This window comes from Corvus cornix, chromosome Z (assembly GCF_000738735.6).
Source record: "Corvus cornix cornix isolate S_Up_H32 chromosome Z, ASM73873v5, whole genome shotgun sequence".
Lineage (NCBI taxonomy): Eukaryota > Metazoa > Chordata > Aves > Passeriformes > Corvidae > Corvus > Corvus cornix.
The window spans coordinates 40605887-40868184 of NC_046357.1; the positions used below are offsets into that span (position 1 = coordinate 40605887).

At 38.4% G+C, this 262298-nt stretch overlaps 3 protein-coding genes across 12 annotated transcripts; 1 reads left to right on the top strand and 2 right to left on the bottom strand.

Annotated features, from left to right (window-relative positions):
- Nucleotides 1-14495: 14495 nt before the first annotated feature.
- On the bottom strand, nt 14496-30535 carry PSAT1 (phosphoserine aminotransferase 1). Its single transcript, XM_039567239.1, has 9 exons — nt 30431-30535; nt 28237-28297; nt 27316-27385; nt 26007-26212; nt 24382-24554; nt 23179-23348; nt 19448-19576; nt 16788-16925; nt 14496-16156 (listed from the first exon to the last, which is right to left on the bottom strand). Exons 1-9 carry the CDS (start codon nt 30494-30496, stop codon nt 16051-16053), a joined length of 1119 nt encoding a protein of 372 aa, XP_039423173.1. The 5' UTR covers nt 30497-30535; the 3' UTR covers nt 14496-16050.
- Nucleotides 30536-35460: 4925 nt separating this feature from the next.
- On the bottom strand, nt 35461-87967 carry CEP78 (centrosomal protein 78). 10 transcript variants are annotated; one of them, XM_039566938.1, is made up of 17 exons: nt 87706-87967; nt 58541-58651; nt 58154-58329; nt 57445-57517; nt 56828-56931; nt 55897-56071; nt 54039-54152; nt 53722-53786; nt 50931-51039; nt 50308-50325; nt 49183-49318; nt 48232-48283; nt 47088-47231; nt 41131-41208; nt 39290-39456; nt 37551-37704; nt 35461-36292 (listed from the first exon to the last, which is right to left on the bottom strand). In XM_039566938.1, the coding sequence occupies exons 1-17, from the start codon at nt 87950-87952 to the stop codon at nt 35765-35767; spliced, it is 2451 nt and encodes an 816-aa protein (XP_039422872.1). In that variant the 5' UTR covers nt 87953-87967; the 3' UTR covers nt 35461-35764. The 10 variants fall into 10 exon arrangements, with proteins under 10 accessions (XP_039422872.1, XP_010401998.3, XP_039422875.1 ...); XM_010403696.4 differs by having other exon boundaries at nt 58541-58817; nt 87706-87726; XM_039566941.1 differs by lacking the exon at nt 87706-87967 and adding an exon at nt 60991-61032 and having other exon boundaries at nt 58541-58817.
- A 1094-nt stretch (nt 87968-89061) lies between these two features.
- On the top strand, nt 89062-207737 carry LOC104691989 (guanine nucleotide-binding protein G(q) subunit alpha). The gene is made up of 7 exons (XM_039566658.1): nt 89062-89220; nt 128291-128475; nt 169564-169718; nt 183244-183372; nt 184355-184484; nt 196530-196683; nt 200144-207737. The coding sequence occupies exons 1-7, from the start codon at nt 89085-89087 to the stop codon at nt 200332-200334; spliced, it is 1080 nt and encodes a 359-aa protein (XP_039422592.1). The 5' UTR covers nt 89062-89084; the 3' UTR covers nt 200335-207737.
- The last annotated feature ends 54561 nt before the right edge of the window (nt 207738-262298 follow it).

A 262298-nucleotide genomic window follows, 5' to 3' on the forward strand; every position in this document is an offset into this window, starting at 1 on the left:
GATTTGGTTTGGTAAAACAAGAAGGAACTGAACAAAAAGATCTTTAGGCAAAGAATATTTTATTTTAACCACTAGACTGCAAATAATTTGGCATATCATAGCCAATAATTATCTAAAACAATTTGCACACTCTCACTATTATTGCGAATTAGCATACATTAAATCATTACAAAACTTTTGGAGATTGTACTCTAAAATGCTACCTGATGCTTACATTTTTGACCCAAAGGAGGAGTCAAAATTTGTCTCCAGTTTCTAACTCTCAGTTGCTCTAACAGAAAATATTAGCAGTTTTCAAATCCTTCTTTTCTTTCAGTCACTGGAATTCTCCCTTATTCAGCAGTCTGTGATCTGATTTTCTATACACCTGTACCTTCGTTGACTTCTGCAGAATGGCACACATCTCTCTGAAGTTGTAACCCATCACCCTGGTATGTTATCACCATTCCTATTTCAAGGAGAAATGGTGTTGTTAGTTTTATGGCTTTGACAATCCTTCCAATAGGGGGATAGAGAGTACTTTGAAGTATTTCTCACTATAACCTTTTCTTACCCAGCTAAAGAGAAAGGCAGTGTAGGAGAGCTAGAATAAAGCCTGTTCACACAGCTTTTTCAGCACTCATCTTCTATAGCATACTTGCATCTGAGTATATATTCCTTCTCCCTAAATCTTTGCTTTCCTCCTTTTCCATTTTCTACTATTCAGAAGGCAAATGCAACCACAACAACGTGTAAGTTGGATTTGTAACCCATCCTGAGGGGGTTGAACACTAAGCAGGTCACAAGAACACAGATACTGATGGGGTGATTTGCCTGTGGGGTGAAGAGCTCCCACGCTTCTGTCACATACTTTTTCTAATGCAATGTGATAGAATGATCTTAGACCAAATGTAGAGTCAATTAGGCTTTTCTTTGGCCTTCAGAGATGATTTTGCTTAAGTGTTGAAGTACTTTACCCACCACTCAAGAATAGTCTTGAGTAATAACATTACTGGAAATTAGCTATGAAATAAGTAGTAATATGAGTGCTTTGTTTGGCTGTAGATGTTGCATGAATTCAGCTGCAGTTAGACAAGCCAAGCTTTCAATTACTGCTGACACCATGGTGGAAAGAGGACCAGCATGTGGGCAGTAATTTTCATTGTTTGCTTTACTCCTGTATCGTTTGATGGCCAGCTGGTGATGGATGGGAAGCAGTGTAATGATGCGGACTCCCTCTTCTGAAAGCTGTTTTGTACAGCAATCCAGATACTAATAAAACCCCATGAAATGCCACATTTTTACGAACTGCTAAAGTGATATGACTGTTATATGTTGATAATGATAAATTGAAGGAGTAATTGGCAATAATTTATTATCCTTTTCCTTGAGAGAAAATTACTCATACAGCTAAATGATGCCAGTGTGTTATGAAAATGAAGTCATTCTCTTCCCAGGCTGTTCGTCTTATAGCTAGAAGCCACGTCTGCTATTTTTGCATCTTTCACTGCTGTTCAATTCTGAACTCCATGCAAAAGGACTGCTCTTTCTATTTTTTTTGTGGTACACAGAATGCTATGATCCAGACAAGGATCACAAGATTAGTATCTTTTAACAGAAATAATAGCGCCAAAATATATTTGTAGCCTAAGGAGATTAAAAGGAAACATTTCTTTATACAGCACATGATAATCTAATTTCCTGAACAGGTAACTGATTCAAGATAGTAAAGCAACAAACATCTTACTGAGAAAAAAAGTTCAAAATTAATTAAAGAAGCAGAAAGAGAGAATTATCTGAATAATTAAAAAGTCATCTCTAGTCATTCAAAGCAAGATAAGCGTACAAGAATACCTCTTTAGTTCTCATCTCTGAAAACACATCAAAGATTACTTCCTTGGGATGAGAAAGAAATCCATTAGATCCTTAGTCATTCAGTGGAATCATTAACCTCAACAAAATTTGTCTTCAGTCAAGTTTGTAATTGCAGAGATGTAATAAATACACAAACAGCACAGAATATCTTTCAAAGAGCCAAAGGAAAGCTTTTGATAGCCACATTGACAGTGGCATGAGGTCTCCTGAGCATTCTTTTTTATAGGAAATGTTTAATTGCTCTTTATTGAGCAGAACCTTTCCTTCTGCTTGTAAAAGAAATTATTGCTTTCTCCCTGGGGTTCAGTCAGAGGAAGTTAATAGTCCCAGTTTCCTCTGGCAGCAGACACAGTTAGTGGCTGGAAGACTATCATAAACAGGGTTTATTGCCCAAATTACAATCCAGTTCCTAACCAGCCTTCTCATTTCAGATTGCCCTCCCGGCATTTTGGTGATTTTCTGTCTTATTATCTGATATTTAAAAACTTAACGTGCTGCTGCTTTTTTTTTTTTTTTTTTAATAGTATTCACATTGCTGGAAAGCATTAAGTTCATTGTGAAAGGTATATTTATAGACTTCATGACATAAAAGTGCTTCTCAACAAAAGTGATTCTTCAGCATGCAGCAAAACCTGTGTTCACATACAAAAAATAAAGAATTCCTTCTCTGCCCGCAAGCTGTTCCTTTTGGTGTAATATCTAAGAGCTATAATTAAGGCATTTGTATAAAAAATATAATTGTATGTGAAAATACTTGTGAAATCTTCAAGGTAAAAAATTAATAGAATACTACATATGTGATAATTATTCTTACTATGACATCATAAATGCACAGAGAGATTTGCAGTAAAACTAAAATTCCTGCTTTATAGTGCTATCAAAGAAGTCAGACATATTGACTAGGCATAGCTGGTATTATGGCTGGAACACATCATGGAATGAGGAGACTTAAAGAAACTTTAAGGCAGATTTTCTCTAATTATTTAGCAATTTAGCAATGAGAAGTGTTATACAAAGCAAAAACTAAAAATTGTGGGTTTTTGAAGGGGAATTTCAGAAAGGAACATTTTGGGATTGCACACTAGAGAATTTCTTTGCTATTACACCTCATAACTAGGTGTCAGATTTTCTAAGTAGATAGATACATCCGAGGCAGACACTAACTTAAGAGTGAAATACAGTAGCAAGAAATGTAAAAGCCACGTTCCTGCCAGGACAAGGACATCATTACAAACACTGCATAAACCTAATCAGTAAGCTGTATTGTCACAGAGTGTCAGAGATAACAAAAGTCTACAAAGAACATAGGCTTGAAATGTGATCACGACTCACCATGAACTCCAAAAGCCAAAAAATATATATTATCTTTTAATTTTTCATTGAACAAAATGAGGCTTCTATAAAGGATTTCAAGATTGACAGAAAAAAACCCATCTATGAAGAATAATGTCTAGTTTGCTTATGGCTAAGGACACATTCAAGAGTGTATCTATAAGAGGTGTTGCACCAGGCACAATAAATATTATAAATATTTTGAACAATCAGGCTGATTTATTAGAATGCCTAATTAATGTTTATAGAGCATTTCAATATCACTGGCTATGGCATACTACAAGATTGAATCAGAAATAAACAGTAGCAACTGACAGAGGACTGTGTAACCAGGAGATAAATGGCAAGTCTTCCAAATATTGCTTATTTTTAGCTATAGTAGGGATGGTAAAAATAAACATATTATTTCTAAAAGGCAAAGAGTGCTTTGAAGCACAGAATTTTGTTTAAGTCCAGCTTCAGCCTTGCTATATTCTTTCCTTACTGTGTCAGTATTCTCTTTGGCTCAGAAGCTCATTTTGTGCAGGGTGAGATACAGAATAATAATGCAAAAGACTGCAGCTGATGATAAATCCCTTAATATTTTTATTTCATGTTATTACTGTGATATACAATAGGTGATTTCCTGAGTCTGGTACCATGCCAGAGAGTCAGGGACCATAGTACATGTACAGATTCTCCAAAAGAGCTGTCCCACTCCCCAGTTTCTGCCTAGGAATTGGAAGCTCTTCCACAACATCAGCAAAAGCTGCACTGCAAACCTATTACAAGAGTTACATCAATCTGTGTGAAAAAGTCACTCTAAATTAGCCCTGCTGAGCAGCACCACTTTCAAGAGAGCTCTCCTTCTAATAAAAGCCATCAGACATGAAATTTGTCGCTCTGTGTCTTTCAGCAATCAAGTGCCATCATTTCTCTTTGACAGCAGAGAAAGGAATTAGTCTCTATAAAAAATATCAAACAGACATACCTTGAGTAGTACATGAAAGTGAAGTTGAGGGCTGGGTTGTTGTCTGCAGCAGGTGCTTATTTCAATAATTCCAGCAGTGGGAGACAAAAAGGATGACTGAAACCAAACCAGAGCCTTATAACAGTGACGGCCACTTCAGCATTTCTACTCCAACATGTCCATCTTAAGACTCTCAATCTATATTTCAAACTGACTAAATCCTGAATGCCTTCTCTGAGTCACAAGGAGACAATCAGAGGACTTGGAAATCAAAGCCTAACATGGGAAGAAGCATGGTACAAAGACAGCACCTTGCAGAGCACCCCTTAGGACAAAACTCCACCCTGATTTTTTCAGATCCCACTCTCTGAATGTAACATGTTCAGCCCCATATTATGTCTGCCCCACTCACAAAAAATGTCCCAGCACTCCATGCACCTGCAATGCAGACATCTGGTAACTGTCTCATGGCATAAACCTGCAAAACAGGGGATGGGTAACCTGAGGTTGTGGAAAAACTGGAGAAGGATAACCTGAGGCTGGTCTCTGTTTAAGAGGAGATATCCCCTGGAACAGATCAGTTCTACCTGCTCTGGCACTTGAGTTCCCTGCTCTAGTCTGGGACACAACAGACTGGCATTATGGTAAACTCAGTAGCTTGTAGCTCTGTTCATAAGTTTTAGAAAGGCCAAACATATGTCACAAGTCCTACACTGTACAATTACTTTATGCATAACTGTTAATGGGACCTTTATTTTTGAAGTGAAACAAAATCAAAACAGATTAATCCAATCTCTCAGCCTCATAGCTACCATATGTTGGATGAGAAGATAACTGGTTTGGGGTTCCAAGAGTCATATAAATTCAATTTATATCCACTTATTTCTGAACTAAAAGAATGTGTGTGGTAAGATTTACAAAGAATGGTCTATTAACAGAAGCATGGTACAACTGTGTGGCAGACAGCCTTTACTTTCTATCACTAAACACTGCATTGATGACCACCCTGAACTAGCTCATTTGGTGCTAGGGGTAAGTTTTTAAACTATATTTTAAAAAATTTAAGTTGTTATCATGCAGCACATGGGAAAACATGGTGCATCAGAAAGATCTACCCCACCAGTAATAACATGTCTATAAAGACCATAATTGTTACACTTCCAGCAGTACTGAGCATTACCTCGGGAAAATCAGATCTGGAGCATCAAACACTCCCCTTAAAGTAAGTGACAGAAACGGTGCAGCCACATGTAACAGGAACACCACAGTGCAGGCTGTTGCTATCTGTTGTAAGGAAGGAACTGAAACATTTACAGGTATCTTACATCAATGCCCATATGCTTAGACTCAAGACTTTGGGTGATTCCATGGCATATTCTCAATTATTGTCCAAGGAAAAAAGCACAGGATGGGCATCACAGTTTAAATGCAGGACACAGAGACTCATCCACCTCTCCGCAAAACAACAGCAGCCACAGCCATAAAAGGCCCTCAGCTGGCAAGCCGAGCTATCTGCCCTTTGGCCAGTTTGTCCCCCGTTGTCACGGATCAAGAAAGAATGAGGAAAACAAAAGAAAAAAATGCATGCATCGGTCCTTATAATAACAAAAGAATAATCAGGTCATTTGCTCCACAGCTCTTGCCAAAAGTGCCACCAGGATGCAGGGCTACAGACTTCTGGAGAGCAGCTTTTTTTACAGGACGACCCTCAGCCTGCTGCTGCCTGAGCCCTGGAGGCCTGTGGCTGGAGGTGTCTGTTTCTCACCCTTTGACTCATGGCAGATTCCCATTGTCTTAATGCAGCTCTGTGAAGAAACACACCTAAATTTTTGGCTTTTAAAGCAGCACCTCTCGAAGAGCACTGAACTTGTGATCACCTGGCTGAACAAACAGCAGCAGCAACAAAATTTGCTGACACTGGTACCCAAGCCATGACTTCTCATTCACCCCACTCATTCCTTCTCCTTTGCACTTCGTCAGCTTCTACGTTCGTTCCCACACTGCAGCCACCTAGCCTTGTATCTATCTCCCTGCAAAGGGCAGACTCTCTGGGGAACTTAGCCACCAATGTGATTTCTGAAAAATTCATATAGCATGCCCAAGGTTAGGGAAGGAGCTTGAGCACTTCATTAGAAGGACTTCTAAAACTCCTACTACAGAATATGGGAACCTGCCAGTTAAGTTACACTGGTCATCTCTTTTTCCTTACTGCCAAGAGATCTACTTTCTTTCTGGAATTCAGAAACAGCTGAACAATTCGTCTCATCTTTGCTACTATTTCCAGCTCAGTTTCTGAGTGCCTGATCTTCTCTTGCTCAGAATGTTGTCTCAACTGTGAATCCTAACTACCTCTGTCTTAAACACATGTTATTGAATAATGGGTTTTGTAATAAGATGATAAAACACAGCACCATATTTTGTCATAGCACAGCTGTAATTAATAGTGTGTCTTATACTTATTGTCCCTTAACCAATGGAAATTACTTTTCCTTCTCCTTTATCGCAGCATGGAACAGAGTGTGTGGCCAGCCAAGTTCTGATTGTGTCTCCCTTCATTAGTCCTCATGTATTCCACTCAATAGAACAAACAGTGCCAGCAGCAGTGTTGAGTTTCTGGGAGCCTTTTTATCACATATCATCACGTTTTTGTCTCTGTGATGAGCTGCAAAGTATCCTGCAATATACTGTAATCAGTAGCACATCACCTTCAGCTAGCTAACCTGGCTGACTGAAGCAGTGAATGAGGAAAGAGATTCAAGAAGTGCCATGACTCAGAATATGCCTGGAGTAGCACATACCAAGGTCCACTGCCAGTGAGGTCTCTGGCTTCTCCACTGTAGCTTCACATCTTTGTGCTAAAACTAATAATCTGATATCAGTTCTCTTTAATAGCAATGTAAAACAGAAACAATCCAAATAATTTAAATGAGCATAAGTAATGGAATTAGGGTAATAAAATCCTCTTTTATCCAACATTTTAGCAGTAATTATATTCTTTTCAGAGAATAACCACCACTTTCTAGAACTGAGCTTTAAATAGTATTGCAAAAATTTAATATAGGGACTGGATTTATTGAGACATACTTTTAGACTACATAATACCCCTTACAGATTAAAAAAAAAATTCGTAAGGTAAGCATCCCTCTAAGAATAAACTCAAAGGAACCCCAACACTCAGCAGTCTGGGACACTTCAACCCATAGGCTCCCTTAGATTACAGGATTTTGATATGGGCTGCTAGATATATATAATCTGTAAAACAGGCTGTGTCGGTTTGGCCAAATTTAGAAATATATACTCTGAGAGAAGGTAGGTCACCACCCTTCCCCCACCAGGTTCGGGAAAAAATAAATTTTCCTCGAAGGAAAGTGAAAGAGATAAAAACTATTTATTTAACAAATACACATGAAAAGGTTAAATAATGCTAAATAATAAAATCTCTCGCTGTGGAGAAAAAACCTGGGAAAGTGTTAGAGTCCTCCTTTGGTCTCCTCGGAGCTGGGGCTTGGCCCAGGGCCAGGCCCTCTGTGCTCAGTGGAAAGTCCTCCCGATATGTTCTGATATTGAAGCAGTCCACAGAAAAGAGAGAAAATCTGAAATTCCAGGGAAGGAAAAAAGTTCGACTCTCAGTCTCTCTCTGGAGAAAAAGAAGCTGAACAACTGGCCAGAAACTGACTCGAAAGCAGCAAGCTGGGTGCTTCCTCACTCCCCTGCCGCAGCTGAAAAAAAGTCTCTATCTGTGTGTGACCTTGAACAAGCTGCAAAGTGCTTTGAAAAAGTTTTGCTCAGTTTTTCCTCCCCCCTCTCAGGCTCAGTTTAAAGGCATAGAAAGGCACAAAATTAATCCTGGGCATAGGGCAGCGATAGGGGATACACATCATAAGGTAACCCCAAGACACAGGGCTAAAGATACTCCAAACGTTATCAGTCAGACATGTAACAACCAATTCACTACCCTTAAATGAAATACATTTCTCTTTCACAGTTCCAAGCTGCAGTACCAGGATCTCATGATTTCTCAGGGATGTACACCAGCTTGTCCCCAATTGCCTGTGGAGACTGGAATCTTCCCCTTTTGTGAGACAGAGTGGTTAACTGCGCCAAGAGATTCAGGCCTTGCAAGTCACATCAGAGCTGTGGCCATCTCTGGTGATGCCCTGATTCAAGTAAAATACTGCTCTTCTGGCACATCACTCTCGAGCAACTTACGAATAGCCTCTCTTTTGTATTCTTGGACCTCTGCTCTACACAGAGCTGAATTGGGCTAAGCTATTGTCCACAAAACAGATTTCTTTCCAACCTGAACTACAATTTGCTCTGCAAAGTGTAAGTTTGTTAAGACTTGAAACACGCGTTTTCTGACCTTTATGACCTTGCCTGGAGTTGAATTTTCCAGATTGACTCACACCTAAACACTGATTATTTGCTTTATACTGAGTAGGACTCCATCCCAATGTCTTTTGCACACAGAGTGTTTGCAAGCACTTCAGCAGAGAGAAAGGAGAAGTGTGATACTGTAAATCACTGACCCCTTTCTACCCTTGTGGATCTTTCCCATCAGTATCTCCTGAGACAGAGAACTTCCCAGCCTTTCGCATTTTCTAAATGGTTAGCCTGTTTGTTTGGTTTAATGTGACTGAGATCAGACTGAAATACAAGGTTATTCTTTGCGTGTAAAAGACATTAAACAGAGCCTTTCACATTCTCTGGGGGTTAACACAGAGGATAATGGGTATCAACACTCCAGATTGTTTATGCTGTCTTATAGCATCTTCCTCTGTGAATACAGTTTTATTAATCTACAGACATATACTTCCTGTCTACTTCTGGTTAAATCTTATTCCTAAGAACTAAACTTCTTTAAAAGATGCCTTTTCGCAAAATTTTCACAGATATGGGGAGAGCCACACAAAGTGTGTGCTGCTTCATATCACATCCACAGACATCTGATCCTTTAAGTAAATTCCTCAATGCCTTTCATTCTGTATGAGCACTCTTAATAGAAGTTCTGTATTTTCTACAATCAGGAATGAGAACCTTAGGTGAATTGTCTAAATAAAATTTTTATGAAAGTGAGAACTGGAAGCAAATATACTGGGCACAACAGTCTTCCACTGCTGTTCATTTTCTTTCAGTAAGGATTTAGCAATGCTCAGCAGCAATTTGGCTCAATATTTAAACGTGTTATTTCAGTATTGCAGAGCCGTGGTGATTCTGTGCTGTGAACTGCCCCTATTATTCATTTATCCCATTCTGAGCATCAATTGTCACACAAACATCTATCATTTTGCAAGGTGTCAAACTGACGGTGGTACAAATCTTGAACTAAGACACTGTTTTTCTCCAAAAAAACTCTGCTTCATCACAGAGTGGTTTGTGTTGGAAGGTGCCTTCAAAGATAATCTATTCCAACTCCCCTGCTGTGGGTAGGGGCTCCTCCCACAAGAACAGGTTGCTCAGAGCTCCATCCAAACTGGCCTTGAATACTTCCAGGGATTCGACATCCACAGCTTCTCTGGGCAACCTCTTCTAGTGCCTCAACACCTTCACCATAAAAAAAAAATCTCCCTTATAACCTATCTAAACCTAATGTTTTCAGTTTAAAGTTTATAACAGTTATCCCCTTGTCCTCTAAGTACAGATCCTTGCAAAAAGTCTTGCTCTGTTGTTTCTTATAAGCTCCCTTTGTATACTGAAAGACCACAGTAAGGTCTCCCCAAAGCAATATCAGTGGAATAACCGTGGAACTATTTCAATGTTGGATAAATAAGTCACATTTAAGGGTATATATAAAATCATGGGAATCAACATGATCAGAACAGAAACTAAAACTTCATAAAACAAGGGTATGTAATATTCATCTACACATGGTTTCTTTTAACGTTTGAAGGATCTGTGGTCAATTTTTTTAATGCATTCCCTTACACATGTATCACAGAATGGATACAGTTGGAAGGCACCATGGTAGGTCATCTGGTCCAACCTTCCTGCTCAAGCAGGGTCATCCTAGAGCACAAGGCACAGAACTGTGCCCTGACAATTCTTCAATTTTCCCAGTGAAGGAGACCCCACAGCCTTTCTGCACAATCTGTTCCAGGTTCAGTCAAGTACTCAGTTCACAGTAAAGTTCTTCTTTATATCAAATGGAAATTCCTGTGCATCCATTTGTATCCGTTGCCTCTTATCCTATCGCTTAGCACCACCAAGCAAAGCCCGGATCCACCCTCTTGACGCCCTCCCTTCAGGTACTTACTGACACTGATGAGGTCCCCTCTCAGTCATCTCTTTTCCAGGCTGAACAGGCCCAGCTCCCTCTGCCTTTCCTCATAAGAGAGATGCTCCAGCCCCCTCATCATCTTTGTTGCCATCCACTGAACTTGCTCTGGCACCTCCATGTCTTTGTTGAGCTGAGAAGCTCAAAACTGGACACAGCACTCCAGCTGTGCCCTCACCAGAGTTGAGCAGAGGAGGACGATCATCTCCCTTGACCTGCTGGCAATGCTCTTCCTTGTGCACCCCAGGACACCACTGGCCTTCTTAGTCACAAGGGCAAAATTTTGGGGTTGTTTTTTTTCCATTCAGGTGTAGTTCAGAGCATCTACCAAGCAGCAGTGAGATGTAAAACCAATCAAAACTTGGCAGAGAGCTACCATCACAATTCCGGAGGTGGTTGTCTTCTCTGTGTCAAATGTAGTAGGGACAGAAGTAATATTCTGCCTTACTTTACACATACAAATGTGTGAATTTTGCATGAAAAAGGTTTGGTGGTAATACAGTGGATTATGTTTCACTTACTGAAATGTACACTCTACTGCCAGTTAAAGATTCTGATTAGTGCTGTCAAACAAGCACTTTGCTTTCAAAGTAATGCTGTAATTAAAACCACTGCTAGTGGGCATCTGAAACACAATGGGACTGCTCCTCCGACTGTAACAGAGATGTAGAGAAGTAATTGAACACAGAATTTTGTTCATCTGCAGCTATCGCTACAATATGGATCAAGTAAATCATACATTGGGGGTACATTGTGTGGTTGTGCAGGGAAAGTGAGAGCGTAGCTCAATCCTGACATTTAACTGACACGCAAAAGTGTGTTCTTTTGATTCCTGTTCTCACCAGGTTTTTGCTACAGCCCTTATGGTGATATTAGTAGTCATGGAGCCACAAAATAAGCAGTACTCCTCCTTGGTGATGAGGGTAGGGAAGAAAGGCAGAGGGCCACCTCTTCAAAGTGGTTCTAACTGGTACACTGATAGGTCACAAAATAACTTAATGTTGTATTATACTCTTAATGCTTTTTTTTCTGTTTCTATTCCTCTCTTTTAAATTTACACATAACACTAATAAAAAATAACTCTAAACCTTGCAATATATCCTCCTATTCACCAGCTGTCACCCAGATTTACCCTGCCCATAACTCACCACTAACTTGGTCCAGTCCTTCATCCAGAAGTTGCAAAGCACATAGCTCTGCTATCAGTGTCTATCACCCTTTCTCTTGCCACATCTGAGGACCTCTCACAACACCAGAGCAATGTCTTGTCTTACCCCAAACTACTTCACATCACCAGATAGATTTAGGAAACTGAAGACAAGCTTCCATGCTGTACCAAAAAGGATGAGGTACAGTTTAGGTGGCTTAGTGAAATACCTCCACAGGCAAAACCTTCTATTTCAGTACTGAGAGAGAGACCAGACTTGACCATACAACTCAGTCCTGGGACATCAGGCAAAGCACAATCACAACTGAGACAAGCATTAACATGTCCAACACTAAGGCCAGAGGTATGTCTTCACAATAAAAATGTGTCCAAAAGCAGCATGACTGGGGCTGCCTTGGAAAGAAAGAAAAGCCATGAGCCAATGGGACTCTATACTGACAGGGCACTACCAGTCCAGAACTAAGTTTTCCAGCTTTTCCAATTCTTTAGGTCTGGTTTGCCAAGCTACAAAACCCAGCACCGGAGTTTGAAACTTCCTTAGAGTTGTTTCAATTCCAAAGACTATTGCTTACCCTATGGAAGAATATTTACTAAGTTTTACAGTAAAGAGTTTGTTACTACTATCCCTAGTTTTAGCAATATGTGTCTCAAATCTCTTCAGACTACATCATGGAACTACAACACTGAATCATACTTAGATTGGTTCATTATATTAAAAATTCTTAGTTTAATGGCAATTTCTCTTATAATAGTTCACCAAATTTCAACCTTTCTGACATGATTTCTTCACACCTCTTTTGTAATTAATCCATTTACAAAAATATACAATTTTTGCCTCTTATGCATAGTATAAAGGTACAAGATAGAACTCCAATTTTCTCAGATTTCAGAAACTGTACAGCTTTTGGTTTTATTACAGCATATACACATTTATTCTTCAGCTACTTACAAAAAATAAATCTATCTTTGCATGTCTTTGATCACTCTCCTCCAACCATTCAGTAATTCATCGGTAATTATAACTTAGTATTAGCCTAAAAGTATTGTATTTGTATTGTAGTTGTATTTATCACAGATTATCATGAATCCTGGTTTTAAATTACCAAGAGTCCAATTGCTGACTGGAATGGGGAATCTTCTTGCCAATTAAAGTGACTGATTTAATGTAAAACCTTGCAACATTTCACTTTTTAATTAGGTATATCATTATTAAGTACAAAGAGATTCATCCTCATTTTATTTTCTACCCAGAGAATGAAATACAGTGAAAATTAAACATATACCAGTATAGTGCCAGACCTAGTAACACTTTCAGGATCCCTTTGCAACTACTAATACATCAGCATATGATGTCTTTTATTTCTGCTTCATTCCAAGCACTTACTTGAAAGTCAGGAATATGCTTAAACTTTTTACATCCAAATATCTCTGGGTGCATTGAAAAATATTAAGCCAGTTACCAGTTGAAAAGGAAAAAACAGGATTAATTTGAACAGGAAAACATATGAAAATATAGAGCATCAGCTGACACAAGAGCAGGACTCCCCACACTGCTGTCTGTATGAATCATTTCTCTCCACTAGAACTACTAGTTAAGTAAGGACGTGGCAACCCAAACTTCCAATTCTTACTTAATTCTTACTTGGGTTACAGATGGTAACTACCATAGGAAGTTCCTACCATGGACAACAGACATGAATTTCTGGGACATGGTACCTTCCTGAAGGACAGTTGGCACCTGGGCTAAAGCACCCCTCACTGCACAAAGCAGAAACAGAGGGAGCATTCAGCTTTCTTTTTTCAGGCCAGGTCTGGGAAAGACACTGGCCAGGGACTTTTAAATTACAAAGGAGAATGCTAGAACATGCTTTTGTGAAATCAAACACAAGAGCTAGGAGATAGAGATGATTTGGATTCCTAGAAAATGATTTGATTCCTAGAAAAGGAATTGAAAGAACTGTTCATTGAAAAGAGCTCATCTTACAATTACCTCTCTACATGGGCTAACTCAGGTGAGACAAGAATTTTCTTTATTTTTAACACCTTTTAATGTCTCAGGAGTATTCATATCACACCAAAAGAGCCCTACTTCCAAACACTGAAATTACTGACCCAGCTTGTAAGTGCCGATGAGAAGATCAGATCAGGAGTCTCAGCAACCTGTTGCTGAAATTCCTCCTACCAATCTGATGTGGAGAATCAGGATTTTGCTGTCCATGAGGTCTCAAAACCCCAAATACAGACAAACAGCTTGGAAGGGTAGAATTGCTGCATGGATGAGTCTGAAACAAACCTCAAGTAAATAATTCATTCAGCACATGCTTCTGTATTCCCAGTATTCCTGTATGCCCCTCACTTGATATTCAGACAACCACTGTCTGCTTAATGCAGTCTTCACTCTATATTTTAATTCTACAGGGTTAAAAAAATTGACAAGACGCTAGGCACAATTCAGAAGCAGCAAGAGGTTTCTTGCTGGGCTCATGAATCAGCAGTACAAATCAGTGCAAGCTTTTTTGTAAACACACACAAAAGCATGCTTGCTAAGACAAATGAAAGGCTACTATAAAATAGAAAGATTGACTAGTTTTTTGAAAGAGGTAAGCCAGAACTACTGTTGAAAGCAAGTATGCAAAATTAAGAAGAACAATTTTATAAAGTTAAAAAACTTCATATAGAATCCAAATTAGATACTCATAATTGGCAGGGCAAAAAGGGTTCTTCAAGCATTCATAATAATACTTCTGTTTCCATGGATCCTATAGGAAAGATTCTTCTTGGAAAGAAATAAAACATACATGAGGGAAGCTTGCTTTTTAGGGAAAAGGAGTATACCAGAATCTAAAATTCTAACACACATTAGGTCTTGACTTTCATCCTGAAAGTGACAAAAAATCAAAAACTTTCAAACACACTGGTACATCACATCATGATATGATTAAATTTTATTTTTTTCACATAATTTACTTACTTTGAGTTACACTAAGTTGACAAAAATCTCAAAACAGTAGTCTTAAAATGATGATTTTTCAGATAGGAATGTAACTCAACCCTAGAATATTGCACTGACTTGCCGTGAAGTTCCATCAACAAAGGGATTATCATTATAATATCATTAATAAATTGTTACCACTGTACTGACGTTACATAAAAATTAAAAATAAAAAAATCCCCATTGTGTGCCAAAGAGTTTAGTCTGAAACCAGCTGTAGTAACACTAAACACTCTGATAGTGGCAGATAGCTTCTACACAAGTAAAACAGGAGATTAGGGTCAATATATGGGCATTGACAGTAAAGTCACAAGCTAAGAAAAAAAGGTAACTCAAGGGTTCAATAACAGGAGATCTTCTGAAGATCTTTGCATAACCACAGTGACCTCTCTAGCCCAGAGTATCCAAGTCTGCAATAAACTAGAAGGACCCAGTAAGAAAGTGGCGCCAAAAGTGCACTGTAGTGTCAGGAGAAGGCAGAGAAGTCAAGACTATTATTTACTCCAGTTGGACAAAGTTCCACATATAAAAGGCTACAGAACTGAAAGAATGAAAAGGTACAAAAAATACTGGAGCAAGTAGAGAGGGAAAACACTCAAGAAACACCAGACAAAGAATTCTGCTGTACTTTGGGCTCAAAGTCAGTGCAGAGAAAATCTCAGGCCCATTGAGTGGAATACAGCAATCCAGTCTGGCACAAGGTTAACAAATTAAATCCAAATTTTTTGCAGCAGCAAACATGCATGCTCCAAAATAGGAATATAGCATTAATAATCCAGGAGTTGAATACACAAAATGCATAGAGAAATAAAAAGCATCTTAGAAATTGATTTAATCAGACTCATTAATCTTAGCTTTAAACTAATAAATGTTAATAGGAAGATAGGCCCAGTCCTGCAGACTTTAACCACAGTTACTTGCAATGGTTATGATAGTACTTCTAGCATGGGAGCAGTAGTTTGAAGGCTGGATCCTCAAGTTAGGAACGCTGGTGTTAACTCCTAAATACTACTGGTGGTATACTGTTGGAATATACCCCATAAACCAACCAGATGTCCTTAGAGACCGTGTTAGTTTAGCTTCATTATGCAGACACAGAGTATTTGTAAAGCTTTACAGATAGCTTATCACAAATTTTGCTTCCTGAATTTTACAAAGAAGGCATTGCTGAAGTCCCTTGTGACTGGAAGCAAGAAACAGACTCAGATCCATAGCATCTTACAATGCTATTCATGTTTTAACTACACATTTTCAAATTTTGGAACCAATCACAATCAGTCTGGGGATCCTCACCTTCGGCAAAGCCGAAGTTGCCACATCATTGCAAGGCTGGGCCTCAATCCCATTTAGTGAACTAAAATTGCTACAGGAACTAAAAGAAAATAAAACTTGTGTGTTACAGCTGTGCAATACCACAGTAATGTTAAAACTCTTTAGCGTTTATTTCATAGATGTGCAGCATGGCTCTAACCCATGGGCATTTATGACTGATGCATCTGCATGAAGCTTCTCATGAATGTTGCAAGCTTCTGAACATCTTCTACAGTCACCGCATTATATAAAGAGGCACGGATTCCTCCCACAGACCTGAATTGAGAAGAGGAGAGGAGAAAAGAAAAGAAAAGAACCAGGAAAGTTTTGTATATTCTAAAAAAGACACTTTTAGCAGTCATAGACATTTAAATCTATTCCTACTCTAAAAGGAAAGAATTCACATTTATGTGCATGAGAAGCAATATTTAATTCTTCAAGGCAGGCCTGCAATCTAGAGAAGCTTAGTATTTACTAGTTATGTATAGCTCCAAAGCTGTAGCCCTATACCATCAAAAAACTAATCCCACAAACACTACTGAGCATGGGAAAGAACTCTTGCAACCAGGTAGACAAGCCACCTGAGAGGCTTTGTACACTGATACAGTCTGACCTCAAAAGGTATCTTCTTTGGCATCTGCACAGAGACAGATTTCCAGAAGAAAGAAGAATTAAGGATTAAGCTCTCTGAAGCCCACCACTTCACCTAGCAGCAGAGACACCAGAAATCTCTGATTACAATCTCTAGACTGCTATTCTCAAGTGTTGCCAAACCAGAATGAGGAACAGCTTATGTGTGAGAAAGGCTGGTAAGCCAATGCACAATGCCTGATGCTGTACCACTGTAGTAACAGTTTATTCTGCACAGGACAGAGATTCACTTTACTAATACTTGAGTAATACTTACCGATGTCCTTTCAGAGATATCATGTTAAGTTCCACAGCCTTCTCAAGAAATTTCTTTTCCAGGGCTTCATCGCCCTTGACACTGCCAATGCGGAAAGGGACATTCATTCTGCTTCGGTTCTTTCTCTCCACTGGACATCTGTAAGGGTTGAAAATGTAATGCTTAATCCACTTTGCGCTAAATGTATATTTTCAGCTATGTGCAGTTTGAGAAAGTGAATAATCACACCTGTTTAGAACCAAAGTGAACCCTTCATAATCAAAATTGTGAAATCATTACTTTCTGTGAAAGAAAGCAATCTTCCTTTTTTAACCAAGTATAATAATGGAAGTGGTAAACTGGAGGGCTTATTAACCCTTCTTGACATACTCAAAATTATGCCAGAGAAATGGACAAGAGGCTTGTATACAGACCAAATCAAAGAAAACAAAAAAAAATGGAAAAATAAATAAAGAACAATGTTATTTAGGATAGGTGAGGTAATTAGAGGGAATTTTTACTAAGTCTAAAGCAGTTTCTCCTCTTTATCTTCAAGGACTGACACTTCTCAACTAGTCAAAAGTGCTACCAGAATTACACTCAGCTAAACAGAACTAAAGGAAGTATAAGAACACAGCATAAGAAAATTTTCATGGACATTAGAAACTTCTGTTAGTGATTTCAGTCCATCTTCTAAATTAGTATTACTTGGAATCATGAAGTAGAGAAGAAGTATCGCTAGAACAAATCTTGCATTTCATACATGGCCACAACATTATATGAGATCCATCACAGCTCCTTAATATATCTTAAAATCCCATTTAATCCAAAGTGGAAAACTCAAAATACATGTAATATCTCTTCGTCTATTTTGTGAAGGTGAGAAATGATGGAGGAAGACGAGAAGATTTAAATATCTTTTTTTAGCATTTCTACTTATAAAGGAGATATGAAGCCTTCAGATTCGTATGATTTATTTTTTTCCTGTGATGTAGATTCTCGCAGGCATTCAATACCAATAAGTTTTCATAAACTGCATGTGAATTTCATAGCTATTATTATGCTATTTGGAAAAGAATGGGTACCATTCTTTCCAGTTCCTCTCTTGTTCCTTTGTCCAGATGTCTCCATGATGAAAAAAAGATCCATGATAACATCTGCCTATGCAAATCTTCTACTTCAGTTTCAACCAGGAAAATAATGTTCAAAAGGCCTATGCTTCTAAGCACTCCCATATCTGAATTACTGCAGCCATGCTACAGTTTTTGGAATATCCAGTCGCTACTAGGCAATCTGATGTAATTCAGCTAGTGCACAGACATTGGAAAACAAACTGCAAATGGCACAGAGCACTTTGTGGAAGAAAGGCTCCATTTGCTGAATGGCTTGTCACATGGCTTACTCAGGGATGTATGCCACAGATTTAAGTGCCATGTTACAGCTGGGAAGGCAGCTTCAAATTAAGTCTTCCTTTTAGTTATAGATACAATTAAAAAATTCACAGTCTTAACCATATTGCTTAGGAAGCTGCACACAGCTCAGTTAGTGAAGCTTGTTCTGCTTTCCCAGCTGACTATTTACCATCCCATTTGCATTGCATTTCCCACTCACTGCCTTAGACCAACTTGCCAGATACAGATTTCTGTTTGTCACAAAATGTTTTTTTTCTAGGCTTCATTTGCTTTCTGACGTTTATGAAAAACCCTCAGGATTTCTCTGGAGTAGGACCACAATCCTGATCATGGTGATGCTAAAGGCAAAGCTGTTCTCATTAACTACATGGATAACCAGAATGTATTAAATATTATGATGAAACTTTATCCCTGCCAGTTATGACTGCAGACAGCTTTAATTTAAAATCCAAATTTAATTTGCCCTATCCTAACTTTGACTTGGAAGTAAATGAGATGCCCACACTGTTGCTTTTACACTGAAGGTGAAGGAAAATATATTGCAGTTTCATGGTCAATTAGTAGTCTGAGCTTGGCAAATATTATTACAGTATCAGCTTTTAACTGATATACATAGGTCCTGTGAGCTCAAAAATGTAATGTAAGAGCAACTTTATGTAAAAGTAAGAGGGTTGAATCTGCTTTGGAAAGCCAGCAAAAATAACTAAAGAAAATAAACTGTGCATAAAGTACATAAAGAAAATGTATTCCATTTTGAGATCTGATCTTCCTATTTTATTTCAGAAAGTGTTTCAGAAGTTAGCATAATTAGCTAATAAAAATGCTCTGCTTGACAGAGGAAAAAGCAGAGTCTTTGACTCCTGGACGGTGGTAGGGAAAATACAACGCAAAGTGGTCTCTACAATTTCTTACAGGCAATTTTCTCTGTTTTGGTCTCTATTTCCCCAAAAGATTCAGTAAGCATACAAACCAGAATCTGGGTATCTGGTTTTTTGTATACTCTTCTCCTAGGCTCCTGTTTTATTAAGTTTAGAATATGTTTTTAGTAGGCTTCACTACTGATCTATACAAGGTAAGTTGAAGTAACTTCCCACTGGAATGAAACTTATCCGTGGGCAGTTACCAAGTGAATAGTTTGCACAAATAGGATCTATAGGAGTCCTCAAAAAAAGTGACTTCAACAATACACTGTAATTAAACTCTTGAAAGTTATGAATGTCTGGTTATGTAGCAAATATTGAAACCAAGGGGAAAAGCATAACAACTTACGTATAAAATCCATTAGATTTGTCTATAATATCATAAATCATCTGTGATTTGATTAAACTAAGTTTATCCATAGCTGCAGCTCCACCATTATTCTTTATCCATTCCAGCACCAATCCCATGATATAAATACTGCAAAAGGAAAGAACATTTTTCAGTGAAATTATTCAAACAAGAAAAAAGTAAGTCTTGTCTAATAGTTCACAAAATGTTTCAGCAACAAAATGCCATGTTTGATTTAAGGGCCCTTAAGATTAACAAATCAAAATCTAGACTATTTTACAAGTTAACTCTAAACAGACAATGTTTTCTGCACACAGATGAAACATCCTGAAATTCATATGCCACACATATCTGTTGGACCCTGCTTAATCCTTTGTACCACAGAAGGACACATCCTGCAGGCTTCCTGCAGCCCTGCATGGCTCCCAAAGACATCCCCAGACATGCTGCATGGACTGCCAATTGATTGCCTACACAACTGCCTGTCAGGTCCTGCCTAGGAGGACTACACAACTGCCTAGAAGGAGCCAGATTTAGCAAAAAAATTAATAGCATTCACCCTGTGCAGCTGCCTTAGCAAAAATACAAGAGTAAATCTCAAATACATGTACATTAATATGCCAAAAATTTAACCATATTTTCACAAATGTTAAAAATAAGAACTCTAATCCCATTTCTGTCTACAAAGACCTTTTGCCCACATGAACAGTGAAGTTTGGTGAAACAAATAATGATGCATCACACTTAATTATTCGTTACTTAGTTCTTAGTAGAGATCTGGAAGCCTACTGCCATCACATGGCTTGGGAGCAAGAATTTCAATGCTAGTTACTAAGCGCAACATAAAAAAATCCTTTGCCTTTGTGCTTTTGCTACAAAACTCAGCTTGTTCAAGTTCAGCATTTCCCACGACTACAACAATTTGCATGAAAACCTGCTCCCAAGTTTTAATGGACTATTTCCAACAAGTTCGTTCTTATGAATCCCTTCATTATTGATTCCAAGGGAGGGCTCAGAGAACATTACCCTACAAGTTTCCCTTGTACATATCTAGCAGGAGGCTGTTTTAAATTTTCCTGCTTTTTATTTCTAAGGGGATGCCAGTACCAAATCTTTGAACACTTCAGAAAGGCTGCAGAATAACCAAGGTTACAGGCTGCCATTTGTAGGAAGTACCTTACAGCTCTGAGAGCACGATCCTGCTATGACAGCACACTAACAACTACTCCAGTGTCAAGGATTTAAGAGAAGTGTAGACCATGCCCTTGGCAAATATACAGGGCCGTATTCACCTCTTGCCCTTACTTCCTTGAGCAAGTGAACTCTTAGAAGTCAGCCTTAGAGTCATTCACAAAAACCCAGACAGCTGAAACCTTCTTTTATGTCAATCAAAATAGTATAAGTGCAAAATAATAAGTGCAAAATGCATTTCAGAGCTTGGAAATGAGATTTTCATAGCAAATTCATTGTTAATTTTAGCTGAACAGATTAGGGTCAAAGAGTCAATGGTATTGTGCCATGAGGTTAAAGCCATTAGCATCACCTTAATTTAATTTAACATCCTGCTGAAGTAGCTTTTGCAAATTCAGTTAATATTTCCTGCCTGTTTGCCAGCAAACCATTAACATGTGCAAGGAAGAGAGCAGAGAAAAAGAGAACTAAGAAGCCTTGCCAGTTCCTTAAACTGGAACAGGCAGTTAGAGCCAAGCCAAACAGATGTGCATCCTGCCAATATTTCAGTTTGTTACATTCTGGATTCTGGAGTGTACTCCAATGTGAGTCTGTAGCATGAAGTGAAATCTGGCAGGACAGTGATGAGAAAGAAGAAAGACTGTTAGTTCAACTTTATTTTCAGTTCCCTTAACCTCCTACTACCCTGTTCAGGCTACTGACAGACACTGAGTTACAGTTAAAGCAGCACTTTCTTTTCAGAAGTTCTTTGCAGTGGCTAAAATAAGGCTGCAGAATTTGATTTGTTTTGCTTTTCAAATCAGAGGAACAACACTGTATCCAAGTACTGAGACTAAGTAGAACTTCAGTTTTTCAAATGGAAATAGCTTTGTACTTGGAAAACATGAATGGCTGGATTTAAAACCTGGCATATTCAATTATAAAGTGTCCAAAAACAGTATGTGTGAATTGGCAGTCAGGAAAATAATCAATCATGAAATAGAGGTTTCATCAAGCTCTGGAAAATAAAGACATACATACTGCCTGTGTTACAAAGCTACACTGAGCAGACCAAAATCTGGAAACATTGTATAGTTAATTCCTACCCGGTGTACCCAGCCAACAGGGCAGACAGGCTGCCAGTAAGAATACATAATTGCAGCACTACATACTGTACAGTATGCACACAACTTGGGGAAACGAGTTCTGCACTGTAAAATCTGGTATAAACAAATGTTCTCAAGATTTATGGTTCTGTTGATAAAGATAGCTGCTCCTATGTCATTGCAATAGTACACCCTGCAGTGACAAATCAGCAGATTCAGAGATACTAAATTCAGTAAAATTTGAAGTGATAGTAATGATGGAATTAAGTTATAGGGTTTATATAAAGGAATCACAGAACTTTATTCCTATACACCATTTAATATCTGTCAGAGATCATTAAGCAACCTGACTTTTTAATTCCGGAACATACAAACAAGCTATAAGAGCTGAAACTAAACACCAGTATAAAACTGCATTATCAAATTATCTGAATGAGTAGGAAATCTTTATTTTCAAAGTAATTTTAAAGTTTCTGGGAAAAAGTGATATCTGGACTGAAGATCTTTTTTTTAATAATCATTTCAGAGGACACTGATACAAAAATTCTTCAGGTTAAGAATGGGTAGATACTACTAGCTCAACATGTAAACATCCTAGTAGCAAAGCACCATTTCACTAGTTATCAGAAGCTAGGAGACAGCAATTTAAAAAAGCAATCTGTAGTCGGATCTGCTTCTTGCATAATGAAATTATAAGGTACAAATGACAATTTTATGATTTTGATTGCTAGCAATGATTATAAAGCTAGATCAATTTTATCTTTGGATGCCAAATCAAACACTGAGATGGCAGTCAGAGAATTATGCAAAACTGTACTAGAGAATAAAGCAAAGTAACTACTAAAATGCCTTTAAAAAATTCTTTTACAGTTTCATTTCAAAACTGACAGTAGTGATAGATGTAGCAGGAACACGAAATATTTTAGAAGTTTAAAAGAATGCATATTCTTGTACTATCCTACATTATTTAAAACTTTAATAAAAACAATACTGACCATTTTCCAGTAAAGAAAGTCAGTGGGGATGTGGAGGTTCAAATGCTGAGAGCAACATCAGGAAGAAATTAAATCAAACTGTATTTAGCGATCAAGAAGCAAGTCTAAGTGCCAAATTACCTCCTTGCAATGAGAGACGCATCACCGCTGAATTGACTAGAGCTGTGCTCATGTAAACCAGAACTGCATCCTGAAACTTCTACAATGGAGTTATGACATATAATATTTACTTTGCAAAAGACTACATCCTTTATGGCTGAGTCGCACTAGGCAAAGCAAAGCCTACTTCAGTCACACGGCTGGACACTTGCCATGTTTTCACAGGAATCACGTGAAACACTTCAATGTATCAGTGACTTGAGGGCAAATACACAAGTTTGGAAGCTTTTCTAGGTAAGAGCAGCAGATGGCAGTGCAACAGCTTTCTGAAAAAGGAGTATCACGTAGCAGGGTGAGTTACCTGTAGCATGGTGGAGTGTTATACAAAGAGCTATTTGCTGCCTGTGTTTTGTAATCCAGTACAACAGGGCATTCCTTCAGTGCAAATCCCAGCAAGTCCTCACGTATTATTACAACAGTAACTCCAGCACAGCCAACATTCTTCTGAGCACCAGCAAAAATCACACCAAACTTTAAAAGGAAAAATAAAATAACTTGGCACATGCATTCACTTGTAGGTCTTACAACTGAGTAATACCCCAGGCATACTACTCAGATGAATGGAACAGAGAATGTGTTGAAAATTATCAAGTTGTAGGTCAAAAGAAGAGTTAGGAGGAGTTCTGATTTCAAAGTGCACTTACGGCTACTCAGCTGGGGATTATAATAACAACAAATTTTACAACAGTTTGCTAAATGTTTATTTAATGGCTGCAAATAATTCTCAAGGCAGACTGTTCCAATTTCACACTACTTCAAGCAAATTTACTAAAAACAAATTCCTACACATTTCACAGTATTTTCAACCCATCTGGTATTTCAGAACCATCATCATAAAATCCACCTATTCAAAGAGGCAGATAGGAAAGGCCAAGTTGAAAACATCAACAACTACTCCTTTTTGCTACACACAGGTTAGAAAGGTCAAACGTGCTATTTCACTAGTCAGTAACACTTCTACTCATAGTATACTTTAAAAACATAGTAATTGCCTATGTTCTGCCTCTGTACCATCTATGAAACAGACACCATAATCGTGAGGCATAGGAAGCTTTTATGGAGCTTAAAAGAGGTTACAGATTTTTCATGTAAGAGGCAGGATTAAAAAACTGATTCACAGTACCCTGCTGTAGCCATACACTATCTATAAACTAAATATGATTTAGAAGATATTTATTTTAGCTGTTTTTTTCTTTTTTAGCAGGTATTTTCTTCATTAGGGAAGATCACACAGTAGCTAAATAATCTTGGGTAGCTATTAACATGAACAATTTCAACATAGTTAAGTATGTTTTTATGAGAAAAAGGAAAACAAATAGACACTGAAATCTCAAACCGGAAATTTCAACACTTCTATCCATCATCAGATAGTCAACTAACAAAACATGACTTCCTTAATTTCAGTGCTCAGCTAGAAATGTCTCAGCCAGACATTTCAAAGTGCTTAATTACATGCACTGAAATTTGAAAATGCTTTGTGCGGTCACTATGTCCAGTTCTTTACCTTGGAAACATCCACAGGTTTGGACAGGAAGTTTGAGGACATATCACAAACCAAGACTGCTCCTTTGACATCAGGTACAAAGTCAAATTCCACACCATGAACAGTTTCATTAGCACAATAATACACGTAAGAAGCATCTGGATTAAGATTCCAAGTGCTCGGGTCAGGAATGCCTGGGAGACAAAATAGAAACCCAGAGATCACTGGAGACAAGTAATTTTCTTGGCATGCAATTTTACCTGAACATGAAACTTAAGTGCAAACCAAGAACAATTTTGCCATATAGACTATTAATCATGTTGTTACCAGGAAGATAATGCATCTCCAAAACCAATACACCAGTGCATTCCCAAAACTCTCTGGTGAGCCATCATTAAGTTGCAAAACCTTTTGTTTTCACCCCTTATTCCTCAAGCGATTTTCTTCAAGTTTGCAATTCCAGACTACAAACTACTGCCCTAGGGGTTCAAAACAGCATTTCAGAGGAATTCAGACACTGGGTCCAAGAATCTTCGTGCTGCCTTTGAAACCACAGAAACATCCAAATTCTCACTGGCAAAGTTCTCTAAAGCTCTGCTTCTGTGAAATCTCAGAAGCATTTAAGTCTTGCCCAAGCTGAACAAACACAAGGTTACCTACCTTCCTCCCATTTTAATCTTTGCAACTGATTTACAAAACTAAGATTGCCTCTGTCAACAGGCAATATGCAGGCATGTCCTGACAGCACAGAACAGGTTTGGCATAGAACAAGTAGCTGTTCTTTCTTTTCTCCTCCAGAACCTGATTTGAGGGGGGGTGGGGGGAGGGCAGGAGATGGTGCTATTGCCTCCACCATTATTTACTGTCTCTCCTCTTATCTACAGCTACGAAATGGTGAATTACACTCCCCCAGACTAGAAAGTCATAGGTTCAATTCCTTCCTGTGCCTCAGACAATATACACTTATTTTCCAAGTTAGTGCCCTAGTCACCAGTTAATACACTACCTTACATGGAGATATTCTTTGTCTTTCTTGTTGCCACTCTTTTTTGTTCAAGGGTCGTAATTTGGACCAGAGGGAAGAAAAGTGAGCAAAACTAGCAGGAATAGAAACTAGATCTCATGTATTCCTGTTCCAAGAATTATTTATGTATATTCAGCGACACAGTGGTGGGAAAGAATTTAGGAAACCTTAAAAGCAGATAACAGAATTCAGGTCTCCCATATCCTGGGTCAATGACAAGGTTAAAATCTCACACCTGCTTCTAAATTTTAGAGCAATCTCATTACTGAGTGTATACGGAATTGAAATACCTCCCAATATCCCTGTGAATAGCTCAAGAACTCACTTAAATATTAAGAAATTGAGAGAGCCCAGACCATTTACCTTCTTAGACACTTGTTTCTTGCCACTTATTTTCTGGGATCTGCTTGGCCCCATTTCACAATTTTTTTCTGGTGGAGACTGTTAAGCCCTTTAACAAATCTCCCAGCGATGAACAAGGAGAGATGTGGCAGACAATCTTTTGAGTGCTGGACAGTCAACTCTAGTTAACATTCAACAGCCCAATAGCTATGCTGGATCAATTTTTAGAGCAAGTAAGAAGCTAAGCATTCCACATGGACAGATGCAGTCATCAACTTACTTGTATAGGTTCCTAGTTTGGGATGAACAATATTCACTTTGGCATACTTCTCTGCTTCTTTAGCTGCTTTTGCCGACCAGCCTCCAGTAACCACATAATCTGCCTGTCTTCCCTCCTTTAAACCAATAAGGTTAAGCGGGACTGCACTGAACTGACCAGATCCACCTCCTTGAAGGAAAATAACTTTGTAGTTGTCTGGTATATTTCTGCATAAAAGAAATAACCATTTATATTATTCCCAGGTGACACAGGATGCATACAACTTGGTATTATGCATTTAACAGTGACTGAGGAAGAACTCTGTCATTTTAGAAGACTCTGCTTAGAGCTTAGATCAAGTCCCATTAACTTACCTCAGCAATGATCTTGAGAAATAACTTAAATATGTAAGAGTAAATGCTATAAATTTTAGTGATGAAAATTGGCTGAAAAAAGCTTTCCATCCCCAACCCTGGCATTGCATTAAGCAAACTCACTCCTGAGTCATTCCTTGAGTACCCACAAACTTGAAAGATAATCCGTCACAATTAATGCTGACTTTTAATTTTACCAATTGCTAGCTTCGTTACTTTTCTGTCAGGCTAAGAACATCACACCAAAGCGCTTACAGTAGCACTCGGCTGTGAGATCCTTCAGTTTGAAAGTGCAACAGTACAGTAAAGTATATGTGCAGAGCAAGTGCAGTAAAGAGTTACTCATACAATCACAAAAAATTATGCATTCAAATTATTCATTAAAATCCCTTTCTCAATGACTCTGGCTGTGACTGACAGTCAACTGCTTATGTTAAATAACCAATATCATTAACTACTATGAGTAATTCTAATCCACATATATTTATTTCAAATTTTAAAAAATTCTACAAATTGGAAAAGGGTTCTTGATCAGTGATTGTAACAATGATCCACAGAGCTTTTGTTAATAAAATAGGACTTATGAGCAATGTATACCACTATATCACATTTATACCACTAGACAATTGATTTTTATTGTTTGCACTTATTTCTTTTAGTTCATGTCACGTTCATGAATTCTGTGAAGGTGACAAAAATCAAAATTTAAAAAAAAAACTCAGCTAGACATATAAAAAACATCTTAACCTAATAAGAATCCTTCGTCACATTCAAAAATATAAGCATCAAACAGAAGATCAGTATCTTCCCCAAGGTTATTACTCTGTCATACACAGTACACATGCATGAAAAACACCACCAAAAAGGAGCTTTCAAGGAAAGATCTCCACATTAGACACTATTGATGCAACTAGCACAAGCATAACATAAAAATAAGCAGAAAGTAATTCACTTACAGCAATTCACGCATGAGATTTTCAGTTGTATTTAAAATTTTTGTGAAATCTGAGGAACGATGGCTCATTTCTTTGGTGGAATAGAGAGAAAAAATAACATGAAACACGATGGTAATAAATGAATTTGATTTTAAAACAGTGTTAAGCTTTAAACCTTTTACACTACAGACCCAAAATGCCTGAAGCTTGTCATTCCCAGTTCCTACTCCTCTTTAAGTACATAAATACTCCTAAATACCCACAGAAGACTTATACCTGCAGTCTTGTCCAAACACAGGCAAATTCTGTTCATTGACAGTTGGCACCCACATGACCTTACTATGGCCAGGAACAACCACATTTGCGGGTAAAAAAAATACTCTCTAGAAAGGTTTAATTTTTCCTCACGCTAAGAGCCTTCTCTGCTGCTAATGCTGTAACAAGTGTATAATAAAGTACAGGAGTTTGTTTTGTTCTCTTATCTTTAGCAAGGCTTCTTCACACAGTAAAGCTAATTAAACATTAAGGACACTCACACAGTAATTCCTTTTAAATCCAAAGGCTGTCTTCCACGTGTAAGTGTACAATTTAAACATTAATCTGAATTGCGCAGAGACAGCTGCACGTTCTACTTTTAGCAACTAATCAGTTTCATAGACTAATAAAATGCTCACCATCTTGATGCATAAATCTTTTGTGCAACTGGGGCTGAAAAGCCAGTCAGCTACCCATATGGCACAGAAGACACTTCCTGCCTCATGGCAGGACAGCACTGCCTCCCTAATGGGAAGGATGCTATACATCTATATGGTATCTATATACACCTATACAGACACACAGGTCTGTTAGAAATGGAGCCAAAATACCAAGATCAGAAAGTCTTATTAAACAATCCAGTTAAACACTGAAATCATGAAAAAAATGGAATTTTTTAAGTCTTACCAAGAACACTTATACCAAGTCCTTTGTAGTCCACCAATTCTTTCTGTGCTTCTAATAATACCTAAAAAAAAAAAAAATCCAGAAATAAATTAAGGGAATTTTTCATTATCTGGAGTCTCTGATGCATTATGCCTATACCAGCTATTCCATATTGCAATAACCTGACACTTGTCAAGTAAGATTAACAAAAGCATAGTCACCAATACAATTTTGTTGTACCTAGAAGCTTAAGGCTTTTCATAAGACTGCAAACTTAAATCATATGCTTGTTGTGGACACCATGTTTAAGTTATTATTTCAAATGTTACATTTCCAAATTTCTCAACAATTTCTAGGAGTTGAATGAACTCTTAACCTTTACAGAACATCTAACGTTTGTGTATGTATTCTTTCTAAGCAAGCATCCCAAATACCCACTCCCACCACTCCACCCTGTGTCCTTTCTCTTGACTTGTGCAAATAGGACAATCAAAGTATTGAACAAAACATAAGAGAAAGATCAGTTTGGGGAATTGGATACCTTAAACTGAGCCAACATGACAATGACGGGTTTCACAGAAAGAAGTCCCATAGTTTTTGAAGATGAGCCTTTATCTTACTGAGAGTTAGGAAAGAAATTAAGCAAAATTTTGAGGCAACCAAAAATAAAAGTCGTAGCCAAGTAGTGCTTCAGCCATCGTTTTTTTTCTACCTTCTCCCATAGCCCTTGAGTATCAAAAAAGTAGAATGAGATTCGAACCACTGGATCAGCAGCTTCTGATTTTGCTAACTTCTTGTCTGAGAGCCAGAACACTCTTGGCTGCTCCTAAAGAAAGCAGGAGAAGGGGAAGCCCCAGTAGAACAGCCACTAAAACAAATGCTGCATGCATGCACCGTAGGACCTGACAAGAAACTGCACACTGGGCAATTTCAGGAATAAGAAATCTACCTTGCTGACAGGGTGTCTGCATGGCCTGTCAACTGTAACAGCTGGGTACCAAAAGGTCAACTAAAAGATTGTGAAGTTCTAACCCCATTTTACAAGGAAATGTATCCCATGCCAGAGAAGGAAGGGGAAAAAAGCAAGGGAGAACACACAGACTATTAGAGTAGTGCTTGCTAAACTGCTTGATAAAATCCAATTTTGTTAGTAATATTCTTCATCTGAAAATCTGCACATGCCCGACAGTAGACATCTACGACACCCATTATAATCTATGAATTACTCCATCTTCTTTCTTCACTGAGTCTGAGTGCATTATAGGCAGCATCAGCCCACAATCAAAAGGAACAAACCATCGAGATAATACAGCAGTCCACACAAGAGCACTGCATTTTCAAGAGGGGAAACAGATTAATAATACAGAGTTCAGCTGTGCCCACCTGCACTCCTCAAATCTTAAATCCAGTTCTTAGCAGTCTCTGTCAGAGAGCTGGGTACTGAGGCAGTGCCTGTGAGAGACCCTTTTCGCATCTAGGGCTCAACACAGAACAACAAATTTCTTTGCAACCTTATCCACAAAGGACATTTCCTCAAGAAAAGAGATGGGAGGGGAAAGAAACCCAAATAAAAATAAGAAATCAGTTTATTTAACGAAATTTTTAAAATACGTAATGCATAAAATAACGAAAAATACTATAAGGGAAACTAAGAAAACGAAAAAAAAAAAAAAAATTCCACAGTAGATAACCTTTAAACTGAAAGTCGGGTATGTACAGTGGGCAGAAACCACCCCTCTCCATATGTAACTGGATAATCCATGGCTGCTGATGCAACTTTCCAGAGGGTTGAGTGTACACTGCATTCACTATAACTTCTTATAAAAAGGCATCTCAGGGAATTACTACGCTATCTATCAGCTGACAAATCTCACACTCCACACAGCTATCCCTGCGCAGTTAGGTCCTACTTCCCATCCCAAAACTAACGATATAGCTGTTGCTGCCATATCATCCAGCAGAGGAAAAAAAATTCCAAAAACCTAGAGAGTATTCCATGAACCACACTCGAGTTCCTTTCCAAAAGTCCAAGCTTATCAGGGCAGTTCGTTGGAGAAGGGAAGAAGACACGACGTTTCAGCGCTGTGCGGGTAAAGTCCTGTAATTACTATTTACTAGAGCTTCCCCAACCCTCGCTTTGCAGCCGGAATCCCGCGGGGAGCCGAGGGGACGAAGACACCCAGCCCCGCCGTGCCCCAGCCCGGGCCCTACTCACGGAGCGCGGCAGCTTCGCCGGCCCGGCGCCGAAGTTCGCAACCTGCCGCCCGCCCTCCATCGCCATCACAACACCGCAGACCGCCCTGCTTCGGCTGCGGCCGCGCCACCGGCCCCGCTGCTATAAACCCGAGGTCGCCGGGGCCCGGCACCTCCCACCCCTGTCCCGGCTGCCCATTGGCAGCGCGGCCGCGGGGAGGGCGGTGTGAGGGGCGGGGAGGCCGGGGCCGGGGCCGGGGCGTCCCTGTCTGGCCGCGGCCCTGGCGCTCCGTGGGGTCCCCACCCCCGCGGGCCCTGCGCGGGGAACGCAGCGAGCCCTGGCGGGTACAGCGTACTCAGGCCGCCGGTGGGTGGGCGTGCGGGCAGACACACACACTCACAGACGGTGATCGCATGTCCTACTGTAATTTTCTGTCTGTGCTTTTCCCCACATGGGTGCTGCAGCAGAGCTGGGACGTTTGTTCTAAAAGCAGTCTGCGTGAATGCGTGAGAAATTAAAAGTAGCGACCCACAGTTACAGTGAGTTTTAGGAGATCCTTCATATTTCATATGAAATGTCAAGAGGCAACGGGCCTCATCAGAAACTGATGCACAGGATGTTCCACCTGAATACGAGAAAGAACTGTGCAAGTGACCATGCACTAGAACACGTTGCCCTGAGAGGTTGTGGAGTTTCCCTCGCTGGAGACACGTAAGAACCACCCAGGTGCAATCCTGTGCCATGTATTCTAGTATGTCCCTGATAAAGCTGGAAGTTGGAGCAGATCACCCGCTGTATCCAACCTGACCGTTTCCGGTGATTCTGTGATTCATCTTGAAAGAGGTGGGTTTACAGTACGCAGATGTTCTCATATTTTGTGTGAAATACTTACCTCGTAGAGGAGGAGGATCCCTGCCTTCTCTAAGCCAAGAAATGCCTGCATGTTGTGCAGTTTCCCCAAAAAGTCTGTTGCAGGCAAATTGCTATTTGAGAGCTGTGATACTTGATCAGCTTCACATAAGGGATAGCACAGCTTGGACTTGCCTTGAGGTTTGCCAAATCCTAGGCTAACATCAGTGAATACTAAAGCATTCCTTCCACAGATACCTTGGCTCATTGAAAACACAGCAGTAGTACAATGAAATTGTTGTAACTGAGGGAAAGAGACTTTAGCTCATTCAATTTTCTCTGATTGTTTTAGGGAGAGACATTCTGCCCAAGTCAGTTTCCAGAAGTTATTTTTAAAGGTAGTAGCAGTAAATCAATTTTGACAAAACAAGCCATGAAGTATGACTGAAAACAGTTGGGCATCAGAGTTCCATAATTTCCAAGTATCTTGCACAAGATTCACAATTCTCATATGTAGCTGTATAAAGCACAGCTCTTGAACACATTAGATTGCCTGGTGTTTCCTGTAACGCTGGCCCTATGTTAGTCTCATGGGTATTCACCAATCATCAATGATGAAACTGAAATGTTTACCAACATTAATCATCTGTATAGAAATCTGCATTTTTTTAAGAAATGAAAGCATCAATGTCCATTATACTGAGATGTGAATACTGAGATGTATATAAAACACCATTTTTCATTACCAATTATTTCACTGAAGAAATACCGACTACTTGAATTTGTTCCTTTTCCTGTCAAGCCAGGGGATACCTGGAACAACAAAAAGAATTTACAGACCACAGCTTGATCTGGTATTTAGTTAAAAGATTTTCATCTTAAGGAAGTTATTTTGTTAAAAGAATTGTAAACAGAGAGAGTGGTGGTAGAGCAAAGATAACTTTCATTTCAATAATAGCTATAGCTTAAGAAAAATCTACCAAACTTGCTTTCAGACACCAGAAACCTCCTCAGTTCTTAAGAGATAACAGCAAACTTCACAGACCTCACAGGCTGGATACATTATCTTCAAAACACCAAGGTATTTTTAAAGTATGTCTCACACCACAACACCCAGAAAAACTACATTATTTCTGGTTAGAAAAATTAGTTATAATTAAATAGAAACATCTACTGAAATGATTAATAATAACACAGATGTGACTAAAATTTAATTATTTTTACTAGTGTCTCAAATAGACATAAGATCAAAAGATACAGGCTTGTCATATGGTCTTTCCAGTACTAAATCCAAACCACCTATATAGGCCCAGGGAAGCAACTTCAAACTCACGTCTGCTAGGTAAATGGTATCCAAGGTAGTAAGGGTAGTGGAAGCAGTCAGACATAGTATACGTTGGGGGTTCAGGTCAGGAAGCCTGGCGACTACTACAGAAGTCCTTCAACATCCAAGCAGGATCAGTCTTGAATTGTAATTGTGTGGCACAAACCACAAGGGAAATTAAACCTTTGGACTTAAAAATGTAATTCAAATGCTAGCACAAAGAGCTAGAACACAGAAACTAGGCAAGCTAGTGTTTGTATCAGCTCAGAGCACAGGGTGTAAATACCAGGTATTGGAGCTTTCAGTTCACAGAAATCCCATCCTGGCCAGAAGGGTCAAAAGTAGCAGCTTGCACGAGATCAGAGGACAACTCTGCTGGAAGCCTTGGCACCCAGAAGCTTTAGAAAATCGTCTTCCTACTGTGCATTGATGGGAAGTATATAAAATTGATAAGGAGGTATAAACCAGAAATTTTTGCTGTGGAGAAGGGATTATTATGCTTTTGCAGATAGAAAGAATAAGGAGAAATAGTATAGGTCACATTACAGTTTTGTTTCTGTTGGATTGAGATTTCTCTGTTCTAGTATTTTGCTTGCAGCAATTATGATTTAGTATTTTAATTACATCAAAAACCATGAATTCCATCGCAGAATCATACCAATATTCATAGTCACCCAATATAAGCTTTCAAAACCATGATTTCCAGGAATGCTTCTACTTCTACAATTTGACAGAGAATTTGACCCTTCAAGTGCCACAAATCAATCCCTGCAGATGAACATGGATTTGCATAATTAACACAAAAGCAGAGAGCGCCATATTTACTATGATGAATAACTGGACAAAACAAGACAGATTTAAAAAAAAAAACCTCAGAAAAAATGTAAATAAAGTTTCAGAGCTTTCTGTAAACTTTTATTAGGTTCATCATGACTTCATGTTATGCTGGACAAAACCTTGATGGACTACTGCTGGAAAAGAGTCAGCTCACTCAAGGAGAGCAAGTGTACATGAGTTCTCTGTCTGGTACCACAGCTGACAAACTGACGTCATTATTAAAAGACAAATAATGCTGACTACATAGCAACCTGGCAAGCCTTTCAGGAGGCAACTGGGATGTCTGGTCCAACAAACTAGTGAGATGAGCAAATTTTGGTGAAATAATACACACTGGTGGTTCAAACAAGGGTTTGGGGCTCTTTTGTTTTTTGGAGATCGAAGTTCTGAACTCTAAAGAATAGTTCTTGGGAAGACTAAGTGAAAAGAGAAAAAATTACTGAGCTTTATGAGTAAACAGTAACATGTTCTCTAGCAAATACCTGGCCTATTGATTTCAGGCTTTTATGTCAAACAGGAACACTATTATGTAAAACATTAACTAATAGCAAGAGAATGAAACAGTTCATATTCAGATTGCACACAGAAAATGGTTTCATAATAATTTAAAATAAAAATACTTTTACTTTTTATTAGAATACTGTATTGTTAAATATATAGAGAATATATATGTTTGTATGTGTAAAATATTTTTTGTAAGTAAGTTTTTAAATCGTTAGAAAAAACCTTGAAACTTCTGATATATTCATGATAGCCTTAAAAGAATACTTCTCCCCTAGTAGCTTCAATCCATTGTCTCGGCCAATCTCAGATCCAACTATATACAAAGTATGCACTACAGATTCTTACAATGAGAGAGAGTGCAATACCACAGCACTAGTGACATGAAGAATCCTTCCTGTTTCTGATTTAACAGGAAAAAAAAGGCTAAGTGTTAACCCACTGAAAAAAAGTATGCCCATCTAAACTGCTGGGTCAATTTTGCTTTAAAGGATGATTTTTGGTGCAATTCATGCTCTAAACACAAATATTAAGAAGCAAGTATTTAACATGAAAAATATTTAATATATTTATATAACCTGCTTATGGGCATATAATAAATAATTTGTTCTAAGTTATTAATGGTATTTTTAGGGACAAGTAACAGATTCCTAACTCCTATCCTCACAAATAAAACACTTTCGAATTTATAATTTATTCAGCATTTCTCAGTGATTAGCTTTAGAACATTAGATTCTAAAACGGGAATAGGCAGCCTTTTAATGCGGAATATACAGATTGCACGTAATTGTTTGGTCAAACCAAAATCACAATCAAAGAATGACTGAAAAATTAGACAAACAGTTGGGAAAATATGTAAAAAAATAATGAAGATTAATATATTACCTTCTAATATTATGAAGTGACAAACTCTGTACAAAGAACATACTTTCATTGTGCAATTACTTGTGCAATATTGCAATAGCTAAGGTAATCTTGTGCTATTTGCTCTGTAGAAAAATTCCATGAGGATTCATGAGTTTTTTCATATTTGTCAAGCAACTGGCGTCAGGAATTTCTACAGATCTTATGTGTACCAGAACTCACATAAGAGATGACTGAGTAAAAAATAGTTACAGGCTGTTTTTCCCCCCAGTTCAGCCTAGATCATCCTGCCTATGTGGTAAGTCTTTTCTAGTTCAGAAGCTGCAAATCAGGAACAAGATGCGGGGGGTAAATCCCAGGAGTTTCAAAACAACGGTAATTGTCTTAGTTTTGCATTCTCACATTTCTCTAGGTCCAGAGAGCAATCTGAGTTAGACTATACATGTTCCAGAGGTCCCTTCCAACATGTGCTATACTATGATCTGCAGTCATAGCACTAATGATGGTTGTATTTAAAGATTTCTTATAGGGATGTTTCTGGGCTCATTTTTGGCTCTGCAACTCCCACTAATTTTGGGAATGTCATATCCACACACTGTTATGCAGGAAGTCATGTTTGGCCCAAAACCATTTCTGCACTCCTACTGGAATACACTGAAAATAAACACTAGAAAAAAACTGTACTCAAATTAATTTTATTAGCTCAAAGATCTGTGATAATGAAATCCATATGCCAAGAGTCCCTTATATGTAGTACAAATTGATGGGTACCATTTTAGGCGTATCACATGTTTTCAAAACTAAAAATCTAGTGACAAAGAATGCAAACATGAAACAGGAATACTAAGCAACATGCAATGTTTTAAAAAGTCACAAAGTCTACAAAACTTTACAAAAAATTCACTAATTATACTGAGACATCCAAAACTTATTATTAATCTGGCAAGTGTAAAGAACAGTTACAACAACTTAGAACCATTTCAATTGCTGGTAACACTTTGCATACTTCCCTGTATTTCAGAGCCAGATCCTACAGTATCAGTTCCAGAGCTAACATTTACTGCCTGCAGTCTACTTTTGTCTCCTCTCACTCCAATACTTGGAGTTGCTGTTTCATTTGCTACAGGGATGTATTTCTTAGAGGAAGAATTTTTGCTTTTTTCACTAGAAAGATCACTGGATATCCTGCTATCATCACTTTTGATTTGTACACTGGAATCAGAAGATGAATGCATACTGGTAGCCAACTGTCTTGCTGAGTGACGTCCTTTTGCATGTTCATTTTGTTTGACTCTTCTTTCAGATAATACTGGAGTACTACTTCGAGGTTTATCCTCTTTATTTTGGTTAATTGTTTGAGCTTCATTTTCCTTCCATGAACCTGGCTGGTACTGCTGTCCAGCAGCCTGAAGTTCCTGTATTTCTCCAAGTGATGAAAAAGTATTATTCACAACCATCTGGGATTGAAAAGTGCTAGGAAGAGAAAGTTGCATGTCCCCAGCTCTGTTCTGAAACAAAAGATTCCAATGAAGAAAATGAGGCAACTAGAGAAAGCAAGCCAGTTTTGCAACTGCCATATATAATGGAGTCTGCAGAGCAAAACACAGTCTTTAACATAGTTAAGATGCAGAGGTAATAGCAATTGCACAATCTTTATCACCTTTCAAAACAAGTATCTGAAGATTGCTAGGGTGATAACGACACAGAATAGGTACATTACAATTGCACATCTAGCTTGAAATTAATACTACAGAGATGTGTCAGTTACACAAAAGCAGTCAAAACTTAAACATGTCTATCATTCTGAAATACCTGCCATTCCTTATGTTTACTAGCAGTTCACAGGAGTGTAGTCCCCACACTCTATGCCACAACACCTAGCTGCTTCAAGAATACAAACTAATCACCAATACTAGGAGATAAGAATTAGAGTCCTCAAACTGCAAAACTGGGCATTCTCTCCACACTGTTAAAACAACCCACAAATTTCCAGCGTCGTATTTAAGGAGCTCATGTATTCTTGAGGAAATTAGAACAGTTAGAGGGGAAGACGTTGGATTTAAGAAACACAGGTGAGTGCAGAGTGATTCTTGGTATGACAGTTTTATTCAACTTGGACATAGCTATAGGCTGCCAGTATCTAAATTTTTAATAGCCTTTAAAAAAGCTTGGCTTTTTTTTTTTCCTTTGTTACAGGAACTTTAATACCTCCTTTGAAAAATCCAGAATTTACTTTTAACTGACAGAGCAGGACCTAAAACCTTATGCAATATTTACAAAGACTACAAATATGTAGTTGTCTGAAACTCATGTCATGGCCACACAGACACGTATCAGGACTGGACATATATGCTGCAATTACTTATAAGATAATTTGTGATTTTCAGAAGGTACATTGTACAGCCTTTCCTAGAAGACTAGGTTTCTTAAAAACACTATACTTCATTATTAAATGTTTCTAAGAAACCTAGTCATGGTATTTTCCAATTTTAGTGGATGCATACCACTATTGGAACTTCTATTTCAGACTAGGAAACAACACAATTACCACCAAAGTTTAATACATTACAGAATACTACGGTTTGTGCTCCAAGTGGTAAACACTTTAAAAGCTTACATTAACCATTGAATTATTATGATCTGTATAAATGCGGCTACAGTAAATGGCTGCAGTAATAACTTCATGAATCAGAGGGGGATTAACAGCTGAGAAGTATATTAAAGAGTATCAAGTAGAATTGCCTCCAGCATTCCTTCTAGACTTACTTTGCTATTCTGGGTATGTTCCTGTCTTTCTTCTTCAAAAGACTTCTCCTTTACCAGGTTCACAGGCTTACTGAGAGTAGAATTCATTTCTGAATACCCCAAAACACCAAAATCTGATTGGTCTATCCCAGCTAATACAGCAAGTTGTCCAAGCCTGTAAAATAAAGGTTTAATAGAAAATGACACAAGCAATTCTTACTCTTTGAAAGACTAAACATTTAAAACCAGAAGAAGTAGAATCTGTTTCAAGCTTTGAACATAGTTTTCTATTATTTTATGAGAAGTTCAAAGTATCATAACCAAGATGAAAACAAGTTAGCTAAAGGTATTTTCTTGTCTTTGCACAAACTACGCCTGCAGATTCAAAGAAAATGTTACAAGGCTGAGAATGAAGCTTTCCTAGTTCTCACTGAACTCACCTGCAGCTTGGAAGTCGGCCAAACCAACCACATGTGGGTTTTAAGCCACAGTAAGAGGTGAGAAGTTGCAGTCATTAACCGATAGCACAGCATAGGATAGACACATAGAAGCTTACTGAGAAAAGCATTCTTCATGATTGGGATTCTGTAACTTTCAGAGCAGCTCCTTATTGCCATGAACAGACATAAGCATGAAGAATTTCTTTTTCATGCAGTGAAAATGCATTTTTGCCTTCCTGAGAAGTTTGAAACTCCTGTAGTAATGGCAACTCTACAAACTGATTGCCACAAAATTAGAACACAGCCTCAGGATGAACCTCATAGTAAGTTAGAATCATTGAATCATAGAATCATTAAGGTTGAAAAAGACCTCTTAAGATCATCAAGTCCCACCATTAATCTAACACTGCTAGGTTCACCACTAAACCATGTCCCTAAGCACCACATCCAGATGTTCTCTGGACACTTCCAGGGATGGCCATTTCACCACATCCCTGGGCAGCCTGTTCCCATGTCTGACCACACTTCCAGTGGAAAAAAATTTCTAATATCCAATCTAAACCTCACCTGGCACAACTTGAGACTATTGTCACTTAGGTCCCGAGTTATACCATTACAATTTGGAAGTGGGAAATAGGGAGGGCAAATAAAATCTTCTGTGATCTTCTCTGAATGCATGGAATAGACTACAATATATATTCATATCATTCCCTCCTTGGGGATGAGACTGCCATGCTTGGTCATACAAGCTTTACAAATCAGATTTAAGCTGAAATTCTTTGAAAAATGGGAAGGATGAACCATCCTCTCACAAATTGCACATACAGTGGTAACACAAACTTTAATCCATACTCACTACTACTACTAACAATAAATCCAGACTTTAAATAAATAAATAAAGGCTGAAGATTCATCCATCTAGATTTCCATACTTCAATTAGTGAATGGACAGCAAAAGATAAGAGGACACTTTCTGAAGGCAATTCAATTTTGAGCCTTTCATATTGTGGAAATGCTAACAGCCAAGGTGATTCACTGAAGGCTTGGAAACTTGCTTTACTAGAAGCTTTCTACTCTTTTGGAATTGGCTTCTTGAAAGCCTTTCCCAAAGACAGATACATGAACTCAGCTGAACAGTGCTTAGATCGTGTTTCTGCCACTAGGAAAAGACTAAACGATAGGGACACGGCTAATTCCTCTGCTCTCTGAGAGTACAGACCTAGAAATCTGGTGGGGTAGAAGGCAGCATACTTCACTGTGAGGATAACCGTGGAAAGATCTCAGGAAAAACAGCAAAACTTAAGTAAAGTGACAACCTACCCAGCATCTTTAAGGAGGTCTAAGAAAGCATGAAACTTTTGAAAAGAGTTCTCAATGCTGCCTAGAACACCTTCATCTTCCAAAATCAAGCTGGTTACTGACTGTGCATGAAGAACCTCCAACAGGGAGATATTTAGATTCCTTAATCTTGCATTTTCAATTTCTGTCTAAACAGGGGGGGGAAAAAAAAAAAAGAAGAAATTTCTTTAATTTTCAGTTTAAAAGACCCCAAAATATCAAACCTCACCTTTGTGTGCCTGAACAGCAGCATCATGAAGAGGAATATCCGAAATAACTTATGTAACAAGATGCAGAATCTGCTGCACCACACAGTTTCAGGGCACTGTTACAATGAGCTCTGCGTAGGTCTGCTTATGCACAGCTGCAGTTCTGTGCTACCACAGACATTCCAGCAGGCACTCAAAACCACTGGCTGAGCACTGTCTTCAGTATGTACAGGACGTTACAGAGCAAGTACAAGCAGAAGAATTTAGCTTTCACATTGTTTTACTTTGCATGTATTATATGACATGTTAACACCAAAGAGTTTATTTTACTAGTAAAAAAACCTTTATGAAGGCCAATGTCCTTATATTCACCCCTCTGTATCATGGGGAATGCGTACTCATGTTATCTCTCCCCTGCACTATGCATCCCAAAACTGAAAGTTTAACGTGATTCCATTTTTCTCCACATCAACCATTAATCAAATCGATGATGAAACTGAAAACTGCATGATAACTGCAGGATATACAAGGTTTTGTATTTGAGGGAAGCACTAACTCACTCATTTAACATTACAGCTATGCAATCAAGTACTACCACAGGCTTAAAATTGTGTAGTACACTGTAGGTGATGAACAAGCATCAAAAGAAACAATTTTAGAGATTACTGCTACTTGGTTTAACAACTTTTCCTAGGAGATGGGGTAAGTCCAACCAGCCTAGCCTTGACAGAGAAAGATTTCTTGTAGGGGGTGTTTAGCCTAAAAAGCATTTAAGTATCTAAACAACAGATACCCAGCAGAGCCCACTGGTGCACATAACATTACAGGAAGATGGGGACAGTCACAGAAGAGGACTGCAATGAGCCTTGAGAAGTGCAGAGTCCTTTGTGGATATCTGCTCTCTGTACTGTGGGGTACCACTTGTTGCTCATATTTCAAAGGGTATCACTACTTTCACTCCCCTCCAAATCACATGTAAGGACCAAATCCATTTTGTTTACGCTACCTTACACTCAAGTATCTTACAAAATATTCTGCTTATTCATGCCGAAGAATATTTTTAGGTCAGCAACAGCAGACAGAGGGGAAACAGACCTCACAATTTAACTGTGATAAGCTGTTCAGTTTCATCAAAGCTAAACTGCACTTCACAACAACTGACATGCAGAAAACCATCCAATATGGTTACTGCCTGCAAAAACAAAACTTAAAAATCAAAGATACAGAATAAAGCAAATAGAAAACAGTTGTGACAAACAGCTTTTCAGCACAACAGATTTAATCCCTTTCTTGAGAAAAACAAGTATCAGGATGCCCCATATCGTAAGTATTTCAGAAAATGAATAAAACAGGTTGAAAGAGTAGCTTGAGCTGGAGTTCAAGGCTCTGGAACAGAATCAGCAGAACAAACAAACGTTACTAAGGACAGAAACGTTACTAAAGACAGATTTCATCATTGCCCTTAGACTAGTAAACGATCCACATGACTTTGAACTGAAACTCTAGAAGCTACCACATTAGTGGTCATTGATAATTACTCCTAATTAAGCAAGATGATTGTTTGAGCAGTGCCTCCTTTAAAAGTAAAGATCATTAATTGTTAAGTATCTTTACCTCTAGTAATCGTTCCTCAGCCTTTACTCTAGCTTCTTGTTCTTCCTTTAGTTTTCCCAGGCATTCTTCCAGCTCTATCTATCAAAACACAGATAAACTAGAATGAAATTTATCTCAAAATGTCAGACTAACATGCAATTAAAAAAAGCTCAACATGTCCAATTAACAACTAGCACATGGCATTCCAAACATATCTTCTTCAAAAATACAAGACAGAGGTCTACCCGTACATAACTCTTGGATGCAAAATATTAAGACAGAAAAATAGAAGGAAGTGTGATTCACTTAACAGATTTGTAAGATTGCAACAGATAACATGAAATTAGAGCCCAAGTTTCTTGGTCTATGACATAACCCTCAGGAATGAATGCTTTTCTTTACTTTCCCTTCACTTTTTCAAGCATCATTTTTAACTAAATGTCTACATCATCAAAAGCTCATATTGGGCTCTAATAAGAAGTACTTAGCAGCCATATCTAGATTTTCCAACTACAGTCTTTATCCGGGATTTTATTCCTTCTTACGGCAGTAAGAAGACAAAATTCCAAAGAACTGTACTCTCAGCAGTAAGAATACAAAATTCTGGAGTCTAAGAACTGGACTCTAACTGGTTGCACTTAGTTCTTCAGTAAAAAGTTTATCACAATTCCAAGTTTAGTGTTGAATTAACAAGAACAAAAACAAACCCAAAACACCTAATAAATATATCCTAGTCTTATTCATGAGATGCCTAAACTTGTACTTTAACTATTAGTTCTAAGTAGTAAATCTCAGTTTCAGTAAGAGTAGACAGAATTTGCAATACCACATTTTCCTGCATCCCAGCAGAGCATTATCATCTTTAATTACACCACCTGAACTGGAAAAACAAGCAAGAATTTTTTTTCTTGCACACCTTAACAATCTTCTGGTTCAAAAGGTGAAAACTGTTCAAATTATCAGGCTATTCTATTTTTCAGAGGATAGACTATATGAATTAACAGTATACAAAACTTCTTCCTTTCTCTATATACTTTGTATACAGGCACACATATGTAAAAGGACACCGCTTTTTTAACACATCGTATCAACCAGTTCTAAAGAGAATCAAAGATTCAAATAGTACTGAAATAGTTTGTTTACTATCAAAAGCTTATTCAAGTGCCTATCACTGCACTTCATATAAGCAATCAGGTGAGAGGACTGGTATGCAACAGAATACATAGTAAAAATAGTCCTTCTACAAATGCAAAAAGGTGTTATAAGTTGCAAGGTACTTTTGCAACTGATTCAAAGATGCAGGTTCTAGAACACTCTATATATAGCCCTCCCAGTGACAACCACTTAAAGTGATGATTATGGGTCTGTCACTACTCCAGTGAAGCACACTGCTAAAATCCCCAGACTAGCATCAACCACGCAAACGCTGCAAGTAGAAAGCTAGTCATATCTTCATCAGACTCATACTTGAGCTACACATGCAGAAGTCAGAAGGTTTAGGAAAAACACATTTCAAAGACACTTTTTCGGAAGAGATTAGCACTATCTAAGGTGCAGGCATAGGGCTGGGGGCAAATATCTAAGGAGAACCATCCACAAATACCACAATCTTACTGCCATTTACCTTAGATGTGGAAGTAATGGGAGCTGTAAAACCTCTAAGAGACACACAAGCACAGCACAGAAAGCAGCAACCATAATGTTTCACACTGACAACTTGACATGTAACCTGGAATCCTACAACCTAGCTTTGAAGATCAGTCACAGCTATCACAGACTGAAGAATTCTTACCTTTCCATTTATAGTACCGGTGCATACATATAATTATTTCTATTTTAAAGTTTCTAGGATGTAGGCTAGGAATTCTACTTTAGAAACCATAGTTCTATAGTATTTTTGTTGTGGACAGATTTTAGGTAATTTTAAAGATGAAAGCACTGAGCTTTATCTTCAAATTGCTGGTTTGTAATGTCAAAGGTCAATGGCTTAGAAGTTATCAAAAGATCGTAATATTTTAAACAGAAATGTAGATGCTTTGTAGTAATGTTTAAACTTGATTTATCACACTCTAGATGTACATAGTATTTCATGGTTATGGGCTGACTTCATAACAAAATTGAATACTGCAGCTGCATCTCCTCATAAGCAGCATCAAAGACAGAATTTAAAGGAACTAATCTGTCACCATTACAAGTATATGTACACTTTAATCTTTGATTTGCTTTTAAGAAATTCACTAGCTGACACAATGCCCCAGTCTTTGTGAAGAAAAAAATTACTTAAATATATCAGAAACCTAAATGTACATCCAGGCTACAAGCCTAAGCCTTCAAGTATTACAGCCCAGATAGATTTTAAGATGAAACTGAGTACCAAAAATACAGGCACCCCCCAGAATTACCATAAGCAGTATGTCTGTTCAACATTACACAGAAGTATAAAACTGAAGTTTAAAAACTAAATTATATTTTTAAAAATTTAGTAACTAATTAGCCATGTTCTTCTACTTGACTGCATCATACTTTTTAAAAAAAACCAGTTACAGTGCAATCTCTACTTCCCTGTTAACTAGATTAAAGGTGAAGTTCACCATTTAAATCCCTAGCTAAAATTTAAAAGTATGGGAGTTACCTCAACTACACACTTCATCAAAATCAACTCTGACATTTGATTCCCTCTAGTGGAAGGAATGAATATTTACCAGTTCTTGTTTTTCATTTAAACAGAAATTAGGCTTTCATTAGCCAAGGCTTTTTTTTAATGAAAACACAACTAAGTACTATTTGCTTAATTTAGTAGTATGCCAGAAGGATGTAGAGAAGTTCTCCAACACTTGCATACTTAAGTGAAAGTCTCGTCATTAGTCTCATCAAGAGATATTTGGAGAGCTTTTCTGGCAAAGCAGCAGTTTAAGAACTCCCACCTCTTACTGTTTATTCCCATTCTGCATTCCCATCATTGTTCTAACACAACTGGTTGTCCCACTTTACTGAAAGGCCTGCTACCACCAAATACACTGGACTACTTTTCAGTCGGATCAGTTCTTCAAAGCAGCTCCCCTCGCAAGCTGCTGTGCAGTAAGAGCTGTTTAATGGCAGTACCAAATTAACAGAGAAAAAGGTGTACTCCGGTTCTGAAGTACACCCAAGCACATCAACCAGTGTGAGTTGTTAAGCTAGCTGAACACTGTCCTGGAAAAATATCACAGACTGGTTGAGGCTGGAAGGGAACTCAAGCAGGGCTACCTAGAATAAGCGCCCCAGGACCGTGTCAGGATGGTGTTTTTAGTATCTCTTAAGGACAGAGATGCCATAACAGCAGCCCTGGGGAACAAGTGCCAGTGTTCAGTCACCCTCACAATGAAAAAGTGCTTCCTGATGTTCAGAACCTCCAGCGTTTCAGCTTCTGCCTAATGTGTCTCTCCCTTCACTGGGCATCAGAGAAAAGAAATGGGCTCCATCCTATTTGCACCCTCCCTTTGGTTATTTATCCCTCCTTGAGCCTTCTTTCCTCCAGACTGAACAGTGCCGGTTCTTTCCTGGAAGAGGTGCTTCAGTCCCTTAATCATCCTTGGGGCTCCTTGTTGGACCTTCTCCAGTCTGCCCATGTTGCTCTACAACTGGGGAGCCTAGAGCTGGACACAGTACCAGGTGTGGCCTCACCAGCAGAGAGGAAGGATCACCTCCTTTAGCCTGCTGGTAATACTCCTCCTAGTGGAGTCCAGCATACCATTCACCTTCTTTGCTGCAAGGGTACACTGCTGGTTCATGCTCAACTTGGTGTCCACCAGGACCCCCAGGGCCTTTTCTGTCGCACTGCTTTCCAGATGGTCTCCCTCGGCATATATTGCCACTTGGTGCTGTTCTTCCATCCCTGTCCTGGTGCAGGACTTTGCATTTCTCCTTGTTTAACTACATGAGTTTTCGCCATATTAGCAAGTTGAATCAACTTGTCTTGTTATCAGAGAAACATGAAGAAAGGCACAAGAGAAAAAGACTGAAGCAAGACATGAAAAGGCACTAAGTGACAGAGGGGAAATAGACAATTCAGTGGTGACAATTTGATAGTTTGAGTCTGCCATAATGTGAAGCCTGCTTTGTGTCAAAGTAACAGACACAACAGGTGAGGCACAGAATCCAGGGCAGATTGCTTAAACAGTGCTATCTGATAAGCAACCATAGCCTAAAAAAGTATTTTGGTTTTCAAATTCAGAAAGTCAGGAAAATATGGACCTTCAAAAGCCCACAAAAATCAAAACCAGTTTTGGGGTAGGTTGCCAAAATTTGTGGGTTTCCTTCCAAGGAAGCTTAAATTAATAACCAATGGTCTCTTCCTTACAGCTGCCCTCCATGTAGTACTACAGCTAACAATGAAGTAACAGGTCAGTATGACAACCCTTCCCCAAAGCACAACATACTGCCTGCTTCTTCTGTGTGTCCTGAATATAATATTCTTCCCTCTCAAAACACCAAGAATAAATACATCAAAAGTTTCCTGAAAGCACAGTAGATCCTGCATAGAAGTTTTTGGAGCAATTTGCATATGACATGGAATTCTATGATTTCAGACACAGCGCTCTTGGAAAGAGTCTTGAAGCCACCACACAACATAATGTCAATATATTGCACACTAACAGTAAAAGCTGCTACACAGCTTTAAGTTCCAGCAACTTGTGAAAACCTTGAAATCTTCCCGAACAAAAGTTCTAGAGGGAAGAAGGTCTAAAGAAAAATTTAACATCAGCTGAAAAGGCTGGTAGTTATTTATGCAGTATTTGTACAGTCATTTTGCGTTCCACAACTCGATCCCACCCTAAACATTCCCACTACTGACAGACCTGCAGCAAGTTAAAACTTAACTTCACTCCTCTTACACGAGGACAGGTATACAGTCCAATATTTACACACATGAACAGTACATTCACCCAGTGTGGTGCTCAGACAACAACCACCAGAACCAGACTGACTGTAAATCTTATTTACAGAAGTAATCATTGGCTTCTCCAAACAGAATTCAAATCTTAACACTTCAGAAACAACTCAGCTATTCTGCCTGAGGGTGTTACTCTAAAATAGTGCTACATTACCTTAGCAGCACTACTGAGCCACTGATACATACCTTTTTTCTACCCCTTTCTTTTATAAAAACATTCCCAGTCAAGACATTTGCAGAAATAGTCCATTTCACTACTGCTAAGTTTTTTAAGTATTAAGGAAGTAAAAGGAATAATAAAAAGGAAATGAAAAAGGTTTACTAGGCTCAATTATAAAATGTAATTCAAATGCTTTCAGCTATTTTTTGTAATTATTTTTACACAACAGTCACTGTATGTGGATGCTAAAAGGCAGGAGCAGAGGAATTTTCCAGCTGCTGAAGCATTTGTGAAGTTTTTCCTTTCTCATGCTTTAGCTGAGAAACAGAGAAAGTTTGGTAAACTATCCACAGGTGCAGGCTGTTGTGAGAACAGTGGAATTGTTTTCAGTCTTGTGAGAAATGTATTTTGAAATGGGTGGTTATACTGCTCAGCCACTCACTGTGGTGGGTGGCTAGCCAAGGGGCGAATCACGTACTTTCTCTTTTGCGATCCATGCTATAAAAGATGGGGTTTTGGCATCAAAGGGGTCTTAGCTCTGCTTCGGCCATATCATCTGACCTGTACTTATGTCATGATTTCACCATCTCTCTAGGGATAACAGCAACAACTATATATTAGCTTTTGTAAATAAAATTAAATTACATTTATAAAGGAAATACTTGGAAGAAAATACTGCAGGCAGCAACACTGATCAAAAGATCTGTGCGCTATGATTCAACACTGGAACAGAGCAATTACACATCCTGCTGCAGCTGTATTAAGTTATTCTGAAATCCTGCTCCAAAACTGGTTATTTATTTAATTACAATTTTCTGAATAAAACATGGTTTAATTGGTAAAATTTGCCTTTATGGAGTCTAAGGCACTGAACATGCTTCTTACCTGTAACTGTTGATACTGTGCTACATCAATCTTATCCAATGATTTTGCCAAATCAGGCTGGTGGATAACATCCTCTAAATCTTCTGTGTCTTCAGTTTCAGATGTAGAAGCACTTTCTACTGTCACTTTCACAGGACCACCTGTCTAATTACACCAGAAAAGAAAACATGCCCACTCATAGCATTACAATGTGTAGCAAAAATCAAAGACTAATCATAACAAAAGCTTAATTTAAATACAGTCGTTGCCCAGCCATACAACTTTGAAATAAATTTGCATAAAACAATATTAAAAAAATCAATCCTATGTGTGCCTATATTGCATATTTCTGATGAGGATTTTGCAGCAGAGTTGGCCTCTGCAAGGCACAGCCAGGGCTACCCCATGCAGAACATAGCCATTCCCAGCTGTCCCACTGCAAGGTAAAAAACAGGCAGGCGCAAGAGGTGGGAACAAAAAGAGTGAGAAGAAGCAGAGGGAACATCAGGCTGGAAGCAGGAAGAGGTGTTCCATGGTGGAGCCAATACCCTCACTCCAGCCAGGGAAGACCCATGTCAGAGCAGAGGGGTGGGTCAAAGGAGCTGTTGCCCTTGGGCATCCTGTGCCAGCCCATGTTTTACCAAAGCACTGCAGTCCATGTGAAGCCTACGCCAGAGAAGAGAGTAATTCCTGGCTTCCTTCGCAGCCATCAGATCCTTCTGTGATGGAAATGATATGCACAGGAAAAGGAAGAAAGACTGCGATTTTTCTTCTCCTGCTGGTTAAGTTTACTAAAGCAGCTCACGGGCAGGTGCAAAGACAAGTATATAATCCAAATTCAAGACAGAAAAGATGGTGCAGAGAAAAATGCTGTTAGCTGTTCTTATTGCTTACGGAGGGGAGGGATAGTGCCTATACTCCAACTCACTTGCTCATAGGACTAGGAAACCAAAATATACAGACATAGAAATGGAAGTACTAAGTATCAAAGAAGCTTCAACGAAATGCTGATGTAAACTATTTTTTTGCACTTTTATGAGTGTGAATCTTTGAAACTATGTTCCAGTCTTAACTTTCAGACAATGAGATTCTGTTGAGAGCACCTTTCCCTTTTTTCAGACCCTTACCCACTAAAACCAAAACCACTGTGTGAGAGAAACAGTACCTGAATCTTCACTGGCAATTTCCCAGCACAATCCATTGCCCCGCCTCTAAAGCTAGGAAAAAAAAAACCAAACCATACTTTTGAGGAAAGTAAGTTTATAATGTTCTAAACACAGGATTCTAGGACAGACGAACCAGTAAGAGTATAAAGAGCATCAGATACTGCACTATATCCCTTTAAGCCTCATTACATTCTCATTTTGTTCTATTAGTACCCCCTACTTAATCATGATTTAGAGCAAACACTACTGGATGCTAACATTAATATCCTCAATAGGCATCTTAGTTAATTATTTTGAACTAAAGTCACCAGGAGAATTTGGTGTTCAGCATTTTGAAAAACAAGCTTAATAACTACAGTTACAATAGAGGATTAAGTAATTTTTTTTTTTTAATAGTTATATAATCTCCATTTTGAGAGGCCAAGGTCTAGGGAATAGATTTAAAAAAAAACAAAAACAAACAAACACTGTTTCAAAATACAGCTTCCATGTGTAATTTTTGTTCAGTTTTATTTTAATTTACAGGACTTAGATGATCACAATAATTATACTAGTATTGGGTAAGTGAACCAGAAAGAAGAGGCAGGAAAATACCTTGAACTGGATCTCAAATCAACTATACTACAAGTTTAGAATACTAACTTGCCTCTTCAGCTCTGATACATCTGAAAAATCATTATTAACACAAGAACAAACAGACAAGGTAGGTTGGGTTGTGGTGGGTTTTTTTGCAGCATATGAATATTCCTACAGCTATCATATTTTCTTTTTATTTTAAATACTTACTAGAGTAGAATTTATGAAAAATTCTCAAAATTTATATGAACAAAAATTATGATGACATTCTATGTAACTTTCAAATTGTATTAAAAAGCTAACATTGTTCTCTACTATATTTATCATGCAAGTTTTATGCCTTAGTATTTTCCCTTGTATTATGAAAACCTCACCTGCATCTCTTTGCACGTTCTGCAGTCCGCCAAGGAAGGAAGCCTTTTGTGCCTGGTGCTAGTGGTTTTGGTGAGTAACTCTCTCTCACAGAGGAATTTTTTTTCACAGGACTTACAGATTTTTTAGATGATAATCCTGGATTGAAGAGCAAAATCAGAAGAAAAGAGAATTCATTATACCTATTTATTCACATACAAATTCACAGCTTACTGTTCATAAAATTTCCTATGTAATAATAAGGACTGTAGGAAATCTGCCGTTCAGTCTAATTTTGCTGAAGCATCCAAAAACTTGCAATTAGAAGCTGGTATACTTACTTGCTGTCGATGCAAGTAAGACAAGCTGGTTTTCAAAAAACGAGGTACAGTTTTGTAGTGGAAGAGGTTTATTCACATTACTAATTTCATATACCTAATTCCATTGTCTCACATCAGAGTTTAGACAGTCCACGTAGACAGTAAAGGAATCTATGTGCTTCCAATTGCCCTCTAGTGGCTGTAGAGTTAAGAACATTGTTTTATTTATGGGCAAAATAATTAAAAATAAAGCTGGTACTCATGAAGATCACTCGTTGAGGACACCGGCAATCTCTTCCCTTAAGAGGACTAATAAGAAAAAGTAGGGTTCACTGGTTTGGTCTTTTGTTGCTGTTTAAATCATACAACACCAAAGTAGACTCAGCAAAGAAACCTTATGTGGATGATCACTCTATCTCATGCTCTAAGTTAGAAACATAAGTCTAGAAAACTAATCACCTAATATTTCCTACAGTTAAACTAGTGAGAACTCAGGTTATTGTTTCTCTGAGATCAATAAAAAAACTGATTTTTTAATGGTATAGAAATGAATAATTTAGGCAATGGGATTCAAAATTTCAATTCATTCTGAACATAATAAACAGCATAGTTTTCATCTCCTGACTCCCTCCTCTGCTTAAAAAAAAAACCCCAAAACACATAAAAAACCCCCACACAATGAACAACCCCAAAACAGAAAAAAACCAAACAACAAACCACAAAACCCTCCACAACCACATTTGTCAGGCATTTTTTCCTCCCACCACCACCACCACCCTGATCACCAGAGTTAATTTGTACAAAGATTTCTATTTGATTTATGCTTACCTCTCTGCTTCCAGATAACTAGAGCGAAGATGAGAGACAGTGAAATGTATTACACTGAAATTTTTAGTAGCTTACTGAAAAATGTTTAGTGTATTGGAGCTATCAATACTTAATTATAAATACTCAAGATATCAATGTTATTTTAAACATACTATTTATAGTTTTACATGAAGTTTTAAAAAAAATCTTAGAACATTTTGTGCATCAGTTAAAAAAGGCATGTTTGTTTGCTCTGGCAGAGGACAGCCTGCTACAGAAAGATTACAATAGCAGGAGAATTAGACAACTTACTACTGCCAGGCTTTGCAGAAGGGAAAGCCTGTGGAGACACAGAACAAATATGTGCAATGCTTCCACACATTTTAAAGTCAGCTTATCCTACCATTTTTTTCCAGCCACGTATCTAGCAGCACGAAAAACAAAAGCAAGTTTCCTACAGATACCAATGATGATAGAAGACACGCTATAGAATTAGGAAGAAGTGGATTTTTTTTTTTTGACACAAGTGTACTGAAAAACACTAAGATTTAGACGTATCATACATTTTATAATTGAAGTTCTTAAGCAGTAAGATAAAATTTTCTAGAAAATATTTACTATAGCCAGGAAAAACAAAGCATTACCAATACGAATAGTAGCTTTTCCTTTCCGACCACTTCCTAGGACAATAGTTCTTTTCTTTGGCTTAGTTTTCAAAGCTTCTTTGGAAGATGGAGATATCAGCCACTTATACTGGAATTTGGGAGTTTTTTTAAGAAAAATAAATCAGTTTAGTTACTGACAGTTGAAGAGGTGCTCATTTAAAATCAGAGGGGATTTGTCAGATATAGAGAACACTGCTATTTACATAAAAGTTAATAAATTGTAGAATCAAGAAGAAACAGTCTCACAAAGCCCAAATTCAAACACAGATAATAGCCTACATTACCAGAAAGCGTTTCCAAAACACCGCTATAATATCCGATCTGATATTATCCTTTCTCCTGTGCAAAACACTTCTCCTTTTATAGCAAAAAATCCCCAGCATCAACCCTATAAAGAGGCAACCCTGGCTTCTGCACTTCATTCTCAGAAAACTGGCTTGATAGAAATGACTGGCTCAGGTTAAAGCTCTCCAGAGTAATAACAACTTCCTAACATGATTTTGTATTACTGATAAAGTCAGTATTTTAAAAAACATGAAGTTTTATTTTTCCTGCCTGTAATGAAAATTCATCCTTACAAAGTAAAAGCCCCGAACTAAAATTAAGAGACAGCAATGATCAAAGGCCACAGCTGTTCTTCAGACTTCATTTCCTTACAGCAACAACTCTGTTCCTAAAGGTTCCCCTTGTCCTGATAAGAAGTTTAATTCCTCCTGGTAGATACTCTTAAATTACCCTGCACTTTTCAGTGTGCATCACTAGTACAGGGTCTAGTGTTGAAGCAGCCATTGAAGGAAATACAGATGACACTAACACAAAGCTTGTCTCAGCTAGCCCTAAATCCCACATCAGAGTACTAGGAACAGTACGCCAGAGTTATTCCCATCTAAAGCATCAGAATGATTAAAATGCCATTACTGTGCTCTAACTAACCAAGTTTAATCCAAATTTATCACTGTCAAGAAAGACATTTTTTTCTTCACTTTGGACTCAATTAATCCGCGTATAAATTTTGCTGCATCTACAGCTGGATCCTGCCCCTGTGCAAGTAAATTTATCATTTAAACTAAAACACACCCAGAAAGAGTAAAATTAAATTGTAGGCTTTTAAGAGCAAAAGTCATTTTGTTTTACTAGACACCTAAAAGGGCAGCTTTACTACATTAAACCTGAAGTTCATCTAGCCCATAGCCTGTCTCATCTGGATGCCTACTGCTGTTGCTATACAACAGCATCTAAGCATAAAGACAGCCAGATATAAAATGTGTTTTGAAAGCATCCTATTTTGTAGACACATTCAATTGATTTTCCTTTAAGCTATTCAGTCTTTCAGAAACTACAAAAACTTTCACCACCTATTACACTCAGTCATATCTATGATTACAATCCACTATACTGCTACACAGTGCTGCTAAAGAATACGGCTTTTGTTTTAGCTGCCCGTCAAATTTTACGGCCTCAATTAGCAGTATACAACTCTTCTTGCAAACCTAAAAATCCAGCCCAGAAAGCAGTCAACTACATGCTACTGAAAAACAACCAACCAGTTTTTACACAAAGCAGGATAAAAGGAAAGACAGCTGTGCCTGGTGGAAGATGCAAAGCTACTTAGCAAGCTGGTGGTATTTCTTCATTCATGTTGTTAATGAAGTACAAGGAATTACTAGCACTGCCAATAAAACTTAAGATACCACACTAACTGGTTGAATACAAAACTAATGTCTTGAATCAAGTGATCTTTTAGCATATGGGAGATTCCCCAGAGTTGTTTCTTTCCATGGTTTGTCTTTACAATTATCTTTAGCATTTCCAGGCAGATGTTATTTTCAGGTGATCCCTGTTACATTTTGCAATTGTTGATTGCCAAGCAGAAAGAGTACTTCTTCACAACCAACCTCAACTTCCCAAAAAACAGGTCTTCTAGAGATTGAAGTGGGGAACTGTTTTAATCCTCCAGAAATTCTATACACAAATTCTGAGTTTATTAGGCAGTCCCTACATATCCACAGCTCTGACCTTATTTAGTCTTTTCAAAAACCAAAAGAGCACTACATTCCAGCACAAGAATTGGGACTGCTGGGACCCCTTTGAGAACTGAATCCAATTTCTGTATATTTGAACAGTATATCTAATCATAAATGGTCTAGATATTCTGTTTATGCACATTACTGTGAACTCTGTGTGGACTATTACACAAAGATGAAAGAGGGCACTGTACTTTAACTGAACTCTGTTTTCATAGATGGTTTGCATTGGAAAGGACAGTCTTGAGAAACTTTAAAAAAATTTTAGTTACAGAAATTAGTGACAAGAAGTAAGTTTCAAAATAAACTAAATGGCAAATTTTAAATTGTTGTTTCCTTTACTTTTTAATTAGAAGTTATTATTACCATGTTGACAAGGACACATGTAATAGAAAGCCCTCCAGCAGTCCAGGAGCAATATTCATGTAACATTCTATGGTAATGTCCAAATACACACACCTTTCCATTTTTCTTTCCATTAAATGTATATCCAGATTTTAGTACATGTGACAGCTTTAATTCCATAAGAGATCATACAAAAAGCCCAACACAGTAACATGTTCCTAATAGTGGTTTTAGGTTTTCCCCTAGACAGTGTGTTTTACTGGTACTGAGTCAAACTTCTGTTTGTAACTAGAATTGTTGTTTTAAATTAATTTTGAAAAAAGTCACCCACTAAAAAAAAATAAATGCAATGGGAGCTACAAAGAAAACCCCAAACTCATCCCAAAACGCATAACACATACCTCTGTATCAGCACTATTTCCATTCTTAAGAACACTTTCAATAATGTTTTTCATCAGAACATGACCTAGAATGAATTAAAATACCTTACTAAGAATTTTCTGTGAGAGACAACTCTTTATGTGAAGAAACAGACCACTGAATAAACAGTACACATTACCTATCCTGCCTGTTTTCCCATTTTAAAAATGGTCAGCCAATTACTGTGGCATGTTCTTTTTTTTAAAAAAGCAGTTTACCTTTCCCCATATAGTTACTGAAGAAGAAGAAAAACCCCAACAACCACACAAAGAGGATAAACGCAGACACAGATACATACCAATTAAAGGATTTTTTCTTATGTCAAGTACCACTAAAGTTGTATTCGTTTGAAGAGCATCTAATAATGACCTTGCTCCTTCATTGGATATTCCACACTGCTGCAAATCAAGTGCTAAGATGTTTAAGGAGGAAAAAAAAAATCAGTGGAGGTAGTACTGCAATTGGTTAGTAATTTAATTTACTAGCTGATACATAAAAAAAACTAATCCTGCTGAAAACCTCCATTTCACAGAACATGAAGCATGAGGAATGAGAACATGATGATAAGACACATGCAAAACAGGAGTATTACTTTCAAAGAAGACTAGAACTTTTCAACATTAAGAAATAACTGTTAACATCTGCAGAGGAGGTAATATGCATCACTCTACAACCACTGTGAGCAACCTGTGCTAGTGTTCAGTCACCCTCAGAGTAAGAAGGTTCCATGATGTTGAGGAAAAACCTCCAGGGTTTTAAACTACCCTCTCAGTCTTGCCTTGTCTCCAGGCACCATGGGAAATAGTCTCTCTCAATCTCCTTTACATCCTCCCTTCGGATATTTGTACACCTTGATAAGATCCCACTCTGAGCCTTCTCTTCTCCACGCCAAACAGTCCCAGTTTCCTCAGCCTTTTTTGGTATCAGAGCTGCTTTAGTCCCTTCATCATCTTCGTGGCCCTTCACTAGACTCTATTCAGTAGCTCCAGTTCTCTCCTGTACTGCAGATTCCATGGCCTCACTTGTGCTGAGTAAAGAGGAAGAATCACCTCCCCCAACCTGCTCACAAGTTTCTGCCTAATGCACCCTGTAACTCCACTACCCCTCTTTGCCACAAAGGCACTTCACTGTTTTCATGGACAGCTTGTTGTCCACCAGGATCTGCAGAGCTGCTTTCCAGCCACACAGCCCCCAACATGTTCTAGTACATGGGACTACTCCTGTCCAAGTGCAGGACTTTGCACTTCCTCTACTTAAACTCCACGAGGTTCCCATCAGCTCATTTCTCCAGCCTGCTGAGGTCCCTCTGGATGGCAGCACATCCTTGCCTTCCCAGGGATCCAAGTAAGACTGATTGGTCTGTAGCTTCCTGGGTCCTTCTTCCCACACTTCTTGAAAACAGGCATGACATTAGCTATCCTCCAGTCCTCATGCATCCCCTCCTAACCACCATGATCTTTCAAAGACTACTGAGAATAGTCTTTGAGCCAGCTTCCTCAGCACTTGTGAATGCATCCCTTTAAAGCCTATGGACTGCTGTTTGACCAGTTTGTTTAAGTGTTCTCTAACCTGATCCTCCAGTATGGATGTTATCTGTAGACCTGACTCAAACTATAAAACCAAACAATAAAACAGGTATTTGATTCCACATACAAAATGTAACTGGTGCTACTCCAGCACCAGTAGTAATTTTGTATAGATATACTGTACAAAAATTACTTCTAAAAAATACTGAAGCAGTATTTATTATTGTGGGCACAACAGTATTCAGATGCTTCAAAAGAGGAAGAGAGATTTCTTCGGAAAAAAGAGTACTCTTTCCCACCTAGCAAGTGAATTACCCCTCTGGCTGCAACTGCTGTAACCGACAATTTTGTGTCTTCTGCCTGTCACTACTATATTTTAAGAGACGTAGTAGTGAGATGTAAAGATAGTAGAAAAGGTGGTAGAAGACATGGAGATACTGAGATCTCCTCGCAGAAATCCTCACAGGAACTATTAACAACCAGATATGAAGTATACGGAGAATTTGCTGGTGTAGGCAAAGATCTATGTTACATGGAGTATCTCAGTATCTATACATCAATATATCTATAGTTACTATACAGAAACTCCTGAATTACTCTGCTGTTCATCAGTAAAAGACTTTTTAATACCTTTTAGCCAAAGGTCCTCTCCTAGACAGTCTGCAAAGACACTTGCTCCTCTATCTCCAACAAGCATGTTGCAGTTCAAAGTAATCCGCCTCAAACCTGACATATTTTCAAGGTCAGGTCTCCGGTAACGTAGGCTTTCAGCCCAAGCTTCACCATGTCTTCTTATTGCCTGGTGCTTTGCAAACAAAGAAGTGGTTACCAAATACAACAGCAAAGCCATTATTACAAGATCACAAGTCACCTTTTTTCTGTAAATCATGTTCAATGGCTTGCTGGTATAAGAAATATAAGCTCATATATGCACACCATTTGTAAGAAACGTAACTGATTTTTAAACCTTACTGGTAACTCGTATTTGTTCTGACTACCTAGTTTGCAATGCAAATTATTACAGTTGGCTACAAACTATCTTACTACCTTCTTTCGACAGACAATTCCAAGGCACATTGAATTGGAAATACGATGAAATTTTGTGCTTTCATGGAAATCACAATTAACAACAATTAAAATACAGTAATAGGCACAAGCTTATTGATCAGTTAATCACTAGTTTCTAAACTGTAAACTTGATTATTCTTACCCAGTGCTTAAGAATACTTGAGACATTTTTCAAAATTACTGACAATAAAAGCAGCAGTCCCTAAAACAGCCGTCAGACATTTACAGCCCTAGTCTTCATTTAAAGAAAGTACTTTATTATTTAATTGATGGGATTTTTTAAGAAATACCAAGTTTAAATCCCACACCAGTAAACTAAGCTCCTTTTGTCATACAAAGTCACAGCTTTCATAAAAATGCACACTTAACTTCAGTATTCACACAAGCTCCTCATGAAGTGCCTTAACGGATCTTGAGCTTTAAAGTAAAAGTAAAAAGTTAAATGTATTACGTTCTTAAAAACACGCCATTCTGAGAAAGTCAATTAAATTACCTTTAATACATTTGCTATATGTTCTGCCCCTCGCCATGTGAGGCTACATGCTGTGAAGTTTACAAATCTGATAGTAGCCATATTCTTTATACTCTGACAGACTGCTGAAGAAAACAAAAGCATGCATGTTATGTACACACAGCATTTCCATATTATCAGAACATACTGTTTCAGTGACCTCTTTAGAGGCAGCTTTAACAGCCAAAAGCTTTGACAAAGAACTAGTGCTGAAATACAGAGTATATTTTAAATACACTTAATGTGTTCTAAATTTATACATTCCTAGTGCAAATGTTCAGCAAAGAATACCTGAACAAGCTAGAACATATTTTATTTCAGTTTACTTATAGAAACATGAATCAGGAGTTAAAAAATATGAATGCTGTTTTAAATAAAAGTATAAACATCACTACAAATTAGTATAGTTATTTACTAGCATGAAGTGAAGAAATTCAAGTCTTTAAATGCTACTGAGTTATGCAGAATAAAGTGAAGATTGTTATTTTAATCTCCACAGACAAATTTAAAACAGGAATGGAAATATTGAAAAATTTGCTTACCTATTTAGAAACTTAAAAAGAGAAAAGTATATTTACAGGTTTTGATTCTGAACTTACTTTCCAACCCTCCATCTCCAATTGGACAGTGGGCTAAGGAGACACTCTCCAGGGATGAAGCTGAGGCCAAGCCCTTAAGAATAAAACAAACAATGTTGTTATCTGGCTTGAAAAGCAAAAAAAAAAAAAAAAAAAAAAAAAAAAAAAAAAAAAGAAAAGACCAAGTCACCCAAATTGCTTAAACTCTGTTCCTTACAAGAAATTCTAGGGGATTCAGACAAGGGTCAAAATAAGCAAAGCTTCAAGTTCAGTTTCAGCGGGGTCATTTCTTTAGCACAGAGGAATCTTGCCTGTGGGCACCAGCAGCAAGCTCCCTTCCTAGAAGCCACTCATGAGCAAACTGGAGCTTTTCAATAACACACATGAAGGCCAGTTTTTATCTCCTTGGTGTCCCACAATTTCACTTCTATCACATACATGCACAGTGGTTTCAATCACAAGTGTATGTCATATGCCTCAAGCACATGGCAGAGATGTTGCTAAGATCTTTCTAAATACGCCATGATGTGATTCTAAGACTAGGTTCAGTTAAGACTAGGTTATACTAAATGTCTCAGCAGAATCATTGTATATGTATATATAAAGACTACACAAAGATATCTTAGAAGAGAAATATCCTTGTCTGCAACCAATACTTATAAAATTTAGTTGATACTATTCTTTGTTCTGGGCATATTTTTCATTTATTTGTATACTATTATATTCTCACCTTTGTTAAAAGTGCTAGGTCTCCTTTCCTCAGAAGTAAACCCTGCAGTTCTAAATTTTTTAGTACATCTGATATACTGAGACAGCCTCTCACAGCTTTGCATAGCTGGCCAGTCAAGTCTTCTGATAGAGTTGCTGGAATTCTCCGTCTAAAGTAAGTTTTGTATCTTTCAACACCTAATAAAAAGCAAAAATTACACATCAGTAAAATCCAGTCCCTATTGGCTCAAAAGCAGTTATAACCATATCCTCCTTTTTTTGTGTACTTTCTTAAATAAAAATAATTCCTTAGGCATAACAATTCCTCCCCCCATGTATTCAATCCACAGAAGATTTATGCAATTAATTCTAACATGCATACATCAACATACTTATCTTTTATACAGACCTGATTCTTCAAGACCATGTTGATGTAAACTTCTTATTCCAATAGAAGTCAGAGTCTTATTATGCCTGAGAGCATTCAGAAGTGGTGCCCAATCAGTAGCTTTGATGTGATCTACAATTAGATCAACAGCATCATGAGTCACATTAGCCTTCACAGCTTTCAGTGGGAGAGAGCCTTGAAGTTCACAAAGGTGTTCATAATTTGAGTAGAAATCCAGCATGCACTGTCTTCTTAATTTGACTGACTCAATCATTTCTTTTATCTGATAAATTTCTCTCTAAAATAAGAAAAGGAAAAGAATATAATTTTTTTTCAATATGCAACTATCTTGCAACATAGTGTGAATTCAACATGCATACCCAGAACACGGAAATATTCCTGGATATCGCATAGCTTGTATGTGTCTTTAACGTGTAGATAAAAACCCAGTGTCTTGTGATGCTCACTACCTGTGCAAGTAAAGCTGAATGAGTAAAGGGCTCAGGAAAAAAAAAAAAACCAAACACCAAACCCAAAGAAATCTGCATTTTTATTCTCCCCACACTAACAGGTCTATCAAGAACACAAAAGCCTTGATCTTTAAGCACTGACTGTTGTAGAGATCTTGTTTTCATCTTAAGATTTAACTTCATAGTGTTGAGGTCTGCCCAAAAGCCTTGCATACTCCCTGACCCACCATCAAGAGAAAACACACAGAACTAGTTGTGAGCTTCTCTGCTACTTCAGTTAAAAGTCTAAATTCTCATCATACGTAATAAAACTTGTCTCCCTAAATATTTTTGCTACTGCATACCGGATATACATATCCCAGTAAAATTCAGTAAGCACTTTTCAGGCATAAGTTTTTGTTGTACTTTAGAACCCACAAAGAAAAACACTACTAACTTCCAAGAAGAATCTCTAAATACTGCTATGACGTATCTATTAAGGGTTAAGTAATTCTACAGTCTCAATAGAGACATTTGTCAGTATATTTAAAAGATACATTTATTTATACTCAAGATTGCATTAAGTATTCCACACAGGATATCAAACACTGTTCACATCGCAAATATTTTTTCTTATTTGTCATAGACTAGAAAGCTTCAACCAATCTTCTCAAATATTCTGTATGTCAAATTAGGAGAAGTTACTGGGCAGATACAAGCATAGGAGGATAGCCATTTGTACAAACATAGTTTAGAAAAAAAATTATATTGTTAGCATCTAAATGACTGGAAATGTAGTAATAAGATAGAAACTCTAATAATACAGTTTCTCCAGACCCTTTTACTTTTTTTTTCCGCTCTGATTTACTAGCATTTAATGACCACACTGTGGCCACAAGAACAGAAATGATTAAATTATAACCCAACACTTCGGGTTCGGGAAGTTTCCACAGGTTTCAAGGCACCAATGGTTTCTGCTGATGTATCAATGTGCAGAATATTAGCCTTGTATCTCCAGATCTTATAAGCAATATTCTTTTCATGGCGGCTTTCATTGCAACACCTTAACACCACACCTCTAAGTGAAGAAATGCGCTCCTGGCCCTAGCACTGACATTTAACCCACTTCTAGGTAGAGAGAAAAAGGGACAAACTAATCAGAACCACCATGCTTTCCATATGGAAAACAACTACGTAAACTTGAACTCCTCTGCACTGAAGTTAGTGTATCTGATGAAGTTAGCGTACCACCTTAGACTACCGTGACTGGCTCTGAGAATCTATGCAGACAATTAGGTACTCAATACGGATACCAGGAGACATCACAGTAGCTGGCGACAAATCACAAGAAATACACAGCACACGGTAAAAGTGAAAAATCCAGCTCCATGCTAGGAGTTTTGAGGAAGCTGTGAGTTTGTAGCAATCAAAATAATCAGCTGGCAAAACGTATAAGGTGGGCAAGCAGATGGCACCCAAGAGAGCTGCCCGCAGCAGCCACGGCCACATGCCGACCTGCTGGGCACACAGGGAGGCCGAGACGCGTTCCCTCAGGGTGGGCGCGCCTTGCGAAGCGCGGCCTGGGGGTCTACCGGGGCCGGGCACCCTTTATTTGACCGGCTGCACCACTGTGTTTAAGGATGTAACACAGCACCCAGCCTACAGACAACTCCAGTTAGCACCGGGTAAAAATAGCGGGGGTTTTATACTGCACCCACTCAACATCCACACCGACTCCGGGAACCACTTCGGACCGCACACTGTTGAGCTGGCATCAACAGGGGGCTACGCTGTCCGCTGCCACCGCCCACACGAGCTCGCGAGGGGCGGCCGGGAGCAGCCACCAGCCGGTCGCTCCCGCAACCACAACGCCCCCGCCGCCGCCCCCCGGCCCCGACGGCCCCACCTTCCCGGAACCGACTTCGGCCAGCTCCGGGGGCTCCCCGCTCCCGCCCCGCGGCCAGCCGCCGTTACCCGCCGTTACCCGCCGCTGCCGCCGTTACCCGCCGCTGCCGCCGTTACCGGGCGCTGCCGCCGTTACCCGCCGCTACCGTTGTTCCCCGCCGTTCCCGCCCCCCCCCCACCGCGCCTGGGCCGCGGCCGCCGCGTGGCGCGCGAGGCTGGCTCCCGATTGGCCGCCGCCCGGCCGCGTTCAAAATGGCCGCCCCCGGCCATCGCGGCAGCGCGGGTGTTACGTAGCAACGTAGCAGCTCAAGAAAAGTACCGCTTCCCTTTCCTAAAGGAAAACAAACAAAAGAAAAATCCCACCCCCAAACGCACATACCAAAAAAAAAAAAAAAAAAAAAAATCAAACCACAGAACCACAGAAAACCCCCATAACACAAACCAAAAGCCAACAGTGCAGTGCTAGAAGAAAGCAGGCAATGCTGCAGCTTTCTGTCAGCAAAGCACGCGTGTAAGGAGCTCTATAGGTACGGAAACGTTTTGACATACAGCAGTAGCCACAGCCACGTGGCCTGAGCCGTCCAACAGGGTAACAAACTCATCTTTCACTGCTATGTTTCCCATTAGTTTGCTAGGTTAGTTTACATACACGGGATCACAGGGTTTTCATTAACACTCAGTACAGTGCATTACACGGTGTGACATTCAAGGCAGAATAACTTAAAATGGAGTCCAAGTGCTGCTCCTAGAACTTTCAGTTCATTCATGGATGGGGACACCAGCTAATTAACAAAAATTATTACTGTAGATTGACGACTAAGAGCAATTTGGTTGTTTAAAAAGTTACGTTTCTAATCTGCTGGTAGGCAGCAGGATTTAAACTCTAAAGGTGAACGAACTCCAGAGAGCTTTCCAGAGAAATTAGACAGATCCCCAGAACATTCTGAGGACACTGTTTACGCAGATGTAATGTTACATGCTGTCTTTGACTGACATCAGAAGCAACTGAAGCACCTTAAGTGCTATCAAGTGTGCCAGAACAAGACTTATTTCAGTAAGTCTGACATCACCATCTGAACAAATTGTTTCCCTGTGACATTTGGGGAATTCAGTGTAAAAGACAAAAGACACAGGGCCATTATCAGTGAAATGGCAAAACCAATGCTCTGTGACTATATGACAAAATATTTCCTGTGCTTTCCATACCTTTCGGTGTCACAGACTAAACTCAAGCAAAATAAAATTCACATATTCTCAAGAATCTTTAAAGGTTTGCTGTTCATGCTACTTAGTTACAAAGATGTCTCCAAATGAAATTCAAAATCTTGCAGAGAAACTGCTTCAAGTTGCTCCTTACCAAACTTGGTTTTCTTCAAAAAATGATGTTGAGTGTCCCTTTCCTCAGCATTTGATTCAGTGCTTTTGATTCACATTCTACTTACAACTCCAAATTTTTTGGTTTGGTTTGATTTTGGTTGGGTCTTTTGGGGGGTTAGGTTTTTTTGTTGGTTGGTTGGTTTTGGTTTTGTTGAGTTGGGGGAGGTGGTTTTGTTTGGGTTTTTTTTTTGTTTGGGTTGGGGGGTTTTTGCTACACTGAATTTTGGTACACATGACACAGAGCTTTTGGTACACATTCCAAAAGGGCTGATTACTGAGGAAGCATCAAAAGTGTTCTGTGTATGTCAATCATTGTGTAGGCTCTAAACACAGGCTTTATGTGGTAGTTCTGATGATATCTTGTCCTGCATTCCAGTCTCTCATGTGCAGGCCTTTTGCAGCCCACAGACTTGTTGCAGAACACACCTAGTGCTGGTAGCCTGGAGTGCAATCTGCAGGTTGTGCCCTGGCTGGTGGGAAACGGCTGCAGCCCCAAACAACGAGCTGTGAAGGGGCACTGACCTTCTGCCTAACAAAGGGCACAGTCCTGCGATGCCAGGCATCACCCAGAGCCTCTGCAGGACCCAGGGAACAGTGAGGAGACCCCAGACGCTGCATAATTTTTACAGTTGTTTTATGTTTTCTCTTTGTCTAGAGATCTCATTTCTTTTCTAATATATCCTATATATTGCATTTGCGACTATAATCACTACTTTCTTTTGCAGTCAAAGGCAGTTCCCTTTACTGTTTTAGATCTTCAAAAGCATAAAGTAATTTGGTGAGATACCAGATGTCTCTGCAGAGAACAGTCCCAAACAGACCCAATTCTGTCACTTTGGCAAATGATGTCTTTTTCACCAGCCATCATTTTGCTGAATTTGTTGAACCACTTTTTGTTCTCAGTGTTTTCTTCCATATCTTTCTAGGCCATGTGCTCTTTGGAGTTTTTTTGTTAACATATACTAATTTAATTTTTTAAATCTGATTCAACAGTACAAGCATTTCTCCGTCTCACACCATAACCAACATTAGCTTTCTTAGAGGCATCAGGAGATGAAAAAGGGGATGTGCACTCTACCCTGTTAGTGGGTGGGCAGCAGATGTTTTCTCTTGACTTTATGAGGATGTCTGGAAGGTATCCTACTTGATTGGTGTTCTTCCACATTATCGCTTACTGCCTAGTAAGGATGTGTTAAAGGAACAACTTCACATTTTGTCCTTTTCTTTTTTTTTAACTTCTCTATCAAGCCTTTTAAAGCCTGCTTTAAGGCTAAATAGCTGTCTGATTCCAAAACTAAATAGCTAAAAATTATTTTCCTCTGTTCTGCAGAATGCCAGTGGGGTTGAATGCTAAGTGCAAAAAAGGACAAAACCAAAACTTCCAGAACTATTTGACTGGTCTTAAGAGCTGCTGACAGGGCAGCTCTGTATAGCTCTCAGAAGCCTGAGATTTGTTGCTAGGTGGCAAAGTCCATCAAGCAAAGCTCTATTGGAAGAGCCTGTAAATCTGCTTAAAGCATGGAGGAAATAGTTGTTTCATTCTGTCATTGTTAGGTAGCTGTATCATATTTTTGTTTGAAACTCATAATTGCATAATGACAAGTGCCCAGTGCTCCTTATTATTTGCATTTTGCTGCAACAGGACTAGACCCTTCAACACACACTAAATGTGACAAACTACAGAATCTCAATGTCTACCTCAGGGCAACCTAAAGGCACATAAGTTAAAAAGAAGAGAGTCATTCTTTTCACACCAAGAGATCCAAAAAGGTATGAAACTTGGTCTGAAGACACAAATTCTGGTAATTATCAATTGTACAGTATCTCTTGCCAACATGGAGTGGTAAGGAAACATGCTTCAAAAAACCTAAAAGGAAATAGGAAACTTGGCCAAGATGGAAAAAGAAAATACTTCACGGACTATGGAGGGGAAAAAGTGCTGAATATTCCTTGTTTTGCAAATCTTGGGTTGGACATAGGGCAATAGATTAAGTTCTTTTCTCCCTACAAAATCTAGCCATGCCCTCCATTCCATGGATTAGCATTCATTTTAGTAGACTTGGGAGCTCCACGTCCATGTAACAAAGACTGAATGCAAAGGACTTGTTCCGTGGAAACAGAATTTTTTTTCATTTATCTACCACTGGCTTGTTTTTTGTTCTCAAAAGTTTGTTGTTTCTTTCTGTCTCACTGTCAGATATGGACAGAAAACCTTTGCTCTCCTTTTGTCTCTCCTTCTAATTCACTGTCTCTCTTTTTCCTATTTTAAATTTATCTTCTGTTTTTCAAAATTGCTGTTTAACCATATCAACCGTCTATGTACAAAAGTCTTTGAAAAATAAATTTAAAAAATAGAAAGTGTTTGAAAATAATTATTATTCCTCCAAAAATTGCACTGAAAATTATCTAGATGAATTCTGAAAGTCATAACTGTAACAAGAAGCAACACTGAAAAACTCACACAGAAAATTAAATGCCCTGAAGTTAGGAAATGAGTAAATACTGAGTGTGGAGGCCATAGAAATGCAGCATGAACAAAAATAGAAACATTATGTACTGTCGCTATAGCATATAACAAATAATATATCATATATACAATATATATCATTGTATAGAGAAGAAAATATGTAATGTATAATTATATATGATTGTGCACATAAGAATATAAATTAAGTATGTAAAATAACATATGTGATATAACATCTTTTTTTCCATCTGAAATTAAGTTGGAAGGAAAATAGGAAAATAACAGGAAAATAACACACCTTTAGCTAACTCTTCTTGATCCTAACTTTTCTCCTAGAGTGGGAACCATTTCACAGGTTTTATTGCACAGAGTTCATAATTTGCTTCTGATTCACTACACAGATCTGCACAGCCCCAACTTCCAGAGTAAATTATATTAAGAGTAGTAATTACTGTCCACTAATTTTGAAAAATATACTAACTTTAAGAAACAGTGCTGAGAAAGGAAAGAAAACATGGTTTTTCATTAAGGTAGCTTTCAGATATAATAAAATCATAGAATGGCCTGGGTTGGAAGGGACCTTAAAGATCATCTAGTTCCAACCCCCCCAGGCATGGAGAGGGACATCTTTCACTAGACTGGCTTGCTCAGAGCCCCATCCAGCCTCGCCTTGAAAACTTCCATGGATGGGGCATCCCCAGCTTCTCTGGGAAACCTGTTCCAGTGCCTCACCACCCTCACAGTAAAATATTTTTTACTAATATCCAGTCTAAACCTGCTCTCTTTCAACTTGAATCAATTCCCCCTTGTCCTGTCACTACATGCTCTTGTAAAGAGTCTCTCTCCATCTTTCTTGTAGGTTCCCTCCAGGTACTGGAAGGTTGCAATTGGGTCACCCCAAAGCTTTCTCTTCTCCAGGCTGAACAGTCTCAATTCTCTCAGTCTTTCCTCACAGGAGAGGTGCTCCATCCCCCTGATCAACTTGGTGACCTCCTCTGGACTCTCTCCAACAGGTCCATGTCCCTCCTGTGCTGGGGACCCCAGAGCTGGATGCAGCACTGCAGGTGGGGTCTCACCAGAGCAGAGCAGAGGGGCAGAATCTCCTCCCTTGCCCTGCTGCCCGCACTGCTTTGGATGCAGCCCAGGATAATTGGCTTTCTGAGCTGTGAGTGCACATGGCTGGATTGTGTCCAGCCTCTCCTCCACCAGCACCCCCAAGTCCTTCTGGGCAGAGCTGCTCTCCATCTATTCATCCCCAGCCTGTGTTGGAACCAGGGGTTGCCCCAACCCAGGTGCAGCACCTTGCCTTTGGTCTTGTTAAACCTCATGAGACTGCCATGGGTCCACTCCTCGAGCTTGTCCAGGTCCTTCTGGGTGGCAACCTGGCTCTCAGGTGTAGCAACAGCACCACTCATCTTGGTGTCATCAGCAAATTTGCTGAGGTCACACTCAATCCCTTCATCTGTGTCATTAATGAAGATATTAAATAATGCTGTCCCAATATGGACCTGTGAGGGACACCACTTGTCACTGATGCCCATCAGGACTCTGAGCCATTGACCTTTGGATGCAACCATCCAACCCTAAAAGGCTGCCCTCAGGGACAAGGAAGTGGAACAGAGCTGGCAGATCATTAGGAATTCATCCATAGAGCACAAAAACTAGCAATCCCCAGGATAAAAAATCATGCAAGGAAGGCAGGAGACTGGCATGGTTGAGTAGGAAACTGCTGGTCAAAGTAAAGGGAATGCACACAGTGGAAACAAGAATAGGTGACTTGGGAAGCATATAGAGGTAAAGTTCAGTTGTGTAGGGATGGGGTGAGGAAGGCTAAGGCAAAGCTGCAACTGAACCTATTAAGGAACACAAAGAACAACAAGAGGTCTTCTACAGACCCATTAGGCAATAAACAAAGGTCAGATAAGGAGTACCCCCCTGATAAACAGTGCTGGAAAACTGGTTACAGTGGATGAGGAGAAGACTGACGTAATCAACAATATTTTTGCCTCAGTCCTCAATAGCAACCTCTCTTCTCACACCTCTCAAGTAGATGGACAGCAGGATGAGGACTGAGGGAGCAAAGTCTCTTCCACTGTAAGTAAAGATCACGTCCATAACCATCTGAGGAACCTGAATGTATGTAAGTCCATGGAACCTGATGAGATACATTCCAGAGTCCTGAGCAATTTCACTGATGTAGTTGCCAAGCCACTCTCCAGAATACTTGAAAAGTCATGGCAGTCAGGTGAAGTCTCAGGGGACTGGAAAAAGGGAACTATTTTACCCATCTTTATACAGGGTAGAAAGGAGGACCTTGGGAACTACTCACCTGTCAGCCTCCCCTCTGTGCCTGGGGAGATCCTGGAACAGATCCTCCTAGAAGCTGGGCTAAGGCACATGGAGAAGAGGGAGGTGACTCAAGACACCCAGCACGACTTCATCAAAGACAAGTCTTCCTGACCAAGCCAGTGGTCTATGATGGAGTGACTACATCAGTGGACAAGGGAAGGGCTACAGATGCCATTTTGACACAGTCCTGACAACATCCTTCTCTCTACATAGAAGAGAGATGGATTTGGTGACTGGACTGTTAGATGGATAAGAAAGTGGTTGGATGGTCACATCCAGAGGGTAGTGCTCAACAGCTCTATCAAGAGACAGACGTATCAAGAAATATGCTTTTTGTAGAGATAGACATATCAAGAAATATGCTTATATCAAGAAATATGCTTTTTGTCTGCTTCTTAAATGTATGTAACAACAGACTCAATCACATAGAATAAAATATGTATCTATAAAAATACAGCTTTCAAATAGAATTTGAAAGGAGGAATATTGTCTGTCCTCATTCCAGGTTTGTAATATTAACACGTAAGATGGTATTGCACGGGGATCGTAATGCCTGAAGAACACAAAATTTTCCAGGTAAAACATCTCCCAGGCACTGTAAGGAAGCAAGACACTCAGGGAGCTACTGTAATTGGCACTGCTGCTGAACAGACAGGTATCCCCTCTGAATGCCAGTGCACTTTGACCTGAAGAAGACGAAGCAGAGGCAACTAGCAGCACAGGCAGAAAATGTTCTCATATGACTTCCACTGCCAGACCTGTATCAGAGCTATACACAGTAAGACTGGATCAAGTCAAGAAATTGAATTAATTATTTAGTGCATAATTACAATAACATTTCTATTTCTCTTGTTCAGCATTCCATCATTACTAGTTTAATCACTTTTGACATTTTACTCAATATATATTTGTCATGGTTTAGGAATGGTATTCCCCTATTTAGTGTTCCCACTGAAGCCCTCCAAACCATGCACTGCTCACTCACTACCCTTCTCCTCCACCTCCCTGTGTGGGTGGCTGGAGAGGAGAATTGGAGGCACAAAGGATAAAGATCATGGGCTGAGATAAGCACCATTTACTGGAAACAGCAAATTAAATAAGAAAATGAACTGTAACAGCCACAATATTAATAACAGGGCATGAGAGACAAACTATTCAAACATGACTGCTCACTACACAGAGACCACCTGGCAATACCCTACTATCACCAAGCCACCCGAACCAGAAGGGCCCCTTCCCTCCCATGCCAGAAAATGATGTGAGGTGGTATAGAATAACTTTCATGTCCTAGCCATGCCTCCTCCTGGCTATTGCAAAAATTAACCCTGTTCCGGCCAGACACAGGACAATATCAAGTTCTTACTTTCTGCTAATAGCAAGTGCCCATGCAACATTAAATGCCCTTGCTCTGACTCAGAATTTTTTTATACTTTCTGAGATTTCCTGTCAGGGTAATCCACTGACCATTTTAGACTTCTAGACACAACTTCCTTTCAAAAAGAGAGAACTAAAAGTTAAATAAATTGAGCTGGTCCTTCTGACTTTTTCTTGCAGAGCAGCTGCTCCACCAAATGACTGTTTCAGTCACCCAGTCTCTGAGTTTTCCCTAACGCCACTACATACTTGCAATGGAGAAAACTACACTGGAAATTGTACCCACAACCCACAGTTTAGACTTAGACCCAACCAGATGTGTCTGACTGGTGTTCAGCACCCTTTTGGTGATTGTCAACATCCAATTGTATTTTTAGCTGCTAATCCATATTTGGCTGGTAGACTTATCAGTAACAACTCCTAGAACTCCCTTTTGAGCTGTAAGTTTGAGTTAAGCATTATAAAAGCATCTAATTGTGTCTTAAGTGTATTTTGCATTCTGAGTAGTATCATTTTTTCGGTGCCGAATTTTCCTATGCTTCCTCAGTCAAAACATAAACACCTATTTTATTGAAAGAAATACTTTTTCTGTGGTAGGCTTCATCTTTGGCCTGCATTTCATGAAAAGACATTTGTTTGAGTTCAGTGGTAGTGGTTTTCCAGAAGGAAAAAATTACAAAATGACAAAAAAAAAGCTATTTAATACAGAATTAGTTTTCTTCATATAATACATATAATAACAAATTTTCTGGTTATTAGCTCTCTTCCAGGGAAGATTTACCTTCTTTTTATTTATAGTCAATCTTTGATACTGTCCTGGATGCTGTTCTAAAGGTCATACAACATTCATCTGTGTTAACTATTTAAAAGAGCCTGAAATAACACTGTTTTGGATTCACTTGGCAAGATGAGGCAGTTGAGATTAAGTAAAAAAACTACAGCAAAATTTTTAAATTATTGTTTAAAAGCCTTGGAGGAGTAAAGTTTTTCAGAAGTAAGAGCTGGCATTATTATATAGAATCCAAATCAAAAACTGAACAAAAACTAGATAAGGAGAATTCATCTGTTACAGTAAAAAAATTCACTTGACTCACTAAAGATTCTACAATACTGCTTGAACATTCTCAAGATGATAGTCATATAGGAAATTGGAAGACTGGGAATTTAGCAATTAACTGAAATGTATATAAGGTTGATAGCATTTAGAAAACACCAAGAAAAACATTCAATTTCCCCAAAAAAGTAATATTTTTCAGAATTGTAGGCAAGGATAAACCCATTTTCACAGCAGTTACATATTAAATCACAGAAACATTTGCCCAGCTCAGAAAAAGAAGCATTCTGGCACCTGGCCAATCTTAGGCTCATTGTTTGAAAAAAGTTAAAGGACAAAATCCAGCATCTCATTCAGTGCATGTGGAGGTAGGAGGGGACAGGGAATGAAGGAGCGGGAGTATAGAAATAGGAGGCTAGGAGTGTAGAAGTATAGGAGTAGGAGTAAATAGAATTGTCATGATTTGATGCTGGCCCAGTGCCAGGCACCCACAAGAGCCTCTCGCTCACCCTCCCCTGCCAAAGCTGGGCAGAGGAGGGAAAAGGAAAAAAAATTAACTAAGACTTCACGAGTGAGATAAGGACCAGGAGAAACACTTAAAGGGCAAAACAGGCTCAACTTAAGTTGCAAATTTATTACTAACAGAATCAGAGGAGGATAATGAGAAGTAAAATAAGCCCTTAAAACACCTTCCCTCCCCATCCCCTCCCTCCTTCCCACCGACAGCACAGGGAGACAGGACATGGGGGCTTGGTCAGTCCATCACCACAATTTCCTTCCACTGCTCCGGGAGAGGAGTTTTACCCTGTGAGGCCGTAGGTCCCTCCCATGGGAGACAGTTCTCTGTGAACTTCCCTGGAGTTGAGTCCACTCTCAGGAGCAGCAGCCACACCGCGCCTGCTGCAGCGTGAGCCCCTTCCACGGGCACACAGCCCTCCCAAAACTGCTGCGCCGTGGCTCTCTCTTTCCACAGGGTGCAGTGCTCCAAGGACAGGCTGCTCCAGCCTGGAAGCAGGGGCCCCCTCTCTCCACTGGATCTCCCACTGGATCACAGCCTCCTCCAGGCATCCACCCGCTCTGGCATGGGCACCCCCCCCATGGGCTGTGTGTGCATCGCTGCATCCCCCATGGACCCATGGGCTGCAGGGGGACAACCTGCTTCACCATGGTCTTCACCACAGTCTTCACCATGGCCTGCAGAGGAATCTCGGCTCCAGCACCTGGAGCACCTCCTTCCCCTCCTTCTTCACTGATGTTGGTGTCGCCATGTTGTTTCTCACACATATTCTCACCTCCTGCTCTTCTCTGACTAGAATCCAAAATCTCCTAACTTTGTTTTGATTGTCTTCTTAAATATGTCATCACAGAGGTGTTACCAACTTCTCTCATTGGCCCAGTTTTGGTCAGCAGCGTGTCCATCTTCAGAGCCATCAGCCATTGTCTCTGCCGGACATGGTGGGAAGCTTCCAGCAGCTTCCTCAGGGGAGCCATCTTTGTGGCCTCCCTGCTACCTAAAATCAGGCCATGCCAAACCAATACAAGAATGAAGTGTCCTTGTTCTAAGCTGGTATTTATTTGACGGTACCTAAGAAGTACCTAAACAGATTTTTTTGATCGACAAGTAAGGTGTTTTTTCCCTGGATTTCACCGCCCATAATGTCTCAATATGGAAGTAGATTGTTTTTTCCTCACTCATTTTTCCACTGTTCTCATCAACATCATTTCATGGCCTTTTTCTCACACTTTCAGCTTAAACACCCAGTTTTAGTTTTCTCTAGAGAATTCATAAATAGATCTTTGTACTGGCAGAGAAAAATATCAAAGAGGAATCCCATTCAGTGCAATCCCCAGTACACACACAGGCTGGACAGAGAATGGATCAAGACTAGCCCTACCAAATAGCCAGAGATCTGCCGGGATGAACCACGCTTCTCATAGAGATATGATGGAACTCCGTTTACTCTATGTCAGTCCCATAATTATACTCTAATTCCCCAAGCACGCATAAGCAAGCTCCATACTATTGGGTTACAGCTACTGTTCACGCGGCCTTTAATAGCAAGCGATTGGTTACAGATTAATATGCACGCAACTAACTAATATAAGTCTTTCTCTTTCTATGGTCAGTATCCCCCTCCCCAACATCCTGTCGGCTTGCCACATCAGCATTGCTCCTCTCTTTTTTCCCTAGTCAAGGACAGTTCACTAACATAGCTTGGATTGTGCACGTATACATGTCCCTGTTCACTCAGCCATTTCTCTACACTACCAAGAAGGACTTGGGGGTGCTAGTGGATGAGAAGCTGGACATGACCCATCAATGTGCACTTGCAGCCCAGAGCAAGCAACATGTCCATCCCTTCCAACCCGAACAATTTCATGATTCTGTAATTCCAGGAATGGTGTTTCTGTTCTCCAACACATGTTAACTGCTGAATATAAATTCACTGTATGAAAAACATTTTAGTGTATTTTATGTAATGTTATTAATAGATCACTTTCTTTACATTATTGAGCACCAACTGATAGCCTTCAAATTCAGATCTCCAACCTGCAAGGAATACTACAGGTACAAACCATACAGACATCGTTTCTGATGCAGTTTAAAGGTATAATGACATGGTGATGCTGGAAATTTTAGCCATTGTTTAAATTATTTAGTTGTTGCATATAGTGCCTGCTCATTTTACACTACCACATGAAAAGTCTAACAAAGGCTTAAGTTTTACTGTGGCACATGGACTAATGCAATCATGCTGTACATGGTATGTTGACCTTGGCTGGCTGCCAGACACCCACCCAACCCAGGTGCTCTTTCACTACTCTTTCACACAACAAGGGAAAACAAAGTAAGATGGAAAAGCTCATAGGCTGAGATAAAGACATAGTGACAGCTTACTAATTATTATCATAGGCAAAACAGGCTCGTCTTGGGGAAGATTAATTTTCTTGGTGGTAAGAATCACACACACTTACCTACTCCTTTTCTTCCCAACCTCAACTTCACTCCTTCATTTCCAACTCCTCTACCTCCTCCCACTTTAAGATGCGTAAGGCATTACCAGTGGCTGTATGATTATTGGGAAAATGTAAGTCATACAGGATTCTCAATCTTGAAAGATTTTGAAGTTTCTAAAACTAAGAAAAAATTCAAAAACATAGTTTCTAATTGGCCATTGTCCTGGTTCTGGCCAGGACAGGGTTAAATTTTGCAGTAGCCAGGAGGAGCATGGCTAGGACACACAGGTTATTCTCTATCACCTCACATCATTGCCAGGTGAAGAGCCTCTATTCTGGCAAGAAGGGGTTTCATCCACTTGAGAAAATGTAGCAGAAGGCACCCTGTGTTGTTTATTGATGCAGGGTCTGCAGTGAGCATTTTTGCATGTGAATCACTCTCTCTTTGGTACATTTCTGTTATTAATATTGTTGCTGTTACTGTTTGTTTTCTTATTTCATTGCTGTAAATTGTTCTTAACCCATGAACTTTTCCTTTTGTGCCTCCAGTTGATGGAAGGGAAGAAGCACGTTTTGGGGTTTTTTTTAAGTGGGAGTACTAAATTGGGGAATACCACCTCTAAGCCAGAACTGCCATGTATCTTTAAAGGTAACTTATTATCTGTATAACAGAGGCAAATGGGTATCTGCTGGAAGAGCATCCCCAGAGGCAGTATAGAGCAATTGATAATGAAAGTCAATACTGCCCACTCTATTTCTAGCCAGGTCAGAGGAGCAATGCAAACTTAGGAATACAGTGAATGAAACATATACAAAGTAAACAGCTTGTGATTTTTTATATAAAATCTTTTTGGAGAATAAGGTACATAAAATTGCTGTCACAGTTGTAAGAGATCATGCTGCTAATGGCTTGGTGCTTACCCCAAAGACTACAAGATGAGAATATACTGCACTGAACAGTAAATAGAATCTAGATATATCTCAAGTGATGGTTTCATTTAAAAAAGAAAATAAAAAAGAAAGAGAGTTAACGCAACCGAGGGCTTGTAATCACAAGCCTCGGTGTGCCCTCGGGCAGAGGGGACGCAGCGTTAGCCTCCACAACGTCCTCGCTGGACGGCTCAGTGGAATCAGTGTGAGATGGGTGTGTGCACTGGCTCCTCCTCAGAGGAAGCATGTCAGGCGCCGATGGATTAGGCCCGCGTCAGTCCAGAAAGCAAAGAAGGCGGGAGGGGCCTCTGGTGTGGGTTCCAACAGGTTTATTTGCAGGAAGGTCCAGGGACCAGAAAAAGCCTCAAGAAGAAGCGGGCACACCCTTTTATGGGGGGCGTGGAGCAAGGCGGGGAGAGAGAAAACAACCAATGGGGTACAAGCAGAGGGGAGGATACAATTTTTCAGAACAAATGGGGAAAACAGGGAGGCGGGAGTCACAACAGGGAACCAATTAATAACTAAGACAGGGAGAACTTTCTGAAACAGGGGGAGGTAACTTAAGATTGGGGGCCACCTAGGGGGAGGTAACCTAGATCTCAGTGAACACGTCTGGTCCGCCTTCCGATCCACTGTCCTGGGTGGGGAAATCCACCCAGTGGATGGCCCTGGTTTGACTGACATTTGATGGTTTCAGCCCAAGAGCAGGCTGAGCCACCCCAACAGAGAGTGAGAGAAAGCAAAGCTAGAGCTGGGAAGATGAATGTAGAGATGTGCAAGTATGCAATCCTGAGAAGAGTGGGAAAAGAGCAGTGAGGCAGGAATGAATCAAAGCACCTGAAAAGTGGTTTGAATGAAATGGCTCTTGTCATGAGTAAGTAAATAACAAAGCCTCTGCCACCGTCACAACATGACATCATTGTGAAGACTACAGTGATGCTGTCTGACCCAAGATCAAATGCTCTCGTCTGACGGGTTTCAAAACCTACAAGAGAAGGCATGCCTATTTGGAACTATATTTGCTTAATCTTCCATCATATTTCAGTCTTTCTTTACAGGTAGGTTTTCTTTCTAACTTTAGGTTTTACTAATCAAACTAATTGACAGACTAGCATTCAATTTTGTGAAAATCAACAGCTTTAATATGGAGGATGATGTGTTTTTGTCAGGTAGGTAATAATAACTGTCTAACTTCTATTTTTTTCTCATGTCTAGTATGAGAGATATTCCTTTCTTGACTCAAATTGATCAAAGTTATTATTCATTTGATGCTGCTACTGTAATTTACTATACAGAGAAAATGCCTTTCTGTACTACCAAAATAGGAATGCAAGCACTTAATGAAGTCACTGTGCTCAACTGTGTTCACACATTTTCTTAAACAGCAGAAAGACACTGAATTGGGGGTTTAGACAATATTTGGCTAATATTGGGTAGCTAATTCTATTGATTCAAGTAACTATCTAGGTTCCAAGAAAACAAATACAAATTAAAAGTTACGATAAAATAGCTCAGAAATGGATTCTAAAGAAGACAGGGACCTGGGGCAGAGAGTCCTGATGAATTCCTCTGTCCCCTACACAGTGAATAAACAGCCCATAAGCAAACACGTTAGGCTGGAACATCAAAAAAAGCCCCCGACCATTCAAGCAGCCGGATACTAGATTCTGCTTCCAGCAGTGGAAGCAAAAATGGTTTCCTATGAATTGGAGCGCCATGTATTTATGAAGGTGGTTACACTGAATCCCCAAGAGTAATAGGAGACTACACTGTAATCCAGTGAGTCATGATCCTGTGAAATAACCCAAATCTACATTGTGTGACAAATGCGCTCCTCCTGTTTGAGCTAACTGAACTTTGGTCCAGGCAGATTCTCAGCAAGTGGATCTAAGCAAAGTTAATCCTATTGTGAAAGGCTATCTGTGAAAACTTGGCACCAACCTCCCCACCCCCCTGCCCCCCCCAAAATGGTTTGGCTGTAGACTGAGCTAATGATCAGCTGAAACTCCATGAACACAGCAGAAAATCTGACTATTAATTGACGACTTTACAAATATATGCAACCACCAGAGCCTGTTGAGCTCTCTCCCTCCACTGCAGCTGGCTGTGCAGTGGCCATCTCCTCTTGAGCAGGGATGTCTCTCAAGGTTACCCTTCGAGGCTGGGAGACCCCTTACCTGACACCAGAGACAGGTTGACAAGTGACCTTTTTGCAGGCATGTAACATTTAAGATACGTGCAGTAGGCTTATGCAATAATCTTTTTATCTTTCTACATAGTAAATAGTATTGACTGCCAATCCATCTGTACTTGCTCAGTATTTTAGATAACTAAATCTACTGACCAGAATTCTTATATTTAGAATTATCCTAGAAAGAACAAGATTTTTAGACGGAGCCTGATGGTCTGCTTTTTCAGCTATCCCAGGTTTTTTAGCATTTTATATATATGGACTCGGGAGTTCTTTTCCATGGTACAGCTAGCCTTAACACCAGGAGTCAGGTATTTCAATTCTCCAATACCTAAACATAAGATAAACTGTTAAGAAGACAAGACAAGGCCTTTTCCGTTGGTTTCTTGCTTTGCAGGCTGTATTTATGTAGCAAAACATTTTAAAAGATGGTTTCACTTTGTACTAGTTTGAAAACAAACTAGTGGGAGACTCTAAGTCAGAAGAACAATTTAATAGGGAAATAAAAGGAGGGGGAAAGAAAAAAAAAATAAAAGTGGATAACACTGGGTTAAACTGACAGAGTCAGGATACAACCTGGCACCCTGTTAGTCAGGGTGGTGGTAGCAGTCTGGTAGAATGGCAGCTGCAGTCCTCCCGAAGTGGCAATCCTGTAGAAAAAGGGTCTGCTCCTCCTCAGAAGGTCTAGTGGTGGCTGTGTAGCTCCTGTCCTCTGGAACTCCAGTGGGAAGGATTGTCTCTGGTGTTCAGTCTCAGATTATATCCAGGATGGGATGCTTGGTTCCTCCCTCTGGTAGGAGCATCTCACAATGGGGTGACGAGTCATGAGGCCAAGTGTTGATTAGGCTCATTAACAGAAGATAGTCCGGAGGGAGTTATCTCTGAGTCAGGCGGCAGGACAATGATGGGCAATTAACAGAAAGATAGTCTGGGGGGAGGAGGCAAGGAAACACTGCCCCACCTGGTTTCAACAGCTCCTGAGGATGGTAATAGAATACACTGCAACCCAGGACACACTTCTATTCATGCATGCAAAGCTTATTTGAGTAAAGTGGAATCTACAACCAAGTGTTCTGAAATTATCACATCATAGCTGATATTTTTTATTTTTATGAGGCTACACAAAAAATTGAGTGAGATTAAGAATATTCTGTTGACATATCCTGCAATAAAATACAATTTAAAAATAATTCATCAAATATATTTACATTTAATATTTAAAACTAATTTTGTACTGCTATTCATTACTTATTGCTACTTAAGGAGCAGGTAAGGCAGGATTTCTAAACAGATATTGATTAGACTTTGCACTTAGTGGAAGAAAAAACACCTTCTCTTTATGGCCTGTGTTAATGTAGTTTACCATTAAAGGCTGCTCTTTTTTTTGGATAGAAACTTCATTGTGGATGTTTCTTAAAGCTTGAAATACTAATTTGTTCATGCTAATACAGATAAAAGGTTATAAATAAAACAGTGTTGTTACTGCAAAGTTAAACCTTGATTCCAAATGTTTTTACATGAAATTGTTAAAAACAGGAATGGAGTTGGCTTTCATATAATGATTAGGACTGTGTTATCAGAAGTTGTTAATTGGTTAATGAGTTTGTGTTTGTAAGTCTGTTGTACTGTAAATTGGTTCACTGGATGAAAGTCAAAAGGGGAGGGGAATTGAGTCCCTGTGCTAAAAGGCAGAAGTTTCTAGATGTTGAGGTAAGAGGGAGGGGCACTGGGGCTCACCATAATTACCGTAAAGGATGACATGCACAATTTCACTGGCCTGCAGTCACCCAGTTAACGACCCCTAGAGATGCCCAAGCCAGTCCGGAACACCTAAAGGGTCAGGGTTAAGAAAGGGGACAGACTTGATATTGGGGTATAAAAACTGATGTTCCTATCCAGCAGGTGTGTCTCTGGCCACCTGTCACGTTGGCTAAGCATCCAGCGCTGTTCCCTTTGCCTTGCAGCACGGCAGGCCGCCATTCTGGGTTTCCAATTGTTCTTTATTAATTCCTTTTTCAGTAAATTCTAGTGTTCCTAATTTTAATTGGCCAGTGTATTTTTATCAAAATAAAACCTGCATCAGTGTCTGTGAGGCTTCAATCAGAAAGTAAGTCACTTTAAAGTAAAGCACACTTTAATGACTTTATAATTTTGCTTAATTTCTAGTATCATAATGGCTAATCAAAGTTAATAAAAATTAATCTGGTGGCACATGGCCACAAAAGTCTATGTGTAAAGTAAACTAATCTCTATGATCTTTATTGTAATTCCTAAGTAACAGACTCAGATTAAGTCTTTAACACAGTCATCATAGAAGGTATCACATAGAATGTGTCTACTGGGAAACTCCTTCGAACGAGTGAGCTTCTTGGAGATTGTGAGGGTGGTAGTGATGCCACCTTGATTTTTGTCTTTTTTCTTTTATACATTCTCTGTGTTCCTTACACATGTATTTGTAGCTCTGTAGTCTACTATTGTAACTTAGCTTCAGTATTTTCCTAGGCAGAAAGACAAAACACATTCCAAGACCTCTATGCTATCTTGGTTCTCCTTAGAAACCAAGATTGAGATCAGCTCTTTGAGACATAATTTTTATAAACAGAGTTTAGTCCTCATCTGAGGGGGGAGGACTTAGAAGGTACTAGAGCTGAGGGGCGTGACTTCACCAGGTGTGCATCTAACTGGGGACTCTTGTCAGAGATGCTAATTTGCAAAATCTATAAAAATTGTACACATGTTATGCGGGGTGTGCATCTTCGGTGTTTTCCACCTGACGAATTGTGCACCTAAGGATCCTTAAAAAGATATAACCCCTTTTTATCACCCTGTGTCTGGCTAGTATTTCTAGGACCAGAGAAAAAGGCATCAGTGGGTGCTAAAAGGATACCAAAAAAATGGACAGCCAGAAGCAAAACAGATCCCAAATATTCACTGAGAAAACAATGTCCTGAATCAAACAAGTCATATTTGCTTAGTAACAAGGGAGCTGATAATTGATGGTGACCTTTTACTAATAATGATGCATGTAAATGTGAAATGAGTTATTCTCTTATGGGTAGTGTGGCTGATGTTTTCTCCAAACTGAGTTCTACTCCTTTCTAAGTGTTCTACATGAATAGAGGGAAGGCTTTGCTATGGAAGAGGGAAGGAAACATACCTGTAGAGAGAACATCTATGGTTGAAATATCTGTATTAGCACACAGGGCTTTGTGTAGGTATTTCTCTTACAACTACTATCCCTTAGGACTGGAATCCCAATGGTCCAGACATCAAATGGAATTACAGAAAAAAGGAAATATACTCCTAAACTATTTATGGTTATGGTCTATCCACATGCATGACAAAACAAATTGGTACTAAAGCATAAAAATATGCGACATGAACAAAGCAGTCTAATAGGGCAATGGAGACAAAATGGGAATGTAACAAATTAAACAAACAGTAGGATCTACATTTTATAACATAGAATTCTAGCAACAAATAATACTGTCAGCTCACTGCTGGAACTGGCTGTTCTCAGCATGGTCAGCTGTTTGAAGTATTATATCCAATGTAAGCCTCAATGTAGCACTTGATAAATCTTTTGTGAAGACCATGGAGCTGTTTTTTTCAATTTGTTAAGGACAAGACACAGCAATAGTAATCATGAAGGTAAAAAAAGACTAACTGAGCACGTGAACAGCAGGAAAATAGAATTAAAACGGCAGGTAAATTGAACTTTAAATGATCATAGAATCAATTCGTTGGAAAAGACCTCTGAGATTATCAAATCCAACCTTTGACCAGACACCACCCTGTCAAGCAGATCATGGCACAAAGTGCCCCATCCAGTCTTCTCTTAAACATCTCCAGGGATGGATGACTCCCCAGCCTCTCCAGGCAGCTTGTTCCAGTGCTTAACAACTTCTTCTGTGAAGAGATACATCCTAATGTCCAGCCTGAACCTTCCCTGGTGCATGACTGTCCTCTCATCCTAGTTGCCTGGGAGAAGAGGTCGACCTCACTTGGCTACAGCCTCCTTTCAGGTACTTTTAGGGAGTGATAAGGTCATCCCCAAGTCTCCTTTTCTCCAGGCTAAGCAACCCCAGATCCCTCAGCTGCTCCTCAAATGACTTACCCCTAGACTTTTCACCAGCTTCATTGCCCTTCTCTGGACAATGTTGGGGACAGAAAAATTGTGAATGATCTGAGGATAAAAACAAATGTCTTAATGAATCTTGGAGTGCTATCTCTCTAATGAGACCACAAAGTGGCATCAAAAATCAATCACTTTGGTTTACTGGTTTATTCTCTCACGAGCTATTACAAAGGAGCAATGCAATCCTTGAAAAGAATACAGGTAGATATTGTACTGGGATCCTTGCAGAAGACATTAAACCTGAGGAGCTGGTGATCTTGAAAAGGCTGCATTTCTTCTATTGAAACTTGCACTTGAGAATCCCATATGTTATTAATATGATTGGTAAATTACAACATTTATTTTGGAAAAGTAAACTGTATGGGGATCAAGGGATGGAATGTACTGATCCTGACTGTACACTGCAACTAACATGGGACGGTGCGGGCAGCTGCCTGCGGGCAACTCCTGCTCAGCACTGACATGATACCTCCTACATGGACTTGCCCTTCAACAGAACTGTTTTTTGTAAAGAAGTTAAAGATGACCTCAAAGGACTGAAAGGGTGAGTTTTTCCCCCAGACAGGATCTGCTCTGTGCAGTGTGCCATGGGAAAATCCACTGAGGCACTGTTCAATGCTGCATGGAGTGCCCAGCACCTGAGGAGATGTAAGATGTTACTATCTATACTCCTCTTCTTAGCCTATCTTTTTGAAGTAATCTTATTAAGCCACTTGTTGTTGGGCCTTTCTTATTGAAATCTAGAAAGACCCCTGCACCAGCTCACTCTCACCTCACCCCACACCTCCATGCAGAACAGATGGTGTTTGGTGATATCAGGCCAAAGAAACAGAGGTTTGCTTAAATAGAGGTTTACTTTTTGGGAATCGGAATGGTAAAAAAGAAAGATTATTTCATTAGAAGAATTTTAAACTCCATAGTGAAACTTAAAGAGAAGTACCAATACATATATGAGACACCAGAGAGAATTTTGACCTTCTGTTGTTGTTGTTGTTGTTACAATATTACCACCTTAAGGTCACCTGTAAAGAGTCTAGCAGAGCATTTATGAGAATGGGTATAACAACACTTGAAATAACCAGCACATTAGTATTTTTCAGCTGTTAAAATAATGAAAGCACAGAACTCCAAATAAAGTTCAGCCTATGTGCAAAGACAGGCTTTTTTACTGGAAAAAGTAAGTCTTATTTAACAAAGAAATACTAACAAACAGATAAAAGTGCTTTGATCATGAGCACTGATGATGATCTTGAACTCAGGAACTATATTACAGACAAATCTGGCCATTATGAGATTAAACACTTTCAGTGAAAAGTATTTGTAATGTCAGTCAGTATATGGGTCAGAATTCTAATTCTTAAAGTACTCTTTGTAACTTGTGATGACAATAATGTAAAGGAACTCAAAAAGTAGACTCACAAGTACTAATTTATTATAAATTGCAGTGGGAGTTCCCAAATCACCTCAATAAATAACAGCTTTTTGAAAGCTATCTGGAAAAGTAAATTAAATTCATCACTTGTATAAATGTGCCAATATTTAGTAAGTTCTATGATCCACCAGTTTCATGTAAATGGAACAAGATTAACTGTATGCATACACAAACAATAAACCATATCTTCGCATAGAAACCTTGGAAAACTGTTGTAAGTGAAGGTACACATTCTCATGCACATTATGCTATGAATGCCAAAAACCTTGAGAGTACTAGCAACTTGGAAAACAACTTAAACACTCTGGTTCTCTCCACTGTTAATAGTAAATTACCAGAAACTTAAAACGGTACTTCTGTATTGTTAATTTTTTCTTTTATCTGACTGATACTTCACCCATAAAAACAAAATTCAGGTTTTCCATCTTTTTCAATGGAAAGAACAGTAGGGGGAGCTCAAAGCTTTTTTTTCTTGTAAATCTCATAAAATCATGACTAGTTTCTTAGCAGAAGCAGGTATTAATGACAAAAGTTTTCCCTCATAAAAACAAGAGGTTTGAATATCCTATATAATTCAAAATACAGCTACAATTGCTCTCAGTATCCAAACCAAAATTTAACCACTGATTCTTCTGAAAATTTCCCAGTTTCTTCAAAGTTTTAGTTCTATGAAAACACTCTTTATTTTTGCGTAAAAAAAAATAATTTCTTTCAATCTCCTTAAATATATAACCAAGAAAACAAACTCGAAATTTCAGAGGATTTTTATTTAGATTCTATGTAAGGCAATGCAAACCCACAATTCAAAATACAACCAGATTAGGAAGCAGTCCCATAGAAATACAGTACCGTGACAGCCTGCTTCACAATTATACCCATACAGGGTAATACATGGGTTTTATCCAAATTTGTTTTTAAACCATCTTAGCACTCTATACAATTCTCTATATATGTCCAAAGCAGCATGTTCTAAGTGTTGAAAAGTCTCTTTTCTCTGTCTCTTAGGACAAATGAAACATATGTTATCCTTTTCCCTACTAATGAATTTCTGTAATTCCCTTAAATATTATTATAGATTCACCAATCTTCCTTAAGAGTATAGAGCACTATCTAAAGTCCATGTTAACTGCCAGGGAATTTTACTAATAACAGCAATCACTGCACTGCTACTACTAGCTGTGCATCTCAGGCATGGGAATTTTTTCTATTTCTGCCTAAATTCAAGTTCAGAAATTATCCCATACTGGTTCAGGAAGCATACTATCTGGCTATCTGAGGTTATAGTTATATAAAATGAGGTTATAGTTATAACTAAAGTTATATAACTGTAACTATAGTTATAGAATGAGGCTTACAATTCAACCCACATTTTCACTTCAGTATATAACTGAGTGTCTGAATTCCTGCTTGATACTTCCTGAAGTATCAAATGGAAGCCAATTATTTTGCTATCTTCTAACTCAGTTTTCTCCATTATTTTAAATACTTCCATGGAAATACTACTTTTGTCAGGTGTTTGTGATGGCTTTACATAAGACTCAATGAGGACCATTTTTTCTAAGTACCACAATCTTTTCTAATAGATTTTCATACAGAGAAAGAAAGATACCTCTCCTATTACTGTACTTCCACTTAGAGGAAAACGTTGATCACTTGTTGTCTTAAGATCCTTCTCTGCACTCTAAAACCATAAACACTGGAAAGAGTATCCTGATGGACTTCTTTTATAATGTTTTTAGATTATATATATCAATAAAAATAATTTAATTGCTCATCTGAAAATGCAATTGACTAGGTCATAACTTTGATCCTTATGTCACTTATCCCTCACACATTTCATTATGTTTTTCATTAGGAGATTTGGTAGTAACGTGCAAAATATATTGATGCTCCTATTAATACAAGACATGAAGCACATAAAAAGTACAGAATTCATTACTAAAGCTTCTAAATTCTTGCATTTAATTTGTGTATAAAATACATATTGAAAAGACAATTTTATGAAGCACTATTACATGAAAGTGGGTATTTATTTTCTGTTCATATTCACTGGAGAAATAATTTTTCACTTTACATACTAAACTTCAGTGTAAGATTGTGAAAAGTATTGAAGCATGCTTTGATTTTGGATTAGTCTTCCATCATAAAATTATGGGCAATGAGATAGTTGTCCATGGTCCTTCTGGTGATGTGGTTTGGATTGGAAGAAAATACCCTCAGCTGACACACTCTTTGGATGATGAAAAGATTTATAAATAATACTTTTCCATGAAATACCAAAAGAACTACGTCTGTCTGGGTAATGTGTAACTCTTGCCTCCCTGTCCTGTGACACAGTGAGAACTAAGATGGGAATGAGGGCCTATCAGTTTATGCTTTCTAATGGTTAGACTATATCTGAAATAGTCACTGAACAAACTGGAGGAGTCACACGATTACAATGTGTATGTTAAATATCTTAGAGGAAGCTGAGGGTCTGACACTACTGCGTGTGATAATGAAAAACAGTGTAATTCCATTGAAAATGATGGAGTTACTATGCTGGGAAACTTAAATGAAATCAGAATTAGGAAGCATATATCCAAGAGCAGACTGTAAGGGAAGAGTAAAAGCTAGAACAGAATGTTTGAGGTCTTAGATAAATAATACAAACACACAGTGCCATTAACCCAGCAGAGCATGAGAAGTCCTACTGACTGCAAATGAACTAAACATTATACAAAGTCTTTATAAGTTAATAAATATGTGTGATAATATATGAATAACTTATTTTGGACTTGCACAAAAATAAGAAATCCATAAAGAATAAAAGCTGCCTTGCTAAAAATTCAAGAAGCTGAAAGAAAAATGTGCTTGAATGTGATGAACATATTAAATGCACATAAAAGGTATTTGAAACAATAGTATTTCTATTATGCTAAAATATGAATTTATAATTTAGGTCACAGAGGTGGAAAACTAGTATCTCCCGTACTACATCTCAGGCTGAACACTTAATCACAGGCTTTGCTGACACTTTTGGGAGGCGATTTTAACCTATATAATTATCAAATAATAAAAATAAAAATAAGCCTGGATCCATAATTGGCATCCATTTAATGATAAAAGCAATACAACAGGACAAAAGTCACCAAAGAAACAGCAGGTGCCACTACTGAAAACTCAAGTATTCCTTTTCAGTGAGTGGCCATATTACTGTAGTATCAGCTCATACTATACCAATTTATTAATGTAATTTGTATCATGTGGCTATGTCAAGCGTGGTCAGATTTTTTGCTTTGTTTTTTTCATTTTTGTTTTTTTTTCAGGGCTGAAATTTACGGTCCTGTTCCACGAGACTTGTGCAGAACAATACAGGAACAACTGGCTCATGCAGGTGATCCAGCCGCTTATTCCCACAGAAGTGGTGGTCTGGATCACATTGTGCCTACTACATGTTTTCCATGAGAACGCTTGAAGGGTCAACCGAAACTTCGTGAAAGACAATGCAAATCCTTAAACTAGAAGCAAACTCTGGGAAAATACCCAATCAACCAACCAACCAACCAAAAAACCCTAACGACATTCCCACCCGACACAATACACCGGGATCAGTTCCCTGCACTGTTAAGGAGCCCAGTCATCCGGCTGCCAGGCTGTCCTGCCGGAGCTGGGGGCGGCCGGGCGCGCCGGCGGGGAGCGCTGAGGAGAGAATGCTGGCTCCTGGAGCGGCGCGCTCGGCCGGGCTGCGCGTCCGGCACCGCGCTGCGCTGCGCGGGGTGGGCACGGCGGGGGTGCCACGCGTGCTTCTCTACACAACATCCCTCTTCTGGCGCTGGTGGAAAGTAGTATTAAGAGGTGCGTCTGAAGAGCAACAGCGTTTCGAAAAATACTTGGGCTTTTTCAGAGATAGGTCGTCCGTAAGAACCTCGACATGTAAACAGGTAGAAGGAAACAAGTTTCTAAAATTCCACATAAATCAGGTGAAAAAACAGAGGGGTTAACTCCTCGCTAGTCATTAGCCTGTACCTTAGCACCTTGGCGAGCACCTTCTACTTTGAAATAGTAACACTGAGAAACATTCAGAAGGTAATTTGTCAAAACTACACACACTGGAACAAACTGGTATCAGTTGAAGGAAATTGCAAATACTGGATGTTATTCATTTAACAACAGAGAAACAGCAGATAATTGGGGGGTTTTTTCCCCTTAGAAAAAGACCAAAAAAACCACAACCCAAACAAAACCAGCAAACAAAAACCTGATTAGGATGGCATACTGGAAGGATAATTTGCTCAACTCAGACATACTGGTAGCCTGTAAATTTACTGGAAGCATTCACAAACACGACTGAGATGTGCATAGCACTGTACAAATATCTTAATGCACAATGGCAACCAAAAAGCACTCGCAAGATATCCCTTTGCTTAAGATGGGAGGCTAATTATGAAAATCCTATGATGTTGCTATACACAATCTTCTGTTTTACTGTCATGTGAGTACCAAGTTCAGATACCATTTGGAACCTGTCAAAACATCACAGAAAACCTGTCTTACGCAGAAGAGACAGAGGAGAGTGACAAAAAATATTTTCAGGCATGTGGAAGGAAGAAATTGAAAACTGGTATAGATTAGTGCAAAGAAGGTTATGGAGATGATAAAACATAGTGGTAGTTTCCCAATCTTTGCTGTCTTATGAGTGAGAATACCAAAGGTGCAGGGTGTTTTATACCATTTTTTCTCCCTCTGTCAGTCCCCTTTTTAATTTCCTGTGGCAGTAAGCAACATTAAAACATCTCACAGGCAACGGGTTGCTATGAGCCATGTACTGGAGACTACTTGAATAGAGGAATATGAGATTATTAGTGCTACAGGGAAGGCTTATCAGGAAGTAGCTGTCCAGGATTACATAACAGTATGGATAGTATCTATGGATAATAATTACCTGTATGGGCAATAAAGATTTCTGTCATTTACTGATAGTTGTTATTAGGATAAAATATTTATAAAGGATGTTTCACATTTCAAAACAAAAGCCAACCATTATCGAATTGAGGTTTGGAAAGAAATTTCCTCATAGGTTTATTATCATGTAATTGTCCATAATGGGGTTCTTCTGACTTCCACTAAGTCATGAAGCAAATGGGTAAAACAGTGTATAATGGCTATCTGCTGATGCCTTACTCAGGACTAGATGGCTCATCCATTAAAAATCTGAAGATATCTAAAGATTTGAAATCCAGTTATATTAATAGGAGTGGTACATACAGATTACAGTTACGGTCTGTGGGGTGTCTTTTCTCATTAAAAATGCAAAATTAAATGACAGTTCTGCATTTGAGGTACACACTGTGTTCATGCCTCCTATACTGAGCATATAAAACAGTTAAGAAAGTTTAGTCCAACTTCTCCCACTGCAGACGATTACAGTTTTTATTGGAACAGTGTGCCCACGGCTGTGGAGGGAATATTGATTCAGTTTACCTGAAGGTTGGAAACTCATTTACCTGTTCCTACCCTTTTTTCAGAATGTGATTCCTGAAGATGGTTGTTGTGGATTTGGACACCATGTACAAAACATCCAGGAAGTATTCCTTGGGAGCTTTACCATACACTCACCTTCACTCTTTTGGACCCTGGCATTTAGAAAACTCTAGTATTTATCTTGAAAATCCTGATAATTATTTTCTTGATGTAACCTCCCCCTTTTTTGTTACTTGTTGTCTCTGTAATTCAGTGTTGACTCTTTAGAAATCTTAATTGCATGTAATATTAATGCATCTTGGACCAGAACACAAAACAGGTGGATACATAGAGACACATATACATACAGGTTAGGTTTTAAAATAGAAAATATGCTTTGAATTAAATATAATCTATTCGTAATAGCTGGACCTACCCAATTTTGACTAAAGGTCATTGACTAGAATAAAGAAAAAAGATTACAAGTTGTATCAACCATTTTTATACACTATATATATATTAGTACAATATAGATCTACGTGGAAATCATGCATTTTTTTAAGTAATGATTTTTTCATGCTCTAAAAATTGATTGAATGTATTATTTTCCTGATTGTTTTATTCTCTTTTTTGTTTGTTTTTAATTCCCTCATTGTCTTACTCTTTACGGCAGACCTTGCTTAAATAATTCTGTCAGTACATATGTAAACTTTTAGGAAAGAGCATATGAATTTCAAAATAGATGTCAGCAGGTACTGGTGAGGGTATCACACATGGAGCTAGAAGATAAGAGCGTGATGTGCCTTTCTACCCACTACATAGGCTAGTACCAGATTCACAGCCGATTTGGCAACATATACAAGTAGCTTAAAATGGAGGTGGCCAAAGGAAGTGCAGGTGTGGGAATTTTGTGAGACGTTTATGAATTCACAAAATCTAGAAGGTACATCAGTGCGTTCTACTCGATTGTATGCCATCACCCTGGGGGCTACCGAAGGCTACGTGGGGACAGCTTTTCTGGGACTGCATCACGCTAGGGGCTACCGGAGGCTACGTGGGGACAGCTTTCCAGGGACTGGGCCTGAAGCAGGGGCTGGGGCGAGGGGCGAATAGAACTCACCGCAGCCGAATATCGGCCACACGGGCGGCGTTCCGTGGGGTGTCCCAGCGCGTTCGTGCCGAACGCACGGCTTTGCCTTCCCAGTAGGGAGGCAGGGCGCTAAACCTTCCGGGTGCCTGATGGTGTGCGTGTGTCCCGCTCCGCCTTCCCATTCCGGCCAAAGGTGGAAAAGGCATTTTCGTCTCCTTACTCCTTCCCTCCTTTCAACCCGCCACCTTTTCCGCCAGTCCCTGCCAACCCAACTCATCTCTCCTAGGATGGGAACCGAATAAAAATGTGTGCCCACGACTAAAAACAAGGGAAGCGAAAGCATACACGGCGTTAGGGAAGGCGCTGCCCGGCAGGACAAACCACAGCAGGCACAGCTCCTCGCGGCCATTTGGTGCGAGAATCCGCTGTCTCTCCCCTCGCCTCCCTCCTCTGCCCTCCTCCGCCGCCGCAGGGCGGGCGGGGCGGCCTTGGGGGGCGGCACAGCGCGGGCGGGGGCTCGGCTGCCCCGGCCACTCGCCCCCACCGCGCAGCGGGGCGGAGAGAGAGCGGGAGCGGCGGCGGGAGACGGGCCGCCATATTCCTGCCGCACCACGCCCGCGGAGCCCAACCATTTAAAAAGCCGGTCGAGCTCGACCCCCTGCCAGTGCACTCGTTTCCCTTTCCGCTGCTCTGCTTGGCAACGCGGGGAGGGCCGAACCGAGCGGAGCCGAACAGCGGCAGCTCCCTGACAGCAAGCCCCGCTTTCCCTTACCACCCCCCCACCCCCCCTCCCTGCTTGGAAAGACGAGCGGCCGAGGCGGCGGGAAGGAGGAGCGGCCGCGGGGAAGCTCTTCCTGCCGGGCAGCAGCGGTCTCGCCCACCCCGCAGGAGCCGGGCTCCCGCTCCGGGGGCGGGGAGCGGCGGGGAGATGTGTGCGTGTGCGGGGCGGGGGAGGGATTAGTGGGTATTAGCGCTTCCACGGGGGGTGGGGTGGTCGCGTCGGAGGGCGGCGGGGGTGTCGGCGGCCGCCAGGGACACTCGGGGACCGCGCAGGCTGCGGCGGCAGCGAGGGAAGGGGAGCAGCAGGGCGAGGGGTGGCTCGGCTGGGTAGCGCTGCTGCTGCCGCCGCGGTGGATGTTTCCATGTTGTTCGGTGCATGATTTAGAGGAGAGGAGGAGTTGGCAGCGGCGGGTGTCAGCGGCAGGGAGCGGGGATCCGCGCCGCCAGCGGCCCTGCCTTTCTTCTCGCCTTTCTGTGGCATCGAGGCTGCCCTGCCTGCGCGGCTGCCCTGCGGCGGCCCCGGGCTCTCGCAGAGCGCCTGTGCCCCCCGGGGCCGGAGCGGCGGCGGGGTGCGAGTGTGCGTGCGGGTTTAGGGGGGGTGGGGGCTGTGTCTGAACCAGTTAGGAAGAATGACTCTGGAGTCCATCATGGCGTGCTGCCTGAGCGAGGAAGCCAAGGAAGCCCGGCGGATCAACGACGAGATCGAGCGGCAGCTGCGCCGGGACAAGCGGGACGCCCGCCGTGAGCTGAAGCTGCTGCTGCTGGGTGAGTACGGGGCTTCCTCTGCTCGCCTCGGGCCGCTCGCCTCGGGCCGTCGCCGGCGCGCACGCTCCAGTTGCCGCCGGGCTGCAGCCCGGGCATCGCCGCCGCCCCGGGCGCCCTCCGGCCGGTGCGGTCCGTGCCGGCGCGCAGGCACCCGGCGGCGGGAACGGGGCGGCGGTGACGATGCCTGCGGTGCCTCTGGGCGCTCGTCGCCCCGCCGCGGGGAGCCGCAGGCCGAGCCACCGCCGCGGGGAACGGGGCGTGTGTGCCCGCCCGCGGGCATCGTCGGCGGGTGGGTTCGGTGTGGAATGGGAAGCGGCCTTCCCAAATGGAGAGGGAACGGATGGCGGGTGAGTGAGGGGGGTGCTGGGCGATGGGCGAATGTCGATGTCTGTGGGAGAGCGATGGTAGCGAAGCGGATTAAGGGAGGGTTTCGCAGGGGGAGTCGCTGTGGAGATCGATGGTGACGGGTGTGATATCTGCATTGTTCCGTGAGCTTCGGGAAGGCTGTTAGATCACCGGTTGCATTTTTTATTGTGATTTTTATTTATTGAAGTAAAGTGGGATGAGGGGCTCGTGCACCGGTTTCTGTACAGGAAAGGGAGCCTCAAAGGCCCAGATGCACATGCCGAACTGAGGGGTAACCTGAAGTGTGTGGGATGATTACAGGATCTTTAATACCGCTGGAATCCACCCACTGGTCAGGAAATAAAATCAACTGTATCATTTCTCCTTAATTAAAACAGGTTGCTATTTTAGAGCTGCAAGTATGCAGAGGCAGCGTTTATCTAATAGAAATTTGGCTTATGTTAAAATAAGCCTTTTGAATTAAAAGATGTCCAGTGTGATGCACTGTGTCGCGTAGCTCCCTGGTAATAGTTTCTGCCTGGACTCACAGGCCTTTAAATATTTTTGCATTACGGTCTGGTGTGTGGATGAATGGGTATGTTCCAAGTGGATGCAGGATGTTTACGGTGAAGATTTTTTTCTTGGGCCTTGGATATGAAGTAGTGATAGGTACTGGGGGAGTAAACTGCCTCTTCAGTGAGGTAAGGCAAGTTGAAAGGAAAAGTTCAAATATGTTTTAGTGCTTCCATATGAATATGCTATTTCCTGAAGATTATCTTCTGGATATAGAGAAAATTGGGATCTCTAACTGGTGTGGGAGAGTAGTAGTGGACACAGATGCAGCACTCACAGTAATAATGTTCTGTCACATTTTGGCCTGATTTTGGTTTATGGCAGTGCATGATGTGACTTCCAAGATTCACAAAGAAGATAAAATAGATTGCTCTTACTGAATATTGTGGATAAGTATGAGTAATGATAGACACTTGCTTCAGGAGAGGCAGTTCATATATTTAACCTGTTACTCAGGTCCAAATTGTTTCTATATATTCTTGATTTTTCTTGCAGTAGTGCTAGAGGGTTCTCCCAGATTTTCAGAAATATATGAAATTCTTTGAATGAGACCAATATATATTACCTAGTGAAGAAATTCAGAGATTCACTTCTGCAGTAAGGAATGCAGAACTTGTGCTGCTTTGCAAAGTTCTCCCATCACTATGATGAAGTATTTGGGGTAGGTGATGGTAGATTGGAGTCCAGTTATGGCATTGCTTTGGCCCAGATGATGTGTGGTGATCCGCAGAAGAAAAGCGGAGAAGCCAACCCATAGAAAGAGTTAGGGAAAGCTCTGTTGAGTTACTGTATGGAAGATTCCTGCATTCATCATCAATGCCACCGAAGAGCTCCAACAGACTTGTGAAAGTGGAGGCATGATGTACTAGAGATCTAGAAGGGTGAACTTCTGGCTGCATGTAGCAGCATAGCTCTATACCCGGGTGATAAAACCAGTATCGAAATTGTTACTGTACATGCGTTTTTTTGTCTTTCATTTTGTCAGCTTCTGTCATATGTTTAACTGAAAATGTATGTGCTCATTAGGATTAACACTTAATGATCTTGTCTTGTGAAATGCTGTGTGTGGTGAAGGACTCTTGGGAGTCTTGGTATTGTGTAAATTCAAGTTTCAATTCCTGAAACAATTTTAGGGAAATTTCTTTCATAAGTAGGTTTATCTTAAGTACCTTAGAGCACTTTTTTTTTAGTTACTTTCATTGCTTGCCCAGCATAGCCAATTGCTCGGTTACTAAGTTTGTTGTTCGTGTGGGTCATTCACATGGTTATGAGACAGACAAAACCATTTTAAAATGAAAACATATTAATTAAAAATGGTGAGGCTGTTAGCATGAAAACCATCTGAATGTGCTTAAAATCATCTGGTTTTTTAACATTGGATAGATGCTTACTGTCCCATTTCATCTCTTCCCCCTCATTTTTAGGAGGAAAATTGCTAGTGCTGTTTAATTTTATTTTATGTAAACAAGCAAACATATTTGGGTCTTCTTTTTTTTTCTTCTTCAGAAGTACCAGCTTCTCAGTCCCACTCTGTGAAGTATTATGGGTCTGAAAAACCTAAGTGCATTAAGGATTTTTAAATGTGAGACTAAGGAATATCCTTTGGCTTTTAAAGAGAATACTAGTGCCATTTAAGCTAAGCGTTATAAAGTGGCTGAGCATATTCTTCAGACTAGTTGCAAGAGCAAAGTGAAAGGTATTATCAACCTTTCAAAGCACAAAGAAGTGTGTCTGTGCTAGGTTGTTTTGTTATTACATGTGGTTAAAAATTAGATGTACACACGTAAAATTGCACACTTGTAGCAAACATAAAGAAAGAAACTAATCTTTTTGGTTCAGAGGAGAAGGTCTTTTTCCTCCTTAACTTGTGAAAGACACAGTGCCTTCTTGGAAACTTTGGAACTAGTTTCCTTCTAATTGTTACTGTGTCACACACATACACATGAACACACACACACACTGTGCTGGGTATACTCTTTTAATGTGCTCACGAAATCAAAGAGTTCAAAATCTGAAGTAATTTGTGGAAAACTTCTACTGTGTGCTATTTTTAGGTATTAGTTTAAAAACAAACACTCTGATTAAACATTAAAATACCACTTGTAGATACTTTTTTTGTACATCATTACTTGATTTTTTTTTTTTTTTTTTTAGCATATTAGCATAGGACAGAGTGGGGTTTTTTGCAGATGTAACTGTGGAAAGCCAGATTTCATAAATATGCAGTGAAGCATATTACATAGTAGTAGTTTCAGCTAGCACAAATTGGCTGTAGTGTTTTGAGACACTCTGGAACAAATTCAGTCTTCCACTGAATTTGGTTTTAATCTCCTGTATTTTTCAAACTCTTCTGGATTTCATTACTGCTGAACACTTTGTAAAACCCTCTGATTGTTCTCCAGAGCTTACAGTTGTTAATATTCATCCATTGTTTGCTGTTAGCTATAAAAACACAAATGTTTTTATAATAGGGGAGAAAAAGAGGTGTTTTAATGTTTTATATTTGTCTATGCCAGTGTGTTCTGCATGCTTTTATTTAAGCACATATTTACATATTTATTTTTAAGTAGTAAGAGCTATATGCTGTCATACTTATATACATAATTTTTTCCTGCCATACATGTAAATTTTGCAAGGACTCAGAAAGCAGCATTTGAGCCTACATGACAGATCGTAGCCATAAACCATCACTCCTGGACATAGTCTGCCTGTCAACTCTATACGTAAATACTGTATGCTGTTTTCTTACTGGAAAAAGCCTTGAGTGTCTAAGAAAATAATCTGCAAGTGTTGTGCTGTCTATGCCTATGTGTCTGTAAACCGTGGCCAGATGAAGTTCTGGAGATGTGTGTGACAGTGCTACTTTTTTTCCAGCATATTGGTTGGTATTGTGTCATGTGCAAAGCAAGTTTTTTTAAGAGTTATGTTTTTAAGAGTTAATGTTGAAGATTGTGGATGTGTCAGTGAAGAGACTTGCCTCAATACAGGTGTTCTTCTCTTCTCCGCTCATTAGCATAGAAAGTAGGTGGATGATAAACTGTTTGAATTGACGTCAACAGCAGTCAAACGCCAAAAGATGCTTTTGAACATAAGGTGAATATATGCAGATATTTCTTAAACCTGTGTCAGCAGAATTAGATGTTTAAGTACAGAACGTGGTGTATTCACAAACATCTAGACATTGTGCAGATATATTGAAGAGGAAGTGGGTCTGTTAAGCCAACAGTGGCAAACTCTTGTTTTATATAACTTCTTCAGCTGGAGAAACAAGCTTCCTTATTTTTCTTGTAACTTGTCTTTTTATCAGTCTGCCCTACTCATACTGAACTCTTTCAAATAATTTCAGGAAATTGACACCGTACATATTTACTACTGTAAAATGAACAGGTAATTAACCTACTTCTTCATGCATATTGTAGCTAGATAGGTAAATATTATCTTATTTAGCAGAAGCTGTTTCTAAGGAAATTTCATTCTGGATGTATAACACCTTGATGTATTTTCATATACACAGATACGTCCATATATATATAAGAATATCTCTTTTGTGGGATAGGAAAACACAAATCATCATTTGGATATCAGTGTGACAATGTGAAAGAACATATATATAGAAAACATATAGGAACATTTATTTTTAGTGCACCACAAAAGGACATCTTGTGTGCAGCCATTAAAAAGTGTTTGTGCTCTTTGTTTTTACTACCCAGCTATTCAGCTGAAGGTCTGAATAGTTAAAGAATTCAGACTAATTTAACTTTATTTACATGTCAAAGAGCCAAGTGACCCCTCATTTGTATGTTACACTGACAAACAATGTTAAATAAATGTAGGATGAAAAAATACATGCTGAGCAGAGAAATTTTTTGAGAATGTATTTGAGTGTGTGTTGCCAAATAAAGAAATAATAATTCTGCTCCTTTAGTTGCTTCATTTTAATTTTGTTGTTGTATGGTGGTAACAGCAATTTCATAGGGGAAAGTACTACCTTGCAATGTCTGCAAAACTAATCACAGGCATGAAATGAAGTAAGGTAGATGTCTGATTAATAGTGAATTAGCTTTGTTGCAGCAATAGAATGCTATAAACACAGTATTTTTTTTTCCATCAGCTTCCTTAAGCTGAATGGTAGAAGACTGAAGAAAATCTGGTTTTGTTGATGAATGCAACTGTGTATGAACAGCTGTTACTGATGAAATTACGGAATTTTTTCAGCATTTACCTTTTATTTACTGTAGTTATCAACCTAGCAAGAACAAAGAGCAGGAAAGCAGGGGAAAACAGAGGAAGAATTAGCATATAGGAAACACTGGGAAGCCATACACATGGTTTTGTCTGCAAAGAAGGAAGCATGCCACAGGTTTGAAATGTTATTAACTCTGTGCAAAGAAGTTAGATGTATTAAAACTGGATGAGAGAAGTCTAAGAGATACCAAAGATTTAGAAGTTAAGTTTTGAAAGTTACTGGAGAATTCCAGGAATAGCACAAACATTTTTTTTCAGGCTAAAATAAAGTTTAAATATGAAATGTTCTGAAAGCATGTTTTTCCCTCAGTAAGTAGTGCTGATACTGAGACTAAACTGAAGTGTGACTGTCTACAGATTTTTGTCCTTTGTAAGTTTTCAACGGACAAATGGCATGGAATAATCAAACTACCTAATTTGTACACTCTACTTAGTGTTTATCAGTAGTACAGAGTTTTATCCCAGAACCCTGATGCAGATGCAGTTGCTAACAGAAAAGTACTGTTGTTGATTTCATTCTGCGTTTGAGAAAGTGGTGTGGCTAATCCAGAAATAAAAAAAAAATCGCACCAAACAATATTCCTCCTTTGTCAATCCATTAAGGCAGAATCATCTGACAAACTACTGTAATGAACTGTATGATTTAGGTGAGCCCCACTGTGGTGGTTCACCTCCTCTTTCTGTGGAAAGCAGGTGGTGTGCAATACGTGTATTGCTTGAATAAGCAACAGAACATGAGAGTTTATGGAAGTGGAAGCACCTAGTGAATTCAGTAAGTTGAAAAGATAAAGGCTATATCGCTATTGCCTCAGCAATATTGACAGCTGTGTATTGACAGCTTCATCTGGGAGCTATGCTGTTTGTAATTCAGATTGACCTGTGTGTGGAAGAAGCATCTGTTAGGAATGAATGAGAGTAGGTAGTTTTGAGTAGTGCCGTAGTCTGAGTTTGGTTTTGCTTCAGAGTACATGAATGAGATTTTTACCCAAGGCTCTGTTCTGACTGATTATCTATGCCTTTTATTTTGTATCTAGGAGAACGCCATTGTGGTCCTTGTTGAAGTACTTTGGTGCTCAGTCTCAGTTGTCAAAAGTCTGTTGAAGGAGGATTTGCTTTTCCCAAAGGAAATTGTGGAAATGGCAGTTAAAATTTGAAATGTTGTATTTTTCCACTCTACCCCCAGTCTTCTCTAAAGAGCTGAGTGCAGTTAGATCCTTAAATCTTTTGAAGTTAAATATATAAAAAATGAAATGAAAAATGTAACTCAAATCTTGTTAAGTATCACCAAACGTGGGTCAGAAGAGTGTTTGCCCAGATGGGGTTAGCCATCTTTAAGTTAAATCCAAGGTAAGAGCACAGGTTTCTGTTCTGTAGAAACTTGGTGTATCTGGATGTGGAAGAAAGCAAACCTGTTCGAGATTCTTTGAGTAAACAGGAATCAAGGTAGCAATTACTCGTTTAGTTACAATATAGCCATGAAATCAACCTAAAGAGATCCTATTCTTGGTCATACTTTTCATAAGCTAAGGTATAATGGAGTGAACATGTTTTAGGTACACTTTGAAATTACCCATTAGGAAAAAATATTTAATTACAATAGTACTTATTCTTACACCACAAAATACACATTACTATCTAGTTTTGTTAATGTGTTTGTCACTGTACCTGAGCTATATGCTCACTGGACACTAACATAAGCTTCTTGGTCCTATCATTGCTATAATGATAATCTTTGTCAAGAGTCCTTGTACTGAATGAAAATACTTCTGTGAGTTAAGGAAACTTGCTTTTATTTCCTTGTTCTGTAAACCCATCACAGGACAGTTTTTAACTCCTAAGTCTTCAATGTTAATGTTAATTATCTTGCTTATATTAGAAAATGTTGAAAAAGAATACTGAAAGGTATTTCAGCCCACATTTCTGGGTGAACAGCATCATCCAGAAAGTCAAACAGAAAACCTCTGTAGTAGCTAAGTGCAGCTACTGCTAACTCAGAAGGCCAGAAAAATGCAAAATACATAGAAGTTGGAAAAGATGCCGTCATTCTTCATGCTTTTGGTAACTGATCAGGTTTGGGAAATTGATGATCAAGTATGGAACTTATATTTTGCTCTGATAATGGGTTTATGAAGCACTGTAAGTGCCACTTAGTCTCATAGATCAGAGCAATAAAAGCAATTGAAATTAAATGCTGAAAAATAAAGGCATCATTCATGTATCTTGAATAGAATCTTACACAGCTGTCCAGTTAGTTGGAGGATCTGGTGCTTGCCTTTTTGGAGTGTGCTGTCTAGATGGTGTTGAAATGAAACATTTATATTGGTAGTTAAACCGTTCAAAGATGGTTTGCAAAAAGGAACAATAAAAACAAAAACCAAACAAACCGAAAGCACTCCTTTGTAAAATTTGCTTTAACTCAGTTGATCTTATAGGAGGGAAAATAATGATTCTTAAAATACTTCTCACTTGTGTTTCTGTTTTATTGTTTGTTTTTAAAAAGAAAATAATAGTAGCCTGGAAACAGAGATGCTGTGTAGTTATGCTGGGGAGAAAAGGCCAAAAAATAAAGGACATGATCTTACACCTATATTTGAATAACTCTTGTTAAATTCTCTTTTCCTTCTTTTAATTTCTTGTTTCTGGGTTGATGGAACCTGATGCTTTGAAGTATTTTCATACACAGCAACAATCTTCATGCGACTTGAAACTCTCCTGTCCTGAGACTGCCAGTTATTTGAGGAGTGGTTATGATGTATGCACCTGGTCATCATTAACAGTGACAGGATTAGTATCTTATCTCAGAGTGCAGGCCACCAAACAGCTGTCTGACTGACTTGGCTCATTTTTAAAAGAGAGATTTGGAGATCACAATCTGTTTATCTCATTTACCCTTCCCCATATCCATTAAGTCCTCTTCTAAGTGATTTTTTTTGTGGGGAGGTTGGTCTGGAAAGTTACAGGTGTTGCATGTCATGGCAAAAGGATTTAGTATAAAACCCCATGACAAACACTTGAGAAACTTTTTTTTAATTCCCCAAGTAGGGGAAGTCTCTTTGGTAATGTTAAAATTCAAGACAAAACTCATGGAACAGATAGTCTTTAAATACTTGTTGAAACATATAGAAGATACGGAGGTGTTCATTATAGTCTCAGCAAGGTTTCATGGAGGACTAACTGCCTGACTAATCTGTGGCCTTCTATGATGGTGTGACTGTATCAGTGGACAAAGGAGGACGTAGAGATGTCATCTATTTAGGCTTCTGTAAGGCCTTTGATATGGTATACCCCCCAGTATTCTTAGTGTTAAAATTGGAGTGAAGGAAGTTTGATGGATAGACTCTTTGATGAATAAAGAATTGACATGATGGCTGCATCCATGGAGTTATGGTCAATGGTTTAATGTGCAAGTGGAAACAGTAATGAGTGGTGTCCCTCAAGGAATCATACAGTTTAGTACTTTCATTATGACATAAGCAGTGGGAAGTTGCACCCTCAGCAGATTTCCAGGTGACACCAGTCTGAGAGGTGCAGTTGATACCTTTGACAGGAGGGGGAAGCAGGCCTGTTGGAGCCTCACAAGGTTCAACAGGGCCAAGTCCAAGGTCTGGGCTGCATTGCATGTGGGTTGGGACAACCCTTGACACCAGTACAGCGTGGGGGATGAATGGATTGAGAGTAGCCCTGTGCCGGAAGATGGAGGGGTACTGATGAATGAAAGATTGGACTTGAGACAGTAGTGTGCACTTGGAGCCTGGAAAGCCAGGGCTGCATCAAAAATCTGGCCAGGAGGTCAAGGGAGGTCATTCTTGTCTGGTGGGACCTGGAATACTGCATCTATCTTTGTGGTCCTCAGCACAAGAAGGACATGGACCTTTTAGAGTGAAAAGAGCTCAGAAAAGAGCCACAAAATTGATCAGGAGCAGATGAGGCATCTCTCCTATGAAGAGAGACTGAGATAGTGTGGGTTTTTCAGCCAGGAGAAAAGAAGATGCCCGAAAGACCTTGGAGCAGCCTTTCAGTATACAAGGAGTGTGTATAAGAAAGCTGTAGAAAGACTTTTAACCTGGTTCTGTCAGTAAGAAGGCAAGGAGCAATGGTTTTGAACTGAAAGTGAGTAGATTTAGATTGGACTCTCAGAAGAAATCTTTTACAAGGAGGCAGGTGAGATGCTGAGAAGCGTACAAGGCCAGGCTGGAGGGGTTTTTGAGCAACCTGGTGTAGTGGGTGGCATAGGTGATTTTTGAAAGTACCTTCCAACCCAAAATGCTGTGTGATGCTATGATTGGACTGCTTTGGTAATAAGTAATTTCCTGGACTTAAAGCTGTTGTACATCTTCCGAACTTGATAGCTGTAATAACAATGCTTTATACATGCGTTTCCCCCCCCCCCCCCGAAAACACAAAATGCACCTAAACATACTTCTATTTTTCCTGGTAAGAAGAGAATACTGAGAAGAAATAACATAAATTTTGTTTTGTACTGTGTTCAGTTTCCTGTTTATCTCAGCATTGAATTGGTAAATAAATTAAAGGAGTTAATAAACGTTTAGTCTGACTGATGCAAAGATGGATTTCATTTAGGTGACTGTCTCTCCTGGTTTAGCAGCTTATTTCATAGGAAGGCAGAACAGACAATTTAGGACTAATTTTGCTTTCATCTAAACATAGAACCGCATATTTTCTACAAATGGAACAAAGATTCACTGGAATTACTGTATTCCATTAAATTGACTAACAACATGCTTCACAGAATCACAGAATGTTTTGAGTGGGAAAGGATCTTAAAGTTCCAACCCACCTGCCGTGGGCAGGGACCTTGCACTAGACCAGGTTGCTCAGTGCCCGATCCAGCCTGGCCTTGAACACTGCCAGGGATGGAGCATTCACAGATTCTCTGGGCAACCAGTGTCAGTGCCCCACCACCCCCACAGTTAGCATCAGTAAAACGGCTTGTCTTTCAATCCTTTAAACTTGGATTTTAATACCATTGGTCTTCATAGGAGTCCAGAAACATTCTCTGCCCAGAACAATTTTTGTTCTCTTAGGGTTTATTTACTTAATTGCATTCATCCTTGGCTCTTACCTGCAAGACAAGATAATAGTGAATTCAGATTCACTGTGATTTTGTTCTGTGTTTGGCTCCACAACATAATAATGCACTCCTATTAATTACTAGATTTGATTAGGGTTAAGAACTAGACTCATGGTAATCTCTGAAGATTTTAGCCTTTGAACTAAAACTAGATATCGTGAGCAGAATTTTTGCTAGTAGCTTAATTGTGGCTGTGTTCCCTTCACGAAATGCAAGCCTCTGATGCTGAACAGTGAAGTTAGTATGTATGCCTTTAAATTGTTTTCTTGGAGAAATGTATGACACTAACATTCTCTGGGTAATGACATTCTTGTGCTTGTTTGTTTTTTTTTGTTGTTGTTTGTTTGTTTTGTTTTGTAAATTTACAACCACGTTAGTTTTATTAGTGCAGTTTTCATTTGGTTATTCTCAGAAAATACTTTGAATGTTTTGATTTACAGACTTTTTTGGTCTACAATTTCATGTAGTAAAGTGAGAAGGATAGACTTAAATATTTACATTGCATTTTTTTGTCTATGGAGATTTCCCATTAAATAATATAAAGCCAGTAAAGCAGGAGGAGATGGTCTTTTTGTTGTTTAAAACAACAAAATATGGTGGGATTTTTTTAAACTTGGATTTATGTAAAGTCACTATAACTGTATGACTTGTCAGGCTGCTAGGGCATAGTCTTTTGTTAGAATAGCTTAAAAAAGGGGGGGGGAAGTATCATGAAAACACTTTGCAATGCTTTTGCTTTATATTTTAGTTGCTTTTATTTTCAAGGAGTGACAGTATTTTCTGGAATAATCTATAGGTGGAGAAACATGTAATCACCTTCTGTGTCTGTTTGTTTTGTCTTGTTTACATGATACCAAGCTGCTTCTGCTTAGTGACGTGGAATTTTCTAATACCTTCCCATTTCTTCGCAACTTTTTTTATGTGTACAGAGGATCAAAACTCTGGGGAAGTAGTCAAAACAGAACCATAAGCAAGACAAATGTTTATTTGTTGATGGAGTATAACTGTCTTATTTAAAACAGTATTTCAACCTACTAATCTAGACTGTAATTTAGGTATAGTGACATTAATTGTGTATATTACTATGCTCAATAACTGAGGCTTGTTTGTGGGTTTGGAAAGGTTTCTTTTTGTGGGTATTTTTGATGGGGTTTTCTTTTTTGTGTGTGTGTGTGTCCTTTGAAAGGGTGGTATGTGTTTTTTTGAACCAGAATACATGGTTGCACAAAATGCCAGCAGCCTGTCTGATAAGCTCACTCTTTATTGTGGAATTCATTTTCTGACATTAGATAAAGCATAAGAAATAAAATAACTGCACTACTCATTTTTTAAAGTTCATCATAATCATGAATATTACATTACATTGATTATCAGCTTTGAGGACAGAAGGAAAATACTCCAGTATCTTGGGGTTCAGTCTGGATGGTTCTGTAGTTCAATTCTAACTTTGTAACTGTAGACTGGATTTTATGATCCTTTTTTAATTGTTTTTGTAGCTGGTTTTTGACTTCTTTCCAGTTCAAGGTCAGTATTGAAGTACAGATCATGAGAATTGAACAGTGATGTGTATATTCTTTTTATGAAAAGTATTTAAGTACTGCTAGTTGAAATACCACTGTCGAGGTGTGTTCAAGGAGTGTAACAGCCTACTGAGCCATGACATTAAACTATTCATATTTAGATGATCGGTATAATTTAAATGCTTTTCTAAATAATTGCTTTTTAGGGTGGGTTTAGTCATTGTTTAACAAGTTTATATTTAACAGCATTTGGATGCACAATGTTTGCCTCTTTCTGTTTTATATTAGGTGGTTAGTCTAATATACTTTTCAGCATCATATCATTGTCATTGTTTGCCAGTTCACAGCTTCTGCATCACCTATGAGTACTGTCAGTAATAATTTTATGTATTTATTTTATCTCATGGGTGAAGATTTTAAAGGTTTTTTTAAGTCTTAATATTGTTGGAATCCTGTTTGGAAGACAGTTATCTGTTGAGGACTTTTGCTTGTGTAGTTTACTACTTAACTGTTTAAACAACTGTTACTTAATGCGTGCTGTGTTGGTTTGTTGTATGATCAGTTGCTTAGCAGATGCCTAGTTCTTCAAAACCACTGACTTTGTACAGCATACCATCTAAATACTGTTAACTCCATAGGTCTTTGTATGTGATCTCTTTCCCTCATCCATTTTTCACCCTTTGGGGTTTTTTGGGTGACAGTTCAAGAGCTTGAAGTCGGTATGCCTTCCTAGTCAGTCCTAAAACCTTTGGACCCTCTGACTGACATTCTAACTTGAATAAATCCTCTGTATTGTTTGTCTTCAGTGGGTACTCTTTCATTGTCATTGCAAATGTGGTCTGTACTTCCCTAAAAACAAACAAAAAAAATTTGAAAATTATGTGGGTCTTTTTCTGTGTTAATAAATATTAAGTATTCTATAGCAGCAGTTTTGTGAGGGACTGGTGTGTTTTGTCATTAAAAAAAAAAGTGAGGTCTTATGTGGAGCCCCAGCGGTCATAATTTGACTTTTTGTCTTAAAAATGGTTGAGATTTCCCATGTTTTTGGCTTACTTATTTCAGTTTTCTTCTTCTACCTGCTTTCTTATCCAGGCTGGTTTTACTGTTTTTCATTTTTCTTTTTTCTTTGTTATAAGTGGGGCTGTCTAGGCTACTTCATAAAATGTTTTGAAATGACTCCCAGTTGTTCCTGTTTTAAATGTAAATCCAGTTACTTACACTTCTAATTCTGTCAGATTTTTGCTCTAATGAACACTCTGTGCTTATAACATGTGTCTACTACTGGTGTTGAACTTCTTTCGTGTACACACAGCAAATCATGTTACATCGTAATCGTATGTTCCTGCAGTTACTTTTGACTGTGGTTCTGACACATGCTCCTTTTCTTAAGAGGTATTTCTGTATGGTGCTTTTCTGGTTTAGGAATCACAATTTTTAAACTTGCAGAAATACCAAGATAATTTGCTGGAGACCTTTAGCATCAGTTACATGGCCTTAGGAGAGTATATTTCTCCCTTTTCATGAGTGTTGGAGGAGCCCCACTTGCTTGTCTTTCACATTAGCTATGACTGTCATCTGCTATGGCATCAGCTTTTGTTTCAATTTTCCTTTATTAGAATTTAAACCAAAAGTATAAAGACTGCTGTCTGCCAGCCAATTCTGAAGTATAATATAAAGCCAACCACTGAACTTCAACTCACATAAATCTTTTATTTATTTATACCTCCTTCTTCAAATCTACATCAATATATCAGCAATTCTGTGGGCTTATCACCTATCTAGAATGTTTGCACAGACAGTTCAACCTCTCCATTTTATTTGATTATTCATTTAATTTTAATCCTTTTTCGATTTTTCTGCTAAGTAAGTTCATCGCCTCCCCATCCTCCCCTTCACTTTCAGCAGTGAAGGATACTCTGACCTCTCTGGCCAACTTGCCTTTCAGAATGCTTTATGCCCTCTTCTAACAATGAAAATTGCCCAAATTCTGCAACTTCTGTCTTCCACAGAAGTCCAGTGGAAGTCCCCTGCACAGAACTCTGTTGTGTATTTTTTACCTGTCCAGGAATTCACCTCCAAGTTTTTCTTTTTTCTTCTGGTATAGCACAGAAATGTTTAAACTGGGTGTCAGGATGATAAATGTTGGGTGTTTAGGTATTTATAATTTAGAAGACTCAGAGTAATTAGTCTGATGGAGTGTACTTCAGGCACATGTACCATATTGCTGTCGTTATTTCTATTAAATAGTGTTGAGCAATCCCTCTGAGTGCTGTAATGACATAACAAGCCCAGCCGTCTGTGCCTATGCCTCAGGGTACCTGCAGGCTTCTCCACTGTACTGCAGGCACAGTGGTCATGGCTCATCCACCTTGGGAGCACTGTATGATTTTGCAGACTATACACCGGTGCTTTTGCGTAAGGGTCAATGCTTGGTGAATGCTGGTAGCAGCTGCTTAGCTCTTGTGTGAAATATGAAAACAGCTTTAGGTTGCACCTTGAGGAACACTGGTTCTGGAGGCCTGCTGTAAGGAGTTCTGCATCTTCTGCAGAGGAATTGGATTTGTCTGTAGAAAGTGAGTGCTTCTTGTTATCAAGGAAGACCTGGGTGTTCCAGGACTTAACTGCAGTTGGAATAGTCTGATATGCTTACAGGGTACTTTCTTCTACTTACCGTCATCTAGGTGTGAGACTTCCATGAATAGATTAAATCTTACAAAAATGAGAATTTGAAGCCCTTAGGACCACTGCTTACCTGTTTTTTCTTGTGTACCTGTGGAGCCCACAAAGTTTTCACATAATTTTCAGATGTGTGTTAACACATCTGAAGCACAGCCAGGACTTGACACTGTACTGACGCAGATGCAGCCTCAACACTCAGGGGCACTTACCCCTCTTGTCCTTCTGCCTCGTGGGCAGTGAGTTTGAGGTTAAGCTTGCCAGTACAAGAGAGGTAGGTGTGCAACTCCTGGAGGGATTCAAGCAAGGAGTGTCTGAGGTAATGAAGGGAGATGAATACCCTACTGTAAGGAAATGCTAAGAGAGCTAGGACTGTTCAGCCAGGAGAAAAGATTCAGGGAGGGATCTTACCAATTTATGTAAGTACCCAAAGGGAAGGGGCAAAGAGGACGGAGCCAGGCTGTTTTCAGTGATGCCCGATGATAGGGCAAGAGGCAATGGGCAGAGGCTGAAACACAGGAGATTCTGAACATCAGGAAAAACTTTTCATTGTTAGGATGACTGGGCATTGGCACCAGTTGCTCAGGGCAGTTGTGGCATATCCCTTCTGAAGAGATACTAAAAAAATACCTACACATGATCCTGTGCAGCTTGTTGTGGCCCTGCTTGAGATCCCTTCTGACCTCAACCAATTTGTGATTCTGCGTTGGAGCATCATCTTGCAGATAAGGATCAGCTGAGTCACCAGTTCACCCTGACCTTCAATCGTAAAATGTGGGGGAAATCCTATGTGATTTACATTTCATTGTGCTACGCTCTCTTAGCAGTGCTTATAGATGTACAAAGAATCATTTTGTAGGTAGTCCTGGCTGACTGTGACCAGCTACCTGAGGGGAAATCAGTGAAAATGTTAGTTTTGCAGTTCAGAAATCTTCCAGTGGCAGTATGGCAGCATGCTTTTCCCAGAGCAGCCACCTTTGCAGCTTAAGTCTGTCTGGGAAGCCAGCAAGATAGCTCGTTATCCTGAATTGTGGGCTGATGCAGGGCTGTCTTTCAGCTGATTCCTGTATAGCTACAGGACTGACACAGGCTGTAGCTTGAAGCAGTTGATTGTAGGATGAGGGGCCTCTGTGCCTGATCCAGTGTCAGTGCTTCTGGTAATGTCACATCATTATGCATCGTTATGTAGGGTAGTTGTGGATTTTGGGGTTTGACACATTACTATAAACTAAGTAGACACAGCAGGATTGAAAGCCTCCAACTTGGATTCACACATATTGGCAATGTTCTGACAGCACATGTGAACTAGGTTCACGATGCTAACTGTGCATGTAAGCCCAGGTCAGTACCAAAGCATCCTGGTAAGTGATAAATGTGATCGTAAACTCAGTTGTTTCCACGGTACTCAAAAAGATGCTCTGTCTGCTGTCAGCAAATTCCTTTTACACAAGACAAATTATTTCTAGATAAAGTAGCAGAAGGAAAAATAGTCTCTTCTCCTACTCTCACAATACTTACCACTGGTAGAAGTGTGCTGCAAAGTCAGAAGATTATTTGCAAAGATGAATGTTAATTCTCAGTGTGTATATTCATGAAAGAAAGAAATGGATAAGACCTGTGATTCTCTACAAAAGTACTGTGCACCAAATATATGTAATCTAAAATACATGTAAATAACTTTTTAAATAACCAGTCTGTCCAGTCAAGATTGACGAGATTGGGAGTAAGGAAGAAGTACATGTACTGCCAGTCCGTAGCCCTGCCATGCTCAGGCCAGGTACTGGAGTAGCAGAGCAACCAGCACCTGTCTGGGCTCTTTGCAGAGCTTTACTGTCTAAGCTGACAGGACTTTACTCTTTAGTGTGTGGATGCCTGCTAGCGTGCCTGGTGTCTTCCCTTATGGGATTTCTGCGAATGGTAGGGCAGGATAGATGCTTGTATGCAGAGAGGTACCTGCTTCTAAAGCAAGTCCTACTCCCACATCCTTATTGCTTTCCTTAGGAGCACCCCTCCTAGCTAGTGTTTGAAGATAAGCCTGTTCCCTATAGTTGAGTGATGTGGTACATCACATCTCCAGTGTCCCATCCCCGGTACCTTTAAGCATCTGCTGTCTTGATGTCCACTGATGACTGTGATATGTGGGACAGTGAAGCGTGAGGGAGGCTGTGAAGCACACCTTAGCTCTATCTGCCTTGGCTGTGCTGCAGGTAGAAATGGAGATACTGGCATGGTCTTATGGTAAAACATCTCATGCAGTACAACTAGGGAGACATGGGACATTTGTCAGGCTGCACTGGAGTGGCTAACCTTAGCCCATCCATAGGTCTCTGTTTTAAAGACTGGTGCTCAGTGCTCCTATGGAAACAAGGCAGTGAAATCCTTGAGAAGGGCTGGACCTTAGCAAATGAGTATGTAGTTGTGCTTGGCTCTTTGCTGTTACTTTATAAAAATGTTACTTTCAATCTTATTTTCTAAAAATCGACTCCTGGGTTTATTTTCCTCTTGTCATAACACTGTGCAGTGTTGGGGTTTTGTTTGTTTGGTGTTGGATTTTGGTTGTCTTTGGAGCTCTCAACCTGTCGAATTTCTTTGCATCTTAACCTGTAAAATCAAATGATGGCAAGTTGTTTTCCACACTCTCCTGAGATTATTCCAGTAATGAGTCAGCTGTTTGGGGATATACTATTTTCTTTTCTTTCCTTGTGAAAACCAGTAAATGAAAGGAAGGCAAAACCAGTTTGAATGCTGAATTATCTTTTTCCCTGTCCTTTCTTAATAGTCTGCTTTAAGTGTACAAAAGCCTTTGCTTCCTACAAAGGTTTGTCTTTTGGTCTTACCCACACCCCCTGAGAATACTGTGTGTTTAAAAAAAAAGCCAACAAAACCAGAAAGAAGAAAGAACACATTCTCAGAAAAACAAACCCCAGAAAACAAAACAAACCAGCCCCCTTCCATGAAGGAATCTTGAAATATCTCAGGTTTGCAATTGTAAATGAATTATAAATGAAATTTACAATTTTGCAAATGTAAATGAATTGTAGATGGAAAATAAACCTTTCTGCTATTCTCCCTTTGGACTCAGTTGCCTTATGAATGAATCCCCTTTCACAGAGAGAGGGAAAATGATTCTCTGATGAAGTTTTCTTGAAGCAGAAAACCTCCATGAACAACTCACACTGCAAATTCTGAAATTTACTGCTTTGTCAGTTTCAGGCAGCCCTTTAAATCCATTATCAAGCAAGGTAGATTATTTTTGTGATTCTGTGTTGTGACATAAAAGTCACCTAGGAGTATTTCTTCTTTTTCTTAAGTTAATGGTATCTCTGTAACAATGTATCTTGAGCTGCTTGCTCTTCCCAGTAATCTCTTTGTAGTTATAGTGTTACGAATTACATTTCAGAATGATGCTGGAAATGACACCAGGCTTTATTTCTGGATCAATTAATTAATCTATATAATCATTTCTCAAACAAAATCATGATTCAGACTGACCTAGGCTTGGGTTTGGTTGGGTTTTTTCTTTTTTTCTTCACATGTACTTCGTAGTGCTTCTGATGCTGTAAATTACCAGAGAATGACAGCATGCTGCCAACTTTGCTGGTTTTTTGTGATCCACTTAAAATAATCATTACAGTTTGAATTATGCTGCATGATTCTTTCCTTAATGATAAGGCTTTAACTCAGGGCTTCATGGATCATTATCTTACTTCGTGCAATAGCTCTTCTATTTGGAAAAGTGTCATACTGAAACTAAATTTTCAAGTAGGGAAAGTAGAAAGGCAGTAGTTGTTACTTTCATAGGTGATTCTGTTTTCCCTTCTAGGACATCACCCAGTTTATACAGTGAGATGGAAAAGAGACTTAAGGTAGCAATGCTATTAAGGAGGCAGATTTTAGTTTACATTGGACTGGAAATACTTGCCTAGGAGTAATAAGATTTTCATGTCTTAGCCAATATTGCCTAAATGTCTGAACTAAACTTCTCATTTAAATATCTTGGGAACATCTTGTTATGACTCCATAAAAAGTGACTATTAATAGAGTTCTTTTTCATTCTTTCTATCACATACAATCAGGTACTTATGTTTTTTATGGCACCAGTCATTCATTTTTTTTCTGAAAAACCTTACTGGGAAATGTATTTTAATGTTCTCTTTTATTTGGTGTAAACATACTGGTATTTGGAAGTAATTTTGACTAATATTTTTGAATGTGTACATGAAAGGTCCTGTCTCTAAACTCCTCTAAACATCTGTCTAAGGGCACTGAAATTCAATAACTTATTTGCAGTACATCTAGTTTCTTTAGTTACTGGTTTCTCACACTGCAGCTTTTGGTGTGCTTGGACACCTGATTGTGTATGTTCATCATGCCATACTGTGGAGGTGAACAATCTGTTTAGAGAGATTGCAGGGTTCCTGGAGAGAGTTGTGACCTCTGCCAGTGAGCACTTATTAGCCCTTTGACCTGTTTAAGAAGCCCTGAGAGAATAGGGTGAATGAGTAAGCATGTGTGTAAATAAGTAGAGCTGGCAGGATCAGAAGCTGAGACTTAACTTTTAATCCAGGGTGAGAGCATGACCACTTTCCTTCCTTCATCTGATGATGCATCCTGCTTTTCAACACAGGGATGCACGATACATAGCAGTGAGCAAGTTACCTTTCTTGAGTGGTTGAATCTGGGAGTTTGAACTGATTTGACCAAAGTAGAGAAGGGAATTAAAGTTCTTCTGTGTACTATATGACTAAGCTAAGCAGAAAGCTGTTTGAAGTAGAAGAGGTTATTTCCTCCTGTAGTTGTACTTTGAAGCGGAGAAAATGTCCTTACGCTTTATGCCAGGCTTGCTCTGGTAGACTGCCTCCTCAGGTGAGCCCCTCTAGAGGGGCTATTGCCATACTGCAAAGCCTGGGAGGTAAGGAAGTGTAAGTACAGTGCCAAAATGAAATACAAAAGATAGTAATTAACAAAATGTCAATCACAAAAGTACTTATTAATAAATTCTTTAAATTTTCTTTGATTTTATTAAGGAGGAATAAATAAGTAGGAGATTAATGAGAACAACAGTAGGTACTTGTTGCTTCTGTTGTGTATAACAGTGGTATTGAGGAGTTACTTAGTTGTTCATGGGTTTTTGGATCCTGACTGATAAATACTGAATAACCTTTTAAGACACAGAAAAGCTTATACTATAGGGACAGGATTGTATTACCACAGAGAGACTTCTGCTGAACTGAACAGCATCCTAACTATAATCAATGCATGTGCTCTGAGGGAACATGTCAGATCATTAAGTTTCATGAAATAAACCTGCTGTCACCAGAGTGGCTTCAGCAAGTACAAAGCTGTACTTTGGAGAAACCAAGGATGTTCCAGATAGATTCTTGTTTATACACTGCTGTCTTTTTGGATGGTATGACCACAAGAGTATTTGTAATAAGGAGGAATAGCTACATAGCACTGCAGATATTCAAAATGCTGCTCATCCACTAGCTAATCAGTCGCTCTGTTACCTCCATATAGTTAATAATTATTATCCCTGTGATTATAGGTGGGGGAGTGCAGACAAAGGCTGTTTCTAAGTTAGCAGATACTGTGAATGAGAGTGGATCTGTAGGGCAAAACAGTAGGTGCAGAGAACCCAATGTCCATGGTCAAGGGTGGGTTTTTTTGTTTAAACCAGGTCTAATCTGATCCTAGGGACTAAATGCCTGTTTGTGGTTAGAATGCATGAGTTGTGGTCCTTAACTTCAGTATTTACTGGTTTTGTTCTAAGGAAATAAATGTTCTCGCTCAGGGATCCTTTGATAGCAGTGGGAAAGAGCACAGTCAGCAAAGGAGTTGAGGATGTTTAAGCTAGGGTCAGGAGAACACTTTGAGATAAACACTAGTGTATGTCTACCCACAGGGACACTCTGGCAAATGGTTTCCTTCGCTAGATCTACAGGTTAGTTGTTTAGCCTGGAGAAAAGGAGGCTCAGTGGGTCTCTACAGTTACCCAAAAGTGGGTTTAGCAAGGTGGGGATTAATCTCCCAAGTAACAAGTGACAGGACAAGAGGAAATGGCCTCAAGTTGTGCTGGAGGAGATTTAGATTGGGTATCAGGAAAAATTTCTTAATGGGAAGGGTTGTCAAGCATTAGAACAGGATGCTCAGGGAACTGGTCAAGTCAGCATCCTTGGAGGGTGCTTCGGAATGTGGTTTACGGGTGAACCTGGCAATGTTAGGCTAATGGTTGGACTTGATGGTCTTCAAGGTCTTTTCCAACTTAAATTATTCTATACTTCTGTGATTTTCAGAGCCGCTAATGGCGCTTCAACTGGAAAACAGATTTGTGTTTGCAATGCATCTCCAAATAGCATTCTATATACATGAAAAAAAATGTGGTCTTGGCAATTGGCTGCTAATCTGCATAGAAGTGGTGGAACTGGCATTTCACCTTGGGAGTTTTCCTTTCCCTATAACTGCTGAGAGGTAATGAAATATTAATTCTTTGAAGTAGGTTGATTTATGTTGAGAAACATCTTCTGATCAAGTCTGATTTTCATGAGGAACATGAGCTACTTACTCTTTTTCTGTGTTTCAGTGCCAGTAGTAATTAGTAATTAGTCCATTACCTGAAAATATTTGGATTAAGTTGTCCTCTTTATGGTCTTTTTTATTTTAAATTGTCTGAATCATTAATGACATTTCCCTCCCCCTGTGCTTTGCTTTCGACATTGGACCCTGCAGTAAGTTTAAATTGCAACATAACTAATTGATCAGAGAAGTGTTTATTCTTTTATTAGGCAGTGTCTTTGTTAACATCTAAATTACCAGGTTTTTTTGCTTGATTTGACTTTTTGTTTCAGTTAATGGTAACAGCTACTGTCAATTCGTACCAGTATTCTTCAACAGAAGCATCAGAAAAACAGATTTTAACAGATGCTTTAATATTAAAAATAGGGAATTGACAGTATTCAGGCTGTCTTTTTGTCAGGAAAAAAAAAAGATAACTATCCTCCTGCCTCTCTTTGCATGTGCAAGTATATTTCTGCAACCTTTAAAATAGTTTTGACCTATTGAGTTTACGTAGCTGCACAACAGTGCCATTAGAATGAGAGGTTTGATGCTGGCTTTCCTATGTATCAGCTTTATGTCTACAAAATTACTCCTTGTGGAACTTTTTCATGCCTTGAAGTGAGCTAGATGCCTTTAACTTGAGGTACAATTATGTTTTACACATTCCTCAGAAGACTTTTGGCTACCAATAGAAATGGAAAAGAAAACTTTAATTTAATAAAGGGACAAGAATGCTTCTGATCAGGTGGTTGATAGAGTATGTTTGAAGTCTTGGGGAAGTATGTCTCTGAAATTATCGTATACTAAATCGGAAAAATTAATCTTAGTCCATCAGTTGCATTTTTAAGGGAGCAACCCATAATGTTGTAGGAGTCAAATACTGCCTGGTGATGTTACATGGTACTGAAAGCAAGAGCTCTGACCCTGTTTAGACTACAGTTCACCACCATGCACCTTGTACTGTGCTTGGTAAGAAGAAAAATCATTGTTTCTTAAATAAAATAAAAATGAGAAAGCACAATATGTAAAGTAACTCATTAGGCAGTATTAAATCTGGATCTAGATAGTCTGCTAGCTGAATTTATTGGACATGGAAATAAAAAACATTAATGTCCAGCTTCACAAATGAAGATAATTACAGGCTCTCTCTCATGGCTTTGGAGCAAACTAATAAATGTATAGATTTGCTTTTTGGAAAGCATATTTCACTGGAAAAATTATCAGTTCAAGCAAACAAATCATAGTGTAATTATATGATGCAGTAAATTCTAACTGAAATTGCTGGTAAAATAAAAAGACACATCTGTTCACGTAGCATTATGTTAGCAATCCTTCCTTGCAAAAGTCAAGTCAGTATTTTTGTTTAATAACACTCTGTTTTCTGGTTGTACAGTCTTAAATCATATGTACAATACTGCATATGAATCAACAGCCATGCATCAGCCGTGCATAAAGGAGCTGTCTCCTTGTCCTAGGAAGTTATGTTGGTGATGTAGTAGATGTTAGTAGTTGCAGTCTGAAACCCTGTGCTATAGGTGCCTTCCAATATAAAGTTTGTATACTGTTCTTCTACAGAAATAGAAATGGTTGCATTTAAGTCCTGATAATTCAGAAAATACCTATGCAAGGGAAGAGAAGAATTTAAGATACTTAATTTAGGGTTTAGTATTTAGTGCTATAAAAATGTAGAATTTTTATTTCAAATTTCACCTGCCTTCCAAAGTTTTGCAAATACTAGATTGCCTGCAGTCATGTATTGTTTGAGAGAAAAAGTGTTGGTGTTATTGGAAGCTGATACACAGTATAATGTACAAGTCACTGCATCTGCACTTATTTCATCCCAGGTTGTTGTCACAGCATCCATGTTTTACTGAAGATAGCCTAACACACCTTCTGGTGGAGGGTGTGGGGTCAAAAAGAAATGTGTGTGATCATGGAATGCCTGTAAGCAGAGTTTTGAATAAATCCAAATGTGACAGTATGTGGAGATGTAGTTTGAATGGAGCAGCTTCTCTGCACTGAGACTATTCTTTACACTGGTTTTTGTTTTAAAAATCATAAATATGCAAAGCAACAATGAAGGTAACATTTTAATAACTGATTTATATAACTGATGAAATGGATACCTCATGTAGAAAACTGGTATGTGGATCTTTTTTTCTAAGTTGCAGTAAAATCTAGCATGCAGATGAGATTTACAGGAAGGAAAAAAAACCCCCAAGAAAAATAGTAGCAAAATTTGTGCTAATTGGTGCTTATTGGTTAGGTACCAGTAGCCTTTAAAAGTAATGCAGAAAAAGGTTATTAATAACTGTTCTGTTTGATTGTTTAGAATAAGTAAGTGCTTTCTTTTTGTAATAAGAGTTAACAACGGTAGTACAAACATATTCATAAGGAACTGTTTAGAGGACTGGTACATCACACACAACAGGTGTTACCATGCTGTGCTCAAATGTTCTCATTCAGGTAAATACATGTTTCACTTCTGTGTTGAGAAGGAGTGGGATCATGACCTGTACACCTAGTTGTGTGATGTAACGAAATACTTTCCCAAAGAATTGTTTCTCAAATAGAAGTTAAAAAGCAGGTTAATAATAACCTTGTAACAGCAGAGCTGCAGTAGAATAAAATCAGAGAATTAGCAAAAATTTAAGTCTCCTGCTGCTTTCCTTTGATACTTTAGTTTAAAAATGAAGTGGTTATTATAAAATTAGAGAGTTCACTCTTCAAATAAATTTTTCTTCGTTTGGTAATATGGTATAGGTGAAGTCACCTTTTGGGGCCGTGTTTAAGGGTATTTAATCTTCTCATTAGCTATTGAGTGCAGCAGAATTTACTGAAATAAAAAAGGACTAACAAAGCAGTTTGATGAAACTTGACATTTGCACATTACTGAAGCTATCCATGCAAAAACTACTGTGGAGCATATGATGTGTGGTAGCTGGTCACACCATGGTAACTCTGTTCTTAGACTCTTTCTCCCATCTTAAGAAATTGTTTTAGGTACTTTGGTTATTAAGGGATAGGCAGTGAATTTTGGAAAGCATTTGATGCTCTTTATTCCTACTCCTTATTTTTCAAGAATACTTCTAAAATTATTTAAATGGATATGCAGTATACTTTATGTCTACTCTCCGTTTTTTACCCTCATTCATACTAATAAGGCCACAGTTTGCAGTAATCTGTTGGGACTACTTAAAGAGTAAGGATGGCAGAAAAAAATTCTTAGTAAGGATCACAGGGGAAAAAAAAAGGAGGGGAGGGGTATGATTAACCTTCCCTGAGGTCATTATCACTTAAAATTTCTTTTTCCATTCAGTAACTTAATTCCTTTCAAATACGACTGGTTTTTCTTTACTGCTTATGTCGGAGGAGTCAGTATAGAAGGAAGTAACGGTTGCAACGTTGGGGAGGGGTCGTGGGTTGTTTGGGGTTTTTTTCCCTGCAAATACCCTGAACATACCTTTGGTCCTCTTAGTTGCAACAAGGTTTGCAATTATTTGTGGTTCTGGTAGTTGAAATTTAGTTATTGACCATAAACTGCATAGTGTAGAAATCCATATTTTTATGCAAATAGTGTGCGTTTCGTCTTGTTTCCTGCCGCAGACTTACATTGCAGAAACAATTTTGTAGTCACAACTCAGAAATTTCTCGTCTTGTGATTTTTCACAGTTTGGAAGTTTCTTGTTAAAGCGTAGGAAACCCTCTCTTAATTTTCTGACTTACCAAGCTTTTTTGTTGGGGAAAGAAAGTACTTGGCAGTTCGAAGTGAAGCTATACGATACCTGACAAAAGTGCTAGTTTCTGAAAACTTGTGCAGAAGCCTTTGAAATTTGTTTTTTCTTCATCTTTAGAAATGTAGAAAGCTGTTAAGATGGCATGAGGAAACTTGACCAACAAAATAGGTGATCTCAGATGACAGTCAAAAAGGATTCATATTTATCTCAACAGAAACATTCATTTTAGATTTTGTGTCAGGGAATAACACAGCATCTGGGATGCACTAATCTGTTGTCTAAAACACGTTTCCACAGTTTTATTCTTCGTCAGCAATAGTGAAAAAGTAGTCTTTAACTGTATATTTTAGTAAACTAAATTGCTTTATCAGTTGATAAACCTAGAGTTCAGTAGATAACATTTTCCCAGAACGGCTACAAATTAAAGACCATCCCCAAAGACTTCAATTGTCGTTTCTGGGACTTGTTCCCATGTGGCAGAGATAAGAGGACCAGCATCCTTCCTCTGGCAGTAAATGTCAGAATGCTTACATGGTTTTGGAGATGATGTTAAAAGAAAAATTGAATGCAGCTTCTTCATGGCAAACACTTTTTAAGTGTTTTAAGTGTTTTAGGTAATTGGCAATTAGTGTGAGGCGTTGATTGTACTGGATGTGTACACGTGATTCAGCAGCCTGGGAGGGTGTGGTGGTTTTAACCTTTCGCTAATGCTCAAAGGCTTCCCGTGGTGGTTGGATCTGTAGGGTAATACTGTTGAAGCAGCTGGGCTTTTTCTTTCATTTTTTTAATGACAAATGAGACAGCTGGAGTCAGCAAAATGCCCCAAAACCTGACAACTGACCAGAGGAGAAAAGAAGGATAGTTCAGAACTCCCTGGCTATCACATTGTTTTCTGCTTTCCATTGTCTTGAAGACAAAAATGTTGCAAAGTGTGGACTAAGGGTTGGCTGCTGGTGCTGAGAGTGTCAGCCTTGTCCTTTTTCAGTCACCTCTCGCTCACCTGTCCAACAGCAGCCAAATGGCTCCATGTTGCTTGTACTTGAAGGCTGGAGAGGGACCTTAAAAGTCTCCAGAAATAAATTCTGCACCATGACCTTTATAGGGAACTGCCTTGTCAGTTTCTGGTCAGTGAGTGGAGGAAGGGCTCTTTCCTGGTACTCCCTCCCCAAGGGCTGAGCTGTGCCTGACTGGGGAGAGCTGGCTGGCAGCTCCCATCATCATGTCCTGGGCAGAGGTTGTTTCTGACACACACAGCTCTCCTCTTCTGGTTTGCACAGTGCAGAAACCTGCAGGGTGAGGCTGGACAGCTGCTGGAGGTTTAGGAGAAGACATTGACCTGGTGGTCATTTTGCAAATTACGCAGAACAAAAACGAAAGCTGCATGGAGGGGTCTGTAGGTTAGAAATTGTGATGCTAGTGTAGGAAGATGGTGTTTATCTCAATACCTTTCCTTGTTTTGAAAAATGCTAGCATTTTCAGCATTTGTACTCTCCATAAAATCAACTTTTGTTACACAAGATTCAAGGCCTCTAGAGCAATAGGAATGTTATGCTGTGGGGATTTTTTTATAGATGTAAAAGTTGTGGGCTAATTTTTAGTCAAATAAGCTGTTGCTTGTAATTTCTTTCTGCCTTTCTCCTAAAACAAACCTGATAACAAAAAGAAAATTTTTAATATCTTCTGTTGCATTTCCCAGAGTTTTCATGATATATTTTCAGACAGTCCAATCCTATATGAAAAGGAATCAAAGACTACAGTTTATCAAACAAAAAGTCTTTTTAAAACATTGAGAAATTGATGGAATTTCACATCATGTTTCCTCCACACCTTCACAGACAGGGACTCCTTACATTTGCAGGCCTGTGTAAAATATGTGGGGGGTTTTTTTGTTCTGTTTTGTTTTTTATTGTTACTACAAGGGTATAAAAAGAATGATGCAAAAGTAGAAGTAAATACAGAGGTGCCAAATATAATCACCTTTCAACATCATGCCATTGTGGTTGTTGGAAGCAAATCCTTGTTTAGCTTTGGATAGTTACCTCTGTGGTTTGGGCTGACAACTGGATATGCCCTTGGTTGTTGTGTTGTGGGTTTTCTTAGGTGAACTGAAATTATAATTAAAAAAATTTATAAAGAATATTGACTTGTGTGGATAACATTTTAATAACCTAAAACATAAACTAAAAATTTGGGCTAGAATACTTCTCATTCAACTATTGTGCAAAGGAATGACGTGTTAAATAAATGTTTACTTCCTGGAAGTAAAAGTTTCCTGTAGAAAGAAGAATAACGGCTAACAGAAACTTGTCCTTCACCCTGCCACTTTGTGCCTGTGTGAACTGCTGTTGTGTTACAGTTCTTTGCCCTGACAGTTAAATTTTTTCTACTTCGGTGTACTATGTAAGAACAGGAACAGATTCTTAGTGTTATCATGATCTTTCTCCATAGCTCTGAAAGGGGCTAGAAATATGTTCAATATAATCTTTTTGAAACCAGATGCAAGTACAACAAGTGAAAACCAGAATTACATTAATGTTCATAAAACAAAACCCTATCACCATAGAAAGCCTAATTACTAAGAATAGTGAGTGAATTTAGAACTTTATCTCAGATGAACCAGGATTTATAATGCAAATAATTTACTTAAATGCTAATGAACAGCATGTGGACTTTAATTAATTAAACAGAAAGCCACATCTAATTTCAGAAGAGGTCAGAGCAATGAATCAACTGTAGGAGAGAAAGGAGGTGGCCTTTCCTAAGTTACATATCCACGTCTGGGTGGTACACACTATTGGCTAGAGTAGCTGATGTTTGAGTTGTTACAACAGTACAACAGTAGTTATAACTCAGACCCCATCTGGTTCATGCATTTCTGGAGATTTCTTCTAATACTGTAAGAGTATCCAGTAAAAGGATATTTTTCTGAGACTCAGGAAGGCATGTTGCTTCTCCACAATTTTAACTGAGTTCTGATTGATGTTATCTTATGAGTTTTATTACCTTTATAAGGAAAAAGTAGTTATGTATTAATCCATGCATTCTTTGTTTATGTAAATAAAAATACAAAAAAATGTAAAAACTTTCAGTGTAGGTAACAATCTGGTGTAGAATCAAATTATATAATCAGGTCTAAATAAATATATAACTTCAGCAACAAGGTCAGTATAAGGAGGATCAGAAGTTTCTCTTGAAGAGAACAAGAGGTCCTGTAGCTGTCTGTTTTGGCATGTCAGAGATGTGATTGTAGACTCTTCCTTTGAGCTGCTGAAGTTGCTCAGCTGAGCAGGTCAGTGGCATGGGAACTGGGCCCTGTGTGGGCAGTCTGAAGGGGCACAAGCCATGGATGCTGTCTGTGCGACAGTGTGGTGCTCCAGAGTGCTGCCTCCTGACTTTCTCTGCTGGAGAAGCAGAACATTAAAATGTTACTCTGTTCAGCCATACCAACGCGATGCTTTAAGCAGTATGCGTGCTAGGACACTGTGCTGTTAAAAATGCAAATGCAGAAAGATGGCACCGGATGCTTCAACCATAAAACCTGCCTGCTTGTCCCTGTTGTTACTGACCATGACAGTCCTTGTTATTACTGACCCAGTAGTAGTCTTCATCCCTCACTTTCCCTAAGCTTAAATTTTTTTCACCTTTTCATCTATTTTCATGAGCAAATGCAGTATCTGAAAAGAATGCTGCATTTCTATCATGTACTAAGCATGGAAATACCTGTATGATGTACTGTGTAAAGCTAGCAAGGATGTCCTCTCAGAATTTAGCTATTCAATTTTTTTTTTCTTAATAAAAAGCAGAGATTTTTTTTGGGGGGGGGAGGGGTGGAGAATCTAATTATAATTTTTTAATTATAAAATTGTTCTTTGGTAATATTACCCTTGACCTGATTTCTTAAATTCAGAGTGCTAGTGTTGTATTTATGTCTTTAGAGAGTTCATCACTCTGTGTGTACGTATGCACATGAAAGTATGTGCATAGGTGGTATTTATATAAAAATAAACAACAACATGATTAAAACATGATTTGTTCAATCTTTACTTTATCAATATTATTCCAAACTTGCGAGATTTGTAATGGTTGAAATAAGACCTATGATAATATAGCAATTGTGCCACTCCTATCCATCTAATAAGCTGGCTTGCCCAGGTCCCCTCTCCTTGCAGGAGGAAAAAGTGTGCAAGGGGTCTACCTTAATTTTGGAGGAGCTGCTTAATTAATATATGGCTTCTTGCAATGCCTGTGAAGATGAAAAATGCAAGAGGACAGCAAAACCCCTCAAAAACTAGTGACTCTCCAGGGGAAGTAGCAGTTAAAAAGCACTCTCAAGCTCAGGATGATCTGCTATAAGCTGCAGGAAATGTGCCACAGTATCTGGAACTGTGCTTCCCTCTGGGTGGATTTATAACGGGCTCAGCCTTGGAGCCAGCCTGGATTTCACAGTGTATGTGCGCACCCCTGCCAGTGTGCGCCGAGAAACACACAAAGTTGTGAGCAACACTGTGAATGTAGGAACAAGGGGAACACAAACCCAACACTTGAGCCTCTCACAGTATTTGAGGGAAGAAAATAAAAATGGAGTACTGTGTTTTTACTGTATAGCTGCTGTGCCAGAGCTTCTTATCATGGTCTGTCAGCCCTGCTGGGCTCTGTGTGTGCCTTTGGGGGTGAAGAGATGAGGGAACGCTGCCTGTAGTAAGGGATTGGGTCTTTTGGGGACAGTGTCTCTAATGGTTGCTTAATCGACTCTGCATCTGGAAGGAGGCTGGCAAGAGGAACAGCCTTGGGCTCTGCAGCCCTACATGTCCACGGAGTGAAGGCCTGCCGGGAGGAGCTTTGCCTTGAAGGGGAAGGCAAAAGTTCTTTCCAGGACTACTCACAACTGCTGATTTGAAAGGAGTATCTGCTCTGGACTTGCCTTTGTGCTCCCCAGTTCACCTCCTTTTTTGCTCTCCCAGCAGCCCAATCTGCTGAAGCTGCCTGCTCTGTTCTATTTTCTGTTAGGAGGTTTCTTTGTTCCTTATAAAATGCCTGAGCTCCCCCCGCCCCACCCTCCTTCCAGTTTAAGGCTATGATCGGCTGTAATGACATTGAGGCCCTAAATGGAGTGACTGGGTTGGTGGTGTGTGGGAGTGGAATGGATGCTCATTCATTGAGAGGGCCTGAAACCAGGTGGATGTGAGTTTCAGTTACCACCATCTCTTCAGTCTCCCTGGGGAAGGAAGAGGAGTGTGGAGGCATGAGAGAAAGGGGTTAAATACTAGAGAAAAATACTTACTGTAAGACTTTAGCTGTACCATTGAGTATTGCCTTTATGGTGCTCTCAAGATGTGTTCCCCTAGGAAACCAGAAAGATACACAATGTGTAACACAGTTGTAAGGTGTATTATTAAAAAAAATTAATTACCCCAGCTGATTCCTTACTGCAGGCAGCTCAGGGCTCTGCTTGAAAGACCCTGCATTTTGTTTGTATTTGTTAGTGTGTAGTTAGACTAAAGCAAAAATTATTTCATCATTTTAGCACTGGGGGTATACTTGAGGCTTGAAAGAAACCTCTGTCTCACGCCTGGTGCTACCTGTCTATGGACCAAGGAAGCTATCTGACAGGTATATGCATACCAATATTTCATACGAAGTTCCTTTATGTTTGTAGTGTAAGTTTGATAATTATACTGGTAAGCTGACTCTTGTCTAATTACATGTTTGGGAACAGCTGTCATGTTATCTTCTTAGTACAGAGGTCATAGAGAGCTCTGAAACATGAACAGCAAAAAAGCACAAGCAGAAGAGAGCAAGGGAACAGCTTGAATGCCTTCCTCAGGAGTACACAACCTGACACAAAAAGACCTCAAATAGCTTTGTGGGAAAACTATTAATTCTCTTCATGTGTGAGAAGAACCAGCATGATTTGCTTTTCTTTCTTATTTTTAAATCATCTCAATCAATATGAAAATGGTCTTTCTTTGGTATGAATGAAGGACATATAAAAAGGTTGAAAAGCAAAGGGGTTTTGTGTTCATTCATTAGGATTTTTCCCCTGAAAGGAGTGCTTCATGGTATCTAGACTAAAGCTCAGAATTGGAGTGATTATCATTCTTGGAAGCAGTGGCCAGCCATTTTTGAGGAAAAATGTACCAAAACGCTACAAAGCAGTTGCTGTTCTTAGTCTTTAATTTCAGATAATAATATTTACCATCAGAAATGTTACTTGACATAAATATTTGATCATAACAAATGTGCTATTATTCATATGACTTGTTTTCAGTAAATTCATATTTTTACTAGTTTTGGTGTAGCAAAGCAATTAACTTGTAAGCATGTTCACATTCTAATAAAGAAAATGCTGTACTGTATACTTTCAGCTCCTGGATAGAGCCTTTTTATGTATGAGTGGTAGGTTTTCAAAATAGAGTTCGCAAACATAGAATAGAGTAAATGTTATTGAAAAAAAAAACTTTGGAAAAGGTGTTCTCATGTTTTTGCAGTTAGTTGTTGTTAACATATTGTTAAAAATGAACAAATTACGTAATATACTGATTAGTATTGGTGTTTCAGATGGATGCAAATGCACATCCAATATACTCTGAGTACTACAGTACTTCTTGAAAACAGAGTAGAAAATAGCTCACAGAATTCCTAACTATACCTTATGAAAGCAGAACATGCAAAGTATAAGGCTTTGTGTGCAAGGTAAATACAGCTGTTGTTTTGTTGATATGTTCTTGTGCGTGATAATTATGTTTGATGATGAACATGTCAGAGAAATATTCATCTTTTGCTGTTTTCAGTAGGGTAGAAGAATGTTAGCCCATGACATGGGGGAAACACAGATGGCCAAACAAACTCTGTTGCTGTATCTTAGACATGAAGACCACTTTTTTCTGAAGACATAGGGTTTAAAGTAGTAAAGGTCTCTTATTCCCTTCCATGATAAAAATAAAGGAACACTATTGCAATTTTGAATGCTACCGGTAATTATCCTTGCTTTTGATTGATCACAGTGGCTTATACTGTCCGTGAAATGGTGTCTCTCAGAGTTGTTAGGAATATGAGTTATGTATATCTGTTCATAATCCCTCTGAGTGACAGAAGGTGAAAGAAACTTGAAAGACTTAATCATTAGGTAAGTACATTTTATGTATCTTCCTTAATAAAAGTGTAGAGCTAACTCAAGCCTTATCTTGCAGTGCAGGGAAACAGGTCTCATACTGCAGTTCCTGGAGAATCCCCCTGGAGACCTGCACGACATGTAGGGTTGTATGGCCTGTCTCAGCCCCCATCATTTTCAGTCCAGCTTAGTTGCAGAGTTGAAGAGCTGTAGGTGGAATATGAAGGAAACATAAAAGATTTAAGCCCTAAACCCAGTCTTTATCCAAATAGTAGTTAAGGTAGTTTTCACAGAAAATCAGGTGGTGGTCAGTGTATTATTACCATTTTCTTTTAATAAATAGCTTACAGAAAACATTCATGTCGATTTGTAGACGGTTGTGTACTATACTGATCTCAAAGATAATAAACGATCCATTCTGACATGCATGTGCTTTGGAATCTACTTGAGTCTGCTTTCCAACGCCCTCATATAAACATTCATTTGAAATTAATCGTGTGCCAGATTTTGCCTTCCCTCTGTGCAAGGAAGGTAAGAGTTCGTATGATACCTTCTTTTATGAATGCTGATGTTTGCTTCTGGTTTTGTTTATAACATTTCCATGGAAAAAACAGCAGCCAACAGACTGATTTTAAACAGTTTCTTGTTCTGTTGAGTTTTGAGTAGCATCACGAAAATATTTTTGAGGGTGAAATTTGATTTGTGGCACTTTTTCTGCACAGACGAATTCTTTAGGCAGAATTTGTCAAAGTTGCTCCAAATGGTATAAAATGGAAAATTAAGCAGAGTGGAAAGAGTTGTTTCTCTTTAGGGATTCCCTGGTTTATCAGAGGGATCCTTTCAAGAGAAAGGAGGAGAAGGTCACACAAGGTGGGATCCTGTCCTGCTTTGAACCCATTTATAAAGCTGTGAGAATTCTTGAGGAATTACTTATGCTCTGTGAAAGCAGTCAGTTTATCTCTTCTCTCAGTTTTTTGCCTCTGAGTTACATGTAAACCATAATAAGATACTTCTAAAATGGTGAGGATTAGCTGTTCATAGCTATAAAAGGTAAGGAGGAGGTTCTGTGTGGTTGGGTGGGGGCTTAGGGAGTGGTCGTATTTTTTTTTTTGTTGATTTCTCTGGTTGTTTTGATTTGGGGGGGCTTGCTGGTTTGGATTTCTTTGGTTGGTTGGTTGGGTTTGGGGTTTTTTTCTGAATTGAAGGTGTAGAGAAGAGGGTGCTGACTTTCAGTAATGAGCTGTGCCTAGCTGCATAATGGTTTTGCAGTGTAGTTTTGATTATCTGGCACAAAGCGGTATTTGATTAACTGCATTTCTTGTAAAGGAGTTTGAAGTTCTGGTTTATGAAAAAGCTTGCATTAATTTAAGAAGCTACAGAATATCCCCTGAATTTTATGTTTTAATTCTATCCTCCATTTCCTTCCATTTTTTGTCAGTAATTCAGTATCTGTCTTAGGCTTTATTGTAGTACTCACTTGAACTGTTTTAATTGCATCACTTGCACAAATAGGGATGAGTATTAGTTTTGTTTCTCTTAAGTTTTGTGGCTGCACTAGAATGACAAGCAAAATCATAACTTTATTGTCTTCTCAAACACAACCAGATTAAATTTGTAAGACGATTTTTCTACTGTAAAAACCACTCAGACTAGCTGTCCACATAAGAGCAGGTATTCTTTCCCTTTTTAAAGGAAGATGGTTAATACAATTTGTATAATGTAGGTAAGGAAATGATGGAACAACTTTAGTAATATTTGTAATGGATAACATTTGCTGAGTTTTTCATAAATATTTAAGATGTTCAAGATTATTTTTGAAACAAATTGCTCTACATGAATGTAGGTGTTTGATGTTCCTTATTTGAGGTAAATATCTACTTCATAAAATTCTATCCATCCTTTCTTGGAAGAAAACTTTTCTCGTCTTGCCAGGCTCTTTTTTGTTGTTACATTAGTAATTCATGAAATAATATTGTGTAGAATATTGACAGCCATCTTAATGAAATGTTTATAAATTACTAAAATGATACAGAGGAGAATTTAGTGAACGGTGAAATGATTATATGCTTACTTTTTTTTTAAAAGCAAGTGGAATATGCAGATGTGGTTTGTAAGCAAAACAAGTGAGAAGATTATGTAGTGATTTTAAATTAAAGATATTCTATCAGAGGAGCAAACACTTGGCAATAGAAGAGTATGTACCCCTCTCCCATTTTTTCCTGAGTGGTTCTTAACTTAAACCTGTGCATTGTTAAATCCCAAAAAGCCATTGCTGGGGTTCTCACCAAACTTGGCTTTTGGTAGTTATTCCATTCAGTTTTTAACATAACTGCAAAACATGGTGCTATTGATGTAGGAACAGACTTCAGGACACCTTAGCTCTCTTTCTGGCTTTTTTTGCTTGAAATTTGAGATGCTTTCCTGTTTCGTAGGCTTTTCTGTAACACTAAATGAAATGCCATTGAAATGTTTCCTAACATCAAGCAACTCTTGTGAGGTTTAATCTATTAATGTCAATTAAGGAGTTAGATAATCACACGAGGAAGGTACAATGGTACTACTGTTCATTTTATGAAAAATACAGGTATGCCTACTGTATTTATTATCAAGACTGGTAATTCCTGACAGGAATTCTGTTCATGTCTCTGGATGAGTTGTCACTTAAATTCTTTGGTGTTTCTATGACCAAGATGGTCAGTTTCAGTTATTAACTTATAACTTATATATAAGTTATTAACTTATATAGTAGTGTAAATTGGTTGGAGATGTAGGTTGGTACTTACATATCTTTCAAGAGGTATGATACAGTGATACAATGTCATGGACAGAACACTTTTTCAGCAATAGAGAAAAAAGTTCTATAGAGCACTAGCAGGCTTCATTTAGGAAGGAATGCCTGAGCAATAGCTGTACCAGCTTGAAGCAGGACAACTCCGTTGTGGCAACTGTTGACCAAGATGATGGTCAAGGCTGCTGTAGAGGTAAGGATCTCTTCCTAAGATGTCGAGTTGAGAACACAGTCTGCCTAGGTGCATGACACGTAACATGGACTGAGCTGTTTGTGTGGGAGCCTCCTTGTTTCACTGGCCTTGCTGTCTTCTTTTGATGGAGAGGAGATACTCTGGTTCTGCTCCAGAACTTACCCAGATATATGTTACAGGGTGAGCTGGGCAGCTTCATCTCCACCTCAGGGAGTTTTGCTGCAGTCTTACCAGCCAAATATCCATCCCAACAGTAGCCTTCAACTGTGAGCCTGAAAGCTGCTGTTCTAAGTGGTTCTTTGCTTCAGCTCCCGGGATGATCTCATGCATTCCATAATATGTTTCTACTGATTTTGTCACCTACAAAGCCAAGCTGGTCCAAGGCCTGAATTCTGCACAGTTTTATGTTTTCATTTAGCCATACTTGGTTTCGGCAGAAATGTGATCCTGCTGCATTCCACTGCTGGAACAGCAACAGACTAAACGATATTTTTTGTTTTCTCTATCACTGAATTAGTAGTAGCATAGAGGACATAAAACTCTCTTCCAAGTGAAATGTAACTTTAATATTTGAAAGAAAGTATTTTTCTTCTCATATGTTACCTCTCTATTACTCTTTCAGCACTTACTCCTCCTAGGAGTTACTCTGCTATTTGCTATCTGGTAAGGTTGATTGCTCCACTTTTCTGTAAATCTGTGAGGCAGTGTACAACCGACTGCTTTGTCTGAGTAATGTTTGATGAAACTGTGGTTGTAATATGGTTCTGCTCATCTGTGTAGGATGTTGATTCTACTCTGACCCATGAAGCTTCACTTTCCAGGTAATTCTAGGCTTCTTTCTGCATCCAAGTTCCAAGATGAAAGCCAGTTTTCTGCAAATCTACACACTGTTGGTTGACAGTTCCTAGTAAATATGTGTGTGTACAGTGAGTAACAGGGCAGTGGATTTCAGTGGCTTTCTCCTTTGTCCTTGCATATGATGAATATCCTCTTCTATCTAATTTAAACAGAAAATTTCAAGCAATAAAATAGCGGGTTTTTCTTGCATTTTCATAGGTCAAACTTGGGAAAAAAAACACTATCAGGTGTAGCTTAGCAGTGTTTCACAGTGTTTAACAGATGCCAGTTTGAATTTTGCTTAGAGAATGGTATGTTTATTGTTTTAGTTAAAAAACAGTCTCATATTTGATCTGAAGATAGTATATTTGAGATTTTTTTAAGGTCGCAATGCAGAGAATTGCAAAAACAAGTACAGGTATGCGTAGCACAACCACATGAAGGAAAGGCTTGTCAATTCTAGACTGACATTGTCTTACTTTTAAGTCAGTCTCCTGTATCTTCTTTGTCAGTCACCTCGAGTTCTGTAACTACTCTGCTAGTAGCTGCATTGTCACCTATTTAAAATTAACCTTGTTTAAAGTTTTTCCATAAGTTTCACAGACCAAAGAATGTTGCATTTCAACATTCTGTAGCTTGATTTTTGCAGCATATGCACCAGGAGAAATAGCAACAATACAACAAATTGTACATGCTATGTATGTAAGTGGTGCAAGTGCCTGTATAAGGATCTACTCTGTGTTTAAGCAACCTGACTTCTTTCCTGATTCTGTTTTTGGATATCATACTGCTAGAAGTACTTTCAGGTCTCTGGTTGTAAAATTCTTGATGATACAGTAATACTTGTTGCTATTAACATTTCAAGGAAAAAAAGAGAAGAAGTTTCCAGAAATTTTCAGTTTTTAAGATGCTAAGCTCTTAAAAATTTGGTAATTCTCTATGCCATGCTTGAATGGGAGTTCATCACTTTTACAGACACGTCTTTATTATTTTTAGAAGACAGTTAATCTCTTTTTATTCATTTGTTAGGTTGATTTTTATCTGGGAAAAAGTTTTAAAAGTCAGATGATCAATCAAGTTATGTGCTTGAATCAGGAGTGTGGGGTTTTTTTCAGTTACAATATTCAATTCTTTCCTAAGTACTAGGCAAAGAATTGTATTAGGATTGGAGGGGTGCGAGGGGAGGTTGAAAGTCATGTTTTTTAAAAGATGAGGGAGTGTGGTGATGGTATTCTGGTTATGATGGAGACTCAGGTACATTGTGTGGCCTCAGCAGTCTTCTGACAGATGAGAAGATACTACTCATCTGGCTTCAGAGAACTGACTTGACTAATCTAAATGTACAGTGGTAGCCAGCAGAAAATTGGCCTCAGTATGGTTTTATCCCCCATTGGTCCATTTAGTTGATCCACTACACTGGTGTTTCACCTTTGCTCTCACCTTGTATCAGCTAGATGTATTTGTAGGATGATGGTGGTGGAAGCAGTCGCTAGCAAAGCCCGTATGGCATTCATATCCTCTCAGAAGAACATGTAGATTTTTTTTCTTACGTTATTTCAGGTTTTCTTCTTTTCACCAGGTGAAACAGGCCCACTCAGTCTTGTTCAGGCTGTTACCCAGGGTTGGTTTTGTTTATTATGGTAAATAGGTAAAATTTTAGGAACTTATTGCCAAAATGTATTTCTTAACTTGTTCTGTAAGGAATGAATGAGGCAGTAGAAGGCACAAGTTGGTATCAGTCAATGTCTTGATCTCTAAGGAGGTGATCTAGCAGCACTTCATTACCTAAATAGAGCCTATAAGAAAGCTGGAAAGGGACTTCTACAAGGGCATGTAGTGCTTGGACAAGGAAAAATGGCTTTAAAGTGAAAGAGGGTAGGTTTAGATTAGATATTGGAAGGAATTCTTTACATGTGAAGGTGATGAGGCACTAGCACAGGCTGCCCGGAGAAGCTGCTGATGCCTCATCCCTTGCAGTACTCAAGGCCAGGTTAGATGGAGCTCTGAGCAAACTGGTCTAGTGGAAGATGTCCCTGCTTACGGCAAGAGGGGGTGTTGTCACTGGATGGTCTCTAAGGTCCCTTCTAACCCAAAGCATTCTGATTCTGTAGTCTGTAACATCATGTTTGATTTTCTGGGAATGTGTAAGGAAAACCTGCATTAGAAGTTCATTGTATGTGTGCAGGAAATGGGAGTGAAAGTTTCAAAATTATGCTCTTGGTAAGGGCAGAAGTTTTTAGGGCTTAGATTTTGCAGTGTGTGCTATCTCAGAAATAGTTAAGGGTTACTCCTATAAACTGCACTGCTGTGAAATACACTTTTCTGAGAAGACACCTAAAACATTATATAAGAGGCCTGTAAGGCTGCCATTGTCCTGGCCATGAGGCATGAAAGCTTTACAGAAATGACTGAAATAAAGCCCAGACTGAAAGTCTGAAAAACAGAGCACTGAGCAATGCGTTTTGTTTTCTGCAGGGCTGAGTAGCTGGGTGAACACAGGGTTTATGTAGCTGTGCAGATTCAACTCCTCCTCACAAGCAAACACAGGGATAATATAGATTAGATCTTGTAGTCACCGATGAGCTTGCTGAATTGGAGTAAAGTGCTGTGTGTTGTAACCTTTGTGAAGTTTCCAACACAGATCTTAACTTCAAGTTGACAAACAGTCATATTTCATCAATAAACTACTTTTAGTACAAAGCATATAAAGACATGAAAAAAATTTAATGGAAGGAATGACTGCTCATTAATAAATATGAGCCAAATTTTAATTAACAGTGATTTCACGTGGTTCTGAGATTGAAGTTTAATGGGGTCTGATTGTAACAATACTAGCTTAAAACAAAAAACCACAACCCAACTGCACCCCCTCAAACAAACAAGCAAAAAACCAAACCAACAAACACAACAAAGCAAGAAACCCCAAACAAGCCAACACCCCTGCAAAAAAACCAAAACAAAACACAGATATATCTGTTGCTTGTAATACCAATAGATTACTGTAATATCCTGAGCGTTAGCCTAGGAAAATTTTTTTCTTACTCTCAGAATTTTCGTGATGAAATGTCTCATAGTAGTTACATGAAGTTAGAGTTTTGAATAATTACATCTTTAGGAACAGAAGATTTTCAAATATGCAGTCATATATAATATGTATATTTTGGAGTTCCGTTTTGCTTATTAGTTTAGTTGTTAAATCAAAACACAAATTTTAATTCAGTTGTTCTTCAGTTGCTACCAATGCTGCTGTTTGACCCGGAACTGGTCCTTGTAGTTCCCTTCCAAGCACCACTTGACACTGTTCAGCTCTGCAGTAAGCAAGCTGTCAGCATTGTGCAAAAAAAGTCATGTTTGTGTCCAGTGGGTAAAGCATATCCTTCTTATTTGTCTTGCAGGCACAGGAGAGAGTGGCAAAAGCACATTTATCAAGCAGATGAGAATCATTCATGGATCAGGTTACTCTGATGAAGACAAAAGGGGCTTTACAAAACTGGTGTACCAGAATATATTTACAGCAATGCAGGCCATGATCAAGGCCATGGATACCCTCAAAATCCCATACAAGTGTGAAAATAACAAGGTGAGATTTTTGTTTATTTCTGTAGCTGAAGCTTTTCCTCTTTTTATTTTGGGAAATATACTGAAGGTCTCAAAAGAAATTGCACATCACAGAAGTGATACTAAAAGCTCAGAAGAAAAGGGTGTTTCCTGTCCTGCATTTAGTTCTCTGCCATTCTTTCTACTTCTACCACACAAATGTGCTGCTTTTAAACAAGAGACTTCTCTTAAGATGCCTGAGGGGGATCGTCACAGAACAGAGGTTTAATGGCAGGCTGCCACTTGACTTCAGTAACCCTTGTCTTTTACTGTGAGGCCATGTTCTGCTTAGAGCACAGTTAAACCATTCTTGTGATGTGTAGCAAAACTTTACTGCATAAGGGTTGCTATTACATTACAAGTGGAAAAAATTCAAATTATTAGAAAAATAGGTGGGGATACCTGTGTGTGAACAGATTGTTAAATTAAAATTTTCTACACCGTAAAGACCTTAAAACAGTCAGATTCTTCTGAGACTGATGCTGTTACTGCAGTTAAAAAGGACAAAATACATTTGAAATGTGTCTGAGGTTCATGTCTGACTAGCTTGACTTTTTCCCAGGTTTTTTTAATATTCAGATTTTAATAGTATGGTAACTACAACAGTTTGTTGCATTCTATGAATAGGAATGAAATGCTTAATATTTACTTAAAATACATGGTGAGCCACAGAATTACATGTCCTTATCTTACAATATCACAGAATCACAGAATGGGTCAGATTGGAAGGGACCACAGTGGATCATCTGGTCCAACCTCCCTGCTCAAGCAGGCTCTATTTGGTAACAATTCCTGAGAACTTGTTTGCATTTTTACTGTTGATCCATTATTAGCAACTTTGTCAAATGGAGAATTTAAGATCTGTCGCAAAGTGGATGGCTCACCTTTCTTTCCATCCTGTGAAAGAGTATTTAATTATTATCTAGTAGTCCTGGATGAAAGTAATATTTTCTTTGATAAGTTACTCAAAAGTTCTTTTATTCAAAATTTTTTTATTAAGAGAAACTATCGAAGAGCAGCAAAATTTACAATAAAAAAGCTTCCATTAACTGGGAAAGAGAAAATGAAATAAACTTGAGTTAATGTTAAAGTCTTTTGTGTCTAAACATTGGAAGTTTAATTATTAGAATTGAACTGCTGTATGCATTTTAAGACAGCTAACTTAGAAGTAGGAAAGATAAAGCTTATTACCAGGTTAAAGATGAGTTGTTTTTTCATTTGCATTTGCTGAAGTCATTGCAGATGGTCATCACTTTGTTGGTGATGTAATGGTGCAATAACTAGAGTCTTGCAGGAGCATGACTTCATGCAGTAGGAAGTCAGGAGGATCCCATCTGTCAGAATCAATATTGTTAACCTTCTTTAAGGGTGGGTGGGTTTTTTTGTGCACATGAAAAAGATTGAAAAATTTGTAATTGGTAAGACTCTTGACTGTTAAATTTCCTAGTCTAAATGCGTGCTTGGAGCTGTTTTCCCCTCATCCTCTATAAATCAAAATCAAATGTCTAATTAGTATTAGCATTTTCATTTGCATTTCAGCCTTTTGGCTCCATGTTTTTGCTGTGTGCAAAGCATGAAGCATACTGGCCTGAAAAGTTAGTTGATCATAAAGCACATTTTTTCTTCAAAATTGGCATTGATTGTAAATTTACCTTAATATCTGGAAATCCTAATGGTAGATTAGGATTCTTTTTTCCTTGTATTATATTACAGAGTATGTGTTCTGTAGATATTTTTTAGACATGCTGACTTTTTGTAGTGTTTTTATATGGCTGAATGAGTTTGGTAGGTTTGGCATAGCTGTATACACATGGCCAGAACTGTTGACTTTCCCTACCTAAAAATTACTTTTCTGAGCGTAGGAGTCTGTCTGCACTCAGGTCCTTCACAAGCATTCCCATCAGTTTATAATAGGGCTACTTGCAGAGTAAAATAAGTCACCAACTACCAGGTTCTCAAGGCAATTCCTGTACGAATTCCGCCAGGAATACAGGAAAAACCAAGCATACTACAGCATTGTGCCTAAATAGATGTGATTGTGGTCTACTACGCTTCAGCTTTGTATACAAGGTCACTTACTTTAAAGCACTGAACACCAGTCAACAGATAAATCTGCTCCTTTTTTTACAGGCTGTTGAAAACAAACTCATTAGTCTAGCAGTCCAGAAAACACAGGAAGGGCACTTCCTATTAATTTGAATCTCCTATCAGGAGGTCCTATCTCTGGAGAGAATATCTCAAAGTTTGAGTAACAGTGTATTTTTAGCACAGTAGCTGTTGTACACAGTAGTTTAGAAAATTGCAGGTCAAACTGGTATTGATGTGGTTGGGCTTAAGGAAAAATTACCCTTTTTTTTCTGTCAAATTCTTCATGTTCTGCAATAGACTTTGGGGCTACACTCTAAATGGTTTTCTCTTACTGTACCAATTTTCATACCTTTAACTGTGATTTATTAAAATTGGAGTGTTTTGAGTCTCTGAATGCTGGTGGAATTTGAAGTGCCCTTATACCTCGCAGTCAGTTAAGTAGGCAGCTGTGTTCTTTGTGTGGTGTGCAATATCACAACATTTGGATTACTTCAGCATAGTCAATGTAGCAAGAGGCACGTTCTAAGTTTAGCAAGTTAGTTCTTGTGGGATTGTGTTTGGATTCATAGTCACAAATGTAACTAAAGAGGCAGGGAGTGAAATGCATTTTCCTGTATTATAATAACCCAGACTGTTTTGAAAGATTCGTTATCAGAGTAGTGAAAGCCAATTGAGAAGTGTAACAATGTTTAGAAGCTAGTATCTCAGAACTGATGGCAGAGCATTATATCCTGAAAGACATTTATTTTTATGTGTTTAAACTTCAGAATGTGAGCTCTTCTGAGGGTTAAGATAATGGGTGAGCGTGATCTCTTCTCTTAGGAATTTGTCTGTCATAGGAAATGGTTGCTTATAGACTTTTTTCATTCCCGTCCAAGTAAATTTTACTGTGCTTCCATAACTTCTTTTTTAAGTAGAAATTGTGAAGTTTTTGTATGGCTTTTGAATTTTAGAGTAGTAAGTATTTAATGAAATAAGGGAAAGCATTAGTTTTTATAGAAATGTTCAGAAGCAATTCTGAAAATTGCCTTTTTCCAAATTTTGTTTGTACAAACTAACTCGTGTGCAACCACAGGTATTCAAATGCACATTTTTAAAAAAATAAAATACAGGTTTAAGCTTTTTGCAGTTTGTCTTCTTAGACAAATGAATCTGCTACTATACTAAACACCAAATACCACTGTTGTCCTGTACTATTCCATTGTAATATAACTTCCAAAGGACAAGTTGCCTCTCTGTTCCAGCCGACAGTATCAGGAAGGTATTACTCCATGGTGATTAACAGGCAGGAAACCTTACTTGAATCCCATTCCCATAATTTCCTGTGAGACTTCTTAAATATTCATAACAATAAAACTAATGTAAGTAACTGCAGCCTGTAAGAACAGGCTACAGGAAAGTTTTTAAAGAGGCTGGAAACATAAAAGCAAGTTTTGTGGTAGACCTAGATATTTGCTGTTAAGTTTCTAAGAGTGTTTTCTGATGAATTTTTGTCTGTATTTATGCCTGTTTCCTTTGGGAAATGTTTTGCAGTCAAAATGAGCAGATATCGGAAATGCTTTCAAAGTTCAAAATCTTACTGGCATTATCTTCAAGTCCATAATTGCTTTGTTAGCTTGTTTTTTTCTGTGTCAGACAGATCCACTGGAGGAAGCTAATAAAATTACAGGCAGAAGTGGGACAATAGGAGCAGGTATGGAATCAGGCTGCATTAAGTTTCTGTCTTGGGTAAACAGTTGGGGATGTTAAGTGTTTTAGATCTCCTGGTGAAATTTGATGTTAAACAAGTGTGGTTTGGAGGAACGGGCTTCCCACAGACACCTCACCTGACACAGAGTGTGAAGGACTGAATATAAAACAGTAGTGTGCAAACTGGGAGAGTAAGTTTTTCGGTTTAGAGGGGGGTTTTATTAAAGAAAAAAAGAGCAAGAATGATGTTATTGGGACAATGAAATAAAATGCTTATTGCTTTGGAACAGGGATAATGAAATGGCTCTTCCAGCAGATGGAGAAACCTGTATGGTTCTTGGTTAGTATTTAACAATCTGTAGTGCTTGGTTGGTATTTAAGTTCTCTGAGGTGTTTCTCCATGCCCTCAAAACCAAAGTAAAATTACCCAATAAGTAGAAAGTCTTGCAGAAGAGTTAAATGCTTCTAATACCTGGAAGCTCCATAGGCATTATTTTAGCAAGAAATAGATAGCTGCAGTCTGATAACATGCAAGAGTGTATAGAAGATTTAAAATACCATGCTCCTTTAACCACATGTATTCAGCCAAAGGAACTGAGGATAGCTTGCTTTTTTTTCCCCAGGAGCTGTAACATGAGGGAAAGCCCATCTCCCTGATAGCTGTGTTTCCTCCTTGGCGACATAGATCAGGGAGCTTTAGGATTCCAATAAAGCCATGAGCAGTTTCTTCCTGAGCACTTTGAAAAGAGTCCTTTGTGAGGACTTTGACAATCTTAACTAGATAGCAGCCTCTCCTCAGCTGTATTTCTCATCATTTTATCAGTCTCCCGTCAGTCATTTGCTCCTCTCATTCCCTGGCTTTCTTTCTGGCACGTCTCAAGTCTTACATACATTTGACCTCAGCATGTCTTTATGTACTTACCTGTGGCCTACCATTTTGTCCTACTTCCTGCTGTTTTCCTTCTTTATATTTGAATAAAATTAAACAAACAAAAAGCCCCCCATATATGTAGTAGTTTACATTCTGTTCTCCTAGTCACTCATTTGATTGCTCTCTGTTTACCGCAGAGGTCTCTTGCATTTATCTGTATCGATCTAAAGGATTAGTAGATTACTTGTTTTGTCTTGTTATGGTCTGCTTAAGTGTTTAGTATTTCATCCCAACAGAAGCCCAAGTTCCAGCTATTTTTCCAAATGTGTGGGGAAAATGACAGTAAGCTGGAGAAGCAGGGTTGAATGTTTCCATGAAGAGTGTATAATACCTTTGTGTAAAATAAACATATGGGTAAATGAACACTCTTCCTTTCTCCAGTAAATCAGCAGTTAATTTTACTGATATGAAATGAGGAAATTGTCAGCTTGCAGTTCAACATAAATTTGAAAACTAAATTTTAGCTACTCTTTTTGCAGAGCAAAAAGATTTTTTCCTTCCTTTTTTAATATTTTATTTTACGTGACGGTCTTTGTTTTTTAAATACAGCATTTTAAGTGATTAACTGCCTTTCACTAATGAGATGTAGTAACTCATACAAAAACACTTGTGTGAGGCCTGATGGCCATGTTTTATCTTTACTGTTCCATTGTTTTACAGTTCCTGCTAGAGTGGAGAATGAATGGGTGGTAATAATGCTGGCAGATTCTTGTAGATTTTGTGATTGCTTACACACTGGATAAAGGGCCATAAATGTAGGAAAGCATGCTTCTAGCATTTTTTTTAATTCCTTCCTTTCTGACTATCTTATTTTAGATATGTTTGTTATTTAATTATTTTGCTTGCAGAGCATATTGTGTGTCTGAAAGGAAATGTTCACGTGAGTGTCTTCTCTCACAATGAATATGTGAAATGCGCTCAGGGCAACTTTTGTATGTAGTAGGAGTTTGGCATATATTTTAAGGTAGTGAGATTGTGTATTCTTGGAATGGTTCTGACTTTCTTCATGATTAACAGCCATTATATAAATATAGCTATTTATACAATACAGTTTTATAGAGATAATGGATAAACATAATCATATATAAGTATTTTCAAGAAGGTAATACTTAAAAGTAATCGTTTCCTAATTAGTTAATTCATTTCTACAGGAGAGAGGCTAAGGTTGTCTAATACTTATTTCAAAAATTAATTTCAGATTGAAGTATTTTTGTCATACTTCCCTCTGAAAATTTATGAGAATATTTCCTTCTTGCAGTAAACTTTTTTGGGGAATTCAGATCCTGTTGTGTGCTGGTTATACCATGTAGAATGACTAGAAGTTACTTGTTTCTTCGTTGTAATTTCTAATAACACACAAGATGCTTGAAATAACGTTTGCCGCAATCAATTAATAGATCTTCAGATAAAATAGACAATATTTTTGTCCAGATTTTTTCAGTCCCATGTCCAGTGTGCTTTTCTTCTATGGTAAAAATTACAATTTCTGAGATGCAAGCAGGTTTTGTCTTACAATAAAATTCAGCTTTGGCTTGGCAAAAGAGTTGTTAAAAAAATCCACCAAAAAAAACCAAAACACAACCCACCCTGCCCTCCTTCCTCCCCCAGCCCCCCTTTTTTTGTTTCTAAAGTATAATTTGTTTTTTATTGTGGGATATATCGCCCACTAGAGGTATTCACATCATTTCCTTTGACCTCTGCTTTTTCTGAAGGATCATTTTGCTCTTCTTTCCCCTATGGTTAAAGTAGCCTTAAAGTCTGCGCATGAAGAGGTAATCAGATGTTTACACTTCATCAGTCCAATCACATGCCTACCTGTTTTCAGGCTATGGGCCTGTGTAGCTCCACTCTTAGACTTTGTATTCACTTAGGATGATTGCATAAAGGTAAGTAATGAGGCAAGAATCCAGGGTTTTGCTTCTGGAAGAGTAGGTTGGCAGAGGAAAATTGAAGCATGACATTAGTCATGTTACATTTTAATTTTTTCCTAACAGTTATATAACAAACAAACAATCACAAGGCTATGGTTGTGTGCTTGGTCTTTGTCAAGAAAGTGTAGAGATCTTGACGGTAGATTGTTTAATATTTAGATTGCTGTGGTGGACCTAAGTTACTGGATAGGTAAGAAAATAATTTACTATGAGCACGTAGCTTCTGTGAACAGTTTCAAACATGAGAAAGAAAGCTGAATATTGGGTTTTAGGGATAGTAACCAAGAGTTGCTTCCTAACATTTCTCTTAACTCTCGTGTCTCTTCATTGGTCCTGTCATTCTTCTGAGTTTCTGAGCAGTTTGATGGGACAAATGGTACTGTGGAAAAGCTGTTATGATCAGAGTAGTAGTTAAGATTGTTTCTGATGATGACTTCCCATTTTTCTTAATGTGACCTACTGGCCAGAGTTAAAATTTGGCTTACTGTTCAGTTGTTAATCTTCTAAACCAATTTGTAGATACAGTGTACTGATAGGCATTACCCTCAGTCATAGACCCATGGAATCAGGTAAAACTGTTTTCTGACACAGAACATTTTTGAGACACTTTTAATGTATGTTTTTGTTACTCCTTTGACCCTATGCATTTTTTAAAGCTGCTTTTATTCAAAGTCTGGATTGAAAAAGGATTTCTTTAAAGGTGAAATATAACCCTAGAACTTCATGAATTTTCTTTAGTTATTTTTTTCACTTTTTCTTTCTTTTACTTTCTCTGTCACTCTTAACTTTTAAATAATGCCTTGACCTTTGAAAAGTTGAAAGAGTAATGATGAATGATTGAAAATAAAACCATTCAAAATAGTGCAAAAACATATCAGATATTGTAAATTCTGCTGTATCCAGTAGTCTACAAAGAAAAGAATGGCACAGGATTAAATGAAATGTGATGGCATTTTTCAAAAATAGTTAATGGATATTTTTATTTAGCTGTGCATTAGGAATTTGGGGAAGAAATTAACATCAATACTTAGTCTTTGTTTTTAAAAAGATGGAGTTTTTCCAACCACTTGCCACTTTGTCAGCAACTTTTAAAAACTCTTTTGCAGTAAAACAAGTTAAGTGGGACTTTGATAATGAGCCATGGCAGAGCTGTTGGTATTGAACTGAGACATCACTAAAAGACATGAAAATATGTAACTAGTACATGTATCTACTGTAACATGTGCAGTATGAAATGGACTTTTATTAAAGAAAGTTGGAGTTACTTGTGTCTGATTCAAACTTGCTCATAAGGGAATTTGTTTATGTATTAAAAGATTGAGGAATGCATGAATGGACACATCTTCTCAGAGGCTGCAGCGGAGCCTGCAGAGGAGCCTGCAGAGGAGCCTGCACGCTGAGATAAATGATGCATTTCTGAAAGAGAGAACATAGACCTTGCAGGTGGTATTTAAAGTATGGTCAGGAAGGTTTGAAGGACCCTTTTGTGATTTAGAGGGATATGTCTATTTTTGCAAGCTTGTTAATTTTTAGAAGCTCTTTTAGAATTTTTGTAATGATATTGCATTCTGTATAGTTTATTTACTGCTTGAAAATCCCATTCTATGCAAAATGTCTAAACACCAGTCATTTTTCCAAGCTGAGTCTTGGAATATTACTAATTTCACCGGTGGGATATTCTAGTGCTTCTGATAGGGAAAAGAAATCGTGTGGCCTTATTATTAGACTCATCATGAAAGGCCCTATTTTAAACAAAAACTTCTTTTTCTGGTGCAACTTTTATAAACAAAACCATCCTAATCAGAGAGGGGCATGCCAGTAAAGCCTTGTAGCTCGTGTCCTTCTTGCGTGATAAACAATGACTTGCACTGGCTGCCATTGCTGTAGTGGTGTACTCATTCACTGCATTGCTGAATATTTTAAATAGCAACACCCTGCTGTAAAAAAACTACATAAATTTTCCTCGTCTCATTTCTTTCAGAAAAGAAGTGTACTTTTCCAAGAAGTAGTTTTTTGAGGATTAATGATTGGGAGGAGCTATAGGTCACTCACTAGCTTTGTTGTTGCCTGATTCCAGTGGGGTGTGTATGTTCTTACTGGTGTGTTTCTGCCTATCTGTCCCTTTTTGGGCACTCATCAGCTTTTGTGGTCTTCCTGCAGAGCTTCCTATGGACTGCTGTCTGATGATACCATATGAATCAGCAATGTGGGTAGTGTTTTGCCTATCTGACAAATAAGGAAACTGCAACAGTAATGTTTTTAGTTTTTCTACTTTAAAGTCAGTACTATTCAGAGTTACTTTCTTAAGGCATACTGGGATGGATTTCTGTGATCCAGTAGGTCTTTTCTGATTTATCATATACTGGCTAGGATACGCAGAAGAAAACAGCCTTTTATGAGCACATCCCAGGCAGGTGTTGTAAATGTCTGGATGTACTGAAACAGACAGAATCCTTGCCAACATAAAATGCAATCAAATTCTGCAGTTTTTCATTGTGTCCTTCCTTACTGGTCTAAACTACACAAGAACTAGATTTTACAAATTCTTTCCTCTTTGGAAAGGGATGAAAATTAGATTTCTCATATGAAGCTACTACAATGAGAGGAAATTTAAATAAGTATGCCTTGGAGAGAGAGAGGGTTGGTAGAGATGTGGGTGAAGGGAGGAATATAGTTGATAGGTAGGCTGAGCTGTCAAGATGCTACTTGTAAAGCAAGGGTTAGTCCCTGAAAAGAGTTTGTTTAGTAATGTTTTTTCAGTGTTTAGATGGCCTCATTAATCTTTGAAGATCACACAGTTATTTCTCAACAGGGTATCAAATAAGGTTTTTCCTTAGACAGCTGTTTTGTTGGGTTTTTTAAATATATTTGGCAGTTAGATCTATCACCTTGTGTTAAGGCTTGTGGGATTTTTTTTCCTTTCACTTTGGGTATTCTTAGATTTTGTGCAATTGTGTTCAGCTGAAGAGTGTAAGTGAGAATACTAAATGAGAACTCTTACACTGCTGTGCCTTGTGCCTGGTTTCCATACTCCTTTTGAACTTTCAGACTTCTTGGAATTCAGTGAATTTCTCAGGTCAGTCTTAGTTTTCTCTAGTAGCAAGGGTAATGGAAGTAATCATGTGAATCAGTATTTGACACAGCTTCACAGAGTTGGAAAAATGTGGTTGAGATACACAAATGTGGTTGTGGTTCCTGATATAGTTGCATTTTCCAGCAGCTGCTTTATAGATACAGATTTATACCAGCTGCTGAGTTCCAGGTAATTTTATTACAGTTCTTGTTAAAAATAAGTATTTCCAAGTGGCTGAGGAATCAAACAGAAAACAATGCCATAACTTCGGGTTTGCAGTTGGCAGCATTGCACAAAATACATAACATCCCTTCTGTACAATACAAGAAAAGAAGAGACAGTAACTATCTCATCCTTACAATAAGCAGAAATGTAATGCATGCTTTCACTATGAAGTAATTTTGTCTTAGAAATCGGAGTTCATAGGTATTTTGAAAGGCTGAGTAAAAATGTGCTTAACCAGAACCCTACTGCATGCAAAATTCAGATGTGTATTCATCTCCATCTCCTAATTATGCCTCACTACATCAGCAGAAGAGTCTAATGAAAGAAACAACCATAAATCTCCACTGTTACAGTATGTTACGGGTGCCATCATGGTTACCATTTATAAATAAAATCAGTCAGTGAGCTAAGTATTCTCCTCTGCACTTCATAGAGTTTTTTTTCCTCAGCACAACCAATTATAGAATAAGGGAAAGGCTCACATCCCTTAAAATAATTTGTCTGTTCTGTGGGAGTCTTGCCATTCTGAATGTTAGTCTCTACTCTCATCTAAAACATCTTGCTGTGTGGAAACCTGTACTCAATAGAGACCAGTGGTTATGCCTGAAATTTTATTAACTAGACCTTAAAATGAAGACCATTGCTGGAAAAGTGTTCAGAGCTGTTGTGGGGAGACTCTTCAAAAGGCAGAGCTTTTCCTCCCTCCTTTCCACCATTATTAGCTGTGATTCCATCCAGTGCCCCAGACTCTGTGCCCTTTGCCCTACTTGCAGTAGCAGTCTTGTCCTGAGCAGTTCCAGTGTGACCCCACATCCAATTTGCAGCATGGATTCATAAAGGGAGAGCAGCAGCAGTAGCATGCTCAGCACGTGCTGCCTTGGATCACCATGAACTACCCAGTCTCTTTGTGCTAAGTTCTCTTACATACCTGGTGAGCTGCTGCAGTAGGCTGTCAGGATCCTTTCTTCAGTCCCTGTCACTTTCACTGGCTCGTATGGCCCTGAAAATGTCAGGTTTACCAGATCTTGGATGGTATCCCACAGCATTTTAATTAATATTAATGTTAGTTAATTCAAAGATAGAAAACTTCAAGCAAGCTATTTTGACTATGGCAATTGACTTTTTTTTCTTCCCCTTTCTGACCTCTGAATGAAACAAAACTGTTTCCTCCCTTTATGACATCATTTCACCAAAGTACTAATCATTGCTGGTTTGGTGTTGCTTCAAAACTTGTATGACTGCAGAAGTGAATGCTGGAATTGTGTCAGTGCCTTGGGCAACTGTGCAGGCATACAGAAGTACATGCTCTACAGTCTTGAGAGCTGGTTCAGAAAATGGACTGCAGTGATTTTGGATACATGTTACCTGTGCCCAACCTTGAGATTCCCACATGTACTTCCATTCCCCTGCAGTATTCATGTACAGAGATGTGATTTGACCACCATGGGCTTTTACGAGGTATAGAAAGCAGAGCAGTGTCTGCCAGATCCATTAGCTGCTGCTGAAAGTTAGGTCAGCATTGAGGATGTTCTAGCTTAACTTGGAGTAGTGCCTGAAGCTAAAAGCATCAATTGTCAGGAGGGTATAAAGATGATTTATCACTGTCTTACGCTTAACTCGTTCTTCCCAGTCTCCTCCCCTGCCCCCCACTTTAAATAAGTATTGCTTGGCTGATTTTCTGACTTTGACCTCAGACCTCACATGCAATGATAGAACATTCTAGAAAATGTCACTAAGTCCATACCAGATCCTTCTGGGGGTAATTTTTAATACATGTTTATACCAGTTTACAGGATTGTGCAGTTAATTGAATATGCCTTCCACTGATTAAAACAAGAAACAGACTTCTTCCCTGAGCTAAATTAAGTGATCTACCTGAAGCTAAAGTAAGCAACTGAAGTTTTGCTATCAGGTTTCATTTCTTGCCTACCTGATTTCTTTGCTGATGATCTATTTGCATTTTAATTTATAGAGGTTGATACTATTCACTTACCTGCAAAATCAAGATGGAAAGTATTTTTGCTGGTTAACAAAAAAAAAAAGTAAGTTTTCATCTTTATTTTGAGATTGAAAGTGTGAATGTTGCCTGTCAGGAATTTTTTCTCCCTTCATTGGTTTCTGAATGTGAATGTCACACATTGTTTGGGGTTTTGTTTTGGTTTTGAGTGTTCATTTTTTTAATGGTGGGCAAGTTACTTTTAAGAAGTGCAATTCTGTATTGCAGATATGAAACAGCAGTGATTTAACTACAATTTAACTTGTAAGTAAGTCAATTAATAAAGAAATTATCTTTAAAAATACTTCTGTTTTAATATTGGCTATGTAGCAAGCCGGAAAAAGAGAATCTAGCTTAAACACAGTTTAAGACAAGCTCCAGTAAATTTCTTTTAATGGGACAGAACTAATGCTGCCTCTTCTGGCATCAGGTTTTTTTAAACAGTTAGAACCAAAATATACTCCTTGCTAAAACATGTCTGACATTATTTTAGAGCATTTTTCAATCGGTTTCTGATTGTACTAGCAGTTTCTAAACACAAGGAAGGACTTTTGTTATCCAACCTGCTAATTCTGCTTTCACTGACTCTTTTCCTTACTTTTTTTAGGGTTAGTAAATCTGTCTTCTGCTGTGAGAAGTTGTAACAAATGAATCCTAGTTTTGGAAACTGCAGGACTGTGCATAGTCAATTTGTAGTAAATAAATGCTATTGCTTTCTGCCACCACCCTGTTTTTTTCCTTGCATTACCACCTCTGATCTTTTTAATCTACACACTTGGTTTTTCACCTTTCCACTATCACTGTTGCAATTATATGAAAACAGAAGGATAGGTATTTACAACTGAGTAGAAGTCAGACATAAAAATTAGGAAGGCAAAGCTTATTTTCTTCCTATTCTAGCTCTTCTAGTCAAATGCTGTTAACAGAAGTGATTTCTGCCTAGTAGATGAACAGTGGAAGCACAGTGAGATTTCTGAGAATATACTTCTTAATTGCACTGCCAGCCTCAGACTCCAGAAGGAGTCTGACTCAACTAAGCAGTGTTTTCCTCCTCCCCCTCTGTCTTGTCAGTGTGGGTTCACAGCATGTATTGGTGGGGCATGTCACTGCCATACAGATAGTGCACGTGAACGATCATGATCTGTAGTCCATAGGGCAGCTGAGCTGGGTGTACTGACAGTGGGGTGCACAAGGCAAGCAAACCAAGACACTTCCAGTATGAAATAACTTGGCTCAAAAAACACCAGGCTTTAACATCTTTGCCCTACAGTTACCTTCTCGTTGTTTATTTAACCAGCACCCCACTACCACTACAGACCAGCAGCCTGAACCAGAGGTTTATCTGCCATGTGTTTTGCATGCAGTTAGCAGGAATGGGTAGTTTACCCCAGAGCTCTTTTTCTCATGGAAACCTATTTGCTTCTGATTTTACACAGATTATCAGTAGGAGGAGTTATTCTTGGCTTTTAAGCAGTATTTAGGTTTCTATTCAGGAGCCACAGTACCTGCATTTCAGATTACACAGAGATGGTACAAGTCTTTCCTACAAATTTTCCTCAGCAAAGTAATGAAGATGTAGTTGAAATTAAAACCAAAAATGTGTTCTTTCCATTTATTTGTTCTACAAGGCATCTCCGTCTTGACATCAAGCATCCTTCCAAGCATGTTTCACAAGTCAGTGGAAGTCTTCATGTAAAAACCTTTTGAAAAAAAGTGCATTAAAAAGTATTCAAAGAAATCGTTTCATGTTTTAGTAAAAATTGAACTTGATCTGGCCTGTAAATATTTATCTTATCCAAGGGCACTTAAAACTCGCCACTAATTGGGATGAGTCCAGTGGTTGTCCTCGTAATCATGTTGATAAGTACTTGCTCAAATGAATACCAGATTATTAATGAAAGGCTTCATAAGCATGAACAAAGGTTGCATAATTTGGCTCAGTATAGGTTATAAAGGTCAAAAGGCAGGTCTTCAGCTGACTGCCTTCCTCTCCCAAAGTATGGCACTTACCAGATTCCTTCTTAGGGGGCTACTGCATCTTTTCTATGTTTGGTGTAAAGGCTAAGTTACAATATGTGATATGCAGAGTGCTGCCAGTAATAAAAGCTCTGTTCAAGAAAACTGCAGATTTATTTCTATGCTCTGTATTTATTATATAGGACCCAGTTAAAATTAAGCTTGAGACTGTGCTCAGTAAGTCATTCAGTGAGCGACATGAACACAGTTTTTTTAAGATACAGTTTTCCTTTTTTCTGAAGCTTTTCTGAAGCTTTTCTTTGTTAAGCCCCTGACAGACAAATGTTACTATTACTGAATACCTTACCAAAATGAAAAATATGGGAGAAACATCCAGAGAAAGATTTCAGTAGTAAATAACTGAAATTCAGTTATTATTGGTTTTGTTGGTGGAATATGCTGTGATTTTTTTTTTTTAACTTGATATATTTAATACTGTTTTTTCTTAATCATATAAATCTATGGCGTGGTCCTTGTGCTACCTTAGTCATCTCTTTCCTCCCAGCTCTGCTATCTGGAGGGGTGGTGAAAAAAAACTACACCTCAAATCATACTGCCTGAACTGATTCATTTTAGACCTCTTCTAAAGATCTAACTGCTGAAGTACTGTATCCTTTGTAATTAAGGGGCTAAAAAAAATAGAAAGAGTAAGTGCTTACTAATGGGCTGAAGGTGTTTTCAGTCTGTACAGACAGCAACTCTTTATGGCAATCCTTCTCCAGAAATACATTGTTCAGGAACAATACTCCGTGGGTTTAGGTTTGGATGCTTGATGGCAAGCAGACTAGGAGTAGGTATGTAACTTAATGCAGAGTTAGTTGTGTTGTTGATAATTCACTGTCTAGTTAACTGTGTTCTTTTTAATCTCCTTCATTCATTATTTTCCTTCTAACTGTGAAATGAATTTTATCGTAGACCTTGATTGGCATAAATCCCATAATGATAAGTAAATTTTATAATTTCAGTATGTTGTTGTATTTGAGGTTTTTTTCTGTTGTTGCACCTGTGGTAGTATCTGGAGTAAATGGGAGGAATTTGCTGGTTACCTGGCAAAGTCACACTTTTTTTGGTAGTTGATGTAAATACCATGTCACAGCCATTCATCTGTCAGTTCATTTGACTCTTACCTTTGGAGACTTTTCACTCCTATTCCACTTACCAAGGAGACTAAACCTAATGTACCAGAATAAAACAAAATAATTATTATAAAAAAAAGAAAAATCCCACAAAAAACCCACATCAACCAAACAAACACAAATCTACAATTTGCAATACTTTTTTGTTTTAAAGTCTTGGTAACACCCACTGAGTATCTGCTGGGGAAGAGAAGGTAGTATTCTCTTAGTTATTTGTTAAAGGTCCTAGAATGGAATTTCTGGAGCTCCCTTTTGTATTAATCTGATTACAAGGTGATGGTGTCACTCCTGCTCAAGGTAGAAAGAAGAGGAACCTTTATTTATGAAAGCTTCCGTGTGTATGTTTCCTTTGATGACTGTCTCAGGCTGCATTTTAGGTTTTTCTCCTCCCTAAGAACTCAAGTCTAGAAGGACAACAGTTCTGCATGTCATAACTTCCCTTAAGCACTAGCAGCAGAATAAAATCAGCATAGTATTTTAATTGTCACTAATGCTGAAAAAAATAATGGTGAGGCTGATAGTAAACGTGTTAATACCTTCTGTTGGTGCTGGGGTTATGAACAACAGCACAAGCAATTTAGCTTTTTGGCCAGTAACTCAGGAAGACAGCACTGTTTTAATATGCATGTGAGTCATGCTTGTTATCTCTGTAAATACAAAAGGAGGAGGCAAGCAAAGTAGTAATACTTTACTTAGAGCTTAAGTTATTCATAAAATAGCCTTGAAAACTGAAACAAAACAAGCATATCAAGGGAGTTAGGAAAGTGGTTGATAGTTGTTACAGAGCAAGCAGGTTTTTGCCTTGCTGCATGTGCAGTTATATAAATGGTGAGATTCAGTCATTTGGGGGTTGGGGGAGGCCATTTCATTGTTCCTCTGATTGAATTGCTTTTAGAATGGAACAAGTTAGTGCAGCTGTGTCTGCCTAATGTGTTGCTCCTGTCAATGAAACTGCTTCTCTTCTTGGTATTTTCCCCTCACTATAAAACAGGATGCAGATGGTTTATCAGTTACCTCCTTAGTTCATAAACTCTATCTGCCTTTCTATAAGCTCTGCATGTGCTGTGTCTTAGATTCAAATAAGCCTTTAGACACCAGGTTCTTCTCATTTCAGTGTGAAGTGGGGAACCCTGTAGAAATCAGAAGCAGTGTTTCGAATCTGAGCTCTCTGATGCTGATGCGAGAGGCCTTAAAGAGGAGAAGGCAGTGGGCTGTGTGAGCATCAGGTGTGGCACAGTACTGAAGGGCTTCACTGCCTCAGTCTTGTTTTTTACCTCTTAGCTTGACAACAACTTGAGTCACAACAAACAGTTAGGCAGAGGTCAGAAAATGTTCCATACAGGTGACCAGGCAGTTGTTAGGCTGTGATAACATAGCTGTGTTTGTAATGAAGTGGATTGTCGTGTAATCTCCTGCTAGAGCAAGGTTTGTCTCCGTGGGTCTGTCTGTTCTTTGATTATCTTGTTTTGCTAACTGATTAATAGTGTTCTTAGTTTCGTGATGTTTGGCTTTATTAATACAGATATTCAGGTGCATTTTTAAAAGAGAATGTCATACCACAGTTCTTTCAGAAAAAGTTCCAAGCTATTTGAAAAACTGGTTTTAAGTTCTATCTCAATTATTATATATCTTCTTATAAACATATTTGTGATAAAATTTTTTTTGATGCTGCTTTAGTTCTTTTGATGAAAGTAATTTTGGAACAGGCTGGATAAACCATGCCAACCCTAAATTGTCTGTGCTAACATAACTTCATGTGAACTCGTTTCGCTATTAAATAAAAAAACCTAACATCCTGGATTATATCAGTTAAAAGCATAGAGAAAGCATTCAGCACCATATGCTGTATAGGAAAAACAATAATAAAATAAAGTTAGAACCAGATTCTACTTGATGTAAAAAACAATGTTGGCTACATAGGAAAATTTCATACCAAAATCTTCATATGTTAGGGCATTCATGATTTGTAGTAGTGCTTAGGAACTTACTAATAAATGTTCAGGAAATAAGAGGAAAAAACCCCATTAGTTGATATTAATAAAAGCATAACATCTGGGAGAAAATTTCAAAATTTGTTAACTCCTGCACAATTCAATAGCTGTATGCTCATTCCTTCGGTTCAGAGTCTTACATCAGTAAGTGCAGTGTGTATTGCTCTGTTTGAAAATGCTGCTTGAAAACAGAAAAAGACGATGAGGGGTGTAATTAGAAATCCCATAGGAGTTTTTGGGCTTGTACTGTACAGTACTGTAACTTTGTACAGTTGTGTCACTAGAAGTTATTCCCCGTGTCCTGTCCCCAGGACACACTTTTGGAAGCTGGAGCGTTTATAGGTAGTATGGGGTCGAAGACAAACCCCTAGGGAAGTACCTTGCAAGGTCTTTGAAGGAAATGCTTGCAGCAATGGAAAATATGTAAAAGAATGGAAGGGCGGGAATCATACAGGAGAAAAGTACAGATTGCAAAAATGTGGTTATTAATTGTACAGCAACGTATGATCCTGCCATTTATTCCTGATGGTCTTCTCAAAATGATAGTAAAAAAGTTAATACCAGATACGTAATGTAGTTCTCAGCTTTGGTTCAAAATTTATTTGGTTGGTTGGTTTGATTTTGGTGTGGTTTTGGGGGATGGGGCTGGTTGACTGCTTTTTATTTGGTTTTTTTGTTCCCTTTTTTTTGGTGGGGTTTCTTGGGTTGTTTTTTTTTTTTTTTTTTTTTGTTTGGGGTGGGGAGTGTGTTTTGTTTGAGGTATTGTTTGTTTGTTTTGTTTCAGCAGCCAGGGCCTTCTAGTTCTTCTGCAAGACTTCTAACGTTCTGCTTTCGACCTGTCAAGGTGTCGCTGTTGCATATTTCTCTTTTGTTGACAGCAGACTTCATGTGTCTCCAGAGACTTTAACGCAAGAATAATTAGTCTGTACATAGTTTCAGAATCAAGACATTTCTCTCATTTTTCTATTGCTGGCAGAAGATATATTTCCACAGTAAGGAGGGATTCTGTTAAGAAAATAATTCTGCACCTGCTGCCAAACTGTGTTGTTCTAACAGGTTCCTCTGTCCCATTTCATATGCTGAATTAACAAAATCAATCAGTTGCTTTAGATTTTCTTCCCTACCCACAGCCCTTTTCTCCCCATCAAAACCAGTTAAGCTTAGTTTAGATTCCGTTTAGCTCTTCTGCCCTTCCATATGAGGGCTTTCATTTTAATTATTAATTTATACTTGGTTTTACTCTGCCACTGATGCTTCAGAAAATTAAATCTCGGGGGAAAAAAGCACTATGGTTTATTTTAGGATTGTAAAACTTGCAGTTTTCCAGTGTTCAGAAGTTGTTTAGGTCATACCTAATATGCTATATAAGCTTCTCTTTGTGCTATTATATTTAACTGTGCAGGTTTGGTATCTGCCTTCAGCAGGAATAACAATTAACAAATAACTAGAACTGTAAAAAGAAAGTCTTCATAGGATTGCCTATTGTTTTACTGTTCAGAAAGACTAATATTTGCTGTTGACATTTAGGAACTGCGATAAGCACTAAGTTGCATAGCAATTTTTTTGTGTTTCTGAAATTGTGATACAATGCAACAGATATGAAATTCTGTGTAATCTGCTTTTTCACTTACTTTGAATTTAACTTATTTTCAGTTACTGAATATAACTACTGAAATGGCTACCTATTTCCAAGTGCAAAACCATACAGTTTTTATCATGAATGTCAAAATAGGGAAGTATTTGAATCAAATTTTGAAGATAATTAGAAATAAAACATTGCTTTAAATGGTCATTGCTTGGAGAAGAAAAAGAAAGCAAACACGTTTTATCTCTTCTGGTCAATCTAAATTTGTAGTAAAGAAACAGCAAACACTTGCAGTTTCAACACCAGAGCATGTTCAACCAAAAAATGTAATGCAGGAAACCAGAAGTAGCAATATTTTTGCCATTGAATCTTGTCCCATTTATGTGACTTTGATGCATATGCACACACACCCTTTTTTGCTGAGCTTCAGTTAAGTTTTGAGTACTTACAGAGAAAGCCACAAATAGGGAAACTGGTTCTGTTTTTGCTGGTTTTGGTATTGCTTTCTCAGTAAACAGAACATTGGTCAGGATGCTGCATGATGGACCATTATTCTGCTTATATTTGGAAAAATTAACATCACTAGCACAATTCAAAATTTACACATTTTTTCCTGAAAGGGAGCTAATTCTGTAGCAATACTTACAAAATGGTGACATGGTGCTGAACATGTTTTTATGGCTGTGCTGTACACATACCTGAGTACTAAAACTCCAAGTTACTTTTGTTTTTGAGGACTTGCAGTGGATCAGAAATACTTCTGTAATTTCGCAGGGCTAGGGAAGTGGGTCTGTTTGGCAGTTTGATAACTGCTTGGTGAGAATATTTAGATAACCTTCTTTTTCCTGGTTAGATTCTCTTGTTTGGAGTGATCTGCTGTAAGATCAGATAAGCAAAATTACTTTTTCTCAGATAATTTGTCTAATTTCAGAATCTTGATGGGATAAAGATATCTTTGTGATTGCTGCCCTTACTTGGGGCAGTAGGTCCATTGTATCATATTTCATCATCACTCTTTCTGGAGCATGTTTTTAATACTTCTTTTATGCTTATTTTTAACATACAGAAGAAGGGTTTAGTATTCCCAAGTTCTGTGCTGTTCCGGAAAAATATCTTATACCGTAAATAGTTCTCCTTTAGACAATTTGCAGGTATTGGAAAAAATCATATTTTTAAAAGGCTTCATGGGTTTTCATGCTTCAAAGCTCCTTTCTCCTAATTTATTAAGCAATTTTCTTTAACAACCTCATTGATCATGAGAACAATTTGAGATTTACCTTGTAATTCCTAGAACAGCCCCATTTATCCTTCTGCCCCAGATGTCTTCTTGGTTGCCTGCCTTCCTGAAGGTCCCTAATGCTTCATGGTTATACTTCACTTTCATTTTTTTTCAGTTCGCATGTGATGACAATTTGTCCTTTAGAGCCCTTCTTCTGGGCCTGGATGGGATTCATATGGTCCTCTCTGGGCTGATGAGGCAATATAATGTCAGCCGTAGGATGTCTACCCTGCCAAGAACCTTGGGACTCATGATTTTTGTGGAAACTGCATCTCAGGAAAAAAAAAATCTTCCCTTCACAATCTTACTTTTTTATGCCTGAAAGTTCTTGGGCAGTGCATTCCTGAATGGATTATCCTTACTCTTTTGGACAGGAGGATCTGGAGGAGTGGAAATGTATTTGTTTTTCTCACAGACCAGAGGCTAGAAGGCAACCTGTGGGAATTGTAGAAAATTTTTGTTATTTCTTTTCCTGTTTTTCATGTGGAATTTCGTATTCTGGTTTCATAAACTAGCTGAGTATGTTTTTGACAAAGGGGAAAAAGAGACAAGTCATTAACTCTCAAGTTGTTATAAATCTTCACTGAGTGTTTACAAGAAAACAAATGTTCGTGTAATTAGTTCATTTCTTCTGAAACCTTCACTGTCTCCTGGTCAGATTGCAATAAGTAAAAAACTGAAAAGGAAACTTTAATTTGTGTTGGTGAAGTTAGTGGAAAGTTTCTTTTAGCTTTAATTATAAAGAAACTACTGTCTTTGTCTTGTTCTTTGTTTAGTTCCATTCTGCATCTTTTCTGGTTGTTTTGATTGGGTTTTGTGGTTTTGAGTTTTATTCTGCTCCTTGTCCAGGCTAGCAATTTTTTTTTGTGTTACTTACAAATAAGTTTGGAGGGAAGACCTGAGGGCATGAGGATTGGAGTGAGGACAGGGATATGGGAGAGATGGACTGTCAGACCCGACAATCACGGATTAATCAAAAAGGAAGTCAAATGCACCTAATTTTGTATAATGCTAGCCAGAACTGGCATTTTTTTGCACTCAGGATTCTCAAGCAGTGCTTTTCAAGTCACCTCTTTTGTGCTTTCACTCCTCTGCCCCCTTGTTTTCTCTTCAAGCCCAAAACCTTCTTCAAACTTGTTGCATCCTCCAAGTTGAGGCTTGACATGCATGCAGGAACGTGCATACTCAGAAGACAAAATAGAACTTGATGTCTCAAAATTATTTTTCTTTTCTGATAGTCTTGCGGATTATCTAGCTTGGAGCCAGAAAATAGTTCATTGGGAGCACTTCTCTTACTGTCTTGCAAGAAAGTAGGGAGGAGTTCTGCTCCTTAAACAGGAGTTTTTAGTGGAGCTTCTTCATAATGTTGTATGTAGTCTAGACCAGCAAGAAACTGCTTTGAGTTGTTTATAAGTTTCTCATTTTAGTTATATCTCCTGTTTAAGAATTTTTCAAGGGGATTAGATGACTTGCGCAGGAGCACAAAGGTGCTGAAAGTATAAACTGAGAAGTGTGCAAGGACTTATGTAAGGAAGTCCAAACTGATGTTATTTCCTTTAGCTTCCCGCTGAGAATATCTGTCCTTGCTTATGAAGAAGCTGTCTCTGTTTGAAACTTTGGTTCTGTAAATTTGTCTTTATCAACCTGCTGTTTTTTCTTTTCAAGTTGTGAAGGGCATTCTTTTGAGAGAAAAAATGTAATTGAAACAGACTAGAATTAAGAAAACTCTCTATGCATGCTGTTTCTTGTTCTCTTAGTGAAATAACTCAAAATTCATAGTAAATAGATTAGATAACTATTGGATAACTTAATTAATTATTCCAATTCAAATTCAACTGTTAATGATACTGAAAACTGAGACTTAAATATCATTATCTTGGACACTGTATATGTCCTCTGCCAGTGATTTTAAGCTGCGTATTACTAAATATGAGGATGTAGAAATAACTCTTGCCCACAAACTTGCAGACAAATAATGCTTAAAAGAGTTCTATATGGGAGACCTTGAAGTATTTTAAAAACTTTGAATTCAGCATTCTCTTAAGATGATGCCATCCATGCCTTTTTTAGTGGGTTTAAATTCTTATTACATATTGCAATCTGCAGAAGATGACTGATGTGCAGTTTGAATGGATTTACTTGTTTTGAAATAATGTTCTGCCTTTATAGTTCAAATAAGGTGGTTGTTATGCTGTATTAAGCACATTACAGTCAATATATAGGGACATAGCATGTTCACTTTCCAGGCTTCTTATAAAAAGATTCTTTTCTCCTTATGTGCATATAGCACTTAATTTTTGTTTATTTGCTGTTTCTGAGGCCTGTGACTCTTACCCTCTTAATTTATTGATCCAAAAGTAGTGATCTCTTGTCAGCATTTTTTACTTTCTCTTGCTATAGGTAAATGATGAGAAGCAAAACCTACATGATGCTTATCTTCTAGCTTTAAAAATAAATACAATATTTTATAACAAAGCAGATATATTCTTATCTGTTTGGAATTTCAGTTATATTTAACACTTCCCTTGCACTTTAAAGAAGTTAATACGACTAGGAAGTAGTTTAATGTATTTTGCTCCTTTCTACATGTTTCATGTTTTCTCAAGGAAAAAATTAATTTTTTATATCTTTAAAATGTTTTTTCTTTGTGATGCAATATTCTGCTGAAATCATGTTACTCATTTATGTAATTTCTTAGTGTTTTACTTAGTATTGCACCCAAGAGGAGGCTGAAAATTTGAGAGTAGCTGTATTTTTACACATCATCCCAATTTAATCATTTTATGAAGTTATCCAAAATGCATTTTTATATATTACATTATGTATTTTTCTTGACCTAATATGAAGTCAGTCATAAATATCATAAATATTAACTATGTTGAATACCAGCCTCTTATTTGGCATATATTTCATACCCAGGAGAAATTAGGTAGATCAATAGCAGAGCAGATCGCCTTAATGGAAAAGATTTACATTATATGTAATGACATCTCTTTAACATCTAGCTTCAGATACATGGTAGATACTTCATATCGCCAGAATGACTGTGAACCTTTAGAATCCATTTGACAGAAGAGATTCTGGATTCGTACCAATCATATGTCTGCCATTTACTGGCCTGAAGTAATATTCATCAAAAGGTGGTGCTTGTTTGATGATGTAATACAAGGTGTTGGGTAAGAGGCTGGTGAAGGTTGGAAAATCCTGGCAGAGCCACAGTGGTTTCAGTGAATCTACCCTGATTCACACCAGTTGCAATCCACGTTTAAAAATTGCAGGTAACTATTTTTGTTTGATTGTCCCAAGTTTATACAGATTTGCAACTTCAGTGAAAAGAAACCTTTTCATTTTAAAATGTATTTTTCTATTTAGCATTTTATTTTCATTGTTAGAATATATTTACTGCTAATGATGTTTCCATCGTAACAGATGTTGTAATGCATATAAACACTATAGCACTCCTGTTTATGTATTTCATCCAAACCACGCAAGAGTGGCGTAAATGTCCATTGTGATTGGTTTATGTGATGAAAGAAGTCAACTGTTGCCACCAAAGGCTTGCTTTCTAGGAAGGTGGTTCCAGAGTTAAACCTCCATTTTGCAGGTTTGTTATAGGACTAGTGTGTTCTGTCTTGAAAATATTTTAATATATTCAGAACTCACAAACTAGGGTTGTGTAAGAAGGAAAGAAGCAGTATTCGAAAAATGAGACTAGTGTGAAGAGAAACTTCAATTCATCCCACAGTAGATGTTTTTCAGTTGTATTTTAGTAAGATAACACATAAGTGGTCAAATCTAAATACTGCTGAATGGTTACACAAAGCGACAAATCACTTAATCACCTTCTTTCTTTATTCTTTAATGTGTCATGAAAGGTGTACATGGCATATAGTGGGGGCGGGATCTCTTTCAGTTGCAGAATTTTTTAGAGCTCCTGACTATGAACACTTCTACTTCATTTTCTTCAATAAATAACATGTGGAAGAAAGAATGAGAGTTTTTAAGTTTCTCATACTGGTTCTAAAAAAAAGGGGAAAATTTGTCTTGAATCAGTATATTTTGCTTCTAATCAAAACGTATTGAACTATTCTATTGAGCTATAACTTAAGTTGTAATCTTTTAATAAAATGAACCAATGAATCGCCATTTAAAGATTTCAGTTTTTCAAAAATTTTTATACAAGTGGAATAAGTACATAACTGTTCTTTGTTTAGTGAAAGAGGAGCAATATTGATGTAACAATGGGTCTCACTTAAAGAGCTGCAAGCACAGTAACTGAGATTTATTTATATACAGCAAGTTTTAGCCTCCCTCAGCTTTAGAAAGAGTTTATATTATGCATACAGGAAAGGATGTGTGCTAAGTGTCTTCATTCAGATATTGTTGTAGTATAGGTGTTAGAAATAATAACACTTTGGAAATTTGGCAAAGGATTATGCATTTTGAATACATTTCAGTTTGAATACATTTCTGTCTGTATTAAAATACTGTAAAATATTTTATGTCAGCAGAACACTTACATTTCTAAAATAACCTTTAGGTTTTAGCCGTTGCCCTTTAAAGGCAGCATTTCTAGTAGGTATCTCACGAGTAAAACCAAATTAAGGCTATGTACACCCAGAAGTTTCTTGGTGTTTACCTCATTTATGTTCCATACAATCATTTTTGCACCTTTCCTTCTCTGTTATTGGGTGGACAAGGATTGCTGCAGCGGAGGTGGCTGCAGGGGCTTGCAGTACACCAGATATTCCTGATTACCCACTCCTCCCATGATTTTCCACAGTGAAACAGAGTTAAGGGTGATTTGTGCCATTTACCATCTTTACTTGCAAACTGCCTACATGGTTCCTCCTGTCTGGTGGATTCTTCTTGCAGAAAATCTTAATTCAGTAGTATATACAGTCCCGGGAGTGATAAATCTAAATGATCTAATTTGCTGCAATTTCATGAACATTTATTGTAACGTGGCTCTCTAGAGAAATAAACCTAGCACCTTGAAAATTGAAGTAGCTCACCTTATTTTCAAGTGACCAAAAATCACTCAGAAGTCTTTTCCAATCTCTCATTCCTGGGCCAAGTAATTGAGAAAACAGTAACTAACAATCTCCATTAACATATGCCATCTGTGAACATATCCAATGTCCCACACTCAGGGTTCAAACTAGGGCAGAACTCACAGATGAGCAGGAGGTCCAGATAAAAGCCAAGTCTTCATTCTAATACAGTTCCCCTTTTTTTTTTTCCATAATCAGCCTGATCTGAACAAAGAACTGTTTACCAAATTAGTATGTCTACACTTCATTTAGTTTTTCTGAGGGTTTACAGGTTTACATATGCAGGAAAGAAAAATGTAGGAACCTCTTAATTTATTCTTAAAATAGATATATTAAAAATTAGGGTCCAATATTATATTTCTTATTGTTCAGAAAAGTGTGCAAAGAAATTAAAAGAAAAAAGACAAACTATGTTCCATAAGCAATAGCCTAAATTAATATAAAAATTCATCAGTGGGTATAACTTCAACAAGCATAGCACTTAGCTGGAGCCATAGCTGTGATGTAAAAATATGTATATATATATGTATATGTATAATGTATCAAAGAGGAAACCCAAAGCAGTAATTTCAAACTCAGTTCCTGAAGAACTGCATGATAAATGTATGGAGCTTTGGAATCCAGTAAAGCTTATGATTCATTAAGAGCTCTCATACTGCCAAAGAGCGAACTCAATTTAAATATCTAGCTTTTATGTCCAGAAAATAAAGTGGCTGTTCCCATCTACAGCACAGGATTCAGTACAGAATTACAGGAGTTACTTGCCTTTAGGTTTCAGGAGACAGTATCTCTTCTTTTGTTTGGTTGATCTTCTCTTTTTAATATGATAAACTGATGTTCAGGAACATAAAAGCTAGATGGCTTACAAGCTTTCTGAAAGGACCCAGAACAGTTTAATGTCTTTAAAGGAAGTTAAGGTCTAAATGTCTGGCTCCTGAACCGAGTTCCAACAGAACATGAAAGAGTGTTAGTTTTGCAGTGCTGTAATAAGTGATGTTATTTGTTGTTGGGTGTTTTCCTCAAGGTGGGGCTAGGTTATCAACTTACCTGTGAGGCCTTCATCAAACAAAACAGTTTGAAATTGCAGAGTGTTAATCAGAACTGTTACTTATATACAATTATTTGTGTATATCTGGTTAAGTTTTAAGAGCTTAGTGTAGGATAAAAATAAGTAAGTAATGGCTAGTGGAAGGTTGTCTGAGGAAACAAATAAGAGGAGTATGGCGTGGGTGAAAAAGGTGAACAGTACTGATAAGGATGCAGTGGTGAAAAGTATGTGAGTGTGTTCGTGGTTTGTTTGGTGGGTTTTGGTGGTTGGTCTGCTTAATAGTTCTGATTTCAGAGGGTTGCTGTCTGGCTCCAAAGTCCCCAGAAGTCTGTCTTCCTCCAGCAGCTTACCCTTGCATTAACACAATTACATATGCTTGATAGTTTTTTATGTAGAAGTCTTTTTTTTTGCCAGTAAAGTAATGTTGATGATAGCTGAGACATTAATCTTCAGGGTGATACAGGCAGGGTAATCTATTCTGAATGTGTGATTTCAGGTTTTAATTAAAGACAGGTTTTTTTTCTATATTGATCAGAAGAGTGAAATCATAGATTTTAGTTGGAAGATAGAGGAGGCCCTTTCACCCGTTTCACATGACGCCAAGGAAAGCAATTTTTATATCAAAGGTTTTGCTTGGCTCTTTTTTCTTGTTTTCTTTTCTAATTACCCTCTTTAGTCTATAAACATGCATTTTTCAGGTAAGTCAATAGATACAGTTCACTGTAAGGTCCTGATTCAAGGCACGGGAACTGCTTTCTCTGCATTTTGGAGAAACTAGTGCAGATTTGAGAAATGGCAGTCTCAGGTCCTCTTTCACACTATTTCCTGTATTTGCTGTTTTCTAATGTAGCTCCATGTTTTCATTTGCAGTAAGAATTTTGAACTATTTCCAGCCACACAATTTAAAAGTAGTGAAGCACATATGCTGTATCTGGCATTTATTCACAATATTAAGCCTTGCTTTTCTTCTTCTCCTTATGTCTGTTCTGTTCCTCTATGTTCAGCACTTCACAAAGCCTTGTTTTCTCATCCAAAGTCACTGGTGCAGTACTGGCTTTGCTGATGATAGAGATTGTACAAAAAAACCACTAGCGTTCAGATAGGCTCATTGAGTAAATGTTGTTAAGAGTAGGTGATTTCAACAGTGTGTGGCTTCTGAAAATTAAAAATTAAGATTTGTATAAACACAGAAGGATCAGTTTGTTCTAAATTTGGATAACAGACCACAATATTGTAGCTTGAACAGAGAGTTTTGTTACCTGTGGTATACCCAACACGGTGACTTGTTAGAATTTCTGTAGATATGAATTACCTTCTCGTAAAATACATTCCTATAGTACTTTCTGTTTAAAAAGTTTCTGCAATTTCCTTTAGGTTGTAGTGTGTTACTGGTTTCTCACATAGTCATATTACTGTGTGTCGTGTTAGCATATGACTGTAACCAAAGTGATGATGCTTACGTCAGAAGGATCAGCTGAATGGATTTATCATCTCTCTGGCAAGCAGCTTTGTAAGTTTTATTTAGGATTAAGTAAATGTGTTGGTATTAAAAGTAAAGATTTAGGGTGTACAGTATTGTTGTCGAAGTTTAGGTGTTGAGATGGGAACTTTAGTGGTGACATTTTTGGGGTTTAGGATTGGGATCAGCCTTCTTTGAAATGTGATCTAAAGGTAATAGCAGGAATGGAAAAAGGGAGATTTCTTCTCATTCATAAATTACCTTTTCTTCTATCCGCCTCCTTCCTGGTTTATCTGCGGTTATTAACCTCACCAGATTTTTCAGTTTCAGCTTTTCTTTTGCAGCCTGACTCACGCAACATACTTTAGGGATTACCAGATATAGTCCACAGTCAAATTCAGTCCCTGGTATTCTGCAAATGCAATTCACAATTTAATTATGAAAGTATAGAATCACTAGGCATGGCCAGCTACTTCTGTTCTCTAGAAGCTGTAAGGCATCTTCATTGTTACACAATTTAGGAGGAGCAGCTGTGTCCTGCTTTGTTTGATGCCATTTGCCTGTGGTTCACAAGCTCATGGCAGGCTGTCACTGTGACATTTGGATGAGTAATTTGGTTTCTCTGAGTTCTTGTTCTGCTTGTTCCTTGTTCCAACATCTTTATTTATTCATGTTGGGAGGAAAGACCAGCATTAATAGGGTGAAGATCTCATGGCGAAAAGGGCTGCTTACATCATCTGTCTTCAGGTTTTTTGGGCTGTGTGTCTCTTAAGATTCAACAGTTAAGTTTTTGTGTTGGTGTGGGTACTGCTGGTACATCACTTGAACGTTTAATACTGAGCTGGCCTTACCTGTAAAAAGATGCTTTACACAGGTGAACATGAAAGAAGGAAATATGATGGTGCCTTTACCATGAAAATAATGGTAAAAAATCTATAGTCATATGGTTAGAGCTGTATTTCTCTGGTATTTTTTTGAAATAATAAATTCTTTATCTCACCCACTGAATCTCTGTGTGAAAGTGGGGAGACCAGTATAGCGGCATCAGTTTAAATATGCTTATAAAATAATGTTCTAGGAGTGTTTAATATTTCTCTGGCTTCAGAGGATACAGTCTTGCTTTTATAATTATAATCCTATGATCTTAGGAGAGTAGGAGTTGACACTGCCCACCATCTTTAAAGATGTCATTTCCTTTCCCATCTCTTCTTTCTTGTTGCCATTATTTTGAGTTGGCTTTTTTTTGTTTGTTTGTCAGTTGGCTGATTTTGGTCTTTTGGGCTTTTTTATGGCACATGCAACAGGAAAATGCACTGAGGAGCTGTGCTTTGTATGAACAGAAGTAAATTAAGGCCACTGAATTCACAGGGGTGAATTCACAGTAGGATTGCAGGGCATTGCTAACATACAAAACCTGTGATTAGACAACACAGCCTTTCAAACTACTTACTGTTGTTCATCAAATATATATGGTTGACACATTTCCAGTATGGTCTGATCTGAGACAAGCCAAGGAGAGCACCACAACTTCCAGAGCTTTGTAAGACCCTGATGGAGTTTGCCCAGTTTATCAGGTTCTTGTAGAGATAGTGATTTCTGAAGTGCTCAGTCAGTAAGAATTGCAGGAGTTATTTGCCTTTAGATTTCAGTGAACAGAAGATGAGGCTGCTAAACTGCTGAAAAGTTAGAGGATTTTATTTTGTTGTTTATTCCCTTTCTTTTTCCTCCCTGTTCTTATTTTTTTCTTGACATGGAAGCATTAGTACCATACCAAATACAATGCCATTGATCTTGTAAGTTGTAAAGGTGAAGAAGGTTATATATGTTTGAAGGTTGACAGTGATCAAGCACTTTATTTATTTAAATTTTTTTTATTAAAGGCTTTGCTTACAGTTACAGCAATGGAGTTGCAAGGAGGCATGACAAAATTTGTGGATTCCTGTTAGAAATAAATGATGTGTCAGAAGGACAAACAGTGATACTTCTCTGAAAGCATTGAGACACCAACCACGAATGTGTATAAACACTCTTCATTTGATGACTCTGCTTGTCAAATCCTTGATCTTCATTGGGTCAGAGTTGAATTCTAATTAGACTTGTGCTTCCTTCTCAAGAGCCTGCATTTAAGCAAAGCTGGTTACTTTTTTCTTTGCTAAGGTGTTGTCCAAGTGGCTTGTCAGAGCTGAGGTAGTTTTTGGGACCTCTCAGCACTATGCAATACTAGGGATACTGTGGTGCAGGAAGCTGAGATGGCTTCTGCAGACCAGCAGCCACAGAAGTGTGGACAGGCGGAGCCTCTTGTTCTTGTCCGAACTGTTTTGTTCTTTATGTGATTTTTTCCCTCCATCAAACTTGAGTCATGTGCTGACCCTCAGGAGGAAACACTGCAGACACTTCCAGCTTTTTGCTGCTTAAGCTGAAAAGAGTATGGCCTACCAAGTGCAAAAGTATTGCTGACCTCAAAATGGTAGCTTTTTTCCTTTATAGAATGTAATGACTTTACTGTTTTGTGATTAGTGTTTTATGAAAGGTGAATGTGATTGCTGATCCAAATTTACTTTTGGATAAATAGTTTTTCAGGTGGTGAATTACTGGGACCTCTGGATATGCTGGTAACTTTCTCTGTCATAGGTCCCCTACATAAGGCTTTTCTGTACTGCAAAAAGCTGAATTTTGAAAAGTAATAAAAAGTCTATTTGTCATCAAAGAAGAGGACTGATTACTGCTTGGAAAAATCCTACAGCGGAATTTCATACCCTATTTTCTGAGGGGTTTTTGTTTGGTTTTTAAAGCCATATTCTAAAATTTTAAACATTCCCTATGCAGCAGTTTAACAGCTACAGCAACTAATGTGCTATATAAGGAAGTTACTGATATGAAGAAGATGCAGGGGAAACAGCACTGAAATCTTCTGGAAAACATAAGTTCTGGGGTTCCTTTTTCACATGACACAAATAAGAGAAAGTTTAGTATTTTCTTAGAACTGTACTGTGAATTTTCTAGCTTTCCATCAATTGATTTTTATTATTTTATTATACAGTTAAAAATAATGCCACCAGTGTGATGCCAGGGTAATTATTCAGCTACTGCTATATCTGCTATAATCCACAGCCAGTCAGTTTTGGTTAAAACCCACTTTTGATGGTATGACAGACTGCAACTGAGAGTACTTTTATGGAATAGGAGGTGCTCTAACATTGTTATGTTGATGCCTAAACCGATATATAATTGCATTTAGATCATTAAATTTAGACTTTATTACAAGGGACATTCCATGCTACATTCCATAGTTACCCAGTTAGTGTGCATCATTAAGTGTTCTCTGTGTCTGTTCAGTGTTGGCCTTTTTAACTAAATGTGTCATTTAAATCAGTCATTTGAATATATATTATTAATAGCATACAGTAGTGTGAAGGAGAGTGCACCAACATACAAAGGAGGTGGCAAAGCCACGTCTGTGTCATGTATTCTCCAACTTTCTAGCCTTTTAAACTTTTACCCTCCTCTGATAGCATTTCCATGTTAGGATTTGTGATGACAATTATGGAAGAGTGTTTTGTCCTGTGCAAGTCTCCTGCTGCTTTGTATGTTACATTGCAGAGGTTGTTGAAGGACAGCAGTGGTCACATACCTGGATCCACAAACTGCCAGGTGCTGACTGTGGCATGGGCTGTCAGGTCATTAACCATCATTGCAAATTTGAGTGATTGTGGGGCTGTGGTGCTTTGCAGATTTACTGATCAGCACTTCCAAAGAAAGTGTTGGGTTGCTGCAAAACCAGGGTAAAGCTTCTTCTGATTCCTCCCCTCCAGCAGTGCTCTCTTTTATTTGGTTAATAATGTCCTGACCTACCTGTAAACATGCAAAAGTGTTCCTAGTAGAAGATGTGTTCTGCAGGTGGGGGATTACATGAAATCAAAGTACTATAATTATCCAGTGAAGCTAAATGTTATTAATGTTTAATCCAATTTGTGATTCATTTTATGCCAGAAGTCTGAAACAAAATACCTGTTTACCCTGCCTAAAAAGTAATTAGGGTTATTTTCATATTGAGAGAGAGTTTAAAGCCCACTGAAGAAAACAAATTTTGATGCATTGGGTGATACGTGGTCAGGGCAAGAGTGCTTTGTTAGCTTTTTTAACAAAATCCTCTCCTTTTTTCTTACAATGGATTATTTTGTTTTAAAGACTAATTACAGGTTATTTTTGCTAACCATCCAGGATCTGGATCGTTACAACCTTTGCCTTACAACCAGGATCTGCATTAATACTGTAATTCCAACTGAAAACGTTTGTGTGCATGTCGTAGTTGCATGCTGATTTCCGAAGTAGCTGCCTGTCTCTGATAATACTTTTGAACAGGGTAGATAAGGCCTATTAATAAACGTTCTTTGTGGATAGCAGGATATACCTCAAACAGCCTGTCTTTTCTACATCAACAGCTTCCCTAAATTAACTTGATAAATTTGTTTTGAAGATTTTTCTGGGAAATTGCCTTGGACATTTCTGAAACTAACAAACAACAACAAAAAAAAGAATTAAGAGGGTAAATTTAGATATTTGTGGCTAAGTGGAACCTGTTGACTCCAGGAGACTCGATGTGATTGTCAGTATGTGACTGTTTACTTCATCTGTAGATCTTATCCCCTTGCTTGGAGAATCTCCAGAGAATATTGAAGAGCAGGCTTAGGTGACTGAATTCAGAAACTTAGTTATACTAGTAATGAGAAGACAGTTTTTCTCAGTAAGACTGTTTGTGACCTTTCTACCTGTGTTGTTCAGTTCCCACAAGCTTCTTCCAGATACAATTTAATCAAAATTAATTCAAAAAAGCCCTCAATGTTGTTTGCCTTCACATAGATGTCATTCTTATTGAAAGCACAGGCTCTTATAAACCACATAGATTATTAAAATGTACTATAGGAAAGAAAACATAACCCTTCAAAAATCTATTTCCTCTCATGTGATGACTAATGGTACATTTATAAAGAACATGCTTTATTTCTCCTGGGAGTCTAATCCAATTGTGCTGTGGTGGATAAATAAGCCTTCCCAAATGGTTGTTAAAAAGGCTACTGTGACCTCTCATTGTAAATACTGAATAGTTAATAAGCAAAGTTAATCATTGAAAAATGCATATGAATCAACACACCAGGCAGCAGAGTGAGGAGTTTTTCAAGCTCTTGAAAACAGAAAACTGGATTCTGTGTTTTCAGTAATGGAAAGATGTGGTTTATTGTTTTTTCTTCCTCCTTCCTAACGATACACGTTGGCACCATGTTTCAGGAGACTGGTATTTTGCTTGAAGCCCTGAAAGGAGTCAGCAGTGTTTTGCCATCCTTCTTTATATAAGCTCTTCCTGGCATCTGATACCAGCCAGTACAAATACAGTCTATTTGTAGGAACGGAGAAGATAGTACCTGATTTATAAGGAAGCTATCACTTTTTTAGGTCACACATGGCAGAAAACTTTAATTTTCCCTCAAGGAATGTTTCAAATAGATACTCATCACCATGGTATAATATGTCTGTGGCTTCTCTAGAGAAAATAATGTGGGGTTGCTATGTTTGACATCTTGGGGCTGAATTCATTCTTGTGTGACCCTGTTCTAAACAATGGGTTTTCATCTGAGATTACATTTTGCCCCCTTACTTCAGTCCGGCCAACTCACTGCTCTAAACATCAAGGGATTAATGAACACACTCAAAATAAATAGGTGATAGTGTGTCATGTATCTTTGCGTGCCTAGGGTAAGTCTGAAGCTTATTTTCAGAGTTTACGTCCAAGAAGTGAGGTAATTGTTTAGAAAGACAATCTTCTTGGTTGGACAGCACACAAATGCAACCATTTAAGTTAGTTGCAATTTTTACAGGGGAAAATTCCTGCTGGAATCATTCATTATTTTGAAAGTAACCCTCCCAGTTCTCTGATATTTCTAGAAATACCAGTTTGAAAAAACTGCCTCTGCTGTTATGTGTTAGTCAGCAGAGGGCACTCTCCTCCTTTAAAGATCAAAAAGTGTGGCTTAAAAATATGGAGGCAAAATGCTTTTCTTTTATATGCTCTTTTTTTTAAAACTTATCACATCTGACAATTCTAATTAGTATGAATTGTGTAGAGGATTATTTTTCCATGTAGTACTTCCTTTCCTGAATTGAAACACAGATATGATTACATGATGCCTTGTCCTGGTTTAATCCCAGCCTAGTGCGAAGTACCACACAGCCACTTGATCACTACATCCATGGTGGGGAGGAGAGTCAGGGAAAAAAATATTTAAACTCATGGGTGAGATAAGAACAGTTTGATAATTGAAACAAACTAAAATGTCATGGTAAGAATAATAGGAATGAAAAGAGAGCGAGAGAGGAATAAAACCCAAGAGAAACAAGGCATGCCCTGTACAACTGCTCAGCACCTGCTGAACAATGCCTAGCCCATTCCACAGCAGTGATCTGTGCCTCTTGGCTGACTCTCCCTCGTTTATATACTGGGCACGACATTCTGTGGTATGGAATGCCCCCTGGTAGCACAGATCACCTGTCCTGGTAGTGCTCCCTCCTGGTTTCTTGTGCACCTGCTGGCTGGCAGAGCATGGGAGACTTGGCTTAGAGTAAGCATACTTAGCAGCAACTAAAATATCAGTGTGTCAACATTATTCTCATGCTAAGTCCAAAACTCTACCAGCTGCTGAGAAGAAAACTAGGTCTGTACCAGCCAAAACCAGGATATTCAGTTAAAAAGAGCCTGCTGTTTGTTTCCCTGTGCCCATCCTATGTTAGCCGTAGGTTCTTCTCTAGGTCTTAAATGCAGTGCAATTCCTGCAGTATCTTTGTGTGAGCAAGTAGATGCAAGAGTGAATCAACTGGCCATGACCTGCACTCTGTGAAGAGGCATATAGTCTTGTCATTTCTAGTTATTTGAATCCATGAGACCAAGCAAGGCTGCTATTGCTCTTACTCTTAAAAATAAACGTGTGTAGTGCAGGACCAAGGCACAGGAGTGAGGCTCTGGGGAGTTCTGTTCAATGGTATGCTTCTTAAGTGAGAATTCTAGTACTGAAACATTGTCCTTCTATTTTTTTTTTAATACACTTAGTCATGTACTGCAGTGGTTGACTGAGGTAGCAGATTCCTGGGGCCTTTTGAAGTACAGACAGTTATTTTACTTGCAAATGGAATGAAAATTTCAGCATGTCCATGTTTCCATAACATTTTCTTCCATAAATTCAACTGAACCACTCTACAAAAATATGGCGGAAAATTTACTGTTTGCAAGACTTACTGAGCTCTATTCTTCAAAAGTAGCGAAGCCTGTTACAAAGCTCTAAAAACTTGTGATGTTTATAAAGTAGGAGAAGTATTTTCTTATATGTTGTGTGTACAACAACAACATTAATTATTTGTAATAATTCGTAATTATTTGTAGGATTACAGCACAATAATGGTTTGGTGGTCTCAGCTTAAAAGTTGTCCTCAGGAGAAAAAAAGAAAGACAAAAAATTCACAAAATAAGAAAAAAATAGGGGAAAAAAGGCTTAGAACATTGATATTTTTTCTGAAAATGTGATTGTATATACATAGAATGGCATGGAAGGGACCTTAAAGTTCATCTAGTTTCAACCCTCCTGCTGTGGACAAGGACATCTTCCACTAGACCAAGTTGCTTAGAGCTCCATGCTTGAATGTGTTATTGTAAATACGTGGTGATACTACTATATTTTTATAGATAGAGCAATAATTTGGATAATTCATGTTAGCTACAAAAACTGTTGTGAGGGGAGATCTTGTTGCCAGTTCTTGCTTATGCTCTTTCAAATCTGAAATGTCTTTGTTTCTTTCTGTCATTGAAGATTTGAATTAAATTTGGAAATAGGTTTCATTGCTAGAAAAAGATTTTGCCTATTTGGCCTTGTAAGTTACTAATTGTGAGGACTTGATGAGGATTTAATTTGTTGCTAGTGACTTATGTCTAAAAGGAAAAGATTTAGTTTAGTTTTATGTTCAGATTATCAATGTTAGATAAATCAAATGCTACAATTAATTTTAAATTATGTCAAAACTTTAGTAGGTATATTCCATTGAATCCTTGGGAATTTTAAGGATTTATCTGAACCAAAGTGTTAATTGCAGAATTTCATCAGCTGCTGAAAACCTCCATAAATTTGTCAGTAAAAGTAACATTTGGAAAACTAGTCAAAATGTGACTTAATGGGAGTGTTTACTTTATAAACCCAGTAGTAGCTTAGCAAAATAACTTTGCAGTCCTGTGCCTTGGATTTCTCTTTGCTTACATGGACTGTGTTTCACTTGTTGCTCTGTTTTCTTTCAAAAGGAATTTGACCAACGCTGGAAAACAAGTTGAACTTGTGAATTAATGTCAGACAGCCCTAATCAAGCAGTAAAATCTGTATAAATCAATCCTGTAATTGAAGCTATTGTTTACAATAAGAATAAAATTGCATGTGTGGGGTTTGTTTGGGTTTTTGGAAGTATTTTAGAAGTGAGTGTAAAGAAGTAGGATGTTTAGGCAGACTTGAGTAATTTCAGGGCAGAATACCTAGTCTCCTAACAAGACAAAACCAGCTCTTTGGAGGTGAATTACTAAAGTAGTGGAAAGGATATGGCAGTTGTCTGATTCATAAAGATATTTCAGAAAGTCAGAAGTAGAATTGCCCCAACCCTACAAAGCAAAAATGTTTTCCAGAGAATAAAGCTGTTTCTGTTTCTAGGATCCTCAACACATTCTTACAGTGCTCATCAGGAAAGTATTCATTAGTTGCACAATTTTAGGATCAGTGTGTGAAAATTTCAGCTAAGGTGCTACATTTATTATCAGCAGGAGATACGAGAGTGCCTAATTTATAATCTGTTGCAAGTGTAACATGCCACACACACAAAAGTAAATATTAGTTACGATTTTTTTGTAGTAGGTTTTTGCAACCTGCTGTTCAGTTTTTGCACAGTGATGTCTTTCAGCTTAGCTTTATAGCCATGTCAGTATTTGAAGAGTGTAACAGCCTATGCAGTCATTAACAAGTGAAATTGCAGTGTTTAAAAGTTTTAATGCTTAATGATTTCACCTTCTGAGAAAGAAAATAGCTAAAAGTCTTGAGGATCTGCCCAGAGAGTTAGAGGTATGAAACCTTTAAAAGAGAGGACAAAAGAGCCTATAGTTTTTGTTTAACAAATCTACATATTTTAGTTTATATCTACAGTTGAAACAGCTAGATCTAGTGAAAAATACAAGAGAATTAATAACTAAAATCTGAAGGTGAAATTTCTCTCTTTTGCCTCTGTCATCACTGCAGTTGAGGAGATTATTGCATTATCTCTGTGAAGCGTAAATCTTGTGTATCAAAGAGAGGGAGTGAGATGCTCCCCCCACTCCTTTCCAGTAAGGGGTATCTTTTGTTTCAGCTGTTCTTTCCTCATATTGCAGCAACACAGGGAACAAAAAATGATTAGAAATTACCATAATGTTACTAATTTAATGTAGTCATATAATTTCAAATATTAGAATACGTTTCCAGTTCATTTTGCTTTTGAAAAACAAACTTATATCTCTAATTTACATCAAGCCTAAAATCTCTGCCAATATATCTGCAACGGTACTATATCCCTGGTAAATTGCCTTATATCCCAGACACAGATAAAACATTGGAAATACTTCAATAATTGAGGCTTCCATGGAGGAGAAAAATGCCCCACAATACTACAATTACGTTAGGTAACCTGGAGATGTAAGATTTTTGAGTAGCTCCTCAGAAATGGCATACAATTTCCCACCTTTATGGAAGAGTTTACCTGCACAGTTTACATCTGCTTATTCCATATCTTAATTCTTGGGGATGTTTTGCAAATAAAATTTTGGTCATGGGATCATTAAAATATTATTTAATTATGAGAAGTCATTGTGTAATACTTGGAGTGCAAAATGTTCGCACTGTTCTCATTTACATGTTCCTGTAGTATTTTAAACATTTGAGTAGTCCCTTAATGGCATTAATAAGGTGATCATAGAGTCCACTTCACAGATTAGTTTACACAGGCTTTGTATATATTATTTTGAAATTCTGAAGGATTTCATTTCACCCAACTGAGATTTCACCATTTCACTATGAAGGAACAAAGACGCTATTACACACCCTTATTTCTCCCTTTGTGCCTTTATAGTTGTTTATATCTTTGTGTTGCAAGTGGAGCCATGGTGAGGAAGATGCTGCTCTCACAGATTTTGTGGGGGTTTGGCAGCCTTATATGTGGATGACCATGTAGCATGTACTGACTGACTGACAGCTGCAGGATTCTCAGTCTTTAAGTGTTAAAGTACATATCCATAGTTCCCTTTAAGTTCAACCTGCCAGAAGGTGTTGGGATCATCCAAAGTCGCGGTGTCATCGTCTTTCTGTAGCTGGGATTTTAGAATATGGTGATTATCCTGCTCTGCTCTGCTCTGCTCTCTGGTGGCATTACCTTGAGTCTAGCGTGCAGTTTTGAGTGCCAGAATACAAGAAGAATATTAAACTATTAGAGAGTGTCCAAAGGAGGACACCGTCCACAAGGACGGTGAAGGGCCTTGAGGGGAAGCCGTGTGAGGAGTGGCTGAGGTCACTTGCTCTGTTCAGCCTGGAGAAGAGGAGACTGAGGACAGACCTCATCTGAGTCTGCAGCTTCATCACAAGGGAAAGAGGAGGGGCAGGCACTGATTTCTTCTCTGTGGTGACTAGTGATGGGACCTGAGGGAATGGCATGAAACTCTGCAACAGGGGAGTTTTATGCTGAATATTAGGAAAAGGTTCTTCACCCAGAGGGCAGTGGTCACAGCACCAGCCTGACAAGAGTTCAAGAAGCATTTGGACAATGCTATCATACATGGTGTGACTCTTGGGGTGTCCTGCGCAAGGCTGGGAATTGGACTCGATGATCCCTGTGGGTCCCTTCCCATTCAGGATATTCTATGATTCTCTGTCTTAGTATGTTTTAACAAAATGTAAAACATTCAAAATTAGAGATGTTTAATGAAAATTGTGGCATTGTTTTTAGACAGGACATACAAGTCTTTATTAATGAACACCTTAAGTCACATCAGCATTTTAATATAATGATATAAATAGAAGAAAATTGCGTGGTAGAATGGGCAGAGAATGGTTTAGTTATCCATTAAATTATAAACATTTTGGATCAGAAGCTACATCAGATCTCTTTTATGAGATCTCCCAGAAATTTTTGGATGTTATGATTTTGGTTGTTTGCACATATAATTCTTGGAAATGAACTTAATAAAATATGCTGTCTGGGTAGGTCCCAGCTTTTTAAAAATCACTGCTGTAAAAATTTGAACTTGCTCCATGCATGAAATTGAAACTTTGGCTTTCATTCATATTTTTTATATCATATATTGTGATCCAGAAGCCAAAGACATTGCTTAAGGAAAGTGATACGATTATATTTATTTTATTATGTTTTCCATTCCAACTGTGTCAATAATGTCCTCTTTTTCCTACTTTGTCTGGTGACCTGATCTCAAGCAAGGCTAGGCACTGAAGGGTTTTTAGCAATAAAAATAAATAATGTTTAAGGAAACAATTAAGTAGTTCTTAACTGTACTTTCCTTTTATTGTCCATCAACCCATTGCAATTAATTCAGGTTTGGGGGAGTTTCACAAGAAAACCACCACTGACAGACATTTGGCAGCAAGCAGATGATATTTATTTCTTAGCTTCTCCTGTTCAGTCAGTGGTTTTCTTTATCTGTCCGTCAGCTAAGTCTGAAATCCTGTTGCAGAGTTTTTTTGAAAGATATTTCAGACTTGATAGAAGTTTCTGGTTCATAATTCTGTTCAGTCACAGGATTGCAGTAGTCCTTGGCAAGATCAGATTTCTGGGGTAGTTATCCCCTGCAGTCCTTAGGTGGTACCTGCTTTTCAAAGAAGACAAACATAGAAATAAACTAAGAAAATGAAGAGAAAAAAGGTCTGTGGCTTTTCCTGTAGCGTATTTATGGAGATGCTTTTCTGGCATGTTTTTTACAAATCAGGCATTTGGAAAACATGCTGTGCTTTTTGGTTGCTTTACCCTTCCATTTCAATGGGATCATGAATTGTCCAGGAGATGACGGGCCAGTCTTCTGACTTCTAATAGTTTGGGTTGATCTCTGGGCATTTTTGCTCCATACTAAAGCTACAGAAGACAGAAGCTTTTTGGTTGATGAAGCCTTTCCTCAGAGATTGGGCTAATGTTTCATTCTGAAGATTTACACTGATTTATGAAAAAAAAAGCCCAAAGAAAGATGACTGATTTAGTTCCTCCTATACCTGGAGAAGTGAAATACATATTTGGCATTAAACATTTTTATTTACTTAGTTTATTCAGCTAACTGCTAGTGTTGTCATAACCACTGTGGTAGTTCAGGAAATATATAGAGTATTTTGGTAAAACCTATCTTAATTTAAATGTACACAAATACCCAAAGAAAGCAAGTAGTGAAATGTCAACTCACTGGTCTTGTTCAAATCTAACCACCATTAACATAGTCCTATCGTGCCAAAGAACAGAGAAAGTATGAACATTTTTCTTAATAATAGTGCTGAATTACTACAACTTTTTCAGCTCTTTGAAGTAGGTTGTGTAGGGTCAGGTGTCACCTAGTAACTTGGGAATGCCATCATTTTCCTGCTACCATAAAAATAAGAGATAATAAAGATAATAAGTAGAAGACTGAGATGATGAAGCCTAGATATTAAAAAAAATACACTTTTGTAAGTATATAATGGATTGTGGCAAAAAAGAGCATTTCCAGGAAGACCAGCATAAAGCTGTAACACTGTTGAAGCTCAGAATCAGTTTTTAATCATGCCCATAGTTTTCTGAGGGGGATAAAGAAGGAGACAAGATAGCTATTTCAGTATCTCCTCAGGTGCAGATGTCATGATTACCATTCCCAAAAATTCCAGTTTTCTTATTCTGGAATCTTTCTTTAAATACTTGTAGAAACCATGAAGATGATCCTAAATGTAGGGGACATGGTTTGCCAAAAAGAATTTAGTAAGTGTTTACAAGATTTCTGGTAAATAAAGGGGAAATTGTTACATTCCCAGAAGGCCATAGAAAATGTTGTCTGCTGTTGTCAAAAGTGTATTGAACTGAACAGTCGCACCATCCAGATTTTGCTCGTGGAACGATAGAGTTGAACTAGCAGTAGTTAGATCTTAATGACCAGTTTGAATTTGGTGGTACTTAAAGAATCTTTCTGTGTTGTCTGTCATGTCGATTTTTTCTTTGTTTCAATGTTTTGGTAACAAAAATATTGGCGTCCCAAAAGAAAGAAGCCTAAGAAGATACAATTTTCCCAAGAGCCGTGTCACTGCCTGTGATGTTAGTTAGCATAGAGGTTACCTCCTTTTTTCATCTTCACAATCGTCTTCGTGGTATTTGATTTTTCAGACTGAAGATACATGTTGGTGATATGACCAATGTGAAGAATTATTAATCATGTTCGTTGTATATGAGTTGTCTGCAAACACAGCAAATAAGGTAAATTTTACTTTTTTTGTTTGTTTTGAATTAGGTTCATGCACTGTTAGTTCGAGAAGTTGATGTAGAGAAGGTGTCGAGTTTTGAGAACCCTTATGTAGATGCAATAAGAAGTTTGTGGAATGACCCTGGAATTCAGGAGTGTTACGATAGACGACGGGAATACCAATTATCAGATTCAACTAAATAGTAAGTACATGGTAGTGATGAACAGCTGTATATAACTTCCTGCTTCTAACAAAGTAATTTTTACTTTTTAGCTTAGTGTACGTCTGTGTACATATTTGTATGCGTATGCACCACAAACATAGCTGAATATACGCATACCAAATTGAATTAAGGAGTGGCATACATCTATTTTAGAATTACATCTGTGCTTATTTCACAAAACGACAGTCTGTGATTCAAAGTCTTAAATTAAGATTCTAGGGATGGTTAATTTTGGGGGAGGATTTTTTGTTAAACCTATTCAACCTACTCTCTTCCAACATATAATCACAAATGCAAGATGGGCAAAATAATTTCATGTAGTGTGACAGTAGTGAATACTGGGAAGTGCAATCAAAGTAGACCTCCATACAGTTCATAAAAATTGAAATGTCCAAGAACTCCTGTTTTCCATTTTCCCTCCCTGGCATTTGCAGTCTTAGTGGTGAGGTAAACAGTACTAAACAAAGGGATTTGTTTTATATAGGACTGCCTTTCTATTATGGAAACAAAGTTTAAAGAACATGGCTACCAAGAACACATCAGGAAAGCACTTAAGTTAAATTGTTTGTTCTAGATCAACAATAATAAAAATGCATATGTGGCTAAAAGATGTCTGAAATGTTATGCCTTTAGTTTCTTGGGACCAGAATCTGATTAAAAAACAATGTGAAATTTGTCACTGGAATCTGATGTCTGCATGAAGGTTTACTCCGTGAATCTGAGTTATTTTTTAGTTATGTAGCATACAGCTCAGATAAAATTTCTCATCTGCTGTCAAAGAAATGGATGATGGCCTCTTGATGTTGACCAATGCTACAGAACACAGCATAGTTTGTTATTTAAGCCGAGGCAAAAATCTCCATGGATTCTACATGAATTTTTGTATTAGCTATGAAAAGAAATTATTCCAGTGATATAATTCCAGTCTCCATTTGGCATGTGTACATGAATGGAAGCCTCTTACTTATGAAAGTGCACCACAAAGCTTCCATTAAGCTTATTGTACGGCTCAGGACATTAGACATGACAGTTGTGGAATGACGTTTATCTGCACAGTAGTCTGAGCATCGTCATCTAGCACAGCACTTTTTAAGTGATTTAGTCAAGATAAGCTTACTCGGATCTTGCTGATACAATTTAGGCAGCTGAAGACCTAGGGATGCATGACATAGGTCTCCTCAGATTCATTGCAATATTGTCACCACACCATAACTTCTCTTTGCCCTATGCATGGGGTTTCTGTTGTCCTGTGCAGTTCTCTGTCTGGTTACCTTCCAAACCCATCATTTTTGCGCATGTATTTTGGTGTAGAGTGGTGCAAAGCACAGTGGCATCTCTCTTGTATTGTTTAGATTCTCGCTGTCCCCAAAGATACCATACTGTGTTTTGGTTTTAGGTGGTAAGGAAACATAGAATATTACATAAAGAGAAAAGGTCCAGGATACATAAATGGTGAAGAGAAAACTTCAGAGACAACATTACTAACAATATGTTTTCAGCTTGTTTCTGTACTGAAATGAGTGGCAAAGTTTAGTAGAAGGTGAAGCAGAACTTGACTCATATTTTGAATTTCTTGTATTTGTAGGTCCTAACTTTGTTTCCACAACAGATGTGATACTGGTTTTAAAGTTGAAATAAATGTATGTATTTTGTGTGCTCTACCTTAGAGGCTAAAAACATAATTACTCTCCTAAGTAGAAAATAATGATCTGATGCTACTTCCGACCAGATTGTGCTGAACACCATAGTTTTGGCCTACTTTCAGTTAAATCGTCACCATAGTAGATCTTTTGAGTAACATTAAAAATAGTAGGGAATAATCATTAAGTAGCTATAAAAACAAATTCCTAGTACATTGTCTTGCAAAAGGTGCATGTGGTAGTTGATTGGTTATTTCTCAAGCTCAGCAATGTTTAGCAGTTCATCGTGAGTTTTTGCAGATTTGGTGACTTCATTATAGTTCATACTATGGATTTCTGCAAAATGTTTTAAATTAGACTTGTTAATCACTGTATTCAAGTCTTCAGAAATGCCTCTATGTATACGTATGCTTGCAAGTAGAGTTTTTTCCAGGTATGTAAGTCCACTAAATAAAAAATCAGCAGAAACCAAATAAACATTGTTTCGAAAATACAGTATGTGTGTTTACCAGTAAAACACCCAAACAAATTTATTAGCATTATATCCCTGTCACAAAGCAAGGAAACAAATTGCTTAAAAGTTTCTACTGAGATTCACAAGGCAGTAAGACACAAACAAGCACTCAGTGCTCATTGTCTTGATGTATCAACCAAATTGGTTTGTTGTCCACCAGATCTCTTGTAAGCCTATGTGCCAGTGTCTGGTAAGCATATGTGTCAATGTCAGACGTGTTCTTTGTTCATCCCTTGCATGAGCCTCTCATCTTCTCAGTGGTTTTCCACTGTGTTTTTATAGTAGTAGTGGTAGTGGTAGTAGTAGTATTTTCAGTCTGCTGCCTATACTGCTTTTTTCCACCATGTCTTCAACAAGGCCAAGTGCTGAGTGCCTGCCCTTGGGTTACAGCAGACCAAGGCAGTGATACAGGCTGGGGCAGAGTAGCTGGAAAGCTACCTAGCAGAAGATGACCTCAGGGTGCTGGTTGACAACAGCTGAACATGAGCCTGCTTGTGCCCAAGTGGCCAAGAAGGCCAACGGCATCCTGGATTGGATCAGAAATAGTGTGGTTGGCAGGACCACAATCTGGTATTTCTTGTATCAGAAAGAGTGTGGAAGGGTTCATCCCCCTTCACTCAGCACTGGTGAGGCCACACCTCAAATCCTATGCCCAGTTCTGGCCCCTTCACTGCAGGACAGACATTGAGGTGCTGGAGCGTGTCCATAGCAGGGCAACAGAGCTGGTGAAGGGTCTGGAGCACAAGTCCTGTGAAGAGCAGCTGAGGGAGCTGGCCGTGTTCAGCCTGGAGCAAAGAAGGCTCAGGTGTGAACTCATCACTCTCTACAACTGCCTTGAAAGCGGGGTGTAGCCAGGTGGGGGTCAGACACTTCTCCAGGTGACAGGAGATAGAATGAGAGGACATAGCCTCAAGCTGCACCAGCTGAGGCTCATTTTTTTGAGCATCAAGAATAGTTTCTTCTCGGAAAGAGTTGCTAAGCATTGAAACAGACTGCCCAGGGAAGTGATGGAGTCGCCATCCTTCGAGTTGTTCAAGTAATTGGGTGTGGTACTTAGTGCTATGGTCTGAGTGACAAGATGGTGATCAAGTGTTGGACTCATTGATCTTTGAGGTCTTTTGCAACCTAAATTATTCTCTAATTACACATAGTCTTCTTCTTGTTATTTTATTGTTTCTAAATTATGTTTCAAGTTTTTGGTATGTTCTGTATATCATAATACTTTCACTTTCTGCCATCTTTTCACCTGTGTTGTTGTTGTTTTGTCGTTGTTAGTTGCACTTTTGATGTTTTTATACCCACTGTTTGTACTCTGGAAGAATACATCCAACATATGTTTACTGAAAGCAGTGTCTAAGAAAGAAAATTCCTTGCGTTATGTGAGTTGATTGGAACTTCTTAGAGGCGTAACAAATACGTTCTATTCTCTTCCCTGACCATTGGATGCTCCAAAGCTTGGATGTCCATGTTGTTTTAAAATCAGCTTTTAGACTTCTCTGTAGCAAAGTCAAGAGCACATCAGATACATAGAGGTTATTTGCTTCCCATGCGCATTACAGGGTGACTTAGCCACTTAATTACCACTAAATTACTTCCTTTAAGATGCTGTCCCACAGTGTGAGACAGATGAAAACTAATAACATGGAGAATTGCCTTAAGTAGTAGCTGTGTGAGGTGAGATGAGATCATTCAGAATATACTGTACTGGGTGCCAAGACCTTAACCCAAATGTAAAAAGGTTACCAGTCAACTGTTTGATTGTATCATACCTTTTCAAAGCCTAAGGAAAGAAAAGGCAATAGTCTTCTGTGTTAGAGAAGTTAGGTTGCAATTGGAATTTTCGAACGTTCATCACCATTTTTCTCCAGTATGACACTAAGGTCTTACCATTCATGAACAAAATGTAGGAAGTGTTAAGACCTGGAAAGTGTCCCAGAGCCTTGCTTGGCTCAGATTTTCAGTTTCATCTTTCTCTGGCCACATGCAATTGTAGTATTTGGCCTCTGTGTACCTCCAACCAAGGACTTTCTCGTTGCTACACAAGCACTGAGCATATCTATTTAGTTTCCCTTCTGTCTTGGGGTGACCTTATGATGTGTATCCCATATTGCTGCTTATGCCCAGAAATTAATTTTTGTGCTTTTCTGTGCCTCTAAACTGAGCCTGAGAGGGGGAAGGAAAAACTGAGCAAAACTTTTTCAAAGCAGTTTGCGGCTTGTTCAAGGTCAAGTAGAGATAGTGACTTTTCCCCCCCCAGCTGCGGCAGGGGAGCAAGGAAGCACCTGGCTTGCTGCTTTCGAGTCAGCTTTTGGCCAGTTGTTTTTCAGTTTCTTGTTCTCCGGAGAGAGACTGAGAGTTGGATTTTGCTTTTCCTTCTCTGGAATTCTGGATTTTCTCCCTTTCTACTGGACTGCTTTTAACCTCAGAGGCACATCGGGAGGACTTTCCATCGGGCACGGAGGGCCTGGCCCCTGGCCCAAGCCCCAGCTCTGAGGAGACCAAAGGGAGGACTCTAACACTTCCCAGGTTTTTCCTCCACAGCGAAACATTTTATTATTTAGCCTTATTTTCCTTTTCCCGTGTGTTTGGTAAATAAATAGTTTTATCTCCTTCACTTTCCTTCGAGGAAAATTTTTTTTTTCCTGAACCTGGGTGGGGGAAGGGGTTTGTACCTTCTCTCAGAGGTATATTTCTAAATTTGGCCAAACCGGAACACCTTCCATGGCTATGTTTTCTTAACACTTCAGATAATTAAATATAATTTTCCCATAAGTGTGTTAGTTATGGCATATATATATCTATAGTGCATTTTGTTATTATATAATGCACTGCCTTATTAGTCGTACATGCTCATGGCATTCTCATACATGTATAGTCTTTCAAGCTTTTGTTTCTGCCTTGCTGTCACCTTTAACAGCTCAGTTCCTGCAGTTGCACAGTTTTGCAAATACTGTGAGATGAGATAGTTGGACAGCTAGCACAGAAATGCAGATTCCTGAATTTTACTATGTAATAAGAGCTCAAGGGTGTGAATCTGAAAGCATATCACTGATTTTTAACAGGAAGGAAAGAGATGAAACCTAGTGATTGTCTGCTCAGTAAAGTACACCTTTTGTGAAACTGCTGCAGGAGTTGTAAGGCTTTGGTCATCTAGTAATTTCTGTATGAAAGTATTCCATTTGAGTTTGAAATATTTTCAAAACTTCAGCTAAACAATTCATTTGTATCTGTCAGCTAAAGATAACATTTTGCATTTGCGTTACTCTTCTGAAACAGCTAAATTTCAGTGGATCTAGCATGTGTTAAATACAGTGTGCTCTGGAGTACACAGAGGGAAAGATCAGTGTATGAATCTAAGTTTTTACTAAGGCAGTTTACTCCATTTCTTGGCATTGCCTTTAGCAATCATTCTTTTATTTCATAAAGGTGTAGCACACTCTCAGAGCATGGTGGGTCTTTCAGGAGTAATACTGTCCAAAATTGGGACCTGCTATGCAGCTGAACTGATAGCAAATTCTGAATAACTATCTATGGGATATCTGTGTAACAGCCATTAGGTTGCAGTGAGAAAACCATATAGTCGTAATTTCAAAGATGCGTAATTACATTATTATTTAATAAACTGTTCATTAGTTCTTGCTTACCTTCATTTGTAAAAATGTACCTGCTGGTCCTAAAGCTATACTTGAGGTCAATTTGTGTTGCAGAATCATAGATTCTGCTTTTATGTATTCACAGTTTACACAACCTTATGTAAGGTTTAGAGTAAGGTAGAAACAGCAAATAAAAACGGAAGTCTGAAATTCAGAGATCAAGTGCTACCAGCAGAACCATGCAAATCCTATTTTATACCTTAGGTATAATCCCAAAAATAAAGTCATTGTCTGAAGAAAGATGGGACATGCATACCAAAGTACTGCTTCCCATAGAAAAACTGCAGATTATGCAGGAAAATTTAGAAAGGGAAGTGGGACTATGTAAAGAAGTATGCAGTATGTATTTGTTTCAGGACCCTTTTTTCATGCAATACCGAACATGTTCTTAATGACTCTATAATTTTTACACCACATTTCCTAAAAAGAAAAATTTGCATGAGCATTTTTTTATTTGGTGACTTGTCTTTTTTAGCCTTTGCTAAGGTTGGCTTTTAGTGGTGTAGGAAATTGAGGAAGACAGCTACGTAGGATTTCGGTGGAATATGGACAGAAACAACGCTGTGCAGACTTCTTCCTACCTCACTTCAATCTTAGTTTTTTTGTGTTTACTTCAGATTAAGATGAGATAGTTCTGGAAACTGGTAATTTGCTTCAACCTCAATTGACTCTTCACCAGTGGTGTAGAGTCTTAGAAACACAAACCTCTACAGAAATTCTGAGAACACAGCCAGTACTTGTTTACATTTAGTTTTGTACACTGAAAATTGATTCAATTTACTGGACTGCTGCCTGTTAGCATAGAGGACACTTGAGTCAATTATTCTGGCAGCTCTGTGAGGCAGGAAAAATCCTGCTACAGCAGCTTTAGCATTTTGCTTGTGTACTGTTGAAAGAAAAGCCAGTTGTATGGTTTCTCAAAGACGCAAAAAAAGCAAGGCTTTTGTTTTTCAGCACATGGTCAAAATTAGTGCTAGGTTTTTTTTAGGAGAGTGGTCTCATCAACCAGCTCAAAGTTTTGCTGAACAAGCTAAACAGCCCCACCCCAAAAACACCAAATCCAAACAATAGTATGGAGTATAGCCCTACCCCACTCCAGGCCAGGCTGCAAAGGACAGAGATACATCAAATCTTATTATTGCCTCATTATCCTTAGTCACAGACTTTGGTTAGGTTTCTGTTTTCCCTTGCACTGCCATTGTCTGTGTATGAAACAGAGCATTTGGAGAGAGTCATAGCCATGAACTGTCTTAATTTTGAGGAAAAGACTTTATTTTGCATTAAACCTCAAAACTTTGAGGTTGAAAATATGTAAATGTTTATGGTTACTATCATACCAAAATGTGTCGTGTCACTGAATGCAGTGAAAGCATTTGCATATGAAATGTTGCTGGTAAGGCTTGCTTTTATAGCTGTGGTTACCCAGAAATCACCCAACAAGCTTTTATGTTAAACAACAGAGTCTGTATAATTTCTTGAGGTTTGTCCCTTCCCTCTTCCCTGTACTCGCATTCTTCCCATATGGATATGTTGGCTGGCTGGGTGGTAACAAATCATCTTTACTGGTTTTATACTGACCTTTCTATCAGCGTCAATAATTACTTCTATCTCAACACGTTTGGTTTTATTTAGAGATTTATAACAGAGTGTTTCTGGTGTGGTGCCAGTCAGATCCTTTCTCCTCAGCAGTGCATTTCAGAGGCATTGTGCTCTCCAGGGACTTGAGCTCACCGTGTGTCTCAGTCAGACTCCTTCCAAGCACAGGGTTTAACAGTGTGGTAGTGAGTATTAATTCAGCATCTTTTTACAGCAGTTTTGCCTGCTGACTTTAGAAAACGTTATTAGACAGTACTGATGAGCAGACCAGTCTCACTTTTAACCTCAGAAAGGGAAATGATGTTAGAGATGGATTGAAGGCTGTACCCTTTCTGCCTTTGTCTGCCCGTGCCTTACTACCTGCACCTGATCAATTAGGCTATACGCTGAACATAGTTTAAAGTTACAGAAATTCTCCTGTGGATTTATTCCTTAGAAAATGCACCTTTATGACCCGATTACTTGGAAAAATCTGGCCTTGAAGATGCTAGTAAGTAGTAGCTCATAGCTGGAGGAGGGTGGTTGTTTGAAGTGTCTGCCCCATGTTGAAGGTGCTCCAGTACCTTAATTTCTGAAAGTAAATTCAAGTAAGTTTTTATGTCTGTCTTCATTAGGTGATGTAGCCCTAGGAAATTAAGGCTCAGTGTTGAGCTACCTGTTCATGGTGGCTGGAGTCATACTCATTTCTTAAAGAACTTTACTGGTTGAAACAATTCTGCTCTGCTTATTAAGCTTAGTAGTCTCACTACCTTGCTTGATTTCTATATGGGAAATACATATAGGAAAGTATAGAGCCAATCAGTCGACTCCCATAATCCCATTCCTGCTGTTTATTTGGAAATGTGGACAGACAGTACCTTGGACATGTGCTTTTTTTCAAGGGCATTGTGAACGCCCCTAGCCTGGCAGCTTCCCTGAAGCTGGCTGCAGGCTTGGACCTTGTCATAGGTAATAAAAAGTGCCTTAGAAGTAATTACTTCGCTCCTGGTGCTGACTGGGAAACAAAAGGCTTCCTCTGCTTCTAGTCAGCCTGCAGATCACAGGCATGTTGCTAGATGCTGGCAGCTTCTCCTGACATCAAGGGAGGGCCACTGCCAGCAGCTCATTACATCCTCTTTGCCTCAGTAATGCACCTTCTGCCTGTCACTATAGCAACCCCCTGGAAAATTACCTCAGCAGCCACTAAAATTCATTTTTATTAAAACTAATTACAGATATAATTAACTTTTGAAACTTGGTCTGTATTATAAATTTACTCAGAACCATGTATTTTCCCATTTTCTTTCCTTTGTAGAATACTTGGCTGAGTAGGTACTGTTTGGGTGAGAGGCCACATAGCTAAAGTGTGACTCATCAAAACAAGATTTCTTAGTAGGTGGTGAAAATGAGCTCTGAGTACCGTGTACCTGAGAGCTAAATGTCTTGCACAGTTGCTACTACCTGTACAACTGAATTTCCTGTGGTAATGCTGGTGATTACTCACTGTTGGACTAGCTCTCAAGATGGCTTCCAGGGTATTTCCAATACCCATATTGTTATTATGACGTTAAAATTTGAAGCTAATCAACTGAGAAAATACCTGGTCTGGGCAATTATTGGCAACTCTCCTTTTGTGGAAGCTTGTGGTTACTTCAAGTCTTGTGGTTTGTTTGTAAGAATACATGTATAGCCAGTTGTAGTATACATTGAAGAGTTAGGTGCATGGCTAAGACTGATTGCAGTATTCGTTAATTCATTTCAAATTGGGCATCTACTCTAAAACACACTGTGCTTAAAGTTTTTTGTTTGTAGGTAGGATTTTTTTGCCCACGGGAGCAGTGTAGTTGTCAGTATTTCAGGGCTGCATTAGCTAAGTGCTTTAGAACCACAGTGAATCAGTTTATTAGTAAGCAGATACATTAAAAAGCCCATCAGAATCTTCATTTACTTCTCATCCGTTTGCTGAAACCCAACACATTTCACGTAGCCTTGGCTTCGCAACTTCTCTTCTGGTTGCAGATAAGCCAGTGGAGGAAGTAACTCCACCCTGCTGGAGTTTATGGACTTGCCACATCCCAGGACATATCCATCAAATAAACCTTAATCAAAACAAGTTCAGTAGTGTTTCTCCACCATTCCAAATAATTTTGATGGAAATCTGTTGTCAAGCCATTGCACAAGTGAAAGAACTGGCAGCTGGGGATGGGCATAGCAGCAGCTAGGGTGGTCTGGAACCAACACAGTTGAAAGCAGAAGACAACTGACATTAGGTGGCACTTTTGGTGTTTTAATTTAAGGTTGCTGCCTAATGAAGTAATTTAAAAATAAATAAATTACTTGTTTAATAAGCTGTAGAATGTTTGAAGCTTATGCATGCAATGCTGCACTTCTCTGATGATGAGGGAATTTGTTTGAACTCCAGCTTTCATGAGGGTTAAAAAAAAATGTTAAATAGCCAGTTCTTTTGGTACGAGGAAGATTTGAAAGTATAAGTCTTCATTGTGACAGTAAATTAACTGTCATAAGCCAAATAATAAATTTTCAGTGTTACAGGAACAGTTAGAGTAGTAGTATGTGAAAAAAGTGTGTGCTGCTGGTATGTCTTTAAATATTAATTGTATTCTAGTTATCTTTTCTTTTTATGTAGTGACCTGTATTCACTTACATATTCCCTCAGCATTTTGAAATAGTGACTCAGCTCAGGAACCAGTTGTTCAAAATAATCAGACTATCACCCCACCCCTTCTATTGCAATGCAAAAATCCATTCTTGTGCTTCATAAGGAGAAAATGTCTTTGGTTTTGTCTTTGTAGTACCATGGATGTAGAGGTGTAGTGTTTTGCAATTAATACAAAAGTTATGATAATGTATTGAGCTTATGTGTGTTGATTTGCTCCCACTGCTATTTTAGGAAGATGGCACCTAACTGAAAAGAGACATTTAATTTGTGCAACAGATCAAAAGTCTTCAGACAATGATATCAAAGAGTGCATAAAATGGAAAGGCCCTGATGTCAATTCCAATGATGGGAGTTCTTGCTTAAAGAAAATAGAGTTTTTTGAAATTCTTACTTTATTTTAGAGGTTATGTAAATTTTAAAGGAAACTCACCCCATCTTTAGTGATTTTCAAATATCTTGAAGGCAACTTTGTGTTGCTGCTGCTGGCAAAACTTTACGTTTGATTTTCAGAAAAATGTTTAATCCCCCTGAACTTGATAGCAGAACATGAAGTTACATATCTTCATAGGGTAACAGGAAGTGTAACTGGCTGTAGAACTGTCAGTGGCAGAAAATACCTGTTCCTTTGCTTCAGAGCAACAGTGCAAAACTTGAGTTAAATCTGAGTTCCAGCACAAGTAATGTTCCAGCAGAAGTGTCTATGTTAAAATAGAATATAAAGAACCCCCCAAAAAACAGAAAAAGAAACCAAACAGAAAAAACACAAATCAAGATCAAAACTGTTTCTTTTCTATCTAAGAAGAATTTCATTGACTGCTGTATACTCACAGCATTAAAATAGCAATAATAAAAGACTTTAAATTGTGCAACAAATAACTGGGATATTTTCATTTAAATAAATTGATACAATAATATATTCCTTCATTAAGTTTTATTATTTTAAGTTAGAAGAAAAAGTGGTAGGGGCTAAATATTATTGGAAAACAACAAAAAAAAGCAGGGTATTTTCTAAATGGCTTTTGTTAGCCTGTAGATTCTGACTGTCACAAAGGTTTTCTTTTTAGGGGATTTAGTGCATCCTTCTGATTTTCTGTGAGATACTCCTCCTGGTTTTGACACTAATTCCTTGATTATGGGTTTGAATGTGTAAGTCAGGACAGTTCTTAGAGACCCCAACTCTCTTTACTCTGCTAAGTGAAGAAATCTGGGGAATGAAGTAATACTCCATAAGGATACGTAAGGACTCTTTTGTGGACTGTGTAGACTTTTTTAAGGGGCTATGGGTGAAATGAATGAAAAGGTACTGACCTGAGTTTAGTTACTGAGTGAGCAGAACTTGAGCATAAAGAATGAGGATGAGGAAAAGGTAAGTATTTTTAAGGATTTTAAAGTAATGTTTCTGAAATTTAGGACAGAAAAACCCCACGAAACCTCACCTGCTTGTTTATTGATTTCTTGAAACACAAATGAGATGTAACAATCAAACAGTATCTATCCCTTTGCTTTATCACCTTTCTAAAACCAGCCAGATGTGCATTACCAGATACATTAGTAACATGTCCACTATGCAGAGGTGCAGTAACCAGGCTCACCTTGGAGACTACAGCTAAAGTTGGCAAACGAATGCAGCAAGACAACTGTGTAAATGGGCCACCTGCCAATTTATTCAGTTAAAATTCTCTTGCTCGTATGAATACCACTGCAGCACGTAATGACTGGCAATGCTTCTTTACATCCTTCCAAAATTTCATCACAAAATAAAACAAATTCTTCTGTGGGTGGGAGGGAATAAGAATCTAGTTCAGGGTCTGTCACTTCTTACATTGATGGTTATGCATTTCATTCAGTTACATCGGTTTTTTTCCTTTTCCACCAACAAAGTGGTGGTGAGCTTGTTCCTGCTGCTTTTTGTGTAAAAAAATTCTGAGGGCAGATCCAGTGCTCAGACTCTCGAGCCTTTTTATCACTGCCAGAAACTAATCAGCATTCTCAGAAAATATTTTCACAGTCGTACCTTCTGGCTTATTTGAGATCTATTGTTCATTATACATATATATAAATATATATATAAAAATATATATATATTATATATATAAAACTTTCTCACATTGGTATTTGCTATTGGATTGATACTCCATTAATAAAGGCACAGTGAATGAAATTCGATAATAAAATTTTATAATTGAGCCAATAATAATTTGGCGCCTCCCCAAAGCTAACAAAGTAATTCTTCTGTATTATTACTGTAAGGTAGAATTTAAACTTCCTTGTTTCTGTCATTGTTCAGCATAACTTCTCACTGTTTTACTAAAAGTAATTCAGAACATCTAGAAGAAGTCTGATTATTTCTTGTGTGGCTTTATTTAAAAACAGTGCCTTCACTAATTACTACAGGGAAAAGAGCATGTTCAGAAATTGGTGACAGTTCATCATCATGTAATAAATTACAAAGACCATTGTTCTCATCCCCAAGAGTGAATGAGGGAGTCCTTAGGATAATTTATCTAGTGGCTAGCTGTAGGTCATTTTTCTGCTGTGAACTAGCCAAATGTCAAAGAACTTTGTTTCCTGCAGCAGTCTTTCTGCTAGATGTCCACCCACTTCTGACAGCTGGTTAAAACCTTCAGTACACTGGTGCTTTATGGTTGAAACTCACCATTTGCCAATAAGCAGAGTAGTTTTATGTTGTAGTTACTGAACCTTTACAAGCATTTTTACAGTATTTTTGGCTTATTTGCTAGCCAGCTGGAATGTGTTTCATGTACTGCAGACTTATCAACCTAATTAGAAGTTTCAGTGTGAATGCAGGACTTCAGATGCCAGAGATCCCACTAATAATTTGTGCTGCCTTCTGATAAAAAGATCTGGAGAATGTTTTAATTGTCAGTGGTTGGGGTTTTCCTTTTTTAATTTAGTCTCAAAACAGTGCTCTTTATCCTCCTGTCATTTTATAACTGGTAATGAATGGTCTATTCTATAGTAGCCCATTCTTCTTTGGAAGGTTTATGTTAGCTTATCCAGGTGTGTATATGTAGGCACTACAGAATGAATATCAAGAAATATGTTACATACTCAAAGCAATTGTATATTTCTCACACTTTGTATAATACTATGTCTCTAAATTTCCTAGAATTATGTAATTGACAACTTCAGTGAATTTACATATGTGAAAGAAAGCCGAGCAAAGTTGTATGAGGAAAAAAAACCCATAATAATTATGCTACTTTTCTTGTAGAATTAGCTTGCAGCTACATAAGTGGGGATGGAATACATTTTTATATTTTGTGCCCTCTTTTCTGCCGATAATGCTTTTTTTTTTTTTTTTCTGTTGTATTTCTCCCTACCCCACAGCCCATTTCCTTCCCTAGTTTTCCTTTCTCTTTTCCTCAGTGGGATGATAGTGTCACTGTCTAGTATTCCTGTTGTTTCTCCCTGTTTATAGCTATCTTAATGACTTGGACCGCATAGCAGATTCCACCTATCTGCCAACCCAGCAGGATGTGCTCAGAGTTCGAGTCCCAACAACAGGAATCATTGAATATCCATTTGACTTACAAAGTGTCATTTTCAGGTAGGAAATAAAGTTTTAGCACCCACTTGCTTTGTTTCTTTTGTTTCCTTTTGCATTGGTAATGCCACTTTTAGGATATTGGTTTTAAGTGCATAAAAAGCAATTATTCTATTTCTAAAATTTGAGCTTGGTCAATTTATCTTCATGTAATTGTCCACATATATTAAGGAACTCATGTTAGAGATGTCAGAAGGATCAAAGGCAATTAGGTTTGTTATTTCTGAGAATAGTTTTTACTGATAGAAATCTGCAATTCATCTTTTCAATAATATATATCAAAGTTTCACTGTGAGTAATAATCTGAAAATACAACCATATATGTCCTTATCATTCATGTAAATTATGGAATAAAAGGTTACCATTTGTGTAGTTGATTTTATAGAGAAATTACTTTCCTTTAAGAGAGGAATCAACCTACTTTAGTGCAAGTACAGTTGTTTAAAAAATAACTATGGAATTGTAATTACAAGTCAGACACCTGTGTTTACACGGAGACATGAGACTACGTTAGGAATACACTGCAAGCAAACTTGAGTTTTGATTTTGGCTACCAAAAACTTCAGTAGACACATATTCTATTTGTCTGCTTAAAATGGGGCAGCTTTAACAAGTTGTGGATTTTGATTCTGTTAATTTGGGGGGGGGGAAAAGTGGTCCACCATCTGTTTTGTTCACATCTGTTTTGCTGAATACACAGGGCATACATTGCCAGCTCATTGCTCATGAGACCTTTATATCTCATAACTCTGAGGGGTTTGAGACTCACAACAGTTCAAATACAGAAAACAAATCAGACTTAAAGCAAACATGATGAACTGTCTCCTTGCAGCAGATTCTATTAAATATCAGTGGGAAAAAAAACATTAAGAAAAACGAACCAACTATGTTTTTAACTAAACCCATGAATTTTGACATGGTGTGTGTGATTGGGTGTTTATCTGTTAATGTGTTCATGGAGTTGATGTGGTTGTTAATTTTGCAGAATGGTGGATGTAGGAGGCCAGCGATCAGAAAGAAGAAAATGGATACATTGCTTTGAAAATGTCACATCCATCATGTTCCTAGTAGCTCTTAGTGAATATGATCAAGTGCTTGTGGAATCAGATAATGAGGTAAGCAATTGCCAACAAAACCCACGACTTCAAAAAAAAGTTTTACCAGTCCAGTCCCAGGTGTTTTCTAAATGCATCTACAATCAGTCATGCACAACTGGCACCCAGTGGAGTGAGAAGCACTTTAGGGATCAAAGGGGAGGAAGGGTTCAATCTTCAAGTAGGGCAATGCTGCCCCGCTCCATGAAGGATTCAAAGAAGTCTCTGTTTTGTGTTGAAGAGGAATATGGTTGAATGGAGAGAAATGTTTGCATAATTACTGTTATGAGCAGAGGCACAATAATAGGTGGTGTAAATGAAAACAAAATGTATAGATTCCTAAGGAACAGACCCTGAAGTAGTAAACTCCATTCTTTTGACATAAAGCCCAAGGTGTATACTGTAGTTTTTTGTCAGAAAGTAAGAAGTAAGCAAGTGGGTGGGCTGAGGGTGGAAAGCACACTATCCATTATTTTGAATGCAGACTAAGGACAATTTTTTTATGTTTTTATGTATAATCATCTGTGTCATTCAAAGCTGAACTTCCAGAAATTATGATGTAGCCTGCACTAACTTTATCTCCTGTAAATTTGGAAGCTAGGCACGTGTAGTTAAAAAAGAGAAATTGTCAGACTTGGCTTGATTCAAGGTTCTATCTTTTTCTGTTTGCATTATTCTTTTGTAGCCACAAAGTCAACACACAAATACTTAGCATTTCAATTATACAAATCAAAGCAAAATGTATTGGAAATTGCATAGAGAAAAATTATTTATGATAGTTTCCAAATACTATTCTGTCTATCCAAAATAAGCTTCATGGAGGTCAAAACCTTCTTGCAGGTGGTTTTTACACCTTGCTACTGAATTATTTATGTTTCTTTTTAACAACAGAGGAAAACTTTGAACATTTTTGACTTTTAGTTTGAAATATATTCATGACTTTAATTCAGACCAGTTTTTGTTTTCAAGTCATAACGTACATAGCCTAATAGGCTTTCCAGCACACTTAGGCCTGTGTTACTCTAACGCTGGAAAGGATCCAGTCAGTCACAGAGCTGAGTACCAATCTGGGCAGCTTAAGTTTTGGCTTTCAGTAAACCTGTAGCCTGTCTTTCTAGGTTTTGTTGGTATGCCAGGACACTGCCTTCTTCCCTTCTTTTTCTCTCCCCTGTATTTCTAAACACTGCAGTCCCAGAATTAATATTAATTAATGTGTTTATTTATTCCACATAAAGCAAAGCATAGTTTGTCTGAATGTGGGTGTGGCAGAAATATGGATTTAAATGTGTTTGTTGACACCTTGAATTAAGAAATTTAGCCCACAAAGATATTTTTGTTCTTCACTAACGTGTGACAACCTCAAGAGGGAAGACAGTGATTTAACTCAAAGACGTTGGTAACCAGCCAAGAGATACTTTTCACACTTAGCTTTAAATTGTGGAACAGTATTGAAATTTTAGCACCAAAGTGAAGGGAGTGTGTGCAAATGCTCTACTTTCTTATTATGTATGCCATCAGTGTGATACTAGGATAGAATCTAATCCTTCTTTGGTCTGTGTGCCTCATACGGAAATTAAAATATCTGACTTGACAATTTACAGTGTTCTGCTATTTTCCCTTTCATTGGTTTCATGGCCTGATTAAACTATGATTTTTGTAAGGTGGCCTACTTTCTTTTTCTAATTAGTCCACTGCATATTGCCTGAAGTCTCTTTTCCTGAGTACATTTTTACAAAGAAAACTGTAATGTTTAATCTTTTTTGTCATCCTTTTTAGTTAATACAGTTTTTCATTAATATGATTTTCATGAGTAAATAGAAATCTTTAAAAAGTACTATTTCTATTGGGGGGGAGGGTTGGAATGACCTTCCTCACTATGTAAGTGGTTTAGAGCCCTGAAGACTTGTGATTTTTATTTCAAAATGTAGTGCCTCGTGGATGGTCAGCTGTAAATCCATTTCTTTCCTTGTTTACCTTATTCAAGAGAAATGCATTTGGATTACAATTTGGATGGGGTTACTCTTAGTTGGGAGGCTTTGTTAGTGTCTCGCACTGGATATAAGTGAGGTGGAGCTGGGGACTCTTTCTATTTTCATGCCCTTGAAGGAGTTATGAATTCAAAGTTCTGAGGAATATAACTCCTGTGTAAGGGGACCCACATAGAAAATAAGACAAGAGTTCAGGCTGCCTGTTATTCAGAGACATTGCAGGATGACTTCTAAACGACACATCCATGAAATTGCACTCCCATGACAAATATCTGAAGAGTAGGGAGCTTCAGTCCTGAAGATAAGCACGCCTGGCTGTCCAACTGTATTTTAGCTGTGATTTCTCTAACAGGCGATACTCAGACCCAATGGCATCTCTGTTTTACGTGTGTGTCTAGATTGCGCATAACTTGATTTTGGTGCATAAATACAAAATGGGAAGAGTCAGTAAGGATGGTATATTTTAACACACCCTGCAAAAATTTCAGTTGAGGTACAGTCATGAAATGCTTCTTTCTTCCAGCATACACAAAGGAGAGAGAGCTAACTGTTCCCAATTCTGCCCTTAATAAAATAGAAAGTCTGTCTAGTTTCATTGTTGAAAAGGAGGACAAAATTTGAACCAGAGGACATAATATACTAATTACATTAATAGTACGGTAAATTAAGTAAATATTTCATCAGTCTGATGTGATGTGACAAAGGAGAACATGTTATAAATTAAATTATTAGATGTTTGACCTGTTCAGTTTTTCAGGAAACTCCAATAGGATTAGAAGCGAGATAAAAAAAGAAGGAATCATCATATTGTGCCTTGTATGTTTGACCTTTTCAGTTTTTCAGGAAACTCCAATAGGATTAGAAGTGAGATAAAAAAAGAAGGAATCATCATATTGTGCCTTGTAGGTCATGCTCTGGCTCTGAATTATGCCAGCAAATTTGGAGAAATTGGCAGTTTTATCAAACAGCACAGTTAAGAACTTTTTCCATGTTTAAAATCAACTTACTTTTTTAAATAAAGTATTTTTTTTCTAGATTAAACAAAGGAATTTTTTTTCTAGATTTCCAGGATATTCTGCATTTGAATGTGTGTTAGAGGTAGCTCCTTTCAACATGTAAAATCTCAGAGTCTCAGTGCAATAATTAGAAAAATGAGTTCCAGCTTTGTAAGAGAACTAGTAATCACTTGCAGTTACGGAAGAACTAGAGACGTAGAAGTATATCTGTAAAATAAAGTTCCATAAAAAAGAGGGTTTCATTATCTTTATACAGCTAGTTAAGTATTTAGAAACAGCAAAATAGAGATCAGTGTTTATCGAAGGTTGTACATCTTTATTAGTGCACTAAAAGTCTTAAGCTATATAAAATTTCATATAGTTTGTATAGCTCTGTGGTGGTTATATGTATGTTTTTGTTTTTCTAGTGTTCTCAGAGCAGAACCAGAAAGACACAATACAATTTCCTCAGTTCAGCTAAATGAATGAATGAATAGGCTAAGTGAAAATTAGAAATTTTCTAAACTATCGAAAATAAATGTTTTCAGAGGCTGCAAAGCAACAGAGGCATTGGACAGCATGAAGTATTTTTAGATGTAAGTCATCATGAGTGTTCTGAACATTGCACAAGATATTTGGGGGGGAAATGGCAGTTTAGATTATTCTCATCAGAGATAATACATTTTGGTTAAATTGCAAAATGTGAGATTCTAACAGGATTGGAGGTAAATTATGAACCTCCTTGGTAAGAGGAGATTGTTAAGTAGAGTACTGTACTTTTTTAAAAACAGCTTTTGTTTTAAAGCCTTTTTTCTAGCTTGTACTATGTCTTAAGAAATTACATTTGATTTAGCTGCAGCCAGAATTGGTAGTTTTAACATTATAATGCAGTGGAATTTCTTTTAAAACAGTGGTACCTTCCCTTCCCTTTAATCATCGAACTGTCACTCAATTTTCATTCAAGTTTTATCAAATGTACCATCTGCTTATAATCCATGTATTTACAGGTTTGATCCCAGATTACAGTTCTTGTGGAAAAGGATTGTAATGTATGAAGCAGGCAGGAATGGTTTAAGAATTCTGTAAAATAATAGGAAAATTGATTCTTTGGCTTAACAAATTCTAGACACATTATCATCCTAAAGGTCTTTCCCAGCCTAAACCATTCTATGATTCTGTGTCTTCAAGCTGTATCTAATATTGCCTTTACTTCCTGCCTGGCCTCCTTTCAGACATATTAAGATGTTTTCTAGGATCTGTCTCTTCAGAGAGCTTGGGAAATGCTGTATTGCTCAATGGACATTAAAAAAAAAATTATGCTGCAAAGATATTTCCCCATCTTCTTGTCCACTGGCTTTGACTTCCTTACAATATGGAACCAAATGGTTTGTGTGCTTTAAGAACCTGCATCAACTAAGCTGGTATGATAACCAGATTGAATCTTTTTTCTTCCAATCCTGATCAGTCACTTCTGAAATATTCCAACACAGATTTTTGCATGAGGTACATTTCTCTTCATTCTGAACTGAGTTCCTCAGAAACTTGTCTAAACCTGCTGCATTGCTGCAGTGTGACGTACAGTGGCATAGCAGCCAGATGTGTGAAGACTGCTGTTTGCACTGTTGAGAATTCTGCTGCTGTACCTTTATGCTCTGTCATTCTCATTCAGCATCCCCTTGTCTGACAGCTTTTTACCCTGAGTTTACAGACTTCTAAAGAAGTAGCTGTTATTTACAAAGTAAGCTGTGGTCCCCATTAAGTCTTCCAGGTTTCGGAAATGTAGAATAGCAGGTTCAATTACCACTACCAGATGTTTGCATGGCACTAGCAGTAAAAAGGCATAATTTTGTAATTTGAGATGTGAACAGAACCAGGAGGTCTGGAGGTGGCTTGAGCAACATTTCCAATAGCCACTGCACAAATCTTTCAGGAATTCAAGGGGTCTCAGACAAGTGGAACAGGATAGACGATGGGAAGAAGGGACATCTGACTGAGTCTCTTATGGAAGCAGCATGGAGCTAAATGCTTCAGGAAGAAAGCTGGTCTTAAAAATGTTTTGTCTGAAACATTGCCAACAGGGGATGATTAAAGTGACTTAATAGCCTGTAAATACAGTGGCCCTCAGTAAAACTGTTTTTGACTTGGTGTTCCTATATCATGAGAGCTGAAAGCAGAACTGTTCGTTTAGAGAGGTAGGATCTAGATCCTGAAGAGAAATGTTCAAAGCTTGACTGAACACAGCCATGAGTAGAATGGTACAATGACAAAAGTTTTTCCTGCTGGGAGCAAGGAGTTATACCTGATGACTTCCACATAAAGATCCACTCCAATGTAAATTCCTCTTTTATTCTAGAAAAAACTTAGTGTTTTCTAGACATGCAAAAAGAGGGGTTTTTTCTGTTTCCTTGGGGAGCATCTTTGAAGTCATGCCATAGGTTTTACCATAGCTTCTTTAATACCCATGAAGAACCCTACTTTATTTGACAGTAGATATCTGCATTAATGTAGTTACCTTCACAGTACTTGATTTACACTGAAGACCTGTCTTGCAGTTTTATCAGATGAAGGCAAACCAGGATATTAGGAAAATTAGGGCTTCAGTATCTCAGCCACAACTGCAGATTGAAACTGAACGAACTTCGTAGCGTGGTTTTCTGCAATGTTTTTGTGCTTCAAGTAACTGAATAAAGGGACTGTTCTTCTGATTGATGGAAAATTTTGTTATTTGTAGATTGTCACACATAGAAAGGATCAGTGTTGCTTGGTTTGTTAACAAATATTCCATTAAAATCTAATTTATTAAAATTACATTAAAATAATTACATGAAACCCAGGATAGGTATTTTTATTGTTAGCTCATTTGCATTTATACAGGTATGGTGATGCAGGCACGCATGCTTACATTTTGAATCTGAACAAAAGTACATCTGCAAAACAGATGAGCCTAGATGGAAGTTGTGTAGTGTTCATTTGTGTAATACATTAACAGGTAATAAACTGGTACAGTGTTCCAGTCACACTTTGTTTTGTTGTGGGCAAAATAAGAAATGGCACGAGGCTGCACAGTTCTGAGTATGTTTACTCTTCGCAGAGGCAATTATCTGAACAACACATTTCATTTTTTCATCAGAACTCTCATGCTGTTCACATCTGGGCGTGCTTCCACTTCTCTTCCAGCACTCTGTGTTCCTTATTCACAGGTTAGTCATACATGGCTTAGCATGAAGGCTGAAAGAAAACAATTCTGGGATCAGAGCACTTCTCTCTTTCTACACCATAAATAAATGTAATGCTTCAGTTGGCTGGTTTTTTCATCAACAACCAACAATCCAGAACAATTGAGCATATGGCAGAGGAATAATATAAACTCCCAGTTAGAATTAAAATCCTCAAATAGTCTTCATACTTATTTATTTAATTATTTTTCTCCATGGGAAATCAAATCTCCTGAACTGATTGTTTATTTAGATACTTGAGAAAATAGCACATTAACTACCTGTGACAGACCTCATTGCTGGATGTATTGTATCTGTTCATACCTGTCCACACAAATGCATATTTAGTTTTGGTTTGTGGATGAAAAACCTTTTGAATGTAAACTGTCAGTGCTGGGAAAGATTTGCATTAGGAAGAGTCAGAGACTCGCTCTCTTTTATTAAAGTGTGTGGTTCCTAATGAAAATGGGGGACTGAATGATCGTGAAACAGCATACAGAGGCTGCCAGAAATGCTGCTGGTAAATGTTCCTACATTTATAATCGATAGCCAATTCTGGCATTCATGTTTTGTCATGAAAAATAATTTAAGAGCTATTTTTGCATTTAAAAAATACTTGACAGCAATACTTGAACCACATTTTATGACTACTTTATAGACCATTTTTTGTTTGGACAGTATTTTTGTATTTTGATGGTTGTTGAACATGTTGATTTGATGAATTTCAGCTGCCACTTGCTTCATCTGTGTCTCTTCTAGGTATATAAAATTGCCATGTATTTGCATGTGCAGCGTTGCAAAATCAGTTTTTTGGAGAGTTGAGAGTTCTTCTTCCAGGTGATTTAAAAATACAGTTTTCACCTACAGAGATGTCTTCCCAGTCATCTACCAGAAGCTGTTTTTTTCAGGCTAGTTTACAGAATGCTTGAAGACAGTGAACAAAATAAAGGAATTATTCCTGAGCTCTGTTTGAAGTGGCCTCTCACGGCACTTGTGTTACTCATCAAAATATTTGTACAACCATTGCAGTTTTTACTTAGGTGACTAGTCATACCAGTAGGGCTACAAGATTGTGCTTCATACTGGTGGCAAAAATGTGAAGCACTTCCAATTTTGATACTGTATTTACTTTTTTACATAGTGGAGGACTCTGCACTTACCTCCCACTTCCTGATTTCCTCTACTGTTTCCCTGCTTTTGCGTAGCAGCTTTATTAAATTTTTAGCCAGGAAATACACTGTAGGTCCTTCTGTACAGCTTGACATTGCTTCTATGAAAATAACTGCCGGAAGTCTTACTTGGATAATGGAGACACTCCTAGTTAATACAGAGTTGTACATAATAAACATTCACAATAAAAGGTTTTGTCAACCAGAATAATAGAGTCTATTACAGTGACACTAACCTTCTGAAATACTAACCTGTGCTTTTTCTGAAGCTCTCTTGCGTCAGTATCTCATTTTCTGCAGTTACCATCTCTGAATTCCCTCTGACTCAAATACGCATTTTTGCCAGCATACACAAGTTGTTCACTGAAAAATGTGTCGTTTACCTCCTCCCCACCTTCTCTCTCACTGCATTCCAATAAAATGTAGTTCCTCAGAATCTGTGAAATCCTAATTTTTTTTTAACAGACGCTACTTAAATTGCTAACAATTTCTTAAGAGAAAAGCAATTGCTACATTTTTCGTTCAGTATGTGAGATACAGTACCCCCACTAGATGCCACTCTAGATAATCATAAAGACAATAACGGGTGAAGCTCCACTAATGCTTCTCTGTTGTTTCAGATTAATATTGTACTTAGTGTTTTCTGTCAAAGCACTGTTTGTTAGCTGGGAAATGCTGCTTTCCCTTCACTGGGGTGCCAGGTGATACAGCTCTTAAATGCTGTTTTAGCACTCTTGCAGGTATTCTTCAGGATCTGACAATCGAGTGCTTATAAATTATTTAAATTTTGTTATTTCTGTAATTGCAGGAGTAATTGCATTTTTTCCAGAGCAACAGATAGCAAAGAGAATTTCAATATTTACATCTAAACTAGAAATACATCATTTTAACAAGAAAACTGAAAGTATACATATAAAAATAAAATTGGAAGGAAGTGTAATCCTTTTTAAGCCATTAAAACTTACTGAAGAGTAAGTTTGCATTTGGATAAAATATGGGAAAACGTGGTTTATACTTCTGCTTGTATTTGTGTTAATGTTTAATGGTAGTACAGAAATTTTCCAGCATAGAATCTGTTACATAAGGTACATAGTATAAAGAAATTTCATTTTATTTTTGTTTCATAAAAACATGTATGTAATCATAAAATTGGACAGTCATGTGATTAATTAGTAAGTACAGCGTTTTTTCTTGATACTTACTTAAATATTAGAATAACTTGGTCCAGGAGTATGTATCCTGTTTATAGTTAACAAATTCACTATTGGAGTATGTCTGCTGTATTTCTTACTCTGTTTCATAATGATATTTTTACATTGGACTGGCAACTCTGTCACATTGTATGGAAGATGGAAAATTTTATGCTGGCGTCTGTATATATCCTAATAAGAAAAATAGAGGAACAGCTGGTGATATCAGTATGTTTTTATGCAATTTGGGACTCATTGCAGACAAAAGCAGAGCAAGGAGGTTGCCCAGGCCAGCAGATCTTCAGGCATGGTGAAAACAGTAATCCTGCTGCTTATTTTCCATGTGCAGAGCCAGGGGGGCTATGATGAGTTGTTGCTGCTGCTGTTGAAGGCTGGCTTCACTGCTGACAGTGGCTGTCAGCTACTGAGAAAGTCTTGAGCCAGATCCAGCTGCATGTTTCTATATATTACTTATTCAAGTTTTCTACCTGCCGCATTTTTTGTTGAAGCTGAAACAAGATTTTTCTGGAAGGAATTTGGTGAGATGGAGCTGCTCAGAAAAGGAGATTAAGTACTTGAACAAACTGTTAAATGCTGCCAGCATGTTCTCCACTGTTGCTGGTTTTTTGGTTTATTTTTTTTGAAGAGCCACACTGTCTTGCTTGGTTTGGCAAAGCTTCCTTCGTGTTGCATCTGACAGAAGGTCAGATCCCCAATGCTGGGCTCTTTCTATACTCCTTGTAATCCTATCCCTACTTCCAGTAAAAATACTATAACATGAAACTGGTTTTTACACAGGAAGTAGTGCATCCTGTTAATGAAAACTTTTTTTCAGAACAGTAGTTCAACCATGTCATCTTGTGATTAATCAAACTGATTAAAAATATTGTGGCACTAATGTTGCACATATATTTAATAAAGGAAAAGAGTGAGCATGCAAAGGAGTGAGCTATCATTAGAAACAGAAAACCATTTTAAGACAAATTTTAGAGGATAATAAGCAATATTGTTAGAGGAATTAACTCTGGCATAAAAATTGTTTTTATCATCTGCTGTGATATTCATAAAAGTTGACTTGCTCTTAAAAATTGGATAAACAGAGAGATGAAAGACAGCAGAAGGTTAAGCAGAGATTGATTAGTCAAAAAATTAATCACTTAAAATTTTTTTGTTAATCAATGAATCATAGTAAAATAAAATAATGAAGCAATTTTAGCATTTTAATCTGTTATGGCAAACTGAGGACCTGTATTTCTTTATACAGCCAGATAAAATTTACTTGAAAATCTCTAGGCCATCTTTCAATTCCTGCAAAATATCTGCAGACCACATGTCTGAATGACAGGATATCAATATGTCAGTTCACTGTCCTTAACTCACAGTTTGCTTCAATTTCTCTTTGAAATAATTTGCAAAGGGTTTATAAATGGGATTTCATGGTCACATAATCTGTTGGGAGAACCATGAAAGACCCAGATCCAATGTCCTGTGAAGACAGTGTGAGAGACCTGAGCATGTTTAGTCTCATGAAGAAGACACTGATACTTGCCAACAAGTATTTCTGGAGTTGTAGGTGTGCCGTGGAGCTGAACTTACTGAGTTCATAAAACAGTTCATAAAACAGTTCATGAGTTCATAAAACAGATACAACTATACTAGGTAGTTTCCATTGCCTTTCCTTAAGGTCTTGTTCAGAGAAGTCGTCTTCATAAATGTTGAGAAGAAAATACCATCATATTAACAATTAGTCTAAGGACTTAGATTTTATGCTCAGCTATGTTGACATTAGAGCTTCTTTCCTTTCAGAATGAAATCCTGGCACTACTGAAATCAATATGAGTCATGAGATCTGACTGCATGAAAGCAAATGTTTTATTACTCCATATTAGTTTCTAAATATATAAATTCAGCTATTTACTTTCGTGCATTACAGAAATATGCAGTAAAGTTTAACAGACCAAATCATCAACTTCGACTACAAAATTGAATTAGTTCACTATTTGTTTTTTGTTTTCCTTTGTTGTTTTATGCTTCGGGTTTTTTCAAGTTCCTATTCATGTTTATGTTGGCCTCTCTAAAATGCAAATTAACAGAAGTAAAGATACACTTACGGCAAAACTGTCTGAGTTATCTGACAGATTGTTGTATGTCTCAGCAACAGCAGAATCTGCAGGATTCACATTCTTGTCGTTCTCTGGAGCCCCATTTGGTGGTGAAACAGTCTTTTTTAGGGGCTGCAGCTCCAAATAATAATAATAAAAAGAGTAAGTTAGTTCCTATGTTTCAAACCATATTTTTTCTGACTCTGTATTAACCACATCATGTCAGCCTAACAGTTCAGAACTAATCGAATTGTAACATTAATCTACAATGACAAAAGAGCGTTACAAATAGAATTGTAGGCTTCGCTGCTATTTCAGCTATAGTGCAAAGTCATTTCAGGAGCAGCCTAGGAGTTAAAGGTAAATCCAGTGATGTTGTTACCAAAAATCAGTAAAAATGAAACTCCTTAGCCCCAGTGTAGCATTAAGAAGCAGGCATTCTTTATTTGGCTGGACGCAGGAGGGGTTAGTTCCTCCAAATACCGTGTATGTTGAGTACAGGACATTTTCTGTTTATGTACTATATGTTACATACATATGCATTGATTGTTCCAGAATAAACATACATATGATAATAATTTCCCCAAAACCCTTGACATGTCGTCCCTCCTCTCTGCACATGCATTCATTTGTCCTGGGGGTCTCTTTGGTGGTTCCTGGTAGTCAGTGACCCCCACAGTCATACCTGACTGCCTGATGAACTGGTAAAAGTTAGCATAACTGGGCTGGCTGGTTGCTTTCCAGTTTTTCTTCCTACAGAATGAGCATTGTGTGTTTCCATAGGCCTAGTGGGTTTTGAACAATAAGCATTGTATTAGCCCACCAGGTGCAAACAATTCCTCATCTGACAATGTTAGAAACAAGGTGAAAAATCTACAATTTTTTAAAATTCTGTGTCATAAACCTTTGGTGTTGACAAAATGTTCTCAGGTTTCAAATTTACTTGCAATTATTTTTAAGCTGATCTCTCAGAATTGCTTAACTCCATATTCAAAATCTGGGAAAGGCATGTAAAATAAATACTGTTCTTAAACCTTGAATTGGTTGTCTTTTCAGTGTTGTACTTGTCCCTACCATGAATCACTTGCATTTCAGTAACTACCAGTGTGTTGACTGATTGTAGCTGTGCATATTTGGACTTCACAAATGTACCTGTTACAACTTTCATGTTCATGACTAGTATTTTGAAGAATACTTACACTTAACTGGTTGACTTTGCAAAAGGGGAATGCCTGAATATTTAATTAACTGCTTGCTTATTACTTTAATTAATTGGATCTTGTATATTGGTAGGAAAGTGCAAAACAGGAAATGAACCCTTTCACCAAATGAAGTAAAAGTGCATGAATTTATTTAAAAAAATAAAATTTCATGACCACCAAAATTCTGCTCTCTTTTTTATTCCAGAATCGAATGGAAGAAAGCAAAGCACTCTTTAGGACAATTATCACATATCCATGGTTCCAGAACTCTTCAGTTATTCTGTTCTTAAATAAAAAAGATCTATTAGAGGAGAAAATTATGTACTCCCATCTAGTTGATTATTTTCCAGAGTATGATGGTAAGTATAATGGCATCAGAGCTCATTCTCTGTTTACACTGTAGTAATGGCAAATTGTGCTAGTCTTGTCCAAATGCTAGACAGATCCTTTGATATATTCCTTAAAAAAATATTTTAAAATTGTAAAATGTAATTGAACTTTTGTGAGATTTTTAGACTGCTAAGATTTCATTTTATACTGTAATTAGTTGTGGGTAGGATGCCAGAACCTTTATTGGGAAATTTTTGACTTCTAGATGAGTATTGTCATATTGGTAGTGAACCACATTTTGTCATTTTTCATAAGATAAGGGTGAGGGTTTGAACTGAAATACAAGTGTTAAATAGAAACATATTCCTCAATTGTACATATAGTCTTTTGTATTTTTGATGGTTTTAGGGTTTGATTTTGTATAAGATTGAATACCTAAGGGGAAGTGTCAGAGGCTCTCTGTAACACTCAGAGAAACTAGTACCACCCCTTACACCCTTTTATTGGTATCTTTTAAAATTGTGTTTTAATTTTACATTAATTAGGTGAAGTTAATGTGCTTGTCCATAAAAAAAAATTGTGGGCTGTGTAAGTGTTTCTACTAAAACTGTACTTTCAGAAAGTTCTCATGGGAAAAGCTAAGTATTTTGAGGTCACTGAGTGGAGGAGGCCTTGGTAACAGAGAAAAATCAAACTTGTATAATAAGAGGTCTAAAGAACTAAATGTTCCTATTTTTTAAAAAGAAAATCGATCTTGTCCCGCCAGGAAGGAATAGCTGATTGGGAAGCTGAGAAAAAGATTAAAACTCTCATGTTCAAATATGGAAAGTAGTAATAGGAAAAGTGTGCATTTTGTTTTCCGTTAAAGGGAAAGAGAGCAGTAAAAAGCCTGCAGGATCAGATAATATTATTTATGAGTCAGTGTAAATTTAGTTTCATGGTGCTGTACAAAAGAGAACTGGCAGTTGAATAGAAACATGCTTGTTCTTTCTAGTTTACTTCATGTAACAAGTTTCCTAGATAACATCCCAAAGGTGAGAAGACCCTACAGTCTGCTCTGTTACCTCCTTTCAAATGTTGACAAAACCTGTGTAAAATGCTTGTCCAGAAAAAAGAAAAAGACAGAACTCAAACTTTGTTTCTCCTGTCTTTGCCATTGGTGAGGGGAAAAAACCATTATGGACTAGTAGGGATGTGGGTGTCAAGACCTGCAAATCTTCAAGAATATTTTGTTTCCTAATTCTGTAGATCTTGTAGGACCTAACTCCAGAGACAAAGTTTGATTTGATTACTTCTGGTGGCAGGGTGGGGTCTGTGGCTTCCAGAGGTCACCATGTGGTCCCCTCTTCTGTCCCAGCACACTAGGGATGTGGGAAGTTGGAGATCTGAGGAAGGTATCAGAAATAGGTATTTTTCAGCTGGGTCGCTTCTCTCATCCATTTTCCTGCAGAAGAGAGAAAGTAGCCTAGGTATGAGAGCTGCTGGCCAGGGTGGCAAATTGGACAGGTTAAATTAAGCTGAATTCTTCTGCACAGTGCATTTGTAAGAGCTTTGGAAGGGAGGCTGAGCCATGCTCCTAGGTCAGTGTATCACATGAGGACACGCTTTGCATGGTAGTACTGGAGAACTGACTCACAGGCTGGGAGAGGGAGAGAGGACAAACACAAAAAGAAGCTATAGTTGGGAGGAAAAGAAGAGAAAAATATTGATGTAGCATTTGTGTGCAGATCTTCATTGTATCATATAGAGACATGTTGAAAACTGCTGATTAGGGAGAGCTGTGGGCAAGAATGCTACTAACTCATATGGTAGTTCTTTTCTAAGTCTCTTACTTATATCTGAACCACTTTGCAGTCTAGATTTACCATTACCTCAGTCAAATAAAAGTTGAAGTAACATAAAAGCAGAGGTGTGCGAATTTGGGTATGTCTTTGAATAGCCCAATAGATTTTGAGAAAACACTGTGTGTAGCTACTGTGAAACTCTTTAACAAAATTCTAGGAAACTGTTTAAAAAACTAAGTGATTTATTATAAGGAAATAATGTCTTTGGAAGCCCAGTACTCACATTTATTTGTACTATTGTGAGACTTGTTTATTGCTGCTCTTTATCTATAGAGTCTGGTTGACCAAGCTGAAAGCTAGAGCCAGTTGTGTTTTAGAAGCTGTAGAAGTGTTGGACAGCCCTCTGTCCTGCCTCAGAGAGCTTATGATCTGTTTACATCTCTGAATCTCAGGAAATGTGTCATCTGTGTGTGTATGTGCATGTACGTATATCTGTTCACATGCATACACCCGTGCACTGCAAAAGCTTATTCCCCCTCCACATGGATTTGCAGCACGCCAGAAAGTATGTGCTTTCTCTTCCATACATTCCCTTCCTAAATTTTATAGTTATGCAAATTGGAAGTGTTACAAATTTTAAGCTAGAAGTATTAAAAATAAGGTGTGTTATCCATTTATTGAAACATGTGGACAAGTGCTGGGCACCGAACTATTGGTTATAGAATTACTGAAGGACAGAGCTACACATAACAGCTGGGTGCTGCTATTTATATTGCTGTATAACAACAGGACTAATGAAGAAAATAGGAGGAGGCGAAAGCACAGAAATGTGTGTTCTGTAGAAAACCACGTTTCACAAACAGGAGAGCATGGGAACAATGACTTTTGGTGGCAGCACTAGAATAATGGAACAGAGTTCACCAGCATGTGGCTTATGTTCTTGCTTCTGCACTGCTCTTTTGTCTGTAAACATGAATGAATCTTCACTGTTCGAGGCTGGAAGTAATTACTTTACCTTCTGTGATCTTTTAGGCTGAAAATATAGTTTGGTTAGATTGACTCTGTCCTTCTGAGAGTTACAACCTTAATTTAGATCTGATAGGATCATTAACATACATAATTTAGATATCAACTGATTGGTTAGAACATGAGCCTTTTGCAGGCAGCAGTTTTAGCTGGAGAGCAGCTGTGTATTTTATTATCACTTTAAGTAAATTAAGTTCTATTGATGACAGTGTCAGACCAGGTTCAGGATATAATTCCACTATGCTTCCTATTAAAATCCATATAAAACTAGTAAATCTTGCAGTGCTAAAATCAGTATAATGTAATATAGTAGGTTTAGACTGAACATTCACCATTTCTACAGACATTTTAAAGATGTAATTATATAGCAAATTTTTTTGTTTTCATTCTGTGCATTTATAAATCACCTGTTTAAACAGGTAGGTGATTTATCTTGGTGAAGAAAGAAGCTAGTCAGCAGGAAAAAGCAGCTCTGACTTGGTGAACTTTGGAAATTTCCTTCCTTCTTTATTTTTAGTAGTTCCTACCACAAGGAATGCAGCCACTATATATTTTTGATGAGTAAAAGGTTCCCCATCTTCTCTTATGTGGGGACCACAGAGTAAGCCTTTCTTATTTTCTTTTAAGGAGATTGATGCATTAAGTTTACTTTAAGAAAACTGAATTTCTCTTCTTGCAGGACCACAGCGGGATGCACAGGCAGCACGAGAGTTCATCCTGAAGATGTTCGTAGACCTGAATCCAGACAGTGACAAAATTATCTACTCTCACTTCACATGTGCTACAGACACAGAGAACATCCGCTTTGTCTTTGCTGCTGTCAAGGACACAATCCTACAGTTAAACCTAAAGGAGTACAACCTGGTCTAACTGTACCTGGGGCGTCCTCTGAAACCAACTTCCCATGATTGAAGATACACAAGAGGGACTGTATTATAATCTGTGAAAACAATTTGCATAGTACTAATTTATTGCCGGCCTGGACTCTGTGAACATCCACAGAGTTTGTAGTTAATATTATGATTTTATTTAAACTGTATGGAGGAAAACCAAAAGATGCTGAAGTACATTCACAGCACATTTCCTCATTTTTTTAGGCAAAACCTTGTGACGCAATGTGTTTCAAATTTGCAGTCGTACATTTACAAAGAATAGCAGTTTTTTGCTATTGAAGCAAAATCGAGCTGGTTTCCTCTTTCCCTAACCCTTTCTCTCCCCCTCCTTTCCTACTCCCCTTATCTTTTAAAAGGTACAATGGCCTTTTTTTTCCCCAGTTGCATTCCTGGGGTGAAATATTTTCTGTTGAGAGATTTGGTCAGGAAAATACTATCATCACAGTTTAAGTCATCAGTCATTCTAATTTTACAGTATGTACTTTCTTTGAAGGATCAAAAAGTATTGATACTGTGATTTTTAAATTCTTTACATGGGTGTCTTCATTCTGTCTTCACTTCTGAGACTAGAATATTGGAATTGCAAAACAGAATTACAGTTGTCTGAGGATAATAAATTTAACCGTAGTTTTACAGTTAAGGAAGGTGCACAGAAGACAGTAATGAAGTAATTAAGACACAATCTGGGATGTACATGGAATATATTAGAATCTCTTTTTAATTGCCATGTGCCATTTTTTTTCTCTCTTCTTTTATTCACAAATGCCAAATAGAAAAGTCAGACACTACATTTTCCCTGGTGGCTACAGCCTGAAACAGTGTTTTTCTCACTTGTGTGGGGTGTTTTTTCTTAAGTTAGAGCTTTTTTAAGTATTCTTTTTCCACAGTCGAAAAATTGTTTTTATTGTACAAAATTCATGTTGCCAAATCTGGCTTATTATAAAACCAATGCGCTTGAAACATAAGATATTGAAATGCCAAATGGATGGGTTGGGAACTGACCTGACTGAGTCAACTGCCAAATGATTGACATACACAGTTTCAGTTCATATGTTCCCTCTTTTAGAAAGTGTACCATTTTCTAATGCCAAAACCAACATGTAAGTGAATATTCTATGAGGTGTACCATGGACCCTCATGTAGTCATGTAGACAGTTTAGATCTCTCATTTTGTCAGAGATTATGACATGAGCTTGTTTTCTGTAATAAAGTCAAGGCACCTTTAGTTGTATCACAAGAAGTTATCGATGAGACATCATGTTCAGGAACCTTTTTTGATAAGGTTGATCGTTAATTGATTCACAGGCATTTGATAGGCTTTCATGCAAAATAGCCTCTCTCAATGTTCTTTAGAAGAGTTTTATAAATGTTAATGAAGCAGTGAGAAAATCATTCTTGAAATTTAAATGTGCAATTTTTTAACAACAAAAATGCAGCACACGTTGATGAGCCTTTATGCTGCAGCTTAGGTTGAAAGGTGTTTTTTGACCAGGTGCATGATTGCTAGCAAGAAAACTCAAGACTTCAGACATGTAATTGGATTGATTATCTATAATGCTGACTAGAGTTGGCACTAGAGTGCACTTAACACAAAAATGGCTGCCACATAGCAGCAGATGGGAGGTGGAAAAAAGAATGGCTTATTAGTTGATTACCAAAGTTAACAATAAATACTAATGAGGCGTTTTTCATCCTTAACCCTCCCAAATGCAAAAGAACAATAATAAGAACAGTTGCTATTTTTTGCTCCCTCTTAAAACACCTCGTAATTTAAAACTGGTTGTAGGTATAGTGCAATTATGAATGCTATAATCATTGTACATACATATATATATATATATATGGCAGCATCCATATTGGCTTTGTAATCATTAATTTTTGGCAAATTGAATGTGCTGTATTGATATGTATCTATGTAATTGTATGTCTTATAGCTAATTCACATTTTAAATAATGTTATTTTATTTACTTTTTTAAGAGAGAAGAATGTAAATTTTGTCAGTTTATTTCTGACTAGGGATTTGTTGTTGTTTTTATTTACAAAACAAAATACTATAGTACAGAGCGGTACTAGCATCGTGCTGTATAAAATCATTTGCACATTCCTGAGTAGAAGTAAATTGGAGATACCAAGACAGAGATGATTTACATTCAAAAGAGTGCTCAAATCTTGTCAGGGCTTTATACAGCTGTAGAAGACCATCCTATTAGAAGAACTTAGACCATTTTATCTCATATTGGAACATAAGCTTTAAATATAAATTTAATTTTTGACTGATTTGCATTAGGTTACTTTTACTTTTCTAACAGTCTTTATTGGAAAAGTAAATTCAGAGATATTTCAAACCATTGTACATAAGTACTAATGTATACATGCTGTTGCCCTAAAAATACCATGGTAAAATGCAAAACATCAGATCAATCAATCAGTCTTTCAGAAACTGCGGAAACCTTAGGTATAAAAACAACAACCAAAAAGTCACTATTGTTAATGATTTTAAGGAGTTAAAGTGTTTTATTTAATGAAGCTAAAGCAGGTAGATTTAGATTATAAAAAGTGACACTGACATTCTGAATAGGGGATCAGAGCAGTGACTCTTTGTTACATACAGCTTAACAAAATTGGTCCTGATCATGCTGTAAATGGAACAGAGCTTCTGTTTTCACAGTTCCGCTGTTGATACTATCTCTTTTTTTAACCTGGGAATACCTTGCCCACACTGGATTCAGTGCTAGAAATGGAACTGTAGCCAAAAAAGGAAGAAAAAAAAAATAAAAAAAAAAAAGAAAAGAGGGAAAAAAAAAGAAAAACACAATGAAACAAAAAGCCACACTAGACAGTGGTGTCTAACAAAAGTTTTGGGGTTTTTAATTTGTTTTGGTTTTTTTTCTTACGGGATATTGGGAGGAGGGGGAGAAGGAAATATGGTTCCAAGTTTTGTATAAAAACAAAACAAAAGTTTACTCATGCTTTATAGTTATATTGTGATTGCAAAAGTTTTCAAGAGTGTGTGCCACTGGGCCATTTTCTGGTATTTTTAGGTGAGTTGAACCTGTGGCAATGTTTAGATCATTTGAGCATGTTCTGGAAAAAAAAATATTTGGCATGCCAAGGCAAGCTTTATATGAATCACCTAACACAGCATTGCAGTATGACAGTTTACAAAACATTTTCTTTTTAAATAACACAGCTGTTCCCACTTGTAGTATATTCCATTGTGGTGGTGATGGTGGTGTTGTTGCTGTTGTTTTAATTGGTGGTTTCTACTATGCCTTATTAGTGCTTAAGTCCAGAAGTTTGTGCCTCTAACATGAAGCTGAAGGCAAAAACATCAAGACAGAAACCCTTTTAACTTTGCCAAAATGATGTGTTTTCTTTGAATGTTATAAATGGGGGAGGAGGGAAGGAAAATGTCTTGGGAACCTGTGTATTCTAAATGTTCACTAGCACAAGAAAGCTGTAATACGTGTTTTACAGAAACCTGGAACTTGCCTTTTTCACAAATGAACTGGCGCTGTCCTTACAGATGTAGGATGATGCAGCTATAAGGGCAGTTTACTTTTTATAATTCAGTCTCTTTTGATTGTCAAGGTGTATGGACTGTACTTTTTAATCATACTGCTACATGATTGTGAATCACTTTTTAAAGTTTGGAAATGGAGAAGAGACTTTTAATGCTGGATAACAGTCAGAATTGACTGCATGATTTGCAAAAACTCTATATGGGGGAAAAGGGCTGCATATAGATACTGCTAGACTCCCAGCCTTGAGTTGTAAGGTGCAGAAGACTTTCAGATTACTCAACTTCATGACCCTTTCCTTGCTAAACATTCTTCACAAAAGAATGAAATATTAGGAGAAAACAAAGACATGTTAACCCACATGAAAGAAATAAAGTATAGACAATTTATTACATGTGCTGCTATTCTTGGAGCTCTGTGCATAGTTATCCTGCAGACTATTACATTAGTGAACTAATGAAGTGTTCACAGCATATTAACAAGGCCTACACATGACCTACCTCTAGTTAAAAGATCAGTAAAGTAGATATGTTTTGGAGAGACTGACATAAGTAAGTTAGAAAATCTAGATGTCCTGGTATTAAATTAACCATGGTATTTTAGAAATAGACACTTTTGCAAATACGGTCCCTCTTTTGACATAAACCATAAATTTAATAGACATTAAACAACTAAAGCCTGTACAGCTTGTTAGTTTAATAGAAATCTTGCAAGAAAAAAATCTTTAGTTTGAGAAGTGGAGCTACTGATATTTCCTCTATTTTGCCTTTGGTTATCTATAGCATTTTGAGTTCTATCAGTTAAACAAGAAATTTTTCTATCTAGCCAGTACATTGGGGTCACAATGTAGATGATTAATGAATTTTACTGTAAGTATGTCTTGAGCTTTTTCACAGTAGTCATGCTGCAGGTAAGAAAGGAATAGAGATTTTGAAAATAGATTCAAAAAATACATCAATTTTAATGTAAATCAGTTGCAGGGTTTTTTTCTCTCAAAATACAGTTTAAGCTGATTCCTCATTTACCTTGCTACAGGAAATCCTTATCTGACCAGTTTTTAATTTTTTTTCTTCTAAGGAAGGTGTGTCAGATGCATTTTTAAACTTAAGAGTATTTAAAAATAGCATTTGCTGTTCTAAAGTGTCACTTGCATGTATTGTGTGTTGCTTGAGGGACAGAAATAATTTTTGAAAAACTAATACTGTACAGTTACTGCCCCTCAGAAATGTTGCTGGTTAAAAATACAGTATTTTTGGCCACATCTTCGTACTATAGCATCTTCATTCCTTGTAATTTAGTTTTTCTGAAATATTTGGGCTTATTGTTCCCCCAAAATGCTGCTTATTATTGTAAATGTTGGATAAATGTATTACTCCAAAATTACTTTCTAATTATACATGCTCCATCATCATTGTCTAAATACTAAAATTTCCAGAATATCTTTATTACAGCCAGATATTCAAAAAATTTAGGGTTTGTTACAGTGGAGATGGTTGGTAATTTGACAGTATTATAAAAGGTTTGGAGTTTTTGGCTTGTCTGAAGTGGAAACTCATAAGCATGGGAGAAAAGAAGTAAAATGTATGCCTAAGGAAAAGGAAACTCAGACTTTGCAGACAGTGAGGCAAATTTCTTAAGGATTTTGGATGATTGCAGTAGTACTGCAAGGGCAGTGTGTTTCTTAGATCTTTTTGTTCACCTGTGTCATGATAGGAGTAACAGCAAGAGGCCTATGTGCTACTTTGCAGGAGTTTGAGTCATACCTGGTCAACAATCAGTAGATCTCAGATCTTCATTACTGAAGAAAAAGTATTTCAGGCAAGTTGCAAAAATCAGTTTGGTCTCTTTTAAGTAAATAAAACAGTTTAAGTAAGATTCCTGGAGTGCAAACAGTTTGCCTAAGCAAGGACTAGAGTCAATGGTTCCTCATTTTTCTTTCCAGTTGCAGAATGTATGGGAGAAGGATCAGTCAGTGGGGAAGGATTTATTTTATGTCTGTGTCTCTGTGAAGATAATGTCAACAAAATACAGTGTCAGTTGTGACTTTTAGATACGTGAAATAGATGTAGAAACTGTAACTGTGTGATAAGTTGTGCATACTTGTGATTAAAACCTTTCCTCAGACACTACGATCATCTCACCCAATTACCAAGCACTTCGTAGGATACTGTCCCAACCACGTAGGAATTCCAGTATGTTTATAAACTGCCACAAAATACACAACTGCCTCAGGAGCACACCTGGTATCAGTATCTGAGATGAAGGCACCAGACCCCCTCTCACAGCTCATTACTACCAAAAGGATCTACCCTCCAAGACCACCTCTGATCCTGGTTTTCATCTGCTGGGAGCTTTCCCTCTCTCTTGGGTCAGCCCTGCTGCTTTGCCAATGAACTGGGTGGAAAAAAAAAAAAAAACACCTTATTTTTGCTCTTCTTGCTTGGCTGCTTTATTAGTCTAATTTTCAGGGATTTCAGCCAATTTGGCTGAACAATGGTTCCAACAAGTGGTAAGCTGACCAAGTGGAAGAGGTAGAATTTTGTTGCCAAGAGGCTTAGAAATGAGGAAAAAAGGGAGTAACACTTTCCTCCCTGTAAAACCTAGTCCTGGTGCTGTAGTATCTAAACCCTTTATGCACTTCGTGGGCTATTAGCTATTCTCGCTTGGAAGTGTTGCACTTTTCACTTTGAAAGGTCTCGATTGCATACTTATTCTGAAAAAAAAAGAAATTACAGAACAAGGAAAACTCTCTCTTGCTCCCCTTTAAGAATCACGAGTTTCTGTGTACATGGACTAAATGCAACTGTAGTCAGACAGCTACCAACAAGTCAAACTTAGTGTTAAGGGTGGAAAAATACAAGAATTGGGCTTTTATTCATTTCACCAAAAAAAACCTCAAAACAAAAACCCAAACAAAGCAAAATTAGTTCTTTTCCAGTAAAATCTAAAAAAAAAAAAAAAAAAAGTTTTCTATCTTATTTAAAATGCTTTGTTGCTGGGCATGACATCCAAGGTTCACTGTGTCCTTGTGCAAGGCTCTCCTTTCTCCATTCACAGTCATCTATCACACCCATTAATTGCTTCCTGCCATCTGAAGAAAATACAGTATTGCTTTATATATGTGCACTCTGAAATACTTTCTGATCCTTGTGAATTAAATGTAAATTGGTCTGGTAAAATTCAACAACTGATGATGTGTAGTACAGCTGAAGAGGAACGCACTTTCTGCTTAATCTTGTTTCTTGTTCCTCCTGCCATTTTGTTCTGATTATTTTTTGGTATCCTTCCTTTATCCTGTTTGCCACAAAGAGAAAGTTTCTTGACATACCAGATTCAATTCCGGTAGTCATTACACAATTGATCATACTGGCTGCATTAAAGACAAACTGTGAATAAGAACAGCTTCAGAAGGTTTCTGTAATCAGGGGCAGATCCAATTAGCCTTTTGGACAGGCATTTCAGAAAACAAAACCATAACATTATAGCTGGAATACAGTCGATTGAAGGATGTAGTAGGCAAACATGGGCCAAATTATGCCATTTTAGCATGTTATTTCGCATTGTCAATAGAGAGCTGTTTTCTATGATGTTGCTGAAAATTTGCCTTTTTTCCTGCAGTCCTGTATGAGGTGGTTAATGCAAGGATCAGGCTGGCACTCAAGTGAAGGGATGCATTAATGCGACAATAAGTTCAAATGTATTCTTGCAGAGACTATTGCATAAGATTACTTTATATGATGCTAACAACAAAAAAAAAAGATTACTTGCATGCAGTAAATATTTAAGATATTGCACTTTTATACATTTATTATAAAGAGGAATCACTCTCTCCCTAAAAATAAAAATCCATTTATCTCACGATGAAGTATCTGGAGTCTCTTAACAATTGTCAGTTACTTGTGCACACAAGTGTGATTATTGTATACTAGAGGTTAATTAATCTGTTGTCACATGCTGCAGAATACTTGGTTTATTTCAAATGCTGATTTTGGAAAGGCAGAATAATATTTTTATTAGTATCTTGGTGACTACTTTTCTCAGCATGTTTTTAGGAGAACCCTCACAGTTACTGATAAGACCTGATTTATTTTAGCTCAAGAAATCAACTGATTTCGTATTCATTATCAAGGTTTTTCTTCAAGTGCTTTAGAACTTCACTGTTTTATCTCACTTTGCTGAAGTTAAACAACCTGAGTGTAATTGAGAGGCAAAAGGCTAGGTATAAACATAGTCAAATTTGATACTTCCCTTGCATAATGATCTTTTAACATATAAATCAATTACATGACTATAATTTAGCTGTTGGAGCTCTTCCTCTTGAATTGCAACAGGCTTTGGTGGTACTAAGAAGAAATCAGTTTTCCTTATATACATAATCATATTCAGATTCTTTACAAGATGTCGGAAGTGTTCAAATAATGTTATGACTAATACATGTAAAAACAGCTTAATTGATTTTTGGTATTATTTAATATGGTCTAGAAATTGTTTGAATCTCTTGTAAGCAATTATAGAAATGGTGCTACAAGTGGAAGATTTCTGTGGTTATGGATTAAACAATTCTCTTTTGATACATATTCACATTCATACATGCTGATTTTATTTCTGCTAATACGAAACAAAAGCAACTCCACTGTAGATAGCAAAATGTAATCCTCGGTTAAAAACCAGGAGAGCAAAACTTTACATAGCTAGAAGGTAGATACTGGGCTTAACCGAGATGATTCTGTACAATGTAAATGAGCAAAACAAATCTCCTAAGCAGAGAAAAGTTTATGTAAACTGAGAAACCATTGTGAGTCATTTAGATGACCGTTCACTTGTTCAAGGTTAAAAAAAAAAAAACCAAACTGGGCTTGAGATACTTTATTAGCATCTCTCTAAGAGACTTCTTTAAACATTTTGCAGTACAAAGTAGTGCAGGTTAAAAGTTCTTTCTCCCTTACTCTCATGGTGAAGACTTGAGTAATACACACTCATACTCACAATACATACATTGCAGCAGAGGGCAACAGTGTAATGCTCCAAGGCATGGAAGGCAAACCTTACATCCCCAGTCATGCAGATGAAAATGATTTTGCTAGTTTACCTGCAAAATACACATAATTTAATTATTTTGTCTTCTCAGTAGAAAATATTATTATGGCCTCAGTATCCTAGCACATAGTCTTTTTAATTCTTTACTCTTCAGTTGTTGAAAATAGGAAAGAGTGGTTGTTTTACCCTAGGCTACAAAAACAGCTTAATTCCTTTCCTGAACTCTCTGTCATTAAATGTCCTGATGTGCTGTCTTTAAGAGCCATGAGTATGACCTTTGTTTAGCCTTCTGTTGCACAGCAAGCAAAAAGACGGGTCCTAACCATGAGGAATTAATGAAAGGGCAGACAAATTTAGCTGCTGCAGATTGATTTTCTGTGATCTATTCATATTGGCATAGTCTTTGCTTTCAATAATTCTGTGAGCAACACAGTTTAGGAAAATAGTTTCCATTGTCTGCCTGGAGGTCTTTTGAGTAAAAATTAGATTCCCCTAACATCTATGAAAAAGAAATCGGCTTCTTTTAACACTGATTATCTGAAAATTCCAAACATTAACTTGGTAGGCAAAGATCTGTAAGTGACAGAGGTTGAAGCTTTAAAAGAAAGTGTATATTTCCATCACTTAGGCTGACAAGGCATTATTTAAAATTCTTATGGGTACGTGGAAATTGCTATTCAGTGCACAGCAGTCACCTTGGCCTGTTGTATCACCTGCGAACGCAGGGCCCTAAAGAGTGGAAGTTTTATCAGAAAGTCTGGTGTTTCTTCATTCAAAGCAAGGGCAGACCTGCTGCTGCTTTAGTGGAACAAAATTTCTCTGTGACAAAGACAACTGTTTTCTTCCTTCTCCCTATTATTTTTGTTTAAAAAAAACCCCGAAAACAAAACACAACAACACCACCACCACAACAAACAAACAAAACCTCCCAAAGGAGCTGGGAAGACTAATGACACACTGGACACACATTCCAGACAACAGCTTTCAGCCATGTTGTTTGAGCCTACAAGTGCCCAGTAGGTTTACAAATATGACCACTGGCTGTTGACGTTGAGTCTGTAATTGCATCAAGCCTGTAATATCAGGGGGATTTGATAAGTAGTATCAAATATGTATGTACTGTTCCTTGAGATGCCTTTCTCAAGTGGCAAGAGAAGAAGTAGGTAATGATAGATGGCCATTAACCATGTACTGAGATCTATGGTGAGAGCAGGCAGGACACTGGATTGTGAAGCATCCAAAGACCAAAGGTAATGGTGCAGAGGGAGGGGAATTTCTTTCTGTGCAAAACTATTTGAGTAACCACTTACACTTAGGCCAAAAGTACACTGGGAAAACAGCAGTGTGGAATACATCATACCACGTAATAAAAATACCTTTGAAAATAAAAATGGTAAAGTCTAAGGCATTTTGCCAAGACTTCAAGGCTGTCATTAAAGAAAACACAAGTTGAGAATGTATCTGTGCATATCTGTGCATCTCCTAACCATAAGTTCAGGAGCTGTGACATTTGGAAAATGGGGTATATAAATCATGACATAAAGAATTCAACCCTAAGCCAATGGTAGGCCACACAATTTTACTTCTTTCATTAGACACAGGTACAAATGCTTTTAAGTATATTTTTCTATTTGTACATGCACATTTCTACTGGCATAGCAAGCATATCCAGGCATTTTGTGATGTCTGAGAGTGCCCTAGTCTTACAGATAATGCTTACCTATGAAAAGAATTTTCAGGAAGTTACTGTAAAACCATTGTAATTTCATAGATGTTAATGAAAACTACAAGTTGTATTTTGTTTGGTTGGTGGTTTTTGTTTTGTTTTGGGTTTGGGTTTTTTTGTTGTTTTGTTTTTATTTTTGCGTTAAATTAAACAAGTTTGTTTTAAAGGTGTTTTCTTACAAGAGCCTGACTTCCTTGATATTTTACGTCTAAGGACAGCTATGGTTTTGCTGCTGGCTGAAGGGGATTATGTTTCACAGACTATAATGATAATGAGGAAACCATGAATGCTGTGGTCAAGAGACCAGAAGTACCTTGCGAGAGCCAGGCGCCTCTCCTGACTCTGCCTCCCTGCCCTCTCCACAGAGGAACGGGAGGCAAGAGAAAGTGGGCCGGACGCTTCCTGGCTGGGGCTCGTGGGAGGCTGCGGAGGAGAGCCGGAGCTGCCCGGGCGGTGCCGCCCGCGGGGAGCGCGGCTGGCCGGACTCAGCGGCGGGCGTGCGGGCGGGGGGCGCTGGGAGCCAGCCTCTTGGCCCCGACCGCCCTCTTAACCCGCTCTGCCCCACTGCCGCTCGCACGGCAGCCCTCCTGGGCTCCCCGCACACTAGCCGCTCGCCCCTCGCACAGAACCGCGGCCCCACGCCAGCCTCACCATCCCCCTACCTCTAGCTGAGCCATGCGGGACCACCACAGCCCCTCGCTGCCTCCGCGCTTCCCTGGTCGGAGTCGTGCAGCATCACCCAGCTCATGTCCCCCCGCCCCCGCACATACACACACACCCCGCTGCTCTGCAAAGCGACTCCCGCCTCTCTGGCGCTGTCACCATCCGTCCGCTGCCGTCTTGAGTGAAATATCCACGGCGTCCATCTGGCTGCAGGTACTGCCCTGTCACACACGGTGACAGCGGGGCTTGGCAGAGCTGTTAGAGGTGCTGGGGTCATCCTCTCGTCCTCGGCATCCTCTCATCAGTCCAGGGATGTTCTTTATTTCTCCAGATGGGAACATGCAATAAGCTGGGGTCATTTAGTCATGCTTACTTACTTAGCCATGACTGCACAGTAGGTGATATTCACTGTCTGTCCACGTACCTGTGTACGTATGCGTGCATGCATCTGTGTATATGTATGTATGACTTCAGAAAGTTCATGCAATTTAGAATCAGAATCCTTCAGGTTGGAGAAGACCCCTAAGATCAACCAATGAGTCCACCTGGCCCACCCACCACTAACCCATGTCTTTAAGTGCCATGTCTACTCAGCTTTTAAATTTCTCTAGGGATGGTGACTCAGCCACTTCATGGGGCAGTCTGTTCCAGTGCCTGACAACCCTTACAGTGAAGAAATTTTCCAAATATTCAGCCTTAATCTCCCCAGGCACAACTTGAGATCATTTCCTCTAGTCCTGTTTCTTGTTATGTGGGAGAAGAGACTGACCCCCACCTCACAGCCTTCTGTCAGTTGCAGAGAGCAATAAGGTCTCCCCTGAGCCTCCTCTTCTTCAGACTGAACAATCCCCATACCTGGTATTTATTACTGGCAAGAGAGGAGAGTTCCTGGAAATAATTTATGTACCTGGTACTTCAAAAATGCTGGTTTGCAATAGCTTGGGAAAATTTTAAGTGAGGTATGGAATAAAAAGAAGCACAGAGTTCTGCAAAGAAAGACCACAACTTTTAAGACATTTATCAGATTAATAATGAAGATTCAGTAACAAGACAGATATTGCTGTACGTTCATTTTTTACTCAATAGCAAAGGGAAGTGAAAGGAAATACAACACACAGGAAAAAAATCTAGTCATAAATCATCAGAATTCAAGGGTAGAGAGTACAAAAATTGTTAAAGGGAAGTTTAAATACCAAAGGATGAGGTAGCAAACAGATACTTTTGAGTACATTAGAACAATATTAGCAATGTTATAGATCCTACTTGGTTTTACCCAAACAGTAAAACATAAGTATGAAGAAATTAAGAAGCAAGCATACCAGATGCCTATGTCTGGTATATGTCTGAGGGGAGCATAGCAAGGTGCTGTCAAGTGGGTATGACTAAATACTTTCTAATCCATAAGGATAAGTGTAAAAAATACTGAGTAGAAATTAAAACAGGCCCAGGTAACCTGCAGCCAAAAATTCCAAAAATGTCTTGTTTCATTTAATGTAAAATTTTAATAAATCAGGAACTCCAAGAGAATCACCAGAAGAGTGGAACAATGCTGGTGTTGTGCTACTATCAGCTGTAGTTTAGCTAATTAAACACTGCCAACAGTGAGCACAAGTAAACACCCTGATAAATTTTCAAAAATATTTGCTTAATGTTACTGAGTGCTTTATCATAAACTGCACAACAGTGATTATACTCAGTCTTCCTGTTCCAGCTCTGCCATATTTATGATGTGATCCAGTGGAATTGCTCTCCTGCTTTCCATGTACAGTCAGTGGAGCACAGGGAGTAAAACCAGTCCATCCAAACAGACTTTCATGGGAGGTAATGCAGTTATTTTTAGTGAAGTTTAGACTACTAAAAGATAATGTAAAAGTGCAAAACTTCATTGTATTTTCCAGCTGTAGAAACATGTATTAAACAGCATTTAGTCCAAAATGTTTCTGTCACTCTGAAGCTGCCCTTACTTAATTTATTTTTACCAGCATTATAAAATACATAAACCTCAGAGGAGACTGCTGCTGGGGCATCGCTCTAACAGGAGATGGTGAGTTTAAGCTCTCTGCAGATGCAGAAACATTTATGTAACATTAATCTTAATTAGTGGTTTTAATAATAAAAAGATGGGAATTCGTTCCTCATACCTCAGGATTGCAGACTTATAATTGATGTGCAATAAGCTCCTTTATTCCACCACACCATAAATCTTTACAAAACAAAAGATTAGTAAATCTTAACATCAGCATAAACATGTGGACTTACTTGGGAAAATTTTCCTATGTGATCAAACCTTTAGAATTTACAAGAGGTTCTGGACTTATCCTCTCACTTATGAGAATGATAATATGAAAAGTGCTTCCTCATTTGGTCATCCATAATGACTTTTTTACTTCTCTCAGGAGATAAGGTACACCAGGAGTTTTATTTAGCTCTCATAATTTCTTGTTTGTTTGCAGTGTTAGGATAGTGGATAGCTCCGCATTGCCAGATGAGATTAGCCTACCATACAATTAAATTAGCAAAATCTGGCTATGATAAGTCTTAGACACCTGGTAGAAAGAAACCTGGGCTGCTGCTGGTTGTTTTAAAAGTATTCCTATTGCAAGGACAAGTTTTCCCTTTTGAGAATTAGACTGGTTTGTGATTTTTATATAATTAATTATTCACATTCTGAGTTCTACTCTAATTCATATCCTTTAGCCCAGGCATTTCTGTTGAAGGGTATGTTAAGCAGTGTGCACTTGGAAGGTGGTTGGATCTGGGATATTTTTCACTGCACCAGTATTTGTGGTCATTGAACCTGTCAAACTAGTTTGGGCCAGTAAGAAAGTTTCTCTGAGTCTACTCCTTTTAAGGAGTGCAGCTACTGTGAGTTACTGAGCAATGACATGCACAAAGTACACAAAGTGCGAAACAAAATTAAAAAGTCAGCTGAAATAAAACTTTATCGAAGTGTAAAATAGCAAAACAATAGAATAGCAAAATAAATAGAAACTAAACCCACCACCGTAAAGAGAAAGCCACACATTATGTTAGAGCAAAATTAAGTTTATTTTAATCTCCCAATTTTGGAATATGCATAACATTTGGGGTCTGTTTCTGTTTGAGCATCTGTGTCCTACATAGCTGTCTGCTCCTAAGAAAAGTGGATATAAGCCACTGCCAAATAAAAATCTGTATCCATTTTTTACAGGTTAAAATGACCATGCCCTATGAAGGCTCAGAAAAAATAAGAGATTTCTCATTTTTCAGTACTTCTTGAATGAATGACTGCAGGATTTCTCATGGTGTTCCACCACTACTTTCGCTCATAGTAGGTATGAACATACACATAGCTAGAAATAGTTAGGAAAGTGTATATGTTAAGTTAGGAGTAAAACTAAAATATTATTGGTATCAAGTATTCTGCCTTGAAATTCTCTCTCCATATCAACAATACCCAAAAAGCTGCTGTGAGCCATAAAAAAAAAAAAAAAAAGTAAACATTTAAAAATAGAAAAACTGGCTACTTCCCCACTGAACCTACATTAATACATTTTTGCTTATGTTTTTCCCAAAACATCATCTGCTCCACTCCTGTACTAGATTACCTTTTTTATTCAACCAACTACTTCCATGTAAAGCACATCATAAACTACAAGCCTATGAAACATGTAAGCATTTCCTTCTACTTCCTACCTCTACTCAAAATATCACTTCTCTTCCTGGTTACTACAGAGCAGTATTTCTTGGCCTTTTTGGTTGGTACCCTCCTGGTTTAAAGATTATGTTCATCTTCAAGGAACCATAACAATGGTTCCATAGCAATGGAAATCCGATCAGCAGAAGAGAGCAGTAAATGATTCTCTTGAAGAATAACAATGTGCAACAGAAGAAGAAGGGAACTACCTGTAGCTCTTTTATGATTTTTTTTACAAGATATTCGCTGAAAATTACTTCTGACTATCCTCCATGAGGTCAAAAGTAACAACCACCCAGCTTAACAAAAAGGGGTGATTTACTTTTCCCAACTGTGTGTGAGCTAGTTTTCAGTAACATGGGCATGTCAGACAAGAAGATGTTTGAGTTATAAGGTTTTGTACATCACCCCAGATTTTTAAAAATTTCAAACCTACCCCTAGCAAAACACACATTTTTTCTTTTTAGCTGAGGGCAGAATTTTCACTCCTGATGGTACAATACAATTTATATTGTAATCAGCTCTCAAGAAAAACAGTACTGACACCAACCATTTACATACTCCTTTGTTTTTGGCAACCTTATCAAGATTGTTGTGAGTTCATATGCCTGAATCTCTGAGAGTGGATGTGACTCATTAATGGTGGATCAGCCAGAGGAGTTAAAAGGAAATGGGTTTGATGCTCATATCTGGTCTAGGAAATACCACTGGCTGACAGATATTTCAGGTGGCTGTATTTCTCTTCAGCGGAACTGTGCTGGTTTTGGCTGGGGTAGAGTTAATTCTCTTCACAATGGCTGGTGTGGGGCTGTGTTTTGGATTTGTGCTGGACACAGGGTGGATAATACAGAGATGTTTTTGTAACTGCTGAGCAGGGCTTACACACAGCCAAGGCCTTTTCTGCTTTTCATGCTGCCACACTGGGGAGGAGACTGGAAGTGCATGGGAGGCTGAGAGGAGACACAGCCCAGACAGGTGACCCAAACTGACCACAGGGATATTCCAGACTATATGACATCATGCTCAGTGTATAAAGTGGGGGCAAGGAAGGGAAGGATATTTGGAGTGATGGCCTTTTTTTTCCCAAATCACCATTACCTGTGATGGGGCTCTGCTCTCCTGGAGATGGCTGAACACCTGCCTGCCCATGAGAAGCAGTGAATTAATTTTGTGGTTTGCTTTTCTTGTGTGCACAGCTTTTGCTTTTCCTATTAAACTGTCTGTATCTTAACCTGTGAATTTTCTACCTTTTACCCTCCCAATTCTCTCCCAGTCCTACTGGTGGGAGAGTGAAGAAGTGGCTGTGTGGGGCTTGGCTTCTGGCTGGGATTAAACCATGTCATGCATCAAGAGAGATGTAGCAGAATTTTGAATTGACAAAGCCCACCGGAGCTCAGCAGAAAATATTGACAGTCTTGTAATCTGCACAATTCTATTACTCAGCTACAGAATAACCAAACTGTAAGTAGTGCAAGCTTATTGAAAAAAGTTAGTGAGCTGGAAAAAAAGACCATTAGTGTTTAGAAGAAAGCTTAAGCATATCATATAAATATTTGTTCCAAGAATAAATTTCCCAGAGGATTGCCTGCATTGTACTAAGTTGTTCTTAGATGAAGAAATATATGAACCAGAGTGTGATATGTTGGGAAATATTCCCTGAAAGTGTTAAAAAAAATATGTGGATATGACATTTGATGATCTGTTTTAGTGGTAAGTGTGGAAGTGCTGAGTTAAAGGGTTGGACTCGGTTCTGTTAGAGGTCTTTTCCAACTTTACAGTTCTATGATTCTATGAAAATTCTTCAGCCTGTTAAAAGGTTCTTTGAATAAAGCTCATAAAGGTAAGACATATACAGAAAAAATAAATTTAGACCTTGATTTCTTTCCTTGGAGAGCCAACCCTAATGTGGGAACAGAGATATGATGTAAATTTTTTAAGTGGTTAGCATAGTGGGAATTGTACTGCTGTGTATATCCTTCTGTTCTTCCAACAAAAAACCTAATTCTGACACTTACCTCAAACTGTATGTATGAGTCGTCTAATGCTATTAAACAAGGCAAATATTTACTTGCACTAGGAATGAGTAACATCATTCAGAGAATAGCCACATTTGTATGAAACTCCACAATCAGCAAACGCAGAGATCCTGACTCCTTTAAAACCTGCCATATCCTCATGTCAGGAGAGTGTTATAAAAACTAAATATCAATAAAAACTACAAAAATATTTCACTTTCAAATATTCAAACAACTGTTACATAATTACTTACTCCTGTATATTTACTTTCTAAAGTTGGAGACAATTGTTTTCCATTGACCTAGAAATACTAAGCTTAGATTTTAAAAAATATTTTATATTCAAGATATAAACACAAATGCCTATGGAGGAAAAAATCCTCATGCTTGTTTAAATATTTGTTTATATTTCTATTTTCTAATGGTTTCACCTATCCCTGTTGCATAAATTTTAAATCAAAATCAAAAAATCTTTGGTATTAAAAGTGTTTAAAACTCTGGAAGTTCAAAAGTTTAAGTATCATTAGAAGGTTTGTTCTCTTTAGAATAAATAAGTAGAGAAAAACATGATAGGAGGATGACAAAGTAAAGTAGCAATTTCTAAGGAAACTTTGAACAGATGCATAAAGAAAGAAAAGCTGAGGAGGAAAAAAACCAACCTGTAACGTTTAAAAACCTGTAAAGTTTAATTTTTAATGCATATGGTGTCATTATAAACTTGAGTATCAAGCTTCTATGCAATAAATGTTTCTCCCCAACACAGAAAAAAAAAGAAAAATAAAAAATAAATAAAAAGCTTTCTGCACCTGAAATATCCTTGAAAAGAGATTTAAAAATTATGTTCTGATTTTACAGACCTTCAGTATGTTTAGAAGGTCATAAAGACTGTATTATCCACTTTTTGCAGACCTCTACATGAGTCTCAGATTCTGGGACATGGAGTATGGCATACTGCCACATTATCAAGTGTGTCCTAAAACAGCTATGGAGTTGATTCTAGCCTGAGAACAGAAGGGGCTGAACCTGAAAAAAATTCCTGAAGCCATGGGATCTTTAGCCTGAAGGAGTTCCCACCTCGACCACCCTCAGCATAGAGGTATATTTGCAATTTTAGCACAAGTGGTTATGCAGCTCTCTGTGGCTACAGTAGTTAAGCAGCTTGCTTGCAGTTCCATGTCCTCAAAGGAGACGATAATAATTGTTCTAAGTCAGTGATTTCTGTATTAAGGAACATCAGACATGCCTTTTGTAATGATGCTGCTAATGGCAGGACAACTGAGGCAGCCCCTGTCACAGCACTGCAGCCGCTCTGAAGGATGCTTTGCTACCGCTGCAGGTGAGACCTAGGTGTGAGCAATATTCCCAGACTGTGTGCCTTAAAAAACACAAAACAACAGGCTCAGTGCTAGATTCAACTATATAAGCAAGGAATTAAACACAGGTAAGTCCAAAAAAGCCCTCCAAAATTAAAACTGGCCAATACCCATGGCAGGCACATCCCCCGCCTTTTACAGCTTCCACACACCTTGGGGAGCCAGAGCTCTGCTGCAGCAGGCATCCTCTCATTCTTCCTCCCCTTCCCCTTCCCTTCCCTGGTTCCTGGTTTTCCTGTGAGAGGAACCAAAGGACATCCTGGAGCACCACGGTACTCTGAGGATGCTGTGGTGTCATGGATGGCTGTGCTGAGGCCCAGGAATTGGTGTCCATAGGCCTGAGCCCAGTGCGTGGAGTCACCCTGCAGAGTATCCCTTCTGCGCTCCCACATCCTACATCAACCACATGACTTTTTCCACGAGTTCTGTTTCACTGGTGCTCATCTTGGTGTGATGTTGGTGAGGGCTCCAGTGCCCTCACTGTCAGATGAAGCTGACAGCTTCAAACCTTTCTAGCCACTGCTAGTAAGCTCCACACAGGTGCCAAACACACCTCTAATAGAATTCCTGCTTCTCTGGAACCAGCTTGGGGTGGAAACTAAGCCCACAACAGTGGCCAAAAGAAAACCAGATACTTCAAACTACCTGATACAAAATCTTAAACTAGGGTGAAGCAGCCTCAGTCAGGCAAGTTTTGCTTTTCTGTGGCAGCTGTTTGTGCTCTCACAGCTTGATGCAAAAGGTCTCAGAGGTCAAAGATCCCAGTGTAGGAGCTGCTTCTCTGCTACAACCAGCACCAGAGAAGTCTGCAAGTGCAGTGAGCTGGCAGTACACTGTACTAGTGAACACTCCTTTGCTACAGGCTCTGCCTTCAGCTCTGATGTCCATGGGTCAAGACTTAGCACCATGAATAGTGTAGCTCACCAAATAACCAACCAGGCTTCAAAGAGAAAGTTGTCAGGAAGACTGAACAAAACTGTAGATCAGGAACTAAATTTAAACAGGCTTCTCTCAATATTGGATTACAAAACTTTTTTAATGCAAAACTGATTTTAAAAAAGAGAAAACCCTGAACACTGATCCACCTCCAGTGTCACGTATCTATTTTGCAATTGCTTTTGCCTGTTAACCATGTAGAAATCTGTGTCTGACTGCTGTAAGAGTCTGCACTGGTATCTGTTGCATTGTGTTGTGGATATTTATAAGAAATATGAATTGTATGTTAAAACACTGCACTACAGGAGTTTTTAATCTGTGCTGATGATGTCTTGAAATATTGTGAAGTAACTTTTACTCCAATTTGCTTTTCCTCAGTATAATGCTCTACCTTTATGTAATTTAAATGTTAGAGTGTTTACTGTTTTCTGTTTCTCTCCTGTTTGCTTCTAGGATATCACATGATGTACAATGTTGCTGTGCTTTAACTGAAAACACTCCAGATGATTTCCTCTATTCGTTTACTGTTTTTACCAGGAAAACAGGTGAGCATGAGAACAGTTCAGTTTGTTTTGAAAAACATAGGACTAACAAAAAAACTCCACTAGGCTAAAAGAGATATATATATATATATATATATATATATACATATATATATATATATATATATATACATAGTGTTTCTATTTTTTCTTACTGAAAAAACTGTAAAACACACTTTCTCCAACTCCATGTAGGAGTGTACAGCTATGATTATTGCATGTTGTGCACAACTGGACAAGTTGTTTTGTTGAACAGGGTGGCAGTTTGAACATAAAGCAGAATATACAAATAATTCTTGCAGTTTCAGGCCAAGCATAATTTTGTAGATTTTTGAACAAGAAATAATAGAATCTTAGTGTGATTTTAGTCAAAGATACAGGAAATTTAATGGAAAGACAAAATCTAGTAGGCAAATCATAAGGAGCTGCTTCATCTAGAAACTGTGTATAGCTTCATAAAATACGAGATAAAAATTTTAAGTGGGGATGGTGTCTTTAGGAAACTTCTGCCTTCCTGTTTACAGCTTGGTTAACATTGCTGAGTCATGGTGGGGTGACCCCCAGGATGAGCAGCCTGGAGAGGCTTGGTTCTAGAGTCTGGATTTCTCCAATCCTTGAGTTATTTAGATGAAAATATTTTTCATAGTGTATTGATTCTGGCTGAGCTGGAGTTCATTTTCCCACAGCAGCCCTCACAGTGCTTTGCACTGGTGTCTGGAAAGGTGTTGGTAACACAGCTGTGTTTTGGCTACTGCTGAGCAGCGCTGGCACAGCATCAGCCATGTCTCTCAACATTTTGCCCCATCAGCAGGCTGGGGATGGAAAAGGCTCTGGGAGGGGAGACAGCTAGGCCAGCTGACCCAAACTGACCAAAGGGACACTCCACACCATGTGATGTCACTCAGATATAAAACTAAGGGAAGGAGGAGGAAGGGGGGCATTTGTTATTTTCAATGTTTGCCTTCTGGAGAAACATGTACATGTGCTGTAGCCCTGCCCTCTAGGAGGTGGCCAGACACTGCTTGCTGATGGAAAGTGGGGAATAATTTCTTTCCCTTTGCTTGTAATCACACAAACTTTCACTTTTGTTTTAGCAAACTGCCTTATCTCAACCTGCAAGTTGTTTTCCATCTGATTTTCCCTCCCCTGTCAAGCTGAGAAGTGGAAGTGATAGATCAGTTTGGTAAGTGCCTGGCATCCAGCCAAGGTCAACCTACCACATGTAACTATCTTGGAGGAAAGCTTTTTGCTAGTTTAAGACTTAGATTTGATAGAGAAATTAGGGTGAAATCCTGTGTCCCTATTAGCTGCCATGTAAAATGAGAATTGGTTTGTTTTGAGAGCGAACCTCTCCATTACAATGTTTGAGTCCAAGTTTAAAATTTTAAACAACTGTAGTGCTATAACTTTAAAGGGCCAGACTAAGTTTGACTAATCTCTGGGTTTATCCCCTCGTTCTTCTTGCACTCTATTCAGCTTCTCCTTCTATAAAAAAGACTTTCTTTGTTTGTTGTAGTGCAAAACCATCAGAGAAAACCTTAGACAGAGCAAGAATATTATTATTTATTATTAATATTCATTAGTGATTACTATTAATATTCATTAGTCTTTAGAAAGCTGTGAAGCTGCTGATTCAGGGAGACCAAGAAGAAAGGAAGATGAGGACATTCTTTATGATTGGCAGTTAAGATTATTATGTGGTGGGCTAGGGAGATTTTATGTTTCTTTTCTGAATAGCCCCAAATTTTTTTTCTGGCAATCCATAACCTTACTGGAGGACTCCATACTGTTTACCTGCTATCTTTTCTGATATGAAGTCTGTACTTTAGCCTTTTTTGAGCAGAACTAAATAATACTGCTAGTAAAAAAAAAAAAAAAATTGTTGGAGAATAATAGATCATCTCCAGTCTGTAGTCCAAACATCTACATGGAAGTTGGATGGTATGCAGAACTGGAGGCACAGCAGCCATGCTTTGATCCCACTCAGCCTCTTAGGAGACTGTTTCCATGTAGTCACCACTCTTTCTCTAGGTGAGATCCTGTTTGGTTCATCTCCCAGAGCTGTGCAGGACTGGTGGTGTTTGGGTTCTTCTCTGGTTCTCTTTTGACCTGAATAACCTTTTCAAGCTCAGTAATATTTTGGCTCAATGGAAGTTTTATATGAGGTGTCTCTGTCTTTGAGGACATGGTTTCAGTTGCCTTCCAGATTCTCCCTGCTGCACTGCTGTGTTATTTTGGGCAGTGGTTTTATCCACACAGTCATAGAATAACAGAGTCATCAAGGTAGGAAGGAACCTTGGAGATTGCATCTGCTATGCCCCTGCTCAAAGAAGGCTTACCTCAAGCAGTCTACTCAGGACCGAGTCCACTTGGGTTTTTAATGTCCTCCAAAGATAAAGACAACCTCCCTGGACAGAGTGGTTGTATATTAAGTCACCTTCACATTAAATAAAAAGGTTTTTTCTTACATTTAATTATAATCTCTTATATTCCAGTCTATGTCCATTGCCTCCTGTCCTTTCATTGGACAACACTAGAGGAGTTTAACCCCATCTTCTAAGTTCTCACCATCAGATATTTATGCACACTGATAGTATTCATTTGTAAGCAAAAGTAAACAGAATTATGGGAACAGTAAATTAGCCTCCCTGTGTTCAGCAGCACAAAATACTAATATAAGATCCAACTTATGAAGGATAGTCTCGGCAAACATTTTAGAAAAACAGATTGCAATTTATGTATTTGAGTGCTGTATATCACTGGATCATAAAGAGTGGAAGACTACTCATGGTTCAGAGGCAAATCATGAGTAATGCATGGCAGATTTTTCTTTTGTTTTAAAGTAATTTCAGTCAAGAGTGTTTCATAAACTTGAGAGAACTTGGGGTGCTAAATTGCTAGGTTGTCCAGAAGCAGATAGCTCCAGCCTCCATGAGAGAAGGGGGGAAAAAAGGGGAAAAAAAGGGGGGAAGAAATGTTGTGCTGGGAAACTTTCATTTTGAGTGCTTGCTCTGTGAATGTCTCTATGTCTGTAAGATGACACATGAAAATTTTTGTGTAGTTTTGAGCAAGTCTTGATAGATTAATGTTTAGGCTAGTCCTTAAAATGATCTTTTTATAGAGCTCAAAGTGTGTTAATACTGATTGCTGTTGATCTCCCACTTCTACATTTTGTTTTGAGAGTAACTTGTAGTTTTGTCTTTGTCCCACGTATCACAGGACTTGCCCAGCTACTCCACACCTTCTCATAGGTTTGTGCCAAATCCACATGCAAAAGGCTGATGTTTGAACTCTGTGGTTGTGTTCTCATATCACTGAAATAGGTGGTATTGTGATGTGTGTACCAGAGGTAAGATCCCTTAAGGAAATACTTCTTATTGTCAGAGCTGGTCTTTTCATTCTAAGAGAAAGAGGATGACTTTTGTGCGTGAAGTTTTTACTTTCTTACATAGTGAGGATGGCTTTTGATTTCAAATCTGATTTCCAGATTCTCTCCTGTCTTCATAGCTGATTTAACTAATGCAGAGAATGTGAGCAGTGAAAAATGCGCAAGTGTCTTCATCACATTTCACCTTCAGTTTGGAAAGCTCTGCTCCCAGGACTTCTGGGAAGATATGACATAGAGGAGCTATTTTGACAAATCCAAAGCTACTTGTGGATACAAAGTGTTTAGCTGCTGCCTATTTAAATGTTTCTTTCGAATTCTAGCTAGAGTTTCTGGTGTGCAAGGGATGGGGTTTTGGATTTTTTTGTTTGGTTTGGTTTTTTGGTGGTGGTTGTGGGGGTCTTTGGGTTTGGTTGGTTGGTTTTGTTTGGTTTTTATTTAATCTTTTAACTTGTACGTAACTTTTTTTTACAACAGCATAATTGTCATCAAAAGTTGATGACATTTAAAAACGATTGTGATATGGAATAATGGAATCACATAATATTCTGAGATGGAAAGGACCCATCAGAATAATTGTGTCCAACCCCTTCCCCAGTGCAGAACACCCCAAGAGTCACACCATGTGCCTGAGAGCATTGTCCAAGTGCTTCTTGAACTCTGTCAGGCTGGTGCTGTGACCACTGCTCTGGGGAGCCTGTTCCAGTGCCCAATCACCCTCTGGGTGAAGAAACTTTTCCTGATATCCAACCTAAACCTCATCTGACACAGCTTCAGGCCGTTCCCTCGGGTTCTGTCACTGATCATAAGAGTAAAGAGATTTGTACCTACCACCCCTCACAGGAAGTTGTAACTGCAATGAGGTCTCCCCTCAGTCTCCTCCAGGCTGAACAGACCTAATATCTCAGCCACTCCTCATGCCTTCCCCTCAAGACCCTTCACCATCTTCATAGCTTTCCTTTAGATGCTTTCCAACAGTTTAATGTCTTTCTCATATTGTGGTGCCCAAAACTGCCCCCAGCACTCAAGGTGAGGCTGCCCCAGCACAGAGCAGAGTGGGACAATCCCCTCCCTTGCCCGGCTGTCGATGCTGTGCCTGATGCACCCCAGGACAGGGCTGGCCCTCCTGGCTGCCAGGGCACTGCTGACTCATGTTCAGCTTGCCATTGACCAGGATCCCCAGGTTCATTTCTGTAGGGTTTCTCTCCAGCCCCTCATTCCCCAGTCTGTCCACACTGCTGCAGCTTCTATCTTGCCTCTGTACAACGGCCTCTGTAGCTCCAAGAACAAATTTCTCTCTTTCTGCCATATTAAACAATTATTGATGTGATCTTGCAAAAACAAATAAAAAAGAATGTATAAACTTTAAATTTTAATCATGAAGGGTAATTTAGAAATAAGCAAGACTGTCGCAAAGCAGAGGAGTATTGCTGTGCTGTAACATGCAGGTTCCTCTGGCCTCCCTATTCTCTGCATGCTTGTTTCCAGTCTTCCCGTATAACATTTTCAATTATATATTATGGCATCTCTATCATCACCTGCATTTTCATTAAATTATTCAGTAATGTGGCATTTAGTTTCTCTAATTCCTATAGGAGTTTTATTTTTTTTAAAGAATTTGAAGAATATTTAAAAATGTGTTGATGACCTCCTTAGATTATTACTGTTTTGGTGGGTTTTTTCACCTTTTTGACTAGGTTTTTTTGCATTGTATATGAAATTTTTCTGTCTTGCAACTGCCAGAATTAGAGGACAACTAGAGTGGTTTAGGATTTTTGTTTGTTTTGGGTTTCTGTCACTAAATCCAGCTGTAGTCCACTCAGAAGAGTGCGAGAGTTGTCCCAGTTCTGTTCTGGGTCTCAAGACAAACTGTTTCCACACCCCTGCCATATTTTCTGCCTGTCACAGAAGTGGTGAGACTTGGTGGTTTTGGCTGGGTAGACTTCTTCTCTCCACTTTCTTGTTTGGTCTCAAAAGCCGGGTTATGGTGTGGATTAGTGGTCATGGCTTGTATACCTAGTGAGATAGCCTTAAGAAGTCAGCTTGAGTGTCAGGTTCTGTGGGAAAGTATATTATTTGGGGAATAATCACTGTCAGTTAATAAGTAATGTAACACTGGCTGGCATAAGATCCTTATGGAGAAGCTGATAAGTGATGGACTGGAAGAGCAGCCAGTGAGGTGCATTGAGCACTGACTGGCCAGGTACATAGTGTTATCATCAGCACAAAGTATAGTTGGAGGCCAGGTAACTAGTGATGTATCACAGGGGACAATGCTGGTTTCAGTCCTGTTTGATATCTTCTTTAAGCATAGAATCATGGAATGATGGGGTTGAGTGCTGATGACACCAATCCGGGAGGAGTGGCTGACAATCCCAAGGGCTGTGCTGCTATCCAGATCTCCAGGACCTTAACAGGCTGACAGAAACCTCATGCAATGAATGCAAACCTCATGCAAAACAAAGGAAAGTCTTGGGGAGGAACAGACTGATGCGCCAGTTACTGTGGGCTGACTTGCTGGGAAACAGCTTTGGAAAAGGTCCTGGTGAACAGCAAGTTGAATGTGAGCCAGCAGTGTGCCATCGAGGGAGCAAAGGCCAGTTGTATGTGGTGCATTAGGAGGAGTGCAGTCAGTAATTGGAAGGAGATGGACTTCCCCCTCTTCCAAGCTGGTGCAACCACTCTGGGAGTTATGGGTTCAGTTATGGTCCCCCCAGTGCAAGTGAGGTTTAATCAGAGAATTATCCAGGGAAGTTCTTCCTGAAAAATTTTTTTTGTTCCCTATTTAAAACCTGTCCAGGGCTACTATCAGTTTTATAGGACACATATGCACTCATGCATGCATACACACGTGTCTGTGTTGTCTGTGGTCTACCTTTTCTATTATTTTAATGAAATTATTAAAGAAGTACTTTTAGCATTGATATTTTCAACAGTAGCAGATTCTTTGCGGGGTGAGGACAGTAGCTTTTACTTGTTCAGCATGTGAAATGTTTTACAAAGCCTCATACCACATGAGCAAAACCTTAGAGGATTTGACCAGCGGTTGTAACTTTTGGTTCCAATGCTGATTTTGCTCCAGTGCTTTCCTTCAAAATGTTTGGAATTACTTAGAATGATGAAATTAAGACTAACTTGGTCCTGCACTTCTATAGCATGAAAAACTGGAATGAGACATGGAACTTTAAGTTTGTATCATTGTTCCTCACTAAAAATTATGTATTTAATATCTTTTGATTTTCTAAGACTCTCATCATTTAAAGGCTTATTTGAAGATATATTGTCATTTCCACCTTTACACTTAGTAGCAGAAATAACACTGAAGTAGCAAGTTATGTAGGTGTCAAATAAGCCGTGCCAGAAGCAGACATTCAGATATATGCATAGCAATAGTCCATATGGACTTATAAATATTTTTTTTAAGTTTTTTTTCTTCTCTACAGAATTTTGGATGGTTATTATTAAATATGATTGGAGCCCCTCCCTCTGTTAATTTAACCTTGGGAATGGAAAAACTCTTATTCTGAATCATATTCCCTGTCATCAGCTGAGAAAAATTCTCCAGAATGTGCTTTTAACATGTGGGATTTTAGAATGCATGAGAGCTGTTTCCCTGGTAACCAATGTGGAAGGTGGTTCTGAATCCTACAGAATATGAATGATGTATCTGAAATAGCTTCTGGGTTTTGGGGGGATGTTTTTTTCAGTTTTTGTTCCCCACCTCATCTCCCTGGCCAAATTTGTTTCCTGATACATCCATGGAAAGACAACTTTTGTGTTATTGTTTAGTAAAAAGTGACAGATAACACTTCAAAATATTGCCTGGCACAGATATCAGGAACACTTATTGGTAAATGACCAAGAGTAGCGAAAACACATTTTAGTTTTGGATTACATCCCTACTGGAAAACAACGACTTCTTATGAGTAGTAGAGATTAAATCTGCTTTGGCTTTTCCCCAGGTCTTGTCACTGCTTCGTAGTAGTGGAAATGGTCATGGATTTGTTTTCATGTAACTATGTGTATTACATTGTCAAGCTAATTTCAGCATTAATTATAGTACCTCCATGAAAGTGGTTAACAGAATGGGCACAGCAGTCCTCCAAAAGTGCTGAATTACTATAAAGATTTTCCTCTCTGATAACCCTTAAAAATTCTCTTTCTCCTGCTTCAGGTATCCTCCTTGAAAGAAACATTCTGGAAATTTTTCTGCCTCTGTTGGATTAAAATCCTATGTTTTTGTTATAACCTTATGTATTTTCAGTAATTCAGGTTTATTTATTTGAAAGCCATTTTTGTTATCTCCACACTAGCTCCGTTTAGTTCTGCATATCAAACTGTTGTTCCTACAGTTACAGAAGGGTGTTTCCTTCTTTCAGTGGAACAAGTCTATCAACTGCAATACAAACTATTGCAGATCCTGTGTTAAGGTTGTTTAGTTTTTCATGCAACAGTGAATCTCCTAATTTAATTACTAGAAGTTGTTATCTTTATTCTCCTACATATTTCTGCCCCTTTTTTTCTGTAGAGAGTCAGAAAAGTGGCCTGTCAGAGAGGTTTAAGAGCTGAGGCTTGAGGATACTGAGTTTTGCAGAGCTGGTAAGTCATCCAAAGTTATCAACATGATTCTCTTCAGGACCCTTTTCCAGTGGCTGTGCCTAACTGGAGAAAAGGTTATACTTACCCATGTGGCAGTCAGTATTTGGAAGCAGAGGAAAAAAATATGAATGGTTGAAGTGACTGAGAGGAGGATAATTATATGACATTCACTGAAGTATTTGCATGTCACCTTTTGTCTCTGACCCGGTCAGCAGAATACATATGCCATATTGTGGCAGTCATGATTCAAAAGGTAATTTCCTGAAAATAAATCCACTAAATGTGTTCTGAGAAAATGCTTATCAGAAGTGTCACTGAGGAGTAAAATACAATTTGCTCATTTTCAGGGGTACTTTTTTTCTTAAAAAAGCACAAATAACATTTTAAAACTTGCTTGTAATAACAGAATCCCAAGCACTGTCTGGTATACAGCCATGTTTCAAAGACTCCCATTCTCTAACGCTGCTAGAATGGGCGGCTTTAAGATGTGATTACATACTTCTAGGTACATAATGCATCACTATTTGTCTGCTCTATTATCTATACTTTCTGCGCTACCAACTTTTTATTACCTTTTTAGCATTTTTGTTATTCCTAATGTAACAACTATACTTTGTTTTTTAAAGTTGCACCAGCTGAGGTCTTAAAAGGTACATTCCAGTTTCATTTATTTTCCAGCTATTTTAATTAGAAAGATACTCCATCCAACTGTGTATGCTGTTCCATCCTGAATTTCAATTATCTTTTGTTTAATATCTCAGAAGTATGCATATTGGCCAGAATATTCCCTATTTAAGCTCTTTTTGAAAGCCCAGCCACTTCTTAACATGCTTTAAAATTACGCTCTGTCAAGATGTGCTCCAAGAGCCTCTTTTCATTTTAGCGAATGAACCCTGAAGAATTTTATGGGAATGGAGTAACAACCACCATGTATTGTGGAATTTGCATAGAGGCACAGTATCCAGGGTTTATGTCGAGAGGCACAGCAAGGCAAGTGAGGAGTTGCTGGAAGGAAAAATACAAGAGGAAGACTGTGTACTCCACTTAACATCAGGTGAGCACAAAACTTGTAAAACCATCTTGTATTCAGCATTATGAAAGGCCATGGGGTAAGGCAGGATGTCTCTGTTTTTTACCTATGTATTTCATTCCACCTTGTGAATCACTTCAATAGCCCATTTTCTTTTGTTATAGATTGATGTAGAGTGGATAAATTGGATATTAATAAAATACTAACCTAAAATTTCTTTCAAAATTAAATTGGTTACATGCAATGAAGAACTTATAGCTTGCACTATAGATGATGATCTCTTCAAACTTGGCTCTATCTGCCTTTGGTGTTTGTGGGGCTTGGAAAAAAAAATCTTTCTTTAAAAACTGAAATTAGGGAGGGGCGGGGGCTGTTTATTTCACAGCATTGTTATATATTCCTGGCAGTCACATAATGTTTTTTCTTTAATTCAGGCTAGAGGCACTGCTGTAATATGATAGGGCTGTTTATTTTGAGTCTTATAAAATTTAGGCCAGAAATTAAACGTAGATTAAGCAGTCTTCCTCTGAACTGTAATGGTTCCACTGGCAGTGAAGAAAGTTGGTGAAGGGATTTTTTGGATGGGTTTTTAAAACGGAATTGTATTTGAGTTGTACTTTTGTTGACTTTTGAAAGCTGCCATGTCAGGACTGCCTTCCTGAGGGCCATGGTATAAAATGTAACATCAGCACTTTACTAAAACAAATTCCTCCCAAACTTTGTTTTGCATGTGTTCCATCATATTTCTATCATATTTCATATTTATTTCAAGTAAGCCAATACAACACCAAAATTAAAGAAATCACAAAGATTTGTTGAAAGAGCAGCTATATTATCGTTTTTATGTACAAAAATATGAAATGTTTCTTATTCTTGTTTAAAAAATTACTTCAGTCCTCTTCTGATGGTCGTTACCTGAAGAGCAGAGCTGGCTTGAATAAGGGACAGATGACAGCTTTGAAAGGAAGGCCCCAATGGATGATGCAAAATATAGAAAAAAGGTCATAGAGCAAGAATTAGTGACAGTGATAAATATTTTAGAAAAATGGCAGTGACATAAAAGTAATACATTACATACTGCATTTTCCTAGGTTGCTGGGTTTTGCTTGCTCTTACTGTTAATAGTAGGAGCCCTGCAGTTGGGTGACTGTTCATTACTGTGATGGTAGGGTACTGAGATACAGTATGATGACATGGTTTGCCACAGTATTTTCCTGCTTTGTTATGTCTGAAGATACGACACTCAGAGACAGTCATTCCTCTTTCTGTTGACATATTTTCGACACTTAGTGGTACAAAGTATAAATTACTGAAGGTTTATGAACGGGAATCCTACTTCAGCAGCAGTAACTTCTTAGTGGAGAAATGAGGAAAATAGCATAGCTCAGACAGAATGGAGTTAATTGTTAAACTTTAAAAAAATTACAGTGAATGTTTTAAGAAGAAAGTATAACAAGTATTAATTTGCTCCTGTACTATCCTTCAGTTGTGGGAGAACAAGAAATCCTGTCCATGACCCTCTCATTTTAAAGCTCTGTGGGATGGGAATGGATTGATTCAGCCACATCACACTGATGCTAAACAAGAGGAAATATAGAGAAACTGAAAGGTATTGTGGGAAAGGGGTTGAACAATCACAAGGAATTTTTCTGCTGAGTACTAATGAAATCAGTAAAGAAGACTAAAATTTTCAGAAGGATATTGTGAGAGTAGGCAGTGAAATGGCAGGTAAAGTTAATTGTAGATCTATATAAAGTAATGCAGATGGAGATAGCACATGCTCTCTCTCTTTTAGTTGCTTACAGTGCAGGTAAGATAATGATGTCATTTCGTAAATCTAGGTTTTGTCAGCACCTTCGGATTTGACATTTTGGTGCCTCAGATATATCTCAGAGGTAAACAGAACTGATATAACTTCAGCAAGAGCCTAAGGGATGATCAAGCTTTGTAGTGTTTTCCACCTGAGAACTGAAATGACCTGGTTAGAACCCTTCAGTATGGGAAAAATACAGAAGGTAAATATGTGTTGTCCTTCTCTGTCATTTCCCCTCCAGCCATGGTTTAAGACCAGGTAGCAACCAAGCCTCACTCAGCTGCTCACTCACTCCCCTACAGCAGGATGAGGAAGAGAACCAGAAGGATAACAGCTGGAAAACTCATAAGTTGAGATAAGGACAGTTTAATAGGTAAAGCAAAAAATGTGCACACAAGCAAAGCAAAACACAAAATTAATTCACCACTTCTCATTGACAGGCAGGTGTTCAGACATGCCCAGGAAAGCAGGGCCCCACCAAGAATAACGGTGGCTTTGAAAGACAACTATCATCACTTCTCCTTCCCTTATCTCTGTATGCTGACCATGATGCCATATGGTCTGAGATGCCTCTTTGGTCAGTTGGGGTAACCTGCTCTGGCTGTGTCTCCTCCCAACTCCTTGTGCATTCCCAGCCTTCTTGCTGGTGGGGTGGAGTGAGGAGCAGAAAAGGCCTTGACCTGAGTAAACCCTGCTCAGCTGTAACTAAAACACCCCTGAGTTATCAATACTGTTTACAGCAAAAATCCGAAACTCAGATCCACAGTAGCTACCGTGAAGGAAATTAACTCCTTCACGGCCAAAACCAGCACATCTTCTTGCCAGGACAGAGAAGAAAATATGGTGAAAGAATTAATGGGTCAAGATAATCTGTAGAATTTATGGGTTTGTTAACTGTGGTACTATATGAACAAAATACAGTTGATAGCTTACTTTTCATTCAAAAAATATGATTGCATATGAGAGATATGAATACAAAAAATAATTATCAGACTTTTCATTATTTAAATTGGTTTCTGTTATTTTTTATCCTTAGGATTATAGAGAAGAAGGATAAAAAAATATTTAAAGTAAAACACTGGGAAATTAAAATTCTTTTTTAAAAGAAATTTTTGTCCCAGAAGAACACATGGTGTCAACAAAAACAAGTTCTGGACTTCAGAGACTGAAGGAATTAGGATTATTCTTTCATGCATAAGAAAACTACTTGGAGGCTTAATAAGTTGTTTGTAAAACACCTTTGGGTCCTCAAGAAGGTAACAGTTACAGAAGCAGCTAAAATGATTGAGAATATACTTAATCCTAATTCAGATGTGTATATTTTGATGAAAAGTTATGATAATCAGAATTTATTTGAGGGAGTCTATTTTGCACTCTCTCTTACTGAATTTCATGTTTGGGTTTGGGGTTTTTTTCTTCCCATTAAGAAAAATTATGAAGACTTAATAAACAGCAAAGTTTTTCTTATTCTGAGCACTGAAAACTGAGCTGGATACATTCCCATAACACAATATTCTGGCAAAACTGTGTTCTTGATCATAGCTGTGCTGCCAGTGTCTTCAGATTCTGAAGATTATGATGCTATTTTACACTTGTTGGAGTGAGGCAGAATTTAGTGTTGTGCTTCTTTATCAGAGGTAGCAAAGTACTAAGGGATAAGAAGAGTTTGGCAAGGCCAGCTTCAGTGGCATATAGAAAGCAAAATCACTTTTGCTTACATGCGGAGATACCCCTGAGAGACAACGTGAAAATAACCAGGCATCACTCCAGCCACTTTGCAGAAGACTACTGCATTTTGATCTTTCATTAGATGCTGAATGCAAAGTACTGCAAGGCTTGTAATTGTTATTAGTTAATGGATCTTAGGCATGTAATGAAAAACAGTTGTCAACAACAGTAGTGAACAAAGAAGTTGTGATTCTGCTGTCACAATTGTATTGCAAAGGTATGTCCAGTGCTGATAAAGAAATCACCATGTGTGGTCTCCCACTTTACACCGTGTCTGCCTTTTCCATGGCATGACTTGTTTTCTCTGAAGTATTTGTTTCCCTATGGCACTTTTATTAGTTTTGTTTATCTGTTTGCTTTTTTATTTTTCCTTTATTCAGGTTTGTGCTTTGACCATGTCAGATTATCTCTTTTATGGGTCTGTGAATTCTCTGGCTGCTGAATATCTCTCTTTAGGGCTTTTGTAGCAGAGAGCAGATTGTTCTGTGCTGAGTGTCTATTCTTTGTGAGTGTGACGTGTCTGAAAATCTGTAACTCCTATATGGGTAGAATGTCAAAAGGGCTTGTTAACCCTCAGAAATAAAGACATTTTATTGAAGTTATTGAAAGAGTTCTCTTAGTGCTGTTTTCAGCTGTAGTTATTTATTTTCTTCAATAGATGCTGAAATGGGAGCGTAAGAGGGTTTTGTTTTGTTTTCTATTGGTCTGACATTTCTTGGATGAAGTAGTTATGTACTATAGTCATTCTTGGTCTTTACTTTGACTGAGAGAAAAATATTGTCTTAATTTCAGATCGTGTGTTCTTTGGGATATTTTTTCTTGACCTCAACTTGAAATTGGGAGGTGTCATTGCATGTTTTGGGCACATTTTAAACATAAATCCCGCAGATATTTAGGAATCTTACAGTTCATAAGGAATATAAAGAATTATTATAGTACTCTCTAAATTCTACAGTTCTGGAAGGGACTGTTTGGTTGGAGTTTTTTCCTCCTTTTTTTGTTTGTTTGGGTTTGATTGTTTGTTGGCTTTCTTGTTATAACCACTCTAAAATTTCCTGCTAGAGGTAAACTCATTGAGGGGCTGGGGGTGGAGAAAGTATTATTTATAGTCTATATTTCACTTTTTTTCAATATCATAGAGTAGGAATTGGTAAATTGAGTGTTGGTTGAATAGCCAGTTACAGTACAAGATAATTCAGTCTGAGGCTAGTCTTTTTGTGCGAGAGCTTGTATTAACTACTTTTACAAACTTCTTTCTGTGTGATAATACAGACTTTTAAAAAGCAAGCTGAAAGTTAATGGCAGCCTGGCTCTTGGCTTCTTTGAGAAACAGTGCTTGAGTTACTGTGACTACTAATGTAAGTAAATGAAAGATGAACTATACGTGTGAGGCACAGAGGAATGAAAAATCATTTGATAGCATTTGATAACAAGTCATTGGTAAGTGAAGTAGTGAAAGCTCTTTTTCACTATACAGGGGTTTTTAGTGAACTTAAATTGTAGGAAATTAAATTTCAAACAGGAGTCGACAAAAAATCAGTTGATGATTGAGAAAGGTAAAAGATACCATTCCACTTGTATTCATCCATCTTAAAAGGACAATTTTAAAATATATTCTTGGTTGATTGTTTCTCCCAGCTAGTCATATCTTCTGAATTATGTTAGTTTTTGCTGTTGCTACACATATGCAGAAGAAAGAAGCCCATAACTGGAGATGCAACAGAGATTTTAAACCACTAGTTCAACAAAACTTTTCCCTCATCTTCCAAACTAAAAAATTTCAGGAAAATCACTCTTTTCTCTCTCCACTTTAGGTGAATTTAGAAATTTCAATTTACTTACATTGAAGAAAACAAAACTAAATATCAGAATATGTACATTTAGCCAACTAGGAAGACCTTTTTATATAGCTGTCTAGGATGAGGATCATAGAAAAGGAATTTAGTCCTGTTGTTGAGGGTTGGTTTGGTTTTATAAATGCACAGGTGAGATGACAGGGCATAGGTTTGCAATTAAAAACATATCTTTGTTGCAGAATGAATAATTTGGGTTTTTTTCCTAGGGAGAAAAACAGAATACTGTGAAAAATGCGTTTCAGATTCAATGTGTCTCCAAAACACATTGCGTCTCCAAAACACTTCTTACTTTCAGGAAATGGTAATCTAGTGTCCTTTAGTTTTGCAAAGTTGCCCCAGCATGAGTGTGCCAGCAGAACTAATTTTTTTTAAAAGAAAATAAGTATTATAATGCCAAATTATTTTTATGGGATAGGTAAATAGCTTATGTCAGAAAAGGGGAATGCAAAAAGACAAGTATAGCAAGATCAAATTTGGGAATTACACAAGGAAACCATGTCGTGTGGACAAATGGAAAACACAACAAAGAGGCATTGGTGGATTTCCTTGCATGTATGCATTTTAAGTTTTGGAAAATTATTTAACACAGTTATTTCTTCTCTTCATTATTTTAAACCTTAGCAGAGAAACCATTTCTTATAGCAGGTGCCTTATTTTAAAAGTAATCTGATGGTAATAATTTTATTTTATTCTTTTTAAAGCATTTTTAATTGCAACTAAAAAAGACACGATACTTTTTAAACTGATTTTCATTGGGCTGGCACTACTTCAGATGATAAAGGGACAGTCTAGATGTATTTTAGAAGTTTGTTTTACAGAGACTCTAATTCAAAACACTCCAAAACATATCTTGCTTCATAATAAGCATGTTTAGTTGTGGGCCAATGCACAAAGTCTGGGTCTAGGCCTTCCTCAGCAGAGGTTTCAACTTGATTTTCCAAGGAAATGAGGCTTATGTGAACAGACTAATTATGTCTGTCTTTGGACCTTTTGTGTGATTTCAGCTGAATTCTACAAAGAAGTTGAAGTTAGAAACCTGAAATTCTTTGCTTCAGAGAATTTAGTGCTGGTGGGTGGTTATAAACAGAGAAAAGAGAAAACTTCTCCAAGAAACCCAATTGCAATAAAAGTGAAGAGTCAGCAGAGGAGAAGCTCTTTTCGAAGCATCAGAAGAAGGAACTGTGTTCATTCAGTCACAAAATGTGACTGGGCATGTAGCAGCATATTCTTAGAGACTTGGACACACAGTCCTGCTTTCTCACAGTTTTTCTTGTTATTTTTTGTTTTATAAGCTATTATTTTGAGTGAGAACATTGGCCTCCTTCTAGAGCAAAGCAATTCATTATCCACTTTGGGGGCTTGAAGTTGCATGCTGCTTTACATGACCAAGCATAAAACATGTTACAAGTAAGTTAACTGGTCTCTACATGGAAGTCAGGAGGGAAATTTTCCACTTCTTAAATGGCAACCTTCCCTGCCACACATGGAATGTGCATGTGCACAGCTGGTACATGTTTGTTGATATTAGAATATGTGGGACTTGTTGAGGATGTGTTGAGAGTCTTTGCTTGTTTTATTTTGATTTTGGTTTGGTTTTTTTAGTCCTGTTCATCAGAATGCCCGATTGTATTTAAAAATTACCAGACTCCTCATGACACTGTTTCCAGTAATGCCACTGCTTCAAATGGTAAAACTCTTTTTCTGGCACATCATAGCAAAACTGTGTGCTTATAAGAAGTAATACTAGTTACTAATTATTATTAAGAGGCCTATAGAAGTCTGTACAGGATTGTAAATGTATGGGCCATTTACTTTAAAGACTACTATGCCGTGTTGTTGACAAGATTGAACACTGGGATCTATTTCATTTTCTAATTGCTGCCAATACTAGAGAGGTTGTTTGCGTCATTGTTTGCATTACTCCATTGAATTTAAATAAATGTGGCTGGGTTTAGAGTTGTTTTTTGGGGTTTCTTCTGCTTCTTCTTTGGTAAATTCAGAATAATGGGCTGCTGGCAGTCCTCCTTCCTAAATAGTTTCTAGACACACCCAGATGTAAAAGCAATATTGACATGCTTTTCCTTGTTTTCTTAGCATGTAAGATCTAACTACCCACTTCCTTATTTTCTAGTGGAATTGCTGAATTAATTTGTTGTTCCAAACAAGTGACTGTAGGCTAGAAATCTGCAGGTATTTTCCTTATAAAAATCTCAGAGCTACCAAAAATCTAACAGAGTTTTCCTACTAGCTTACAAATTCATTCCAAGTTTTGTGTCAACTTCATGTTATTTCGTTTGAGGGAGAGGCTGGTTTTTTGCTTTGTTTTGTGAGGTTTTTGGTTCTTTTGGGCTTTCTACCATTCTGTCAGTAAAATATTATGTTATATACATTTTCACTTTGCTTTTGGTCTTTTGCACTAGGAGAGATGGTTTAGCTTACTAGAAACAGAACTAACCTTTCCAGTTATTTCAGCTAATAGTAACTGACTTTTGGATGCTTTTGGGAAAAAAGAACATAAAAAAAATGAAACTGTAACCATATCACAAATGGAAGAGCAGAAAGGAGGAAAAAATATGTCTTAGAAAATATATACTTTTATGGTTCCTAGCAGAGAAGTGGAAGATGGGAGAAAGACTGTGTATATATATTGGATCTTAAAGAATGTTTGAGCTGAGCTGGCTTACTTGAGTCTCTGAACTGAGTTGCATTTGTGATAGTGGTGATTTTTAATTTCTTAGATCTCCTTATCTTTGAGGTAGGTTCATAATTTCTTTTTTAGAAGGAGCATATTTTCTCAAAAAATACTATGAAGGGCAACCATGCTTTAGACTGTGCTTTTTTTAAGAGAAGTAAATACTGGTGAATACTGAGTCGATGGTGAGAAAAATTGGGTTGGTTTTTGGGGGATTTTTTCGGGCAATAATATGGCCTATGTTTTCATTAATATGAACATTTGTCCAGAGGTACACCCATAGATCTACCAAAATCAGGTACTCCCTCAGAGCTGATACTTTGTTAGACTTTTTACAGAAAATGTCGTATCTGTATCTCCTGGAATTTGCTGAGGCTTTTTCTCTTTATATGGCCTTTCATCTAAAATATTCTGACTTTATAGTTGCTATTTCTATGTAGCATTTAACATAACACACAAAGTTACACAGGCACACAGCACATAGTTAACAAGGCTTGGGATTAGTGAATCAGGAATAATTGGGACGAAGCCCTTCAGCCAGCAGTGGATTTATTGCAAGTTGTTCTCCTCTTACTTTACAATGTCATAAATATTAGTGATGTAAATAGTACATATAGATAAGATGTGATCTGATAATGAAAAGGAAGGACAGGAGTGATGGGAAAAATCATTAATGATGCAGAGCTTGTAAGTGAAGTCTCCAGAATTAGTGACGTACTTGGAAGTGAAGTATTGCATATAAGGCTGCATATTAGAAGGATGTGTACAAGTGGTGAAGATTTTCTGGCTTTTCAGAACAGACTTCAGTGTACTGCAGACCAAATATCCTTTCTCTTCCCTGTGTTCCTTCCTTTGCAGCAAGTGAAAAATTGCCTTGCTGCCTTTATGGCTGCAAAAACATTATTTATTGGCCAAAGGGAAGCTTGAAAAACAAGTCTCCTAATGGTGCAGAAGACAGAACAGAGTCCAGTTATTCTCTGAACTGTGGCTGGAGGAGATTGAAAGTGTCAAAACTTTGCTATAGAGACTGAAATAAAGTCACTGTACAGAGACAGCTGTGGCTGATACGTTTTTTCACCCAGCTGCTCTATCAGAACTTGATGCTTCTGCATCAGAATCTGTATGGAAGCACATGTCCCTGGCTCTGTTGCCTGAATTCAATCTGGCAAGTTCACATCTGTAGTTGTCACAACAAAATCAACCAGATTACATCTCTCAGAGACCTTGGTCAGCGGAATAAGGAAAAAAGTAATCTCAATCAAAAGGGAAGAAAGAATTGTCATTTTAAAATGATTGATCTGTCAAAGGTTCTAAGAAAATAAAGTTTAAAACAACACAAAAGTTTGCATCTTTAGATTTGGCATGAGGAGCCAGAGGTTGAATCAGTCCTGAGAAAAAGATACTTGAAAATGTGTGTTGCAGATGGAGAGTTTTGATATGTGCACACAATTGGCTGTATGAAACACATGCTCTCTGCATGAAAGCCATGTGACTGCTATTGCTGACAACTTTTTCCAGTTCATTAAGTTTTCTTGTGTGGTCTTGTTTGCATACTTTGGTTTTAAGATAGAAATGAGTGAATCAGTACAGTTGAAAGATCTTTATTTGTAGAAGAAAAACATGCTATTTTACAGATATATTTACTGTAATATGTGAATAACTCCTTGCAATGGAAGATCCAAGGATTTTATTTTAATGGAAAGTTTAATGGACATTTCTCTAAAGAAAAACTGGCAAATTTCTATGTTGCTGCAATTAAATCCCTTAGTGAACAAGAAACAAAGAAATTAATCGCAGATGAAAAGACCAGTTAGTAGCAACACAGCCAAAATCACTTAAATCAGCATCTGCTGTCATGTTAAAAATGAAAAGGCCACTTCAGAAAGAGAACCAGCTGGAAAACTCCTCTAGTTTCCTTAGTGCTAGAGCCTGTGACACATTTTATGGATTTATGATCTGCCAACAAAATTATTGTTTGAAATGGATTTTCCACGATGAATAAGTGGTTTTAGTGTTAGTCAATTTCCTATCAAACACCAGGGTTCCATTTTTTCACTCCTGTTCTTCACCCCTGTATGTGTATTGAAACATGATGCATACTCTTCTTTTAAGGGATTTCACTTAGACATTCTTGCCATGTATGAAGTGACTCTAAAGACCAGTGTATTGATGCTGGTCAGCAAATCTGAGCATCTTTCTTAGAATGATACAGAGCATTCTGTAAGGTAGAAAGTGCAACTCCTGTACTGGATTTCTCTTTGCATTTTATTGGTATTTTGGGGGGGATTTTGAGGGGGTTTTATGCCTTGTTTGTTTTGGTTTTTGTTGTTGTTGGGGGTTTTTTGTGTGGGTTGTTGTTGGATTGGGTTCTTTGGGGTTTTTTGGCTTTGTTTTTTTTTTTTTTTTGCTAGCCATTACTGCATCTCCTTGCTTGACTGGGAGATTAATTCAGAGGCACGGAGACATGCCTGCTTGCTTCCTAGAGGCCACACTGCCAACGCAGAAAAGAAACCCCTCTCCCCTAGCAGTGATCATGGTGTTGCCTATTTTCAAGGGCTGGTCTACTATGAGTAGGTGTTGTGCTCAGTAGCTGTCAAGTAGAGTCTACAAAGGCCCTGTTTACTTGCAAAAAATATGGATTTCAATGGCCTTGACATTTACAGCAGTATTTACCTCATCATCTATAGATCAGCAAGAACAGAGTAAATTAAGGCCAGATGGAATTTGGTGTGCAAACTTTATTCACTGTGCTTCATCAACATGTGATGGTAGTGCTCACTGGTGAATATGAGCTTTGAGGAGAATGGGTGGTAGCACAGTGGGGAAAAAGCCTGCAGAGCTCAGAGCAGCAGCTCATCACAGGAAAAAGAAGCTTTGACAAAACTTTCGTATCCTTTAAACAAAAAGAGCTTTCTTTCTGTCTCTTGATTCTTATCACCTTTACAGAAAATTTGCACTGGTATAGAATACATTCTATCTGGATGCAAAATACAGTGGAGAAATCCTGAATTAATTTTTTCAATTTTTGCTGTACAGTTAAAAATTGTATTTCTTAGAAGAAAAAAACATGTTATTGACTCACTAAATAAGTGTGACATATTAAAGATTATATCTCACAGTTTTCAAGTATTTATATAATGCTACTTAAAAACTAAAGGGAAAAGTGGACTAATTTGCCCCTTGGCTAGAGTGTACAACAAATTTCCTTGAAGCAACAGAATAAATTAATGATGGGCAATTCACATCTCAGATGAAAAAGATCACAAAACGTCATAAAATCACAGAATCACATAATGGCTTGGGTTGGAAGATGCCTTAAAGTTTAACATCTAGTTCCAACTCCCTTGTCATGGGGTGGCCTCCCTGTTACCCACTGTAGCATGTTTCCCAGGGTCCCATCCAACCTGGCCTTGAATGAGGATGTAAAAAACTGTAGTAACATGGGCTTTCAGGAATTGGCTTCAGGTCAGATTTTGTCTCTGTACTACTTTGAGCAGGTTTGGTAAAACAAAGTCTTATACTAGAAATTTGGAAGAAAACTATTTCTTATTTGGGAATTAAAATTGGTTTGGTGGGGTTTGTTTCCACTTGGTTATTTTGTTTCTTAAATAAACAGGTCTGTCCCTCTGAATCCCTCTCTCGATTTTATTGTCCATCTTAGAATGTAAGTATATTCAGGTGGGCAGATACACTATTCTGAAGGACATCAGTATTAATTCACAGAGAACTCTCTGAAGCTGAGACTTAGTGATAGGAAGTACAATAAAAGGGTAATCATATGCTTTATGGCTGGTATGTTTCTCTCCTGTTGTGTTTTCATATGAGTTTGTGCTGCTGCTATTTCTTCTTTTATCCTTCTATCTCTTAGATATTAAAAATAATTCATTAAGTAAGTCTGAATTTTCTAATACCATAGAGAATTTCTGTAATTTGCAAGTTTCTGAATATGTTGCCTAAAATACTTTGTGTGAAAATTCTTGGAAATTGACAAGCACTCTTTTAAAAGAGAAATCTAAGTGTAGGTGTCCAAAGCAAGAAGAACTGTGTGCATTGACAAAACTTTCCTGAGAGAGGAGCTCCAGTAATATAAACCATTATGGCATTATCAGTGGAAGAGTACAGATACTAAACTTCACACTCATACTACTTTTTCATCCACATGGTTGCAGTGGAAACACTCTGACCATCTTGCAAGCCTTTGCCACATGTGCTAGAGGGCAACTACCCTGTCAGAATTCCACATAAACACTTGCACTTGCCCACCAGTGTCTGAGGTATTTCAGCACTTCAGTTATGTGTTCAAACTATTTGCACTACAATGAGTTCAAGCTATGCTCTGGAAATAAAAAATTATTTATGGGATGAGCAGCTGATGGCTGAGGGAATAAAAGAAAACAGAGATGAATTTCTTAACTCTGGGTGACCTCCACAGGTCTCATCCAACCTCAACCATTCTGTGACTCTGTGAACTCTACAGGGACGCTGATAGACAGACCAGGGAGAAGGCACAGTCCTCGGGGCAGTGTGGGAAGGTGTAGTCTGGGAGGTAGATAGCGGGGGAAAAAAGGTCCATAGGAGATCTAGTGAGAGCTTTAGTGAGTTTTTGAGCAGGTATCTGAGAGATCTTTTTGGTATTTGCAGGCCTGACCTTCTCCATAGCTGTGAGCCAAAAGATCATGTGTCCTGTGTTAGTTAAGTGCATAGCAAGGCTAGGAATATCTAGCATTGAATTTGCTAGTCTGAAAGAGACTTGACAAGAGATTTACCAAAACACTAGGCTTTCTCCTTGCTTTCCTTTGTTTCTTTTCCTTCTACTTAAAGGGAGAATTTCTGTCTGATGAGCAGAAGCAAGGTAATTATACAGGGCTACAGATGTTGTGGTGTTACATAAAGAAAGTTGCAAAACTTAAAAGTCTCTTTCTGCTTTATCAGTTGAAAAAGAAAACTAATTATTGCTAGAAAGAGTAGAGTGACAAGATTTTTTATTTTCTTTTTTCCCCCGAAGTCAAAGTAGAAAACTAGGGGTTTTTCAAGGAAAACCCCTTTGACCACAGGGTATGTTACAGTATTCTTGTACAAAAAAAAACCATTTGGGATAAGGGATCAGAAAGCAGTTGGGCAAGCTAAATATAAAGCTGTAGAAAGCCCAAATAGAACAGGGACAAATAATGAGCTAGAAAGTGGAGTAGGAATTCTAAAAGTAAGTATAACTTACAATTTATTGTATGAGTTAGTATTTTATTCCTAGTTGTCTTCTGTTGAATTCCTGTTTGTCTTCTTTTCCTTTTCACAGAATCCCAGAATACTCTGTGTTGGAAGGGACTCACCAGGATCATTGACTCCAATTCTTAAGTGAATGGCCTGTACAGGGATTGAACCCACAACCTTGGTGTTATTACCACCATGCTTTGATGCTGGATATATGCCTGTAATTCCCCTACTCAGCAGGCTTCTGCTGTATGTTCCTGTGACCAACAAATCAAATTAAATAAATGAAACATAACACACATTACGCTGAATTCCAAGAGATAACATTTCTTAGAAGTCTCTCAAAAGCTGACAGATATCCTTTTGTTATATCATGTCAATAAGCCCCAAGAGTGCCTGGCACAAAACTGCATTATAGAATAGCATAATGGACTAGAGAGATGTTGCTGCAAATTTCTGGTCTAATTTCCTGTACAACACAGGACACAGGACTTCCTTTCATTCCAGCTTGGCTGTTTTTCTAAAAGCTATGCTCCAATTAAAAACAAAATGAGAATTTCTCTAATAGTAAATTAATTTCAGTTCTTGGTAAAGTATTCCAGTGACAGGTTTTTCTCATAAGAATGGGTGGAAAATTCGCCTTGCTCTGTTCTATGCCAAGGTTCCGCTTTTGGTGTATGGAAATTGTTACATATTTGCTGGTTATCTTGCAAAGTCATCTGTTACTTTCTGTTCTACACTTTGCGTGATTGAGTTACTCTTTCTTATTCTCTTTGATCCCTTAATAGTTTCAGTTCTCATGAAGACATACATTAGGCATGGCTCTAGTCCTTTAAACAGGATCAGTTCCAAATTTTTCATGATGAAGGACAAAAATCAAGAGGCAGGTTGGCTAAGGTGGCTTTTTCCCAAGTTTCATTGGCACCACAAAGCCAAGCCTGGCTCCACCCTCTTGACACCCTCCCTTCAGATACTCACAGACATTGATGAGGCCCCCTCGCAGTTGTCTCTGCTCAAGGTTGAACAGGCTCAGCTCCCTCAGCCTTTCCTTGTAAGAGAGATGTTCCAGTTCCCTAACCATTTTTGTCACCTCCACTGGGCCTGCTCCAGCAAGTCTGTGTCTCTCTTGTGCTGAGGAGCCCAGAACTGGACACAGCACTGCAGATGTGCCTCACCAGGGCTGAGTACAGGGGCAGCATCACCTCCCTTGACCTGCTGGCAGTGCTCTTCCTAATGCACCCCAGGACACCACTGGCCTTCTTGGCCCCCAGGGCACACTGCTGGTTCATGGACAGCTTGTTGTCCACCAGGACCCCCATGTCCTTCTCCACAGAGCTGCTTCCCAGCAGATCAGACCCCAGCCTGTGCTGGTGCCTGGGGTTGTTCCTCCCCCAGTGCAGGACCCTGCATTTGCCTTTGTTGAATTTCAGACAGTTCTTCTCTGCCCATCTTTCCAAGCTGTCAAGGCCCTTCTGAAGGGCTGCACTCTGGGTATTGGCACTCCTCCCCCATTTCTGTCAAGAAAAATCTTATCTGGGGCAGGTTATGTAAGCCCTATTTATTAGAAGGCTGTGGATTTTTCTATTTTACCACTACCAGAGCTCTCAGTTGAAAAGTATTATGATGGTGTCTTCTCATTCTTAAAACAAAATTAAACTACTGGTAAGTAATAACTGAGCCATGAAACACTGCAATTTGTCCAGCACAATTCTTTAGAAGGCATTTGTAAGGAGTTTTCAGTTTTAACAGGTTTAATATCTAAGGCAGTATAGGCAAAGAGGATAAAAAGAGGGTCTGGACTGTAGACACCAAATCTTACAGGAGCAGAGTATTCACAGATTGAAAATAAAATTATATACACTGAAAATGTTGATCAACATTGTATTCTGCTATCCAAATATGGTATTCTGGTACTGTCCTCATAAATGAAAAAATCTTTTTGGCTTAAAATTCCATGTCATTCTTTGAGATGACATAGGTAGCAACTTATTTTAAAAGAAAAAGAGTATTGTACTGTACTATATTTGTAAATACAGTTTTTAAAGCAATAAAATATAAATAATTACCTCTATTACAGGCAATGTTTTATTCACATTAATGTGTGTTGGGGTTTTAAGAGATCTAGTTTTTTTTCTGTTAAAGGAATTTTCCCCCATTCTGTTACTGACGATAAATCGCTGGGTGCTTAAAAAGAAGACAAAAGGGCCTGGCCACTCTTTTGTTTCACCTGCGTGTGGGTTCAGTTCGCTCTCAGCATCCATCCAGAGAGAGAAGCTGGAGAGAAAGGAGCTGCTGGTTCCTTTTTTTTGGCCGTTTTTCTTTCTGCTGGAAACAACGCTGGGATCCCAAAAGCCACTTTCCCTGTCCTGCTGGAGGCCGGGCTGTGGCCGCCCTGCCTCGCTGCTGCTTCGAGCTTTCACTGCGTTGTAGCCCTGCTCGCCCTGCCTGCCTGGGCCTCCGTGGGGTTCCCCTTTTGGATACATCTTGTCTGCCACCCGGGATTTGTGTTTGTGCCTGCCGCTCCAGCCTGCCGTTCCAGCCTGCTGTTCCCGAGAGTCCGGGATCGGCTGCCCAGGGGTTTGTGAAGCCTTTGTTCCATCCTTTTCCCGGGATCCCAGGGCACCGGTGCCGCGTGCTCCCCGAGCTCGCTCCGGAGCGCCCCCTGCAGCCGCGGGGGAACCATCGCACCTGCCCTGCTCACCGGGAGCCGCCAGCGCCCCTGCCGGCTGCGAGCGGAACTGCACCCGAGGGGAAAGGGCCTGACAGCCGAGAAGGCTGGGACCGGGTTTGTGATTGTTTGCTGTTACTGCCAGAGTTATTGTTGTTTGACTGGTTATACACATATAGATATATAATAGTAAAGAACTGTTATTCCTATTTCCCACATCTTTGCCTAAAGGCCCTTGATTTCAAAATTATAATAACTCAGAGGGAAAGGGGTTATATCTGCCACTTCAAGGGAGGCTTCTGCCTTCCTTAGCAGACACCTATCTTTCAAAACCAAGACAATGTGCAAAACTAAAGGGGTAAAGTTTACTATGTGAAGTCAGAGAGAAGCATAGAAAACATAAAAACTTGTCATGTATATTCCTTGTAAAATTGTCTTTAAAGAGTTTTTTGGAAACCTTTGCACACCAGAACACAGGCCCATTTCTTTCACAGAGCTGAAATTAGAACCTATACCTAGGATTTGCCAGGCCCTTGACAAGGTGGATTTGCATGACAAATAAATATTCATTCACTCTCCATCTCCTGTCCCAGTGTATACAGAGTGTTTGGAACAAATTGCCAGCAGGAATACATCAGAACTTATGAGCTAAGATTTTGGAGTTTTTTTTCTTCCATTTGTTTTTTATCACTTTAAAAGTAACACAGTAGAGGAAAATGGGTTTTCTTACATTCGTTGTTGGCATAATTCAGTAGTAAACTGGGCAGGCATTTAACATACATCTTCTACCTTGGCATATTGGTTGTGTCAAGGCAATCCCAAGCACAGGCTGGGAGGAGAATGAATTGAGAACACCTCTGCCCAGAAAGACTTGTGGGTGCTGGTGGAGGAGAGGCTGGACACAACCCAGCAATGTGCACTTGCAGCACAGAAAGCCAAATGTGTCCTGGGCTGCATCCAAAGCAGCGTGGGCAGCAGGGCCAGGGAGGGGATTCTGCCCCTCTGCTCTGCTCTGGTGAGACCCCACCTGCAGTGCTGCATCCAGCTCTGGGGGGCCCTACACAAGAAGGGCATCAATCTGTTAAGCCAGAGGAGGGCCAGGAAAATGATTCAAGGTCCGGAGTAGCTCTCCTATGAAGACAGGCTTAGAGAGTTGAAGTTGTTTAGCCTGGAGAAGAGAGGGCTCAAGGGAAACCTTAAAGCAGTACCTAAACAGGGCCTACAGGAAAGCAGGAGAAAGACTTCTGGCAATATCTTGTAGTGGTAGGACAGCGGGGAATGGCTTCAAACTGAAAAATGGTAGGTTTATATTTTACATTTAGATTTTAGGAAGAAATTCTTTACTGTGAGCATGGTGAGACACTGGCACAGGTTGCCCAGGCAAGTGGTGGATATTCCATCCCTGGCAGTGTTCAAGGCCAGGTTGGATGGGGCTCTAAGTAACCTGGTCTGGTGGAAGGTCTCCCTGCAGGGAAGATGGAACTAGGTCATCTTTAAGGTCCCTTCCAACACAGGCTATTGCATGGTTCTATGTTTCTGTGATTCTGTGATTCTATGATTTGGTTAGAGGTTGTCACTGCTTAACAAGGCAATGACAGTGTATCTCGTTTCCTTCCTTTTGTCTTTCAGTAGTTAAAACCAAAATGCAGCGTGCTCTGCTTCCCCATATTTCAACACATGAGGGAAAAGGCTTTTGTGTCTGTGGATTTTAAAAAGCTCAGCATAATGAAGAGAAAATAAGGAAATGGCTTTCATGAAAATGTGAAATTAACTTCTTAAGTAAATTTATTTGGGACTATTCATCATTTAAACTGATAAATTAGTGAATTAAACAGAAGCTGATAATGCAAAATCTTCAGTTTGAGGAGGGAAGACGTTCTAATAGAAGTCCAGCACAGGATTCTCCATATCCCTGTTTGAGAATACAGAGATATTTTTGAATATAGAAAAATAATAGTGACATTTGTGTTTTGCATTCATCTCCACTTTCTTCTCTTCTGGGTACTGAAGCAAATAGCACATCTGGTGCCCTACATAGGTTGAAAGGGAATGGAGAAATTATTTCTGACTTGTATATATCTGAAGCCATATTTACTTGGGCTGGGCTGTAGGTGTCTGAAGTGTCTTTAGAATGTAGTCTCTCAGGGCAGGGTCATGTTATATTTGGCAGCAATCGCTTTCTGTACAACATGATATACCCTTACAAGCCTACGTAAGATAACATCCAAGGAATTCACTTAGCAAGGAAATTAGATAGCTGAGTAGCTTGGCTCAGTGGGAAAGCATCCACTTTCAAGGACATTGTCCTTTAAAAGAGTCCTTATTAATGGGGGAACATAAAAAAAATTGAAGTTCATTTTAGTTTACATAGCAATGGCAACTAAACTAATGTCTACAGATATGGACTGGAAACATGGCAAAACAGATTGTTAGATATTGTTATATATCCGGTACTTCCTGTGCTCAAATCATTTTAGAAATTCAAGTTGTGAGTTACTTCAGAGTGATGGTAGATTTATTATTTTAGAAAAGAAAAGTTTGGAAGAACCAATCTAGTATATAGTGCGGTATAACTGTTAACACTCAAGTGTGAAATGTTAATCTCATAAACTAAGATACAGTTTGGAGAATCATCTAGCATATATTCAGATTATTTTCAGTTGAGAGCTAAAAGTTCTTGAAGATGTATTTTCACATATCTTAGTATACTGAATTAACAGGAGTATTTAATACATGGTGTCCGGGCCTTCTACTGAATGGAACACAGACACTTGCATCAGAGGTTGCTGAGGGCTGAGATACTGAATGCCTTCTTTGCATCAGTCCATCAGTCAGCCCACAGGTATCCTGGACTGAAGAGAGCAGGGAAAAGTTCTGGAGAAAGGAAGGTTTCCCCGTGGTAGGAAAGAATTGGGTTAGAGACCATTAAGTCAAACTTAACATCCACAAGTCCATGGGCCCTGGTGAGATGCATTTACAGCCACTGTGGGAACTTGAGGATGTCATTGCTTGGTCACTCTCCACCATTTTTGAAAGGTCATGACAGTCAGGAGAGGTTCCTGAGTACTGGAAGAAAGCAAATGTCACCCCAGTCTTCAAAAAAGCCAATGTACCCAGGAAGTTACAGGGCAGGCAGCCTCACCTCAGTCCCTGTAACAGTGAAGGAACAGCTCCTTCTGGCCTGCTTCAAAGACATCTTTTGAGCAAGAGGACAACATAAGAAGGTGACAAGGAGTAATTGGCATGGATTCACTGAAGAGAAATCATGCTTAACCAAACTGACTGTCTTGGCTGATGGAGATAGGCTTTTCTCAGTGATGCCAAGCAGTAGGACGAGAAGTAACAGGCAGAAATTGATGCACAGGAAGTTCCACATAAATGTGAGGAAGAACTTCTTTACTGTGCAAGTGACCATGTGCTGGAACAGGTTGCAGGTAATCATACTCAGCTCTGCTTGATGAAGCTGTTATACGTCTTAATGGAGTACATTCAAAAATAATGTCCATAATCCAAAACCTTTTCTGCAATTAGTTTGTATCCTGTAAGTACACTAGTAATGCTGCAAAGAGTGAATTCTTGAGGGGTGGTGTGACCTGTCAAATACCTTTGAAATGTCCATCTCTATCCTAAAAAGAACACCAGGACATTGTAAAAAGTGTTAGGTAGATGTTATGTTATTTTAAACTACTGGGTGATTATGAAGATGCAGCACTGTGTCCTGAAAGGAATCAGTGAAACTGTATTATATTTGCCTCTTTTTTCCTGTGGTATGTTGCAAAGAATTAAGGTGGCCAGATGCTTTGAATATGGAGTCTGAAAAGATATGGTGTTTTTCTTGTTATTTTCGAGTTTGATGTTCGTATGTGTCTTAAAAATGAGACAGTATGGGATTTCATGCCATGTGCCTGCTGATAGCAAGTGGTGTCATGCATTTTCTTTATTCAGGTCAGGATTTCTTGTGTCAGAAGTATTGAAGACAGAAGTAAAGATAACCAGGGTTGGGAAACTTTCTATAGAGATCAACTGAGACCATCTCATTCCAGGAAAGAAATTAGTTTTCAAGAAAGGCTTATTTTATTGGCACTCTTAGTCCTTCAGAGGCACAGAGACAAAACTGCTGCTTTGTCTAGAGCTGTTTGAGAAGAGATAACTAATAGCTCTTGGTTTTCTATGTATATTATATTTTTATGAGACAGTCCTGGGAAAGGGAGACATTTATCTTTTGAGTTGGTCCTGGCTCCATCATGAAGTCTAAATCATTTGAATGTTGTCTCCAGCAGCTTGCAATGCCATACAGTGATTTAAGAAGCTGGAGATAGAATGCAGGAATCAATTCCTGAAATTTTGGTGTAATTATCTGAAACAGTTATTTACAATTATTGACTGCATAACTTCCTTTGCACAATGCATTCTCATTCTCTACAGCTGAAGAGTTTTCTGTTTGCAAGAGGTTGAGATATTTGCTAGTAGAACTACAGAAATAATAGAGAGGAAATTAATCGTGCAGTATCAGTGTTTACTCCTGCAGAAATTTAATATATTGATAGGTGGAAGGCCGATGGTTTTGACAGAAAAGCGGGAATCTAGTGAGCTTGCACCAAACTGTAGGAGTCAGACACCCACAACATCCACATTCTTGCCCTTCTCTAATTTTTTCCTTTTTGTTTATGTGTGTATGCATGGCTTCAGCTGATTAGAGAACCTTTTTGTGACTTCAGTAGCTCTTACCTATGTAATAACCACATATTTAAAAGCCTTTTAATGTAACTTTTGTTCTACACCAGCTAGTTTCCACTGTGAAAATTAGTGGTTTAAATCTGTGCACCCCAGAAGCAGGAAATTTTATGAAAGTTCTGTCCAAAAATATGGTTTTTGTGACTAATAGTTGAACTTGTTGCCTTGACAGAAGATCGTTCTTTTTCCTCTTAATGTTTGCATTTTGATTTATTTTTCTTTCCTACTCTGAATTCACTAACTGAATCTCTTCCTCAGCCTAGGAAATCTCCAAGTAGTGTGTACCAGCCAGAGTTCTCTGTCGTCTCCCATTTGAAAAGTTTTCTTCACACACAGGGCTGTACAGAACAGAGATGCAGGCTTTTGGATCTGTGAACCTTGTTACTTTCAAGGAAGGAAACATAGCTTGGATGAATTTCCTATTCTTAGCCAGCTGCATTTTTGTGTTTTGTTTCAATTTGATATGAATGTTATCTAATCACAACTTTTTTTCTCCCTGAATTTGTTTCCTTCCCTTCAGGAATCTACACATATTGTACCTCCAGACAGCTATTCACGTTTTTTCCTGATTCACTATGAATCTGAAAGAATTCTATTACAGTCAGTGGTGGGATACATGTTCAAACCAATCAAATCAAAAAACACCCCAGTAAATTTCTTCCAATTTAAACATGTATTTAGTGAATATTGTTACTTGGAAACATATTTTCTTTTCTTCACAGAATATTTCTTTAATTTACTGTAACTAATTAATAAGGCTTTTCTACTGTTATATAAGCCTGGAATAAATTTACTAAGTATTAAGTCTGGCTTCTTAAGCAAGAAGTATTCTGTGATCACGCTGTGCATTACTGCCTTTCTTCATCTCTTGTAGGTTTTAAACCCATTGACATGTGTCAGCCAAAGTTACAGAGGAGACAGATGTCAAAGGTAATTAAGTTCTGGCAGGTTTTGTGATAAAATTATTGCAAGTGTATTGGTGAAGGAAAAGGAAGTGACAAGAAAGTATTGAACAGAAGAGGCATATTTTGTTAGTTTTGTGTACCTAGAGCTATTCCTCTGATTTAATCTTTGAAAAGATTGTAGACAGTAATATATTATTCAGACAGTAAAATGCTGTGAGAAAACCAGAAGGTATGTACAGGATTAGCCGGATTAAATTCTGTAACATAAATTAGTCTACATTCCAGGGTTAGATAATCAGAATAATTTATTCAGGAAAAGGGACTATTTCTGTTATGGATATATATTCATATATTTTAAGGGCATGAAAATTCAGTTTAATTAATTTTTTTAAGCACTGCTAGAAAACAAAGATAGAAATGTAATCCTGTTAATTTTTCATGCCAGTTGACTTAACCCTGTTATGTTACTGCTTTATTTACTATATATGGTTATTCCTACACTGCACTGATTGAAATCTGTATTACTGCTGAAATTTGCTAGGGCCAGTCTAACTAGAAGGAAAGTAGGAATAAGGAATATCAGAATGTGCTCACTTTTTAACATGTCTTCCTTCTTCTGATTTTCTGAAAGCCATCCTTAAGCAGCAAATCCTAAAGGAATACAAGATAAAGTTATCTCTAAAAAGCTTTAGAACAAACAGGACATAGATATATGAAATTGATTCTTTTTATCATCATCTAATACAAGTGATCAAATTCAGTCATAGATTTTGGCATCACAGACACAAATATTCCTGAATAGAACCTTTTCAAATAGTTGACATCGACACATCTCTGCTCAAAGTTGCTGGAATGGGCACAACTGGAATCAGAGAACAGACTATCTGGGGGTGTCAGAGAGGTTTGTGAGGATAAAGACTAGAGAGCAAATTTCTCAAATATTTATGCACAATATGAATAGATAATATTAATGCATTACCCACATGTGAAATGTGGTATTTTGTGACCTTTCAATAAATCCTACACTTTTCCTCTCCTTGTAAAAGTTGCATGTTCTTGAAAAAGGATGTGGCATTATTAGATGAATGATATCTATCAGATTCTGACCTGGGATGGGGCAACCATGGATTTATGGAAAGACTGGGGAATAATGCTGGGGAGCAGTGCTGTGGAAAGGGAGTTGGGGGTCTTGGTCAGTGGCAAGCTGAACATGAGTCAGCAGTGCCCTGGCAGCCAGGAGGACCAACCCTGTCCTGGGGTGCATCAGGCACAGCATCGACAGCTGGGCAAGGGAGGGGATTGTCCCACTCTGCTCTGCACTGGGGCTGCCTCACCTCGAGAGCTGGGGGCAGTTTTGGATGCCACAATATGAGAAAAACATTGAATTTTTAGAGAGTGTCCAAAGGAGGGCAACAAAGATGGTGAAGGACCTTGAGGAGAAGCCGTGTGAGGAGTGGCTGAGGTCACTTGGTCTGTTCAGCCTGGAGGAGACTGATGGGAGACCTCATTGCAGTCTACAATTGCCTTGTGAGGGGAAGAGGAGGGGCAGGCACTGATCTCTGTGGTGACAAGTGAATGGCCTGAAGTTGTGTCAGGGGAGGTTTAGGTTGGCTATTAGAAAGAGGTTCTTCCCTCAGAGGGTGGCTGGGCACTGGAACAGCTTCCCAGGAAGTGGTCACAGCACCAGCCTGGCAGAGTTCAGGAAGTTTGTGGACAATGTCATCAGGCACTTGGTGCAACTCTTCAGGCTGTCCTTTGCAGGAGCAGGAGCTGGACTTCAGTGATCCTTGCGGATCCCTTCTGACCCAGGAAATTATATTATTCTATCTTTTGTCTATTTTTCTGATAATCTGGTAACTTCCTTACTTCTGAGCAGATCCGTACTAAAGAAGGAATAACTTTTTAAAATATGAGTAATGTAGCAGAAATAAAATTAACTGACGTGTAGTTACACTTGATATTGCCTCATTTTCACTATTGCAAAAACTCCATGGCAGCAGAGTAAAAACTAACCTAACTCGAGCAGAATGTCCTGTAAGAATGCCAGTGTTTGGCATTGCTCAATGATGGGAAGCATCCTTTTTGTGCTGTTTCAGTACTATTGTATGTAGTGCTCACTAGTCCAGTGTGGTGGGCTGACCTTGGCTGGATGCCAGGTGACCGCTGAGCCTCTCAACCATTCATTCCCCAGCTGAACAGGGGAGAGAAAATCAGATGGGAGTCAACTCATAAGTTGAGATAAGGCAGTTTACTAAAGCAAAAGCAAAGTTTGCATGCACAGAAGCAAAGTGAAAGAAATAATTATTCTCCATTTGCCATCAGCAAATGATTAACCATGTTCCGGTTCTTCCTGGGAGGGCAGGGCTCCAGGATGAGTACAGGTCACTCCAGAAGGCAAACACTGTAAGTAGCAAATGCCCCCCTTCCTCCTCCTTCCCTTAGTTTTATATCTGAGTGACATCACATGGTGTGGAGTGTCCCTTTGGTCAGTTTGGGTCAGCTGGCCTAGCTGTCTCCCCTCCCAGAGCCTTTTCCATCCCCAGCCTGCTGATGGGGCAAAATGTTGAGAGACATGGCTGATGCTGTGCTGCCTTGTTACACCCTCCATTCAAGTAGAGAGTAATAAGGTCCCTCCTGAGCCTCTTTATCTCCAGGCTGACCAGCCCCAGGTCCTTCAGCTGCTCCTCACAGGACTCATGTTCCAAACTCTTCCCCAGCCTTGTTGCCCTTTTCTGTAGGGTCTCCAGCCCCTCAATGTCTGTCCTGCAGTGAGGGGCGCAACACTGAACACAGGATTTGAGGTGTGGCCTTGCTAGTGCTGAGTATAAGGCGAGTATCCCTTATGTGGTCCTGCTGGCCACACTACTGCTGATCCAGGCCAGGATGGCGCTGGACTTCTTGGCGACCTGGACACTCATGTTCAGCTGCTGTCAGCTGCTGTCAGCACCCTCAGGACCTTTTCCTCCGGACAGCTTTCCAGCCACAGCCTCCAGCCTTAGAACTGCTTGGGGTTGTTGTGACCCATGGGCAGGACCCAAAACTTCACCTTGTCAACCCTCATACATTTGGCCTCAGCCAATGGATCCAACCTGAACTGTGAAGGACATGCATTAGCTTCCAAGTATGACTTTTATTGGTGTATATTGCAGTTTGTTTTGCCCAGCCAGACAAGGAAAGATCTGAGGAATGAAGGTGAAGTGCAAAGACAGTAAAATACTGTCTTGGTTTTGAAAGATAGGTGTCTGCTAAGGAAGGCAGAAGCCTCCCTTGAAGTGGCAGATATAACCCCTTTTCCTCCGAGTTATTATAATTTTGAAATCAAGGGCCTTTAGGCAAAGATGTGGGAAATAGGAATAACAGTTCTTTACTATATCTATATCTATATCTATATCTATATCTATATCTATATCTATATCTATATCTATATCTATATCTGTATCTATATCTATCTCTCTCTCTATATATATATAGATATAAACAACAACAACTATGGCAGTAACAGCAATCACAAACCCAGTCCCAGCCTTCTCGGCTGTCAGGCCCTTTCCCCTCGGGTGCAGTTCCGCTCGCAGCCGGCAGGGGCGCTGGCGGCTCCCGGTGAGCAGGGCAGGTGCGATGGTTCCCCCGCGGCTGCAGGGGGCGCTCCGGAGCGAGCTCGGGGAGCACGCGGCACTGGTGGCCTGGGATCCCGGGAGGGATGGAACAAAGGCTTCGCAAACCCCAGACGGCTGGCCCCGGTGTCCGGCTGGACCCTCGGGAACAGCAGGCTGGAGCTGCAGGCTGGAACAGCAGGCTGGAGCACAAATCCCGGGTGGCAGACGAGATGTATCTGAGCGGGGAAGCCGCCGGAGGTCCAGGCAGGCAGGGCGAGCACGGCTACAACACAGCGAAGGCTCCAATCAGCGGCGGGGCAGGGCAGCCACAGCCTGGCCTCCAGCAGGACAGGGAAGGTGGGCGGGGGGTCCTGGGATCTTTCTCCGCAGAAAGAAAAATGGCCGAAAATAACCAGGTTCCTCTCCCCGAGAACGCTGAGAGCGAACTGACCCCACACCCAGGTGAAAACAAAAGAATAGCCAGGTCTTTTGTCTTCTCTTAAGTACAGCCATTTGTCCCCTAGCAACATGCATATGGGAAAAAATTCCTTTAACAGGAAAAAAACTAGGACTAAACTAAAACCCCAATAAATACAAATGCTTAGAAAAATAGGAGCTTCATTAGGTCTCACAGTACTTTTAAAATTAGTAATTGCTGTCTATAACACTGAGCATTTAGGAAATATATTCAGTAGTTATTGCTGCAAAACAGATTGTTCTTCTCAGAAAGCTTTTGAAAAAAAGAAATAACCTGCTCCGAAAAGTAGGTGACAAAATAAATATGTATATACACTCAGGCCTTACAAGTACAAAAAGTTTCATAAGGTAGCACATACAGTTGTTTTGGGTTCTATTTAATATTTAGTTTCCTAAGAAATAGGACAGAGGGGCAAGCTATCAAAGCAGGTACAATTTATTTCTGAGTATGAAGATTCAACCCTCCAAAGGAGAAGCTTTACTGAAACAATAGCCTTACATGTAACAGCTGGAGATAAAATTTATTCATATATCTTCAAAAAAAAATATTTTTCACTTGTAGTGTTATCCGTCTGTTGCCTGGCAAAGATTGTTCTTAGTACAAGTTTTATTTAATATTATAGTCATTCACCTGATATTTATGCCTCTTTCTTCTCACTTTCACAAAAGAGGGGAAAGCTGCTTTTGCCCAGTGGTATTACTGATTGAAGTGAAAAAGGAATACTCAAGACCCTGTCTGATTATTTTTTTTCTTTCTTATATCACTTTTTGATAAAAACAGATTAACAAATGGACCTCGCAGTGTTGCCTGTTATTTATCATCAGTTGCCCTTTTATTGCTGAATTAAATTTGATTCCCATTGGAGAGTAATGTAACATGTTTTAAAGAGACTAATAGACTCATCTGTTGCTTGTATTTCATTAACAAAAATTTCTGCCAAGAAGTGACGTTAACATGTGCTTGTGCTGTTTTTTATTTTCCCTCTATGTTCCTTGGTTTGCTCTCTAGTGATTATAGATTTGCTTTGAGCCCTTTCTGTTCTTTCTGTTCTACATGAGCTACCGCTCATGTATTTATAATGTTGCATATTTCCATAATATTTCTTGGGCTAACTTCTTAGTGGTGAGACTTCTATAAAACTCCAATCTTGATGAAAATTTTCAGGATATTTTAACTCCTTTCATGATACACAGTTGGAAATGCCAAAAGATATTTGTTAAAATGTAAACTTATGTTATTACTAAGTGTTGACAAGATTTAATAACCCTTTTCTAGACTTCTTAATTTTGAGAATCTACAGCAAAATAGCAAAAACCCTGCGAGCCTTGTGGGGCATCTTATCTCATTCAGTTACCCTTTAGAGCATTTAACAAGAGGGGGAAAAAAGGACATTTAAGCATTTTATCAGACTAGCTTAAAGAGCTATAGCTCTAGCAATAACTAGAGCTATAAATTCAAAGGCCACCTACTTGCAATAATCCTCAAAAACCCTTCAATGGGAGAGAAACAACAACGTAGAAGAACGAACATCGTGGTTAGCAGAACTGGTTCTTATATACTGGAGGAGATGTGAATAAAGCTTGGGCATTTACTTAATTTTCCAGTGGTTAGAGATTTTTCAGTTCCGTTATGGTTAATATTTGTCTTGACCATTACTGCAATACAGAAAATCTGCAACTTAGCTATAGATTATATCAAAGCCTGATAATCAATATTATTTAAAACCAGATCTAAAACAAACAATCAATTTCAAATTTTAATCCTATTTTACACTGATATTTTCTCTCATGTCAACGCAATTTTCTAGAAAAAGAATTTATTTCAATCATTACAGTAGTCAGGCTGAAACAGCTGGCATTGCACTGGTCTTACTTACAATGAACATTTCCTGTTAGTAGTAAAGCATCACACATGCCCTGAACACAAGCACACAAGCACAGGCACTCAAACAAAACACTGTGACACCTGCCTCTTGGTTAAAATGCTGATATTCCCCAGCATAAAAAACTACAGAACTCTCTGGCTGCCCTGTTTGAAGGACTTTCTGCTGCTTCTAAGGACATTTTTTAGAGTGTCTTTAAGTTAATCCCCTCTTCCACCATATCCTGGCTGGATTACTGTAGGCTGTCTCCTAGTATTATGCATTACTCATTTATCCTGAGGACTGCATTTTAAGGAAAATGAAAATTCCTGTATCTTGCTTTCATGTCATACTATCCACTATAACCCACACCAAAGGCATTTTTTATGCGTAACATGCCTGTTTACTGAGAATGAGGAAGATATCAGCTTTGTACTATAATCACTTGGTGCTTTAAGTAATTTTTCACTTCATTGTAGGACTTTTCTTTGAATCATAGCATGAGACTAGCTGTCAGTGTCAAACTCCTTTTGTCATATACTGTGAAATTGATGATTAATCCTGATGTAACATGGCTCTTGGCCACATACGGTGACTGAGGTTTGCAGATGTAAGTGCTTATGAAGTAATTCTTTTCAAAAGACCCTCATTACTAGGATGGTTTTGCAGCTACAGTTACATGAAGCCCCTTTGGATATTTGCAAAGTTTTAGCATGGAATGAAGCCAGAGTCAACCCCAGTCAAAATGCTGTGATATACATTTGCATGACAGTGCTCTTTAGTTTCTCTACAAAAGGATGTCTGTTCTGTGACTTCAGTAAATTGAAGGAAGAGTAATTCAGAATCAAAATTATTCTGCACATCTTTCCCCTGGTAAGATTGAAAATATGGAGAAAATGTACTGCCAGGACACAGGGCCTCTAATCTCTCTGATCAGTGCTGACATAAGAGATGTTTTTGTTATTGCTGAGCAGGTTTTACACATAGCCAGGGCTTTTTTTGCTTTCCTTCTTGCCACACTGGCGAGGAAGATGGGAGGTTGGGAGGAGTCACAGCCAGGATAAAGTGGCCCCAACTGACTGAAGGGGTATTCCAGACTGTGTGGTGTCATGCTCACTATATAAAGTTGGGGGGAAAAGGAGGAAGGGGAAGTTGTTTGGAGTGATAGCATTTATCTTCCCAGGTCACTGTAACATGTGATGGGGCCCTGCTCTCCTGGAGATGGCTGAACACCTGCCTGCCCATGAGAAGCAGTGAATTAATTCCTTGTTTTGCTTTGCTTGTGTGCATGGCTTTTGCTTTTCCTATTAAACTGTCTTTATCTCAACCCATGGGTTTTCTCACATTTATCCTTCCAATTCTCTTCCCAGTCCTACTGGTCAGGGAGTGAGTGAGTGGCTGTGTGGTGCTTGCCTCTTATGTAAACTAGGTATTTCACACCATTTTGTTCACACATGCACAGCCAGCCCTTTGGGGCCCTCCTCCAGGAGGTGAGTTGCTGGCACAGGGGATGGACTGAGCAGGAGTCTCAAGGCAGAACAATAAGTTGGCTCAGCACAGCACTGCCCCACCTCTGCAGGACGCTCCTCTAATCACAACTTTCCTGTTGCAACAGTCAGAAGGCATAACAACATGGTTATGCCTGGGTCCTCCACAGACCCAGGAATTCACTGCTCCAGATCCAAACCCCATCTGTATGCAGCACTACCATTTGTGACCTCAATAAGAGGCTGGGAAGAAAGTTTATTTCATTTTTATATGGGACCTAGGTTAAAAAGTATTGACGATATCTATCAGTGTACTGGGAAAAGTGTAGGCCAACTGAATTTACTGTAACTGATTTGTTATATTCCACCCACTAAACAGTTTATTACAATATTAATGAATTTTAGAACAACTTTTTGCAGACCACTAAAGGTGTTAGCAAACATTAATATATTCCAGTTCAACAGTTACAGAAGACAACACTTCCAATCATAGAATGGTTTGGTTTGGTTCGATTTGGTTTGGTTTGCTTTGGAAGAGACCTTTAAAGATCCTCTAGTCCAACATCCTACTATAGGGGCACTTTCCACTAGACCAGATTACTCAGAGCCTCATCCACCATGATCTTAAACACTTCCAGCAACAGGGCATCCGCAGATTCTCTGGGCGACCTGTTCCAGTATCTCACCACCCTCAACATGAAAGTTTATCCCTTATGTCCAAACTAAATCTACCCACTTTCAGTGTAAAACCACTGCCCCCTGTCCTTTCTCTACAGGCCCAAGTAAACATTCTTTAGCTGTCTGCTGGAATCACTCCAACAGGTCTTTCTTGTACTGGGGATTCCAGAGCTGTATGGAGTACACTGGGGTGGGATCTCAAGAGATCTCTCTCAACTTGTTGGCCACACTGGTCAGTTGGATGTAGTTGGCTTTCTGGGCTGCAAGAATACATTCCTGGCTCATATTTAGTTTGTCATCCACCAGTAGCCTTCTCCTCAGGGCTGCTCTCATTCTGTCTTATCTCCCAGTCTATATTGATGTTGGTGATTGCCCCAACCCAGGTGCAGACCTCACACTTGGCATTACTGAACTTCAAGAGGTTCAAACATTCAATAGCAGTCATTTACTTGAAAATTAAATGAATTCAAGGATTAAAACTCCTTGATTTCTCCCAGGTTCCTTTGTGATGCCTAGTATCATTGATGGCAAGAGCATAATAAACAAGGGGGAAGTGGGCTGCATCATGTGCCATCAGCAATCCTGTCTTACAGTAGTGTAATACTTTAATTGGTTAGATGATGAAAGAAGTGGAAGTGAGTAAAGTGACATTGCTCGAAAGACAAATTGAGACAATCAAGAAATTCCGGGAAGATTCAGGAACTCAGACTAGGATGGGGCAAAATGACTTTAAACTGAAAGAAAGTAGGTTTCAATTAGGTATGAAAAAGAAATTGCTGAGTAGTTTGTACAACTTCTATCCCTGAGTCTTCAAGGGCAGGCTGGATGGAGCTCTGAGCAACTTGGTCTAGTGCAAGGTGTTTCTGCCCATAGCAGGGGTGTTGAAACTAACACACCTTTAAAGTCCCAAACATTTTTTATGATTCTATGAATTCAAGAATTCTACAATAGACAGAGGGAATCTCTTAGACTCCTCTAAGCAGTAATTACCATGCCTAATTACAGCAACAAGCAAGACTTAAAGAGTTAAACACAGAATTGTTTCATTCTGAAAAAACCCTTATGATTATTGAGTCCAATCATTAAACTAACACTACGAAGTCCACCACTAAACCACGTCTCAAGGTGCCACTTCTGCACAGCATTCAAACACCTGCAGGGATGGTAACTCAAGCACTTCCCTGGGCAGCCTGTGCTCTGAAAACACTTTCAGTGAAAAAATTTTTCCTTATATCCAATCTTAATCTCCCCTGGAGCAAATTAAGGACATTTTGTCTTGTCCTATCACTCGTTACTTGGGAGAAGAGGCCAACCCCCACTTCATTACACCTTTCCATTCAAAGGGTTGCAGAGCGCAATAAGGAAGGGGTATCCCTGAGCCTCCTTTCCTCCAGGCTAGACAGCCCCAGCTTCCTCAGCCACTCCTCAAAGGATTTGTGCTCCAAACCCTTAACCAGCTCCATTTCCCTTCTCTGGACACTCTCCAGCATCTCAATGTCCTTCCTGTGGTGGGTGAGGGACCCAAAATTGAACACAGGCTTCAAGGGGTGGCCTCCACAGTGTCAAGTACAGGGGACAATCCCTTCTTCCCTGGCCCTGTCATCCAACACTACTTCTGATAAAAGCCAGGATGTCGTTGGCCTCTTTGGCCACCTGAGCACATGCTGGCTCATGAAGAAGAGATGGTTTCACTCTGAGTTTATTAGTTATACCTGTCTCAATGCAGAGGTACCTGTGTCTATAGTCAGTGGTACACAGCAAATTTAAACCTGGAGTGACTAAAGTAACTAATTTTAGGCCTTCTAAACATACTGGAACCATCATTCCTCCCAATTCTGGGATCAACACAGCTGGTACATAACTGAATTTCCCTTGGGGAAAATCATGAAAAACAGCTGCACAAAATATATTGACAACAAGCAGGCAGGTCAGACAGTTCAGTTACATGAAATGTTTTGCATATAAATAAGAACGAAGATAAGTTTCTCCCCCACTTTTCAAGTGATTTCATTGGCAGGAGGTGGGGAGGAGAGCTTTATTCTGATAACAGAAAAATTACATTTCTATTTCTGCCAAGGTTGAGAAGTAACAGGGTTACATTTCAGCAAGGAATATTTAGATTATTCATTTATGGTAAAATTTAACTCAGGACAGTTACACATAGGCAATCTGCTCCTCTGTGTCAAGCATTATCATTCTTGTCATGTGTTTGTCTGCATTTTCCTTAAATAGTCCTACATTGAAGAAGAAGGATGTCACTTAACAGTCTACTGTAGCCTCATTATTTAAGGAATCAGCCACAATCAATAATTAGTTTTACTTTGAATTTTATTATATCTTCCTTTTACTGTTACTTATGATTGAAATCTCAACAATAGTTTGTTACTTTACTGAAGAAGAGGAATTTTCATATTCTTAAGAGAAAACTTTTCTGAGCAACTGGTTACACTGTATTTTTTATTCTGAAGGACAAATGTGAGGGATGCTGGGGCAGCAAGGGACAAATACATCCAATTCCTCACTTTTCCATAAAAGGAAAAGGGAGAGAGAATTTGGTGCTTAAATAAAGGAAGGTTTGTGCTACAACCGTGGTGTAGGATTTGGAATACATCTATTTTTTTTGTTCTAATCCTCCTAGGACTTCCGCCCTCGTTAGGGATTTGGATGATCTAAGGTTGACATCTAGTGGTGGGAAGGTAGATTGCAGAGAGGAATCTTGCCCTCCTTGCACACAAACACATTTTATCGAGGCACAGGAATGTCATCCTAAAACTTAAACCCAGACATTAAAACCATAAGACTTGTGAAGCTAAGGAGAGCAACGTTAAGAATAATAGCGTAGTCAGACAAGAAACTAAATGCATCGTCTTTTATATTAAAAATATTTAAGTCCAAAGCATTCTTCTTTGCAGCCTTTCACTTTAGTGTACGATATAAACAGCACGGATGAAGAGACAGGGGAGAGAGTACTGTTGGGAAGCATTATTAACTAGACTGATATTTATATTTGCCTTCAGATCTTAATCCTTATGTTTATTTTGGGGTAATAGCAAAGATTACTCAAACAAATGTTAAAGGGTTTGATTATTTTATGTCTGCAACAACTGTGCTAAGGCCATGCACAACTGAATTTCTATTCAGCTGCTTCTGTGGGAACACTTTAGTGATTTCTAGTTAGTACTTTGTGTTTGAGTCAGTGTGATTAATTTATGATAGTGCCTTCATCTTGTTTCTGTTGTATTAACTTTTCAGTTGTCTCCCTAACCTTGGTCATATTGTTATGTTCTCATTTGTGCCAGCTCGTCAAGATATTCTTGGAGTCCTAGTGCCAACTACAGGAATGATTGAGTGTCCTTTTTATTTAGAAAATATTCTTTTAGGTAAGATGACCTGCCAAATAATTCAGTATACAACTGTGAAAGTAGTTGCTGCAGCTTTCCTTCTACGGTCCTTCACGCTTTTGCATTCAGTGAGTGTTGTATGTGTTTCCATTCCTTTTAGTTTTTCAAAGTTAACACAGTAACTTGAATGGTGTTTCAAAACATTGCTTTAGAAAATTTACCTTATATGAAAAAAGCTTTCCAATTCAAGCAACCCAATTACCGTGTATGCTGAACTATTAGTTTAATTAAGTCTTGGATGGGGGAGAGAAGTGGTGCAAAGTATTTGTAGTAACCGGAGTTCCTACTGGAATGTAGTTTAATTCCATTAGAGCTAACAGTTTCTATCTCCTGCC

Bases quoted from the DNA above. Each gene is read 5' to 3' on its own strand.
- PSAT1 (XM_039567239.1), bottom strand. From the start codon at position 30,496: ATGGCGATGGAGGGCGGGCGGCAGGTTGCGAACTTCGGCGCCGGGCCG. The intron at 27,386-28,236 runs GTAAGACTTAAA...ATTCCACCAAAG, and splicing joins ACTTGGTATAAGTGTTCTTG to AAATGAGCCATCGTTCCTCA. The intron at 16,157-16,787 runs GTAAGTATTACT...TTCTCAATTCAG, and splicing joins ATATCTCTGAAAGGACATCG to GTCTGTGGGAGGAATCCGTG.
- CEP78 (XM_010403692.4), bottom strand. From the start codon at position 59,202: ATGCAAGGCTTTTGGGCAGACCTCAACACTATGAAGTTAAATCTTAAG. The intron at 58,330-58,540 runs GTCTGTATAAAA...GCTTTTTATTAG, and splicing joins ACATGGTCTTGAAGAATCAG to GTGTTGAAAGATACAAAACT. The intron at 48,284-49,182 runs GTGAGGTTTTCA...TTTTTTTCCTAG, and splicing joins GAACGTGCAAAGAGATGCAG to CTTTAGAGGCGGGGCAATGG.
- LOC104691989 (XM_039566658.1), top strand. From the start codon at position 89,085: ATGACTCTGGAGTCCATCATGGCGTGCTGCCTGAGCGAGGAAGCCAAG. The intron at 169,719-183,243 runs GTAAGTACATGG...CCCTGTTTATAG, and splicing joins TTATCAGATTCAACTAAATA to CTATCTTAATGACTTGGACC. The intron at 183,373-184,354 runs GTAGGAAATAAA...TTAATTTTGCAG, and splicing joins TTACAAAGTGTCATTTTCAG to AATGGTGGATGTAGGAGGCC.